Genomic DNA, 288,358 nt, shown 5'->3' on the forward strand with positions numbered 1-288,358 from the left:
GGTCTATACGGCCCGTCAATAGATGTTTCTCCGTCCATCAACAGATATACATAGGCCTACATTGTGCATCCATACAATGTGCTAACAGTTTTTTTGTTTTGTTTTTTTAGGAATGTGGCTGCATCATGCTCTCCTTCTCCAGCAGGTGTCGTTCAGTTCTCAGTGCGATCGAGAATCATACTGAGTAAGTGCATAGATGTAATATTTTACATATGTAATGTAGCCTAATTGTGGTTACATCGTCATAATGTAAAAGTTCCTATTCTTGTGTGAAATTACAATTTTTTTTTTTTTTTTTATGGCAATTAGTGATTGATAATGATACTAATACAGTTTCTTTGATTGTGTTATCAGCATGCTCACACTTTTTCTTTATTCTTTTTATAACAGATGTGACAATGAACATGTCCAAGCAGTTCCAAAGAGAGGCAAGGCAAACAAGCAGACGAGCAACAGGCAGTCACTCTGTCATGGAAAACAGAGACCTGTTGACATGGTTCCACTGTGATTCCTTCCTACACGGACGGGAAACTGGACCGCAACTGAGCTCTGTAGACTCGCATTCGCCCATGAGTCTATTCAAACTATTTTTTTCAGAAAGTGCTGTGTCAACTCTGTGCCACAACACCAATGCCCAGGCTGCCAAGGCAACTGCAAAAGGCTGCAAATATAAATCGACAGATGTCAGCATCAGTGAGATGTACTGCTACCTAACTAACCATCAGCCTTCAGAAATCATTCTGAAATTATTATTTTTTTTAAATCAATGTTGGAAACAGTTGTGCTGCTTAATTTTTTTTAACCTGTGTGATATAGTTTTTTTTAGGATTCTTTGAATAACATTTTTTTTTATAAAAAAAAACAAGTTTGGTCTTTTTATGTGTTTTTTTTTTTAAAGGATGTGTTAAGTGATAGTAATGACTTTAAGTCTTTAGGTTCTTAGGAAAGATTTCTATTTTGAATAAATGCTGTTCTTTTTAACTTTTTATTCATCAGTGAATCATTCTTAGTTCAGGCTGCCTCACAGCACCTTGATGGGCCATTGTGGGAGTGTCTTTAGTCTTCCCACCCAGGTGTAAATCACATTAATATTCATGCCCATTCACACTCCCACGCATACAGCAGTGCTGACCAAAAACTGATGTAAGAAATTTAAATCGTTATATTGTTGTTTGTGAAAGAGTGGTCAGAATGATTTTCACTTCATTTTGAAGTAAAAATTCTAGCCTACAAGAATAGTAACTCAAAAGTCTTGTGGACAACTATTCAGTATGTGTTAAATGGCCTTATTGCGGTGACATTTTTTTTCCCAAAACGTACTAACCACGCATAATATTTTTTTTCTATAAAATGCAAACATGTACATCCATTTTGCTCACATATTATTGTAGCAGAGTTTGTGCTGAATACAGCAAATTTATATGTTGGCAAATGGTATGTTTTAAGTAGCTGAAATAAGCACAAATGTCAGGGCATGTTAAAACATCTCAAGGACCCCAAAAACACCTCAGACCCCAGAGGGTTAAAATATGAATCATGTTTCTCTGTGTGTGTGACTAGTTTTGGATATATCATAAAGTTTTAACTCTAAAATAGACATCAAATAAGCTTTTGTTAGCAGTTTCTGCTCAAATGTTAAATATATTAGAGATGCACAATATATCGGCCACCATATCGGTATCGGCCGATATATGTTAATTTTTAATGTTATTGTTATCGGCCTGATAAGAAAATTTGGCCGATATATTAAAGCCGATAAATAATGTATTATTTCCGTCAGCTGAGACACTTCAGATGCACACTGTTCAACATGATGGTTTTAAATTGCTTGAAATATGATTAAAATCACTTCAAAAAAGGAAAATACACTTTAGTATTTTGTCTGCAAGTCTGTCATATCGGCATTAAATGACATGAGAACATTATAATTGTTTGCTTGAGACATGACTTTTAATGGTAAGACTTTTGTTTTTGTAATCAGGCTCTCAAAAATTCTATAAAAATTTAGATTTATCGGACGATATATCGGTTATCGGCTTTCAAATAAAAAGAATTATCGGTTATCGGTATCGGCCAAAATTTTCATATGCATCATTTTCATTGCATCCCTAAAATATATAGTATGTTTTGTCAATAAACTAATCAACTAAGAATAGTGTTTGTTCCAATGCAAGCTATATCAAAATAATGAATCCTTAACTTTGAAATATGTATGATAAAATGTATTGGCCTACTAAGACATTTCTGGAAAAAGACAATTTTCTTTTCAAGATGTTTCCAACTCTAACTTTGAACCAATTCTGTAGAATGGCCCATATACTATTTGAACAGGATTTGTTTCCAGGTATGACTAAAAATGTGCTTTTGACTTTCATTTATATTTTGATTATATATATAATATATATATATATATTAGTGCTGGGCAACGATTAAAAAATTTAATCGCGATTAATCGCATGATTTTCTTGCGATTAATCGCGATTAATCGCATTGTTAGGCGCAAAATTGAATAATGAATTCTAAAGTAGTGTATTAAGCACTTTTGATTTAAATGTACTGCTACAAAAGTCCAATAACATGTGGTTTGCAAAAACTTTAAACAAATAAGGTGCTTTTATACCAGCAGTATTCCCTTTACACAGTATCAATAAAATATTTCTTGTAAATCTCAACTTAAACATTAACGTAATCAAATCAAATATTTAAACAAAGCTATTTGCCACTGCCAGTGCATTACCTTTTATCTAGCTTGTTAAAACGAGTCCAGTTTTTTTTTTTTTTTTTTTGAACAGGTATCTTGTATCAGGGATCAGCAGAAACAGTCTATGTAGTCAAAGGGTCATGATCACTACTACAGATATAAGTCGACCAACGTTACTTCTCTGATAGCAGCTTAAGTTTGGTCATAGCATGGTTTCCCACGTAAGATTAGAGGTAAAAGCCCAATTTATACTTCTGCGTCGAACTCACGCCGTAGCTGTGTAGCGCGCGTACCCTGACGTGCATCTCTCCAAAAATGTAACGTCAATTCTACGCGTACCGCAAGCGCTGTGATTGCTAGAACCGCTCCCCGGGTTTCACACTCTCCCTCTGCATGTGTAATTGCGCGTCAACGCGGACAACGACGCAGATATAGAAATGAAAACCAACGCGTAGTCTATAGCGTAGAGGCTGCGGCTTAGGTCCGACGCAGAAGTATAAATCAGCCGAAAAGAGTGAGGTGAAGTGGTCGAGCACAGATGCAGCGACAAGCGGGTGCCTTCCTGTGAAACTGTTGCGGTCATGCTCGCGTCACGCACGTGCCCGCGCGTTGCCGAAGTTGAATTGTCTAACTTTTTGTACACGACGCGCAGCACAAATCATTGGAAGAGACTGATCCTCGGCTCGCTGTTTGTGAGTTTCCAGAATCTAAATAGTTATCAGGACATCAACAGGAGGGCATTCACATGGCAGAGCATCGCCGCTAAACTAAAAGCAGGCCTATCAGGTAAAGTTATGTATAATTTTAATTTAAGTTAAAAAGGCTACAGCTGCGTAGCGCACAGAAGCCGTTGCATGGTTACTATCCATAGAGCGCCTGTCATTCACTCGCGGAGCGCTGTCTCCCTTTCTGTTCACCTGAGAGAACCTGCCAAAGCCTCTCCACTGCTTGTTTGGGTGGGTTATTTGCTGGCTGACCAACATCCCACACCTCCTGTGATCATGATTTGACTGTAGGCCTATGTGTATTCAGAGCCAGTGAGCAACGGACATTCAAAATAATAATAATAATAAAAAAATGGCGTTAACGCGCGATAAAAAAATTTTCGCCATTAATTAATAAATGCGTTAACGCGATAATAACGCGTTAACTTGCCCAGCACTAATATATATATATATGTGTATGTATGTATATGTATGTATGTGTATGTGTATGTGTGTGTGTGTGTGTGTGTGTGTATATTGTCCTTGCATTCTTTCTTGTGTGACACACCTGAATGAAAGGCTCATTAATACGCGGGTCTTCTCAACCACCTAATTATTCACAATGGGGTTGGGCCGTTCACGCCCATTCGCATATTGCCTTGGCTAACAAAAAATGTTTTTCACAATTTAAAATAATCTATTGTGTTATGTGAATGATTAGAAAGGATGATTTTCAGATCATTTTGAAGCAAAAACTCTAGGCCACAACTTCCATTAGTCAAAAGTCTTGTGGACACATATTTAGTATGTGTTTTGTGGCTTTATTTCAAAAACTTTCATTTTTAGTTTTTTCAATAACCATGCATAAACAATATTCTCTCAAAAATACAAACTTGTACATACATGTTGCTCACATATTATGGTAGCCCTGTTTGTGCTAAATAGAGTGTAATTTCACCTGTGCCATTAATATGTTTATAAGCAACTGAAAAAAGCACAAATGTCAGGGCATGTCAAAACATCTAAAGGACCCCAAAAACACCTTGGTCCCCAGAGGGTTAAGAAGTGTTTATCTTTTATTGCCAACATTGAAGACACCTGATGTTAACAAGCAGAATCACTGAAGGAGAAAAACGTATCGGTTACCTAACGTAACCTCGGTTCTCTCTAGAAGAGGGAACGAGTATTGTGTAAGTTGATTACGCTACGGGGTAAAGTCATCTTTTCTCGAGATATGAAGCCAAAAAATTATCCTTAAAGCTGCAATCCGGCATTTTTCCTCTTTGTCGCCATCTCTGTTCGAAATCTGCAATTGCAGTCATTCGCGGAATTATCAACTTTACACTGAAAACCCTAATAAGTTGATTGAACTCAATTGATTTGAGTAAACTCATTCCCTCAATTTAATTGAGTAATGGGGTCTCCCAAAACGTGCATATTTAAGTGTACTTAACTTGGTGCTTATGTAGACTGTAACACTGAAGCAGTGTTAAAGTTAATGAGATAATTAAGTGATTAAGTGATGATTGAGCATTATTGAAGACACCTGATGATAACAAGCAGAATCACTGAAGGAGAAAACCATAATTTTTAAGTCACCGTTGTGGAGATCAGTGTTTGCTTTAGTTGGGCTCTTGACCCTTAACTCATTAACTTTATATTTTGTTTGACGGCTGTAACTCAGTTGTAACCAGATAAACAAATAGAAAAGGTCAGCTGATAGTGGTGATTGTGTTTTAACATAATCATTATTTTATAATTATTGGAATTTAATCTTTGAAGTCACATAAAGCTGAATCATGTTCACCTGCACTGTTTATATTTTAAATAATATTTGTAACATTTAAATTTTAACCCAAATATTCTCTTTTAAGGTTGTTATTAGTGATGTGTCCTCCCGTATCGAGGCTTCGAAGCGTGTGTCGAGTATTCCGGGATGATTTCTGTGAAGCGCGTATCGAGGCTTGTGTCGGTGACGTATGTGGTGACGTTTGAAGCCTCGCTAGCCGCCTGTGCCACGTGACTGCTTCAGGAAGTGGTTCGCGGTTTGGCGGTCTATTTGAAATATAAGGGCCAGCAAAATGCAATGGGTTCCCCCTCACATTTTGTGGACTTGGGACTTTGCGAGTTTGTTAGCGATCTATTCAAGCTTCTTTTTCTTCATTCAATTCATTCAATGCTTCAGACACCAAAGCCATAGTGTCATTATAATCACACTGCACATTTTACATTTATTGTCCACTTGATGGCACAATAGAGCAAATGAAGCACCATGAAGCTTCGGCACATGAGTGAACCAATTGGATGAAAAGCTTCAATGCTTTATGAAGCTTCATCTCGCCATCACTAGTTGTTATCATAAAAAAATATGTAGATCATATTATTTTAGACACATAGATATCAAGAATCAGCCTGTGAATCTCAACAATGGTGACATAAAGCATGTTGCAGTGCATTCTGGGGGCCACCAATCAAAACTCATTCATGGCTCCCATCATGCATTGCTGCATGAATAATAATGAGCTTATGTTCAGAGGTGATCCGTTTATCACCATTGCTGAGAATCATACGCTGAATCTTGATGTCTGTGTGTCTAAAAATAATATACGGTAATATGTATAAGAACAACTTTAAAGAAATTGTTTGCATAATGATGTAATCGATGAAAATGTTATGCTGGACAAGGACAGTGTTGTTATAATTAATAACATAAATCTAATTCAGAAATTGGGCTTTAAATGAGTTTAGGATTCAGGTCAAAAGATTGTGAAATAATGATTATGTTAAAACACAATCACCACCATCAGATCACCTTTTCTATTTGTTCATCTGGCTGTTATAACTGAGTTACAGCAGTCAAACAAAATATAAAGTTAATGATTTAAGGGTCAAGAGCCCAACTAAAACAAACACTTATCACCATAACGGTGACTTAAAAATTATGGTTTTCTCCTTCAGTGATTCTGCTTGTTAACATCAGGTAACTTCAATAATGCTCAATCATCACTCAATTATTCACTTAATTATCTCATTAACTTTAACACTGCTTCAGTGTTCATTTAACACTCTTGAGTGTGGACTGATATAAACACTGAGCAGTGTTCATTTAACACGGGGGATTTTGCTGTGTACTTAAATATACAGGTACACTTGAAATCAACACTAAGTTAAGTGAACTTTATTGTTTAAGTACATTAAATAATCGACAAAGTTTGGTGAACTAAACAATTTAAGTCAAGTCTACATAAGCACCAAGTTAAGTACACTTAAATATGCACGTTTTGGGAGACCCCATTACTCAATTAAATTGAGGGAACGAGTTTACTCAAATCAATTGAGTTCAATCAACTTATTCGATTTTTTCAGTGTTAACTTTCAGAACTTGTACAAATGACGCTCAATCATCACTCAATTAATCACTTAATTATCTCATTAACTTTAACACTGGTTCAGTGTTACTTATAACACTCTTGAGTGTGGACTCATATAAACACTGAGCAATGTAAATTTAACACTGGGGATGTACAAAACACTTACAAAAACACTTGTATATGGGTATGAAAGTTTATTTATCAAGTTTAAAGTATCAGATTTAAAAATAAAAATCAGTTTATTTCCATTACGATCAATAATTGTAATATAATGAAAGCAATTTGTTTTCTGGTAAAATAAGAATGACACCTTGCACTTGAAGAAAGCATGTATGAATGTATTCATTTCACAGTCAAGAAAACAACATCTGTGAAAATGACCTTTTGTAAGGATTACTCATGATTTTGAGCTCATAGCACTTGAAATCTTAAGTTTATGTATTTTGAAGGTAAATAAGTTATTTGAACTTATATTTTTGAGTGACAGGGCCAAAATGCTAAATTTAAAGTAATGTTTAGTCAAGTACACTTGATTGTTTAAGTAAAGACAACATTAGGGTTTACAGTGTACGTGAGTTGTAGTTCAACACCCTCGACACGTCACAGCGCGGATGAACACAGTGTTTGAGGAGAGTGTGCAGCTGTCAGTCACCGCGCCGATGTGGATTGTCATTCAGAATCACAGATTATTCTTTTTGGAAGTATGACCAACATAAGAATTTTCACCGGGAAATGTCATCTGAACTAGTAAGAAACATTCACTTTTGTTCTGGTTCTGACATTGCAGTAAATCGCGCTGATTAAATCTAACAATTGCTTATAAGTTATCATTTCACGCAAAACCGTGCAAAGTAGCTATACTATGTTCTCAAATTGTTAATGTTAACAACGTCAGCAAGCATTGCGTGACTACATCATGTAATGTCCTTCCGATATTATCCTTGTTTTCGCATGGGTCCGGTTGCAGTCTCTTTTTTTCTGTAGCCACTCCGAAGTCCGAACGAAGTCTTTTGCATGTTACAGCGGGTGAGTCTCTAGTTGTCACTGATGATGATCGTCGTTTGAACCTTTCTGGATCCGCCATCAAATTGATAAGTTTAATTATATCAAGTGCTGTGAGAAAAGGCTATAAATCTCTACCTCCAACATCCTCACACGCAATATAGCTTATACTAGCCAAGACTCCTTCTTTATGTGTACAGATGTGACGTAATGACGCAAAGACATGCTCGAATCTCCCGCGGAAATCCACCAGTACCACTAAAATTAAAAACATTATTACAAGCTTACCGTTTTGCATCGAGCTAAGGCAAGCAGATAGTTTTGAACACTGGCTGGTTATGTATTTTATCAAATATGTATTTTGGATAATTTTTAACCCAAAAAAAGCTACGGACAGCAGCTTTAATTTTGTATTTATTGTCAAAGCAGTGCAGCAGCTAGCAGACCTAGAGCAGGCTGTCTAGCACGCTCATTGGCTGCCCTACAGCTACTGCAGCAGCCTACCACTGAGCCTGGCGTGACGTCGCGCCCTTTACGCGTCACAGCCCGCCAGAGTGGGTGTGGCTTAGCGTATAAAAGAGAGGCTCGGAGGCTGCTTCCCTGGTTTTCATCGACTGAAGCGAAAGTCGCTCGTGGCGAGAGCACAGCAGGTTAAGCAATACTCGTTCCCTCTTCTAGAGAGAACCGAGGTTACGTTAGGTAACTGATATGTTCTCTTACGAGAGGTTCTCTTGTATTGCGTACACTCAAAAAAATGATATGTTGGCTTTACTTAACTTTTTTATGTAAACAGGTTCCACCGGTTCCACATAACTATGTTTCGTTAAACAAACATAATATGTTCATGTAACTTCAACATCATGGAATTTGGTAATTTTAAGCGACCCAATTAAACTCTGAGCTAAAGAGTTAATTAAGTGAATAACTGAGTGATGATTGAGCATTATTGAAGACACCTGATGTTAACAAGCAGAATCTCTGAAGGAGAAAACCGGAATGTTTAAGTCACCATTATGGAGATAAGTGTGTGTTTTAGTTGGGCTCTTGACCATTAACTTATTTACTTTAGATTTTGTTTGGTTGCTGTACAAGAGTTATAACAGCCGGTTGAACAATAAACAAAGGTCATCTGATGGTGTTGGTTGTGTTTTAACATAATCATTATTTCATAATCATTTGACCTGAGTCACTGAACTTATATTAAACCGAATTTCTGAGTTAAGTTTACCTTACGAATAATAGCAGCACTGTCATTGTAGAGCATACTATTTTTAGACTTTTCAATGAAATTCAAATGATCAAATCAATAAATAAAAAAGAAACTTCCTAAAAAATATTTTGAGTAGGCACACACAGACATCAAGAATCAGCATATGAATCTCAGCAATGGTGACAAACAGATCATAAGCTCATTATTTATTCATGCAGCAATGCATGATGGGAGCCATGAATGAGTTTTGATTGGTGGCACCCAGAATGCACTGCAACATGCTTTATAATTGTCACCATTGTTGAGATTCACAGGCTGATTCTTGATGTCTGTGTGTGCCTACTCAACATGTTTTTTAGGAAGTTTATATTTTTATTTGATCATTTGAATTTCATTGAAAAGTATAGAAATAGTATGCTCTACAATGACAGTGCTGCTATTATTCGTAAGGTAAACTTAACTCAGAAATTCGGTTTAATATAAGTTCAGTGACTCAAGTGATTGTGAAATAATGATTATGTTAAAACACAACCAACACTATCAGATGACCTTTGTTTATTGTTCAGCCGGCTGTTATAACTCATGTACAGCAACCAAACAAAATCTAAAGTTAATAAGTTAATGGTCAAGAGCCCAACTAAAACACACACTTATCTCCATAATGGTGACTTAAACATTCCGGTTTTCGCCTTCAGAGATTCTGCTTGTTAACATCAGGTGTCTTCAATAATGCTCAATCATCACTCAATTATTCACTTAATTAACTCATTAGCTCAGAGTTTAATTGGGTCGCTTAAAATGACCAAATTCCATGATGTTGAAGTTACATGAACATAATATGTTTGTTTAACGAAACATAGTTATGTGGAACCGATGGAACCTGTTTACATAAAAAAGTTAAGTAAAGCCAACATATAATTTTTTTGAGTGTAAGTTACTTACGCTACGGGAACCTTTTGTCAACCCCGTGCGCGCCAAGCATCCACTTCATGAGTCCCAGGGAAATTCCGGGGAACCCAGATAAGCGGGAATCAGGCGGCCAGCAACGCGGACCGGCACATGTACATAAGAACTCATAGGGAATACAGAGCGGCGTTGCCGGTCTATATAAAGCATATCAACCCAATATAGTGCAGCTCAACCAGGAGAGCTAAGTCACGTGAGAGTAGCCTGCGCACGATCAGATCTGGCCAGAACATACATCCCACTTATACTGACAGAAGTCTAGCCTGCAGGGTGGGAACTTCCAGGTTATAAAACCTAACAAATGTGGATGGGGAGGCCCAGCCCGCCGCCACACAAATGTCATTAATTGAAATTCCCCTGGACCATTCCGCAAGACTCAATTGAGAACCTCAGAGATTGCTTTGGAAGCACTGATTGGAATCGGTTTTTTAATGATTTTAATGGTTGCAATGTCGATCATGAGTCTTTGAATGACATAATTACCAGTTATATAAATTTTTGTACAGAGGCAGTGGTTCAAACAAAAAATATTAGAATATTTCCAAACAATAAACCTTGGATTAACAAAGATCTTAAACAAACCTTAAACAAGAAGAGAATGGCATTTTTAAGGAATGAGACAGACATGGTAAGAGAATTAAATAAAGAAATTAAATGTAAGATAAAGGAGGCCCAAATACAGTATAAATATAAAGTTGAAAATAAATTTAAAACTGGTAATGTCAGAGATGCATGGAAAGGACTAAATATTATGATGGGCAAACAACAGAAACGGGCACAACTGGCTGTTGACGATGATCCTCATAGTTTTGCAAATAATTTAAATGTTTTTTACTCAAGGTTCGACAATCATGTAGATACTGAGCATAATGTTACTCTGATAGAATCTGAACCTATTAGAATAGAGGTAGGGGAGGTTCAAGGTGCTCCGTAGGATTAAACCAAAGAAGGCTAGCGGTCCAGATGGCCTTAAGGGTATTGTTCTTAAAGAGTGTGCAGTACAACTTGGGCATGTATGTACTAGGCTGTTTCAGATCTTTTTAGACGATGGCTTTGTGCCGGTAGCATGGAAAAACACTACTGTTATTCCAGTACCTAAAACCACCTATGCAAGAGACCCGAAGGATCTCCGCCCTATTGCTCTCACATCTGTTCTGTGCAAGTGCATGGAGCGCATGGTGAGCAAGGAACTTCTAGCACAAATTAACGGATCTGTTGACCCATTACAATTTCCTTATAAGCCCAATCGGAGCACCTCTGATGCCTGCCTGACCTTACTTCATAAAGCACAGCATCACTTAGATAAAACAAATGCTCATGTCAGAATGTTTTTTATGGACTTTACATCAGCATTTAATACTGTACAGCCACAAATTTTAATAGAAAGGTTGCGAGATTTAGGTGTACATAGCTGGTTAATTTTATGGATTGAGAATTTTTTAAGCAACAGGCCACAAAGAGTCCGTGTTAAAGGAATCTTATCTGACTGTATAGTCTTACATTCTGGATTACCTCAGGGATGTGTATTATCCCCTTTGCTCTTTTCTGTTTATACTAATGAACTTAAGTGTAACAGTGATGATCTTACGTTGATTAAATATGCAGATGATTTGGTTTTAATTTCGTGCCAAACAGACAAGAACTGTCCCACCTACTTTAAGTATATAGAAAGTCTTGTACAATGGTGTGACAACAGTCATCTTCGGTTGAACATTGAGAAGACAAAAGAATTATGCTGTGGGAATCAGAATAAGAAATGTACAGTTGACCTTCCATATGAAGAAGTAACTATAAAAGGTGTAAAGATTGAGCAAGTTCAAAATTTTAAATATTTAGGCACAATCATTGATGACAAACTTTCGTTTTTGGATAATGTGAACTATGTACATAAAAAATCAAGACAGCGTTTAAGCCTACTCAGAAAGTTGCGAAACCTTGACATCGAAAGGAGGATCTTAACCATTGTATATAGATCGATGATTGAAAGCATTATAACCTATAATATTGTCTCATGGTATGGAAATTTAACAATGAAATTAAAGAATAAATTAACACGAGTAATTAACGAAGCAAACAAGATTATCGGCCATAAACAGAGTACACTGCAAGAACTATTCTTAAATTTTATGGAGAAAAAGGCGCTAGTTGTGTTCTCAGATCAGACTCATCCTCTTCACACCTGCTTTGAAGTCCTCCCTTCGGGTCGCAGGCTACGTACACCGTATGCTAGAAAGAATATTTTTAAAAGATCATTTGTCCCATTGGCAGTGACTGTTTTAAACCAAATTCTTAATTAGGGTTGTTATTGTGAATTATGTATACTGTTTTTTTATCGAATCATGTATTTATCAATTATTATGTGTGTATTATGTGTTTTATGTGTTGAATGTGGTTGTAGAATGTTGTTGAAGCCAGTATCAAAGATGAATTTCTGTCCAGTAAATCTGAACAGACAATAAAGTTAAAACAAACAAACAAACCATGCCCACGATGAGGCCATGCCTCTAGTGGAATGAGCCCTGACGCCCAAAGGGCATTGCAGACTTTTTGACGCATAAGCAGCTGCGATAGCGTCCACTATCCATCTGGACAGGCTTTGTTTCGAGGCGGTGAGACCCTTGGTTCGCGCCCTGACAGGGCAGAGGAGATTAACATCGCTCTCGCTATTGGATGCTGGCGGAGCCGATAGGGAAATGACCTGCGCTCTGAAGGGAGTGGCAATCACTTTAGGGACATAGCCATATCTAGGTTTGAGGATGACCTTAGAGTAATTCAGTCTAAACTCAAGACACGCAGCGCTAACAGACAGCGCGTGTAAGTCCCCCACACGTTTGACTGATGACAGAGCTGTCATAAAAATGGTTTTGAGCGAGAGGTACTTTAGATCCACGTAATCTAACAGTTCAAAGGGATATCTTTTCAGGACCAAAGAAAGATCCCACATAGGAACCGACGGGGGGCGCGGGGGATTCATCCTCCTGGCTCCTCTAAGGAAGCGGATGACAAGCTCGTTCCTTCCTATGGACTGGCCGCGCGTCGACTCCGTGAATGCTGCAACGGCCGCCACATAGACTTTAAGCGTGGAGGGGGACCTGCCCTTATCCAACAGCTCTTGAAGGAAGCTAAGCAACCGCGAGACCCCACACGTTCGTGGGTCCAGATTTCTGTCGGTGCACCATTTGGAGAACACAGACCATTTAGACGCGTAAAGCCTTTTTGGTAGAGGGAGCTCTAGACTGCGTAATCGTGTTCATCACTCCTTCTGGCAGGACAACGTGTATCCGTTGATCAACCATACGTGCAGAGGCCAGCGCTCTGGATGGGGATGCCAGATTGAGCCGCGGGCTTGAGAGAGGAGGTCTGTCCTCACCGGAATCGGCCAAGGGGCTGTACGTGACAGCCGCGTCAGCTCCGGGAACCAGGTTTGGTTCTCCCATCGCGGGGCTATAAGGAGCACAGAGTGGTTTTACATGTACAGATAGGGGCAGAATGGCGTCCGGGTTTCGATCGCCACACTTCGTGAACTCGGTGCTTGAATTAGGGGTTAGGGATGTCCCGATCAGGTTTTTTTGCCCTCGAGTCCGAGTCTGAGTCATTTGATTTTGAGTATCTGCCGAAACCGAATCCCGATCCGATACTTCTATAATACATAAAAAAAGAATAAAGAAGAGCGAAAAAACATATCCAGGATGTTCCTTATACATCCGTTCCATAATAACGGAGAAATTTGAATGCTTCTCACTAGATCTCGCAGCGATGTTATTACTTCAGTGGCGAATTCAAATGTTTTCTTCACTGGATCTTTTAGCGCTGTGTATAACAAGTGTCGCTTGATCAAGATCGGCTCGCGTTGCCCAGATGTTGCTGGTCCGAACTGATAAACTGTCCGTGAAGCACAATATAATGAGTAGCGCAGTTTCGTTCCGCTTTTATTACGTTTGCCATTTGATGTTGCGCAACGTTGTGGTGGTCGTGCCCTATGGTCGCGCCAGCGCGGATTTTGTCGGCAGGAAAAATGGTCCTAGGAATCGTTCGGTGGGTCTGTGTACCGAACCGGAAGCCTCGTACCGAAATGGTTCAATACGAATACATGTAAGTTACCGTTACACCACTAATATACATCCGAGTCCTGATCGGGAGGTAACGTCCGATTCTGATCGAGTCTGCAACCACGTGATCGGGCCCGATTTCCGATCACGTGATCGGATCGGGACATCCCTAGTAGGGGTGAACACTGAGATGTGGGCACATTTTCTACACTTAAAACATCAACGGCGGGCTTGGCAGCGGCGATGCAGAAAGCAGCCGTCGAGTCTGTTAGGCGCGGGCTCCTTCGGCGGTGACCACTCAAGGCCGAGTCCGTTGACGGCCTGGGAAAGGAGGCGCATAAGTTCCGCGTCCATGCCTGCCCGGGTCCAGCCGGATTCCTGGATTCCAGGCGTAGTGATGAGAACCCGACCACTCCTCGCTGTGCGAAGCCAGGATAGAGCAGCAGTCACCTGTGGCGTTTCCTTCCGCCTCGTCACCTGAAGTGACGGTAGTGAGGGCCGAAGCCGGCAGCTGCGCGTCCATGAGGGGGGGGCGGAGAAGGCGAGGGCGAAGCTTGAGGGAGAGACTCGATGGATACATGGGCCTGTACCGATGGGTACAGAGGGGCCCTGGGCCCCCCTGGGGCGTCCCCGACCGCTTCTGACCACCTGGCTTCATGTGTGCTGCCCCACATTTTTTGTGCACTTTTTGCATTTTTCACAAATTTTTCACAATTTGGTATGTGGCCGGTCACACTCTGACTTTGGCTTCCCCTGGGCCTCTGCTTTTTGCGCCGGGTCCCACTGCACCCGGCCTCTGTCGGCGCCCTTCTGTGGTGGCGGATGGGAATTTCGACAAAAGAAACGTTTTTACGACATTCCACTCTCCCGGGCATACACATGGGTACGTGCGGACCGCTCCTTTGGGGTGAGGGGTGTTAGGATTTTCAAATCAACAAATTTCAGCATAGGTGTCGTCACAGTGAGCGCTAAGGCTCATAGTTTTTTTTTTTTTTAAAGTTGTCCCTCACGTTTTTATGACATGCCACTCTCCCTGGCGTACCCATGGGTACGTGCCAACCGCTCTCTTGGGGTGACTTGTGTAAGGATTTACTTTGGGGTGAGCGGTGAGCTCCTTTGGGGTGAGCGGTGAGCTCCTTTGGGGTGAGCGGTGGGAGGATTTTCAAATCAACACAAATCAACACATCCATCGTCACAGTGAGCGCTAAGGCTCATTGTTGGCCCTCTGCTTCAAATTGATTCCGCTCTCTCACCCTTTTGGGATTCCAGCTCGTACCCATGGGTCATTTAACGTGCTTGCACTGTGACGCAAGGGTGAGCGGCGTACAGGGGTGATTCCGTGAAATCGGTGCCTTTTGCGTCCCTAACAAATAATCAGTTCTAAAGTTGGTTTAACAACAAATAAATGTGTAATTTAAAAAACTCAATGTTACTACAGATCATATGCATCAATATAAGACCAAGTAAAAGCCAATAAAATATCATTTTAAATAATTAAAATCACATATTATATGCTATGGGTCAGGATTTTAGCCTGTTCCTCGCTATGGTTGTTCTTTTTCAACAGGACTTCTCAATTATCCAATTTTCACAGTTTTATATTTTCTAAAGTGTAATCTCATTGTTAAGCAATGGTTTTGACATAAATAGATATATTTTCTTAGAAATATAAGTCATTTTATCATTGTCCCCTAATTTCATATCAGTCCTGTTACTATCACCAAAAAAAACCAACACTGTAAAAAATTTACTGTAAAATTTACAGCAACTTACTGGCAATTTTGGTTGCCAGTAAGCCTGTAAATTTTACAAGATTACCGTAAATCATAAACTACAATTAACTGTAAAAAATACAGCACACCTGTAAAAGCAGAAAAACAAGAGCAGCTGTGAATTTACAGTTCTTTATTGTATTATTTACAGTATGATTATTTGATAATTTGAGGAAACCGATTATCTTAAATTGGTCAATTGACATTTCATATTTATACTGTGATTTTATTTCATTTGAGTCCACAAAAAAAAAAAAAAAAAAATTAAATGAGTTAACAAACCATCTCTTTAACTCAATCCTCTTGCAGATAATTGTTAGTTAACAACAGCATACACCTGAATTGATGAACTTAACAAAAAGATCATCAATACATCAGCAACTACAGTCACTGCCTTTAAATAAAGCAACACACAGCATAACATCTGTGTTTCTCTGCTCATCCTGAACTGAAGCACAGGCTCTACTCTTCAACACAATGGTGACACACAAAACGCAACAGAAACACTTTACATCCCAACAGAACATTAAACACTAACAGATCTTCACTATATCATTATGTGCAAACCCCCATAAAATCACACTTCATTTCAGCATTTACTCTCCTGAGCAGTCATTCATATAAATAATTAAATATATATTCACATTTCACATTTATTGTCACATAAATACATGCACAGAAAATAACTTATTTTGTTTAGTAAATTTGACTTAGATTGTATAGTAAACTACTGACTTCCAGCCACAGCCATATATTTAATCAACTGAAAAGAAAAGAAGACAGTACATATCTAAAGATCTCAGCAGAGGAGGAGTAAATAACTCATTACCAGCGTCACTTGTCAAGGTCTTTTTGAGAATTAACTGAGGTTTAGATGTTGATGATTTATGGTTTAGTTTGTAGTCACCATGATGGTGATAAGTGTTGGCTTTAGTTGGGCTGTTACCCTTGACATTGCAACATTAGTTTTTTTCTGGCTGCTTTACCTGTGTGTTTATAAGGCACAACAGTTATAGCAATAAAGCCAAGAGAAAAGAAATCTGGTGACAATGGCTGTGTATTGATGATATCATCAAAAGACCTTACAGATCAGTAGAGTTTCACCCAGAGTTGAATGTCTTCTCAGTCATATGGATCTTTCCATATAATTGATTAATATAGAGATTTTCCATAAGACAATTTAACAGCATTATCATTTGAATGATTTTAAAAACAATATGGCATAGATAGTTTAAAAAAACATCATGTTATTAAGTCACACACAGACATCAACAATCAGCGTATGAATCTCAACAATGGTGAAACTCAAATGAAACGCTTCATGTTGCAATGCATGCTGGGTATCACCTTAATACAGAACTCCCAGCATGCATTGCAGCATGCATAAATTATGCAGCTGAATTGTCTTATTTTATTTTCTTCTTACCATGTGCTTTTATTTTTGTTGTTTTTTGATGTGACTTTTTAGTAGCTTGATTTGTGATGTTGAGTTGATATATCTATATTATGTTTGTCACCATAGTTGAGGTTCATATGCTGATTCTTGATACACGTGTGTTCCAGTTGCTTGAAAGGTTTTGTGAATCTTATATATGTCAAAGACAAATTACCTGATATAATCACAACTGAACATCATCATCAGGCTGTAGAATCACATGACTATACCAATCAGTAAGGAGCAATCTATTACAACCTCAATTTCACAATCAAAAAATTATTCTGATCAAGATCAGCCACTAGATGTTGTCAAGGCTGATATCAATAGACATCCATCAACACCTGACCATCATTTTACTTGACTTTTATTGCCATAACAAATTTGTCTTATAAAGACATGGTTATAGTAGTCAAAGTAAAACTAATGTTAAACTTATCAAGAGTCAAGAGCCCAACTAAAGTAAACACTAATCACGATCATGGTAACTTCAAATGAAATATTTTCAATAAATCATCCACATCTAACCCTCAGCTATTTCTCAGTAAGTCTGATTATGACAGAAATAAAGTGAGTCTGGTTAGTAATGTGAGTAAGTAAGTGAAGCTGGTAATGCTGTTTGTGGAGTTGTTTAATCCTCCTCTGCTGAGATCTTCACAGATTTAATGTCTTCTTTTCTCCTCAGTGGATTTCCTCTAAGGCTGTGGCTGAAGTCAGTTGTTTCCTGAAAAATCTCACAGTCAAATATACTAAACAAAAAAGGAAAATTATGTGAATTACTTTATGTGATTTTATGTGTTTTTGCACATAATGATATAGTGGAGATCTGTTAGTGTTTAATCTGTTGGGATTTAAAGTGTTTCTGTTGAGTTTTGTGTGTCACCATTGTGTTGAAGAGTAGAGCCTGTGCTTCAGTTCAGGAGGAGCAGAGAAACACTGAGGTTAAGCTGAATGTTGTATTATTTAAAGGCAGTGACTGTGTATTTGCTGATGCATTAAAGTTATTCAACTCATTCATGTGTGCTGTTGTTATCTAGTAGGATTTAGTTAAATGTATGTTTCTAGTTAACTCATAAAGTCTTTTTCTTAGTAGACTCAAATGAAATTAGCTCACGGTATAACTATTTAATGGCAAATTTCCTCAAATGAAATGAGTTGTCTCAGGTTTTAATTCAATGCATTATTAATAACAGTAACATACTGTAAATAATACAGTAAAGAACTGTAAATTCACAGCTGGTCTTGTTTTGCTGTTTTTACAGGTGGGCTGTATTTTTTACAGTATAATTGTAGTTTATGATTTACAGTACTCTTGTAAAATGTACAGGCTTACTGGCAACCAAAATTGCCAGTAAGTTGCTGTAATTTTTACAGCAATTTGTTACAGTGTAAATAATGGTACAAACCAGAAGTGACATCGTTTCAAGGAAGTGACATCATTTAGATTAAGTGGATTCCACAGAGTGTAAGCAAGGATAGGTTTCTCTCTTCCTAATTGTCCTATTTTTCATGTTTTATCATGGTTGTTAGAGAGGGGTCGGCATACAACATCAGTCCTGTTACCATTTTTTAAAGTGTACATATAAAAAATTATTTATTAATCCTAATATTACCAATATCTAGAAGAATTAACCTTTCAGATTACATACCATGTGCCTTTCTGACCTTGACCTGTTATTTAGAAATTAGCATATTAGCATCAAATCATCAGTCCTGTTACCATCAGTCCTGTTACTATCCCAGAGCAAAAGGGAGCATAGATTTTAGCCCAGCTGCATAACTCAGTCATAGATGGTGTATTTGTTATTTGCAGGGGAAAACATTCAAATGCAATTTAAGGAATAGGACAACAACTAAGGGACATAGACATTTATAAAGGTTATTTTGTGTGTTATTGAGCTAAAAGCAGCGACATATGAGCATCGACATGCTTAGTTAACATTGTTTATGCATCTGTTTTTTATTTGTATACTTATGCTCCTTACTTTTTATGTCTTATTTGCATAGAATTAACATCACATTTAATTTGCTATACACTTTTACAGTTGTTAGTAACATGCCATTAACTGCAGCCGAGAAGCAACGGCGCTATCGCGATCATAGAGACCAGGATCCAGAGAGGATAGAACGGTATCTTCAATGGGAAAAAAAGAAGTAGGCCTATAAGAGAGACCGAGAACAAGAAAAGAAAAATAGAGACATAGAAGAATGCAATGAGGTAGAAAAGGTGTTGAGGATGAGATGGAGAGCAGACCATGTTTTATATGTCCAAAGATGATTTGTTTTAATAAAGATATACGTTTTCTTCTATGATTGTATTTTTCTTTAAAATTCTATATTACCTCCCATATGGAAGCAGATTATCATGGGCTAATGTTAGTAAGTAAATAAGTTCATGACTCTTGTCCATAATGCATGCAATTAACTGCAATGACAAACAATAGGTGACTGAAGACACTCTCGGATATTGAGAGCTCAGTCCTGTTACTGTCATTAATTTGATATTTTAAAAGAAAAATGACATTTGACAGTCAAACAGATCTCACCATAGTAACCTGCACTATATTGCATTTTGGACAAAACCCTTTTTAAAATAAATATCTTGTCAAAGTATACATATTTCTTAATTGTAATGTGATGTCGTCCCTGAAATAGGACATTTTCAGTAATCTTATTTTTCACGTACAGCAGCCAAACAACATCTAAAGTTAATGAGTTAAGGGCCAAGAGCCCAACTAAAACACACACCGATCTCCATAATGGTGACTTAAAATTTACGGTTTTCTCCTTCAGTGATTCTGCTTGTTAATATCAGGTGTCTTCAATGATGGCAATAAAAAAAAAGATTTCTTAATTCATCTTTGACGTCAGTCTGTTATTCCGATATTTTTGTTTAGAAAAATGTGTAAATTTGACTCATTTTAAATGGTTAACTTTTAAGTAATTCATTTGGTTAGTTATTACTCAATTCTAATTTGTTAAATTTAATTAATAATATTGATTGTCATCTGTTGCCTCAATTTTATTGATTAGATTTAACATATTCAGTTGTAGTCATTTTTACAGTGTAGAAAGAATGAAATCAAACAATTGTTTAAGGAAAATTTTATTTTATTAACAAAAATATAAAAAGGTTACATTACAACAAAACAAAGTAAAGAGAACTATATACAATAACAAAACTAAAGCAGAAATAACAAATGAATAAAGTTAAAAATAAATTATTATTTTTTTTGCATTGTGAAAGTTGTTTATTTTTATTATTTTTTGCACATTTCACTGTTTTATTTGGTAGCGAAGCGCACACATGTCTGATGTGCTTTACCGTTTTAGTGTTGTTCTGCAATCTGTGATTCTATAAGAAATATGGCCTGATGTGTTCAGTCATCCAGCTAATTAATTATGTTGAACACTAATAAAGAAAATGTGCATTGTCCCTTTCAAAATAAAATAAAAGGTGTCCCTTTTACAATTTTAAATTTTGAAAACAGGGTAACAATGTTTCCCCTGGGCAGAATTTTAACCTGGTCTTAACTTTAAAATAAAATAAACTATGTAAAACATCTCTCATTACAAGTGATTTTTTGACCCTCACAAACTACATTTCCCATAACTCACTTCCCGGACTCATCAGCGCATTCACCTGTGTATCATTACCTTGTTTAACTCACACTATAATAGCCTGGTTTTCACTCTCACTCACTGTGAAGTCATGCTTTATTCGTACGGCATTTCTGAGCGTTCTGTTTTCTTGTCTCTCGGTTTTTGGATTTTATGCTCTGTTCCCTGCCGGATTACCCTTTTTGTCTCTGACCCTCGCCTGTTTTGTTTGCCCGATAGTTTGGACTGCCTTCCTTTGTTTGATTTTTGCCTGTGATTTGGGTTACGTGTTTGGATTTCCCTTCTAAATAAAACCACATTTGGATTTAACATGAGGTAAGTTCAGCATTTTGATTGGTCTATTTATAAAGAAAGTAAATAATTACACTGTTACAATTCAGAATTTCAAATTGGTTACTCTAGTAATTTAAGTATCTTAAATATATATTTTCTTTTTGATACTCCATTTAACTGACAGTTAAAATATCTTCTATGCAGAGACAGAAGAGCAAAATTCTAAATAATTCTTAAGACTTGTAGTACCAACAATAATATTGTGTATATTTAAACTCATAATGATCAATTTAACATGCATGAAAAACAATGTTTTACCAGTTATTCTATAGATGTTGCAACTGTTAAGTTCTTTTTTTCTTTAGCAAAATCAACAGTTTACTTTCAACCTAGCAGAAAATCCACTACTCAAAAGAAAGGCATGTTTCTGCTCAACCTATTTTAAAATATTTGATTTAAATATATTTTAACACACAAACAATGCATGTAGTGGCAATCTCATTTCAAATTACACAAATGTTTAAATGTTATTGTAGGTTCGTTGGAAAATTGTAGATGTTTAAATCATGGACCAGCCCTAGATTTTAAGAATGTGAGATTTGGCTGTCCATGTTAAAGAAAGGCCTTGAAATGTATAAAGTTTATTGTGATGCAGCTACTGAATGAGTTAATCATTTGTATTGTAATCTTTTTATCAGGTGAGTCCAGATTATTGGTGACCCGTTACATTAGACGTGGCCAACAGCGAGCAAGAGATACCGCAGGCACCAATCTTGGAGTGGCTTCCCAGGTGGTTTGGCAGGGGAGGCATGTGTTAGGGAGACCTCCTTCCCTTCCTTCTTTAAAGGAAGAACTGCTCCGAATTTCACTGTGGAGGCAACGACCTAGGACATGTGAAAAGTGTGCTGCTTCTCAAAGCAATGGAGCGGGACCTACGTGACATTAACAGACTTTTTCCCCAGATGAATATTATGTTGTCTTCCATCAACCAAAGGGACCACTGGAGGCATATAATCCCCCCCAGGAAAGGTGGGAAAAAATCAAAAATTTGACAATGTGATGGCTAAGTTTGTTTTGTGCTTTAATGGGAGCATTGTACATTGTACATTGTACACATACTGTTTGGAAAGCCTGAACTATTTTTAAGAGATGAGGTTCATTTTAAGCCAATTATGTAAGGGAAATTATGTTTTTTTAAGTGATAGTCACATGTCTGAGTCAACACAACCCATAAGGTTGGTCTTAGGGTTAGGGTAAGTACAGAAAATCTCAAATATGTTGCTCAAGTGTACACTGTTTTATATATTCTTATGCCTTTTATTTTAATTTCATCTGTATTTTTTTATTAAACGGTTTTACATAGCATTGCATTTTATTTTTTATTAAACGGTTTTACATAGCATTGCATTTTATTTTTTTATTTCATCTATGTAAAGCACTATTAAGACTCTATTTCCGAGCCTCTCTTTTATACGCTAAGCCACACCCATTCTGGCGGGCTGTGACACGTAGAGGGTGTGACATCACACCAGGCTCAGTGGTAGGCTGCTGTAGTTGCCGCAGGGCAGCCAATGAGCACGCTAGACAGCTTGCTTTAGGTCTGCTAGCTGCTGCACTGCGTTGACAATAAATACAAAATTAAGGATAATTTTTTGGCTTCATATCTCGAGAAAAGATGACTTTACCCTGTAGCGTAAGCAACTTGCGCAATACAAGAGAACCTCTCGTAAGAGAACTGTAATTTACCGTTAACATTTAAGTGTGTGTTTTAGTTAAATCATTAACTCTAGATTTTGTTTGGCTGCTGTACCTGAGTTATAACAGCCAGATGAACAAATAGAAAAGGTGATCTGATGGTGTTGGTTATGTTTTAAAGGAGTCATAACCTAGTTTTACCTTGGATACCCACGCTCTATTATAGTCTTTCAGGCCCTTCTAAAAAAGAAAAGTGGAAAAAAAGTAAATGCAGAGCTCCTCTGACCCTTATTTCTGAATGCATTATTGTCTCGTGAGATCTGATGCGATATTTTGGCTGTCGTGGACGGTCATTTTAATAATGCAAATGAGGGGCGCGTTGATTGGTGGCAGGAAGGATGGGGCTTGACACCGCAGGTAACTTCAGCATATCATTCCAAAATGACATCATGGCGCAAGTTGTGAATGAACCCGACCTGGCCGCGACCTACGGGATTCAACCGTATATGTTTGAGCCAGACTCTGAACCAGAGCTGGAAACGGAAGATATAGAGTCAATGGAAGGACGTCTACATCAACATGTCTCTGAATGGTAAAGACAATCATTTTGACTGAGACATAGTACATTAACATCAGTAACGAGCTAAAACGTTTGTTGCTATTTTCTCCCACATAAGTTTACCTTTTATTTAATGTTTTCCAAACGTAGCTTCGAGGCCAACTTCGCCTGATATTGCCCCAAATTTGTAAAGGATTCCTGTGTAAAATGTTTAGCGCAGACACCTAACGTTGAGCCAGTTGATAGGGTTGTTGGAACAGCGTCATTAAAAATGAATTTCATCCACTGGTCCCTGGTAGTTTGGTCCGTTTTTGGTAGAGAAAACACATTTGAATGTTGATTCTGGCAGTCAACCACAGAGCAACTCACGTGTGCACTACATTTCTGCATCTTTCTTGACTGAATATGAGGGGGAGAGGGGCAGGGCGGGCTTCCTGCAGCATATGTCTGCGTTGTCCATATATGGTATATCCTGCCCCGTCTTGACGTCAAGTCGGGGGAGAAATTAAAATCTCGTATTTGAGTGCGCGTGCACGTGGGCTGGTTTACGAACCCTGGGGTAAACAAATGCTTCACTTTTGAATATCGGCTTCCCGGCCAATGTATAATTGTTAGGCAATCATAACATACATTGATTCTCGTGGAAAAGTGAAAATTACAGGTTATGACTCCTTTAACATAATCACAGTTTCACAATCATTTGACCTGAAGGGCCCTATACAGGATTACTTGCACGCAACAGAATAAATATTGATGGTGGAGGGTGGGGTTGTTTCACCAATTTGACGCTGGGAGAATGAAGGGACATGTTTTTAAATTGACCAAATTAAGTTTGTGGATGTATCTTTCACGCTATATGGCAGGCAGGGTGGACCTATAATTACTTGACATGTTTAATCTTAGTGATTTCTTAAGTTATTCATGTGTACGGACGTTGTTTTGTGTCGCTATTTTGTATTGAAGTCTAGTTTATTTTCCCCTAAAAAGGGGCGGTGACGAAATTAACAGTTAACGTCGCCTTCACACTGGCAGTTGAAATCAGCTCTGATACGGTGTGGTGAATAATCCGGTCACTCGGTGTGAATAGTCCGGGCGTAGGACCCAAGCAATCCGATTGGTTCAAAGCACGTTTTATAGGTAATCGCTTTGGTCCCTGGTTACAAATCATACAAAATCACTTTATTATAGAAGACGTTTGTACTACGGTATAACGAGTTATTGTTGTGTGTATTGTTGTTTGCCACAACCCTCAAAAAAATGTTTCCAGTCTTTGAAGCCCGTATTAGTTAATCTATCCTCATAAGCTGCTTCAGGGAAATGATGACAAGACTTACAAAAAACAGCATCTCTTGAGAATTTTGAGGACCACCTGTCAGAAAAACTCCTATCTTTCCCCGATATGTGTGTGGCTGGGAATGTACGGAGTTTGGGCTGGCTTGCAGGCTCATCTATTGATGACAGGTCTAGCGGAGGTTGTGACAGGTCTTCTTGGGGAACGGCATTTGTGCTAGGCTGCTGAACCCTGCCTCCTCCTATAACACATAAAACGCTATCATAAGTTACCTCTGCCTACTGCCAAAATTAGTTTTCCCTCCAGAAAATGTGCATACTGACAGCTAGAGACTAACTTTAAAGTTAGCCTAACTGTTAGCCTACTTGCTTGCTGGTGTGAGGGGGTGGCTACGGGAGGACTTGATGGGGAGAGGGCGGCTGAGCAGGATGGTAACTCGTCACTTGTAACCTTGTTACTTAAAATGGCAGGAGTTTCCTCCTCCTCCTGCTCCTTGGAGTGTTTCTTGCTGAATTTAAATGAAAACAAGCTGCTTTGCTTTGCATTTCACAATAGCTACTAGCTACCGTCTGTGTCTGTCTCAATGAGATTGCTTGAAAAGCTTGCGCGCCAACGTCATTCATTCTATTGGATCAGTTACTGGTGACGATGCAGCCTGTGCGCATGCTTAAGAGTCCACACGTGGGGTATAAGCTGCGGATTGACTGAGAAGCTTTCAGTCAAAGCTTTCCTCGGGCTGCTTATTGAATGAACTGCTAGAATGAAAATCACTCACTACTCACTATAGGCCTGGGTCAAAATGGGCGGGCCCGGACCTAAAATGGGTGGGTAGCGCCGCGGGTGCTTCACATTTGATGTTATTTCATTTAAATAAATATGTTTCTTCTTAGTTTTTGTTATAAGTTATGTACATTTGGGGTTTAGTTTAATGAATGTTTATGGCATTATTTTGGAGTCATGTGTGTGTCAACATGATGGTGTTATGTATTTGTGTGTATGATACTGTGCACCTTATTTATATTAACATGTGCTTTTGAGGAACTTTGATTCATCATGTGGTTTACTTTTTATACCACCTGTATTGTTATGGTGATTGTCAGTATTACAATGGTATAAGGCAGATTTAATACTTTATTGACTATTCCTACCATACTCTGGGTTCAGGCCAAATAGCGAGCTCGGAGCTCTCCCCTGGACAGCACGCCAAATATGCACAAAGCTTTATTCAATCTAATTATATGTAAGTGTGAACACGTGAATTGTATTGATGAGAGAAAACTGAACACTCCTTACGATTAATACTACTTCTAGTAATGCATGGTTTTGGTGAGAGCTTTGCAATTTGTCTTCACGTTAGATATTTTAAGCAAGCAATTTAGTTGCAAATGAGACAAGTGGTGCCCAAAACTAACTGTGTGAGATTAAAAGAATCCACCATTGCATAAAAACCATTGAATAAATGTTGGGTGCTTCTCAATTCTTATTTGTGCATCCTCGTTTCCTTTCCTCGCTTCCTTTCCTCGCGTCTCAGCCCCACCCCCTGTAGGACACGAGGGAAGGCTGCAAGGAAAAAAAATTAGGACGGAGGAATTGAATGAAAGCTTTTTTTATACATTGGAATACTTGATCACTCGAGCGTCACTTCACTGCGTCATCAGCAGCGCTCAAAGGATCTGCCCTTATGTTGTTAAAGTTTGTTTATTTAAGAAATTCATAATAAATAATAATAAAGCAAGATAACTTGTTGAAATATGTGAGTTGTGTGGTTTATGTAAACTACAAAAGTAAAGTATAAATTCAAATGTTTGTGAGAGATGTGAAGGGGGAGGAGAATTGATACGTGCGTCATGTTTAGTCGATAAAACTCTTCCGCAAAGGGTACACCTGTGTATCCTCGCTCATAGCTCCTCTGGAAGCCTCCTCACTCCTCGATCCTCGCCTCCTCGCGGTGCAATTAGAGAATTGAGATGTCCTTCAAGATGGCTGAGCTCGATTGGTTTCCGGGTCATAGGATGGAGGACGGAGGAGCGAGGAGACGAGGAGGGATAATGAGAAGCACCCGTTGTGTTGAACAGGATACATGAATATTAAAATCACCCAGAATTAACAGCTTGTTACTAGAAGGTGTGTGTGTGTGTGTGTGTGTGTGTGTGTGTGTGTGTGTGTGTGTGTGTGTGTGTGTGTGTGTGTGTGTGTGTGTGTGTGTGTGTGTGTGTGTTGAGTGGGCATCCTCTGTAATGGCACTGCAGCATTTTATGACTTGTAAGACATAATTTATTGTGTTCAAAACATTAAGCTCTCTTCCGATTATATGCTGTTTAGTAATGTGTGTGTTTGTAAGCTAATAAAGATGCAGACATTAGTTTGATGGAAGTAGGTTCTTAGTCAATGCATAAGTGACAGGAAATGTCTACATGAATTATGTTCATGCATGTATGTGTGTGTCTCTATGCAGGCGGAGGAAGGCTGTTTGATGGAGGGTGATGCTTCTTTCACAGCAGCAGTGCCTGAGACAGAGGCTTTTACTGGCTAGCCTGGCGCTGGGGAGCCTACTCTTACTGGTGGCCAGAGTGGGCACTTTACATAGGTATTGTAGCATTCATTTTTGTGCTATTATGTTCCTACTGGATTACTGGCCAGAGGACCTATTTCATTGATTCCCTTTGGAGGCAGAAATGCCATTAGCCAAGGAAGGACATCTATGTGACAACTTAAACCTGCAGACCAGTTTGGTCTCATCCCGAGGAAATTGACTTTTGACGTCCTGCTTTCCTATCATTAACTCATTCTCCAGTATTCACTTATGGTCATCTACGGATCATCATTGCTATTTGGGACAGTTTGTTGGGCTGGTGATTGATTGGCATGTGCCTATGTAAATATTGTCTGTGCATCAATATATGTTTGAAAAGAGTTTATGATCTTTTGACTATTTTTTCCATTACTCTTTGTTTGATTTCTTGAAATATATTATATCTTTCCCAGGGTATTTTGCAAATATGATCCCCCCTTTTTTTATTTTTTTGTAACTTATCAGTTCTAAGCAGCTGGGACAGTTATAATTTGGTGTTGTGATGAACACCATAGTGAATACAAAAATCTGAATGGTTGTTTGAAACATTTTATAGTTCAAAAACAGAAAGCAGGGAAGCTGCTTTGTTTACGAGCTTTCCGTGGGTAATGGATGCATTTCTGTTGTTCCTGAAGCGCTTCGACTGTCAGAGAGTGAATGTGTATTTTATTCAGCCCATTATTCTTGCCTCATTCATGCTTATCATCTGTCTTGGGCTTGTTTACATCAGATTTCACATGCCTCTTTGACACGTAGTGTTGTACATTTTAACTGGTTGATGGGGGGAAAGCATATTTAAAATGCTTATAATTCGTAATAAGGAATTATGGTAATACTGTACATCTTCATTATTGTGATGTATTGTATTACATATATTGGCGCAACGGCACAACACTAAAACGATAATCAAAACTTCTATGCAAACATGCGTTCTTCACGCCAGCTTGAACACTTGCCACTGTCGTCTTTGGCTTTTGGCTTGATTAGTTGGGGACACTTTCAACAATAATATTGATCTGCCTGCATTGACACATTTATATGAAAACTGAACTGAGCTGGGGTGCGTTTCCCGAAAGCATCGTTAGCCAACTATGGTCGCAAGTTCCGTCGTTACCAATAGAGTTCAATGGGATTTGCTACCAACTTGCGACCATAGTTGGCTAACGATGCTTTCGGGAAACGCACCCCTGGACGATGACATCACTGTTTTCTCCAGAGCAGCTAAATAATAACTTTAAATATATATATATATATATCATTACTTAACTTACTTAAGCTGGACAACCTGAATCTTTTTTTATCTAAAATTCTGTAAGTTGATTTTTTTTGTATCTGAATTTGTGAGCATTGAAAAATATTAATCGAAATTCAGGTTTTTAAAATGGAAAAAAAGAATTTTCATAGGCCTACTTAAATTTCAGAGGTAAATTCGAAACAAATAAATTCAGATACATGGTTTCCAAAGTAAAATAATTTCAAAGGGGTGAATTCAGAGCAAATAAATTCAGATAAATGTTTTTCAAAATAAAATATTTCAAAACTAAGTATTCAGTGGCTGTTAAATTTCAAATAGTTATGTCTCTTATTTGCTTCCATGGACTATGGTGCTATTTTCTTCTTTGTTGCATTATTTTCCTGTTATCACTGTAAAGCTGCTTTGAAACAATCAGTATTGTAAAAAAGCGCTATATAAATAAAGGTGACATGACTTACATCATAAGATGATACAGGAAATACATCATGTAAATGGCCGAGTGCAAAGACAGCATATTGGTACAGGCCCTGTATAAGAGAGCCATTTGTAAATCAGGAAACATTAGAAGTTACAGAACCAGAATTAATGTGACATTTATGTAAAATGGGAAGTTTAAAACTGTCTAATTGAAATTACCTCTTGGGACATAAAAATGTTTCATTCTCTCATTGCAGGCTGCAGTTGATCTGCCCCATTAAGGTCAGAATGCCTCCTGCTGGTGTGTCATGGGAGACTCCTTTACATACGTTGCAGCACAAGCACGCGCATCGTCTCAAGCTGCACAGGACCAACAGCACAAGGGAGAAACTACACATGCACCTCCTCATTAAGCAGCTGCCCAGAGCCATCATCATTGGCGTGAGGAAAGGTGGAACACGTGCGTTGTTGGAGATGCTCAGTCTTCACCCTGATGTTGTCAAGGCCTCCCAGGAGGTCCACTTTTTCGACAATGACCAGAACTACGCTCGCGGCATTGATTGGTACCGCGAAAAGATGCCCTTCTCTTTTCCTCACCAAATAACTATTGAGAAGAGTCCTGCATATTTCATCACTGAGGAGGTGCCTGAGAGGATCTTTAAGATGAATTCCTCCATTAAACTTTTGGTTATTGTGCGTGAGCCCACCACCCGCGCTGTTTCTGACTACACACAGGTCCTGGAAGGGAAAGAGCGCAAGAAAAAAATGTATGACAAGTTTGAGGAACTTGTGATTGATACCAACACTTCTGAGGTGAACACAAAGTACAAGGCTGTACGGACAAGCATCTACACCAAGTACCTAGAACACTGGTTAAAGTTCTTCCCTGTGGAGCAATTTCATGTAGTTGATGGAGACCGCCTCATCATAGACCCACTGCCAGAACTTAAGCTTGTTGAGCATTTCTTAAACCTTCCCTCGTGCATCAGCCAGTACAATCTGTACTTTAATGCCACACGTGGGTTCTTCTGTCTGCGATATAACTTCATATTTAACAAGTGCCTAGCGGGCAGTAAGGGACGGATCCATCCAGATGTAGACCCTTCCATCAAGGACAAACTGCACCGCTTTTTCCACCCATTTAACCAGAAGTTCTATCAGATCACTGGCAGGACATTCAACTGGCCCAGAGGAATCTGACTTTAAGAGACTTAGCATCATTTTTCTGTAATATGTTTTTATTATTATTATCATGCTTTTCTTGCATGGAAATGTGACAAAATGTGTCATAGAACATTGCATTAAAAAATTTATTGTAATAAACAGTTTGGGTTACCACTGACTTCCATTGTATGGAGAAAAAAATACTGATACATTTCTCAAAATATCTGATTTTAGGTTCCACAAAAGAAAGAAATTCATTAAGGATTGGACCAACATGAGGGTGTTAATTCTTTTCAAACCATCCATTTAGTTGTAGAATCCAGTGGTACAGTGATGTTGTGGACGACTAAAAAGTTAACTAGTGTCACAGATTCTCTATTTCTCTATGAGGAACTTTGAGCTCAATATATTTGTTCAGCATTTTAGTTATTAATCCCAAAGCTCTGTTGTCTTTTTTGTCAGATCAGAATATAATCCTGACTTTAATCCTAACTCTTTGGGCCCTATTTTAACGATCTAAGCGCATGGTCTAAAGCGCACGGCGCAAGTGCACTTAGGGCGTGTCCGAATCAACTTTTGCTAGTTTATTGACGGGAAAAATGGTCGGCGCGTCCAGCGAATGGTCTAAAAGGGTTGTCCCTATTCTCTTAACGAGAAATGGGTGTGTTTTTGGCGCAGCGTACAATAAACCAATCAGAGTCTCATCTCCCATTCCTTTAAAATCCAGTTATGCTCGCGCCATGTTGCTTTCGCTATTTACATGGTGGAATTGGAACCGGAAAGACCGAACGTGTCTCCAGAGCGCAAAAGGATCGGCTCATGCCCAAGGTTAAAGCACGCAAGTAGACCATCTACGGGACAAGCCGGATTCCACCAAATCTTTATGTACACAATAATGATCTTTTACATTGTAATCATTTTATTTTTAATAATTGGCTAGTTTGTGTGCTGTTGGGCATCCCTGTGTGTGTAATAAGCAGAGTGTACACGCGTTGTGCACCCGCCTATAGGCGCATAATACTAACGCACTCAGTTGGTCAATGGTGCTGTCTATTTCAGTTGCCTCAAAATAGCAATGCGCCAATAATGCTCCTGAAAACACATCGTTTTCAGACCAGCAGCCCATGGCCGCACAGATGGGCGCAAATGTATTTGCTATTTAAACAATGGCGCAGGACGTGAAAATGATAACTGCGTCGGGCTGAAACTAGCAAAAGACACTTGCTTGGCGCCGCATTGCGCATGATAGGGCACTTTAAGTTATTAGCATAAACGTAAGGGCAAATTTGGACACTTGGTGGTGCTAGAGGGATTTAGTTAGAGACTCCAAATTTGCTATGTTTAATGTTGAGACTGTCTTCTATCTACCATACGGTTCTATGGGCTGCCATAGACTCAAGAGCAGAATGGACTGCTCGAAGACGAAGAAGAAGAATACTAGAAGCTACAATAGGTACCTATTCGTACCTTCGTTGCCTGGCCCATAATTAGGATTTCTGCAATGTGTGGGTTTTGTTATGAGTACTAAAAAACAAACATTTTCCCTCCCATTAGCACAGTTATTAAAATATCTTGAACTTGATGTGAGCTGCAACCGGAAACCAGTGCAGATCAACAGCGATGTGACATTGGCTCTTTTAGGTCCGTTGAAGACCAGTCGAGCCGCTGCAGTCTGAATCATTTGAAGAGGTTTGATTGCACATGTTGTAAGTCCAGCCAGAAGAGCATTGCAATAGTCCAGCCCAGAAATAATAAGGGCCTGGTCGAGGTTGTAGTAGCAACGTGGTCTTTGAAGGTCAACTGGTCATGAATAATTATTCCAAGATTCTTGGCCAAACTCTATGGGATTATTGTTGCTGAATCTAGCTGGTTGTTGAAATTGTGCTGTACTGATGAAGTCGCTGGGAAGACGAGAAGCTCTGTCTTTGCTAGGTTGAGCTGAAGGTGATGTTTTTCATCCATTCCGAGATGTCTGCCAGGCAGTCTTAGATATGTGCAGCTACTGTGGGATCGTCTAGTTGAAATAAAAACTGTCATCGGCATAGCAAAAATAGGAGAAATCATGTGCCTGTATAATGGGTCCCAGAAGAGGAGGGGTCCAAGGACTGATCCCTGAGGTACCCCGGTGACCAGTTGGTGTGTTTTGATACCTCCCCTCCCCAAGTGAAGTTCCAGTGATGCCCAGTCATGAGAGGGTGGACAGAAGGATCTGATGATTAACAGTGTCAAAAGCTGCAGATAGATATAGCAGAATGAACCCTGATGACTTGGAATCGGCTCTTGCAATCCATAGAGCTTCAGTAACCGGCAGCAAGGCAGACTCATTTAAGAGGCCGCTTTTAAATCCTGATTGGTTATCGTCCAGCTTGTTGTTCTGTGAAAGGAAATATGATACCTATAGTTGAACATAACACATTCAAGTGTTTTCACTATGAATGGGGGAGAGAGACACCTTAAAATGTCGCTAAAGAAGGAAGAAGTTAGGAAGAGACTGATGGATCTGAGCGGGCCGCTCTCAGGGTTTTGATGGTGCCTGAGGGGGCTCAATGTTGTACACTTTTGGGGGAGATAAACCCATGAATGGCACACAAATAGTAGTCAATGAACAATAACTTGGGTTAAGAGAATGTATTTTACCAAAACATTCTTACATACTTAACCTTTAAACATCCTCAATATAAGTTTGCACACCTTCCAAAAATCTTTAAATCTTTCCAAGGCATGCTTGACATAAAAACAAAAAATAGATTGATGTTTGACAATATGATCTGATGTTGTCCCACCGCCACAGTGCTTCTCGCTGCTGTACCTTTTTTTTAAACTACCTCTGGCATTTAAAAATAAAATAATAATAATAAAATGGCAAGCATGTCAACTTAACGAGAAGAAAGTGCTTGTGCAGTCAGTTGATGGTCACATTGCTGTGTGAAAGAATAAGCAAGGCTTGATTTGAACCCAAACTAAAAATACAAGGTTATTAGTGCCCCCATGTGGTGGAGATATAAAACATAGTCCAAGATCAATATTAAGAATTAAAGTTTTATTTCACTAAGTGAATACACATATGTAAACATTATTCATCTGTTGAATTACTAAAAATATATTAAATATATACTTCAACCTTCAATTACAAATGCAGAATAAGAACTATTATGTATTTAACATACATAATAGTTGTAGGCATACTTTTTTGGTCTGTTTTTGTATAATTGTACACATACAATTCAAAGTTTTGGGGTTGGTTTGAATGTTTTTAACTCTCTTATGTTCGTCAAGGCTGTAAGACATTATTACAATTGAATTGTAAAACACATTAAAGTTTTCTATTTTAATATCTTTTAAAATGGAATTTATTCATGATGGCAAAGCAGAATTTTCAGCATCATTTCTCCAGTCTTCAGTGTCACATGATCCTTCAGAAATCATTCTGATTTGCAGATCACCAAACATTATAAACAGTTTGTCTGATTATTATTTTTGTGGAAATTGAAAATGTAATAGTTACTGTCCCATTCTTTTGAAGAGGTAGTGGTCACAATCACAATCTGTAAATTAACCTCAAAGAAACTATTTAGATCTAAACGTATTTAAAAATCACAATAACTGTACAATACATCTAATAATTAGTCTTCACTAAGGCCTGAATGAGAGTCTAGACTCAATGTGCCTTTACTGTCACAGAAAACTTAACGCTGTAAGCAAATGTACTGTTTGTAGTGGATTCTGAGCATTCCTCCCTTTGAGCCAGTAACGCTGTAAGGCCGACAGGCAGTGACTCATTCGCTGTTCAAACTTAATGTAAAACTGGTTAATCCGGCTACGCTGCTACCTGATCCATATATGCGTCACCCGGACTCTATATAATGATTCCTCAATAGTTTCAGCTTCATGGTGCCAGCATGAGTGCAAGTAAAGTGACACTGAACTACCATGATTTTGCTGGCATACAGTATACGCACAGAAACAAATAAAGATATGCCTACATAGACTGAATAGAAGATAGGCTTTGTGCAAAAAAAAAAAAAAAAAAAAAAAAACACTATCAGAAGGCTCAGAGTATACATATGATTTAAAGCTTAATTGTGTTGTTGTTTGTGCAAAATTGGTTTCAAAAAACAGAACTACAAAAATTATAACTGTTTTCGAACAACATCCATCCCACTCCTTCACCAGTTTGTCACCGGTCGACAGAAAAGATAGTACCGCCACATACTCATGCTATTGTTCTGTCTGTTTAAACCAACAGAACAGTTTCCACGGAAATCAACCAATGAATGGGTTACCTCCAGTTGTCTCTGCACATTAATCTGGGATGGGAGAAAGTATTTAAACATTTAAATAGCTACACGAATCAGCTTAAACTAATGCCGTTTGTTCATAAAAACACTCAAGTACATTGAGCATATTAAATGTGTTCATTGAGAATGCATAAAGGCAGTTTGTTCATTTTATCCCACAATGGCATCTCAGGCTTGCTTGTCGAAACCCAGTACTTGACTCATCTGTGGTTATATTAAGCTGCTAAGTGTGTAAGTAGTAGTGTCTTTTAGTAGCGGTTTGCATCATCGTAAGAGCTGACATCAATATCAAAGAAGTCCTCGAGTTTCCACTGCAGAGTTTCGAAGGTAGGTCTGTCTGCAGGGACATCCTTCCAGCAATCACACATGATTTCATACAGACATTTGGGGCAGTTTAGAGGGCAAGGCATCCTGTAGCCTTTGGGCAACTGTTGCACCACCTGAAAGTTTGTCATGGCTGGAGAAAGAGAGAAAATCAACATCAATACTCTTCAATACTTTGACAAGGTCCAACATGATTATAGTATGTAACAATAGTTCTCAGTGGGGGGTGTTGATATTGTCAAGGTCAGAAGGGGAGAAATTAGCAATGCTAAATGCAATTTAACTCAAACTCTATAGTATATTTTGGTACAAATTCATCTGTCACATGGTACAGGGCCAGGCAAGCCAAATTAAGTAGATGGACAGTATGATACGTCCTCATTTTCAAAAAGAACATGTACAAAATAATCTCAACATCCACACCATGAGAGAGGCGGATGTGAAAAGCTCAATCTTCACCGGACTAGAGTAAAAACATAACGCTGGTAAAAGGTGTTTGTAACTCAAACTATTTTATTAAATAACACCCGACCAGGGCTTGATATTAACACCCGCCAACCCACCAGATGTGAGTGAATTTTATATGGTATACATTTTTCAATTGTAGTCTTTTAAAAAGGCATCTAAAATAATATACTAAGTGCAATGTAGTGTTGTCAAAAATATAGATGTTTCTATGCATATCGATACTGAAATATCTGAAACTCTTCCGCAGGATACACAATACCGGCTGCTCTTTCTCTCTCTCTCCCATCTCTCCGACAGCGGGTCCCTTTACTCACTCGTTTCATTTGCTCCGGATGCATTTTGTTGGTGTTAACTTACAGGGCTTGAATTTCAGCAAGGGATTGCGCGTATTGAGCAAAATTTTACTTGTTTCCCACAGATTTAGTGCTCACACCCAAAGAATGAAGACAAGTATATTGGCTATATTAAACAGTATAATGGGTCCGTGCGTCAGGTGTTAAAGTGACAGCAGCCTAATATACCGGCTGCCAAATTGTGAGATGATATTAAAAATATCTATATGGCAGTTTCTCCCCATGGTATTGATGTCAAAATTGTGGCCAGTGAAAATACTGAGTGGCTAGTAACTTTGGAAAACCACTAGCCACAGTGGCTGGTGAGCAAAGTAAATGTCAAGCCCTGCTCCCGACCAATCGGCATTAACCTTAGCTACTCTTTAGTCTGCATGTTAATCTCATTAAAGTTCCAGGTGAACGGTTGCCAGATCACAAAAGAGTATCCTCTAATAAATAAATCGATCCCAGTTATTGTGCTTAGGGCGGGAGATAGTGTTCTTAAAATACGCCTTAATAACGCAATATAATAAGCAGACATAGCACAACTGACCCAGGAGAACCAATGTAAGTGAAAATAATATGTCCTACAAAAATGTTAAGCCAGGAAATGCAATTTACATCTATTATACAATAATTAATTATAATATATTTACATATTATTACAAATTCATTGATGAAATCTAACGAATAAAATGACATCAATTGTTAGTTTATTTGGGCTTTAACTTTAATTATACCTATGGGTTATAAATTTGATAACTGCAGGGGTGCTGGGGACCTCAGGCTTTCTTATATTTTAAGAGGGGGGCTTCAAGACCAAAAACTTTAAAAAACTGTAAAAAAAAAAATATATATATATTTTTTAGGAATACACCACAAATGATTTCAAGGGGCCTTTAAGGGACTTAATTTTCATTTTCATGCTGTTAGTAGTTTCAATATGCCATTAATGGAGTTTAAACCAAGAGCAAATAGTCTTGTTGACAGAGGCGATTTACACAAACCCTGGACAACATTTATCTGATTGAGCCAGACAAAATGACAAAAGAAACTGGAGCACTGGTATATTTTTATTTTTAAGGCCATACTTTGTAAACTGCCTCCTTACTTATGCTCTCTTTTGACTATTAAAGTCACTACCAGGAAATGTAATCTTAGATCATATGGGCAAATCATGTATGAAATCCCACGAACGCGAACTGTCTTTGGTGAAAGTGCCTTTAAAGTTTTTGCACCGTTTTCCTGGTATAAATAGCAAAATCAGCTAAAATTTGACTGTTTACCGACAATGACACAATTTAAAATGAGGATAAAGGACTATTTGAGTACTAGATGCGCTTGTGCTGTTACTGAGAGCGGCTGGTGATTATGTTGAGAGTATGTTAAATTGCCAAAATGTACTTTTTTTTCTTGTTTGTTTTGTTTTTGTTAATGTTTGTATATGTACTTTTTAATATGGAACTATTATTCTGCTGTCTTGGCCAGGGCTCCCTTGAAAAAGAGATTCTGAATCTCAATGGGACTATTTCCTGGTAAAATAAAGGTAAATAAAATAAAATAAAATAAAACCTATCGGATAGCAGGAGCAGTGGTGTGGAGAGTAAGGATAAAATTGGAATTTGACGTCCTCACGTTGATCGTACGGGCTGGCACATTGACTGCGTGCGTGATGCGTGCAGCTCATATTAAACATGCTCAAAACCATGGCTCCCATCCTGGACCTTCAAAAACACCTTTACTGATCAGCAGGTTCAACATGGTCAGGGGTCGGTGTAGGGGAGGGCTTTAGGGATAGGGACAAGTAATGTCCCAATACCACAAATCAAAGAAGTCAAATAAAGATATCTAATTTCAGAGATGAATCAAACTCATGTCTGTCAGATGTAGTTTTTTTCTACAAGATTGCATTATTCCAACAAAACTTTGCCTCAGCATTATCAACATCCCCAAAAAGTGCAATAATATATCATAAAGACGTACTTGGGTAAGGCATATGTCCAAAAGTCACAATTTCATACAGTAGGATCCCAAAAGACCAGACGTCAGATTTGATGGTAAACTTGTTGTCGTGGATGGCCTCGGGTGCAGTCCATTTCACTGGAAACTTGGTTCCTTCTTTGGCCTCATAAACGTTCTCACCACTGTCCTCATTGTCCATCTAAAGGGAACATGCAGTGGGGAAATTAAAAGTACAGTTTTTTGTATTCTTTTCTTAAAATCAGGGTATACACTATTGCAGTGGTTCTCAACTGGTTTGCATCAGAACCCAGATTTCATATTGGACATCAATTGGTGGGTTTTTTATTGTACAAAAGTAAACAAGAACGTCCTTCAAAAGAATCGGATAGAGCCAACAGCATGCAAATTTATTGAAATGACATGAGCTGAATAGGGAAATTAACTGTTTTGTAAATGAATAAACAACAGCAGAATTGGATTAGCACTGGGCCAAATATTGAAATATACAACCTCTGATGTCACAGCAAAAGGTATGGAAAGCATTTAATCCTCCCTTTTAAAAGTTGCTAAGGTTATTAATATTCCTATGTATTAGTTGCTTGTTATTCTTTGCATGTACCCAACATTTCTATTTTCCCTATTGTCCGTGACACTATCATGACAGACGTGTGAGCCATTTTTGGGTTGTGACCCCCCGTTTGAGAACCACTGCCCTACAGGCAAGCTAAGGGGTCAAGACTATTTCTCACCTGAAAAACTCGTGCCAGGCCAAAGTCGGCAACCTTGCACACGTTGTTATCTCCCACCAGAACGTTTCGTGCCGCAAGATCTCTGTGAATGTAGTTCTGCAACTCTAAGTATGCCATGCCAGCAGCCACTTGTGCTGCCATCTCTATCTGTTCAGACATTAGCAGAGAAGCACCTCTGTCTTCTGCAGGAGAGAAAGAGAGAGAATATGCAATAAATACGAATGATGTATTACCGAGGCATACAGTTAACACACATCAAATGAAGAGGGCTGCAGACATGTGGTGTGCGTAAAATTCATATTTTGTTTTATTCACAAATTAACTGCAGCTTCAAATTAAGCTGACCTCAAAAACCTGTTGATTATTAATAACCTTTATGAAATATGCAATTTATATGATATAATATAATTCAAATAAATAAAGATTTTTAAAATAAAAATAATAAAACACTCTGGGCCCTAAAAATCTTCTTCTTACCATACATTGCTGGGTACAAAAACATGACAAATAAACAAATCTACACAAAAACATATACACTTAACTGTAAACTCACATTACTTAACATCTTAAACACCACTAAACATCTAATTTTTCCACACCTTTGATTATATGCATTATTTCATGTTTCATGATCATCTGTCCAGGAACTTTAGAAGAGGGTTTCATATTTTTTTGTTTCTAAGTGAGGGAGTCATTTTCTCAAGTGTTAATGTGTCTACTTATAGATTAGATATGTTTGTTGTATCCTTCCAGTTTAATAGTATTACTTTTTTTGCTAATATGGATGAGGTAAAGATAAATGTTTTTGTTTCTTTTGAAGCGTTAATAGGAGAAAGATTTTCTAACAGAAATACTGAAGAGGATTTAGAGAGATTAACATCTAGAATCACTTCAAGTTTATATATAATTTCTGACCAGAATTTCTTTGTACAGTTCCAGAAAGAGTGGATATAATAATTTATACTATTTTGACAGTATGTGCATTTATTAGTGTTAAATGTAAAAGCATGGCCCATAAGAGACAATTTACTTTCTGTGATATATACTCAATATAGTGTTTTGTATCTGTAATTACCAAATATGACAAAAATATCTGAATATGCAGTATATTCAGAATAAAGATCGTTATTCCATGTATTTGTATGTAGAGAAATTATGTAATCATTGGAGGCTAGGATATTATATATTCGTGATAATTTGATAAAAGGTAAAGATTTTAATTTTCATGGTTATGATTCACAAAGGTATGGATATTAAGTTTACTTTTTATAGCTTCCTTTGATTGTATGTATTGGTAGCGTGTGTTTTCTGGATTATTATATTTTTTTGTAACTGACTCATTTATGACTTTTGAACATTTTCAAAATTATCTTCTAAGTTTAATGTTCCTTTCTCTTTCATTTTTGGGAATTTTTGTTGATAGTAAACATTGTTGTTCCATAATGGTGTCCAACTGGTGAGGAGGTGAGATGAAAAGTGAAAAATCTCTAGGGTCTTCAAGTGGGCACCTTCCGTCCTCAGTGTTTCGTCGACTAGCCCACGACACCTCAAGAGGGCTCGACAGTGACTCTGGCGTCCCAGAGTCACCCCCCTCCGTCCCCCACTCAACTCAGCCCAGCTTACTGACCTCTACATCCCTCCTGCTGCTGAGACCTAACCACAATCTCACAATCTCACAACCATACGCGCCAACCCGTTTGACTAAGGCTGTCGAGCCCCACTGGTGCGTCAATATGCAGTTTCAGTGGACAACGGTTCCGTATGGCATACCACCTACCGCAAAACACAATATCTGCCCAACCACCCGTCATTCACACAATATCCACAGGAACGTATACAAACAAACCAACAGACTCTTCAAGTTTTCAAGAATTCTACGAAACCGTAGCGTGGCGGCCTGTACACAGCCAGCTAGAATCTTTCCGTCTCAACCACAGCCAGTTGCTGCTCCTTTCTGCTGCTACAGATAAGTTCTTTACTGTGCGACGCAACTCTTGGCCGCTGAATCCGACGTCTCTGAGGAACCGGGTTGTAGAGTGTGCCACAAAACCTCGACAACCCACTTCCACTGGATAAACCTGGACTCTCCATCCTCGCTGTTCTGTTTCAGTGGCCAGATGAGCATACCGCAGTTTCTTCCTCTCATACGCCTCATCTACCGCATCCTCCCATGGCACTGTTAACTCTATCAGTTGAACAATGCGTGCTGATCCAGACCACAAAACAATATCTGTTCGTAGGTTAGTGGTGGCAATCTCAGGTGGAAAAATAAGCCGTTGGTCAAGATCAGCCAGCATCTTCCAGTCTCTAGCAGCTTCCAGTTGTCCTGGGCGAGAATTGGTGTTAACACCTTTTCTTGGTGGTTGCTCGCCTGGGCGGAGGGATATTGTCTTCTGCGTGTAATGTTTTGCTAGAACAGGTGGCAACTTATTGGTCATGTTACGCTTGCCTTCTAATGCTAAAGCCAAACATCGCAGTACTTGGTCATGGCGCCAAGTAAACCGACCTTGGCTAAGAGCCACCTTACATCCTGTCAAAATGTGCCTTAATGATGTTAAATATCATAGTAAGATATTTAAAACGATTATGTTTCTTAATGTTAATGTCAATAAAAGGGATATTTTTTTATTGGTATTTCTTGAATTAATGACTGTTCTATATCTTTCCAAGCTAAAACTAAATCACTAGACCCATTTTTAATGTACTGTAACTGTATTGCTAAGAAATGGTAGTAAAAATGTGGTGCATTTAACCCTCCGAGAAGTTTGGTTATTCTTCAAGGTTGTCAACTCAATTCAAGTCACCTTCATTTAACACAATATAGATTGTTTCAAAGCAGCTTCACGGTGATAATAGGACATTAAAGTAACAGAGATTGTTTTGGCTTTACAGCAGCTCTGGAATAAAGTTATTGTCCAGCTAAAGAATAGATTGATTTACTTCCGTTGCAAAGATCATTAGTGGGTTTCCAGCATGCTGGAAGGTGACCGCAACTGTATCATACCAGCTACTAACTGCCTTCATGATTGACATTTAAAATATGGCAATAAGGAAGCATAGCCTGTGTAAACTGTGTTCCTCCCTCTCTCCAACCCCATGACTGAATGACCCCTGCTGCCATCAAACCAGTGCTTTACTGGTGACTAAGCCATTCATAGGTGGATCTCTCAGAAAAGTGTTAACAGTGTGGCTCAATCAAAATGTGTTCTGTTTGTTTGAGCGCCCGGGTCAAGCAATATTAACTCAACCAATTGTAGTGTTTGAAATTTGGAAGTCTGACCAATGGAAAAGCCTGTTTTAACAAACAAACTTCAATGGCCTATTTATAAAATGACAGCAACAACAATATTATATGTTTGTATGTATTATCCATAATAATCACATACAATAATTCTCCTATATACTGTGTATCAGCCTAAAAAAACACAGAGTTCAACATCAGTTATTACAGCTGATGCTATTAACTAATCATGGAACTTATTGATTAAAGCCTGCTCCTGTCGTGTCAGCATTTTGTACTTCATTTAGCTTTTTTTTTTGTGTATAATTGAATCAATTTTCCATAAAATTTCATCCAAAAACTTGTTTTGGATGTGTACTGTACAAGAATATGGTATACAGCTACCCTACACAAAAGGTGGGGTATTTTAATGTAAATTCTATTAATCTAAAATGAATAATCATTTTGAGGGAAATACCTGACAATTATGATTTGTGTCATGTAGACGTGTAGCACATGCGAGTGTGTCTTACTTTGCAGGTAATCTAGGAGGCTTCCGTGGCTCATGAGCTCTGTGATGATGTAGATGGGCTCCTCCATAGTGCAGACGGCATATAGCTGGATTAGTTTGGGGTGACGGAGTCTCTTCATTATCTGTGCTTCTCGCAGGAAGTCTTTTGGATCCATAGTTCCTATAACACATACAGAAGCCATATAATTAAGCCATGTGCATGTATGTTTGGAGTTGTATGTCTATCATATATATATATGTGTATCCTTCAGATCTCTGTGTGTGTGTGTGTGTGTGTGTGTACCTGGTTTGAGTGTTTTGACAGCAACAGCTGTTGTGTCGTTCCATATGCCTTCAAAGACCTCCCCAAACTGCCCCGCTCCCAACTTCTTCAGGAGTTGTACAGATTTACGTGGGATCTCCCAATGATCCACAGTGTTATAAGACAGACCATGAGTTTCTGGAGCTATTGTCTAGTACACACAAACAAAAGCAAGGAAATATGTATTGGATTGAATATTCATTTGAAAATTGAATTGAATAGCTCCCTGACGTACTATTGTATTCCGAGGTCAAATAGTTTTGTATAATTTCATCATTGTATCACATTCTTCGAACAAATAATTATCTCAACTTAATATATCATGTCATTTTATTTCTGTATGTATTAAGAAAGAGAAAGAACAGTATTTTACTCAATTAATTCTCACTGATTATTTTTTACAAAACAAATTATCGATGTAGTAGAGAATGTTACACACTTTTTTGCAGGGTTCTGCCAAACGAATACAGAGGCCATCTTCATATCTGGAGTAGTGCTCCACTAGATCTCTCAGTGTGATAAAATTCTGAGTCCTTGACACAAAGTAGCCACCGTTATCCAACTTTCTGATCTTATAATGCTTCACTTTCCCTTGGACCAGCACTACAAAAGAGACAGAGAGCACATCAAGAAACAGCAGCAAAGACATTGGTCAATAAAGTGAGATTAAATACATAAAGTATATTTGTGTTATTTAACATTTAATTATTGCAGGTTTGCGTAATATTGTGAATTTGTGAACTACAATAACCATCATGCTCAGCACACACAACACCTCTGCTCTTACTCACGATTTCTCTCAACATGGGGACAAGAGGTGTCAGTCAAATAATGGGAAAACAAAGTAACTGGTGTTACTTTTTTGAAAAAAGAATATTTCGGTGTTCAGTTAAAAGTAATGCTTTACTTTACTAGTTACTTGGGAAAAGTAATCTGATTACAATTACAAACCATGCACAGATATCTCAGCATTGCTGACTGACTGTGTTCAGGACAGGAGCACTGGTGGAACTTTATAGTGACTTTGGGATTGCTCACATACCTGTACATTCTAGTCCTGATTTTGCTGTACCACAATAGAAAAATAAACCGTTATATCTGAGGGCATTGAAATGAACGATTGCAACCATGGAATTGTAGATTGAGATAGCTGTTCATTGCGGAAAGTTTTCAGCCTTGTATTAAAAAACGCTTTTGGACTTGGACTAGTATTAATTACCTTTACTCTATAACCACAGTACTCTGAATAATGAACTACACAGACCAGTACACCAGTAGTTCTCAAACTTTTAGATGGCAGACCACTTTAACAATAAAACAAATATTGTGATCTACCCCACACCCCAACTCTGGGGGAAACCAGGCATTCAATCCACTGTTAAGGCCCGTTCACACCAAGGATGATAGCTATTACGGTAACAAAAGAGAAAATTGTTTGATAATGCAGAAACTTTTTTTTTTTTCTATTTAGATATTTTTTGTTTTGTTAAGGAAAAAAGACTGAAAAAGGATTGTACTTAACTCATGCATATTTTGATGTATATTTTTTTTGTATCAATATAAATATTTTCAATATACCTGAGTTGTGCTGACACAATTAACTGTCTACAACTTTCACTCAGCAGAAGAAAATAAAGAATAAAGAAATAAAGATTTAACATTTAGCGTGATAATTATCAATATCGACTGATATGAACAATTTGATCATGAAAATATTTTTGATCATATTGCCCAGCCTTAATTTACATTTATCTTTATAGTTATTGTGCTTGGTGTGAATGGCCCTACAAACAATAAACATTATCTGAGAACAAAGTGCACACTATCAAATCTAGAAAAATGGTGACAATATTTCATTGGCGGACTGAGGAATTAGGCTGTGCTCCTTGTGTAGTTGGAGATCGATCTGTGATACAGGGAGTGGCACTGAAAGATCAGGATACATTCAAGTGTTAATGAGTTGGTGAGTAATCACTAATCAATTACTTTCAGTCACGTTGGTTTATGACATTGGCTGTTGTTGTTATAAACAGGCACCTTGAGCAGAGTCTACATCACAAGTTTACCTCTCATGATCTTCAAATGTCAATTTTGTTGAAGATTATGAGCAATAAAAAAAACCATGTGAACTGACGCTAAGACTCTGGAATGAGGAAACACTTGTTTATATTTCTTGTCACTAATCAGGAAGCAGATATACCAGCCTTGGTTTAAAAAAAACAAAAAACATTTCAAATTCTTTAACTTAAGTTGTGCTTTTGATGACAGATAAATATTTTAACCCAACATCCACATTTTAGCATGAAACAAATGCAAATTACTGACCGGAAAAATTCTCATACTGGTAAGAAGTAATGATCACATCATGTTTATTGCTGCTCTATGTATATATTTAATTAAAAAAACAAATGAAAATGTGTCGTTACATGGGCAGTGTCCCGCGGTGGCTGTATACAATGCGCACGATGACGGAGAATCCAAAGAAACACTTTATTATAAAAGAAAACACGTAGTAGTTCACGGAGAAACACAACCACTCTTCCACAAACGATACAGGACAAAGAACTAAGGAGAACTCATTTATACTTGTACACAGTACAAACAATCAATGTAGAAACAAAATAGGTGTGGGGAGCTAATTAACAACCATAGAAAAAAAAAGAGGTGGGAAAATGAGAAAAAAGCAAACAGGAACCAAAATTAAACCAAAACAGAGCATACGCATTACATTTTCATTTAACACGATGTAACCATCCACAACTGAGGAGGGAGGGCGGGGGCTCTGGAGGAGGACGAAGAGCCGGCAGACGATAGGGAGCCAGGGACGATGACAGGAGAAAAGACCAAAGTGGCGAAGATGGTGGGACGAGCCAGGGTGGAGACAAGAGCAAGAGGAGTCCAGCCAGGACGATACCCCACGGTGGAGGTCTCCTCAACAAGGCCATTGGGACAACGTATGGAGACGGAGCCGGTGGAGAGGAAGCCTAGCGCAGATGGAGAGCAGATGGACCAGAAAGACACAGCAGGCTTCAGAGGCCACGACGGAGAAGTGGTGACGAACCCCCGAGGTGGAACCAGGGTAACGGAGGGCAGAGGTGGACCTGGAGCGACTGAGGGCCGAGATGAAGCCGGAGGGAGGGAGGAGCCACAGGGAGCCGTAGGGGTGGAGAGACGGAGCGCAGCGGACGTCTCGCAAATTTGTGGTGTAGGTGAGGCATTGTCCGACCGAGGTGGAGCCGTAAGGCCGATGGTCCCAGGTGGAGCTGAGGGAAGAAGGAGCCAAGGCGGGGGAGTCTGGACGATGGGCAGAGGTGAAATGACGGGATCAGCGCCTGGAGGAGGAGGAGCCAGAAGATGCCTTCCTCCAGGAGGAGCTGGATGCCACAGAGGGGTGATAGAGGAGGAAACGATGGGCTGACGGGAGACGGCGGAGAGTGGGCAGAGGAACTGGCTGAAGTTTGAAGAGGAGGTGGGAGAGGGAGGCAGGGAAGGATCATAGGAGACGCAAGAGACTTGGAGCTGAGCGGGCCCAGAATAGACGCTGAAAGCAGAACTGGGACTGAACAGGACCAGTGGGAAAAGGAGAGTCAGGGTAACATCACAACAAATCATGAAATAATTCAGAGGCCAGCGGCAGCTCATGGCGGGAGTGTGGCTTCAGTGTATAAATTAAATATAATAATCTTTGTTAAAGCCACAAAAGGGATTTTCTCTTTGTATTTTGTTGTTTGATTAACATTAATGACTCAGACAGCAGCAGGAATATTAGGCTGCTGTCACTTTAATGCACGGATCCAATATGATACGCATCCGTAGTCTTTCTCGGTTGTTTACGTTCACGTAAGCCATGGCCGACTGTTTATAATGACACTCGCTGAGGAAGGCATTTCAAGATAATTTTGCCTGTATGTGTCCGTTCAAGCACAATTAGACAAGAATTCGGTTCAGAATTGAGTTCCCTTTTGCATCTTTGTGTGCTCAAACGGTTTACAATTGCTTGAATGTTTAAACTGACAGGACCTAAAACAATAAATTTTAACTCTATGATTAAACACCTGCATTTCGAACCGTGGTGCCTAGTCTACTCTGTACAGATCACAGCTCAACTACGATCCCTATACTTGACATGACTAACAGGGAACATTCTCATAACTTCGGCTAACGGTCTGGCGAGGTTCTCTCAAAGTTATGAACAAACGTTCTTCCAGTAACATTACTAGAACATTTGTTCAATTTTATCTGGTCATCAAATAATGTTATCAAAAGGTTAGCACAGAAACTTTGCATTGTTTGTAGAAGGTTTTTTTAAATGTCCTCATAATGTTGGGAGAAAACGTTCTTAGAACATCCGTAAAACATTTAGAAGATTGTGTTTGCGATTGTAAAAGTAAACGTGGGAATGTTTTGTAGCCTGTCCCATAGTTATTGTTTCTAGCTTTTCTCTTAAATTTATGTAAAGGTTATGAACGTGTTAGAATAAACACTTTCAAAACAATGTTCATGAAATCATATTTTGTCATCATTAGTATTTGATGAATGTTCTCATAATGTTTGCAGAAAGCATTCTTTGAAAAACATTTTTCGATTGTCCTATAAATATTAAGAATCACTCTAACTTTTTGGCTTAAAAATGGCTTAAAGTTGGATGTTACACAGCAAAATCCCCTGTGGACATATGAACACTGCCACAGTACAGAGTGTTAAATGTAACACTGATCCAGTGTTCATTTTAAACGAATCTTTAATATGACTCGTGTACAACGAGGTGTCTCAGAAAGTGATTCCTTCATTTTGTGTCGACCGCTTTTGTATTTACACTGTCTGAATCGTTCCCTATCTCCTATATAGTGCATCATGTGCCATTCTAGGGCGCTTTAGATTCTAGAGAGCATCTTAATGTTCCAGAAAATCTGATGAAGTGAGAGACTATACGTTTTGAATGCTTTTATCTTCTAAATGCGAATTTTGTCATTGTTTTGGAGCACACTAGCTTATTGATAACACTCATACGAAAAGCCAAACAACTTCAATTTTGATTTCATGTTGAAAAGGAAACTAGGCATTTTTATGATCTTGGAATGTTAAAGATTTGTATTTTCTAGGAATACTTGAACTTTCATACAAAGTTGAAAGAATGTTTCAGGAACATCATACTAACCTTAAAAAAAAAGAAATTCCACTAACATTAAGAAACCTGGTCATTGTAACATTCCCATAATCAATACTGAATGTTGAATCTGTGAACAGCATTATTAGATCGTTTTCAAAGACTGCAGCTCAGTTAACATACTCCATCTCAGCCAAACAGTAACTTTGACAAAACATCTTATTTGGGAGCAATAGTTATTTTTAGAGATTTTTTTTTTATTTAACGTCAAAAAACAACCCCATAATAACATTTATAGTTTCACAGCTGCACATGTGAAAATAATTAAGGAATTGAAGGTTAATGTACCTGAGAGTGAGAGTTCTCCCGCCTGGCTTTCACAGTTTCTTATTAGAAAAGCTCCATTGTTGTTTTCTGGAGACATCAACATCTTCTCGGAATCCAGGCGCTTGGTTTCTGGAAAATACCATCTGCGGTGAAAGAGCAGGACAACGTTATTTGAGCTTGATATCACCCAATATTAGAGGTCACACAATAAAATGTACTTTCCCTTTTTCCTTTGGTGTACTGAAATCTTTGTACTAAAAACTGATGTGTTATGGCTAACACAATATTTAGTAATGCAATATTTAGCCCAGTGTTTGTTTCATATGTTAGACTGGTAATTCACACTTCTATTGTTGTTTACAAGGTTGTTACCTTTTTAGCAAATTGCTAGGCCTGATACCGTACCCGTTCCTGATAATGTGAATACATTTCAATGTTTGATTTTAAGGACAATTTAGTTTACTTCAGTACGATTTATTAATGTGTTGGTTGCCACTTCATATCCAGTGTAAGGCCTTGTTCACACCTGTGCCTGTACCATGATGGTAGTTGAACAAACTCAGAGTTGCAGGATTAGTTTTGACTTTCGAGTTGGCAAAACTAAACCAATTCAACCAGGCTTTGTTGATACCATGATGCTGATCATCACCTTTCTCTGTCATCTCAGGCTTTGAACCTAAGTTTAGTAGTTTAGGTGTGACATCAGCAGTGAACAGCCAATCACATGCTGAGAACGAGTGAAACTGCGATTCATTTCTCTCTCCTGCAGAATATTACGAGATTGAAATATATTAAGAATTTAAACAAATTTACACAGCAAGAAGAAAATAGCTGTCTATGAAAGAGGACAACTAAAAGAAAAAGTCTTGCTATATCAGGGCAAGTAAAAGTTGTGAAGTTAGTTTATACAGTTTATAAAGGTAAAGAGAGAATTGAACATTTAAGCGCACATGTAGTCATTTTATAGCTTTATCTATTGATTCTAAAGTGTATTTATATTACCTTTATATATTTATTAATTTAAACTGTGTGTAATATTAATTGATAAACTAAAATTGTACATGTATGATCGATTAAGGGTATAATAATTACATAAATAATATCTAACACACACTCACAGCGTTCGGCTGGTCTTGTGTCTGTCAGAGCAGAAACTTAGGGTGTATTCACACCAGGAAAGTCCGATAGTTCACTTGCTTTGGTCCGGACCAAATAATTTTTTTTTTTTTTTGGTACGGTTCGCTTTCACACTGCTCTTTTTGCAAGTGAACCAAAATTTGTAAACAAAACCACACTTGTGCTAAGGTCGTCCATTCATTGGACAAGGATTCTCAAGTAGGGAAATCAGGAAGTGCAAAAAAGGCTTAACGTAAATTAACGCAGCATCATCCTTGTATTGTACACTCAAAAAAATGATATGTTGGCTTTACTTAACTTTTTTATGTAAACAGGTTCCACCGGTTCCACATAACTATGTTTCGTTAAACAAACATAATATGTTCATGTAACTTCAACATCATGGAATTTGGTCATTTTAAGCGACCCAATTAAACTCTGAGCTAATGAGTTAATTAAGTGGATAATTGAGTGATGATTGAGCATTATTGAAGACACCTGATGTTAACAAGCAGAATCTCTGAAGGAGAAAACCGGAATGTTTAAGTCACCATTATGGAGATAAGTGTGTGTTTTAGTTGGGCTCTTGACCATTAACTTATTAACTTTAGATTGTGTTTGGTTGCTGTACATGAGTTATAACAGCCAGATGAACAATAAACAAAGGTCATCTGATGGTGTTGGTTGTGTTTTAACATAATCGTTATTTCACAATCATTTGACATGAGTCACTGAACTTATATTGAACCCCATTTCTGAGTTAAGTTAACCTTACTGTCATTGTAGAGCATACTATTTTTAGGCTTTTCAATGAAATTCAAATGATCAAATCAAGAAATAAAAAATAAACTTCTTAAAAAATATCCTGAGTAGGCACACACAGACATCAAGGATCAGCATATGAATCTCAGCAATGGTGACAAACAGATCATGAGCTCATTATTTATTCATGCAGCAATGCATGATGGGAGCCAAGAATGAGTTTTGATTGGTGGCACCCAGAATGCACTGCAACATGCTTTATAATTGTCACCATTGTTGAGATTCACAGGCTGATTCTTGATGTCTGTGTGTGCCTACTAAAAATAATTTTTAGAAAGTTTCTTTTTTATTTATTGATTTGATCATTTGAATTTCATTGAAAAGTCTAAAAATAGTATGCTCTACAATGACAGTAAGGTTAACTTAACTCAGAAACTCGGTTTAATATAAGTTCAGTGACTCAGGTCAAATGATTGTGAAATAATGATTATGTTAAATCACAACCAACACCATCAGATCTCCTCAGTTCATTGTTCTTCTGGCTGTTATAACTCATGTACAGCAACCAAACAAAATCTAAAGTTAATAAGTTAATGGCCAAGAGCCCAACTAAAACACACACTTATCTCCATAATGGTGACTTAAACATTCTGGTTTTCTCCTTCAGAGATTCTGCTTGTTAACATCAGGTGTCTTCAATAATGCTCAATCATCACTCAGTTATTGACTTAATTAACTCATTAGCTCAGAGTTTAATTGGGTCGCTTAAAATGACCAAATTCCATGATGTTGAAGTTACATGAACATATTATGTTTGTTTAACGAAACATAGTTATGTGGAACCGGTGGAACCTGTTTACATAAAAAAGTTAAGTAAAGCCAACATATCATTTTTTTGAGTGTAACTATCGTTACATTATATGAACTGCAAATGCTTTTTTTTGCATCTATGCGCGATTAGACTAAAGAGAACGCTCTGTATGTGAATGTCCTGATGCACACACTCATTCATTCCATTCCAATGATGCACACACGACGCACAGAAAGACGCGCAACAGATGTAATGTAGTAGGCTACAACAGATCACTTTCCCATAACGCAACTCCGACTACGGAAGCCTGTTAACTCAAAGGCGCAGTGCTTTCTTGCAATTGGGTCGGTTCATGTTCACACCGTAAACGAACCGTACCAGAGTTCGTTTGGAACCGTACCGAGACCACCTCTTCAGCTGGGTCTCGGTTCGGTTGTTTGGTCCGCACCCGAGTTCGATTGCTGTTTTCACACCTGCCCAAAAGGTCCGCACCAAGGGGGGAAACGAACTAGAGTTCGATTCAATCGAACCAAACAAGGCGGGTGTGAATACACCCTAAAGCTGGTGTTTTCCCGTCGTGTCCGGTCGAGTTCATATGTAAATTGATCAAGCTTTTTTGTCCATCAGATTGAAAGATCTGAAAAACCCATACATTTACCCGCCCATAGACCCTCCCCTCGAAGAAATTGGGACAGAAGTGGATGAAAGTGGGCAAAAGAGACGGATTAAACACCAGGTGTAAATGGGAATGTGTCTCCCTCGTCTACTTGTGATCCGATAGAACAAAACACATCTTAATACCAGGTGTAAACAGGGTCTAATATCATGCGTTCTGAACTTCTCAAGCAAAGCCAGCTGAGAACCACTGCCGGTCTTGATAACAATTGGGCAAGTTCAAACAAAGATTATGAAATTCTTATTATATCATAAACTAACCTTTGGTTTCCTCAGTGTTTATGGTTGTTGGCATACACACATTGCAGAGACCTTGTGTCCAGCAGGTTCTAGTAATGTCTGAATCTTCAACATGGATCAGACTAAACATTTGCTGACACATAATGCTGTCACACACCAGCAGTACAATGAACTGTAATGAAGTCTTGTCAACAGACTACATCTGATCTGACTGAAAGTATGTCAAATAGCTACAAAACAAATTTACACTCAAGCACATTACGTAGTTGGTGGCAGAGCTGGAAAAACTGGAAAGTACGTGTACATAATCAGAAACTATTCAGTGTGCCAAAGTGACAAAGCATACTAGCCTTAAGTGAGAGATAACATCACACACAACAAATGTTGATCATTATCAGAATTACTAATACTGACAGAGAAAGAACCCTCTTCAATAACGCAATTACAAGTCTAGCATAATAAAATAAAATAAACATCTTAAACAATTTATTTCAATTTACTGATTTTTAGAGTGTGATTTTTTTTTTACCAGTTTATGGCACTTAAAGTGCACAGAGCTTAGGAATCATTAACAGGCTCAATGCTTCCTGGTTATCCACTGAACATTAACCAGCTTCCCTTAAAGATACAACAGACAATAGAATCTGCCGGCAGGAATCCTCATGCTATTCCTCTTGCTGAATGCAGAGTTGGTTACAATTACTCTTAGGACGTCTAGGGTATCTATGCATGCATTACAAATACAATACACTCTTATACATTACAAAAGCACTTCTCAAACCTGTCCCCAGTATTGCACATTTTGGATGTCCCCCTTATCAGACACACCCAACTCAAGTCTTGAGGTCTGTTCTAATGCGCTGATGGGTTGAATCATGAGTGTTAGATGAAGGACACATTCAAAATGTGCAGTCCCTCCTTATTATACAGGACAATGAGGACAGGTTTGAGAAACACTGCGTTACAATACCGGTTATACAATTAGGCTACTTCATACAGTGCCAGTTGTTTGTACTGCTGGTATGAATTAAAGAGAGATGACTAATTTTGTTTGAGATGTTCAGGAAGGTCATGGACTCTGGTAAATAGCCTATAATTGTCATGCTCATGTCATGTGCTTTGAGAAAGACAGGAGATCATTTCTGACTAGGGGTGTAAAAATATATTGTATCACAATATATCACAATACAAAACTGCATCAATATATCGTGTTAACCCAAAATGAAAATTTCTGTGTTAGAGTTTTAGTGTCTACATTAAACTACTATACATTTTTTAATATAATGTATAATAATGAAATGGTGAAATATTTGTGGGTCCTGATAATGCCAAAAGTCTTATGTTACCAGTAAAAAGAGGCCTACATTATTTATCTAGTCAGCGAAGGAGTGCAGGAATATTCGTCTAAAATAATTCTGTATTTTCAGCTTTGGAATCATATTTTTATTCTGAATCACCATTGTCCTGTGCTTTGGGTCCAAGCCAATTCATTTACACCCACAATGTAATAGCAAAATTTTGCATTTTAATCAACAGTACATTTTTTGTTAACATTTTACCATATGTCTTGGAGTATCTCAATATCGTATCGTGAGTTCAGTATCGTGGTATCAAATCGTGACATGTATCGTTACACCCCTATTTCTGCATAACTCATTCAGGGAAATCCTTCCTAACAAAACCACAATGTGATCTCCTGTATCCCAACTAATCTTACAGAACCTACTTCTATATTAAATCCAATTACAGATATTTTTTTAAGACTGACATACAGTTTCAGGGTTTCCACAGAAACTTACGGTTCAGCGTCGAGGCTTTCTACGGGTGCCACATAGTTAGCAGGAATGTATCCCTCTTTATTTGCCGAAATCCCGGTGATTCCTCTCGCGATCCACCAGTCATCGCCTTTAGTGAGAGGCTCCAGTTTATCCCCTGCGTTAAAGCTCAGGTCATCATCCGTGCGCGCCGTGTAGTCGTACAGCGCGACGTAAACGTAGCCGGGTTTCTCCACAGGTGTCGGCGGTAACTCCCGGCTAGGCGCCTTCGTATTCTCATTCTTTATCACTACAATACGCGGTTTCTCGGTGGCAGGTGAGGTGTCATCCGCAGGGTCTCTGAAACACGAGGAAATGCTCCGACAGCACAATAAAACCCTTTCTCTGATGTCTCCCATTGTGAAATTGTTCGTCAGTCCCGTATGTGTAGCCTAGTTAAAGTTAAATTTAAGCAGTAAATCGCATTTCAGTTATCCATAGGGTCAATCTCATTCTAGTGAATGTTGAGTGGACTTGAGACGAAGCGTTTCGTCCATTCTGTGAGCTTGAGAAAACCCTTTGACCGGTGACACGAGATGGCACAGCCCTGTCGACAGGGAAGAAGAAGGTGATTTATTGCTTACGGTCAAAACAATCTGTTCGCATTTCCTGGTCACATTATTCCCCGGTCACATTATTCCCCAAACGCCGTTCAAGATCTTTCTCCGCTCCGCGATCCTGTCGAGGAAGATATCGTTTTACACAAACTTATTATTTAGCCTACCTTTAACTTAAAACTTGAGAATTTTTATGTTAGAGTTAGTAACACACATTGTCGTGCTTAGATAGGATTCTGAGACAGGTTGTTCCTTCGAAACGACCGCAGGACAGAGTCTCCAAATGCCATTACGCAATGTACAGTGGACAGTTTACAAGCTAAATGAAAACACGACAATACTACATTAAATCAAATGTCGTTCAATGACATCAACTTAATTCTAAAAATCTATTTGTAGGCTGCAGTTTGCATGCCTTTGTTATTTAGAAACTCCTGATTCAAGTAGCCTACATGTTTGACTGTATAGCCAACTTCAGCAAAGCAAAATAATATTATTAATAATAATAATCTTGGTTTTTTATAGGAAAATAAGGGACACTCGAAATATTTTTACTGTAGGCTACCACATAGTGCATTGTCTGCAATTGAGGAAAAAAGTCTATTTTTTTACCTGAAAACACATTGTTTACCTTTACGTGAAAACACATTTGTGTAAAAAAAAAATATTAATGTCACACTAAATTGTCACTATAGAATTGACTGCACAATAATAAGGAATAGATTCTGCTCTTTTAAGTGCATGTTGTCCTTTTTTATTCTTTTACCTTAACAAACTCAGCTGTAATGAAAAGGCTTTGATAATGCTCAACTTATTTTTTTCTAAAAGACAGCAACTGATGAAATGTTTCAAATGTTACTGTATGGTAAATTTAGAAATGATTTTTCTTTCTTTCTTATATGTAGCCTATTTATGAACAAAAGTGCAAAAAATCACCAGATTAAAGTGCATAAAATGATTTAAACTTTTTTTTACTAATTTCTTCCCCATGAGTATGTGTCATAAAGTACAGTTTTGTAAAATTAACAACACTAAGTGCAGTGCCCCTGCAAAATCAGTTTTTGTGTGTGTTTTTAGTAATTGTTGGTTTGGTGTGTTTGAGTGCTCATTGTTACAATTACACAGCAAAAGTTCAGTGACATTTTTATTTGTGCATGGTTGAAAGCATACTGATACTGACATAATGACATACAATAAATATGGAAATTTGAACTACATGGTTGCATAACAATTTATAATGGTGATATTAGGTGACATGTATTTGGGTATCTGTGTACAGCTAGCAGGAGATTAGATTTGATTAGATTTACATGAATTTTGTTGTCATTGTGCAGATTACAATTATAGAGACAATGAAAAGCAGTTAGCGTCTAACCAGAAGTGCAGAAATTCAGAAAAGTGCAATGTTAACAGTATAGACAGGTAGTGCAGTATAAACAGTATAGAGCTGGTAAGTCCCGCCTATCCGTAAAACTCCAAGTGGACCTCTAGGTTGAAAAAGCGTCAATGCAAGTGAATGAGAGAAAATAATTATTTTCTGATCCCGTTTGAATTGTGCCATGAATGTGAACATATGTTGTCTGTGAATTTTTTATATAATTTCTCATGTAACGAGTTTGACAGTATATTGTATGATTCTTTTGCTAGCAGTTGTGGAATAGACATAACGAGAAAGACTACACGTCGCATATGTGACGTCGCCGCATAATACATTTGCCCTCCACAAATCACGGTGCGATAATCTAAGGAATTAGATCGAGATGCCTGTGTGTTTTGTACCCAAATGTCACCATTCAAACAAAGGCATGTTTAGCGGGATCCGTGTGCTAGTGGTGGTGACGTATATCAAACGCGTCGAAAGCAGGGAAGAGTTGTAGTCCACAAAGTGCTCTCATACAAAGTCTAACCGTATGAAAATTCTACCCGCTAAATTGTAGCATTATTTACACGAAATATTATATAAAAAATTCACAGACAACATATGTTCACATTTATTGCAAAATTCAAACGGGATTAGAAAATAATTATTTTCTCTCATTCACTTGCATTGACGATTTTTCAACCTAGAGGTCCAGCGGGGTAAGCAGAAGGGGCGGGACTTACCAGCTCTATATGACATAATTATAGTGCAGTGTAGACAGTAGTATACAGTTAATAAAAGTGGTATGGTGTAACATTATAACAGATTCAGTTAACATCCACAAATGAATAAGCGCGACGTTTCAGGAGATACAGCATGCAACATGTACTAAAGTTTTTTGAAACTTGAACTTTTTCATAGAACAGATTGTAGGCATAATAGCCAGTTTTAGCATTGAGATCAGGCTATACTACTATCCAGTTAACAACCGATAAAACAACGTTAAGCACAACAAAGGAGAACCCATAGACAGCTAACTTGGTTGTTTCAATGATGAAAAGTAAGGATGGCTTACACTGGAAAGATGGGGATTTGTTGTCACATCGGTAAGAGGAGAGTTAACCTTGTTCAAACCTGCATAGCCTACATGAGCTCTCCTGTTGAATAGGCAGGGCAACTATTTAACATAGCATATTCAACATCACATGCAGGCAGGGATGGGCAGTATTTCAGATACATGTATTTAAAATACGTATTTGAAATACAAAATACTATTTTGTATTTTGTATTTTGAAGCCTTTGGGGAAAATCAAATGTAATTTGTATTTAAATACATTTAAGATGAGTATTTTTGTATTTTCAAAATACATAAAATACTTTTTGCCAGTCAACCTCTTTATCCAGGTGCTGGTTTCGTGCATCAACTAGTTCAGACTCATTTATAATTTTAATGAACTTATAGAAACAAATAAACTTTACATAAAATAAATATAAAATTACTATACTTAAAAAATAGGGGTGTAACAATATCGTGTCACAATATATCGCAATACAAAAATGCAACAATATGTATCGTGGATAATTCACCCCCCCAAAAAAACTAATGTGTGAGAAAAAATGATAGTTTACAGAGTTTTAGTGTCAGTACTACATTTAACTATATAGTGTTGAATATAATAATAATGCAATTATTAGGGAATATTTGTGGGTCCTGATAATGCCAAATGTCTGATGTTAAAGGGATAGTTCACCCCAAAACTCTGTCAGCTCACCCTCATGTTGTTCCAACCCCGTAAGACTTTCGTTCATCTTCAGAACACAAATTAAGATATTTTTGATTAAATCTGAGAGCTGGATCACTCCTCCATAGGCTTCCCTTACAGAAAAACCACATGAGTTTCACATGTGCAAAAACACATGTGATCCCATGTGACAACGTGGACATGTGATTTTGCACATGTGAAATTTAACATGTGAAATATGTGGAACACATGTGCTTTGCACATGTTAAAGGTAATTTGCACATGGGAAACGTGTGGTTTTGGAACATTTTCATGTGAAACCCATGTATATTCCCATGTGAAACCCATGGGATTGCATGTGAAACCCATGTGATTACATGTGAAACCCATGGGATTGCATGTGAAACCCATGTGATTACATGTGAAACCCATGGGATGTGAAACCCATGTGAAACCCATGTGATTACATGTGAAACCCATGTGATTACATGTGAAACCCATGGGATTGCATGTGAAACCCATGTGATTACATGTGAAACCCATGGGATTGCATGTGAAACCCATGTGATTGCATGTGAAACCCATGTGATTACATGTGAAACCCATGGGATTGCATGTGAAACCCAAAATTCCCATGTGAAATCCATGAGCTTACATGTGAAACGTAAAATTCCCATGTGAAACATTTAATCACATGTGAAACCCATGAGATATCATGTGAAATGTAAAATATCTCATGTGAAACCCATAGAATGACATTTGAAACCCATCAACAATCCATGTTAAAGCTACACACCATGTAAACCTGTAACTTCATGTGAAATCCATGTAAAAATCATTAAGCAATATACCACAGAAAACGGTAGGCCTACCATGTTCTTGTGTAGGCTCTATAGCCTAATGTTTCCCAACATTAAAACAAATAATTCAAAAAAAAATTTTTTTCAATTTTTATTTCATTTCAAAATATGCAATACAAATTGAATGTTTAAAACAAACAAAGCAAAACCAAATTAAAATTATACATAAAAAGCCGCAAAAAACGCAGGTATACGCGCATGTGTGTGTGTGTGGTGTGCGTTTGTGAAAGTGTGTTGTCTCAGTCCTTTGTGTCTCCTGCAGCAGGCATCCTGTTTTGGGATAGAAAAAGATCAAAGATTAGGGCAGTGCAAACCATAGACTGTAAAAAAAAATATGGACGTAGTGTCCGTGACGTCACCCCGTAGGTTTCTGAAAAGCATTTTTATGGGGCTTAATAATTAATTATTATTCATTTGTAATGTTATTATGTCATTAAACGTTTTACGTAAATATGCTATGGAAATACATCTTGCTTAAACAACTGTATAAGACGAGTGGTGCGTCTCATTTATAAAAAAAACTATTGACAGTTTGTGATTAGATCACAATGTAGACTGAGGAATAAACTGAGTCATCAGTCCTCGCGCATGTCGGTTTCGCAAATGTGAACAGACCACATGGGGATCACACTTGGATGTTGGATCGTCTGAATATTACCTTTCTGCTCGTCTCCTCAGATCTTTTAACTTTTGTGCCATGCAGACCTTGATCTCAGTGCCTCCGATGCCTGGGTGCCTCTTTTTGACATGGTCTGTAAGAAATGAGATTGATTACATTAAAATTTGAAAACAAGTTTGACATGAAGTGACATAACTGTCAGATTCAAACTGTGCTTTCCGCGCTATGGCTGGCGCTGACGGACGCGCTCAGCGCTTGTCATATATAATAACTATTGATAAAAGATATTCAGACATGCTTACCAATTATTAGCTGCACCTTTTGTAGGTCAAGGCTCTTTTTTCACCAACAACCCCTTTTTTTCCGTTCATGCTGCCATCTCTTCGAAAGAGAAGATGGAGTCCATAAGAGTTCTGGTTAACTTTTTGTAGCCCTTACATCTTTGAGCATGATCCAAAGCAACTGGGTTCATTAAGTCAGTCACAGACTTGTTCTGCAAAGCAAAAAATAAAATAAAAAATAGAACATTTTCGTCAGGACAGAAACCGTGATCTTTTCAACGTTATTGCATATTAGGTGAGGTTTTCACTTTGGAGCTGTGAGTGTAAATTTTAGCATACAAGTATTTATTGTTCATGCTCGAGTCTTGATACTCTTTTACCTTCATATTCCAGAGTTTAGGGGTAAAATGCGAGAAATCTCCTTTAGTGGACTTGGATATGCTGGGCACTACTCACTGATCTATATAAATGACTTGATTGCTCATGACGTCATGTAAATTGAAGTCACCATATTCTATTGAATTAATAGGAAATCATCTGACTTTAATGAGTAAACATGACCTAACGAGTCAGTGTTTTTTATATTTGAATTCTATACATTCTTACCATGTAAACATCCAAAACATTTCTGATTATTATCAATGTTGAAAACAGTTGTGCTGATTAATGTGTTTGTGTAAACCATTGTAACAGTTTAAACCATTTTTTCCCCTCCAGGATTCATTGTTAAATAGACCACAAACATATGAAGGGTAGTTTACACTAATGTTCAAACATTTGGGGTCAATGATAGATTTAAAAATGAACAGAAAAAAAAGAAGAAATTCATATTTTTACTCAGCAAGGATGCATTAAATTGATCAAAAGAGAGAGTAAGGATTTCTGTTTCAAATAAATGCTGTTATTTTAACCTTTCTATTCATCAAATAATCCTGAAAAACACAAAAATATGAAGCAGCACAACTGTTTTCAACACTGATAATAATCATAAATGTTTTTTTGAGCATCAAATCGTCATATTAGAATAATTTATGAAGGATGATGTGAAGCTGTGATGCTGAAAATTCAGCTTTGATCATAGGAAGTAATTGCATTTTACAATATATTCACATAGAAAACAGTTTTTATTTATTTATATTATTTCACAATATTATTGTTTTTAATGTTTTTTGGTGAACATAAGAGAAAGAGACATAAACATTTGTACCAAGACAATTAGTGTATGTTTGACATTAGTGTATGTTTGGCGTTTTACTTACTAATCATATGGTTCATCAATAGTGCTTTAGAGATGAAGATCAGCTCCACTCCGCTCCGTTGAAGGGCATCAGCACTGAAGGATCTAAGAACACAACAAGCCATTTGTCACTGAGCCAACAATGCAATGCCAGGTTTATTGAAAGGAAAGAAGCTACAGCAGAGGTGAAATGCAGAAAAGAGAAAGAATTTAAAGAATATACAGAATATAATTTCTTAACTAGGATAACAGAATTTGTTTTTGGGTTTACTTATTCATTTAATTTTGCTCATACGGTGTAACTTCGTTTGGATGTCAAAACCTTCTTAAAATAAACAATTTAAAAAAACAAATTGAGAAATAAAATGAGGTTATTTAATGAGCTTCCTCGGCTCACCTGTGTCCTAACGTTACTTCTCCGGCAGCAGCTTTCTCCAGAAATGTTGAAGTCGTGGAGCTTTCTCTCTGTTATGGGTTATTTTGTTACTACTGAAATCACAGAACATTTTTTAATCAAAATGTGTTTAACGTTACCATTGAGCTAACGTTAGTTTCAGCCAATTTTCTTGCTCCTGAAAGTAACATCACCGATACGTTATGTTTACGTTTGTGTTAAATAAATTAGCTCACTTCCAAGTAAAACCTTTACAAAACCTCTCATCTACACATAAGAGGTGATTAAAAGCCCAAACTTTAATAAATAAAAGTTCAACCGAGTTAACATTACGTTAGCCTAGCTAGCTGCTACCTCTTCAGAAAACGGTTGAGATCCTAACGGACTTTTTCCGAAGACACTACACCATGTAAATTTTTAACAGAATCGTGTCAATTACAAGTAAGAGAAATGTCAAAAACAGTTGTGAGTATTATTCGTGTGATTTTAGAGACTAATCTCACCTGGAAAAAGCCGTGAAAAGTTTAAACAACATCGAGAGAGGGAGTTTTGTTGCTTACCAGTAGCAGTGGTCCCGCGCCGTTTCCATGGCAACTCTGCGCGCCGGCCGCTCCAGTGTTTGAAATACTCGAAAGTTCACGCGCACGGCATTGATTAAACCACGTCAAAATCATGCAGCACTTAAAATGAAAAGTTTAATATCCACTTTATTTTATTTGAAAACGTGCTTGCAGTAGCCTATTGATTATATCAAATATAATATACTGTTGATTATGTAAAATATATTTACAATATAGCTTTAGAAATGGTAAACAGTGTTGAAATAAAAGTATTGCAAAAACTCATTAAAAACTATACGTGTATATAAGTGTTAGTATATACACATGCATTATAAGCTTTATGTTCTATGCATTTTGTGTGAAAAAGGCTATTGAAGCTAAAAATGTACAGTATTTGTGACGTGGTAACATAATTCACATGTTAAAACCTATTACAACGTGCAAATATATTTCACATGAGCTCCACATTATTACCTATAACATGTTTTCCACATGTGCCACGTGTTCCATTAAGTTCACATGTGGTGACATGTTGTTCACATGTGGTCGAACATTACTGCATGTGGTGACATGTTGTTCACATGTGGTCGAACATTACTGCATGTGGTGACATGTTGTTCACATGTGGTGAAACATTGTTCACATGTGATGACATGTTGTTCATATGTGGTCACATGTGGGCATATGTGGTCACATGTGGTCACATGTGGGCACATGTGGAAAACATGTGATAACATGTGAAATTCATGTGTTTTTTCTGTAAGGGTTCATTTCCTTCTCTGTTGGCCTCGAGATAGTTGTAGTGTAACAGCGCCGCGCTTCTGTGTTGTATGTCACACGTAGGCTCACTATTGGCCGACGCTGGTCATGTGTGTGATGTGTGTGACGTACAACACAGAAGCGCTGCGCTGTTACACTACGTGAAATCTCGAGGCCCACAGAGAAGGAAATGAATAGTTGAATAAAGTCGTTATTTTTGTTTGTTTTTTGCGCACAAAAAGTATTCTCGTCGCTTGATAAACTTATGATTGAGCCACTGTAGTCACTCGGACTATTTTAACGATGTCTTTAATAACTTTTGGGCCGGCCAGTTTCGATCCCTTAGAAGCCAATGGAGGAGTGATCCAGCTCTCAGATTTAATCAAAAATATCTTCATTTGTGTTCCGAAGATGAACGAAAGTCTTACTGGGCTGGAACAACATGAGGGTGAGTAATTACTGACATAATTTTAATTTTGGGGTGAACTATCCCTTTAACTGTAAAGTAAAGTATGTGGCCTACATTATTTGGCCACATACATATCTAGTCATTGAAAGAGTGCAAGCATATTTGTCTTAAATAATTCTGTTTTCAGCTTCAGAATCATGAATATTGTTATTCTGGTGTCTCTATTGTCCGGTGCTTTGGGTTTCCAGCACAGAGTCCAAACCTATTCATTTACACACACAATGTAATATCAAATTTAGCATTTTAATCAACAGTAAATTTTTTGTTAACCTTTTTATCATATGTCTTGGAGTATCTCAATAATATCGTATCGTGAGTTCAGTATCGTGATATGTATCGAATCGTGAGATGAGGGTATCGTTACACCCCTACTTAAAAAGCATTGGACTACCCGAAAAAGAAAAAAAAAAGCTTCAACAGAGTTTGAAATTCAGTTTTTGCTGTTGTATTAAAACTGATATTGAGAATTGTGAAACCATGATATATATTGTTACTGTGAAGTCAGATTTTGGGTCATATTCTTTGCTAGAAAGCAGAAAAGGTTCCCACAGTTTTACATGCAGTATGAATTTTTTAATAGTGTTCACCACAAGTAATCGACTACATTGTAACCTGGTCAGAAATAAGTATATAAATGGCTGCTATTTTGCACAAGTTTATTTGTAATGGCCAGCAATTAGGCCTATGTAGTTTCTTTATTCACTGTGACCTATGCCTGCACTGGATGGCCAATTTCACATGTATTTTGTGTATTTTCAAAATACAAAATACTGTATTTGTATTTAAATACATTTTTTCACACAGTATTTTGTATTTGTATTTAAATACATTTTTCCACACAGTATTTTGTATTTCTATTTTAAATACATGTCCATGTATTTATGCCCATCTCTGCATGCAGGCTAACTTCAGCGCGCATGACACAGTAAAAACGTAGCATTGAGACCAGGCTATGCTAACAGTTTGTGAATAGGCTACTACAAATGATGGCCATGAAAGATACTGTGACCGCAATGAATAGGATATGTTTAGTTGGTGAATAGCTTTGGCTACTATTAAACAGCGATAACGCTAAGCGCACCAGAATTAAATATAATATTCAGAAGTAAACAGCGTAGCTGACTTACAGATTCAGTTAACATCCACAAATGAATGACGATTCAGGGAGCGGCTACACAGTGAACTCCGAAAAAACTCTATGCTTGAGCAAACAGTTTGTGAATAGGCTACTACAAATGATGGCCGTGAATAAAATATAATATTCAAAAGTAAACAGTGTAGCTGACTTAACCCTTGTATTATATTAATTTGTGTAGACACTATATTTGGGGTCTCCAGGGACCCCAGACAATAACATTTAATTTTGTAACACAATAATAGCTTTTTTTTTTACTAATGTAATTTTACTCTGTTTATTAATGTTTTTACTCAACATTCGTGCAGTTTTTGGAGTCATATCTTTTAAATTTCTATGAATAAATTAATAAATATTTATTTAAATAGGCTTTTTTTTTTTTTTTTTTTTTACAGCATTTTATTCATGGGGATAACATGGATAATTTTATATGGTTTAATGTAAGATTTTTGCCCAGTTTTTTTGGAAATGCAGTTTTAAAAAAAATCGTTTTTTTTTTTTTTTTTTTTTTTTTAGTTTATTTGATAGGGACCATGCATATTCATGAACATGATGTATGATAATACACCATGTAAATATGCCAGAATTAGTAAAAAGATACTACTTTTCATCTGCAGTCCCTAGGCCGGTAACATAAAAACTAACAAAAAAATAACCAACAGTCATACACCATTCATTCACTATATCAACAATACACACAGATAAGAATATACATTGATATTACAAACAATGTATAAATACAAAAAAATATATATATATATATATGATAACAAAGACATTATACATTCACCACTATAACATATCATTTAACAATGATAGTGTATGGCTGATAAATGTGTGACAGTTAACCACTAGATGGCTATAGAGCTCCACTATATGCTATATGCTATTTGCTATTTGACTAAAAGATATCTTTTCACAAGTTGGATTCAGTTGGATTCATACCTAAATATTATAAAATCACAATTATAACAAAAAAAAAAAACTTTTTGTCAAAGTTTAGCATTTTTTGTACTGAAAAAAAAGTTTTTCAATAATGTTACATTATGATTAGAATCAAACCTGAACAAGATGTTACAATGAAATAAATGATAAAATCTAAACCTTTATCTATCATCTGTTTTTAATATAATTCTACAATTTTAATCAACGTTTCAGTTACTAACTGTAACAGAACAAAAATTAACAGAAATGAACAGTTATATTACATATTGAGTACAAATACATGACATGGACATGAACAGCAATAACAAATGAGTTTTTATAGCCTTACAAATGTATTCCTGTGTTTGTGTTTGTGTGTGTGAGTGTGCATTTTCAATGTGTCAGTGTCACCAATTTATTTTTGTGATGGTTCTGCATTTTGGATGATTTTATTTTACAAATGATAAGAGAACAGTTTTTATAGTCTCAAAAATATATTCATCTAAGTGTGTGTGTGTGTGTGTGTGTGTGTGTGTGCGCTTGTGGTGAGCATGATAATTTTGCATTGTGGATGTTTTTTGCATTGTTGTAAGTGTGCCACTTTATTTCTTATGTGTTCTGCGTTGTTTCTGATTTCTCCAGGGATTCCGAAGACAACTAGTGTCACTAGTTTTTTCACGCTAACATAAAAACAGATATCATTCCAATTTTGTTTTTGTAGATCTAGAAAGTGTTGAGAGCCGTAGAAAGTTTCATACCATTTGGACAAAGATAATTTTTTTTATTAATTTGAGCAAAAGTCATTTGCGGGTTAAAAAGACCCCGAAGATAACCAGAGGGTTAATGTTTAGCTGACAGAGTGTTTACGTCAGAATGTTTATTTTTAAACCTTAACCTTCTAAACATCATCTAAACATCTTCAATGTGTGCTTCTTTTAACGATATATTTTGCATTTCTAATCCAAACAACATCAAACTTTGCACTGCACTTACTCGTGGTCGTAGCAAGACACCTGGCAAGTTTGAAATCCATCGGACTTACGGTTCGAGAGATATGCGAACAATAAACACAGACGTTCCTGTAATTTATTTAAAACATGGTGTGTGTTAGGGTTACGTCACCAGTATTCTTCAAAATATGTTTTATGTTCCACAAACATCATTAAACTTGAGTAGTAGGTCTAACTGTCTGCTACAATCAGCTAGCAGCTGTTTCTTTATCATTTCATGTTTATTGAACTCTTTCAGACAATCATCTGGTTGTCATGACAACAAATTGTCACTCGCTGCTGCCCTCTGCTGTCTGGTTTAAATCATGCTATGATGTCACAGAACTCTAGAACAGAAGGTGGAAAGTGGAAATAGGCCCCTGGCAAAATTGTATTGTATTCTTTTTATGTGTTGTATTTTTGTATATTGTTATGTATATGTTGATTACTTATTTGTGATTTGTACCCTTTTCTGAAATTGAAGTTAATAAAAAAAAAAAAAAAAAAAAAAAGTGGAAATAGGCATGACTTTTAATTACAGGTAAGGAAAAGTTCCTATTTTTAGGTTGTTAATGAAACTCGTAATTAACACTATTGTTTTTATTTGCATTGAAACAACAAACTGCATCATCTGAATGATGTTGGGAAAATGCCTGAATCTTTCCTGGGATGATTTTCAATTTTAAACGTTCCTATTTAAGGTTGTAAGATAGAATCCATAATTAACACTATTTTTTCCTTTGGTTATTGATATGTTTCAACATCAAACTGCAACATTCGGCGGAACGCAGGAGATGAAAAGTTGAAGGAGGCTTGAATCCTTTCTTTTATTTCAAGTACAACAAGTACAAGAACATCCTTGACATTACAGGCGACAATCCTGCACTCCTGCCAGTATCTTGTATCTTGTGTGAAAAAAATAAAAATACATAAATTGATTCAGTCATCACTTCATTATTGCCGTTTTACACTGATCAGCCACAACACTGTGAATAACATTAGCAACGTTTACACACTTTTTGTTTCAATCCGAGATGACGAGCGCATGAAGCTTTGTGCCATTTATCATGTGCATATATTTATCAAGAAGTAAAATTGCATTATCATGTTACTGCAAAGTAAAAATGAGTTGTGTGCAATATACTGTAAATGTACCTGATGGAGTACTAGTAATGCTAAATTGGATGATGTCATAATGAATATCTCTGGATGAAGACAGCCTTACTCTTGTGAGCAGGGTTACACTGAGTGAGTAGATGCTCCTACAGGTACAGGTTCCTGCCAGTCCTGTTCTCTTTATTTTAAATCAAATGAGTCAGATTACTGAGACTCTCACCTTTGGTCTTTAATGGCTCGGTCCCATTCTTTGAATAGGTATGCTGATTGGATTAGGATTTGTAGAGTCTGGGGCGGGTTTCTATAACTTACTTCATTTGCAATGCGTTTAAGGTTGACACCCAGGTGCTTTGTCTCCACTTGTAAGGACTGCCCCCTAAAATGTGTACAATGTATAACTTCCTTAGTCGGGCTTGAAGACTGTAGCGACCAACAGCATGTTCTCAATAAATAATCCTACTGAAGAAACAACCAAGTCTTCGGGTCTTCGCCTCTGAGTTTCCAACAGATAGTTCACCCAAAAATGGTAATTCTGTCATCATTTACTCTTCCTCGTGTCGTTCCAAATCCGTAAGACTTTCATTCATCTTCTAAAAACAAATGGTGATAAAAACAAGATATTTTAAATAAAATCTGAGTGATTTCTGTCCCCCCATTGACAGTCTAAGCAACTACCACTGTGACGCTTCAAAAGTTCATAAGGGGATCGTAAAACTAATCCATTAGTCTATCCAAGAAGAGACACGATCGCTTTATGTGATTATACATTGTTAAATAGAGATATCGCAATATAAAAATGTGTCGATATTAGGGGTGTCGCAATATAGCCTACCGGTGTTGACGATAATCGTGATATTCAAAGCATGAAATATCACATCGTGTTAATTTAGACTGTGGCAATATACCGGTATTGGCGATAACCACGATGTTTAAAATGAATAGGACTGTTATGATAACATGACACGTAAATACTTCAGCTCGAGTACCTGGTTGACGTCTCAGCTGTATTGCACCCGCTGACACCTATCAAAGAAGACGCAGCCCGGGCCGCGCAGCTACTAGAAGAATGTCGTCTGAGCGAGAGAGTGAAACATTGTCCACACCCGAAAAAAGTAAGCTCGCCTGAATGGGAGTTCTTCGGCTCAAAAGAAAACAGCACTTTAAAGGGGCTCGCACACCGGACGAGAAGCGCAGGGCCACGTCTTTAAAATTCGAACACATTTTCTCTTCGGGTGTACACACACCGGTTGTGCCATTCGGCGTCTGTCCGCGGCGCCCAGCAACGGCTCTCGTTCAAAATCCTGCCGCGACACAGAGCACCATTTATTTTACATAGTTTTATATCAGGCAAAATTTACATTATATTTGTCGCAAATCATCGTAAATGACTTCACCCTGTGCTGCAATGTACATTTAGTTTCACATTAATTTACAGAAATCAGCTGCTTGAATGATGCTAAGCTGTCTTTTCTCCATTTTAACTTCATTTTACAGACATAGGTGAGACAGACAATTATGCAGAGAGCACAGAGAGAGGAGATATAGAGAAAGGAGATGAGGAAAGAGGAAAAGAGGAAAGACAAACAGAGAATGAAGAAACAGAGACAGGACAATTCGAGAGAGAAGGAACAGAGAGAGGAGAGACCGAGAGAGGAGAAGCTGAGGATGAAGGAACAGAGAGAGGAGAGACCGAGAGAAGATGCCACCCACACATTTGGACTGAAAAGCAACACAGTCAGTTTATTCATTTTTGAGTCTCTTGAACAAGAACTTAGATTAATGTATGAATTGAATAGTGATTGTGTGACCTATAATGAGGGAACAACCAGTGATACCCTTGGTGGTACCATCAAATGATAGCCTATAGCGATGTCATCAGGATACACGTACATCGGTAGGCAGTGGCCCACCTTACCGGGTGACCATGTCGTGGTCCACCAGAATTTATAGTTTACCCACCTCTTTTTTTACCACTACACCAGATGGATAGCTAGCTAGATATTAGTAGCCGTATTACAGGAAGAGTCTAAGATAGGATTTCCCCCAATTGGTATTACCGAAGCAAATACTAAATAACTTTAGGAATCCTATCTTGCTTCATCCTATCTTATTTCAGGTTAGGAAATCCTAACATTGCTAGCATCAACTTTTCTGTCTGATACCTATAGCAAACCGATGTCACTTTTCTCATCTCGCGAGCTAAATGGCTTTTAATCGCTGTTTTGTCGCCGTTTTTTTAATGAAACATACTCTGAAAATGGAGAATTAACAACAACTCATTCATTGTTTCATTCCTATCATTGAACTTCAAGTCAGAAGACAATGCTGCGTTCATACCGGACGCGAATAGCGCGTCAGGCGCGAGTGCTTTCTACGTTAAGTCAATGCAAAGACGCATTACGCGCGTAAAAAATTACTGCGGTGCGAATGAGGCGTAGAGCGCGGCTTTGCATTGACTTAACATTGAAATCACTCGCGCCTGACGCGCTATTCGCGTCCGGTGTGAACACACAGTCACCGTTAGGTCCACCAAACCTAGCTCCTGGCGCAAGTGGTGAAACTCCTGAAACCCTCTACGCAGCGGTTTCTGCTCTCCAGAGCAAATTCGAGGCGAGCATTTGAGCTTATAAAACTTAAACTTTGTTATTTATTTTTTAAATGAGCGATCGTTTCGCTTGATAAGACCCTTATTCATCGTCTGGTGTCGTTTAAAGCCATTTGAACAGTTTGCAGTTTGCACTGAAACTGTCTTTTGGACCTTGAACCGTTTGGTGCCCAGCAAAGTGCATTATATAGAGAAAAATCCTGGAATGTTTTCATCAAAAACCTTAATTTCTTTTCGACTGAAGAAAGAAAGACATGGACATCTTGGATGACATGGGGGTGAGTAAATTATCAGCAAAAGTTTTTTTTTAAAGTGAATTAATCCTTTAAATGTGAATGACACCGTGAGAACGAGGACCTCTAGTGATAACCCAGGGAAACACAACCAGACACTGTGACAAATATAGGACAATAAAACAGAAGAAGAATACAGTTGATAGAGTTGCTGTGGATAGATAAGGGAGGCGAGAGCCAGGGAGGAGAGATGAGGGAAAGACAGGAGAGCTCTAAAGAGACAGATTTAGGAAGCCCAGACACAGGTCCAAAGCAAGTTAAAGATGTCCAGTTTCCTTCCAACCATTTTGGACTTCAGAAGAGGTCCTTTCAGAAGAGCTGGTACAACACTTTTAAATGGCTTGAATATTCAGTGAGCCAAAATTCCGCCTTCTGTTTCTGCTGCAGATTGTTCAGCACGCAGGAAGGTAGGCTCAACAAAGATGGTCTGGCCTCTAATGGCTACACCAACTGGAAGAGGGCTTTAGATTCGTTTAGGGACCATGAGAAGACTGTGTTACACAATGCCTCCATGGTGGCATGGATGAGCTACAAAGCAAGCAAGATTCATGGTGACATTGCTGAGCAGTTACAAGCTGCTAGTGTCGCTGAGGTTAGCGAAAGAAGGGAGTATCTCCGACGCATTGTTTCAGTTACCGCCTTTCTAGGCAAACAGGGCATTCCCTTTCGTGGCCACAGTTAAACGGATGACAGCCCTAACAAAGGGAACTTCCTTGAATACGTGCAGCTGCTGCAAAAGTTTGACCCTTTCCTGCAGGGATACAAAGCTCCTGCCAATACTACATACCTGTCACCTTCTTCTCAAAATGAATTAATTGGATGTTGCTCCATGGAGGTGACAGCACAAATAATTAAAGAAGTAAAGGAATCCAAGATGTATGCGGTAATGGCAGACGAAGCTAAGGATGGGCACACAGAACAACTTGCTGTTTGTGTGCGATACGTTTCACTGGAAGGTGACATCAAGGAGAGATTCGAGCAAGTCGAGCAAGTTCTTGTCTCAAACAACATTGCTGAACTGAAAGTGGTGGCCCAAACATATGACGGTGCAGCAGTGATGAGTGGATCTGTTCGAGGAGTGCAAGCTCGTTTCCGGGAAAAGCATCCAGAGGCTGTCTATGTGCATTGGTCCTTAACCTGGTCCTTTGCCATACTTGCAAGGCCATTCCTGAAGCCAGTGATTTTTCTGATCTGCTTGAGAACCTCTACTCTTTTTACAGTGTGTCTATAGTCAACCATGATCAGTTTGCTGCCATTCAGAAAGAGCTCCATATTGAATAGGGAGAGCTTGCACAAATATCAAACACCCGATAGTCATGTCAGTTACGCTCTGTTAATGCACTCCTGAAGAATTTTCCTGCCGTCATGAAATCCCTTCAGATGATCAAAACACCAACAGCACTGGGTCTGCTTTTAAAAATATCTAAACTCCCTGTGGTCTACCTGTTGGTTGTGTTCAAAAAGTTGCTTGGCATCACTGAAGGGTTTCACAAGGTTTTTCAGAAAGAAACCATTGACTTGGCACAGGCAGTGCACTACAAAAATGTTGTCCATGACACCCTGGTCTGCCAGCGAACTACACAAGTGGCTGAAGACATCTATGCCATGACAAAGACAACATGTGAGGAGAACAACATCCAGGAGCCCTCTTTCGGTCCAAGAAGGAAACAGAAGAGGATGGAAGACTTTGTTGTGGAAGTCTCCTGTGGATCCAGCTCAGACCTGCTCAGTAATTCAGAACATCTCAAGCAGAGGCTTTTCTATCCTTGCATCGATCGAATGACATATGAGCTAGGAAATCGTTTTTCCAGTGTTGGGAAAGAGGTCATGATTGGACTGGGTTAAGCCCCCAATGTATCAAGATCCTAGCAACGCCCCTGAGTACAGATATCAACAGTGTGTTTGCAGTTGTTGATAGCGTTTTATCTTGTTGATTATGGGACAGCGACAATTTCGTAGAGTGGGAGTTGAGGGAGGAGGTGAGTGTGTGCACGGGATAAATCCCCGAACAACACTGACACCCACTGTAGCTGCCTGGTTCAAGAAAGATTGGACTCTTTGACTGATGATTCCCACACTTTATTCGAATGTCCGTCATCACAGATAAAGGCACCGTCGGACACCATGTTCGTTGAGAATCAACGTAAAAGCTTGTACAAAAAGAAAACGAAATACCGAAAATAAATAAACATCCATCAAAACCAAATAATAAACATTATACAAAACAACCACCAATAAGTAATCATAATACAAATAATATAAATCAAAACAAGGACATAAAGATAACAGGAAGTCTATAATCATACCTTGTTCTCCATTCAAACCAGGAGCTAAATCCTTTTAAATTCCTGCAAACCGTAAGCTTTCGATACCATAACCATGTACGTCTGGATCTCATTCATACTGAAATGTTTGGACCATATGCGCATTATATCCGCTCACGTGAATGAACTTCAAAATAAAAGACCTCCGTTACCACAACACAAATAACTCAAAATCAAAACAATTAAATACCATACAAAAATAAATCATTTAAGGACTATTAATTTCAAAGCAAATGACAAAGTCATTAACACCCACCGACCACAAGGCGGAGCTTCATCCTCGGCCTGACGAGACGCCTGTGGGCATCGGTGAGGGAGGCGGGCAGGAGAGAAAGCAGAGAGGGACAGAGAAAACAAAGAATAAGAGGCAGAAAAAGAGGACATTTCGGAGGTTTGCCTCTTTTTTCTTTTGTTCGTCTCATCCCAAATCCACCAAAGCTCAGGATGAGCAGGTGGAGCAGTGTGAGGTGGACCAGGACACTGATGAAGCCCCATCCAGGAGGTGTACTGATGGTAAATGATGAGTGCTGGACAACACAAACTCTCTTAATCATTTACACACAATATAAAAAACCCACATCACACATTATGAAAAGGCAGATAAATGACTTTATTCCACGATGGGATGAATGTTTGAATATAGATGAAATACAGTTTGAAGATGTGGCGGATGATATGATTTGAAACAGGCTTGTGGTTGATATTCCTCTCTTTAGATCAGACTTCTTTACAGGACATCATCTTTACTGTTGAGGATAATGATCATCAGGAACCTCCTTCCAATAGTCCTGAAGTCCCTCCCAATGCCGAAAACCAGCAAGTGGAGGACGTCACGCCTCAAGATCAGGACAGTCCAGCCAGTTCATCATCAGGTGACACTGCTGGATCACATTTGCTGAGACAGCTGGACTGTGACAAGATCGTGAGGATAGAGGGTGAGTTTACTGCCAGTTTACTGTCTGACATCAAATATGACACACACACGCGTGCACACACTCTCTCTCTCTCTCTCTCTCTCTCTCTCTGAAAGTGAATATTTTTAAAGGAAAGCATATATTTTATTCTGCTGTAAGCTTTCTTTGAGGTTTTTTTTTCCTCCATAATTTTAAATCACCATTTGGCTTTTTTTGCAGTTCACTTAAATAGTCATGCGACAAATGAATTTTTAAAAGTACAAATATTACAAATATATTTCCCGATTAACATTTCATCAGAAAGTATGGTCTCACTGTGGGACACTGCTTTATTAAAGAGTAAACAATTAAAATAATTCTGTTTTAATAGATCACATTTGCTGGAAATACGCCATTGGCAAGAAATTGGGGGAAGGGGCATTTGGCTCTGTCTTTGAAGGGACCCGTTGCAAGGACGGCCTCATGGTAGCTGTGAAATTCACAGCGAAGACAGAGAACGAGCCATACATCAGCCTTGTACGTAGACTGTGATCTCTATGTTTGCAATTTATAACATTTTAATGTAAATCATATACAGTATATTTCAATAGATAGACAGACTGGGCTAAATCCTTATTTGAGAAACCAATCTTTTGTCTAAAAATAATTAAAACTGTCATTCTTCTAGCCTGACCATCCCAGACCAGTTCCACTTGAGGTGGCCCTGACAGTAATGGCCAATCAAGGCCCACGCTGTCGCCACATTATAAAGGTGCTGGACTGGCAGGACCATCTCGACCAGTACATCATGGTCTTAGAACGGCCCTCACCCTGCATGGACATGCACAGCTTTTGGCAGCATTCCAGAGGAGAAATTGGCCCGTCACTTCATGTGGCAGGCGATCGAGGCTGCTGCCCTGTGCTGTTCTGGGGGTGTGCTACATCGAGACATCAAAATGCCGAACCTCCTGGTCAACACAGATACCCTGGAGGTCAAATTGATTGATTTCGGCTGCTGGGACCTCATGAAAAGCTCATCCTACAAAAACTACTCTGGTATGCGTTATCTTTAAAACATATTTTTAGGATTTAAACTCTAGTGACCAGTTACGCCATGTCTTAATCAGACATCACACAGTGAGATATTAACAACAATACACTAACAAAACTCTCAAAGAATAGCCAATACTGGCTAGTCAATAAAGCTAGCTTACACATGTGACAAACTCCTATCTCCAGGCACAGCAAGGTATTGTCCTCCTGAGTACTTTGAGAAGGGCGAGTACTATGGGAAGCAGGCAGCGGTGTGGTCGCTGGGGGTGCTGCTGTTTGCTATGATCGGCCGCCGTTTCCCAGACAGCAGAGATATCGCTTTGATGGACCCTGATGTCTGGTTCCAGCCGAACTTCTCAAATGGTTAAAACAAAAAAGATGTTCTTATGGATAATGCAGGAATCTTTCCCATTTTTACAGCTTAGAGAGCAAGTGTAAAGTTGAAGGAAACAATTAGACAACTCTCAGTCTTTCTGCACAGATTGCTGCCGCTTTATTCGAGGTTGCCTGAAGAGCGACCCAAAGCGGAGACTCCATCTGGATGAGATGCTCTCCCATGACTGGTTCAAGGTACAGAGTCTAAGACAAGCTAAAATGATTTTGAAGATATATTTATATTGGCCTATTTTGGGGATTTTTTGGCTTGATTATCTGAATATGGACATCAGCTTCTTTACATTACCATTCAGTACCTGCTGTAACTGTCATATACTCAATCCTTATACATGGCACAGATGTATTTTGTATACCTTATGAAAAATGCTTTCTAATTGTGTTTCAGGTCATGGAGAGGGTTTAGCCTTGCGTCTGGCGGGCTGACACAGAAGACCCCTCCATCTCTCCAGCCTCAGCGTCTTGCGGGGCTGGCAGGCCTCGGTTGCGTCTGGCGCCTTGGCTTTAGGCAGTAGTTTTAGCGTCTTGCGGAACTACTTGCCTAGGGATGTGTGCATATTGTAAATAGTTAGTTTAGTTTTACTCAGTTAGGTTAGCCCCCCCCATCTCTCCAGCCTCAGCGTCTTGCGGGGCTGGCAGGCCTTGGTTGCGTCTGGCGCCTTGGCTTGAGGTGGTAGTTTTAGCGTCTTGTGGAACTACTTGCCTAGGGATGTATATTGTAAATAGTTCATTTAGTTTTAGTTAAGTACTGCACCATCCAATCATATTTTTAACAATGGAGTCACCCAGAGCTCTCTGTTCAGCCCGTTCCACAAGTTCCTCGCACTGACGCCCTAGAAGTTTCTGCCACTGGCATCCGGGTCCCAGAGAGGGGGTTTCACATAGCTCTCTTTCTCAGCTGCCTTGGGCCCAGAGATCCTGTCAGGGCTGCTCCAGAATTCCCAGTGAAGACAGCCATAAAGTTTCCTGTCACTGCTGCTCCAAAACCTGCTGAGGCTCCACAGAATCACTGTGAAGGTTCATTCTGCTGCAACTCCAGTCCCTGCTACGGTTCTAGAGCTCTGTGTCAAAGAAGCTCAGGTTGCTGAGCTTCCCAGAGGTTCCTGACATGACTACAAAGTTTCCTCCTTATGGTGCAGAGGTTCGTGCCACAGTTGCCAAATAAGTTCCAGCCAATTTATATATACACCTGTGTGCCACATTAAAAACAAAATGTTTCTGAAAATAAACACAATGTGTTGTTTTATCAGGGAAACGTGATAATTTGGAAACATTAACCATTCCTATTATGCTTCAGTTCTAGAGACATTAAGCCTCTCGTTTTACCAGTTTCACCAGGTAAGTAATACCAGGTAAGTGACTTCTCAAAGTAGAGTTACACTATAAGGCCATCCATTTAATATTTGAAGCCCAAAGTATCAGCATGTGATTCACCTGCAGATAAGGTCCAAACGCAAAATTTGACTTTGGGGAGGCAATAAAGCTGGGTTACCTGATAGTGGCAGATACCTTTATAGGAAACTATATATAAAAATATTTATATACATGAGATTCTATGAATAACAAATTCAAATGGAAGACATACAACCCTAAACAAAATGTTTCAATTTGCATTTGGTACAACTTACCTCAATGGGAAATTACCATTAGAAGATGTGGTATTCCACTTTATAACCCTCCAGGAGATCGCAGACAGTCATAATGTAAAAATAAATTATTTTAACTACTGAGCTCAGAACCTCTGAAATGGGCAAAAAATTATAATCCTAATAAAAATTCAGAAGGGATCCAATATAAATAACAAATTTGATCCTAATGGGAATTCAAATACTTTTTAGCAAGGTTCCTCAAATCCAGCCCTGGAGGGACTCAGGGTTCGTACAGATTTTTATGAGTGAAATTCAAGCACTGAAGTGAAGTCATTTATGGTGATTTGTATGATTAAATCATCACAGGTCAGTAGCAAAGACATTAAGTGAGAAATCCATAAAGTAAGTTTTATGTATTAAATTATTGCATGTTTGCATAAAATTCTGTATTGTGCATTGTACATCTGAATGTTTGGTGTGTGTCAGAGGATAAAAAACACTTGCAGAAAACAGCATCTGTCTTGTTACTATATATAACCTACATTTTGCTATGAATATAAATCAAACCGATCATTTCACAAACCCATACAAAACTATGCATTACTGATTAGCTAGAGGCTATTGCTATTATTTATTCTTTTGGATATTTTTCTTAAATAAAAAGTAATTTAATGATATGACAGCAAAATAACATCATACATCAACCCATTTCAGAATAGCGAACAGTTGTGCAAGGCAAATAAGTGGGGTATTACTGATGATTTTACAGTCTCTAGCACTAGAACAGGTAAAAGCGTTTACAGAGTTCAGTATTCCACACGCTTATCTTTACATTATGAAAATAAAATTTTAAATGATTATGTAGTCACCGCCTGGTAAGGGGAGATAAGTTATACTGTCAATAAAAGACACTGGACACGGAGCTGCAACATCTTCTGGATCTCTGTATTTTCTGCACTAATGCAAATATTTCTGCATTCTCATATATCAATATATCAGATTAACTCTTTAGAAAAAGCCACAAAATACAGAATTACTCGCATACATCTTCTCATCATGTACTGTTTCCACAAATTAACAAATAATTTCAATAGACACTTGGATTACAATGCACATTAATAATACTATGTACTGTATATTGCATACAATATTCACATATGATACTCTGCCTTCAACTCTCAACTTCTTAAATTAGCTCTGGAATTATAGCATGTGTCAGCAAAAATAATTCTCTCTTTACACACCATTAGTGTGAACACGTTCATTACACTTTCTCTTATGAACCAACAGATCCCTTTTTTAAGCACTGTCACCTGCAACTTCTGACTCTTAACTGTTACATTAGTTCTCAAAAACACAAATAATATTGTTTTTCATATTTCTGTAACCGCATGGTCTCTGCCATCAGTTTAGCATTCGCCAGTTGCACACGTGATACACATGGTTAACTTGAACCGATCTTTTAGAATCAATATACGAACAATTATTACACTTCAAAGAATGACATTTGCCATTTTTCACAGCCTTGACTTATACAAAATGTATTTCCACGACAATTTACTCATGTCACACCTGGTAAGGGGAGATATACAGTCAATAAAATACACAGAACATGGAGCTGCTGCAATCTATTTTGTCTGCACAGCGCGCCCCCTCCCCCAGGATGGGAACATGTCCCAAGGCAAAAGTAATTGAATGATCGATCGCCCATAGGCAAGGAATATCAATCGCTATCATCCAAAATCATACAGTATGCATTAATGACATTCAATTTCTTTTTCAATGACAACTACATATTCTGATGACACTAAATATAATATCTCTTTATATATTTTTGTAACCACCACAATTTAGTCGCAAGTTTGAATAAAAATCTGTTTCAGGCTATTTAGGGAGGTTGGAACTGATTTAGTTTAGTTTTGCATTATGAGTGTTTTAGCTTTTGTGTTTTACTCCTAAATGTCTCGCTCCCCGTAAAAACTTTACTAGGGGCAAAATAGTTTGTTGGTGACAAATTATGCCACTGATGGACAGTAACTTAAAAAAAAAAAAAAAATTTTACACACAATAAATCTTTGTGGGCCTATATTAATTTTAAACAGAAAACATTTTACGACCTTTTCAGATAGCCTATTGACAGTGCAAAGAAAGGCAAAAAGAATATCTTAAATTGGCACTGTGGGCTGTCCGTTTGCCCACAGTTTTGTTGTTCCAAAGAACAAATTAATGTAGCCATGATCTCTGAAATTTAGGCTGTATTAGGACGCACACTGATTTTCATGATGAAAGCGATGTCTGCCACCCTCATGTGAGTGTGAGAAAAAACACAACTACTTCCTACTTCAGGTGAATGAAAAAATTATCTAATGACCAGTGAGCAAAGTTTCAATGAGTCAAAAAAGGAAGAGAATGGAAATTCAAACCTGAAATGGGATCACATCTGAAGATTATAAAATCGGAATAGCTTATATAGTCCAAATGAGTCTAGTTGTGTTCATATTTGTGCAGTTGTCAAACATTTTCTGAATTCTGCCCTTTAAACTAAAATCCCAAATATCATATTTTTGTAATAGGGCTAGCTGTTGGATAAATTCATTCTGGAAATACATAAGAGATGACTTGTTCTGTGTGGCCCTTAAAAAGTTTTTGGAGAATTCACCCACACTTAAAATGTATGTCATTTCACTGGATATATTATTCAACCAAGTGGCATTTACAAACAAATGATGCTAGAGCTCTTTCAGAACAACTTTCTCTGAGCCATTCTTGCAATTACTTTTAACCAACTAGTATAAAGTCAAGATCAAACAGATGTGCTACAGTGTTTGCATTTGTAGTAGATCACAAAAATGAAACATGCTTTCTTACTGAAAAAAGTATAATCAACAGTTAAATATTTGGTATGTCCAGAGGGGATCTCTGTTTTTAATGACCCTACATTTTATTAGGCCTGACATCACTGTTGACCACTGCTGTATGTTTTGTATATGTTTTAATGCGATCTTAATACATTAAATACAAACCCATGCACATATATCAATGGCATCACAGTATTAAGGTGACTTGACGTGATTTTATACTGTTCAAACTGTATTCTATCCCCTTATACTAACCCTACCCATCACATAAAACTTTCTACATTTTTACATTTTCAAAAAAATCACTTAGTATGATTTATAAGCTTGTTTCCTCATGGGGAACAAAAAATGTCCCCAAGGATTTCGGATATTGCCATCTTTGTGGGGACATTTTGTCCCTGTGTAAGGTATAGGGTTTACCTGGAAAACGTTGCTTAGCAATGAGTGGAAAACCCACAGCATTTTATTCTCGAGAATAATGATTTTTATTTTATTTTACAATGTACAGCTTCATCCATGCATAACTGACAAATGTTTAATAATTAGAAGTGACGTGCGACGTTCCATTTTGTTCACGTTATTACGGTAACAACACCCGGAAATGCGCGAATATTCAGATATTCGTACGTTCGTGTCTTGTGTAAGCAAGCAAGATACAAAAGACCCGTTGTTCATATGCAATGTTATAACCGGCACCGGAGTGTTTCCGCGATAAATGCCGGTACGCGTTTTGCAGGTGACTGCGCCTTCCGTGAGCCGTTTCTAAACGCGGCTTGTAGTCTTTTGTAGACACTGTTGTCGCCGCTGTCCCACGTGTTGCAGAACAGACAAATACATTGCAGACTGCCGCCACCGAGCGAGCTGCATCGACAGCTGGAAGTCATCGCGATTCTGTAATCTTACAGTTCACATAGCCATTCCTCCTAAAGGCTGTACAATGAGCGAATACTTCTCGCTATCGGAGTGTGATGTGATCGGCTTTGATTTGGACCACACGCTCTGTCGATACTATCTGAAGGAAACCTCCAGGGTGAGTCGTGCTGGCATCATCATGCATATCATCACACAACCGACCTTACACGCAGAATATGGCGGACACATGGTTATAATAAATCAGAATCGGAAATAGGCTGTGTGTTCTGTTTGCGTTACATTACTGGAACAGTCGCGTGTTGATGCGCGGATCTAAAGCATCGATCTGTCCGGCAGGCCTCGTTAAAACACACTGAGAATGTGAGATGAGTGCCTACTTTATCTGTCATTCTAGGAGGACGTTCATGCATCGCATCTGACGTGTAGTTTACCTCTAATAGCTCGAGATGATGCTTCAGTTATGGTTAGGCCTGACATCTTCATGTCACTGCACCTCATGTTAGTACTTACATTTATTTCTTCTTCTGTCTGTGTGCAGCTGATCTATGAGAGTTTTGCAGGGTATCTTGTGGAACACAAGGGATATGATAAAGATCTACTTAATTTAACACCTGCCGATTGGGATTTCTGGTGAGTTGTTTCAGCAATACACACACACAGAAAGTCAGTCATTAAAATGTCCAAGAATACCTGCATGAAACCATGGTTTTAATGCCCAGACTTAACAATTAGACATGTACTATGACACACGTGCAAACACACACTGACACTCATATATATTCTCTCTCTCTCTCTCTCTCTCTCTCTCTCTCTCTCTCTCTCTCTCTCTCTCTCTCTCTCTCTCTCTCTCACACACACATAACACACCTGATTCAGATCATGAGCTCATTAGCTGCTTTACGCTTCTTAGGAACGTTTTTTCTTTGTGGAAGTTTTGCGTTTGGTGACCAGGGGCGTTTCTAGGTTTTAAAAACATCAGGGGCTGAGCCCGAAACATCAGGGGCTGGGGTGGGTAATAAGATAACATGATTCGATACAGAGAATAATGTATATTGCATGCCTATATGCAGGGGGCAGACTGGTTAAAAAAATCCATCCCTGGCACTGTAACCACACCAGCCCACATTACCACATAGTCACGCACATTGAAATGTGAGGTAGTTCGGGGGCATACTCCCCCGAGAAAATTTGGATTTCATGTGTGCATTTTAAGGTGTTTGAAGGTCAAAACAATTGGATAACAATAGCTTTAAAAGCATGTCAGTGGGCAATAGCATAAATTATTTGTCAAGCAGATAACAGATTCTTTTTTTTTTACAGAAACGAAACGATAAAGGGATATTTTTCAAAATCTTGTACTTTGAAACCCGTTTTCAAAATTTTGTTTTCAGGCCCCAAAACACTGTGGTCGTGTAAATGAATGTCCAAAACACATAAAAAGTTTTCAGTTCTTAGTTGAAAATGGTGTTGTGTAAACAGCCCCTCATTCAGCTCCCTAGGTCGTGAATCAGTATATCGTGTACATGAATTTCGGGCACTGGTAAGGACAGTAAAGGCTCCGATACACTCACGGTGAAGTTCTTTGTTTAGGGGTAAAATTAAGTTCGAAATACATTAGCAGAGATGTACTGTTATCGAACATCTGATGCCGCCCACACTGCTGAGAGCAACGGTTAGATGATAACGTCCACATTGTACAATGTCAATACTGGTATTTATGAACAACAGCAGAGCTGATATTCTTCTATATAATAAATACTTTGATTATTACATTTACCTACCATAATTTTCAGCCGTAAAATAATTATAAATGTTAGCTGCATCTAAAATCTTAAAAATATTGCATTCGGAGGATGCATTCCAAGGTAAAAAGTCATCAAGGCATGTCTGTCACTTCCTGTCTCTAATGCTGCCTTCACAAATTCAGAAGGTATCTCAGATGTATCCTTTGATATCCCACAATCCTGTGCTTTCCATTGCGTTATTTGTTTCATCGCTTCAGAACTTCCGTTAAGGGAACATATTGAGCATCAATGCTCCTTGGTTAATCACGGTGCATTGTGGGACCATTTAGAGAGCGAACGTTTCAGTGCACTGGAAGATATTTTGCGATTGAGACGGCCCTTCAAATCGCCGACTCCTGGATCAGTGCCCTGACTACTGAACTAGGGAGCTGATTGAGACAGATTGAAAACCACTGTTGTACAGGATAGTTCAGAATTATAATTATTTATTAATTGTTCAACATGGTCATGAGCTCAAACTCAGAGTAACCCAAGCATGCAAACTCTTCACCATTGGTGAAAATCACCATTTTGATAGCAGAATCGGTCGCCTAAGTTGATGCGCAAACACATTTTTGACACTTGTTGTTCTGGGTGCATTTTGACTACAATAGTGGCCAGTTGTGTATTAAAGAATGTCCAATTACATAACTGAAATTGTGCGTCTGAATTCAACAATTTTTTTCTTTGATAACTTTATTAATTATTATTTTGAAGATGTAAATACAAAATACCATGTATACATTAAACAGCAGCATACAGTTGGATGTTAACTACATTTAAGACTGTTACATGAAGAAAAAAAAAATGTTAATGTGAGTGCTTTAAAATGAATAATTGTTATTATAAAAATATGATGCAAGTTATGCAATGTTATTGTAAATGTGAATATTTGATGTATGAAAACAAATAAGAGCCAGTGTATTGACACTTGTCATGTTCGGTTGGATTAAAACGAACCCTGGTGCGATTGCACTGTTAGTGTGGTTCATTTGAATAAGTGTGAACCCATCGATCTGAACCCTGGTGCACACCAAACAAGACGATGCTTTCAGGCGAACGTTGGTGCAGTTCTACTGAAATATGAATGCAAGACGGACCAAAGACATGTAAACAAACCAAAAACAGGACATGATGTCACAAGATGCGACCCCTAATATAGACAGAATGCTCAAGTATACCTGTTTTTTTCTGCAAGAAATTCCCAGTAAAGTATTTCCTCATGTATAATAGTCTCACCTTTTTCACCCCTAGTGATTTCTTATTCTTAAAGTCAGAGTATCTTAAAAATGATCTGAAGCATGACAATTTGGAATAATGACCTTGTTTGCCCATTTTTCATATGGCCAGCACCATTTAAGCTGTGTGGACTGGAAATTTAAACATCTCATGAACATGGCTTATGTTCAAAATTGAAATACGAACAAATTGATTCTTGTTTCAAGCAGGTATTCTTGTAAATTGTGAAAATTATATGAATTGGGTATTAATATATCCATAATCCTGTCGTTTATGTAAGCTGTTTGTTTCCAAACAAAGCAGTTGTTACCCTTTTATGAGCTTGTTTGTCTCTCTAGTACACAAACATTGTTGCTTGTTGTCATGTGACCAGTTTTAAAGGTCTTGTGGTGGACCTTGAGGAGGGTAACCTGGTCAAGCTGGCAGCGGATGGCACTGTCTTGCGGTGAGTCAATTTTAATATGGCGTGTGTATTTGAAAGATTACTCGGCAGTAGATTTTATTGCTCCTTTTTTGTAAAGAAAAAAAGGGTCATTTGTACTGTGGATAATAAAATATCTAAATTGCTAACCCTTTAGATTAAGCTGTTAATCTATGTAAAACACTCTTATTTGTAGGGCAACTCATGGCACTAAAAACCTGAGTACTGATGACATCATAAAGCATTATGGTCCAAAAAGAGAATGGAAGCATTTTAATAGCCTTAATACCTCGTACACACGATCTGGTAAGGCAGCTTTTTTTCAGCTAGTTAATTTTAAAATTTCTGATGACAATATAACAATAATTTGCTTATTGAATTTGAGGTTACTTTTTTTATATATATATATTGTACTATATTATTTATTATATTTATTATCAATTGCAGTTTTTCAGTGTTTTATCATATTTTCAAATAACTGTCTTTACCTAAATATGTGATTTAGTTCACTCATTTGTTGCAGCAAAATACTATTTTTATGACAACTATTTTGACCTCCCTGGTGCCCTTCTTTGTGCAAGAGTGGTGGATATGTTGCATAAGGTAAAAATAATTTAATTAATTCAGTGTTTTTCAAAAATGCTATATTTCTATTTCAAATTAGAAGTAGCATTTGTTAATTTAGTTGTATTGTGAACGTTAAATTGTATAACAAAAACGTATGTTGTTAATGTTTTCATTTATAATTAAATTTTTTTTTTTTTTTTAACCCTAGCAAGGAGTCGAAATCACATCTGACTTGTGGAAAGACATTGTTGCTGCAATTGACCATAATTACAACACATCTGCATTTCGGGGTATGTAGAAAAAACCCTCTTATACCCTCTTACTATTTGTAATCAGTATTTTAAAATGTAATTTAATTTTGATATTGTATAATGTCTATAAAGGTCTTACACCATGTCTACACCAGACGCGACGAAGCAACCGTTGCATATCCACTTGTTGTGTCAGAAGTAGCGCAAGCGCTTGAAGTTTATCAGAAATAAAACGGGGTATCAGTTTACAGTTGGGAATTTGTCATGTCGGTCTGTGCCTCATCCAGTGTAGACAGCATCACTGATTATAATGGGTTCTATTGGCTATCACAATAAAAATTTTAAGTTAGCCTAAGATATTTGTGTTGATTTATTATGATGCACACCTTGTGACATTACAGAGTTAAAAGGAAAAAACAACGACTCACAATTATAATTATTCACTTTGAAATCCATTTAATTCAAAACCTGTCTCACTTAATTTGTCTTAAAGAGCATGTGTCTTCAAAGCAAACTCAACACAGGAAACTTATGCTAAAATGTGGGCTCAGGAAAAAGTCACACATAGCCAAATTCAATACATAACCATCAGTTCAGGTTCTAGGCAAATGCAATAGGTCTGTTGTCTAATTTCTTGGATAATTTATATTGGTGTTCCTTAATAATTGACATCATCAAAATATTTTCATACAAGGTCTTCTTTAGATCAACAAGCTACAGACAATATTTCTAAATCAGTCTTCATTTTCTACTCTGCATGACTTTATCTCAGGGAAACATGAAAATGAGTATAAATGCAGACAATTTTTGAATTAGAAAGATTGAGGTTTTCTTGAGTGTGTTTATCACGTTGTGGCAATCAAGAAGCCAGAGAAGGAACAGTGAACATTTTCATCAGCATAAATGCCATTGGACTGGTCATCGGGAACCTGGATGTACACTGTGTCATGGGAATGCAGCATGAGGACAGCACTGCCAGACATCTGGTCAAGGAAACCTTTGTTGTACTCATCATAAGAGAACATGACTGGCTCACTGTTTTTGTAAAGTGCTACCAATGCATTTGCTCCATTGACATGCATATGGAAAGAAAAGTAGTAAAGTCCTGGAACCTGACAGGTGAATATGCCAGTGTTAGGATCATAGTGGTTCTCTCCATTGTATACAATTTGGTTGAATGCAATTGGTGTTCCAGCATTAGGATAAGCTGTGGTAAGAAGAGCTGTGAATGCTGACATGGGTGCCTTCATCAGCTCGTGACTAACAGGCATTACCATCTCGTGGGATTTAATTGGCATGCTTTTCTCGTGGTGGTAAACCATCTCGCCTGGGGGGCCAGGTGCCCCAGGAGGTCCTGGTTTACCCGGGTGACCATCATGACCTCTGGCACCAGGGACACCAGGAGGACCCTGAGGTCCAGAAATTCCCTTGGATGTGAGCCCTGCAGGGCCAGGGGGGCCTGGAAGTCCTGGGTGACCCATAAGCCCTGATGGACCAGCAGGTCCTACTGGACCTGTTGGTCCTCTTGCTCCAGGGATACCATTTTCACCCCTTCCACCTGGTTGCCCTTGAAGTCCTGGATGTCCCTTATCACCTGGTGGCCCCTTGCTACCTGGGATACCTGGAGCACCGGTAAATCCTGATTCGCCCTTGGAACCTTGATGTCCCATATGGCCCATTGGGCCTGGAGGACCTGCTGCACCTGGAATACCAGGTTTTCCGGAGAAGCCTTGTGCCCCTTGCTCGCCCTTTGCACCTCTTTGGCCTGGTGCCCCAACCATACCAATGTCACCTTTAGCTCCCTGTGGACCTGCTTCTCCTTGGAATCCCCTGGAGCCTTGAGGACCAGCTTGACCTATTGGGCCAATAGCACCTGGATGACCTGTGTGACCTGTTGGCCCTGGTTCTCCCTTTTGGCCTGTTGTACCTGAGGTTCCTGGCACTCCACGATCTCCTGGCAGTCCAGGTGATCCAGGTTTGCCAGTACCTGGCAGACCTGGAGCGCCTGGCTGTCCTGCTGGTCCTTGAGGACCTTTTTGTCCCATTGACCCAGGCATTCCTGGAGCGCCATTCTGGCCTGGTTTTCCTGGTGCTCCTATTCCAGGTGCCCCTGTATGACCCTTTGGGCCTGGTATGCCCATAGCACCTGGTGACCCATCCCTACCTGGCATTCCTGACTTTCCAGGCTCTCCAGGAAATCCACTTGGTCCTGGTTTTCCAATTCCAGGCTGACCGGGCTGACCAGAAGGACCCTGAGGGCCCATTGGACCTGGGCTACCAGGTCCTCCTGGAATACCGTGGCCAGGTTCTCCTTTCTGGCCTGGCAGTCCAGGAATTCCAGGATGACCCTTTAGGCCAGTTTCTCCACGTGGGCCCATTGCTCCTGGAAGACCGTGTGGTCCAGGCTTTCCAGTAGAAGAAAGGCCAGCAGGTCCAGGGCTTCCAGGTGATCCTGGCGCTCCTCTTGCACCTTGAGGTCCTGCAGGCCCTGGGTGTCCCTTCTCGCCTGGATATCCAGGTGAACCTGGTTTTCCAGATGAACCTGGGCTTCCAGGTTTACCAGGTGAGGAGTATCCTGCTGGACCTGGTGGTCCAGGTGGACCCATCGGACCGGTGTGTCCAACACCATTCTTTCCAGGCATTCCTGGTGGACCAGATGGGCCGGGGGGGCCAGGTTCACCTGGGGAACCTGGAATACCATGTTCACCAGCAACAGCTACAAATAAGACAAAAATATAAGATAAATCACACACAACATTACAACATTTAAAAATTTAATAACAATTCTAAAATTGCTTGTACGACATTCCTTAACATAAACCTTTGGCTCAGTAGCATGGCACTGACTTAAATTTGACAAATGACAAGCTACTATTTCATTTAATTTCAAGTACATTATTAATTAGAGACTTATCTGATTGATCTGTTTGCTATCTCACTGGTGATTTTAGCCACATTTGTAGACCAAAAAGAAATATATTTTAATTAGAATAATAAGTGAGTGTATTACTTGTTTTCATTTTAAAGTTTATTTAAAATTGATTTAATCTCATGGAGTGTGTGTGTGTGTGTGTATTGGTTTGACTATGCTTGTGAAGTCCAAAATGGCCTCACTACTCAAAAATGTACTTAGTAAAATACTGAAACCTGTTAAACACTGAATAGTCAGCTTGACCTCAAAAGTTAAAGTGGCTTATAAATTGGCCATTTTTTTAAATGTATGCTATGTGGTGATTATCATGATACAAAACCCTCTGCGCAAGTTTTTTTTTTGTTATCAAATATGCTGTTTAATCAATTCTATGTAGTCATAGGTGCTGCACCGGTTGGATTGGATTGTTTGATAATCTAGAAAACGCTGGGAATAGACAATAAAAAAATAAAAAAATTGAAACCGTGCTTGTCCAGAAACTAATGGTATAATTTAACATCACAGTGTGGGTTGTTTTGGGTATGCCTGTTGTATAAAGTGGTTACCTCTGTTTTGGTGATTTTACAATGTTCTAAAGTAGTGGATTATATTATCTGTGGTGTATACCAACTGAAAAGTAATTAACTAACAGTATTTGTAGTCTTTCCACAATAACTTTATTTGGTAAAGTTATTGTATAGTGGGCAAAATATTGTGTACGCTTAAATGACCTGAGTGACTGAATCTCATCTAGTTTGTTGCAAAGAGGCTCATCCAATGTCATATTAATTAATTTATGTACATACATTAGGCACCCTATGTACCTCAAGCTCCCATAGTGTACTGTGTCTCAATGGTGCACCTTCTGCTGTTATTATACATATTCTGACTCATTCCACATTACAATTATGATATACGTTAAGGATATATATGGACCAAATGTAAACTCACTGTGAGATTTTGTAGGATAAGACTGTTTCTTCACATGATAGTATCTGTCAGGGGTCGCCTCAGCCAGTACCACAAGGAGAAGGAGAATGCTTGTTACCCGGAGGTCCATTTTCTGAAGCTAAGCCTGTAAAGAAATGATGAAATGAGAGCAATGATGAATGAGTGACACAGAAACTTCTCCTCATAGCATTTAAAAATTGGCATTATAAAGAAGCATGTTAATACATCTAAACATGCTGTATAAAATTAACATAAATAACAAATGACTACAGAAAGCATCAAGCACATGTGTAATCACTCAGAAAACATCCCAGAAGACTTAATAAATGTGGCCCAGGAGCTCACTGACACGCATACAAAGTAGCATCTACAAGATCTTCTCCTCACACCCATTCCAGCAATACCACACACTCCCAAACCAGCATTATGCTGCCGCAGAAAGCCATAGAGGCAAGTGTCTGTACCCACCAGTAGGCCGGAGCTCCAGAAGTCAGAGGGGGTCAGGCTGCTGTCCCGACCAATCTGTATATTTGTAAGTTTCCAACTCCTGTAAGTCCGTGGTGGTACTGTTCACAGAAGTGGATTCTTCTATTTATACCAAATTTGCTTCTCCAGCAGCACCCAAAATCTCCCTCCCTCCTCGTGTGATGTCAGTTTTAATGAAGGGTATGGTGTCCCTTGTGAGTGCATGGCAATTCGGCATAATTCGGTAGTTCCCATAATTTTTTATCTGTGGTCATGCTTTCTTTTGACCCATTCAGGCAAAATGGTAACGCTTTACAATAAGGTTTATTAGTTAACATTAATTAATATATTATCTAACATGAACTAACCATGTGCAATACATTTGTTACTGTATTTGTTAATGTTAGTTAATACAAATACAGCTGTTTGGTCATGTTAGTTCACAGTGCATTAACTAATGTTAACAAGATTTTAGTAAGATTTAAAGTAAATGTTGAAATTAATATTAACAAAGAATAATACATGCTGTATAAGTGCAGTTCATTATTAGTTCATGCTAACTTATCTGGTTAACTAATGTTAACTAATGAACCTTGTAAAGTGTAACTGGCAAAATAAATAAATAAAAATACAAAAAAGTAAAGGATGTTACACTGTATTAAACACTGTTTTCTAAGGGCACGTGTTATTTGTCTGTTATGCATATTTTGTAAAACTTTAACCGAGTTTGTGCATTACTTTGTGAAACTCAGACCTTGCACATTTTATGTCTTTCTACACCTTAAATATGGTTAGGGTGCAAAAAAGTATGGGTATTAAAAATGATTTTGCTGAACCTTTAAAAAATAAGATAACTGGTTAGAAGAATGGCCTTTGTCTGTGTATGTTGTGCATTTTAGATTTATTCCTTTAAAAAACATCTCAAGATCAGTGCCAAACCACAGCTGGAAGTGGAAGTGTGGTTAATTCTACTCTGAAACAGCAGAGGGCAGAGTTGAAGTCCTTGTCCTCGTGTGGGAACAGTGGGCTGCACCAGAGCCATGGGGTCGTGATTATGGTTATTTTTAGAATTTTGATGACAGGAAAGTGTCAGAGAAACAAAACTGGTGAAGTGGAGTTCTATGCTTGTCATTATGGTTAATACATAGCTGTCAATCACATGTTCCAATCATTTGCCTGTGCTGTTTGTCTTTGTGGAGTTTTAAAATGAGTTAAACAGATCATAAGGATTTACAGTAACACCATGCAATTTTTTTATACTATTTTATAAAAATCTATTTTAATCTATTCACTATTTTAATATGAAATATTGCGTAATAATTTAGTGGTCTTATGATATTTAATTGGAAGATGATGATAATTTTGGTTTGCACCAGTTATTTTGAACATTCTTCTTTTTAAAAAATTAATAATCAGTAAGTTCAAACCTGTAATTTTGAAGCAAAAAGGTTTGCCATTTGGCATGTTTTCTATGCATCCGGTATATTTTATTACAATTTTTCTTGAGTATCTGATTTAGAAGCCGTTCAGTTTTGCAACCACCAGCGGAACTATGGTCCTCCTGACAACCACATTTAGTAAAATAACAGATCTGAAGAGTTGGAAGTCTCTCTTTCAGTCAGTTCCTCATGCCGTCTCTTGAACCAGTAGAGAACACTGCACAGTGGCGTTCATGTTTACTTCTTTTGATGGCAATTTTGGTTGGCTTATCAATTTTAGCATTTCAGTCTAAAAATAATGTTTTTTGGTTGTTGTTGCTTTTTTGTGTGATTCCCACACGAGGACAAGGACTTCATTTGCTTGTGCATCTGAAAGGAGTCTGTTTGTTTTTGCTTATTTGTGTTCCTTAATTTTCAGTTCTGGAACACTTTGTAGACAATATTTTTTATTTTTTAAAGTTATATTTTTGGGCTTTTGCTTTTTTTAAATAGGACCGTTTGAGAGAGACAGGAAGCAGGATTGAAGGGAACAGGATCAGGAAAGTACCTCAAAAGCGTTTTGTGCAATATGACTGAATGCTGTCCGCGAGTCTATAGCTCTGGTCAGAATAATAATCATCATAAGTAGGGGTGTCACGTTATATGGTCGATAACTAGAAAATTAAAGTACCGTAATATTATATCATGCCGATAATTTTGAGGAAAATGTTTATCGATAATCAGTTCTGGTATATTTGCAAGACAACATGTTTTTATTTGCGGCTTCTCTCCTTGTCTGATGGTCGCATCGAAGCATGTGTTAGTAGAGCGTTCATTGTTCGGTTCCGGCTGAATAGTGATAAGTCATTATGTAGTTGCCTGCTTTATTGATATCACCTGAAGTGTAATTAAGAAGATTAAGTCGTTATATATTAGTTGTTAATTTTGCATGCCAATGCTGCTATAGGAGATTCTGCAGTGCTGTGATACTCAGATTTTATGAAGTCATTATACAGAAAATATTTTGACGGATCACTGAGACATCAAGAATCAGCGTATGAATCGCAACAATGGTGACAATAAAAGAAAAATCCTGATCAACTCTAAACTACTATAAAGTTAAAAAAGGCTTTGTTTATTATCGCCATTGTTGAGATTCATATGTTGATTCTTGATGTCTCTATACTCCTAAATAAATAGACCAGCTCAAAACATTTTCTTTATCATAAATATTTATCAGATTGTTATACTAATGCCTCAATATTTCAAGGGTCATGTGAAAAAGTATTACATTAATCACAGACTTTGTATAAAACTAAAGGTCCATCTATATAATGTAATCTCAGCTAATATATACTCAGAGATTTGACTGTCATATCAGTGAATCAGGACACCATATGATGACTATAACATCATCAATAAATTACCAACATCATCTGATGAGATTTTCTCCTGATTTTATTGCCATAACAAATGTGTACCAAATACACAGTTAAAGCAGCCAGAGAAATGTTAATGTTAAAAACTCAAGGGTCATGAGCCCAACTAAAGCAAACACTGATCTCAATCATGGTGACATCAAATTTCTGTTAAAGTTTTTTGCACTTTATTTAAATTAGCATATTTTACTTTAACTTTATGGTTTTTGTTTGGCAGCCGCAGCTGCCAGTCATTTGACCCTTTTTAAAAGATTTTTTTAAAATGAAGGTATTTGATCATAATAATGCAGGAAATATCTGTAAAATAACAGTGTTTTCAGTTTATTTAATTTAGGACGTTTTACTTTAATGTTACAGTTTTTTGGGGGGCTGCCAGTCATTTGACCGTTTTATCATTTAACTGTTTTGTTACTGTTTAATTACAGATTATATTTGTAATTTTGCATACATTTTTATGTAATTTAAGAAAACAGAAAAAATACTGTATGAAAAATACAATCAATTTTCTGTATAAAAAATTGTGAATTACTGGAATTTGTCATTGTCACAATACCAAAAATACAGCTGCATTTTTATTTTACATATATTATTTGTAATTTTACAGTGTTTTGAGTACAATTTAAATTAAAGAAAATGATCGTCAAAAAATCAGTTATTTTCTGTAAAATTTGGATTTTTTTTACAGTGTAGTGTACTGTATACATACCGTTTCATTGTCTGTTTTAAATCTGCATCTAGTGTCCCGCTCACGTGTTAAAATAAACTCCACGAGGCGTCGGTGATTTCGCCTCTAGAGGCCACTCTCGTACTGTATAATGACAGCAGACGGACCCTTCTCAGCCACAGCAACGGACACAACCCGGATAAACCATCGGTATGGATTTTTGTTCTGATTGTTCCAGCAATCAGTTATCGGTGCTGATTAATCGGCAAAATAAATAAATCAGTCGACCTCTTTTAATCACAGTCATTTACTGTAAGTAATAATGTGCCATTTTCACGGTAGCACCTGGTTTCGCTTATTACTTCTTGACACGTAAATACAGTAGAATATCTAAAATGGCATATCTTTACTTGCAGTAGATGATCAGATGCTAACTACAAAGATGTTTTAACTTTGTCTTCCTATTGTAGTTATTATACTTATGGAAGCATTGCTGATGAGCGTCTGTAAACGAGATCAAGTATGTGCGCACACACATACCGTGCATAAACAGTCTACCTGCCAGCCTAAATATTATACCATGTACACAACCGTTCAAAAGTTTGAACTATTACGATTTTTTGCCATGTTTTCATGCTCAACTAGGGTGCATTCATTTGATCAAAAATACAGTAATGCTGTAAAAATATTGCATTACATTTTAAATTAACTTTATTATATATTCATCTGCTTTAGTAAATAATTTATTCCTGTAATGGCAAAGCTGAATTTGTATCATTATCCAGTCTTTAGTGTAACATAATCCTTTCGAAACCATTCTAATATGCTGATTCAAAACGTATCTTATTATTATCTCATGTTGAAAACAGTTGTGCTGCTAAGTGTTTTTGTGGAAAGTTAATACTGTTTTTACTGTGTTTTTGATCAAATACAGCTTTTGGTGAGCATTAGAGACTTTTTTAAAAAACATTAAAAAAATTATTGATTCCAAACTTTTTCTATTGTGTGTGCAGTTGTTTTATGTTTGTTACATTTACCACATTTAAATTATTTTTACATGTGTTTTAAGTTCTATTGTATTCTGTTTAGTGCTTTAATGATTATAAATACTGGGAGAAATGAACATGATACAATTTCTGCTAGTTTAATGTAATATATTTGTAGGGGGTTAAAAGTAAAAAAGGAAATTGTCTGTATCTTTATTGACCACAATGAGCTGTGAACCATCGGAATCTGCCCTATACCCCTAATAAAAGTGTACACTGAAGATTCCCTACATATTGATATACCAAAAACTTTGATAATCTCTTGACTGATTTAAGAAGCAGAAGCAGCCCAGACAGGGTTCCCATAATGAGTTCTGCTGTGGTTCACCCAGAGCCGTCAAGAGTTTAAGTTTTGCTGTCTGGTGAGGTAATCTACCTCCTCCCTGATGTGGTCTTGGAAAAACTTAATGCTCATTTACTAAGCTTCTATATATAGAAAAATACACCACTGTCACTTTCCTTATGCGATACCATGTGATTTCCATATGTGTGCTTGCACTATGTTGAATCCCAACAGTTGCATAGCTACGTCTGTTTAAGCCCATTGTCTAACTTAATCATTATGGAACAAAAACAAAAATGCCTCAAACCAGTACACATATATGAGTGTCTCGTATAAAATGATCTCATAGGCCATTTGTTACAAGCACTGGCTATGTTGTACCGCCCATATTCACATAAAATAAACAGAAAGATAAGCTCATGATTTCAGCAGTCACAAAGCACAATACATTACAAGTCAATGGAGCATGAGGATGCTTTTTCTGCATAAAATGAACAATGCAAATCAGTGTACTGGATGATTTATGAATATGTGTTGTCTCATGTTTACATGTCATCTGGTTGTTTGTCAACATGGTTAAAATAGAAGCCAGGACTGGATAGTATCTTGTTGGTACAGTATCTGGCAGATTACTATGGGATGAATATAGTATCAAAATGATTAACACGTGCAAGCACAGATATCAATGAACTTGATTAATGTTGCAGATATGTTTTACTATCCACAACCAAATTCCTTTCAACTTGCGTGTGCAAAATTCAAAACTGAATGAATGTGTTGCAATTTGTACAAATAGAGACATTTTTGTGATTACAAATGTTTTCCTTTGTATTAGTGTATCATAGTTTGCGCATGCATCAAAGAAGATGTGCATGTGTGGATCAGGTGACGCGCGTGCATTCATTGACGTCTTTTCTGAGTCAATCTCATTTGATTCATTTGGATTTTGAGACTTTCTTTTCGCAGTTTTTAAGCATTTCACAACCCACACACAAACAACTACAAATGAATAGGCCTGGTGCTAGTTATTAATGTGTGCACAACTACACATCTATTTGACAAATTCATAAATGTGCATCACTACATTTAAACTAATACAATACAACTTGTTCGTGCAAAATCCAGAATCACATGAATGTGCAGCATTTTGTACAACTAGAGCCATAGTTGTTAATACAAAACCTCGATTTTGTATTAATGTAGCTCAGAATTTGCGCATGCAACAAGTAAGATGTGCAATTGTGGATCAGGTGACACGCGTGCATTCACTGACTCGTTTCTGAGTCGATCCTTTTTGATTCATTTGGATTTTGAGTCTTTCATTTCGCCGGTTTAGCCTTGCACGATCCACACACACTGTCTTTATCACATTTATTATAGAAGTGCACGATATAGAAAATGTTCCATTTAAAAAAAAAACTTTTGAATGCATATCCACTATGTGTGAGATAAGAATAAAATAGAGTACGTACGTCTACATTAATCTGGATGCATTTGAAAACAGCCTTTTCATTTCAAAATGCTCCCTGTCCACACTAGCATTTCCAAAAGTGGCTCATCCAGATTGAAACATTTAAAAATGATTAAATCGCCTTACTCTGCATGTGTAAAACATGCTAAAAGTTCACAAGATGATAAAAAGAGAGCAAACATAATAAAGTTCTCACACTATTCTTCTGGCATGATCATTTTATTAGCAAAATATCCCAATACTCAGTGTTGCGTCGAGGTCGCACTCAAAATCGCATGGTCTAAAACGCAATTTTCATCATGTTTTGCCGCAGGACAGCAATTACAAGTACATTTTCAGTCATCTTTGCAGGAATGCCATATGAAGACTGAACCAAGGAACATTTATCTTCAGCAACGCTATGAAAGCATATGGCAGACACAACCATGGATATCTATGGGTTCAATATGCGTCACGACTAAACATGCGTTTTCAAAAACCTCCGTTTTTCACAGTCAACACTACAATGCATAAACGGCGTTTTCAAATTTATCCACTCGTGAGAACCTTTTGAAAAAGCTCCGTCTTTGTTGACAAAATCGCCGTCTCAATGTGGACGGAAGGCCAAAACGGAGAGAAAAAGATAAATTTTCAAATGTAAACGTATTAGTGTGGACAAGGCCTGAAAGTTACCCCAGTTTTTTGTAACTGAGAGATGAGTTTATCCACTTGGATATCCGTAAACTTACCAGAGTACGTCGCACTACCTGCTTTCTGGAATAGGCCCTGGCACCAAGCCCCAATGCCCAATATCACCAATACTCTTTTATGAATGGGGAAAAATCCCCTGTTATTGGTCTCTACTACTACTACTTCTTCTTTCCACACTTTTTTGGGGTATAGGCCTTCAACCAGGGTTCGCCAGGCATCTCTATCTTGGGCTTTCCTCTCGACCTCGCTCCAGGTGTAACCCATCTTTTTGCAGTCCACCTCGAGGTCTCGGCGCTAGGTGTTTCTTGGCCTTACTCTTTTCCCTTTTCCTTGAGGATTCCAGGTCAGGGCTTGCCTCGTGATGTTTGATATTGGTTTCCTGAGGGTGTGGCCTATCCAGCGCCAGCGCCTCTTTGTGATTTCATCCTGTACTGGGAGCTGTGATGTTTTGTGCCACAGGTCCCTGTTACTGATGGTGTTTGGCCAGAGGATTTGGAGGATTTTTCTTCGACAGGTGTTGATGAAGGTCTGGACTTTACTGATAATGTTCGCATTTATCCTCCAAGTCTCAGCTCCATACAGAAGGACTGACTTGACATTGGTTTAAAAAAAAGAAAAAGATTTTACTTGTTTATTTGTTTGTTGATTTAAAAAGAGCTGGCTGGCTGTTTTCAGAGTGCTGGGAGGCAGATGCCTAGAAAAAAGAAAGACTAATGAAAGGCTGCTGAGTGTGGGAACGCTAAAGATAGTGGAAAAGGTAAAGATAGATTTATAAATTGATATAAATGTAACATTCAAATACACCCAGTGTGCCACTGAGGCATTTGTAATTTTATGGATGGAGGGATTGACGGAAGAGCTTCAGGCAGAGAGTTGTTGCAATTACAGGGATCAAAAGACAAACTGTGCCAAATCACAGCCGGAAGAAGAAGCTTAACCCAGCAACCCAGACACTCAGAATAGGAGCCGAGGCTCAGACGTGCCATCCACTCATGGCTTTCAGACATTAAGACATTTTGAAAAGCTCTTGCATTTATCAGGGTGTGCCGTTTTAATCAGATGTATATTTACGTTGCATACTTTTCAATATTCTGCATTGACAGGGACCAGAATAGGGTGGATTTATGCCAAACCAGGGACTAAACTAGACACTGTAGAGAATCATCCATCTTTCTGCAGGGTTACCCAATGGTACGTCTTCCACAGTGTCACGGTTTACTGTCTTTACTCTTCGTCCAGTTCCTAAACACTGGGCTGCCACACACACGTGACCATGCCCACCCAAGTTAAAGAGGACCCACCTGTCCTCAAAACATAAATGTTCATTCATCCTAGGAGCTGCTTGGCATGGTAGTGGCTCAGACTGCAGAGGAAACATTACTGCACAAAGGCACAGGTTCATGTTCAAATAAACACTTGAATGGACCTATTCATGAAACACAAGCAGGGTGGATTTCTGATTTATTATTAAGGTCCACTAAAATGGTTGAAAAAGTTTGTGTAAAAATGGTTTTACATATACACAATTATTTGTTTTGCTCCTGTTTCATAAATGTCTGAGAGATATGAGCACGTATATAGATATATATATATAGATGTGTGTGTGCTTGTTTGTGTTTTTATATATTCTCTGTAAACCTTGAAATCGCTGACCAGATTGTTGTTGCTTTTTTTCTTGATTTTTACACACTTAGAAATTATCTTCATTGAAGTAGCAAAACATCTTCTATATTTCCATCTGTTACTCAAGTAGTGGAGTTAAATCGTCTGTCAATGATTTATTTTTCTTTTGGCTTTTACTTTGACTTATTTAGACCTACTATTTAAAGAGACACTTAAGTAATTATTTTGGAAAAGTCAACAATGTTAAAAAGGTGAAGGAAAACATTTTTCTCCTCTCCTATTTTGGACCGACCCTCCAGCTTCTAAAGTCCAGAGACTGCATAAATGAAAACTTGTCTGAGAAAAGAATGATTGACGGTATGTTGGGCTAGAGTCGAGAACTCTTAAAGATAGTGTTGACGCATCTTGTTTGCCAAAATGGATGCTTCACATGTCCAGCAGTTGTTTCGTGTGCCAAGGTCGTTCAGGGCTCCAGACTAACTTTTTGCCTTGGTTGCACTGTTGCACCTAACTTTTTTATTTAGGTGCACTCAATTTTTTCCTCATCTCGCGTCACCTTTAACACCACAATTTCAAGGTCACCTTTTTATCACGCTCCATATATTCATATGTATTATGTAAATGCTTTTAAACAAGAATAAGGTGTAGTTTTTTATTTTTTATTTGAAGCACAATTATGCTGTATATAAAAATAAAAATCTTTAAAAAAAATGTAAAGTGCTGTTTTTACATTGTTTAAGTTAGGGCAGGGTATTGACACAAATTTCACAATTCGATTCAATATTGATTATTTTGGATATCAGGTACAGTACATGGCAAATTTTCTCAAGAAAAAACAAATCTCAACTAATGCTGTAAACTGGGAGTCAGTTGTAGCCTATATGCTTCATTAGCCTACTATAATAATGAAGGTAAAAATTACCTGATTTGTACACAAACACTTAAATTACACTTTTTTTATAATAATAAAGTTATATGAAATATAAACTTTACATTTCATTTAAATGGTGGCTGCATTAAAAACTTGCCAGATTTTTTTCAAACAACATGCATTAAATATTGAAAAACGTTAAAAAATTATAATGAATATGTAATATGGTGCATATATTAGCACAATGCTCCTCTAGAGTTAATTTTTCTAGCTGACTAACGAGTTTATGGGCACTGGATATGTTTTTTCTGAGGTAAATGTGACATTGTTTAGAAGCGTTTTACACGGTTGAAACACTGACTGAGCGATTCCATGTGAAAGATACGGATTTCGATAAGTTGTACTCTATCTTTTAACACACTTTCAGATGCTCGTTCATGTTTATTTCGCGCTGTAACTGGTATTCTTAAGGCGGAAGAGGAGATCATGTGCGCTCCGCGCTGCTGCTTTTGAGCTGAGCCAGAGCGATCTCACGACACAGCGTTAAAAATCGCAATGATCTTTGTGCTTTGTTACTATTGATATGAAACAAAGTCTCAGATTTCAATTTAGGTCCATTTTCTTACGAAATTCAAAAACATAAATACCGTTTCATATCAATAGTAACAAAGCACAAAGATCATTGCGATTTATTGGATGGGATGCTCGCTACAATGTTCCATTCATTCATCAACTGAAAACAGCATAGCCCAACGGTTCGTAAAAATCAATGAGAATCGATTAAAATCGAGAAATCAATATTTTTTACCTAGTTCAAGTAGCCTACATTTTTAAAAGTTTCTTCGTCGTCTGTTTTCTTGCGTTTATTTAGCTGATGCTGCTGATTGCCGTAACTGATTCTCTGGTGCTCACGTCACAATTTATTTTAATCACACAGCACGGAGCATTTTAGTCCTACAGGAATATCTGAACCACAGCCAATCAGAGGCAAAGACCCGCCAAATCTCTATCTCTGATTGGTTTAGACCACGATATGATCCAACCATGCGTGCAAGGAGAACAAAAGACTCGTTTTATATTTGTGGAGAGGCAGCGGATGCGATCATGCGAGAACGTTAGGTGCACTGGTGCGACCTAGGAAAAATTCTCATCGCACCCTTACAAATTTTGGTCGCACTCTAGAGCCCTGTCGTTGCTGGCTGATGTGCTGCTTTTGTGTCCTGGGACAATTAACTGTGTGTTGAATACTTGAATAAATGTGGAAGTTTTCAAGACGATGCTTACTACCATTTTAGCTTCTGTGTTTGTTTACATTTGTGTTGTCGGTAAACAATTTTGCCCTTTAGTGTCACATAATGATTGTCTCGCAATGACCATTTGGTCTTCCTTTATGGAGATGTTACAGTGACCGTCATGGAGTTGGAGAAGCTGACTTTGACCCTTAATGAGAGGCTATTGAGTTGAGTCAGGCCACCATGGAAAGACCCAGCTCACTGATGTGAGGGTCACTATGAAGCCTTGAATTATTCTTCCTTGAATAAACCAATAGCTGGCTAGCCAAAATGCTGTAATTGCCATAGACTCTAAAATGGTCCTGTAATAACCATTGGTAAAGGCGTTGGTTGTGTGGTGGATCCAACATCAGTTTTAGCAGAATTTAAAGAAGTAAGTCTACGTAATTTTCTGAAATGTGTCTCTTATTCTCTCTCTAACTCTCTGACAGCAGATAAGGTGGCCAGTCTGGTTTGCAGTTCTGTTCATACACGGCTAGTTTTGAAAGTCATTAAAAAAAAGTTTGGAGAGCAAGTTCAGTTAATATGTAGCATCTTTTGTGTTGAACAGAACGACATTTCAATTAGTTGTGTGTCAGGTCATTTACATATGTGACATCAGCACATGCTTCAATCCCATTTTAATAAAGCTGTTCATCTGATGCATATGTACATTAATCCAAATTAAACATTCTCACACTGAAAGTGCTCAACCTTTGTCATTCCCTCTTTACATGTTTCTCTCTCTCTTCAATCTTTACCCTAGATTAGGAATTAATCCTGAGTATTCATGGTTTGCTGATTGGCTGAACACAGCATGTGACTTGTTTAAAGAACACTTTGTCTCTCTTTTACACATCACACAGTGTCCAAACCAGATGTGTTGCGATAAGATTTCAGTGACAAGGAATTTGCCCTGTCCACACTAGACTTGACTTGACAAAATCATTCAAAAAAATCACAGCCAATAACAACAGCCTGTGGGAGGAGCTCTCATACATATGGCACAATTTTAACATTATACTGAGTAGTGAAACACTGAGTTGACAGTTTAAACGTTCTTGTTTTCTTTACATTTTTAAGATCTGAATGATCTAATTATCCATTGTTGCTTTTAGTAAGGCTATGAAGGTCAAGATTCAAACTCGCATTCAAATCTTTTAACATTAAATAAGCACAAATTTGGTACCAGACGACTAAACATGCGGTTCCAGCCGCATTTCTAAAATATAATCGCATATATATGTCACTATTTGACATTTCGATTTCCCCTTAAAGACAGAAATGAAATACAGCATGTAAAATCTAATGTTTCTGTAAATGAACAAAGCACATGAATATTTGATGAGGCAAGCGCTGTTCAGTTTAAGAATGAGTGTTTGTTGCAGTATAGCACACTGACACCAAAATGTGGGATTATTCCTGCAAAAGCAGTGCTAAACCTGCTCCAGAGGATTTCATAACCCAGGGATAAAAGCGGTGCAAACAATACTGAAAGCTTTAACAAGTTGGAGAATGAGAATGCCTTTTGTTACCTGGAGCTCAAAAATAGCACCAAATTGCTTTCAAAGGGTGATTTACCTTCTTTTACTCTATACCTTTAGGCCTTAGGGTTTAAAACACGATGTCCATTTCAGATGAAAGAGCTTAATTTGAGATTCTGGTGATTAAACAAATTACCCATAATTCTCAGAGGAGCCTTTTTATGTTCTCCATAGTGTGTTTGTTAGACCTTGTAGATTTAACCTCAAACACATATGGGAGAAATGGGCTAGAGAACAATATTTCTTTGTGTGTATATTTTGAGGGCCACGGTCCACTTGTGTAGATTTGCTGAAGGGTTGCATCAAAATGATATTGTGTGTGGCGGTCTGAGTTGTCGGGCCAGTCGTGGTTCTGTTCTAGAGCTCTGCACAGTTGTCACCCTGTTTTCCTCTCTATTTAAAGGCAAATGTTCCACCCCAAATCACATGTGGGGAGAACACATATAATTATGGCATGCTTTGTTTACATCCTTATTTTCTCCTTCTGTGTACATTGAAGGATTTTCTGCGAGAGGATGATGAGTCATGAATGTCAACCTGTTGTCTCTCAGGAGGATTTTTGATGTTGTTGAATATGAAGACAATTATGTTTGCTTCTGTGTAAAAGCATTACCCACAATGCTTGTTTCTACTTCTGTTTGGCCACAGCAGTTATTTCTAAAAAGACCTTTGCATTTGATTGTCTACAGAGGTACCGCTGGGTCACAGTGGTAAACTTGCAATAAACTGTTGAGTTTGATTTTTGAGTTTGAAAATGAGTTTTGAGACACTGAAGTGTCTTCTGCTCACCAGGCTGCGTTTATTTGATCTAGAAATATAATAAAAGCAGTAATATTGTGACATTTTATTACAATTTAAAATAACTGTTTTTTGTGTGAATATATTTTATAATGTAATTTATTCCTGTGATCAAAGCTGTATTTTCAGCATCATTACTCCAGTCTTCAGCGTCACATGATCCTTCAGAAATCATTCTAATCTGATGATTTGATGCTCAAGAAACATTTCTGATTATTATCAGTGTTGAAAATGATTAAAATTATCACTGCTGTGCTGCTTAATATTTTTGTGAAAACAGTGATGCATATTTTTTTAAGATTCTTAGATGAAATGATAATTTAAAACAGAAAACTTTTTTTAATAATCTTTGTAAAGTAAATATCTTTACTATGACTTTTGACTAATTTAATGCGTTCTTGCTGAATAAGTTTTTATTTCTTTCAAGAAAAAAAAAAAGAAAGAAAAAAGAAAATATATATATTACAGACCCCAGACTTTTGAACGTTTGTGTATCTTCTATCAATCTTCAGCTGTAGATGTGAAAAGTGATCATGTGACCAAAACACGTTGACATGGCAACTTTCCCACTGTTTATGTTTTGCCGCATGAAGCAATGGAACCGTTATGAAATTCTTTTTATGACCCTAGTAATTTAACAGTGGAAAGTTGTTAGTCTCCACTTTGTCTGGATTCATTAAAGAAAGAAAAAGAATACAAACCACTTCTACATAAATACAACTTGGCTATAGTGCTGTTAAATCAACAGTGTTATACTAATCACTAGGGTTGCCAAACGTCCCATATTGAAATATAAAATGCTGTGTCCCTTATTGAATCACTACAACAACAAAAAAAAGAAAAATCATATACAGTAGTGGCCAAAAGTGATGTGTGGCCTAGGGAAATTTGCATCTTCACCTTTATTCAAATATTACTAAAAATGTGTGTCACACTTTATATTAGGTGTCCTTAACTACTATGCACTTAAACAAAAGTATGATGTACTTATTGTGTTGATGTTATATTGAAAAACACTTTTGCTGCTATTGAGGTGGAATACGTCAAAATCCCTTTCAAGGAAAGGCGGCCATATTTGCACCTCCTCCGGGCAACTACGTATTTCAGGCATCAAAGACCAAGTCCTATCTATTTGAATGAGGGAATCCTGAAATCTCAAAAACTGCTAGCCGAACTCACAATTAAATAACATATTTCAAATCAGCAACAAAATCTGACATGAACTGTCCCATAATTTTTTTCAATCAACAGATTAATTAATTGTCAAAATAATAGTTTGTTGCAGCCCTAGGCTTTACTCATGTCACAGTCACAAACCGTGATTTGTTACTCGCTAGTCAATTACAGGTGGCATTAGAGGGAGGGACATTTCACATTCTAGAGAAAACAAATCTGTCATCAATTAATTTGGTAATTCTTACTGGAGAAAGACTGCAAAGTTTAAATGCATATACTGTATCTGCTAAAAGTTCTACATGAGTACATGAGCTTACATGACCTTGCCCCAATTTATAGGGTTGTGCATATACAGTATACACAGTTAGTGAAGTGAACTAATGTCAAGGTCCCTCAGTTCAACATGGCGGTAATTGGCTCTGGGTGGGAACGTACACAGCATTACAGTTTATGTAAATACTGGTTGATGTTGTTTGGGCTTTAGTCTCTTTAGCACTGGCTATGAGATAAGTGTGCCAGCTTTGTTATTGTTCGATCAAACGCAGGCCGAGGACCTAGTGTTTAAAGTCAAAGTAAAACAGGAACAGAGTTCATTTTTGCAAACATATTTGGCAATATTTGTTTGTGGGGAGGGTGAAGCGATTATTTATTTTATCAAATTGGGCCGGGTTTGAATGTGTTTGTATATTGAAATAAGCTAATGATTCTGTGTCATGCAATATCTGGACCTTGACCCTGGGCACGAATTTCAAAGCAGATCATTTCGTGACCGCAGTATGGGGGTGGGCGATATGGCCCAAAAAAGTATATCACGATAAAAATGTTCAAATCAGTCGATATCGATAATTATCACGATAAATGTCAAATCTTTAATTCACTCAGGCTGATTTTTGCTCCTGAGTGACAGTGGTAGAAACATGACAAACACTTCATGTTTTTTTATTTACACTTTCCCAGTCATTTTTCTTAACAAAATAAATATCTTAACCCTCTGGGGACCAGAAACGCGCCGGCGCGTTTTGCCGTTTTTTTTCACATAGCAGAAAAATAGACTTAAAATACTCTGTTGATTTTGATCGTACATATAAGTGTTATACATCAATCGATCCTGTTAATTGTCTATTATTTTTCTGTATACTCACAATAAAAACAAAGTTTTGTGCTTTTTGTCAAATAAAGAAAAATAAACATGATGCGAGTTTTGCCTTCTCTCTGTCAGTGCAGTCCATTCTGAAACACGTCCGAAAAATTAACTCTAACTCTGCAAATACTTGTCATACAGGCACGAGAGATTTTTCTTTATGAAGCTTGAATTCTCTTCTTTTCAATGAAGTAATTTATATAAAAAACAAATATTCTCAGTTTATGTAATCTGTATGAAAAGAGAGTGCTGTCAGATTTTTTTCCCCCAGCTCATTACACTTCATTACGCGTTAATCTGACACGCCCACGGAGGACGCGCGCTATTCAAACGCAAATGTTGAGGCAAGCCATGACAATGCCCACATCAGCCGTTCCACCGCGGCGGTAAAATGTGGGGTGTATTTTCTGCCTTTTACCGCCAAGAGGCGCTACAATCATAGACTCTGAAAAGTGTTTGTTTATTCTCTCTAATGTGTAATCTGCCGCCGCACCACGGCTCATTCAGAGCGATTGAAAGCTGGTAGCAGATGAATTCAACAAGTGAAACGTAGTTAAAATAATTCATAATCACAATACTGAAATTAGGCTACTGAAATGAAATTGAATAAATAATGAAAAAATAAAACATTGCCCACAGACGTACAGACGATAGTTCAGTGGTTAACGCAACAACACGAGCTTCGAGGAGCTTCAATCGACCCGAGATCGAATCTCAATGTAGCATACATGTTGTTAACCGATTTTGGCCAACAGAGTTTATATTTAACCTTCTTGATGCTTAAATAGCTAACTGTTTATAACTGTTTACTTATTTAAAGTCAAGAGTTTTGTTTAATTATTATTACAACATAAATTTGCTACATTCCTGGAACCGCAGCGCTGCACAAAGGACATAAACTGATGAAGGAAGATTGTCAGCCGATTGCATCAGAAAATGAAAATGAAGAAGCACGTCTTTAGTCTGCTAAATTATTGTGTAATGTAAAAGAACACTAAAATTACTTAAGTTTGAAACCAAGTTCGAACATTTCAAGGTTTAAATAAAGTGTCGGGACAGTTTTTTTTTATTTAAAACAGGGTTGCATCGGGTTTAGAGTTTATTTCTTTTGCGATGCAAAATAAGAAACACTAGGCTAATCTTATTCTTGCGACATTTTAAATTTGTATTGCCAAAGAAATTACAGCTAAATTAAACAATTAAAACAGGCCTACAAAACGAAAATTGTCCAAAGCAACATAATTAAATTAAAACATGCGTTTTTCTTTGCCTCTCTCGCGCTGGATCTCTTTTTAACAAGTTTATTTAGTCTCCCTCGCTCTCCATATGAAAGAGGAACATTAACACCTAGGCCTATTGTCCTGCGCGCTGGATACAGCACTGAACTGTCCCTCCAACCCCCCACCGGCTATCGGAGTCTGAGGCTGATTTAACACAAAGAGAAGTCGCAATTCACACTTAAATCGCTTTTCTAGACAGTGTTGATAATGAAGGAATTAAATGATTTAAGTTACATGTAGCCTAGTGATATTTCTGTCATAAAAGTTTATTACTAAATATTTCATTATTTCAGTAATTGATGAAATAAAACTGGTTTGGGCCAGCTTTTTCCAAGCAAAACTAAATATAATATGAAAAAACGCATGTTAATTTGTTGTCATGAACAAAATGTTCAACTCAATATTAAATTCTACAGGGATCTTTGGATCCTTACAACCAGGCATGCAATTTGTGAATTAAGTTTTTTTTTTTCTTTATTATTCAAATAAATATCGAACCACGGTGCTTCGTGGTAATGCTGCTAAATTAAATAACATGTATAGAATAATTATGAACTTAAATGAAACAATATCGCAACATTTCGACAAATACATTATTTGATCTGTTTTTACATTTTAATTCAGGGCGATTTAGCCTGCTAATTAGAGCGAGATTTTCACCCTTGTCTTGTCATTTTCTCATTGGGAAGCGCTTACATAGGCTACATGTTTGAGTAGATCCTCTGTACCTCTCGTTTTCATTATGGATTACATAATCAGATAACATTTATTAGCCTGAATATTTAGACATTTAAAGGTTTTAGACATAGCCGATTTCTTATAGTGACTGAACTGAAGTGGCTTTCGGTTCATTTTTGTGACGCGCAGTTCCCGGAGACAGAGACGACAGAACTTTTGTCGTTAGCAAAAGTTCGAATAAAACCCGACTTTAGAAAAATGCATAGGGCCACTCGGCGTGGTCTGCCAAAACACTTAATTATAAACTTCAATATTTCATTCAAAATAATCTCAAAACGCTTTGTGAAATTTTGAAAAGCCGTGCATGCATTAAGGCCACTGGAACTAATGAACAACTGAAACGCTGGTTTTGATTTTATTGTTTTTCGTTTAAACGTGCTTGTTGCATATCTCTATTTTATATTTGATATGGTCTATTGGTGAAGTAGCCTATAGCATTGATTACTGTGGAGGGAGGGGTGTGGGGATTCAAATAATTCAGCAGAAGCAGGGATGTTTAGACCAGAAGGAAATCCCAGTGCCCCCTGGCAAATCACACTTTACTTAAAACCATGTTTTTAAAAACTCTAGGTTGTAGGGAATCAAAAAAATAACAATAATACGCCTAATAAAAAAAATATATATATATAGGCTATATATATAAAATTACTTTTTTTACAGAACTGCTTTTGAAATTACGATTGGTACCCGATTGGTACAGATGCAAAGTCGTTCTGTTGGATACTATTGTTCCTAGTGTAAAATGGAAATGCATGGTAATTTTATTTTATAAATATAAGCAAAAAACTGTATGGTGTAACAGAGTTTTAGAGCTAGACAAATCTCTCTGCATTAATAAATATAAAATGTACAGTACACAATGTTTGTTCGAGATTCGAACCCGTGTCATCTTGATGATCGAACCGTAAGCTCTACCGCTCGGCTATTAATTTTCTCAGTGAGAAATGCCCAAACGTTTGTTTCTCAAATGAGCGAGAAAACGTTTTGTCGTTAGCCTGTGATTGTAGGCCTACTTTAGCCTACATGAATAAAAGTAGACCTTTTACAGTTTTAAAAGATGATATCTTATCTGTATGACCAACAATTACGCAGTAAGTTCTTTTAGCTGTTATGAGAAAAATAAATTCAAATGAACGCGCCGCCGCGTTTGCCAAACTCTAATTCAACATGCCAGAATAAAGCCAGATTTTAGAATAATGCATAGCCACTCGGCGTGGTGTGCCAAAATACCCTAATTATAAACTTCAATATTTCATTCAAAACCATCTCAAAATGCTTTGTGACATTTTAAAAAGCCGTGAATGTATTAAGGCCACTGGAACCAGGATCGTAACTGAAACGCGCTGCATGTCTCAATACAGGAGCAGAAGCGCTGGTTCAGATTGTATTGTTTGTTGTTTAAACGTGCATGTTGCATATTTAAAAATATTTGTTTAAAAATAAATGTTTGTTGTAGGCTTATTTGTAAATTACCATAACTTGTAGAATTTCATCCTTACTGTTAATTGACATTAGCCCCACTTACGTTTTGATAAATGTCCCTTTGCTCCACCTGGCGGTCATTTCGCGAGCGACTTTGAAATGCGACTGGTTTATTTTTATTGTATTGGTCTACTTTAAAAAATAATACTTTATAAGACATTTATGGGAAAAGACTATTTTCTTTTCAAGATGTTTCCAACTGTAACTTTGAACCAATTCTGTAGAATGGCCCATATAGCATTTGACCAGGATTTGTTTCCAGGTATGACTAAAAATGTGCTTTTGGCTTTCATTTATATTTTGATTGTTTGTATATATATATATATATGTGTGTGTGTGTGTTTGTGTGTGTGTATATATATATATATATATATACTATATATATATATATATATATATATATATATATATATATATATATATATATGTAGGCTATATATATACAAGAAAGAATGCAATGACAATATATATATATATATATATATATATATATTGTCCTTGCATTCTTTCTTGTGTGACACCCCTGAATGAAAGGCTCATTATTATGCAGGGTCACTGTCTGAGAACCACTTAATTATTCATGATAGGGGTTGGGCCGTTCCGCCCATCCGCATATTGCCTTGGCAAACAAAAAAATGTTTTTCACAATTTAAAACAATCTATTGTTTTATGTGAATGATTAGGAAGGATGATTTTCAGATCATTTTGAAGCAAAAACTCTAGGCGACAACGTACATTAGTCAAAAGTCTTGTGGACACATATTTAGTATGTTTTTTGTGTCCTTATTTCAAAAACTTAATTTTTTAGTTTTTTCAATAACCATGCATAAACAATATTCCCTCAAAAATACAAACATGTACATACATGTTGCTCACACATTATGGTAGACCTGTTTGTGCTAAATAGAGTGTAATTTCACCTGTGCCATTAATATGTTTATAAGCAACTGAAAAAAGCACAAATGTCAGAGCATGTCAAAACATCTCAAGGACCCCAAAAACACCTTGGTCCCCAGAGGGTTAATAGAAAAATTAATTTCTTAGTTTCTGCATGTGACAGGTGATATTGTTAAAGCCACCTTATTTTGGCGCGAGGTCCTCGTCACACACTTGGCAGCACAGCCTTTGCGACGGTTCTGTTTTTGTCCCCATTTGGCAATTTTAACTCTCAACAGTTATTTAATACAAGCTAGACCTTTGGAGTTGCCTCTAGGGATGGCTGACGCGAAACAGTTGTTCCGAAGCTTTGCGAGATCCCGAAGCGCAGATGATTCGAAACACTGATCCGAAGCGTGATTCAAAACACCCACGTCACGTGACTACGGCTAAATGAAGCTTCTGAGTGTTTCATCAGGTGGAGTGCTCCGCCGAGTCAGGGTTTGATTGACAGGTCGGTCGGGAAAGATCACACTATCACACACAGTATAAAAGTGAAGTCAACGCATTTTCACATCGTGGGTTTTTGTGAAAGGAGTTTGGTTTTGAGGTAGCGGATTTTTGGTGATATAGTGACATTTATAGTGCGAATTTGTTTAGTTATATTTAGGCTTCCATTTAAATTTACACATTGACTGAGAGACAGAGTACATATAGTGACACATTAATAGATGCATAGATAGAAATATATATATATAGACAGATAGATTATTAGATATATACATGGATTAATAGATAGATACATATAATAGATAGATAGATAGATAGATAGATAGATAGATAGATAGATAGATAGATAGATAGATAGATAGATAGATAGATAGATATATTATTAGATATATACATAGATTAATAGATAGATGCATATAATAGATTTTCATTTTCATTCAGAGCCACAAATGTCAACATCAGGCCCATCATCATCATCATCATCAACACCAGTAGAAACACAGGACAGTTTATGGGAACATTTTGATAATCACATCCGTGAAACCCAGATGATACACAATGCTACAGCTGATGCCACAGTGGACGTGAAAAAATACCTCAACGATGCGTTTTTGCCCAGAACTCATGATCCCCTAACTTACTGGAAAGAGAGAGCAGTAATCTTTCCTCATTTGTATGTCCTTGCTAAAAAAATATCTTTGCATGCCAACAACAAGTGTCCCTTGTGAGAGGATTTTTTCAAAGGCTGGAGAAATTATCTGTAAAAAAAGAAGTAGGCTGAGTCCTTCGACAGCAGAGAGATTGATATTTGTGAATAAAAATCTATAAGAAAGTGAGACATTGTGGCTTGATTTCTTTTATTCATTTTTCATGACCAAAATAACATTATGCAATGTGAAGAGACTACAGGTTACAAGCTTCATATATTAGAAACATACAATAAAAAATAAAATAAAAAAAACAGTTTTTTATTGGCTCGTTGTATTAAAAATCAAAGTTGTTTCAGATCAACACCTGCAAGTGACCACTAGGTGTCACCGTGGAGACGGGTGTCGGATTGATTCGAAGCCTCGAAACAATATGGCACGTTTGCTTCAACTGTTTCATTGCTTCACGAAGCCTCGATCTGCCCATCACTAGTTGCCTCGCAGGTGGTCCTTGACCTGAAAATTTTGACAACTGTCCAAATATAATGAAAAAAAAAAATATATATATATATATATATATATACATTTTTCATGAGGTGTACCTACATACCGGTCACTGTCCTGCAGAGTTTAGCTCCAACCAGATCCAGAACACCTTCCTGGAATTTTCTAGTAATCCTAAAGACCTTGATTGGCTGGTTCAGGTGTGTTTAATTGGGGTTGGAGCTGAACTCTGCTGGATAGTAGCCCTCCAGGTACTGATTTAACACCTCTGCTCTTAGGAAAGTCTGTTGCCTAATTGGTAATCATGGATCCATGGTATCAACAATGACTCAATTGGAAATTAAAGTTAATTTTTGTTTCGGGGACAGGGCAGATTGATGGTGTCTTTCTTTTTTGAAAGTGGGCTGGAATTTTTTGTAAAACTGTTCAGTTGTCCAATCAAAACCCTCACCGCGCTCTCCCAGCAAATTGGGTGCTGAGACTTGTCTTTTTTAGTCAGGCAATACAAAAGGTCTGCAGTCTGAAATATATATTGTATATATAATGTAATATACAGGTCCTTCTAAAAAAATTAGCATATTGTGATAAAGTTCATTATTTTCCATAATGTAATGATAAAAATTAAACTTTCATATATTTTAGATTCATTGCACACCAACTGAAATATTTCAGGTCTTTTATTGGTTTAATACTGATGATTTTGGCATACAGCTCATGAAAACCCAAAATTCCTGTCTCAAAAAATTAGCATATCATGAAAAGGGTCTCTAAACGAGCTATTAACCTAATCATCTGAATCAACTAATTAACTCTAAACACCTGCAAAAGATTCCTGAGGCTTTTAAAAACTCCCAGCCTGTTTCATTACTCAAAACCGCAATCATGGGTAAGACTGCCGACCTGACTGCTGTCCAGAAGGCCATCATTGACACCCTCAAGCAAGAGGGTAAAACAGAAATAAATTTCTGAACAAATAGGCTGTTCCCAGAGTGCTGTATCAAGGCACCTCAGTGGGAAGTCTGTGGGAAGGAAAAAGTGTGGCAAAAAACGCTGCACAACGAGAAGAGGTGACCAGACCCTGAGTAAGATTGTGGAGAAGGACCGATTCCAGACCTTGGGGGACCTGCGGAAGCAGTGGACTGAGTCTGGAGTAGAAACATCCAGAGCCACCGTGCACAGGCGTGTGCAGGAAATGGGCTACAGGTGCCGCATTCCCCAGGTCAAGCCACTTTTGAACCAGAAACAGCGGCAGAAGCGCCTGACCTGGGCTACAGAGAAGCAGGACTGGACTGTTGCTCAGTTTTGCATGTCATTCGGAAATCAAGGTGCCAGAGTCTGGAGGAAGACTGGGGAGCAGGAAATGCCAAAATGCCTGAAGTCCAGTGTCAAGTACCCACAGTCAGTGATGGTCTGGGGTGCCATGTCAGCTGCTGGTGTTGGTGCACTGTGTTTTATCAAGGGCAGGGTCAATGCAGCTAGCTATCAGAAGATTTTGGAGCACTTCATGCTTCCATCTGCTAAAAAAGCTTTATGGAGATGAAGATTTCATTTTTCAGCACGACCTGGCACCTGCTCACAGTGCCAAAACCACTGGTAAATGGTTTACTGACCATGGTATTACTGTGCTCAATTGGCCTGCCAACTCTCCTGACCTGAACCCCATAGAGAATCTGTGGGATATTGTGAAGAGAAAGTTGAGAGACACAAGACCCAACACTCTGGATGAGCTTAAGGCCGCTATCGAAGCATCCTGGGCCTCCATAACACCTCAGCAGTGCCACAGGCTGATTGCCTCCATGCCACGCCGCATTGAAGCAGTCATTTCTGCAAAAGGATTCCTGACCAAGTATTGACTATTGAGTGCATAACTGAACATAATTATTTGACATTTTTTTTTGTATTAAAAACACTTCTTTTATTGGTCGGATGAAATATGCAAATTTTTTGAGACAGGAATTTTGGGTTTTCATGAGCTGTATGCCAAAATCATCAGTATTAAAACAATAAAAGACCTGAAATATTTCATTTGGTGTCCAATGAATCTAAAATATATGAAAGTTTAATTTTTATCATTACATTATGGAAAATAATGAACTTTATCACAATATGCTAATTTTTTGAGAAGGACCTGTATGTATATATACAGTAATTTATTGACTTAAAACAGGAGGTACAAAGACAAACGTTTCGTCTGTTCTGCCTTTGTCAGTGTAACAATTCACATTTTACTCCGTGATTATATCGAAAACAACCGTTCATATTGCGCCCAAAGAGAAAGGAAAAAACTACAAGAAACATGATAAATCAAAGATCTCAAAACTTGGCAAATACGCTAGTCAGATCAGATGTTGTGCGTCTTGACAAAAAAGCATACATACAAGGTTGGTTTTCATATCGACAATGTAAAAACGTTACATGCTTTTCTTCACAAAAACATGCTCTACACATTTTTTTTATTATTTACTTCAATGCCCGTTCCCACAGATATACTTTGGAAAAACTGTTAAGTTCTCTCATGATGAGAATTAGTGAACATACTGTAAATCAGCCATTCGAAGACGCGATGTCCCTTCTCCAGTTCTCAGACATTTCATTGATTATAATCACAACATTGAACAACTCAAATGCATAGGTATTGAGAAAGTGATGAATTTTCACCATGGTGGTAACATTGATAGGAAACGTTTACAGCGAGAGGCGTTTTGGATGTTTAATTTAAAGACTATGTCTCCTTTAGGTTTAAATGAAGACTTTGATTTATTGGGCCCTATCATACAGCTGGTGCAATGCGGCGCCGGGCGTGACGCAAGTGTTTTTTGCTAGTTTCAGCCCAACGCAGTTATCATTTTCACGTCCTGCGCCACGTTGTTTAAATAGCAAATGCATTTGCGCCCATCTGTGCGCCCATGGGCTGCTGATCTGAAAACGAGGTGCGTTCAGGAGCATTGATGGCGTGTTGCTATTTTGAGGCAACCGAAATAGACCAAAAAGTCAATGGTGCAATTTTGTTTGTTATTTAAAGAGCGTGTTAGTAATGTGCACCGATAGGCTGGTCCACAATAGGTGTACACTTTGTCCCGTAGATGGTCTACGCACTTTAACCTCGCGCACGAGCAGATCAGATTCCTCACTAGAGAAGTGTTATTTTTTCCGCTTGCAAATTCCGCCATGTAAATAATGAATCCGCCATGGCGCGAGCACCATTTTTCCCATCGATAAACTAGCAAAAGTGGATTCGGACACTAGTCCTAAATGCACTTGCGCCGTGCGCTTTAGACCATGCGCTTAGATCATTCAAATAGGACTCATCATGTTTCTTGTAGGTTTTTTCCCCTCTCTCTCTCTTTCTCTCTTTGGGCACAAAATGTATGAACATTGTATTGCTGTATTGCCTGATGTGTCATTTTTCCCATTGCATTTACAGTATCTGAAGTCTGTGAATCAATCAATTAAGCTACTTGATTATTATCACCCCATGATCTTTAATGTTCTTAATATAATCATTTTCATTTCATTTCATTTCATTTAGTTTATTTATATAGCACAAATAAACACAACAGAAGTTGACCACTGTGCTGTACATACAAGAAGAATAGAAATATAAAGTCACAACAATAATACAAAACTGACAAGCAAGAAAACACTACGTATGCATTCTTTATACCAGGGTTACGAGTGAAATGCGCAGTTAAAAAGATATGACTGCAGTTTGGACTTAAATTCATACATAGATGTGGCAGATCTCACAGATAAAGGAAGACTGTTCCATAGCCTAGGACCAGCCACTGAGAAGGCACGATCACCTCGCGACTTCAGTCTGGATTTAATCACTGAGTCAAATGTGAATTGTTACATTGACGAAGGTAGAACAGCCAAAACGTTTGTCTTTGTATCTCCTGTTTTAAATCAATACATTTATTTTAGTGCAAACCTTTTGTGCAAACTGTTTAGTTGCCCATGTTACCCATTACTTGACAGTTACTGCTGACAAAATGTTGAAGGGAAAAACCTAACTTGGATCTAAATGTTTCATCAGCATTATTTCAAATCCTATGTCAAACCTTGATGTTTCTGTATAGAAGTTAATCCTTTCCATTTGGATGGATTTTCCTTTGCCTGTCATCAACCTAAGTACTGTCTTTCCCATCTTCATGTTAATGACCATGAGAGAGTGAAAGTGTTTGATTTAGATGGAATTACTGACTTCTGCATCGTACTGACTCACACAGCAGTTAAAGTCATCACTGGTTAGGTTTAAGGGAGGGTTACCCACTCTAATCTCTGAAAGATATTTTGGGGAGAATATAGGGTTTAATTGCAGAGTCTTTTTTTTCAGAAGGATTGCCACAATCCATAGTGAAGATGTGCCAGATCTGAATAGGCTCCAGTATACCAGTTGATTTTTCCTAAATCTAATTGTTTTATTTTTGTCAGCATTTTCTCTATGACTGCTGATCACTGTTTACGGGCATGATTGTCTGGATGGCACGGTGGGGTTTGTTAGGTGTCCAAGCACAAAGTTTAAAAAATCAGGCATAAAGAGCTTTTTTTCTGCCTTGAATCAGAATCTGATTTGTCCGATCAACTTGAAAAAGTTGCAGTGTCTTTCTCCGAGTTTCAATCATTCAATATGGGTAATTCCCATATCTAAAAAAAGGGCAATTTATAAATTCTCTAGAAATCACAGCAGTGCTGAACTTCTGAACAATAGCGCTCATGTGATATAGCTTATTTATATACCTACTTTTCTGAACTTTCTGAATAATACCTGTACAAGAAGTTGGAGTCCCAATATAAACAGTTGTCCAAAACATTTAGACTTTAAGTTTTACATCACAGCCACTCACCGAAACAGTAGTTACTTAATATTTTATAATACTGGATTTAACTGCACTGACACTGTTTATGAGAACAAAAACTTGTTTCATCATTTTTGAGTTGCTGCTTAATATTTTTGTGGAAACCGTGATACTTTTATTCAGGATTCTTTGATGAATTAAAATCTCAAAATAACAACATTTATTTATTAATATTAATGCATGTCTTTACTGTCACTCTCGATGCATTCATGATGAATAAATATTAAAAGTTCAGCTTTTTTCTACCTTGAATCAGAACGTAGAGACTAAAAAAGACAATTTATAAATGATCTGCAAATAAGATTCTTTGACCCAAACTTGTGTTGGTAGAATACCTGCACAGTAAAATTTCATTACAAAAAAGGTGGGACTAGATGTGATGCATGTGTGAAACACTTTCCAAAATGCCTCTATTTCTCACAACTCTTTATATCCTTTAAAAAGTTAAACTTTTAAAGTTACACATCTCGAGAGTCCTTCCATTGTTGCCTAAACGCTTCCTAAGTAACATGTCCAATCAAAAGGAGGTAAACCAGTCTAATTATACAGACTTTCTTAAGAGTGGTTTGTCAACTAGCCTAGTTTGCATGATTCAGAGCATGTGTAGATATGTGTACGTGTTATTTTATAGAATAATACTATTCTCCACATCTGAAAGTCTTTGAGCTAAGCACAGAATCTGAAGACCTTTTCCTTCACTCCCAGAGATTTGGAAGCGTGGTTGGGGTTTCTGTAATGACAGATTGTTACGTCTACAGTTTTCCGCAGCCTCCGGGGACGAGTTAAGGGAAGACTTACTTTGGAACTGGCGTCTGAGACTCTGAAATCTTGACCAAATCCCACCCTTTAGCCCAACGCCCTGTTTAACTCTTTTGCCATTCATTCTTTTATTATGATATTTCCCATCCATTCAGTTTTTAATTGTACTTCTTGTACAATGTGTAGTTCTGCTTGGGGTAAGATCTTTTTTCTTTTTTATCTGAGGAAGAATAGCACATGCACACTGCACACATAGGAAATCAAAGACAACCTACAGCTTTCCAGAGAAAGAACTTATGGTTGAGCACTTGTGGTCACCAAGCATGACCTTTATTTTAACTTTATCTACTCCTGTACAATGACCATGGATCTCGGGTCTGTCTCTTGATTGTGTTTCAATTGCGGGAAACAGTGGAGAATTAATAAATGTGTGGAGTAAATTGTGTCAATGAGGTAGCGGTATCATCCTTTTAATCTAGCAAAACGCACATAATATTTGTCACATTACCGACCATGATTTTACAAAGGTCTAACATGTACAGCTACCAGTGACTGAAAAATTTGAAAAAAATGTATTTGCTTTTTTAATTTAAAAGAAAATTATAATTATGACTGGCCAAATGATTTTTTGTAAATATTTCCAGAAACTGATCAAGCTCACTATCCTTCTCTTCATCCTCTCAGAGCATTAGACATGTTTTTCTGGGGCTGCCACTGTCTTCTTGTCAGTTGTGTTGCATTATGTACGGGTGCACTGATAGTGTAGATATGGCATTATATGGTCAGCTTCTTTAATTCTAAGTGCAAGCAAAAGTTTTGTTGAGTTGTAACGCGCAGCTGGCTGGCATTTACTTGTTGAATTATCATGTTTAACCCTTAAACGCATACCTCGGGTCTTTAGTGACCCGGGACGTCATTCACTACCCTCCTCCTCATTCATTTCAAGTTAGACATCGACCTTCTTGGTATTCCTCAATCAATTCATTAGAAACAACAAACAAGTACAAAATAATACAATTATTAAAGAATGCCTGTTTTCCCATTAATGTTTTGTAAAAATTGTATAGGGTCGCTAACGACCCGTGGTGTGTAACACTGTTTTTCTGTGTGTATATTTTTATAGTATATTTTTATAAAGTATATTTTTTCTGCACAAGAATAATTGAATCTTTGATGACTAAGTAACTGCAATTCACTTTTATTCCACAAGCTGAAACACACAATGATGAAGTGACGTTTTACTCATAGTTACTGCAGGCAGAAAACAAAAGAATAGGAAGTATCATCAGCAAAATTTGAAATGCCTCAGCGATTTACTGCAGAGCAAATACTGAACGCGATCAAATATTAATGTCATTGTCACTTTATTGTGGATCTGGTGAAGAAGCTGTCAGCGATCCAAATACTTATTTTGAAGATGTAAAAAATGATAGTTTTGAGAATATGTTTGAGTTGCGAATATAAGCCAGATGCTGAATGTACTGGGAAACGAGCTCTGACGAGGACAGCGATGATGGTATAAAATGTCTGCTCAAACTCTTCCAAGCTCCAAAGGGTAACAAAATATGCTTTATTTTATTCTTCTGTAATTGTTACTCTAATATCAAGAGAGTTTTATATTATCGCGACAGGTAGACATCCATCCGTGTTAGATGTAGACCAAGGTCGCTAAAGACCTGAATATGTAATAATGATTGCCAAAACATTCATGCATTTAAGGGTTAATTAACACACAAACATGAACGAGCCACTGTGGACCGATACACACAGCTCACTGTGCATGTCCGTGAGACAAACAAGTCATCCTCATTTATATAGCGCTTTTAACAATATAGATTGTTTCAAAGCAGCTTTACAGAGATAAACATATAATTTAAGGTAACAGAGATTGGTTTGGTTTTATAGCGGTTCTTGAATAATGTTATTTTCCAGCTAAAGTTAGTTTTGATTGATTCATTTCCGTTGAAATGATCATTTGTTATTAAATTAGGGGCCGCTAAGATGACACCGTTCTCTCTAAACAGACTTTAAACGCGAACCTGTGATAAACGCTGATGGCGTTCACATGCGCATTAAAAATTGATTCTATAGTTATGTGCGTTTGAATATATGTGCGCAGGTTTGTAATTCCCTACAAACCATGCCTAAAGAAACTACTTGTTTTGCCTATAAATTTTGATACAGAATTTTATTTTATTTTATGACTTCGGGGTTGGTACGCAAACCGAAATTTCCACAACGCTTTATCTGTAGAGTGGAATAGGGATCCTCCATAGGGAGAGGCTAGTTGGCACTTCAGTACTGCATTGTCAGCGGGTCCAGGCGAAGCTCCTTCGTCAGATCTGGATACGGCCTGGATCCGGCAGGCTGCGGGAAAACCTCGGGATAAACAAAGACACTAAAATTAGCGTAGATGCCATAGACAAACGTAGACAAACAGAGAGAAAGAGACGCGGTAACGCTGATTCACTTGCGCTGTTTGTGAAATTACAGTCTGAAACAAATATTTCAAGTTATTATTATTTCCTGCATTATAAGCATGGCACTTAAGGTGAAATAATGGACAATACTCGTGATTGTGAGCCGAAATTCAGGCCCTGGAAATATTGATACTTGGCATCTGTGTATCGATACAATACCATGCAAAATATTGCAACACTATGCTGTATTGATGCCCCCCTACTTTTCCTTACTGAACAAGCCAACATTGCAGTTTTATGAAAAGTTTATTAAATTAGAATAATGTACAGCCAAATGGCACTTAAAATCTGCTTGAATTGTTTTCAGGGGAAGATTTGTAGAGGCACTACAGAGTAAACGTGTTGGATTTATTTGTTTGTGGTCAAGCTGTCTGTTTGTTTATGTGCGCAGTCTGCGAGGACAACTCAACACAAAGTCTTCTTGCCTTTAATTTGAAGTTGCATATGTCTTTAACCCTGTGTTATTGGCGCTTCTAATTTCAGCTGTTAACATCAGTTGACATAATAGAATATAATTTGGAGAATTAGCTTTACCTCAGTCTCATTTATCCTTTCATGGAGGACAAAGAAAAAAGTGGCACAGCTTTCAGCACTCTCCAATATAGTGTTACAGGACTTTATATGTTCAAAAAGAGTTTCACATCCAGTGTTTAGTAGTTTCAGCTGTGTTTTTTGATGACCCTTTGGGACTGCACATTTAATTCCCCTCTTGTCTTTTAGCAACCACTGAAAAATGCCACATGGGACACATGCACTCATTAGTGGCCTTGCTGCTAAAAATGGTGAGGGTTTGGTTTCTTTAAGCTGTTTTTCCAGGGTTCAAACAGGTGTACAGTAATGCAGAGTCAAATAAGGTCACTGGCTGCATCCTCATGCAAATATTATACAATAAGCTGTGCGTCGTGCAGATAACTGACTGCGCAGAAAATAATAGGAATGGCCTTTTCCCACTTGTCATAAATAGAGGCTGGTTGCTGTAAAAATACAAATAGCTTTTTGTTAGCGATAAATAGCATGTCTCTCTGGGCGTGTGTGCTTTTCAGTTTTAAATGGTCAGTATCTCTTTGAATCATTTCTTTATGAGGAGGTAACTGAGCTCTCTCTTCCCATAAACAGTGGCGTGAGTGCTTCTAAATGGAGTGGCACAGCTTATTTTATCATCTTGCATTTAGTCTTTGAAGTATTTGAGGATCTAATTCAAGCTTCTCACAGATGCTCGGCACTTCCACTGCCAGCCCTGCACAGCACTAAAACACAGTAAAGGAAGCTGACACATAATAAAGCATAGAATGACGTGAGTTTTTAACACATTTTGATATAGGGTACAACATGGCTAAAGGTGCGTTTAATTTGATTTTCTTCTAAACCACTAGATTGCAAAATTCCCCCGCTGCTCTTTCCTGAACATCCTCAGTCCACTGGAAATTTGGCTGATCCTTGGTGTGGTTGCAAGCGGCTATGCAAAGTCAATCCTTCGCTAAATTGACCTAATAATTTTTTTTTTTTTATGTGCTGTATGACGCAAATGAGAATTGTTAAAATTTTTTGCAACCACGGTCTTGTATATGATTTCCTGGTTTGTTCAAGGATATGTAAAAGTAAAAAATGCCCCTAGCCACCTTCTCCATTTTTTCAATTATGATTTTTAAACAAAACAATTTACTTGATTTCTTATCCCACAAAATGTGTTGCTCGATCAATTTTGTTAACAGCAAACCAACTAAAAATATTGATAAAACGGGCTCACAACTTGAAAATGAAGAACTTCTCAGAGTTGCGTTGTGGTGAAAGTAGAGCCGCTTTAAAGGTGGGGTAAGCGATATCTGAAAAACACTGTTTGAAAGTTGGTTGGACCGACACAACCAAACACAACAGCAAATGTGTAGCCAATCATCATTAGTATGATGATGGTGGAGGAGAGAGAACGAGCAAGAGGGAGACTTAAAGGAAAATACTGTAGAAAGAGAGATAGCTGAGAGACATTACAAAAGAAAAAAGCACAGAAGAATATCACTGGAAAATGAAGGGTTATGATCAGGAAAGAGTGTTAATATTAGAAAAGCTTTCCAGCGCTGGAGAGAGAGAAGCGGACGGCCTGAAAACAGTTGTTGCGTTGATTCACTCCATACGTGAGTAACTCTGGGTTTGAGTGTCATTGTTTGTCTGAAACTGCAGTGCTGTTGACAACTAACTTGTAAGAGCCAAATGTGTGTATCTTTTATTTTGGGCCACTAGATGGTGCTGTAGGCTCATGTATATATGTGAGGGGTCAACAGGTAGTAGGGGGGGGTTGACCCGGAAGGGCAAACAAGTTTTTGACCGCTACGGCGGAGTTTGATGAATGCTGTTGTCGTGTGAAGTTCTGGGAATCTTCGTGCTTGTGGACCTTGTGTGCTGTGCAGTTATGTGGAGGACAATAAAGATGGTAATATTGCAACGAAGACGATGCCTATGGAGTTACTTTGCACGTAACAACAAGTTCAACATTAGCTGCCTGGCGTGTCATAACAAGTAGCTACGGGACAACAACTCTAGCACAGTATTAGACTGGCTATTATATAACTCATAAGGTCCTTGCACACTGAGTCTGAAATTTTCGCACGTTAAAAAATAAATAAGGCCTCACGTTGTGTCAATCACGTTTACACACTGTCTCCGAAACTTTCGTCCGTCTTAAAAAAATTCGGATCGGGTTCAATTTTCTGCTTTTTTTGCACTCGTAGCAAGCATTTTGAGTGGTGTTTTGACAATTCAGAGCCACCAAATGACAAATACAAAAAAACGCATACGAAAATTTTGGACTTTGGTTGTTTACTGTTTAGTGTCCTTGTTAGTGCAGGCTGACGACTGCTAGAAGTGTAGTGTCCTCGTTAGTGCAGTCGCCTCGCATGCCAGCGATCAGGGTTCGAGACCGAGGGGCGTGTTTGTTTGGGTTAATTCAAATATCAACAATGTTCAGCAACGACTTTGAGAAATAACATACATACATACACCTTTAAGGCGAACCTCCAAGATGAGCAAAAAAAAGCGGTACAATTATTTCATAATTGAATTCTTCATAGCTTGTTACTTGTTCCCAGGTGTCGGTCAGACAGATTATGAATTTAATCATTTCATTATTAATTCAGTGTCTTGTTGTGGTATACAAAGGACGCAATACACGACTGAATGCCATGAACTGGATGTGGCATGTTTTGAAGAAAAGGGTGTGTAGTTGAAGTTGAAGGAAAACATCTGAAAACACTTATAGCACCTTTAAGAGGTTCTTAAGTGTTTTTAAAATAGCATAAGAGCAGGAAAAATTAATAGAACTCTACACTTTTTTTTTTAATTAAGCACATACCTGTAAAGCACAATGGAGTCCATTTAAAGGGTCATGAAATCCGCTATTTCAGCAGCAGTTAGTTCTCACCGTAGTATTGGAAAATGCTAGAGAAGTGGATGTGGTGAGCATTGGAGTGGAAGCAGAAGAGGCAGGCAGAGCAACTGATTCGGATGCAGTCCTGGGTTTTTATTCTCTCATTGAGTTAAACCGTCAAATATTTCTATAATTCAGAAGCGTAGGCATCATATTAAAAGTGAGGGGTACAGAAATGTCAAGTGTAATACCATTTTCTCTGGCCTTTGTCTAATTGGTTTTCTTTTTTCTTTTTCTTGCTTTTAACTCTTTCCCCGCCACCACCATAATTTTTGATCGTTTTCACAAAAATGTGATTCTGTTATATGAATATATGAACATGAAATATGGAAAGAACAGAGCCTCTGCTTTTAAACAAAAAAGCCCATTTTATTCTAGCTTCATGCCTTCTTTTTTTTATCGACACTTGAATGTGGACAAGTTTTGAAAAAAAACAAATCAACATTTTGAGCAAAAAGCTGAGAAAAACGTGTTTTTGTCAAAGACTACGACTGGATGGGATTCAGAACGATGATCAAAACACAGATAGAGTAGATCGAGTCCATCAACACCCCCAAAGCTTCACAGTCCTAAAGCTCGTCCTGGCTCGACATTTCATTCAGTAACATTAGGCAGTTTAGATTTATATGCCGTTTAATATTGATGATCGCTTTATTTTACATATGCATCTGCAAACATATGCAATGGCTTGTTTCTGCTTCTTCTTCGCCTGTGTTTTGATCAGGAGATTCTGTACTCTTTCAGAAGATGTGTAATAGAGCCCCCTACCGTATAACAGTGAAAACATGGAAAGCCGAAATTTTCCGTCAATGGCAGGGAAAGAGTTAATTGGCTAAGAAATCAAATACACTGCTGAACAACAACCAGTCATTTGTATTCTATACATTTTTTTTTACAGTATAAGGCAGAATATATATTTTATAGTTTCTATACTGTAATAAAGGCTATGTCAATTAGCGCTGCATTATTCATATACTTTATTTTTATGAAATACACCAAGATGGCTTCATCAGTCAAAAGCAGTTTTCATTCAGCTGCAGGGATGACTTTGTCCATAAGGAATTTCCTGGAATGTCATAAGTTATCACTTTTGTTAGTCCGTTTTGGACTTTCTGTGCGAGGGCGCCCTCCAGAGTCAAGTATGAATGAAACACAAATAACATGAGAAGGTTTAATGCTCCATAATGCTTACAAAGGTCTACGTATCATTGTTTTTATAAGAATTAAACTTCAAGCCATGTATAGGCTATTTTATCTCTTTGGATTTAAATCTAGATTTATTCACATTGGGACATGAAAGCCTCTACATAGGTTGCCATGAAGTGCCATTTTTTTTAAGTTTCCTAGTTTCCACGTGCCAGCGATTACCCTTCCGTGTGCCAATGAATGTACCATAGGTTGCCATTCGATTGGTTAGAACCAGACGCTCCAAAGACTGGTTCCACTCATTGCACACAGAAACTCTTACAAAGCAAAAACAAACACTCATTTGCTCATTTCTGTTCTATAGGAAAGCAACTCATGCTGTTATGAATATTTAAGAGGAGCACATTTTCATAGGATAAGCACACACATTCTCATAAATAATTATGACACATTAATGATGAGTCATCGATGTTCTTATAGGTGTAAGAAAACCCACATCCTGTGACATTAGCCACGTTTCCATTACCCTTCAAATTGCTTAAATTGAAATTGAAAATTGAAAATACGCCCAATTGAAACAAATTTCAATTTCGCAAAAACTCCCATTTATCGCAAAAAAGTTTATACGCTCGCATTAGGTGGTTTTCAGGCAATTCGAAAAATAAATATTTCACAACACTGCAATGGAAACAGTTTTTTTGCATTTACCGGTCACCTGACGTAGATGACACGGTATGTTTGGACAGAATACGAGACAGAGTTCTTTATTATATTCATAAAAGACAAAAAAAATTACAGGAATACTGGATTCTAAACCTCAAAGAAATGCCACAATCAAGACCTCGGAGCAGATATGAGGGAGAATCACCCAGAAACACCTCATATGTGCCGCTCTCAAATATGAGGGTGTTTCCTTGTCATTAATGCTTGGATAACACACATCAGTCTCCTTTGAATAATAATGGCCAGTGCGGTGGCTGGGATATACATAAACCTACCAGCGTCCATTGCCATGATTTTTGGAATGACTTATCGCGAGAGGAAAAAAATAAAGTTTTAGTCGCATAACAGCGGTTAATGGAAACGCCGTCATTTCGCATTTGTTTTTTGTCGACATTTAGAAAAAAACGCAAATCTGTAATTGAAACGCGCCTATTGACACACAAACTCGAAAAGATGGAAATTGCACAAAAAACCTAATCAGCTAAACTTAAAAATTAATCAGTTTCTTCCAACAATTAAAATGAACACATGCTAACCTTTATAATCTGTGATGTGCAACTCTGTTAAAATCTCAGAAAATGTTGCATGACCCATTAAAGCCCTGAATGCGAGCTCTGATCGTAATCGCCGTGTATGCGGGTGGTCGCTGACTGCGCTCAGTCGTCAAAACTACAAAGCATTGTTGTTTTGTTTGTTAGACATTCCATGTTTCAGGGAGCGCGTGCTCTTCCACCAGCTGGATAAGATCACCGCTCCCCCCGGAGGGCGTCACGCTGGACCTCTGCGTTTGTCTGTGTGTGTGGAGGAGAAGCCTCTATAACTGTCCCTTCTCTGCTATAGGCGTATTGTTATATTATTGTCTTGCTTCGGGTGGTCTTTAGCTATGTCATGTGTGCACTTAGTGCAGATGAGCAGATAATAACCCATGTGTGTATGTGCATCATTGCCCATGTCTCTTGAATACAGTGGTGTGTGTTTGAGCTGGTAGGTTGCAGGGGTGAGTGTGTTTCCAATCAAACAATAGCGCTCTCTACCGTTCATTGCTTTAACAGTGACTCTTAACCCTTTTGATTCAAAGGGCCCCATGGAGTCATTTTGTAGTTCCAGAAATTTCAAGTGTCTGTATGCTATTTGATTAAAACAATCGGTATTTGATGGAGAAAAACAAAATCTTGTTTTTAAGTAATTTTTTGTCTAGGTTAGACTATTTTAATATCAATATACACTTTTAAGTCATCCTGCAGCTTTCTGAGGCCCTCTAGTGGGCTCCAGTATAATGTTTTTGTATTTGGCAGAGGTCTTTTTGTTTGCTAATTTGTCATTTATTTACATTTTATATTACCCCCGCTTTGCTTTAAAGACACAGTGGTGATTCATGGATTGTGCTTTGCGATATTTAAACCTACAACCTTTGGTTACCAGCCCGTTTTTTAACACAAACCCAATTGGGCTAATTTGAATGCTTCTCTTTAGAGATCTAGAGGCGTTTTCTCTGAGATAGCAAGGGAACTAATTCAGAAGAATAATTGCTCGGTATCTCAATATTGTTGCAGTGTTTATCTTATTGCTAGGCTGAATGTTTTATTAAAGATAGCTTAAATATCAGATGATAATTTCCTGTCGCCTAGCCTAGTTTTGTTTATCTAATGATAATAACTGATTGTCTACATTATTAATTAATGCATTACTACATTCATGAATTAATATTATTAAAATATAATAATTACTTGAATTAATAATTATAAATGTGCATTTTATTTGTTATATTCACAAACTGTCATATCTGTGGCGACGCGTGTTACATTAGCGCTGGTCATATCTGCGGCGACGCGTGTTACATTAGCGCTGTCATATCTGTGGCGACGCGTGTTACATTAGCACTGTCATATCTGTGGCGACGCGTGTTACATTAGCGCTGTCATATCTGTGGCGACGCGTGTTACATTAGCGCTGGTCATATCTGTGGCGACGCGTGTTACATTAGCGCTGTCATATCTGTGGCGACGCGTGTTACATTAGCGCTGTCATATCTGTGGCGACACGTGTTACATTAGCGCTGTCATATCTGTGGCGACGCGTGTTACATTAGCGCTGTCATATCTGTGGCGACGCGTGTTACATTAGCGCTGGTCATATCTGTGGCGACGCGTGTTACATTAGCGCTGTCATATCTGTGGCGACGCGTGTTACATTAGCGCTGGTCATATCTGTGGCGACGCGTGTTACATTAGCGCTGTCATATCTGTGGCGACGAGTGTTACATTAGCGCTGTCATATCTGTGGCGACGCGTGTTACATTAGCGCTGTCATATCTGTGGCGACGCGTGTTACATTAGCGCTGTCATATCTGTGGCGACGCGTGTTACATTAGCGCTGGTCATATCTGTGGCGACGATTGTTACATTAGCGCTGGTCATATCTGTGGCGACGCGTGTTACATTAGCGCTGTCATATCTGTGGCGACGAGTGTTACATTAGCGCTGTCATATCTGTGGCGACGCGTGTTACATTAGCGCTGGTCATATCTGTGGCGACGCGTGTTACATTAGCGCTGGTCATATCTGTGGCGACGCGTGTTACATTAGTGCTGTCATATCTGTGGCGACGAGTGTTACATTAGCGCTGGTCATATCTGCGGCGACGCGTGTTACATTAGCGCTGTCATATCTGTGGCGACGCGTGTTACATTAGCACGTTCATATCTGTGGCGACGCGTGTTACATTAGCGCTGGTCATATCTGTGGCGACGCGTGTTACATTAGCGCTGGTCATATCTGTGGCGACGAGTGTTACATTAGCGCTGTCATATCTGTGGCGACGCATGTTACATCAGCACTGTTCATATCTGTGGCGACGCGTGTTACATTAGCGCTGTCATATCTGTGGCGACGAGTGTTACATTAGCGCTGGTCATATCTGTGGCGACGCTTGTTACATTAGCGCTGTCATATCTGTGGCGACGCGTGTTACATTAGCGCTGGTCATATCTGTGGCGACGCGTGTTACATTAGCGCTGTCATATCTGTGGCGACGCGTGTTACATTAGCGCTGGTCATATCTGTGGCGACGAGTGTTACATTAGCGCTGGTCATATCTGTGGCGACGCGTTTTACATTAGCGCTGGTCATATCTGTGGCGACACGTGTTACATTAGCGCTGTCATATCTGTGGCGACGCGTGTTACATTAGAGCTGTCATATCTGTGGCGACGCGTGTTACATTAGCGCTGTCATATCTGTGGCGACACATGTTACATTAGCGCTGTCATATCTGTGGCGACGCGTGTTACATTAGCGCTGGTCATATCTGTGGCGACGCGTTACATTAGCGCTGTCATATCTGTGGCGACGAGTGTTACATTAGCGCTGTCATATCTGTGGCGACGCGTGTTACATTAGCGCTGGTCATATCTGTGGCGACGCGTGTTACATTAGCGCTGTCATATCTGTGGCGACGCGTGTTACATTAGCGCTGGTCATATCTGTGGCGACGCGTGTGTAACATTAGCGCTGTCATATCTGTGGTGACGCGTATTACATTAGCGCTGTCATATCTGTGGCGACGCGTGTTACATTAGCGCTGTCATATCTGTGGCGACGCGAGTTACATTAGCGCTGTCATATCTGTGGCGACGCGTGTTTCATTAACGCTGTCATATCTGTGGCGACGCGTGTTACATTAGCGCTGGTCATATCTGTGGCGAAGCGTTTTACATTAGCGCTGGTCATATCTGTGGCGACGCGTGTTACATTAGCGCTGTCATATCTGTGACGACGCGTGTTACATTAGCGGTCATATCTGTGGCGACGCGTGTTACATTAGCGCTGTCATATCTGTGGCGACGCGTGTTACATTAGCGCTGTCATATCTGTGGCGACGCATGTTACATTAGCGCTGTCATATCTGTGGCGACGCGAGTTACATTAGCGCTGGTCATATCTGTGGCGACGCGTGTTACATTAGCGCTGTCATATCCGGCTATCGGGAGATGTTATAACATGCTGACAAACACAAATTTGGGGAAGAATGTGAATGTGGCTTCATCCAGATGTGATTTGTGTGATTGTATTTAAATCCGCCTCAAGCGTTTCAGAGAGCATTTACACTTGGGGCCTCACGTATAAAACTGTCCATAGATGTCATCCTAAAAGTGTGCGTACTCACAAAAGTTTCCAGATTTATAAAACCAGAGCAAGATTCTCTTTGTAAAACCCAACATGCATTACCTCATCTGCATATCATTTCTATGCACATACTATGATACTATGTTTAACGGTACTAGACATTAGGAAAAATGATATACGGACTTTGTGCCGTTACATTACATTAATAAAAATCATTCAGTGTCCTTGCCTTGTTTTAGAATAAATAAATAAAAATAGTATAAAATACATTTCAGAGAAAGTTTTCAGAGAAGAGTAATTCTCAATCATTTTCACTGGCCAAATAGTATTTTTAATTCGTTCAAGCAAATCATTTATTTATTTTTTTGCCTATATTTAAACATATATTTTAGGATGTTTATATATTTTGCGGTAATGTCGACCCAGGACGAGGTGTAGGACTGTGAAGTTTTGGGAGTGTCTGATCCGGACGAAGTCTTTGACAATAACGCAGTTTTTTCTCAGCTTTTAGTTAAAAATGTTTGCTTTTTAAAAAATATATAAAATAAATTGCCATAATAAAGTGTTGATAAAGAGTGCATGTATCTAGAATAACATTTTGTTGTTGTTGTTGTTTAAAAGCGGAGACTGTTTCTTTTGATATACTCTGTTCAGATATACATACAACAAATATTCTGGGGGCCATGAAAAACTTATGAAAATTGCAAAAAGTGCTGGCGCTGGCTGGCAACTTTCTTTAAAAACACTGGCGGGGAAAGAGTAAATACATGTTAGGAGTCTTGTGGTGTGCCTTATAGATAAAAAGACCCCATAGACCCCCAGGGGGCGCCAGGTTGTCTGTGGAAAATTGTGAAAATGTGCTATATAGATTCAAATTGAAAATGACTTAATTGTCAGATTTACTTGTATATCATTCAAAAGGATTCATTGTCTTAATACAACTTAACCAATTTATTATCTTTAAGATGATATTTTAATAATTTGTTCTGGTAGTATAATGGCAAATGGCAAACCCACACAACATAAATCTGTGCACATGAAAATGTATAGCTGATTTGACTTAGCTTGCTTGACAAAGTTTTGCTATTTAAACTTTTTTTTAAACTTTTTCTTTATTAAAATAACAGAGATTGTTTAGGCTTTACAGCAGCTCTAGAATAAAGTTATTTAAAGTTAGTTTTGATTGATTCACTTCCGTTGCAAAGATCATTAGTTATTAACTCAGGGGCCGCTAACACGACACCGTTCTAACAGAAAACCCTTAATGCACAACAACAGTGCCTGAGGCTCGAGAACTCAAACATTGAAATAGGTTCCCAGGTGCAAGCCTTGACAATTTCTGATGGCGTGCACATGCGTATTAAGTGTTTAGTCTATAGGTATGTGCGTTTGAATATATATGTGCGCAGGCGTGTAGTCTTTCTTTACAAATTAACCTCAACAAATTACTTGTCCGGCCTTAAAAAATGTATAATACAGAATTGTTTTATCGCTTCCGCTTATCCATGTGAACTGGAATTATTATAAATATTAATAACTATTCACTTTTTTTATTAGTGCTGTGTGTTTAAAGATGTTAATTATAATGCTTTCTGACATTTTCTGACAGTTCTGTTTCACTGGCTGTGCATCCAATAAAACCTTATTTTTCTATCATCAGTATCTATTTTAGGTCCTCTGCAACTAGTGTAATCATAGACAAAAGCTTGTTTTTTTCCAATTTATTTAACCAAACGTTTATTTTAAAAAAAGGAAAGAAAGAAATTCGGTCTATAATGGGGGTCTGAAGACACCTTTCATATACTTGCACTAAAAATACCATGTTTAAGCTAAATCATAGTGGGACTAATGCGTGGCGTTTCCCACATGGGGGCAGCAGAGCAATATAAACTCAGTTAGAAAACTCCACTATCATGCTGTTGTTTGTTTAGATTTTAATGTGTGAACCTTTTGTTGTATACATATTTTAAGTCTGACTAAAGTCCGTTTAAAGGGTAATGTCTATAACTCTATGTTATAGAAGTACTCTGATAAGATTGTGTATTATTCAAAATGCACGAGCTATGCATGTGTGCTCTTACGGACCTGGACATATAAGCAAACACACATTTATCCATTTAAATAAAGAAATGTGCTTTCGGAGGAGGCCATTGGTGTAAAAGCTGGTATTTATGCGGAGCCCAGTGTGTAGGCTGAGACGTCTGCGTGTGAATGTGTGAGATGATTCCAGGGCTCGGAGACGTGGCTGTGTGTACGTGGTGCGGCAGTATTTGCCAATATAAACTGAAGACTAGTGAATATGCCTGTTTTCCTAAGTCTCCCTTTCTGCTGTTCATGAAATGAAGAGAAACGGTACGTCTCACATATGGAGCGCATTCCTTCACTCCAGGCAAACACAGTCCACTTCCTGTTTTAGTAAGCTGGCCACCCTGCGTACACTGATACTTTCACTCTTTCACTAACAACTCGCCCATCTACACACTCCAGTGGCGCTGGTTTTCCATTCGTCCTGGTTTTTAGTTCTCGAGAAACTCGGGTTTGTTTGGATTGTGAGTTCTGATAGGATCAGACGGCCTCATGCTGCAGTGTCGCGGTGAAGCATTTGACCGGTTAAATCTGAATCTGTGTTATGAGCGTCTCAGGGGTATGTGTGTATGGCTTACGTTGAGGGCTGAACATCACTCGAGTCTGCGATCATGCAGGCTGTGGAAAAGTTTTGGAATCATGAGGGGTGTGTGTCGGTTTGATGTAAACCATATGGGCTAGGTAGGTCAGATAGAAAGCCAGGATAAGAAATGAAAAAAAAAAAAAGATGCGCTGGCAGTGGGGGGTCTAAAATCAACACAGCAAGTGTGTGTGGAAATTAGATTGGCAAGTAAATAAAAAACAGGTGGAGCGTAATTATTGAGAACTGCAACATAATGCATCATTTAAATGGAATTGCTATAATGATAATCGGATGCTCTCTGATGGCATTTTGAGTCAAGACATAAATTGTCTACTAAAGAGAACATACCACCAATCAAAGTTGTTGTTTTTTTTAAGAAATGAATACTTTTATTCAGCATAAATAAACTATTTCAAATAAATGCTGTTTTCTTTTGAACTCTCCATTCATCAAAGAATCCTGGAAAAAAGTCTCCACAAAAATATGGAGCAGCACAACTGTTGTCAACATTGAGGATTATTAGTAATGTTTCTTGAGCTGCAAATCATCATATCAGAATGATGTCTGAAGGATCATGTGACACTGGAGTAATGATGCTGAAAATACATCACGTTTCTGTTTGTGTTTGGACTGTGTTTGTGATTTGTATTCAGTTCATTAATTCATCTGTCTCACCTGTGCCCTGTTAATCACCTCATTTAGTTATCTCGTTTGTTTTGCCCCAGCTGTGTCTTATTTCCCTGATCTGTTTCCTTGTGTATTTAAGCCCTGTGTTTTCCCTCAGTGTTTGTTGATCGTCGTCTATGTTGGGTTGTGTGTCCTGATGTCCTGGAGTGGTTTCCCGCAGTGTTTAGTAAATAAATGACCTACTTTGAAATTCCCGTGTCCTCGGCATCCAGCACAAACCTGACACAGCTTTACTATCACAGGAATAAATGACACTTTAAAATATATTACAACAATAGAAAAGTAGTTATGTAAAAATTTTGAATTTACAATTTTTACCATACTATTTGTTGTTTAACACAACATTATTATTTTGATTGTATCTTTGATCAAATAAATGCAGGCTTGGTGAGCAGAAGAGACGTCTTTAAATACAATGTGTGTGCGTGTGTGAGAGAGAGAGATAGAATATATAGTTGTGGTCAGAAATATTGGCGTCCCTGGTAAATATGATCATAGATGGCAGTTAAAATAAATCTGCATTGTTTATCCTTTTGATCTTTTATCCAAAATATTCGCAAAAATCTAGTAAAAGAATTGAAAGTGGGGGAAATCACATTATGAAATAAATGCTTTTCTCCAAAATACGTTGGCCATAATTATTGGCAACCTTTTATTGAATACTTTTTGCAACCTCCTTCTGCCAAGATACCAGCTCTGAGTGTTCTCCTATAATGCCTGATGAGTTTGGAGAACACCTGACAAGAGATCAGAGACCATCATTCCTCCATACTGAATCTGTCCAGATCCTGCAGATTCCCAGATCCGTGCTGGCGCTTCTTCTCTTCAGTTCACTCCACTCATCAGGTCAAGAGACTGGGACGGTCATGGCAGAAGCTTCATTTTGTGCTCAGTGACCCATTATTGTGTTGATTTAGACGTTTGTTTTGGACCGTTGTCCTGCTGGAAGATCCAGACATGGCCCGTTATAAGATTTCTAGCAGAGGCCGTCAGGTTTAGAGTTTTTTATCTGTTGGTATTTTCTAGAATATATATATTGAATATATTAATCTTGGCATTGTCATCCTGGAATATGGTCATGGGATGTGTCTTCCGACATGCTTGTTTAAGAAATAAATGCTACACACTGCATCATTGAGGGTTAAATGAATTGTTGCCAAACATATAACATGCCAGAAACATTAATCTCTTCAATAATGATCCAATCATAGACTATTAAGGGACAGATTTATTTACAGCTTGTGCCAGCGCAAACTCTCTTTTGGCGTTAAAAAAACTACTGTCAGGATTTACTAAAGACACTCAGTGAAAAAGGAGCGTGGACAGGCTGGACAGGGTTAATTTTGCGGCGGACCTTATTGCATATGCATTTGTAGGAGTTTCCCTTTCAGATGCTAAATGTATGGGAGGAGAGTATTTCAATGAATCACGCAAGGTGATTTACTAAGCTTTGCGCTCGTCAATGTACTGGTGTTTGTGCCATTGTTTACCACCCGAAAAAAGCACGTCTTAAACCAGACGCTCTCTGGTAGATTGCTTTGGTCATTATGACCGGAAATGATCCGGCTGCGTCTGTGTTCTTTCATTAGCGTGTCGTCAGTAGATCACGCGCAGAACTCTCCACTCCCGTCGCCACTCTTATGGGATTGCGCTCTCACGTTAATTAGCCCTGTTTAGTAAATCTGGCCCTAAGTTTTAACTTATTTTTGGCCAGTCAGTGTATATTTAACCTTTTTTTTTGTTTACCTATTTACTTATGTGTCTTTATTATGGCTAAAATTACATTAATGTTTAAAATTGTATTTAAATTATATTGCTGCTAATAAGTGTGTTATTATAAGTATGATTTTTTTTTTTCTAGTTAATATTACCCTTTTTTTTTTCTTTTTTTTTCATGTGTTGGTGGTTAATGTTATTTAATCCAATAAAATACTCTTAAAAATCTGATGTTTTACCTTATTAAGAACTGACAGTTATTGATGCTTTTTGTTGTTGCATGTTTAGAGGACACCGGGACGTATTTCCCCAGTGTGAAGCGTTGTCCTGGCCGTTACCTACAGCCCTGCTCGGATGCGGTCAAGAGGTGGTTGAGGAGCCTGAAAAACAGCGGGAAGATCCTGCTGCTCATCACCAGCTCGCACTCGGACTACTGTCGACTAGTGTGTGAGCACATACTGGGGTGAGTTTTACAGACATACGCAAAAGAAATATCCTAACAATAAAATATTGATAAGAGACATAAGAACTAGTTTAATCAACATAACATTGAGTTATTTACAACATAAAATAATCAAACCTTTCGAATTAAAAGTGTTATTTAGACTTAGTTCATATCCGGTCAGTCCAAATCCGATTTTTATTAGTAATTGAGATCCAGTGTTTTGTTTTGAATTGTGTATTGGTGCAACAAGGCACAAAAAAAAGAAAAGAAATAATATATGGCTATAAACTCTTATGTATATTGAGGAGAACACGGTGAGAAACACTTCTTTATCTCTGCTCGCTTCGTTTCTCCGATGTACAGCACTAAGCATTCCTCATCATCACGCTGTACTTTATATATGATTTTGCATTTAGTGTAGGGTTCTTGGCAATATGGAGAATTATGGCATTCAGAAATCTACAAAAATTTAAAGCCAGAGACTGACTTGTTTATTTTTTGATAAAGTTGACTATATTTCATTTGTGTTTCCCTATTGCTGTTCCTGTTTCTACAGTGGAGCCGGCCGGCATATACACAAAGATATCACCATACAAATAATTTATACACTCATTTTTGCAGAACGGACTTTGAGGAGCTGTTTGACATCATTATCACGAATGCCCTGAAGCCTGGATTCTTCTCTCTGGTTCCACAGCAAAGACCCTTCAGAACGCTGGGTGAGTAACACACATTTCCCACGACTCTGACATCAGTGCAGCCAAAAGATGATCTTTGCAGCCGACACTGACTTAGAAAACACTAAAGCTAGGCGTTCGCTTGAGTACAGAATATGCATATGATTACTCTATTAAAGGTTTAGTATTCCCATGTATTTAAGAAATTAAATTCATATAAACTAGTGATTGGTCGACTAATGGCTTAAATGAAAGACTACCAGTTAAGTGTAAGATGTAGAAGTGTATAAACTAATACTGTATAGAAGTATTGTTTGTTATCCTCATTGTGTATCTTAAAGGGATACTCCACTTTTTTTGGAAATAGGCTCATTTTACAACTCCCCCAGAGTTAAACTGTTGAGTTTTTACCGTTTTTGAATCCATTCAGCCGATCTCCGGTTCTGGCGGTACCACTTTTAGCATAGCTTAGCATACATCATTGGAGTTGACAAGACCATTAGCATTTCTCAAAAAAAAAAGACCAAAGCGTTTTGATATTTTTCCTATTTAAAACTTGACTCTTCTGTAGTTACATCGTGCACTAAGACCGACGGAAAATGAAAAGTTGCGATTTTCTAGGCTGGTATGGCTAGGAACTATACTCTCATTCCTGCGTAATAATCAAGAAACTTCAATGCCGTACCATGAGAGCAGCAGGCGTAATGATATGACGCAGCGCCTGAAAATAGGCCACCTTCCTTCAACACAACGGAACTATTTTCAGGCGCTGCGTCATATCATTACGCCTGCTGCTCTCATGGTACGGCATTGAAGTTTCTTGATTAATACGCAGGAATGAGAGTATAGTTCCTAGCCATACCAGCCTAGAAAATCGCAACTTTTCATTTTCCGTCAGTCTTAGTGGACGATGTAACTACAGAAGAGTCAAGTTTTAAATAGGAAAAATATCAAAACTCTTTGGTCATTTTTCTTTAGAAATGCTAATGGTCTTGTCCACTTCAATGATGTATGCTAAGCTATGCTAAAAGTGGTACCGCCAGAACCGGAGATCGGCTGAATGGATTCAAAAACGGTAAAACTCAACATTTTAACTCTGGGGGAGTTGTAAAATGAGCCTATTTCCAAAAAAAGTGGAGTATCCCTTTAACATATGCTCCACTTTCTCTCAATAGTGGATGATGTTGAAGATGGTGAAGGCTTGCCGTCTCTGGAAAAGCCTGGCTGGTATTCTCAGGGCAACTGGCCTCATCTACACGAACTACTGAAGAAGATGACCAACAAACCTGAGCCCAAGGTAGACAGTCTGAATCCTGAATCATTCTGATAATGGCAAAGCTTATCAGCATATTAAAATGATTTCTGAAGGATCTTGTGACACTGAAGACTGGAGTAATATTTGTGGAACAGTGAAACATTATATATACATACATACACACACACACACATATATATGAAGAGTTTGGTTCCAAAACGCGATAAACGCCATTTCTAAAAAAAATTAGTTACTGCAAAAATCAGTATTGTATCTGGTTGGTATTGAAAAGTCAATGTTTAATTTTAAGTAAAATGCGATATCCGCCGTGTTATTCTGTCATGTTTTCTCCCTTTCTTTCCAAACCGCGACAAACGCCAGTCTCCCTTCTCTGCAGAATGCGATATATCCGCTCTCAACCAATCACAACGCACCATTCCACGCAATGTAAACAGTAACGGCAGCGCCTTAAATACACCCGGCTTCCTAGTTTTTCTTATCTATTTTGTACTTTTCGATCAACAAACAAACAAAAAAATGAATAATTTTGACGGCATTGATGAACCTGTGGTTGTTTCTGCGGTGGGTAAGAAACGTAAGGCATCGAAATCGAATCATTTACGTGAGGAGATTAAGAAGATGAGGCACTCGGGAGGAGGAAAAATGTTTTCAATCTTCTTTACAGTTCTTAATAAAAATATTATACTAATAAACTTACGTTGTTGTGTATTTTCAAGTTTCAATATGAAAAAAAAAACTTTTATATTGATTCAATGGATTAATTGCATTTTGATAAAAAAAAAAAGGATTCATTGCATTTTGGGGGAAAAAAATAATCCGTTTTTATAATAAATCTTTGAAAATCAAAACCTGGACTTTTTTTTTTTTTTTTTTGTTATTACGACCTACAAATTCTATGTGAAAGTTTGAAACAGAAAATAGTGGTTTTCATCTTTCCACTTTCTTGGTAAAGAAAACACATTTTTACTCAAATTAATCTAAATGGATTTATTGCGTTTTGGAACCAAACTCTTCATATACTGTGTATATATATATATCTTTGATTAGTCTTTTACATTATGGAATGCTTAACAGATAATGTACGTATGCCAATATGACCATATACTGTATGAAAACCTGTAAATCAAACTTTTGTGACATTCTGTTTAACTGTTAATTTCCCAATCTTTTAAGCTTTCAATTATTTATTAATGTTTATAATTTATTTATTATTAAAAAAAAGAATAATAATAAAATATTTTATTTTTATTTTTAAGTATTTCTGCAGATGTTGTATGCTGCCTGTATTGAGTGTGTGTGTGTGCATTGATTTGCGTCCACGTGTGTGTCTTCTCTGATGCAGGTGGTGTATTTCGGAGACAGCATGCGCTCGGACATGTTCCCCGCCTGCAGCTTTGGAAAGTGGGAGACGGTGATGATCGTGGAGGAGATGGAGGGGGAGGGCGTCCCCCGTGCGAACGCGACCCCCTGTAACAGCCCCACCCCGACTGAAGGCCCTGCAGAGAAAAAGGGCAAGTTTGAGGTGGGACTGAAAGGCTGTTTCTGTTTAGTCAAGCTCAGGATCTTTTCCACACTCCATTTCATAGGGAAGCGAGTTGGAATGTTACATGTGCTTGTCTATTGGACATCTTGGATTATTGGAATCTCATTTGATATCTTTAACAAAATCTTACTTTTATGTTTTAGAATAATGTCTTTGGCAATATACACTCACCTAAAGGATTATTAGGAACACCATACTAATACTGTGTTTGACCCCCTTTCGCCTTCAGAACTGCCTTAATTCTACGTGGCATTGATTCAACAAGGTGCTGAAAGCATTCTTTAGAAATGTTGGCCCATATTGATAGGATAGCATCTTGCAGTTGATGGAGATTTGTGGGATGCACATCCAGGGCACCCGTTCCACCACCTCCCAAAGATGCTCTATTGGGTTGAGATCTGGTGACTGTGGGGGCCATTTTAGTACAGTGAACTCATTGTCATGTTCAAGAAACCAATTTGAAATGATTCGAGCTTTGTGACATGGTGCATTATCCTGCTGGAAGTAGCCATCAGAGGATGGGTACATGGTGGCCATAAAGGGATGGACATGGTCAGAAACAATGCTCAGGTAGGCCGTGGCATTTAAACGATGCCCAATTGGCACTAAGGGGCCTAAAGTGTGCCAAGAAAACATCCCCCACACCATTACACCACCACCACCAGCCTGCACAGTGGTAACAAGGCATGATGGATCCATGTTCTCATTCTGTTTACGCCAAATTCTGACTCTACCATCTGAATGTCTCAACAGAAATCGAGACTCATGAGACCAGGCAACATTTTTCCAGCCTTCAACTGTCCAATTTTGGTGAGCTCTTGCAAATTGTAGCCTCTTTTTCCTATTTGTAGTGGAGATGAGTGGTACCCGGTGGGGTCTTCTGCTGTTGTAGCCCATCCGCCTCAAGGTTGTGCGTGTTGTGGCTTCACAAATGCTTTGCTGCATACCTCGGTTGTAACGAGTGGTTATTTCAGTCAAAGTTGCTCTTCTATCAGCTTGAATCAGTCAGCCCATTCTCCTCTGACCTCTAGCATCAACTAGGCATTTTCCCCACAGGACTGCCGCATACTGGATGTTTTTCCCTTTTCACACCATTCTTTGTAAACCCTAGAAATGGTTGTGCGTGAAAATCCCAGTAACTGAGCAGATTGTGAAATACTCAGACCGGCCCGTCTGGCACCAACAACCATGCCACGCTCAAAATTGCTTAAATCACCTTTCTTTCCCATTCTGACATTCAGTTTGGAGTTCAGGAGATTGTCTTGACCAGGACTACACCCCTAAATGCATTGAATAACTGCCATGTGATTTGTTGATTAGATAATTGCATTAATGAGAAATTGAACAGGTGTTCCTAATAATCCTTTAGGTGAGTGTATATATACAGTAGTCAACATTTGAAGTGGATCAAAACCTTTCATCAAAGTTATGAATTTTGAACAATACCCGTTCTTGTCTATTAGGCCAACTTAGCCAAAAAACATAAACTCCGGGTTGCCAGTTGTCGGAAAACAGAGCGTATTGTAGCCATGGAAGCCAGCAAACAAACTGGGTCAGAGATCGCAGATTCTACCCGACCTGAAAAGCCTCAGCATCCATCTAAAAAACTCTATGAACAGGAGCATTAAAACACGGATGATTCAACCCGTCAAACTACAGCGTGTAAGACTATATGGCTTTCATTGTCAATTGCGCCGTTCCTGTTGTTTGTCCTCAAACTGGCAACCCGCGTGAGCGTCGAGTGTGAGGTGGAGGGGGCGGGGAAACAACCCTCTCTAATATGTTTCATTTGTACTACAGTACCTATTTCAACCCTGTCAATATTACATACTGCACCTTTAAAGTAACACACCAAAATTGGACTAAAAATATATTAAAATAATATTAAGTATCAGTATATTATTCTTCATTCAGTTCTATGTAGGGCTGTCACGATTCCTCGATTAAATTTGAGTACTCATTTAAAAAAAAACGTTGATTGTAATTTACCCGTGTCGAGCGAAAAAGCGTCAAAATACTGTAAGCGAAGCATTCCACGGATGAGAATCCATGAACCGCATTATTACACCGTTTTCTAAGGCTGCACGATGTATGATATAACCAGGGCTTTACAATAACACCCGGCAACCTGCCAAATGGGGGTGTGTTTCAGCAGTGGCGTGTAACGCAGTCACTCTTACTAGCCACTTTGGCGGGTTGCCAAATATTGTCAATAAATATAGATTTTTCGATACGGAAATATCTGAAACGCTTCCAACACTCATTTTCAGCAGAATAGATAAACGTTACTAGGTGTGCTTTCTCGCTTTCTCAAGATCTCTCCGACAGCGAGTGACACACCAACCTGCCTCTCCTCACTCATTTCTTTTGCTGCAGATGAATATTGTTGGTGTTACAGAGTATAATTTTACTCAAGCGCACATAAAGCCGCCTCTCAATACTAAGTTCTTTTGCGCTTAAACAGTCAAAAACACACAAAATAATGTAAAAATGCCGGTCTTGGTGAGTATTCACTCAGTTATGTTTTTAGTGGACGTAAACAGTTGAGAAAGAAAATGCGTGTGTAACAGTATAATGGATCCGTGCTTCAGGTCTTAAAGTGACAGCAGCCTAATAAACCTGACAAAGGAAGATATTTTGAAGAATGTTTGTAACCAAACAGTTGTGGGGCACCATTAACTTGCATAGTATGGAAAAAAATACCACATTCTTCCAAATATCTTCCTCTGTGTTCAGCAGAACAAAGACATTTATAGAGAGAGTTGAGCATCTTCAGAAGCGGAGCCGCTCGCAAAGTTGCAAAAAATGCTGCGCGAGAGTGAAACCTGAGCACTGAACGCTGAGGGGCGAGCCGCATATATTTTCGGCTCATATTTTCTGACTTTTTTCTCTATCGGCCAAAGACCAAAAATTGATGGATGGATGGATAGATAGCAGTGTTTCATCAGAGATTTGAAAAACAGCTGCATGCATTTTTTTGCAATCACTTGTTGTTACAAAGACACCAATGGGAGGAAAGGCAGTCAGCAGGAAGAGGAAGGGGAGAATTACAGGAAAGATAGTGGATGTGCTTTAAAACAAATATGTCTATACAGCAGAAATATCATTTTTAAAGGAAGCAAAATTTCTTAGAAAACTGTAACATCACTCAACCCCCTCATTGTCCTTTAGGGTTTATGATTCAGTTTTCAGATGAACTTATATTAATTTCACAGAAAACTTTCTCTAATATTTGTAACGGTTCTTTGGAAAGGCAGGAAAGATGTTCCACTTAAGTTGTACTCTAAAGAAATTAGAAATACTTCAAAACTAATACAACTTAGTTATGTTTCAGGATGTCTGTAACTGAAATAAGGAGAATGTACACTCACCGGCCACTTTATTAGGTACCCCATGCTAGTAACGGGTTGGACCCCCTTTTGCCTTCAGAACTGCCTCAATTCTTCGTGGCATAGATTCAACAAGGTGCTGGAAGCATTCCTCAGGGAGTTTGGTCCATATTGACATGATGGGATCACACAGTTGCCGCAGATTTGTCGGCTGCACATCCATGATGCGAATCTCCCGTTCCACCACATCCCAAAGATGCTCTATTGGGTTGAGATCTGGTGACTGTGGAGGCCATTTTAGTACAGTGAACTCATTGTCATGTTCAAGAAACCAATTTGAAATGATTAGAGCTTTGTGACATGGTGGAAGTAGCCATCAGAGGATGGGTACATGGTGGCCATAAAGGGATGGACATGGTCAGAAACAATGCTCAGGTAGGCCGTGGCATTTAAACGATGCCCAATTGGCACTAAGGGGCCTAAAGTGTGCCAGGAAAACATCCCCCACACCATTACACCACCACCACCAGCCTGCACAGTGGTAACAAGGCATGATGGTTCCATGTTCTCATTCTGTTTACGCCAAATTCTGACTCTAACATCTGAATGTCTCAACAGAAATCGAGACTCATCAGACCAGGCAACATTTTTCCAGTCTTCAACTGTTCAATTTTGGTGAGCTCTTGCAAATTGTAGCCTCTTTTTCCTATTTGTAGTGGAGATGAGTGGTACCCGGTGGGGTCTTCTGCTGTTGTAGCCCATCCGCCTCAAGGTTGTGCGTGTTGTGGCTTCACAAATGCTTTGCTGCATACCTCGGTTGTAACGAGTGGTTATTTCAGTCACTGTTGCCCTTCTATCAGCTCGAACCAGTCTGGCCATTCTCCTCTGACCTCTGGCATCAACAAGGCATTTCCGCCCACAGAACTGCCGCTCACTGGATGTTTTTTCTTTTTCGGACCATTCTCTGTAAACCCTAGAGATGGTTGTGCGTGAAAATCCCAGTAGATTAGCAGTTTCTGAAATACTCAGACCAGCCCTTCTGGCACCAACAATCATGCCACGTTCAAAGTCACTCAAATCAACTTTCTTCCCCATACTGATGCTCGGTTTGAACTGCAGGAGATTGTCTTGACCATGTCTACATGCCTAAATGCACTGAGTTGCCGCCATGTGATTGGCTGCTTAGAAATTAAGTGTTAACGAGCAGTTGGACAGGTGTACCTAATAAAGTGGCCGGTGAGTGTATGTATTTAGTAGAATATTTTTTTCCCTGAATACATTTTTTGTTGTTGAAAAATTGGCACCTACTTAAAAAAAGATTTGACCAGATTAATATTTTCTCCATATGAGTGCAGTGATGTCTTAGATTAAAACAACTATAGATTTTACCCACTGACACATCTTAGCATACATTATTAATTTATTAATTATTATACTATTGTGGTATTTTTGAAAACCCCTGTTAAAAAAGTTGAGCTTTTTCTTTTCTTCAAAAATTATGCAAAATTGATTGTGTGTACGTGCGTCAAACTATGGGAACCTCTGATCAAACACTTCCTCTTTTACCAGATCAGAGAGTTTCATTCTATTGAAGTCCTTCAGTTCAGATTCATCATGAAAACATGCTGAGAGAAATTGTTTGCTTCCGGTCTCAGATTTTATAATGGACATCAAATTTGTGACCCAACACAAAAAGCATGTCCTTTCAATCCAACTTTTAATTTCATTATTATTATTGTTATTAAAGGTATAGTTCACCCAAAAATGAAAATTCTACCATCATTTACTCACCTGCAAGTTGTTCCAAACCTTATGAATTTTGTTTCTGCTGAACACAAAGGAAGATATTTTAAATGGAATGGAACGGGGGGAAATACTATGGAAGTCAATGGGGTCCATCAACTGTTCAGTTTCCCACATTCTTCAAAATATCTCCTTTTGTGTTCAGCAGAAGAAAGACATTCATTCAGGTTTGGGACGACTTGAGGGTGAGTAAATGAACTATCCCTTTAAGTCAATAATTTATGGCACAAAACACTGGTTGACAAACTTTACGTTTAACCTTATTGCAAGGTAAGTCATACATCGGACAGGTTACGTGACTTGTACTCATCCTCAAAACCCAAACACTGGCATTTGCCTAATTTGGGCTGAATTTATTAAAGAGCTCAATATGTAAAGCATACTTGTTTAGTAGTCAGACCTTTGACCTTTTGGCGACCGAGTTCGAGTCCCAACTTCCTGACCCTGTTCCTCAATAAACCCGGAAAGGCCACAAATATAACTTAACAGTAAGGGATGATGTACAGTCAGCAGCAGTTTTCATCAAATACAATTGCAACAGTGATTTTGATGCAAAGTACATTAGCAAACTGGTCATTAGTGGTTATTTTGGAAAAAGGTTTGACCAGAGAATGCCACTATTGACCAATTAAAATGTAGTATTTCTGATGCCTGTGTATTTTCCTTTGCAATTACACACTATTCAATGGTTAGTGGCATTTTATTTAGAATTTTTTCAGAACAGATTAGACCTGTAACCATCCCACCTCTCCAGGAAACGAGAGAGCGAGAGAGAGAGAGAGAGAGAGAGAGAGAGAGGCTCTGCCTCCTCCTGGGATTAAGATGCATTTCCGATGAACACAAGTGGTCATCTAGGTCAGGACACGTTACCGTTTACTGCTGGTGTTATCATACGTTTCAAATGCGTCCCGTGAACTCCAATTAGGATTTCGTCGAGACCCTCCCCTTTTATTTCGCCACACTCTTTATCACTCATTACTTTCACTTTTGGCGTACAAATACTATTGAATAAACAAACCCGTGTTACGCAGCTTACCTGTAAATATGAATATAATGTAATGTAACAATATAATATTATGCAATGTCCTGTATTCAGTGGTGGTGGTTTGTCAAGGTTGCTTGACTTTTCTCTTTCTGTCTTCCTTGTATAATCTTCCTCTTAGGATCAGGGAATGAAATCTCCTTCTGATGTATCAAACCAGTGGGGCTCATATTTTGTAGACGTGCAGAAGAATGAAGGAGAGGAGACACCGAGACTGACCTGGTGTTGTCGCAGTATCCACACATACAGCACTATGGCTATACCCAGCATCGAGGCTATAGCAGGTATTTGTGCTTTAACGGGGGCTCTGAAAGTCTGAGATTAGGAGTGAGAATGCTTCCATTTTGTGTTCTTTTCTTATTTAGACTATGGTTTTGATTAAGTTATATTATCAAAAATTTGAGCAAAACGTTTACTGGTTTTGCCCTGTCCTAAATGGTACACTTCAATGACACACTTCATACTTCTGGTCTTGTGGAATTACAATGGCCGCTGTATGCATGTGATCCACGAGACCATAGGGCGTCCCATTTGTCATTTTAGGTTTCAGAATGTACGATATGCACCTATGGGAGCTCAGCGGGAGACTTTTTCTAGACAGTCCAAACGCCTCTACGTCACGAACTCATAGAAACACTGCGAGTGTTTAGCGTGACATTTGGGTCAAGGCCAATCCTTTATCGAAACCGTTTCAGACTCTTTGAGAAAAGAGGTGATGCTGCAATGTATATTATGAGAACATTGAAGTTTTTGACCTAATCTATTGTAAGAGACACCAAGTCAAAAGGAGGAACCTTTAATATAGCATAATAGGTTCACTTTGAGTATCCGTAACCCTACAGTTCCTAAAAACTATTCTTGTTCTCTACTTCTGCATTTCAGCTTGTGCTCTAGTTTACTGGCATTATTCAGATTTGCATACTGCAAATATTGGGTATAATAATATAAGATTTTAAGAACAAATCACGATTTACCAAAAATGTCGTAAGTAAAATGTATTCTAAATTTACGACAAAATATAGGAACAACTGAAACCACACGTACGCAAAAAGCACTTATAAATTATATTTCATCCTAACCTGACTGTAATTATATTGAAGTATGTTGCATTACTTGTATTAAATAATCCATGTTTACAATTATTTAATAAAAATGTTAAATATTACAATTTAGATTTTTTCTGAAGGACACAGATATACGCATGTGTACAGCTGGCTAATGAGAGCTCTGTATAAAAGGTGTTTATTGTGAGAACTGGTGGGAATGGCACACTTGGCTTTGTTTAAAGATCGGGCGACAGCGGCAAGTTTGACGAGAGTGACGAAAGTCTTAGGAAAAGTGTGTGTGGAAAGCCCTTATATGGAGATGTTTGGGCGTGTTTTAGGCAAATGACTAACCTTGAGCACGCTCGTTTAGAATATTACAAGTTCACTAACATCAGAGCGAGGGTAAGAACAAATTCATGTGCGTTTGAACGTGTTGTGAATTAGGAAGTTCGTCAGAAGTTCTCCTGTGCGTACAAATTATTAGTGAATGAGACTCATTGTCTTGACTCTTGTTCTGTTTATTTCTTGTGATGCTCCCTATTTGTAAATAACCTTTTGTGTAATAAATAATCACATGCAATGTTACATTTTAAAGACTATTTTGATGGATCATATTATCAGATTATCATCTGATTATATATCATTTAGCCAATTTCAAAGATTTAAGCACATATTTCTGAAAGATAAATTAATAACTAATCAATAATATGAATAGTTATTAATTATATTTCCTTGATGTATGCTCCTATCTGGCATAAAATGGGATTTTTTCAGTTGGTATTATATGTAACTTTATAATTTATATAAATATTTTAATCTTCTAAAAAACGTCTTTGTTCTTTAAGTTCACCCAAAAATTAAAGTTGTCATCATTCACTCACGCTCATGTTGTTCCAAATCCGTACGACTTTTGTTGATCATCGGAACAGAAATGAATATATTGTGAATTAAATCTGAGAGTTTTCTGATAGTTTGAATTCAGGCTTTTATTCACAGATAAACCTTAACGTGCTTGACGTGCGAGAACAAACCTCTTTCAAAAGCTCAAATGTGCTTCATAAACACAAAAGAATGAACCTCATTGGTTCTTGCGGAATAGCAATTTATTATGTGAATAAAAGCCTAAATTAAATCTTGTTTGGACTACACCTGTCAATTGATATTGTTACTGGATTAATTTGACAATCTCTTTATGAACTTTTTGAAGCATCAAAGTGGTAGTTGCGTAGCTGTCAATGGAGGGACAGAAATCCATCAGATTTCCTTAAAAATATCTTCATTTGTGTTCCGAAGATGATCAAAACTCTCGCGGGTTTGGAACGACATGAGTGATGACCAAATTTTTCATTTTTGGGTGAAGTATCCTTGTGTTCTTCAGGGAAAATATTTAATGGTACTGTACAAATAAATGTTTATAATACCACAAGAGAGCAGTTTGTTTTATAGTGGTGTGTGAAGAAATGGCGTCCCCTCTTTAAACCTTCCCCCTGTTCAATCTCTCTTCCAGATCTTCCTCTAGACTTTCAGTTCCAGAGATTCTCTTCAGATAAGCCCGTCACGACAGGTTATTACCCCAGGCCTCCAGACTCGCTGCTGAAATGGGAAGAGAACTTGTCCTGATCCCTCACGCCTGTCACCATAGACCGGGAGTAATGTCCCACCGTTACGTTCTCAAGCTTCACCACAGAGCTAGACCATCCATTCGTCCAATCAGTGATCAAGCCGTGTGAATGTCACACCCAGAGCACTGTCTGTGTATCTTCTCACCCCTTCCTGAATCAGTCTACACAGTGTCGGTATAGATGCCGAATATCCATACGTTGATCATTGGATGTAGGAGGAAGTCACAATGTGTTGTGTATCATGCAGCGTTGTGCGTTCACTACCGTTAAACTAATTTTAATGGTGTACAGAAAAAAAAAACATGGCTTTCCCATGAGCTCTGTGTGGTTTTCTGTTTTGTTTTGATCTGCTTTTGTTTTTATGAAGGGAATGTTTTACCTCAGAGGATTTGTTCCTGCAGCTGATGTATATGCTTTCTGCTGGAAAGCAAGCACAAATTATATTGAATATTCATGCAATCAAGAAACAGCCATGAGTTCTTTGCTCCTTTCGTGATTGGTTGATGTTTTGAGTGTTGTAAACTACACGTTCTGTAATCGGTTCAGATCTAGGCCAGTTTATTGTATTCTGCGAAAGTTTCAAATGAGGAAATGATCATCATACTTCCAACCCCCAAAAAAGTATTAAAGGAATAGTTCCGCAAAACGGCTATTTCCTCGCCATCATGTCGTTCCAAACCATTGTGGAGATCGCTGAAGAATCACACAGCTCTTTCCATACGGTTCATAGTGACCAAATATGTCAAGCTCAATTTAAAAAGCACAGTAAAACTAGTCCATATGTGTCATGGGCTTCTGACGCCTCAAGAAGAACATTTCAGTCGTCATTCACTGATCATTTTCCCTCCACTGAGTTATGATAACTCAGTTCAATGATTCAGAGAGCTGAAGTCAAGAACCGGATCTGTTGAAGGAGTTGTTTTTTGAACAATTTAATGTTTCATTTGATAAGTTAATCAGTGAATACCGACTTGTTGTTCCTCATACTAAGCGATCAGAAGATTTGAAATATAGCAAGCAAGTCCTATGTAGGATTTTTTAGGAATATTTTGTTCCAATGAAGAAAGTCGTATCGGTTTGGAACAAGTTGAGGAAAGATATTGGTGAACTATTCCTTGTAATTTCCTTTTGTTTTTTAGGTCTTCTTTGTTATTGAATGAAGAAGGGTGAATATTTTTTCTGTGTGTGTAATGTCGTCGCAACATTGTGTAAAAAATATTGTGCTGTTGGGTGTCAGTGTAAACAGTCGATTTCTGTCTTGCAGGACCAATGTTGAATGGTGCCAAGCTTTACCACCCCATTTAGTGATTTTGTGTCAGGGCACATCTCTCACCTAAGACCTGTTATTTGTTTCATGTGTGTGCTGGCCCTGAGCTTTAATAATGATTTGTTTAACGCAATGTAAGTGGAATTGATTGTATTTGTTTTTATTTATTTTTTAATATTAAGTGCTCTGATAAGGTTTTTGCAGTGTTAGGCTGTAATGGATTTTACTGGTACAATGTTAAAACGCAGAGATGCCTAAAAGTGAGTATTGAGTGACACTTAGTCATGGGTACAGAAGTGTGGAAACCCTCATCATAAGCATGACCTACTTTTCTCAAATGAAAAAAAAAAAGTCTCTTCTGCTGTATGTGGTGAGTAGCACTAGTGCCTGTTTATCGAGTGCAGGGAAAGTGTTCATATGTGCAGATATAATAAAATAAAAAATAAAAAAATGTTACTATGTTTAAGAGATTTTGTGTGTTGTTGTCCCCTTTTGAATGCCATATCATATAGCTTATATCTTGCATCGTATATTTAATGCAATATCTAATTTCACAGCATTTTTAATGCTTTATTCTATTTAGAGGAGGTGGATAGACTGGATGGATAATATCAATAGACAATCAACATCAAGATTGTGGGTTCACAAAAAAAACTAAATAAAAGGAAAGGTCTTATGTCTTTTATTATTATTTTGCCCACACGCGTTAATTTTAAATGGTCATGTGACAAAAATAATTTAAGTAGCCTACAACTATATTTTACGATAAGGTTCATTAGTTAACATTAGTAACATGAACAATACATTTGTTACTGTATGTATTAAACTTTGTTAATGTTATAAAAAATACAGCTGTTCGTTGTTTGTTCATGTTAGTTCACAGTGCATTAACTAAAAATAACAAATACAACCTTTGATTTTAGTAACGTATTAGTAAATGTTGAAATTAATATTAACTAAGATAAATAAATTCTGAAGAAGTATTGTTCATTCTTAGTTCATGTTAACTAAGGTAGTTAACTAACGAACCTTATTGTAAAGTGAATGATCAGTCTATATAACGTCATTCCACAAGAATTCAAAATTCATATTCTCAGTATTTCATGTCGACTAGCCCATAGACCTGCTTCGTTATAAATGTATCCATATCTTATAATAGGCTACACATTGCGTATTTTGTATTCAACGACGTGGTTACAGTGATTGATGACCATACAATTGTTCAAGGTTGTATTACTTTGTGAGAAGCGCGTGCATAGTGCATTATACAGGCAACAATGAAAGTGTAAGTGTTACTAGAGAGAGAGAGAGAGAGAGAGAGAGAGAGAGAGAGAGAGAGAGAGAGAGAGAGAGAGAGAGAAAACCACGGGGGGAAATGAATATCTCATATATCTCCCTCTCTCTCTCTCTCTCTCTCTCTCTCTCTCTCTCTCTCTCTCTCTCTCTCTCTCTCTTTCTCTCTCTCTCTCTCTCGCTCTCTCTCTCTCTCTCTCTCTCTCTCTCTCTCTCTCTCTCTCTCTCTCTCTCTCTCTCTCTCTCTCTCTCTCTCTCTCTCTCTCTCTCTCTCTCTCTCTCTCTCTCTCTCTCTCTCTCTCTCTCTCCTCCAAACCGCTCCTCCTCCGGCAGATGTGACGCTGGTTTGCTGACTTTCTTCTGCGCAGATGATTGCGGTTCTGCGAGGCTGTTGACGACAAACAAGATCAGGCCCGCGGATGCTTCCCATCAGGCATGAGACCCATGACTTCGGCGTTTTTTGGGAAGGTTAAGTTAACGCAAGTGGATCTGAGAGGTAACGGAGCTCAATACGACTTTCCTTACGAATTGATAGAAGTTTTGATGTGTTGTAGCCTACGTTAAAGAGCGCTAGAACCAACAGAAAAAGTTAAATATATTTATTTTTCTTGTTATTAGTAGGCTAATATACATTTGTTAAATTGCTTTATTTAAATCTAGTTTAGCTTTTAAGCGCCTTATTCATAGAAGTGCCTTGTTTTCATAGATCTTTCAGTTTCCATTGTGTGATCTGTCAGTGTAACTTGCAGTCATTGGAAATTTCTTTTTTTTTTATGAAAAAGGGTTATACAGACATAGAAAACAATACAGATTTTCGATTATCTGTAGAACATAATTAGATATCTCTATATCTCATAGCATGTGTATTTCTATATCGTATAGCATAGAAGTCCATACAAATGTGTTTCTCTTTAAGAGTCAAACTGGATTGAAACAAGCCTGTTCTCTACATCTTTGAATGTGTGTGTGCTCAGATCCTTCACACACAGCTTATGCAAGCATTAGTTGTTTGACCATGTGTTTAGCAGGAATGCAGAGGTTGAGGGGTCAAGGGCCACTGCTGTGACTTGCCCTGTGCGGTTTCACCTTGCTTTCTAAGGAGTTATCGGGAATCCAATAAGCGCAGTGCTAACTGGAAGGAAGTGATACATTCTTACCACAAAAGTTGTGATTAGATCACAATATTGAGCAACAGATGGGAGGATGATATTTGGAGTAAAGGCTGATTTATTGTGTGTGTGTGTGTGTGTGTGTGTGTGTGTGTGTGTGTGTGTGTGTGTGTGTGTGTGTGTGTGTGTGTGTGTGTGTGTGTGTGTGTGTGTGTGTGTGTGTTTTAAGACAAGAGTAATAGATACCGGCTGTGCTGGACACATGTCTAGACACCCCATAAAACTGGACCAGCTAATTTTCCATTTGACCAGCGGCGTGTTAGTCAGTCAGGAGGAGAAGCAGAGAGCTCACATTTCGGCTGTTGGAAAGACGCGGTTATGGTGAACTCGCTAAATATTAGTCAGTTCTAAGGGTTTTCAGGCACAACAGGCTTAAAAGCAGCAAATCAAAGCAAATCAATAGTAAGTATTCTCTGGGACTGAACCTCTATCTGTTGAAGGTCCTGCTAATCATTCAGTTTCATGAACTTTAATTTACTTTCCCCTTTCTCATCTGGTATGCCAAGTCAGCTATAAGTAAGCCATTCGTAGGTTGACTTCCTCAAAAGTGTAAACACTGTGGCTTTGTTTGTCCAAGCCAAGGAGGTCTGTGATTCCTGGAGAAAGCTATTGGTTTGCATTCCCATACATTGAAATAGCAATTGCTAGGCAAACAAATGACACCCTCAGATATTTTTTATTTTATGGAGCCAATAACTTACAGTATAAAAAAGCATAAGACTAATTAATCTGGAACTACAGGAAAATTGCATCAAGATAATGTTAAACATTAAAATGTTCACAGGCCAACAGGATTTTTCCTTTGGCTTTTGGATTATTGCAGAAAATAAGCTCTGTGGCCGACAAAAGTTTTATGAATCTTTCACGTTGTGGTCTACAAAATAATCTTCACACATGAACACAACATTTATGAATTTTGAAGTCGAAATACAATCACCAGAAGTAAAAGCTAAAGTTAGGCTACAAATGAACTAGACCACGGTTGCATGACTTCAGCATCAACACCACTAACCTTCCGTTAAATCTTCTATTCTTTATTTAAAATCTACAAGTTGGAAATCTTTAGTTAGAATGGTTTGCAAGAGCACAAGAATAAACACAACAATGCTGTAAAAGTGAACTATGTATGCGTGATGATGTATAATGTCCCAGACAAGCAACCTCTGTAGTCCAATTTAGACACTTGTTAGCAAGCACCTTTTCCAAGACGCATAAAAGCTTAAAAAATTCATGAGTGCTCGATCCTCCAGGACTCTATGGAAAAAGATGGAGAAGATTCTTAGAACTAGATGGTGCAGCCATAGATATGTATACATAGATGCCACATCTGTGTGTCCGCCATCTTGGAACAGTTAGCGTTTTGTCACTCAATGTAAGAATCAGTGATGCCACAACATTGCGCAGTTTCTGGTTGTGAAACCGCCGAGATTTAATATTCTGGAAGAAATGGGATAACCTTTCACAGGTGAGACTGTGTTGGTTCGTGTTTTTTTATTAAGTACTCAATATTACAGGTTTTTAAACTATGGTAATGGTTTAATGTTAAAGACGACTCCTTCGTCTTAATGTATTGGTTAGTTCAGCAAAATCATCCGCTGAAGTCTATTGCAGATATAGATAATTATATGAGTTTAACTTCGGTTGCAGATTTGCTCTCGAGTGTTCATGGACTGGCTTTGACTGTTCCAATATGGCGGATGACTTTCACATCGCGGCCCATAGAAACAGACGGTAATGAGACATCTATGTATATATCAATGGGTGCAGTATCTCCCAGCAGGGCTTATACTTGGATCATGATAACCAGCCAATCCTCGAGCCCTTCGTTTGAGCATTCCAACCAACATCATTGATTCAATTCGATGGCGTGAGTTTTGTCAGGCCAATGTACGGAAGGTTGTGGAGGAGTGTTCAGGAAAGCGGTTCAAGAACAGCAGTGGTTTACATTTCCTCAGACTCTACTCAGTTATCATACTGACATGTTGACCTTTAAAGTTTTGGCTAATTGTGTTTCTAAGCGCTGAATGTTGGGAGCTTTCAGGCATGCGGGGTTTCCTTGAGCCTGTTGGGAAAAAAAACAGTATAGTGAACTTTCATCTCTGTTTCAAAAAAAAAGTGCACAAACCCAGTGAGAGATCAGCCCTACAGCTGGGTCTAATTACTGCAGGCATTCAGACCCTGTAGTGTAACGCAGGGAAAATAACGTCTCTCTCTCTCTCTTTCTGTCTCCTCAGCGGAGAGGGAGCAAAGGGATGTGGTCTCTCACTCTCTGATGCCAGAATGAGAACTTACACCCGTGGTGCACCAACAGTGTTCTTTATAAGTGCACTGTGGATTCTGGCATCCCCGGCTCTGGCTCAAGTGGACCCCAGCGGAGGAATTGCCTTCCTTGGAGGGAACTACGAGGGAACTCACCCCATGCTGTACTTCGGCCAGGCGGAGGTTGAGGAGCTGCAGCGGGCGGCAGTGGGGACGCACAAGGCTTTAGCCCGACAGATCCGGGAGGCTGGGGAGGCCATACTGGAGCGACCGGAGGAGTACCTGCCCCCCTGGAGCCCTGCTGAGTTTAGTGCCCGCTGGAATGAAGTGTATGGGAACAACTTAGGCCTGCTCTCTATGTTCTGCATGCTGTACCCGCACCGTGCCGGTGCGCTGGATGTAGCCAAGGAATACATGGAGCGCATGGCTGTGCAGCCCAACTGGTAAAATAACGTGTGTCTGAGCTTGTGTGTTTGGTGTGCTTCTTAAAGGCCTTGGAACGCGCAGCTTTGTATGATGCGTTGATGTAATTTCCACTGAAATAGGAAGCTAAGGCGGGACATATTGAAAATAGGAAGCTAAGGCGGGACATATTGAAAATAGGAAGCTAAGGCGGGACATATTGAAAATAGGAAGCTAAGGCGGGACATTTTGAATCTTTTCAAATAGCCAATAGCGTTTAGTTTACCTCACAGACTGCAATTCGTACATGGAAGCGAATCTGAGCACTGATGATACGTTGGATTCAATAGTAGAGGTGTGAATAAATTCTAGCCATTTCATTCTTAACCAACGTACAGTTGGAAAATTGAATAAAACTCGAGCGTTTCGAACACACATCTGCAACCCATATTGCTCTGTGACGTGTCGACGGTCGCTTCGGCCAGGTGGTGTTTATAGCATAGGGGGCAGAGCTTTAGATTCTAGAGAGCATTTGATTGGACAGAAGATGTGATGAGAAGCTGTGAATCCATGATCCATTTTAGCGGAAGTGAGGGACTGTAAGTTTTGAATGCTTATATCTCCTAAACGCAAATTTTGTCATTGTTTTGGAACACATCAGCTTATTCATAACCTTAGGGCTAACATATTCATACTAAAAGCTAAATAACTTAAAATTTGATTTCAGGGTGCCTTTAAGCCCCCAATATACTCGTGGCAAAGGTTCGATATACGTTTTTATTCTTTGCTTAGGGGTAAAAAGAAGCTTGAAATTCCTGAGCAGCTGAATACGGTTAGCAAACATCCCGACGCCAACCACGCGGCTGTGGCATTAATAAATAAGCAGTTAAGAATGCATTGATTGTAGCGATGTTTGCATCAGCTCTGAAATTTGACACTCCAGCCAAAGCAAGTCACGTCAAGTTTGTTTATGTAGCACTTTATATAATAGATTGCTTCAAAGCAGCGGCGCAAGTAGAACTGGTTACATTGGTGCCGTGACCCGGGTGGGATTGAGGCTTAGGGGTGTGAGCTATGCAAGTAAACCTCACTGCCCCGGCCTCAAGAGGTTCACTAGGGATTGACGCTAGTGGCTGCGGTCTTTATCGTTCTTGTATGCGAGCCCACCTTCCATGCCAGTTGACGCTAGTTCGAATCCCGCTTGGAGCAATGCCAGTATGACCAGTTACACCTGCAAGGTGCTTTAATATAAAGCATTCATTAGATCTTTTTAGTAAAGGCTGAGCACTAATATGACCCTAAGCAACAACTGAAAGGGTTTTGTGAGGTATTTATTCACAGTATTGTGAGCCTTGTCCCTTCATCTGCATTCACAACACAACCCAGAACACACCTTTTCCATTAGAATTTCCCTAGATTGAACCTGGAAAACTCAAATATTCAAGTTGTCAGTTAAGACAACACTTACTTTTTAAGTTGAAACAACATTTTTTCAGTGAAAAAGCCACAAAACACCAATTTTGTTTTTATAAACATAAAAAGCATATAGAATTTCTTAGAACTTAAGACAATATGTTCCAGGCTGGAACATACGTATGTTCTTAGAAAACCAGATTCAAACAGGTGCATATACACACATTTTAATGTTGATGAATCCAGATTGTTCTAAATGAGAGAGTGGTTATGAATTGATCAAATACACACCAAACTCTCCAAATCTGTATTTAAGGATTTGCTGGAAAACCTCTGCTATACAGCCATTTGTCACTTTCTGCAGATGAATCCTGACATTTAGATTCATACATATGGCAGATGCTTCCGACTTACATTGCATTCTATGAACACATTTTTCCTTATGCTTTATAAAGATGTACTCTCACCTAGATGTGTTGCAAGATCTTCAAGTAAAGCCAAGTGTGCTATTCTTAAAACCAGATGAAACACAATAAACACCTTTTATATTGGCCTACACTTGATTGGGTGTGTTATTGTTCAGAAACTATCCCAGATCCAGCGTAAGCACGAATCATGTTTGTCAATCTGCAATAGGTAAGGTCACTTAGGGCCACAATTTCTAATATATAAGCATAAACCATTATTATTATTATAACATGTTATTTTAACACATTCCATGTTTCTAAGGCCACAAGGACTCTCTTTTTCGAAACATGTGGTTTGAGTTTACATGAACCAGGATTGCTGATTGCTGTGTTCATTGTCACTGTACCTTAAAGGGTTAGTTCACCCAAAAATGAAAATGATGTCATTAGGTCTTACGGGCTTGGAACGACATGAGGGTGTCATGTCGTTCCAAGCCCGTAAGACCTCCGTTCATCTTCGGAACACAGTATAAGATATTTTAGATTTAGTCCGAGAGCTTTCTGTCCCTCCATTGAAAATGTATGTACGGTATACTGACCTTGTCCAGAAAGGAAATAAAGACATCATCAAAGTAGTCCATGTGACATCAGTGGGTTAGTTAGAATGTGTTGAAGCATCGAAAATACATTTCGGTCCAAAAATAACAAAAACTACGACTTTATTCAGCATTGTATTGTCTTCCGGTTCTGTAGTGCCGCTGCTGACGTAAGACGCTGCTGACGTGTGTCTGGTGCGCCCGAGCTTCGTTTACAGTCTGAGGGAGACGCACGCTGGAAACAAAAAAATCTTCGCAAACATGTCTAAGGATTTCCACACAGAGGAAGACTTGCATTTTTTTGCCCAGCCATATTTATTTGAACCCGAATACACGGACACACCAGATACACGTCAGCAGCGTCACTGCGGACTCGTGAACGCGGCTTGACAACAGAACCGGAAGACAATACAATGCTGAATTAAGTCGTATTTTTTGTTATTTTTGGACCAAAATGTATTTTCGATGCTTCAAAACATTCTAACTAACCCACTGATGTCACATGGACTACTTTGATGATGTCTTTATTTCCTTTCTGGACAAGGACAGTATACCGTACATACATTTTCAATGGAGGGACAGAAAGCTCTCGGACTAAATCTAAAATATCTTAAACTGTGTTCTGAAGATGAACGGAGGTCTTACGGGCTTGGAACGACATGAGGGTGAGTCATTAATGACATAACTTTCATTTTTGGGTGAACTAACCCTTTAAGTACTCTATCTTGACAATACTTGCTTCTTTTAAACCGTATTCCTTCCTGTACAATATCTCCAAAATGTTGACCCAGCCAAACCTGCCTCTGACGCTACTAACACAAAAGCCTCTAATGCAGTGAGTGACAGTTAGACCTGCCTGTGATGTGTCTAAACTTGTATCCGATGCTTCGTATACGCTCACCTTGCCTCTTATATCGCTTGCTCTATGTCACTGATTTATTAAGATCAGTCTGTTCCTATTTGATGGCCAAACAATAACTGCAGATTTTGACCTGTCCTGGACTTACAGCATATGTGGGTGAAATTTCTTTTTTTTAAATAGGACATTTTTACGGTTTGATCTAAAAGTTAAAAAATAATAATAATAATTCAGGGCGTCAGAGCTTTATGTAAAGAAGCTAAAAAAAAACTTTCTGTAAAGAGTAAGCTTAGTTTTTAGTTGTTTAAGCCCTTGTCATAATCCTCTGAAAGCTAAGACATGTTGCCCATCAAATTTATCAAAGGCTTGATTATTGCTGTCCCCACAATATCTAATTTCAGTTTATTCCATAATAGCAAAAAACTATGGATTAACTTGAACTATGAATCACATTGACCCAGATTCCGCTGTCATCATTTAATTCCAACACATTCGTTCTTTTTTTGGAAAGTGTGCTGCCTCCACCTTACATAACAAGAATGGCAAAATGGCTCAGTAGGTTGGGATACATCTCCAGCTGTCTTAAATCATTTAGCTAAGACAAAGTCTTCACACTTGCGAATATCATGGATGACATTTATTCTTAATAATAAGTTAGCTCCAGTCATTGGGCAAATCTTGAGTCACAGTCATTGAATCATTCATCAGTCTTTACGTCTCAAACGTGGGATGATTCTGTGGAATGATTCACTCTTTAACAAAGCTCCCATAGTGGCTAATGAAGCATCACGTTCCTTCATTCAGGGGACCAGGGTTACATACACAACCCACACATTTAAGTTCTCTGTTGCTTGAATATTTGGAGTTATATTTTGCTTTTCAAAAATGTGGGTTTATTCATACGTTTGCCCATTTGTGAGTCCAAATATTGAAAGTGCCAGTTTTCCTCACCTCCTCCAGTGAGTTCTCAGAGTGAGTGCTGATGTTTCTGTTTAAGTTGCTGTGGATGGTTGGTTGGGGTTAACTGCTGCGGTCCTGCACTCTCATTTACACTGCCGCCAGCATGTAGTGGCCAACCAGGACCAGCCCAACACAAACCTCCAGCTTCTGGAACTCATAACATCGTCTGTGTTATTACGCACACTCCAGATTGTAGGTATAGCTGTAGCACTGATTCAGATCTACAGCCTCCACTGCTCTTACATTGCTTTGTCAAAGACAAAATCTGTTACATATTTTCTACTAGCAGACGCTTTCTTACCAAAGTAAGTGGTTCTCAAATGGCATTACTTTAAACACGTGAAACTTGCAGGCCATGCAAGTTTTTAACTATATTTTTTCTGCCATTTCTCTCCTAGTAATGCTGTCCAGTGAATAGCAATTGAAATGCAGCTCACTTGTCTCCTAAACGCTCAGTTGAATGAAGAAATGCACTGTAGTGTTGACATTAATAATATATGTGGACATTGATTATCTACTGTGTGTATTAATCTAAATCAGCTCTTTTTAAAGCGGTTAGTGCCTATTAAAAGTCATTGCGATGGTATCAAAGATATTACAGTGATATTTGCATTCTCAGCTGAATTTCGTGTTTTGTCATGTTCGGTAAAATGCAAAATATATTTTATATATTATTACACTTAAATACTTAATTATCTCACCATTTTTTTTGTATTTTGTTCACTTTACATGAAAAAAAAATCATATCGGCTAAAAATAAACTGGAAAAAAGTTGGGCTGTCACTTTTTAATGTGTTACCATTAATTCTTAGAAATAATGTGATAATAAAATAAACCTAATTAATCAGACCCCCGACCCATATGTGAATTCTGTAATTCTTCGACAGAACAAATGGATGAAGTACCACATAATACTATAATTTAAATTTTTTATAATTTTTTTTTGCTAATTTGATTTTCTGTTAACCAACCTACAGTATTTTTCTTGACAATAACTTCAATTCAGTTAACAGTCAGTCAGAGAGTTTCTATATAGCCAGAAATGACAGATCTTCTGATAAAAGTTGAAATAATCAACATCAGGATCTTTTATGGTCAGTTCACATAACAAGAAATTGGAAATCTCTATGAATGTAAAAATCCCTACTGGCAATACAAATCTCTGTTTAGTTGGCATATTTGTGCAGCTTTCCTCTCTGTTCTTTTAAGCTCTCTAAACAGAAATGTTGTGTGAGAGCATGTTTCGAAGGCTTAAAGATGGCTGTTTTGTTTCAGGATGGTGAAAGATGCTCCGTGGGATGAGGTTCCTATAGCGCACTCCCTGGTTGGCTTCGCTACGGCATACGACTTCCTATACGAGTACCTTAGTAAAGTTCAGCAGGAGCGTTTCCTGCAGGTGATCGGGAACGCTTCGCGCTACATGTATGAGAAGTCTTACCACCGCGGCTGGGGCTTTCAGTACCTCCACAACCACCAGCCCACCAATTGTGTTGCTCTTTTGACTGGCAGTCTTGTGGTCATGAACCAAGGTGAGTCTAACATTTCTTTAGTGTTGTATGTCCAGACTCTTTCACATTGATCATCAAGTCATGTTGAAAACTATTTTTTTTGTCTGGTCCAGTTTTAATGTAAACAGCCTCAATGAAAGACTGGAAGATGGGACTTCCGTTCCTGCAACTGCTAAATTGAGCGTTACCATTTCTTCTATTCATTTTTCTGTGAATGGTCTGTTCAGTCCCCTTTATATTGTTTCTGACTCTATGGTCCGAAAACTTAAACATGCTGCCTTGGAAGAATGCATTTCAATGTAGGAAGGCATCAAGGCACGTCTGAATCCAATGTTAGCTTCACTTCCTGTCTTCTGAGAAACCTTCATCTGATCGGTTTTTGAAGGCACTATAGATGTATCCTTCACTGCCTTTGATATCCCACAATCCTTTGCGTTCCATTCCGTGACAGTTGAGCTAAGGAATAAGGATGGCGTCTGAAAGTTGTGTTTGGTGGTCAGCTGCCTAAGCTTTCGGATGCAGCCATTGGTGTTTAAATAATGAACATGGAATTCGAGGTTTATTTGGAAATGCTCTGCAAAAACATTAAAGGGGTGGTTCAGGATTTTGGACATCGGGCCTCATTTCCAAGTTAGCCTGGGTGTTATTTATCAGTGGAGACAGTTTTCAAAAATTTTCATCCAGTCGTTCCAGTTGCATAGTTCGCCGGTGCTAGGCTAGCGCGAGTCAACGGTAACTGCTAGCCTGCCATTAAAAACAGTTTTACCCACTCCACAGTACACCAAAAGCAGGACTTGATTTTTTACATTGGTTGTGGATTGGATTGTGAAAAGTGAGCGTTGTATACTTGAATGGATAGAGATCTGAGTGTGAATGGCTTTTCTGCAGCGTGGGCTTATACATCAAAAACAAGTTATGGCATTTTAATGAAAGATTCCAAAGTAAAAAAAATATATACGTATATATATATAAAAACCTGCAAAAAAAACTATGACCTTTTCTGTGCACAGTTCCAACTCAATTATGAACTCATTGCATGATTGTAAAACTTTTATATTTTTATGTCACACACAAGGATTCTTGAAAAGGGACAAAACGGAAATATCTGTAAAGTACATATGGAGTAGGCCTAGACTTCGCCCACAGGAATTCAGTCGGTGAAACACATATCCAAAAGTTCACAACCACTTAAAAGCTCAAATAACACATTTTAAATTGAACAAAAATATGATTCCTCTAGTCTAGAATTAGTAACGCTTAGATCCACAGAAGACGAAGATGATTACAAAAGAACATTCGATTTATTATGAACTCAGAATAACAAGCCAACAAACGATACAGTGTGCTAGTGCAACCAACAAATGAACAGGACAAAGGGAGGAACTTAAATACACAGTGATGATTAACTAAAACGACGAACAGCTGTGAAGAATCGTGTTAGTGTCCATGGTGAAATGCATATCCATGTGGCATATCCAAACTAAAACAAAGGGAACACATGCCATGAATGAAAACAAAACAAACGGAAACCCGTTTCCAACAGTTTGTGTTTTCAGGAACCCAAAACGCTGTAGTCAAAATGATGTTCTCTAGTAATTGACAGCATACCTCACATACTTGTTGATAGACCTTTTTTTGAACCCCCCAAAAATTCCTGTAACAGCACTTCTTAAATTAGAATATTACATTTTAATACAAAGTTAAACTCTGTGCTCTCAATCTGTGGACAATCTGTTACTCCCAAGTAAACCGACATATGGTTTTTGAACACAGGTTTTGAAGAAGGAAGGGTCTGCCCGCTCGCTCAGCATTCCTGCCTGGAATTTAAGGCTGCTCAGGGTCATTCTGCAGAGCTGAACTTAAGCCTTCCTAATTATTTCTCCAGCGAAGCAGTTCACCACATGACTCCAGTATTTCAGAACTGATATTTTCCCCTCGCTCTCTTGCTCTTTTGTGTTTCTCTCTGTCTTTATTCCTCCCCTGCAGCTATTCATAACACAATCTGTAGTTTCTGGCTCTGAAAGTATGTCCTTTTGCCTTTTTGAAACAGCTTCTCTCATATCTTTCCAAATATCTGCCCCTCTCTTCCCAGCATTCCCATCCCAAGCCGCTCCGTTTCATAGCAGAATATTCTGTATAAAACAACATCATTGATACAGAGTGAATGATGTGGGTTTGTGGAGATCGGCTTGGATGAAGGAACGGTGCCTTAGCTTAAAGAGTTAGTTCATCCAAAAATGAAAATGAAAATAATCATTTACTCACCTTCATGTTGTTCCAAACCCATTAGACTTCCTTTTGTCCATTGAAGGTCCTTGCCACTAAGAATTTGAAGCATCAGAAAGTACAAATAGACATGTATGGATTACTTTTACCAAAGTCTTTTTGTACCTTGGATGTGTCAAAGACAAAGTTGTAGTTGTGTGGGCTTTCAATGGTAGACAGAAATATATAAATATCTCATTTGTGTTCCGAAGATGAATGGAGGTCTGATCGGTTTGGAACGATATAATGACAGATTTTGACAGAATCTTTTATTTTTTGGTGAACTGTCTCTTAAAATGAACTTTGTGTATACAGAGCTCCTTGTAACCCCAACCAACCCATCAGTTATACATTGCACTAGTCAGAACAGTCAGGAATTTGGCGGTAGTGTTTTATTAATATTAATATTATTATTATTAATTTGCCATTTAAACTTCTCTTGGCACTTTTTGATGCTTGCCTGGTTTTGTAGTTTCACACTTTAGAACATCAGACGTCTGATCTTCAGTCAAGCGAAAACGTCCCACATCACACTCTTTTGGTCTCACTTCATCTGTAGCTATTCATATAAAATACAAGGCTATGATTTTGGCCGTAGGGGGTTCCACTTGAACGGCGTTCCCCAACCTCACCACACTCCTAAGCATCTGTTTTCTACCACCGTCTGGTGCTTCCGTCACAACAACAAGGTATAAAGTCTCTCTCTCTCATTTCTACTGTAGTGGAATCTACTGACACCATTACAGCTTTCAAGAAGACACCTTTGAGATTACTTTTGACTTCTGAGAATGATATTACTTAAGCTTGGGTTTTCTTTGAGTCATTAAATAGGTTATATGAATGGGGTGGAAGAGTCACCTTTGTGAAAAATGAGTGCGTTTAATTGTATGTGCATTTGTTGTGAACTTCAATTCTTAAAAGTATTTAAAAGAAAAACTTATGCAGATAGTAAAGTATTAATGAACTAAAAGTCCACTTAAGAGAGCACACTTTCATGACTGTTTCTTAACCCACTGAAAGACACCTTTAAAAAGTGCACTTTGTAATAATGTCAAATTAAAAGTTTTTAATTAATTGTTTTAATATATTTTTGTCCTGCTTTAAAGAAGTACACTTATTTTGATGTTGACTAACATAGAACACATGGAAAAGTACTTGATTAAAATTGTACAGTAACTTGTGTTTTATTCAATATTACATTTAAAGTTTAAGTTATTAGCGACACTGGTGGCCGTTAATGGAACTGCAGCCAGCAACTTATTAACACTCGTGCATGCGTAACACACAAGAGACTGAGCGCGATTCAAGGCCCAGATATACTCTAGGCAAAGTTGTTTTTTTGTCCTTTGCTTAAGTAAAAATAAGTCCTTTGCTTAAGTAAAAATAACAGCGATATACTGTTAGCCAACATCCTGACGCCGTCCACACTGCTGAGAGCGACATTTAGCTGAATATATTAATATGTGCTGTGTTTTTCTCTTAATAACAAAATAAACACACAACAAAAATGACAGTGGTGAGAAAACAGCAGTTAAGCAAGCATCTGATCATAACGATGTGGATATGTTTACAAAAGCTCTGCAATCATGTTGACAGATGAGGTCATTAAAATGACACTGTTTTGATAGTTATGTTATAAAGAAAATTTGAGACTATAGACTATGTATCAGGCTATGTGAGACGATAGCTTAAATAAATCCCCTTTCTCTGCATGACACATTGACATTACAGTACAGAATGGCCCTTTTAGCATTTTCCCTGAACATTGTATAAGCATTTGTTTCACGTGTCATTGAACGGAAGAGAAGCTTTGTAAACGTCACAAAGCGTCCCGAGTCCTTCACATAAAATCAGTCCACAGGCTTTCATAGACAACCTAAGATGTCGGGGAAGGTCTTGTTTTTTTAAAGTTTAATTACAAACTGCTCATTGGCAATAAAAGGCAACTCTCGATTAATACATGAAAATTCTTACATGTATCCCCATTGATATCAATTTCAATAGAAATGACAATAAAGTATATTTAACTTTACCATAAATGCTTGTCAGTACATTCAATTATATACAAAGTAGAAATAAATTTAACTTTACATTCAGAAACACACTTTGACCATATTTCATAGACAACAGATTTATGAAATTACATATAAAGATGTACTTAAGTTCTACTAATACTTGTATGAAAAAAGCACTTTAACTGTATTTAATTGAAATTTAAACTATAATACATTTTCATATAATTATAAGCAACATGCAATATTAGTGTCCGAAAACATGACATTCAGTTCACACTTTAGTCTATCCTTTTAAAGTATATTATTTCTGTTAAAAGTTTGCTAGTGTATTTCTTTTTCACAAGAGAAGAAAATGTCAACAACACTCGGAATCAGTCTAAATCCAGCCTGTGTAGTTTTGTGTAGACCATGCTAAAAGAGGTAACATAACTTTGAAAAGAAGGGTTAAACTTATTACAGAAATAGTTTACCCAAAATTAAAATTCACGATCAAGAGCATTGTGTTGTGTGGCACAGCTGTGTACTCTGGTTGCATACTGCATATTTTGTCCAATGTGCACAGTACACAAACAGCAAAAATAGCACCAGTGGTGTGAAGTCTGACTCTCCAAACACACCCGTTCTCAACCATACCTTCATTGAGCTAAACATCGCAGGACTAAAATTGGAACATTAGAGCATACTATGCGCTTCATAGACTGTTTGCACTAGAAAAAGACTGCCAATCATGGCAAAGACTGTCAATTAAAAAAATGCCAAACACAACTGAAGAAGTTATTTAGACGAACAGAAAACGGGCTTTGTGGAATGAAGTGTGTTTTCCACTGTGAATGTTTGCCTAATATGGTGCAGTCAGATTCGATAACTCCAGCTTGTGTGCTGTTGGGTTTCTGCAGTCCACAGAGTAGGTGATATCATGTGTGTGTAAATGTTGTTGTTCACTGAGAGTAATTCCTGTTTGATTGTAAACCGGTGCGTGTGGTCGTGTGTGTGTGTATGTGTGTGTAAGAGTAACTTAGATACAGTAGCTGTTTGTCGGTGGACCTACTGTGTTCCAGGAAACCTGTGGTGTGGCAGTATTACTCAAACTGATGAGTTGTGGTCTAAATATTTATGTGGTTCTTCTCAGAATCACCCAAGCATGCAGGGAGAGGAGCTGGGGGTAAATCTGACACATTTTCCTGAAATTATTAGAGCTAACTGAGAGTTTAGCTCATATTAGTACAGGAAGGTTTACTAAGGTTTGCTTTTTGCCTTCTGCTTCTTAGAGTTATAAATATAACCTGTACGATTCATCATTTATACATCAAACACAACTCAGTGTGGTTTCCGTATGATCTCTACGTGCTGAAATGAGCTGGCTATTACAGCAAAGAACTGCTTTCTGCTGACACAAGCCCATTTACGTGCACATCAGACACAGGGTTATTCCAGGGTTATTGCAGAGCAGCTCTGTAAACATGAGCGCTGTTTACCTTTACGCCAATGAAGGAATTCAATTGTTTAGTCCTGTTTTGATTGATGTTGTTGTCGTTGATAAACAATATTATGGACGGTTCTGTGTCTGTTTTATGGTTTATTACTAATTATGATGTGGAAGTTTAAGTTCAAGAAAAATATTTGCTTCATTATAATGTTCCATTGCAACATGTGCTGTATATTCAAACTTTAAAAGCAAAATCTGTTAATTGTTTTTGTTTTTTTGGTCGCCTGAGGCGCAGCTGGTTATATAACAGAGAATGCCCACAAAGCTATGATTTGTGATTTTGACTTGTTACTAAAATTCGTAAATACATTTTTAAACTTTTTTTTTTTTTTTTTTTTTTTACCAATAAACAAAAATGTATTAGACAGAATTTATAAAATAATAATAATGAATTAAAATATGCCAGAATGGGTGGGTAGTAAAGGGTTGCAAAACTTAGTTCACTAGGGAACAGCTAGGTTGGGACGAAATATGTAATTGAGATCAAGCAATGTAAGGGAAAATCATGCAATAATATGCCTGCAAATAAAAGGTGAGACATGGCCAAAGACTATGCTTTTGGTAAATAAAATTATTTCGTAATAAAAAATAACATTCTACTACTAAAAACTAATTACACTTGTTGTCAAATAATCCTGAACAAAAATGCATGATGGTTTCCGCAAACATATTTACTATCTAATACTAAGGGCCAGATTTACTAAACGGGACAAATTAGCTTGAAAGCGCAATTCCAAAAAAGTGCAGATGGGAGTGGGAAGTTCTCCGCGTGATCAAATTAAAGTACACAGATGCAGCCGGATCATTTCCATAATGACCAACACAATCCACCAAGAGCAGCGCAAGTTAGCGTCTGGTTTAGGACATGCCATTTTGGGTGGTAAATAATGGCTAGCCCAACGGCTAACTAGCGCAAACCTTCGTAAATCACCTTGCATGATTCATTGAAATACTCTCCTCCCATACATTTTGCGTCTGAAAGAGAAACTCCTACAATACAAATGCATATACAATAAGGTCCGCCGCTTCAGGAAACTGCCTTCTAATCACAACTAATTCTTCTCTATGTAATATTTACTATGTTTCTGTATATTTCAGGATACCTCCAGGAGGCGTACCTCTGGACAAAACAGGCTCTTTCCATCATGGAAAAGTCCATGGTGCTTCTCCAAGATGTGACGGATGGTTCTCTGTACGAGGGTGTGGCCTATGGGACGTACACCACTCGTTCACTCTTTCAGTACATGTATTTGGTCCAGAGGCACTTTGACATCGGCCACTTCAGTCATCCCTGGCTGCACAAACACTTTGCCTTTCTCTACAGGACATTGTTACCTGGTAAGGCCTTGCTCTGTCTGGTTCTGTGTAGTATCTTACAAGCACAACATTTAAAGGGTCATATCGGAAACGGTTTATTTTATTTGGTCATCATTTTTCACCCTCTCTCTGACCCTTAGGATGTTTTTTTTTGCTGCTTCCTACAGCATCTACAGTATATAAAACGCCCTTTATGAGTAACAATGCTTACTTTATGTGGGCTGCGGGTTTGCTGTTAGGTCCAGTTTATTTTGTGCTCCCCCATTTTTCAATAACAGCCTCTTTGCAAAGCCTGCGTTACATTTGGACAAATTCGCAGCTTGGTTTCAATAAATGGATCTTCAGTTTTGAAAGTCACAGTATGTTTCCATAGTACATTTAAAAGCTTTCAGGATATGACCCCCTTTAAAAATGTTAATAGCTGACAATTGTGGTAATAAAGTGCTTTGCCCATGCCAGTCAAAGCAATAAACTTCTTTTACACATGAGTTGCGTGGTCTCTCACCTTAAAGGGATAGTTCACCCAAAAATGAAAATTATCCCAAAATCTACTCGCCCTCAAGTCATTCTAGGTGTATATGACTTTCTTCTTTCAGCCGAACACAATCAGAGTTATATTTAAAAATGTCCTGGCTCTTCCAAGCTTTATAAAGGGAGTGAATAGTAACTGAGATTTTGAAGCCCAAAAAAGCGCATCCATCCATCATAAAAGTAATCCATACGCCCCAGGGGTTCATAAAGGCCTTCTGAAGTGAAGCGATGGGTTTCTTGTAAGAAAAATATCCATATTCATAACTTTATAAACTATAATCACTGGTTTCCGGTAAAAGTTGTACTTAAGTTGAGTTCCGGTGGAAGAGTGACCTCTGACCCGACGCATGACGAGCGACCTCTGAACCGAAGCATGACGAGCGACCTCTGATCCGAAGCATTACGAGCGACCTCTGACCCGACGAGTGACCTCGACGCATTACGAGCGACCTCTGACCCGACGCATGACGAGCGACCTCTGACCCGACGCATGACGAGCGACCTCTGACCCGAAGCATTACGAGCGACCTCTGACCCAACGCATGACGAGTGACCCCTGACCCGACACATGACGAGTGACCCTTGACGCATTACGAGCGACCTCTGACCCGACGCATGACGAGTAGGGATGTCCCGATCCGATCACGTGATCGGAAATAGGGCCCGATCACGTGGTTTCAGACTCGATCGGAATCGGACGTTACCTCCCGATCAGGACTCGGATGTATATTAGGGGTGTAACAGTAACTTACATGTATTCGTATTGAACCGTTTCGGTACGAGGCTTCCGGTTCGGTACGCATACAAACCGAACGATTCCTAGGACCATTTTTCCTGCCGACAAAATCTGCGCTGGCGCGACCATAGGGCACGTCCACCACAACGTTGCGCAACATAAAATGGCAAACGTAATGAAAGCGGAACGAAACTGCGCTACTCATTATATTGTGCTTCACGGACAGTTTATCAGTTCAAGCGACACAGCGCTAAAAGATCCAGTGAAGAAAACATTTGAATTCGCCACTGAAGTAATAACATCGCTGCAAGATCTAGTGAGAAGCATTTCAATTTCTCCGTTATTAACCGTAGATCTCTATTAGATCAAACAGCGCTGACGTGGAAACCAGGAGAAACAAATGTGCCGTGAATGATCTAGTTATAGACTTTAAGTCCACAGATCAGCAACATTCACCATGGATTTAATGTAGTAACACTAACTGTAACCATGGAAGTTTGGCTGGAATAGTGAAATGCTTTCAAGTAGCCTACTTCACACATCTTTTTCCAGCACTTCAAAACTCAAATATTATATAAATATTATATATAAATATATATTTAAACGTTATTTTTAATGTGATGACCATTTATAAACCTGAAAGTTTCAAGATGTAGGAAAACTCAAACTTTTTTAAGAAATATTTTTTCTTTTAATAAATAGGAAATTTCTCTGGCATTTCTTTCTTTTTGCTGTATCGAAAACGTACCGAAACCGTGACACCACTGTATCGCATCGAACCGAACCATTAATTTTGTGAACCGTTACACCCCTAATGTATATATATTCTCATTATTATTTTTTTATACACTTTTTTTAAAATTTGTTTACGTGCCTGGCCTGGCGAGTATTTTAAGTTGAGGTGCTATTTGTTTTTATATTAGACTTTTTTATAATGACTGTTGCACTAAAGTCCAAAAGTGAAGAATTTATGTAATTTATTACTTGATTTTTCAAGCTACCTCACAGAAGTGCTCTGTTTATTAACAGAGTTGTTGAATGTTAAAATACGGTGAATTAAATAAAAAATAAGGAACATCCTGGATATGTTTTTTCGCTCTTCTTTATTCTTTTTTTATGTATTACAGAAGTATCGGATCGGGATTCGGTATCGGCAGATACTCAAAATCAAATGACTCGGACTCGAGGGCAAAAAAACCCGATCGGGACATCCCTAATGACGAGCGACCTCTGACCCGACGCATTACGAGCGACCTCTGACCCGACGCATTACGAGCGACCTCTGACCCGACGCATTACGAGCGACCCCTGACCCGACGCATTACGAGCGACCTCTGACCCGACGCATGACGAGTGACCTCGGACCCGACGCATTACGAGCGACCCCTGACCCGACGCATTACGAGTGACCTCGGACCCGACGCATTACGAGCGACCCCTGACCCGACACATTACGAGCGACCCCTGACCAGACGCATGACGAGCGACCTCTGACCCGACGCATGACGAGCGACCCCTGACCCGACGCATTACGAGCGACCCCTGACCAGACGCATGACGAGCGACCTCTGACCCGACGCATGACGAGCGACCTCTGACCCGACGCATGACGAGCGGCCTCTGACCCGACGCATGACGAGCGACCTCTGACCCGACGCATGACGAGCGACCTCTGACCCGACGCATGACGAGCAACCTCTGACCCGACGCATGACGAGGGACCTCTGACCCGACGCATGATGAGCGACCTCTGACCCGACGCATGACGAGCGACCTCTGACCCGACGCATTACGAGCGACCTCTGACCCGACGCATGACGAGCGACCTCTGACCCGACGCATGACGAGCGACCTCTGACCCGACGCATGACGAGCGACCTCTGACCCGACGCATAACGAGCGACCTCTGACCAGACGCATGATGACCGACCCCGGACCCGACGCATGATGACCGACCCCGGACCCGACGCATTACGAGCGACCTCTGACCCGACGCATGATGACCGACCCCGGACCCGACGCATTACGAGCGACCTCTGACCAGACGCATGATGACCGACCCCGGACCCGACGCATGATGACCGACCCCGGACCCGACGCATTACGAGCGACCTCTGACCAGACGCATGATGACCGACCCCGGACCCGACGCATGACGAGCGACCTCTGACCCGACGCATTACGAGCGACCTCTGACCAGACGCATGATGACCGACCCCGGACCCGACGCATGATGACCGACCCCGGACCCGACGCATTACGAGCGACCTCTGACTAGACGCATGACGAGCGACCTCTGACCCGACGCATTACGAGCGACCCCTGACCAGACGCATGACGAGTGACCTCTGACCCGACGCATTACGAGCGACCCCTGACCCGACGCATTTCGAGCGAATTCTGACACGACGCATGACGAGCGACCTCTGACCCGACGCATGACGAGCGACCTCTGACCCGACGCATGACGAGCGACCCCTGACCCGACGCATGACGAGTGACCTCTGACCCGACGCATGACGAGTGACCTCTGACCCGACGCATGACGAGTGACCTCTGACCCGACGCATTACGAGCGACCCCTGACCCGACGCATTTCGAGCGACTTCTGACCCGACGCATGACGAGCGACCTCTGACCCGACGCATGACGAGCGACCTCTGACCCGACGCATGACGAGCGACCCCTGACCCGACGCATGACGAGTGACCTCTGACCCGACGCATGACGAGTGACCTCTGACCCGACGCATTACGAGCGACCTCTGACCCGACGCATTACGAGTGACCTCGGACCCGACGCATTACGAGCGACCCCTGACCCGACGCATGACGAGCGACCCCTGACCAGACGCATGACGAGCGACCTCTGACCCGACGCATGACGAGCGACCCCTGACCAGACGCATGACGAGCGACCCCTGACCCGACGCATTTCGAGCGACTTCTGACTCGACGCATGTAGGAGTATTGTAAGATTGGGTGAGAGTAGACGCCTCTTGCGATTCAAACTAATAGGGCAACAAACTCAAGCTTCTCCCACATTTCTCTTTAAAAATTCTTGTTTTAGACTTCTAACTCGTGATCGGTGTTTTGTTTTGCTCTATCCTCTGCGCTTCCCCGTTCGTCAATACGTCATCGCCTGGTCAGAGGTCACTCTTGATCTAGACTTGTGTATGGCTGTTACCGAAAGCCAGTGATTATAGTTTATAAAGTTATAAATATGGATATTTTTCTTACAAAAACGTGTCGCTTCACTTCAGAAGGCCTTTAGTAACCCCTAGAGCCGTATGGATTACTTTTATGACGGATGGATGCGCTTTTTTTACTATTCACTCCGATTGTGTTTGGCTGAAAGAAGAAAGTCATATACACCTAGAATGGCTTGAGAGTGAGATAATTATGTGATCATTTTCATTTTTGCGTGAACTAACCCTTTTAAGTGTAACTTGGCCAAAACCAAACCAAAGCTCAGGCCATGAACTGTAACTGCAACAATAGCTCTCTGTGCACATCAAAGAGCTAGCAGCCGTCGAGCTGTTTGTGTGTCTACAGACTAGTCCGGTTTGGACAGTTTGCAACCTCCTGCCAAAAGCCATTTTATTGTAGCGGAAAATTAAATCCTTAAGCAAAAAATTAGGAGACGGAGAAGGTTAGCAGCCACAATACACCCTCTCAGTCGTCCATTCTGAGAATCCACACAGATGCAGTTCTGTCAAGACCATATGGCCTCTTCTTAGTCGTTTCTGTGTTTATACAGAATCAATGTAACAAAGGTTTTAGTTTTCTGTGGAAACCAAAACAAACTGGTGAAAATACTAACATTAAACTCTGATTAGTTAAAGGCTGCCCTCTAAAGACAGTGCTCACTTCTGTCCTTCTTTTACACACAAGTGATTCCTTCTGGCTAAATATTTTCTAGCGGTTGCTAGGTTTAATATCCCTTTTAACAGTAAACTGCTGCTCTTTCTTTAATCTTCACCCAACCTCGTTAATTAAAAAGTGTTTACTTCTGCGGCAGTCAAAGAGGCTTGAACTTATTGTTTGGTTTGTATGTATCAGTATGAACAAATACTTGAGATTTTAGTTGACCTTTATACAGTGTATTATTATCTGCTCCTGCAGGTTTTCAGAGAACCGTTGCAATTGCAGATTCCAACTATAACTGGTTCTATGGGCCAGAGAGTCAGCTGGTGTTTTTGGATCGGTACGTCATGCGAAATGGCAGCGGGAATTGGCTGGCTGAGGTGATCAGACAGAATCGTGTTCTGGAGGGCCCGGGACAGGCGGGGAAGGGTCAGCGCTGGTGCACACTGCACACTGAGTTCCTCTGGTAAGACTTCTTGTTCTCCTGAGCACAGAGATTTTTTCTAAATATTCCGCTAGATTTTGTTTTGAATACTGTGTACGTAATCCTCAAAGAGGATTCAAGCTTTTATTTTGATTATTTTTCCCAGTTAAACATGGGAAGCCATTAGTTATGAAACTCATAATGTTTCAGCATATTTAGTTTTTTTGATGTTGTAAAATGTCAAACATAAATGTTGCAAAATTTCACAGATGTTATACTTCCATTTTCAAGTACTTTGACTTTCTTTAGAAGCCTTCCTAGCCATAACAATGTTTGTTGCATTACACTATTATAAACTGTAGTATATAATTTATGCAAAATATATATACAAATAAAAATATAATTTCTCCTACTTTAACAAATAAAGGAAAAGCTGATTTAAGGCAAAGTGTTAAATTCGTAATCAATGTATGCATCTTGAAAAAAAATTCTGATGATTTGCAAAGTAGACCTAATATTGCGTAATTTGATGAAGCTGAGTTAAAAAATATCAATAAAATCTTTACATCGTGTATAGTTTTTTTCTTCAAAAAATTAGAACTAGAAATTAAAATATTTTCCAAATTATATTTATATATGTCAGCTTTAATGTACTTATAAAAAAAAAAGGTTTTGGAAGTAATTATCAAAAAAGTATTCAAAATGTACAGTCTGCAAAAAGATGTTCGAATACTTTTTCTAATGTAAAAAAACTTAAACAGAAGTTTACAAAATAAATGTTTTCACAAAATCTGTTATTTTTCTGTCACTAGCATGTTTACATGGACACTTTTTGTTCCGAAACCTGTGTTTATTTGAGCTCTAAATAAAGTGATCTGATTAATGTGTGCATTTCTGTCACAAGTTTAACATCGGATTTTATTTTCTATTTTATTTTCGCTGCGCATACTAAACACCATCCTGCCATCGCTTCTTTTATTTGCTTTAAAGCAGACTATAATATTTATTTCTGGTACTGATGCAAGGTCCACATGAAGATACTATATTACTATATTATACTGTATTCAACAACAATTCATTACGCCATTTCTACGTCATTGCACATGCGCAGAACTTTCCAGTTTCGCTTTTCAATTCAGTGCCATTTTAGAAATTTTAAGTAGGCCAATTCATTTCGATTGACGTGGATACATGTGACTTTTTTTATTCCGACTGTGTTACTAGTCCGATTACAAACAGATTATTAGCTTCCATGTAAACGCAGCTAATGTTTGGATGTAGCAGAAAACATCTGGGTCATGTTTGCATTTTCTTTTGTCAGGTATAAAATTATGTCATACATGTGAAAGTCATCTGAGAATTTGACAAATAGTTGTAAGCCGGCTCAGAGGAAGACATGAATTATGTCGTTGTGGCAGTTTTTCTGGTGATTGAGGGATAATAAGACTTCTACACCTTACAAATTGTCGTCTGAAGCAAAAATTTTACAAATTGCACATCATATTTTGTGAGAAAGCATGACACGCTAGAGCAAAACAGGCACTATTTTTGGAACCAGCACCACAAAATTATTAAGAAACAATTTCACTCTGCAAATATTATGCAGGGCTGTGTAATACATCTCTTGAAAAATAGTAATTGAGTTATTTGGGATTGAAATCACACTTGTTGAGAAAAGGTCGAGCTGAAACCAAACTGAAAGGTTATCCAAGAACTAGAACTTTGTTTATTGTGGTTTAACTACAAAATGTGCCTCTCTCACTGTATAGGTATGACGCCAGTCTGCAACCCACCCCTCCTCCTGATTATGGTACATCCCGGCTGCATTATTTCGAAGACTGGGGAGTGGTGACCTATGGAAGTGCCCTTCCTGCTGGGAGAAACCACACATTTCTGTCCTTTAAGTCGGGGAAGCTTGGCGGACGTGCTATTTTCGACATTGTTCACCAAAACAAATACAAAGACTGGATCAAAGGGTGGCGAAACTTTAATGCGGGCCATGAGCACCCGGACCAGAACTCCTTTACCTTTGCTCCCAATGGAGTCCCGTTTATCACAGAGGCTTTGTATGGACCCAAATACACCTCTCTCAACAATGCCGTCATGTTCGGGCCTGCCGTGTCTGAGAGCTGCTTTGCACCATGGGAAGGCCAAGTCACTGAGGTTTGCAACTCAAAATGGCTGAAGTATAAGCACGGTCAGGCAGCAGACTGCCAAGGTCAGGTGGAGGCGGCTCTGGAGCGGCAGGGCATGGTGTTTGTTCGCGGGGAGGGTCATGCAGCTTACAACCCTGAGCTGAAGATCAAGAACTTTCAGAGGAACTTGCTCCTGCTTCATCCTGAGCTTCTGTTGGTGGTGGACCACATTCAGCTGCATTTAGGCAGCTCCACACACAGCATGAGCGCCTTCTTCCACAACACTGACCTGCCCTTCCAGAAAACCCAAGTCGATGGAGTCCACGGTGCTCTGATCAGACACGGAAATGAAACGTCCAAGATGTTCTGGTTGGACGATACGGGCGGCAGTGAGCAGGCAATAGTGGGATATAGGAGCTACCCCCGGGGATACCCGTATAATGGTTCAAACTATGTGAATGTGACTTTGCCACTGAGGTACCCGATCAGCAGAGTGGCCTACGTCTTCTTCGGGTCCGGAGTGGATGTGCAGAGTTTCAGCGTGCATGGAGACTCAGAGAGACTAGACATCTATCTGGCCACCAGGGATCACACCTACAACATCTGTCTGCTCACAGGTGAGGTTCCCGCCAAACCCTTGGCCGTGGTGTTCATGGACCAAAAGAAAGTGGAGTTTGAAAGGACAACAGGGGTACATGTGCATCCCGTGGAGGAAGTAGAGGAGTACGTTAATGTTGTGGAGGACAATCTTCAGCATGTCAAACCAGTCTTCCAACAGCTGGAAAGGCACATTCTTTCACGGGTTCTTAACACGGACCGTTTCCACAAAACTGCTGAGCGCCTCCTGGAGTCCTCAGACAAGAGGAAGGCCCCAGGGACTATTGAGAAGATGTTTTCCCTTTCTAAGAAGCAGGGGAAGGGGAAGGGAGGCAAGAAGGCAAGCCTTTCTGACAGCCTTCCAGACATCTTTGCTCAGATTGAGGCGAGTGAGAAGAAGGAGAGGCAGCGGACGATGAAGCGCGTCTATGAGGAGCTTCCAGAGGAGGCGGACGGGGACTCAAGGGCTTTCATTGATTACAGTGATTTACGAAAGGGCAGAAAAGTGGGCTTCGTAAAGGGCCGGAAATTCAAAGAAGTGCGGGTGGGGGCCACGGCAGAGAGTGATGATGTGTTTAGCACCACCTCGTACATTCGCCTTTTCCTCATTTTGAATATAGCCACTTTCTTTGCCCTGCTGGCCGTGCTGTTGACGCGCTTCCAGAGGGCGCAGAGTTTGCACACGCAGAGATGCCTTTACTGCATCCTCCTCATAGACAGCTTCATCCTGGTCTGGCTGTACTCCTCCTGCTCTCAAACACAGTGCTGACCGAAGTGTTGACGCCAATACTTTAGAGCAGGGTTCCTCAAACTCGGTCCTGGAGGGCCACTGTCCTGCAGAGTTTAGCTCCAACCCTGATCAAACACACCTACCTGTGAGTTTCTAGTGATCCTGAAGGCCTTGATTTGCTGGCTCAGGTGTTTGATCAGGGTTGGAGCTAAACTCTGCAGGACAGTGGCCCTCCAGGACCGAGTTTGAGGAACCCTGCTTTAGAGGAATATCCCTGTTTGCAGCAGCAGTGCATCTAAATGAGGCGTCATCAGTGTGGACGGTACATGGCTCCTTCTCACAGGCACGTCGCATCATCACTAGGGTTGGGAAAAAATATCAATAGGGTGATATATCGTTGTCCATCTCCGTGCGATGCGAGAATCGATCCGCTGGCGCCAAATATCGAAATTTTTATTAATAAAAATAGATTTTCCTGCTCCCAGCGTCGCTGCTTCATGGCTCCCCGAGGCGGGGCTCAACACATGAATGAGGGAAAGGTGAACATAAGTTAACTAGCCTAAGATAAAGAGGTTTTTTAATGGCGGACAGCAGTGTGAGTAAAATAATAAATGCCCAAACCACGTTTAATTCGAAAGTCTGGACGCACTTCGGTTTTTATACCATTGATGGGACAAACATGTTGTAAATAGACATCTTTGACGCTCTTCACCGAGTGCTTACACAGATACACACAGAGCATTTGAAAGCAGGCGTCTATTAGTGGATCCGTCTAACAGTGGATATATTAGGGATCCACTCATAGACGCCTGCTTTCAAACGCTCCTGTGTATGCATCAAAGATGTCTATTTGCAACATGTTTTGGAAGTGTTGATAAACGTAGCCAATCAGAGACATATATGTTGAGCGCATGAACACAATGGCCAATCAGAGGTGCTTAAGAATCTGCTCAACAGCACTCAAAATGCTAAGGGGAAATGCTGATATTGTCACATTTTTAAAATGTTACAAATACCCAAGTTGACACTATTCCCAGGTTAATTTTGAGGAAGCTGGTAAACACTGAGATGTTCCCAGGTTGAGATAAAATTTTAAAATGTATCCATATAAAACAAGTTGAGTCAAGTGAAATGTGTCAGTTTACACACAAAGAAAAGTTTAGGCTTTTAAAAAGTACAAGCATAAAATGTTTAATTTACTTAAAATGTTCAATTTAATTTACAGACTGAAAAACTTTTTGTTTTGTTCTCTAAAGAGAAAAAACCTGCACTCAACCTTTTCACGGGCATTTTGTTTTTATAGACGGATATCGTGATGCATCATTTAAGGATTGTCTAGCAATATATCGATATCGCAGAATTGCTGTATCATGATATTATCGGTATCGTGAGCCGTGTATCATATCGTGAGAGGTACCCTGTGATTCCCACTCCGGATCGTCACTGTGAGACAGAAGTGAGAAGTTTGCTGCACTTCATTCAGCACAACTCTCAATACTGAGCCAGTGTTAGCAAACAGATGTTGCTAAGTTTGCCATCCCACCTCAACTCAAAAGCTTTTGTGGAGCTTTAAAATAGTTTACAGGAACTTTGTCTTGAAGTACGGAGCCCTGCTCATGAAATAAGGGGGGGAAACTGGATATTGTGGCCACAAATTAAGAATTCGTTCCCATGACTTAATTCAATTCCTCATTTTAGTTAAATCGTGGTCACATTGTAGTAATTCATTCTGTTGTTTTTGATAAATCATGGTCAGTATTTAACAAAACTGAGGGAATTAATTAGTATAACATTGCCACAATTTAACTAAAATGAGGGGATAAATTAGTAGAACTGGAACAACTGAACAAAACATGGCCACAAAGTCATGGGTACCAATTCTTAAAGGGATAGTTCACCCAAACCTATATAATTGTCTTTCTTCTGTTTGAACACAAAAGAAGATATTTTGAAGAATGTTGGTAACCAGATAGTTGACGGTAGCCATTGACATCAGTAGGAAAAACAGTCAATGGGGTCCATCAACTGGTTACCAACATTCTTCAAAATATCTTCTTTTGTGTTCAACAGAAGAAAGAAACTCATACAGGTTTGGAACAATTAAGTAAGTTTGGGTGTGTAATGACAACTTTTCGGGGTGAACTGTACCTTTAATTCATGGCCATGATATTTTTTTTGTTCATGTTTTCATATTTGTCATGTGGGGGGCTCAATATTGAAATGGGACTGGCTACCCACTTTTACTCAGATTTGCTACAAGCTATGCACATTTGGTAACAACATGGACAATCATAAAATGTGTAAAATGTATATATGTTAAAGCAAAGTATATTTTTGAGTGTTGTTTTATACTCTTCCTAATTAAAAGGCAACTACAGAAATATGTGTATTTTGGTTTCTGGTGCTTTCATGATATTTTAAATCTTAAAAATATATACGGTGTTTGTTCGAGTTGACCTTATATCAGACGATTTTAAAATCATGATACCTAAAAGTAGAAATTATTAAAATCTAGAAACAACATTTGCATTATTTGTAGTGAAAAGTCATAGAAATTCATTGGTCAGAACAAAAGGTGTAGAAAACCTGTCATGATGTGTCCCTGTTGATGATCTAAGTAATATGATACAAAGTAAAGATTTTCTATAAAAAATTTATAGAAACATTTTTGGGAGGAAATCCGACAAGTGTTTTGACTTTTTTATTCTGCTTTTTTATTTGATATTTAATATGTTTTGTTATGCCATCAAATATATATCAGCCAGCGCAGCAATATAATAAAAATAATAAAAGCGAACCGTTATTATTAATAAGGCTGATTGACTTATTAATCAGACGGAGGACATTTCCCGTCATGAATAGCATGAATTTCATGACACAACGTGACATAAGCTCATGCCTTTTTGCATCTGTATGCGTTTCCTCCAAATATCTCTCTAGCTCAACCCTAGATGCTTTTAAAATGCCATTCTTCTCCCTGGTGAATAACTTCTTTACGAATTTGAATGGGTCTTTATAGAAATTAGCCCTCGCACGTTCCTTCTTTTTGTAGCGTTTCCGTAGGCGCTCAGCTCTGCGTAATGTTGCCAGCTTATCTTTTATGGCCCTTTGTAAGAGATTGAGTCCCTCCTTCTGACTTTGTTCTGCTCTTTTCCATTGCTTCCTCAGCTGTCTCCTTCCTCTAACTAACCCTTCAATTTTCTGCTGCCGTCTAGACATTCCAGGAGTAGTTTGTACTTTTTCCTTCCTTTTTTCCACACCAAACCTCTCACTTCCATATGCGTAAATGATGTCCCCAAATTTATCCAGCTTATTTTCAACTGTACCAGTTAATCTTTCCAATGCGAAGCATAGATCTGTGTTTACCGTGTCCCATGCAGTTTTCTCACAAGCTCTTGGCCATCTAACTCCAGGCCTATGCCCATTGAGGTTCTTTTCTCTCTTATGCTGTTTAGTCGGACCGGGTTCACAAGTATGAATATGTTCATCACTTACTGTGCAAGCCCTCCTTTCGTCAATGACAGGGGTGCTGATATCCTGCGAGCTGTGGTTTGCTTCCTGTCGCTGGATTTCATTCGACTGACTTGACTGACTTCGTAAGAAGTACTGATCAATGCGAGGCCCTTGTCCCTTCTCCCTCAAGGATTTCATTTTCCCTTGATGAACCTTCAAACCCCTGACCGTTGTCGCCTTGCTCCAGACACAAACTTGGAGTTCAATGACTTTACTAACTGCAGATCTTGGAGTAGTCTTACTCTCCATACTCATATCCGTTTCCATTCCTAAGTCGTTAACCATGTTGTCCAACATTGAGTCATCTTCCGCCCCCGCTCTCGCAGACTCTAGGGGTATTTTTCTCTTTAATTTCTCAGAAGCCTTGGGCGGGTGTCTCCACCATCCTGTAACCACGGAGCTGGATACTGCCGACAAGGGTAGCTAACCCTTACCAGCCCCATTGGGGTCTCTTTCCTCCTGTCAGCTGTCTCTCCAGGCTGTCACAAGGTCTTTCTCTTGTTGCCAGCAGCACTATTCACCGCAGTCACTGGACGTATCCAGATCTTCGTGATTTCCATTACACGAGAGTAGATGTTGTCATGCTGATTTGTACTCGGCTTTCGCCAAGATAAGCAACACTAAGACGTAGCTTTACAGTAAACTATGCTTCATCCATTCACGCTTCTTTCCATACACTGAAAAAAATGATACTTTGGACCAACCTAAAAAATTACTGTAATTTGTTACAACTAAATGTATTAGTCTTTCTCAAGCTATATTTTTGATTTGGTTTAAACTTTAATTTTTAATTTAATAGCAATCAAAATAGTTATTCTGCTCAACAAAAAGTTAAATGACTCTGAAGCAGTGTTAAAGTTAATTAGATAATTAAGGGATTAATTGAGTGATGATTGAGCATTATTGAAGACACCTGATGTTAACTATGGAGGACCAACTCTACCATATTTAAAAATAAATACAGAAATAAATAAATGCTCAATAAATAAATAAGCATACAATTAATTGCCCCAAAAAATACAATAAACAAATAAATGTAGGTAGAAATTAAATTATACAGTGAGACATAAATGTTTATATCTCTTTTAATTAGCTTCTTTATTTATTCACCTTTGTAATAATTACCTTATTTATTTATTGTCCGTTATAATCTTCAACTTTATTTATTAATTACTTATTTTTTTAAGTATTTATTTATGTGCATGTTATAATATTTTTGTCTGTTTTATTCTTCCTTTGTATTTTGTTACCCTATTTATTTCTTCAATGCTATTTATTTCTGCCTGTCGTTTTTACATTTCTGTATGCATTTCTGCCTCATTATGCAAATGAGGAGGGGCTGTGTCTTAAGGGGTCAACTTCTGCCCATAGAGAGCCTAAGTCCCGCCCCTCCGCTTCCGGCTCATGGGACCTTATTTCGGAAAAAATATGTATGGTCAATGGCGAGAGACAACTTATGTGTTGTCTCAGTGGTTCATGTGGGTTGTCTACAAACCGGAAGGTTGGTGGTTCAATCCTCGGTTCCACCTGACCAAGTGTCGAGGTGTCCATGAGCAAGACACCTAACCCTAGCTGCTCCCGACGAGCTGGATGGCGCCTTGCAGTGTGAGAATGAGTGAGTGAATGGGTGAATGTGAGGCAAATTGTAAAGCGCTTTGGTGGCCATTGGGTCTGTGAAAGCGCTATATAAATGCAGTCCATTTACCATTTACTAGAGACATGAATGCCCGGTCATTAAAAGTGATTTGGCGGCCCCTGGGGTCCACAGCGGTACTGCAGCACTCGTTTTTGGGAACATTTAAACCATTTCAAACATTTGGAAGTATGCCTATACAACACTGTTCATCAGTAATGATTGTTTAAATGCCTTTGAAATTTTACAGAATCATAACAAAGAACACACATTCCCTTATCCTGAAAAGAGCTGAAGACCCCAGAACAAATATGCTGTCTTTATGTAGAAGTTACAGTATTTTATTTAAGTGCATTGTGAATGCAGGCATAATATCTCGCAAATCTCTCTGTATATAATGGTATGAACCTTTTTAAAAAAACTTTTTTTTTTAAATAGTTAAATAATTACTTAACAGTATTTTGATATAAAACGTTCTTATTTGAGATGAGATTTGTTTGATAGCTATAATAAATTAAATGTATAAGATGAATCATGCTAACTTAAAGCATATGCCTATTATTTTGATAAATCTTTTAAAGATGCGTTATAATTCAGTTTGAGATTCCACTAAGATACACGCATAAATATTTGGAACAGGAATAATATTAATAGGCATTATATCCTCCTGAGACCCAGAAAAAAAAATGTTTTTAGAATTTAGTTTTTTTTCCATGTCATCACTGTTTAGAGCACAACAAACAAATGGTAAAAAAAACATATATATAAAATAATATTTTATTCATACGTTATGCTATGTCCTCTGTAGTGGACGCCAGGACTAAGTTGTTTAAAAAATAAAATGACATGAAATTATATGTATAGGCAAAACCAATGGGATTTTTTTTCAATCACCAATACATTTTGGGGTTTCAGGATTTTTTCAACCAAAATTTGTATAAAGATTATTCTCAACTATGTTAGGAAAGAAATAATGGAATGAATTGATACACCATTTTACTTTTTGCAATATGTGGGTAAAATGGCCATAAATTAATATTCCCATTCAATGCAATGTATCTATACACTGTATCTAATTTGCACATTAATGTGTTCTTGGAGCAACATTTAATGAAAAAATAAGTGTAATCATTGGAGTAATAATTGGCAACATTTTAATAATAATATCTAATATTTCATAGGAATTTTGATGTATAATTTATTTCCATATTCACTTGTTGTGTCTCCCAGAATGCCTGATAAACATGATTTTAGTCCTGATGTCCTCTACAGTGGACACGTTTGAAATCAATGCCCTGTTCTGTAACAGAAAGTAATTTTTTTATTTGAAACCCCTTAACATTTTCCTGAGATGTTGGTTTTATGAAATACAATTTGAAAAAGTAGTCCAATTTAAATTATACTTACAATATATTATCATATTTCCATAAGAATGCTACATTTGATCACTAAATTAATGTCAGACATTTTTAAAGACCAAGGATAAGTTGTTTTCATGGTGAAACCTCCAAACATTTGGTATCTCTGAAAAGTCCTGAATGTGCTCTTTACAGGACACCCAGGTTGTGTCATGTGACATGTATGATGTCAGAGAAATTCACTAAAATATAATGTCCACTACAGTGGACAAAAGTATATTATTGGGTCCCAGGAGGATATTTGCAACTAATAAGTAAAAATAACATTTTTATTTTATTTGAATTGTGGGTGACGCGCGCTCTGAAAACCGTTTGTCCCTTGTGCGCTTCCGTCTGACGTTTACGTGAGACTGACGTGTCTCTTCCTTCAGTGCGGAACGAGTCTGTACAGCTGCTGTTTCAGCGTGAGAAGAGTTGGAACTAATTCATTATATGCTTTAATAAAATAAGAACAACAGTTTTGCACATAAGTGAAGTGATGGCGGCAGACTGGGAGGAAATCAGGCGTCTGGCCGCGGACTTTCAGAGAGCTCAGTTTGCAGACACTGTTCAAAGGTAAAGTCACGCTGCTGTTGCTGCTTCTGCAAGCTAAACAAATCAAACAAACTGCGCGTCACAGCCCGGCCCTAGTTTCTGCTGTCGCCAAGCACTCAGTATATCGTGCACAAAAATATGCAGACTGAGAAGATTCTTGAGCCATCAAATATTGGCAAACTGATGACTCAAGTTTCTGCGACACGATCACCTGTCGCGCACTATAACGTCATTGGTGTTTATAAAGAGCGTTACTGTATAACGCGTCATAACTGATCACACACCCGCGTTGTAACCACTGATCTATATAATGTCATTCTATATAGATCAGTGGTTGTAACATGTTACAGTGTCAAGCTCATATAATACCATGCTAGCCTATATAGTTTGTGTATGGGAATCATCATTTAGCACTATGTTAACTATATATCAAAGCACCATTGTATTACATTTTAACTCTGTACAGCCTGACATTATTTATTATATACATTATCTATTTAAATGGAGCAGTTTTTTGATCCTATAGACAAAATATTTAAACAATATATATCTAAAAATAGGTTTGCGTATGTTTTATGTTTTGTATTAGGCCTATATTTGATTCGTGATGCATTTATGGTTCATAGTAGTGAGAATATGGAGCTCACAGACAAGGAATAAACAAATCATAGGCTGAAACTAAACAAACATATGTAAGTAGGTGTAAATATTATTTATATGACCAAAAAGTAAAATTAAATTAAATATAGATGACTTGCACAGATAACTTAGTTATATATAGTGTAAGATAATACATATTTAAGTGCTTTGTTTTATGATCTAAGCTCAAGACCCATAATGCAATACAAAAGGATCATTCCATGTCAAATCAACCAAATTTCAGAAACTTCCTTGGCTCAAATTTTTGATTTTGTTAAAAAAAAAAAAAAAATCTGAAGAAAGACATACATAAAGAAGAAAGCCTAAATATTTAAATGTCATGACTATTTTGTCGAGGGGGTCAAAATGACAATTTTTCACCTGAGATTTGGAGAATTACAAAATAAAAATGGGGTAAAATTGACTTTAGAAAGATGGCAGCATCATTATTATATTTTCACACAGAGATTGGTAGGTCTATTTGTAAAATCTGTTTACTTTAGCAATCTTTGCTGCATTATGCCAACCAACGGTGTCCAAACATGTGGAAAAAAAGCACTACTTGTGTTTTTTGCCCCAAGTTTACATGCCTGTAACTCAAGAAGTATTAAAGTGGGTTTTTTTTAACAAACTTTCCTTTTTTGGTATCTTAATTTTAAAGGCCAAAAATGGTTAAATCCCAGAGATATGGAGATCTTAATGCAGATCCATGAGTACATTGGTCAGTTGTCATCCGATTTTACTAATAGACCCACCAATCTCTGTGTGAAAATATAATAATGTTGCTGCCATCTTTCTAATGTCATGTTTACCCAAATCTCAGGTGAAACATTTTACACTCTACAAAATAGTGGATTACTCAGTAAATATACATTCATTACATTAAATGGCTTTATTTATTTATGCATTTCTTTCACCAGAAAAAAAAAAAAGATCAATATAAATCTTTAGCCATGGACCTCTGCTTGAAATGACACATAATGACCCAATACAATGATTGATAATATTTAATACTCACATTTTTACACTATTTTTTAAAAAGATGATGTATAGATAATCCAGTTAACCTAAGTTGCTTCAGTCCAGTGCTCTTTTTAAAAGATTAATAACAATAAAAGTTGTTCTCATGTTTACTTTATAAAAATCATTAAAGATTTCGGTAACACTTTATTTTAGGGTTCAATTCTCACTGTTAACCAGTTGCTTTGCATATTACTAGGATATTGGCTGCTTATTAGTTCTCATAAAGCACATATTAATGCCTTATTCTGCATGACCATATTCTACATCCCTAAATCCACCCAATACCTAAACGTAACAACTACCTTACTAACTATTAATAAGCAATAAATTAGGAGTTTATTAAGGGAAAAGTTGTTGTTAATAGTGAATGTCATCCACATACTGAAGTGTTGCCAAAATTTCATAGCAAAAAGAAAAAAAAGTGTTCCACAAACTAAAGTTGGGCATTTTTAAAACGATACTAAAAGGCCTTTTAGCTGCTAATAAAGGATGAACTAAAACACATTTTTTCAGCAAAGTTTTGATCATGTTTAGAAATGCAAAATAATACCTTATAAAAGGAAGTTCTATTACACAGAAGTTTGAGTAAGATAAGAAATAAAGCTATGTGTCATGTCTGATTTGACCTTAGCACTGATTAGCACTGTGTGTGTGTGTGTGTGTGTGTGTGTGTTGAATCCAGGCTGTCTGAGAGGAACTGCATTGAGATCGTGGCTAAGCTGGTGCTGGAGAAGAAGTTAGATGTGGTTCACACGCTGGATGGGAAAGAGTATGTGACTCCAGCACAGATCAACCGAGAAGTGCGCGATGAGCTCTATATGCAAAGAGGTTCGTGAAATAGATCCCACCGTCGACTCCTTTACCCTGTAATACGCCACTTTAAATTAACAAGACTACCTGAAGCTAACAGTTTGCTTTGTATCTTTAGGGAGGATTAATGTGGTGGACCTTCAGAAGGTTGGTTTCTAGTCTTCATATTCCTCTTGGACAGAAGGTGGGATATTATACATGATAAAGCGTTCTCTAATATTCCTCACAGATCATCAATGTGGATTTGGTCCATGTGGAGGGCAGAGCAAGTGAAATCGCCAAATCAGACAGAAGCACACAGCTCATCCTGGGTCAGCTGATCGACAAGTGAGTGACCGACTAATGGCTGGTTCTTGAAGAGTTAAGGGGAAACTATTGAAAATGCTCACCGCTAGTGTTTTAGTCTTGGTCTCAGACTAAGAGGACTCAGGGATTTATCTCAAGACCACAACTGCGGGAATATCACAAAATTGCCTGTGCGTTGACTGATTTATTTGTTAACATCATTACTGTGATTGGATGTAAAACTTCCTGCGTCTAATGCCATTGATAACTCATTTCTAATTTGATTTCTTTCGTTACTGTTGTGCCTGGTCAGAAATGAACAGGGGATCGTGTCAGAAACGTCACCACAATTAATACAAATGCCCACAAATCTCAAGAAATGATCGCAAAATAGTACTTGTATGAGATCTTGTTTTTTATATTATAATATACGATATGATGATTAAGTAATATCACAAGAGCAAGAGAGCTGTTTTCACAAAAATGAGCGCGATTGCAAATGTGATTTTTATTTTAATACATCAATCAGAACATTATTTATGCAGTTGGTAACAGCTCTATATAGTGTCTTATTATTCTCATTGTATGTGTTGGTTAAATATAAGACATTTCTCAGGCAGTAAATGTGGATCTTTGAGGAGTTCTGGGCCCAGTTGCATTTAAACATAGCCATTATGTTAAGACTGTTTTGTACGAAAAACTAGCAGTTAGTTAGGAGTAATCAGATCTTACTTTTCGGTATCAAATTAGACCAGTCTAGGTTTGTAACTGACTTGCACAAGATAGGAACAGTCTTAAAGAAATCAATGTATGTCTAATTTGTGAGACTAGTCTTAGCAGTTTCTGCAACCGGCCTTGGGTTTCAACACTTCTCTTCAGTTCTGTCAACATGGTCATGAAATGTATTGTCCTAAACGCTTGTTCTGCTATGAAGAACATACTTGGATCGGCTTGCTGAGGAGGTGAATGATAAACTACAGGAGGCGGGACAGGTGAACATCGCAGAGCTGAGCAAAACCTACGATCTACCTGGAGATTTCCTGACCGAGGTCAGTCCAGTCTGCATGAAGGATTGAGATTCTCAGAATGCATAATTAATTAGGAGAAAGTCATGTTCATATTGTGGCATTTTGGCCTCCGCTGTTTTCAGTGGAGATGTTTCAGTATGGATGAGCTGCCACAAACACATGAGCTCGCTTTCTTTTCCAGTTAATAATTGTATCGTTACTTAAGTCTTTCTTTTAGCCTTCTCTAACAGTTTTAACATGTTGATTCCACTAGGAGCTGAACGCGAGGCTGGGCCGGGTGATCATGGGGCAGATTGATCAGTGCAACAGGGGAGTGATCTTCACACAAGCTTTCGTCTCCAGACACAAAGCTTGCATATGTGGTCTTTTCAGTGCCATCACAAGGTAAGCAGCTCCAGATCATCATGGTCATTTCATTTAGGCAGTCTTAAGGCCATTGCACACTGAAATTTTCGTATGCGTTTTTTCGTGTTCGTCAGCCTAAAAATTCGTCACGCACAGAAACTTTGCACACTGAGTCCGATGCGTATTTATTAAACCTTTGCGGAAAAAAACGCACAAAAATACAAAATTGATTCGTCAAGGATGATTTTGTCGACCTCTCTCTTATTGAAATGAGAATAAAGAGAAATTTTGGGTCCGTCCAATCCTGAAATTGCACCGAGAGGAAGGAGAGTTCCACTTCCTTCTCAAGGAGTTGCGAATTTATCCCGAGCGATTAAAAATTTACTTCAGAATGTCAGTGGAACAGTTTGATGCTTTGCTAGCGATTCTGGAGCCACATATTAAAAAGAAGACCACCAATTTCTGTGAACCAATCGATCCTGAACAGAGACTGGCAGTGTGTCTAAGCAGGTATGGACACACACACACACACACACACAGGCACACGCGCGGCCCGGTGGAAGCAGACAGAACAGCTGTATAGGCTACAGGTTATATGCCTATATTGTACACAAATAATACATTAGTTATCGAATTGGCTGACCTTAATCGATTGGAAATTTCGATCTGATTGAAAGGATCAGATCGATCCTTTCAGTAGGGGTGTAACCCCAGCATCCTGGCCAAATTTGCCCAGTGGCCTCTGTCCATCATGGCCTCCTAATAATCCCCATATATATATACCAATTGGCTTCATCACTCTGTCTCCTCTCCACCAGTAAGCTGGTGTGTGTTGGGCGTTCTGGCGCACTATGGCATGCCCACGCATCATCCAGGTGGATGCTGCACACTGGTGGTGGTTGAGGAGATTCCCCCTTCTGTGTAAAGCGCTTTGAGTGCCGAGAAAAGCGCTATATAAATGTAATGAATTATTATTATTATTATTAAAGGGGAGGTTTATTCCTTTTTCTAATCCGATCGAGAGAACATATAAACACTTGATCGAATTGAAAACCGAAACTGAAAGGACTGCGCATGTGCAATGATGTGCGGATCGAGCTCCCCCCAGCCCTGAATTGTCAAAAAACCTCTCAAAATGTTGGCTGTGGATGCGAAAAACGCAAAAAATCGAACCCGATCCTGACGAACGAAAGTTTCCGAGGCGGTGTGCAAGCGTGATTGACATAACTTGAGGTCGAATTTTTTTTTTTACGTGCGAAAATTTCGCATGCGAATTTCGGACTCAGTGTGCAATGGCCTTTAGTCCTGTGTCAAATGTAGTTTTTAGCGTATTTAGTCAACCTAGTCAGCTTTAGTCGACTAAATGTCTGAGCGTTTTAGTCTAGTTTTAGTCAATGAAAACTTGCTGCAAAATGGTTAAATTGATGATTACAATTATTTTGCTCAAAATCATAATCAATTATAAAAAATACAAATGTATGTTTACATTTCAGTAGAATTATTGCACTTTCACCTATACGCACAAATCAAGAGAATGTTTATTTTATCTCATCTAGTTTCCTGAATTGTTATAGGCTATTTATAATATAGGCCTTCTGGTAAAACAAGAAACTTAGGAATCCAATAAATCCAAATTACATTAATGTGTTTCTTTTAAAATGACAGCAAAAAAGACTTGGTTGCGCAAATGCATTTATTCAGCAACCACAATCACAAATATAGTCGAGAGATTCATGTTTGGATTTATTACAGTTCATCACTTAAAAGGTTTGATCGCAAACGGCTCCTATTGGGTTTTACAGATCACCCACGCTTCTTCCAGTGTAGAGAGAGAGCGCATGCGCACGGTTGCCAGATTGCTAATATTTAGTAAAACACCAGGTAGAAAACATGTTCTTTTAACAGAAAAGCTCTGAATGGGGATTTAAATTCTTGAAATCTGGCAACTGTTGGCATGAAAGCTGTAGCGGCTTGTTAACAACAGTCTGTAATATTTTGTCTCTTTTATTCAACAAAAACAAAGTGTGATTTTGGTAAAGTTTTTATTGTTTAACTACTTTTTAGTCTCGTCTTTTTTCGTCAACGATATTGCCTGTTGGCATAGTCACTGTTATCATTTAATGACGTTGGTGTCGTCTCATCACGGTAAAAATAGGTTGTCAACTAAACATTTTTCATCATAGATTTGGTTAATGTAATGAACTCTAGCCAGATAATGGAAACCGTGTAATGCTGGGTGTGCTGAAACTTTACTACGAGTTCTCCTGTGCTGTTATCAGACAGCAGAAATGTATTCAAGCAGAAATAAACATTCTGTTATTTACTCGTTCCAAACCCATAATACTTTATTGCATCTTCTAAATGCAAATATATTGAATCATGAGAGATTTCTGCCCCTCCATTAAAATTCCACTCAGCCAAAACATTGAAATTTCAAAAAAGTGCATTTCTAAACAATCTCATTACAGAAGCTCAGATGTGTTTCGACACGCAAGAGCAAACCTCAGTGGAGCTGTTGTTTTCTGTTTGAGCTTCTGTTTGCCAGCTCTGAATCGATCTATGCACTTTAATCAATGTTTATATTGCGAATAAAAGCCTGTATGAAATCTGTTTATCATAGAAAGCAATCGTGTCTGTTCATAAGGCCTGGGTTAAACTGCTCGATTCATATGGCTTACTGTCACGGTCTCTTTATGAAGTTTTAGATGGACATACTCTCATTGTAGGGACTCTCAGGTTTGTGTTTGGAAGATGAGCAAAAGTCTTATGGGTTTTGGACAACATGATGGTGATTAAATGATGGCAGAATTTAAATAAGTGTGTTCAACCTATGCACATGACATTGCTTTTCAAATCTCTTAAGAATCTCTGCTATGGTGAATTTGTCAACACATATATATATATTTTTTTAATGATTGATTTCTCTGGAGTTTATTAACAGCTGTGGTTTGATTTGCATCCATAGGCCTACGCAGATCAACAACTTGCTAAATCTCTATGGTTTCCAGGAGAATCTGTTATACTGTACGTGTTGAAGTTGGCCTTTTTACACAATCAATCATTTCTTATTTGTGCGCCCGGCATATAGACGTTTTGTGTGTGTTTCTTCTCGTTTATCAGCGGTGCTTGAAGAGCTGGTTAGCAGTGGCCGTTTGAAGGGATCCGTGACCGGAGGAAGGCAGGATAAAGCCATCTACATCCCTGACATCTACTCCAAAGCCCAGAGCACTTGGGTGGAGTCCTTTCTCAAACAGAATGGATACTTAGGTGGGTTAAAGCAGCACTAAGTAGGAATTCCGTTTTTGTCAAACAGCGACCCCTAGAGTCGCTGTGGAGTACTTGTTCTGTCGTGAATAGCACTCACGCACAGATGGCTCGCACTCACGGCCGGATCCCCTCCCCCTGTACACCGGTACCTGTTCAGTAGGATGGACGCTGTAACGAGTGGAAATAAGGTGTGGCCCCTTTAAGAGCTGCGCGCGCCCTGTTTAACTGTGCCCGCCGGCCCAAAGTTGCAAGGGTGGTTTTGCGGCTCACAGGCACCAGGGGGGTGCTAGACGACCACCATTCAACACGAAATCAGCAATATAAACATTACAATGACTCCAAAGCTGTTCGGTTAAGGTAAAAAAAGTTACTTAGTTCTCCTTTAAAAGCCAACGTTTGACTTCGTTTTTAGAAAATATAGCTTATGCATTTACAATTTTTAGTCTCTCTGTTCTAGAAATAGGGACTCAGGAAAATGAATGACCCCCAATGCACTGCAGTCGCCCAATCAAAAGCTTTCTGGTACGATAATGTCCCCTACACCCTAAATAATAAATGCCACCGTCCTCCAACTAAACCTGCGTCCAACATCGGTCACTTGTTCACTCATTCACTGTTCCTATTTAGTGAATGGGGAGTGATTTCAAACACAGTGTAATATGCTTTCCATTGGGGCAAAAGAAGCCTGGTTTGGCGTCAGTGTTGCATCCCAGCATGCACCAGAGTGCTCCACAGACTATAGCCCAGAGTGGATCATTTGCGCAAGTCAACCAGGCTGGCCTCAATAAATGTATGCAACATATAGTTGTGTGATGGAGGAGGTCAGACATCTTGACACTGATGATCAAATCCCACGAACCAACATAAATGAAACCATAAATCATTACCAATGCTAAAATGTGTCAGTTTTACTGTATTAACAGTAACATCATATAGTCTTCCTATATATAGATAGATATTGTCTTATATAGATTGCCTTCCATGTCAGTTGTAAGTTGCACTAAAAGTGAAAAGGACTTCAGTGTTATTACTGTAATATTTTTGCAGTGTTTGCTTTGCTCCTAGACCAATCGATTTGTACATTATGAACTATTTTTCCTTATTGAAAGCTGTGGTTACACTTTATTTCAACGATCCTACTAACTAGTACCTACTAAGTACCTTTGCAACTACATGTCAACTAACTCTCATTAGAGTAGTAGTTAAGTAAAGGGTTTGTGTTAGTAGAATAAGTTGACATGTAGTTGCCAAGTTACTTATAATCAGTAGAATTTCTGTTTCAGGAGCATCGAAATAAAGAGTTAGCAGATAATAAGCAGACAGTCTATATTTCATCATTTCAGCAGACGCTTTGATCCATCTACTAATACTCTAATGAATGCTAGTTGACATGCAGTTTAACAATTGAAAATAGTGTTAGCAACGCTTTAACATTATATACAGGTAAAATTATAAAATGAATATTAATGTCTGCGTGTGTTTAGTTATTTGCTGAGTAGCCCTGTATAAGCTGTATAAAATAGTCAAAAATTCAGTCAGAAATTATGATGTCAAAAATGACAGATGTTTTGTCAGTATCTGGGGTGTTTGAAGGGTGAATATGCATAAGTACAATAAATCCTGATTAATACCGTCACCAACTACACACGCACACTTATTTAACGTGTGTCCGTTCCTTTAGAAACCTACTGCCGTACTAATATTTTCAATTAATTCACAATATAAACATTGAACCTTACCTAACCTCAATTTTGACTGTTTTTCAGTTTATAATGAGCACATTTGAGACAATATAAATGTCTCATGCTGGTCACTTGTGATCAATATATCTGAATTAAGTTAAGCATTGTCAAAGGAGTTTGTGGCATAATTAATTACCGAAAAAAAGCAGATAAAGCACCAAGTACTAACATTAAAATTAAACTCTGTTCTCAAGGGTTTAAAAGCCAAATTGTGAATTGCTAAACCATTTATAATAATTGTTCAGGAAAAACTCTTTTGTTGTCTTTTGTATTTCATTTGTAGTTTTTGTTTAAATCAGAGACTGGTCAAAATAATGTTCTGTGGTAAAGCTTCATTTATATTGAACAATCCTTTAAAGCTCTCCTCAGTCCAGTTGTGTCTTTTCTCCTGCAGAGTTTCAGCCACTGACCCGTTTGGGAATACCTGATCCAGTCAACTACATAAAGAAGAAGTTTAAGTCCAGCAAATTGCTTTTTCTCAAGTCCGCGTGTGTTGGCCGAACTATTGTAGATCAGCTTGAGGCCTCAGTGGAGGAGGCCATCAACTCAGCCTCTTGGGTTGACCTGCAGGTGCAGTCATGCAACTTAATATATATATATATATACACAAATGTTACGAGGTACTTTCTTCTCGTTTAGCCAATGCTCCCGAGCAGTCTGTCTGAGGAGGATGTGGGAATCCTGCTGAATGAAGTGCTGAGGGCCATGAACGTGCAGTCCAGTGCCAGGCTTCTCTCCACTTCTGTAGTCAGCGAAAAGTTCGTCAGCGCGTGCCTTGCTTTATTTGATGACATCATGCTACAGAAAGCACAGAAGGTGTGTGTGAGCTCGTCCTGCAACTGCACACCATACACCTCGACAGGGTCAGATAGGAGCTTTTCCATTAAGTGCCCAAAAGTGATTTCCTGGGGCATTTTTTTCCTTTGTAAGGGGAATCTTTATATACTATTAAATATCTGTGGTTTTTATGTAAAATACTTGAATGTAATAAATTAATTAAATAAATCAGAATGCTAGAGTGAGTCTGTTACCAATAAAATGTTATAAGCATCAACAAAAGCCATCTGTACATTGCCAAGAGGCTGCATATGGGATGTTGATTTACACTTACACAGACAGTTTAATGCTGCTCAAAGTCGGCATACATTTTCTTCTTCTGCTGAACACAAAGGAAGTTATTTTGAAGAATGTCGGTAACCAGACAGTTGATGGACCCCACTGACTATAGTGGGAAAAAAATACAATGGAAGTCAATGGGGTCCATCAACTGTCCCCTGCAAGTCATTCCAAACAGGGCTATTATTATTAACTGAAACAAACTATGAGAAGTATTTTTGTTAATTGGAATAAAGCTAAAACAAATAAATATTAAATGAAAAGTTTGTAATGTTGCCTTGGCAGTTGGCAGCTAATTGAAATAGGTTTAAGCTATTTCTGTAAAACTGAATTAAAATTCAAACCGAAATAAAAATAAATCACACCTAAATAGAAATATAAAAAAATTAACAAAAACACACAAAAAAAAAAAAAATGTAACAAGAATTTTAAATGAAAACGGAAAATGTCCAAATAAAAGCTCATTTAAAATATTAATAAATAATATAATAGTAAAGTAACACTAGTTCCAAACCTGGATGACTTTTTTTTTCTGCAACAAACACAAAAAATGTCAACTTTGAAGAAACATGCTTTGGTTCACTGTCCATTGTTGACAAATGGATTCAAGGAGTTGCTTGATATCTTATGCATCAACACATTAACATCAGGACATCAGAAAAAAAAAAAAATTGTGAATACACTGGCTTGAAAGGGAGCGTTGTTTCCGGCTGGCAAGAAATAGTGAGCATCTAGACTAGCAGTTTTGCAGCCGATTGTCACTGGATGCGTGTGTCTTCTCTGCTCTATCAATAGGAAGTGAAGAATAACCCAGTGTTTCTGATAACTGAGGAGGATGTCAAACAAGCGTCTTTTTTATTGGAGACTTCAGCCTCTACAAGGAAAGACAAAAGAGATGACCGGCGCAAGAAGGGTACAGGTAAAGAAAGTTACTTTTCAGATAACTGCAAAACAGGACAGGAAACACTGAGGATATAGATTGATTTTTAAGACCTCTATGAAATCAGAATTGCTTTTAGTCCATGCCTGCTTCGTAGCCTTCTATATACTAGTGTACACTGTAAAAAAACCCGTAAAAGAACGTAAACCATAACATTAACAGGGTTCCCGCGGATCTTTAAAAAGTCTTAACTTAGATTTTTCAAATTTAAGGCCATAAAAAGTCTTATTTTTACTTATAAAAGGTCTTGAATTTTAGATGACACTTTGACTTAGACACATCTAAATGCTTTCCAAATATCTAATTAGCGTAGGTATTTTTTTTATTATTCTATCTTTGTGGATTTGCTTGTTCACGTGACATATTACGTGCACAATTGCAAATGTTATATTTATTGTGTACAACAGTTAAATTAACAATAAGGTAACATTGTGAGTTACTTTTTAGACACAATATTGTCAATATTGTTTGTTTTCCCTTTATTTCACCGACGAGAATTTCAAAATGAAACCGTAGCAGAGTCTCAATAAAAGCCCCTTTCACACAGAGATTCCGGAAAATACACGGATAAAGTGACCCGGGATATGACCCGGGTTCATTTGATATTGCTTCATTCACACTGCCAGTGATTTGCCGGAATCAGAGAGCGCGTTCACACACAACCCGTGTATGTTCCGGAAAGATGCGTAACGTTGGATGTGACGGGTCTCTACTTCAGTCCAGTTTGCAGACATTTTTTCGTTCTTTCTTGTATCGATGACAAACACAAACTTTCTTCTTTAATTTAATGAGATAATTAAGTGATGATTGAGCATTATTGAAGATACCTGATGTTAATAAGCAGAATCATTGAAGGAAAGAGAAACACAAGAACTACTGACTTTGAGCCATTACACATTATTGCACGTATTATTACCAGTTTGACTTTATTTCTATCATATATCTTCACAAGGTCGTATTAAGATTTAACAGAAGTTTAGATGGTAATGGCTGTGTCTCTTCCCAAACGTCCTGTTTCAATAGTAAAAACACAAGAAACAAATGTAAGCCTCATAGAAGAGCTCATCAGGCCATACGTAATTATTATAAACCACTCAGGCTTTTTATTATTATTATTATTATTATATTTCCCCATGATTGTCATACTTGAACTGTCAAACTCAGCAGTATATATATAAATATATCAATATTTTAATCAATATAAATGACTGTGTTGATTAAAACTGAATAATAAAAGAACTCTGCTGTTGTTCTTCTCAGAGGGCAGCGGAAGCGTGAAAGGAGGTGGAGGCGGAAATGCCCGAGAGATCCGAATCCGCAAAACAAAAAAGAAGAGCAGGAGGGAGGAAGACAGCGATGAGGAGACATCACACACCTCTCAGGGTATGAACACAGATTCATATGTGCTCGTGTTACAAAAGAATCACATGCATTTATGAATCTAGGCTAATGTTAACTATTGTTCACGTAAAGGTGAAGTGTGTAGTTTCTGCGACACTAGTGGCATCTAGCAGAATTACAAAAATACAACATATTTTTTAAACAACATTGCAAACGCCCCAAACTCAGAGATCACAAACACAGCTCTCACGGGTGCTTATGAAGGCATGTCTCAACAGGTAAAACTATGCTACTTTAAAATAAAAGGTCCGATATATATGGAATACTTTTAGCTGTGTTGCTATGTGTCCTGAGTTAGCAACTGAGAAAGTACTAGCAGTCTGTCTAGAGCAAACACGAGCGTCTCACTTATAATAAACCCATCCATTATCTGCACCAACATGACGTGCCACAACTGTTAAAGGCACAAAGTAAACATTATAAGCTGGGACATTTGTCTCTCTGAACGGGTGCATGATGATGCTGTTTGGTATTGAAGCATTCATTGTAGCACATAGTATGGCAACGCTGTGTTCACTTTGACGTGTTCAGGACGTGTTTACCCCTTTTATATACTTATACGTCACGTAATAAAAGTGGTTACACTGCACACAGCGTGTTACGGGTCCCACATGTTTATATCAGCTGCGCTGCGACACGTTCCAGAAGCGGCTCTCCGCAATGCTTCGCTCATGATAGTCAAGTCAAGTCACCTTTATTTATACCGCTTTTTACAATACTGATTGTTTCAAAGCAGCTTTACAGAGATAACAGGAAAATAATGCAACAACGTTTGTTTACAGCAGCTCTAGAAGAAAATGGCGTCACAGTCCAACTTAAGTAAGTTCAGTGATGATTCATTTCTATTGTAAAAAAGGTATTCATTTAGTTAATTTATCTATACAGCTGCTCTGGAGAAAACAATGATGTCATCGTCCAGCTCAGTTCACTTCTCATATAATGGTGTCAATACTGGCAGATCAATAATATTGTTGAATATTAAATGTCCCCAACTAAGCAAGTCAAAAGCCAAAGGAGACAGTGGTGAGGAAGCAAAACTCCATTAAGTGACAGAATGGAGAAGAAGAAGAAAAGAAAACACTTTGGGAGAAAATAGGCTAGAAACCAGAAAGATAGGTGCCTCGTCTAGTTTTGCCGGACGCCGTGTCCAAGCCGTACAGTTCAAATACAAAACAAATGTTGGACAGTGGACCGACAAATCTCGTGGTCTCGTGAATCCAGTTGCTTCGCTTCTGAAATGCTTCTGGTGGAGGACGGAGCGAAACCTCGTCGGAGCCGTGATGCGCCGCACCTGTGCAGTGTAAATAAGGGGTTAGTCTTTAAAAGGTCTAAATACAGTCAATTTTGTATTTGTATTGAATTTTCGGTTTCTGTTTGTCTTTTCACAAGGGTGTGTTCACATTTGGCAGGTGAACTCTGAACTCTGAACATTTGAAAATGAACCAAAACGCCAAACAAGCAGACTGAGAGCCACCTTTTCAACTGAAGTATGAACGCAACACAGACCAAAGACATCTAAATGAACCAAAAACAGAGCGTGATGTCACAAGATGTGACCCTAAACAGGACAGAATGCTCAAGCATTCCTGGTTCCTCTCGTCATAGTCGCGATGTTGCCCGTTTCTTGCAGAAGATCTTCATTTGTGTGTAACATGAATTCCTGGTGCTGTTTTGACTCTGTTTTCACATTTTATAAGCTTTTTGTGTTAGTTCTCAGCTGGGAACGAGCTCATTTAGCGTTTAGTTCTCCTGCGAAATATACGTCATAAAAGCTGTCCAATCAGGTTGACCTTATCATTATGGCTTTGGTTTTGTATCTTGAAGTTCTGCGTTAAATGTGACAGTGTGAACACTAAGCGAAACAGGAGTTAATGTATTATTTACTTTTTTTGGTACGAATCAAAAGAACCAAGAGAACCGAAGTACAAGTGTGAACACACCCTTAGTGTAATGTGTAATGGTAGTAGGAAATGAGCAGTTGTAAATCCTGTTTTTGTGTGTGCGCATGTGTTACAGGTCGAAATAAGCTGGGAGACATGCCCTTCCTCTCAGTGGAGGAGATCATGGAGGTTCTGGAGAAGAAAGTGTGTGACAGCTCTGAGGAGATGCTGCAGGAACTAGCAGAACAGATACTGAGGTTTGAACCATGAGATTCAAGCTAATTGACACTAAAAGTACAGCACTGGCAAGTTCATAATGTGGAAAACAGCTTGAAGACCTATTCACACCAACATAAAGGTTCAGACCCAAAATGCGCTCAGATTATACAGCTCTATATATAATGTTGTATATCTATTCTATCCATGTTTATATGCATGCATACACTCACATAAGGTGATTTACACCAAAAAGCAAATCTCAAATACCTATTTTTTTATTTCGTTGCAAAATGTAACTGTAATTGGCCAGCTCTTTAAATAAAGTTGGAGATATGAGTATGTTCAACTTTATCCGCATACATACAGCATACTTGCATAGGCTGTTACATACTGAATAGCAAATATCTGCTTGATTACGTTTTATTATCATTGAAAAATACAACCTATATTATTGCCCAGCTTTAATCTACCCAATGCAAGCTTAAAGGAGAACTCCGGCGCAAAATGAACCTTTGGTCTAATTACACATTGTTACCTAGTCAACCGTTATCTGAGATTTGTTTTCATGATTATCGAATGTAAATAGTTTTATCTCTAAAAACAGTTTAGCCTATAAAGCTAGTATAACGCTAGTATATTGGGCATAGTGTAATGACAAATAAAAATCGCTTGTTAATACCACTAACAAGGCTCAAAATAGCCCCACACTAACACGGTAGCATAATGAGGGTCCCTACCTTCAAACCGAAGCATTGAGAACTTTGTCAGTGTCCAGACAGTTTAATAAGAAGATATTTTAAACATACAGTCAACTTCGCGTATACAGACAGGAGCCATCTTTGAAAAACAGTCTCTACCAGTCGATCTACGAACGCCGATCCAAGCCTACTGTTCGCGCTCACCTTATCACAACTTATAGCTCGTTCACATCTCACCAGCGCACTTGGATCGGCGTTCGTAGATCGACTGGTAGAGACTGTTTTTCAAAGATGCCTTCTGCCTGTATACGCGAAGTTGACTGTATGTTTAAAATATCTTCTTATTAAACTGTCTGGACACTTACAAAGTTCTCAATGCTTCGGTTTGAAGGTAGGGACCCTCATTATGCTACCGTGTTAGTGTGGGGCTATTTTGAGCCTTGTTAGTGGTATTAACAAGCGATTTTTATTTGTCATTACACTATGCCCAATATACTAGCGTTATACTAGCTTTATAGGCTAAACTGTTTTTAGAGATAAAACTATTTACATTCGATAATCATGAAAACAAATCTCAGATAACGGTTGACTAGGTAACAATGTGTAATTAGACCAAAGGTTCATTTTGCGCCGGAGTTCTCCTTTAAGGCAATCAACATATTATGAACATTAACATCATGATTCTCTGTAAAACTGCTTTAAAATAATGTGTTTTGTGAAAAATGCAATATGAATACATTTTAGTGGACTTAACAACAGTGGCTCCAGGCTTGTGAGCAAAAGCGCAAATCTTATTGTTTGGCCAGTTTTCGTCGCAGTGCAATGGAAAAGAGATTCATCTTTACACTGAACACGATGTTCGGATGGCACTGGAATTCACCGCCTAGTGGAAGATATAATGACGCGTTTGCATCTCCAGTAAGAGAGCGCAACAGTGAGAGCATTCATCCTCCGAACACTCACCACGCTTGAATGAATAAAGGAATACAAACAATAAATGGAGTTCCTAACAAAGCTTTGGGAGAAACATGTACATTTAATCCAAACATTCAGCATTAGAATAAGCGTATTTAAGCAAAATAGGTATATAGGGCACATGACTGCCAAAACTTTTAGAGGGATGATGGAGACATTAAAAATAATCAAATATAATAAATATAAAATGTATAATCGATTACTTATTTATCAGTAAACAGGCATTTTTAACAAGAATTAAGTGGTTATGATAAAGTTAAAAAACAAATGAATCTCATGCGCACTGATTTGATTGGAATACATCATATTACAAATGTTTTAGCATCTGTAAATTCTGCATCTCACACAGCTCCTGTATGACTTCTGATCTATCGGACGCTGTGTGAAGTGGAAGCTGGTGTTGGACTACCTCTCCTTAAAATGACCTCTCGCATTAACAGCATGTGATGTTCTTGTTGGTCTGATCAAAATCTGAACAGCTGTTCGTTCAAATTAAAATGTTTATCTCACAGCATTTTTGCACCGAACATTCCTCTTGCTGTAAAAAAACAACCTCAAAGCCCGTTCAAAGGATTTGCTTTAGATAAAATCAACAACATTTGGATCAATTTTTTTTCTTTTTCTTTTTTTTTCTTTTACAGGCCATTGAGTAAAATGTACCAGGAAGTGGTCAGTACAGCTTTCATGTCCACAAGTTCAACCGGAGCAGGAGGAAGTCGGAAGAAAAACATGAAGGATCTTCAGGAGGAGATCAACAACTTGTACAACAACATCCGCCTCTTTGAGAAAGGAACCAAACTCTTCTCAGGTTTGCCTGTTCGACTTTAAAATTGGTACACAAACGTTTGTGGAGCATTTCTGTCCGCCAAATAATGTTAAGAGCACAGTATTTTCGCCTGCAATGGAATTGTCTGTTTCAGCTCCTCAGTTGTTGTGTAGTTTTAAGGTGATTCAGGCATCAAGCACACATAAGAGCCGCTTTTCCATCGCCGGATCAAACCGCACCGATCCAGCCCAGCCGGACACGCTTTTTCCATTTTCCACTGTGGATCTGATAACGAAGCTCTTTAGAATGTAATAGACATGTGACGAAAATAAGATGTAAAAAGTGACCGCGTTATGGAGGAGGATCCTTCTTTTTTTTTTTAAATTTTATTATTAATTTGAGTTTTCGTCGCTCAAATAGTGCTCTTAGCCAGCTAAAGAGAAACTGGCAGACAGGTGACCAATCCTGAGTTGTGACATCACCAAACGCATTTTCCCAGTAAGCAACTGGAACCGTTTCTCACTGTTCTTAGAAGCGTTCGGCCCGGCGGTGGAAAAGCAGCTGAAGTTTTCAGCAAATGACTGGATAAAGGTTGGCCGTACAGTATGTGTGTGATGTTTCTCTATCTGTCTTAGGGTGTATTCACACCTGCCTTGTTTGGTTCGATTGAATCGAACTCTAGTTTGTTTCCCCCCTTGCTGCGGACCTTTTGGGCAGGTGTGAATACAGCAATCGAACTCGGGTGCGGACCAAACAACCGAACCGAGACCCAGCTGAAGAGGTGGTCTCGGTACGCTTCCAAACGAACTCTGGTACGGTTCGTTTACGGTGTGAACATGAACCGACCCAATTGCAAGAAAGCACTGCGCCTTTGAGTTAACAGGCTTCCCTAGTCGGAGTTGCGTTATGGGAGTGATCTGTTGTAGCCTACTACATTACATCTGTTGCGCGTCTTTCTGCGCGTCGTGTGTACATCATTGGAATGGAATTGAATGAGTGTGTGCATCAGGACATTCACATACAGAGCGTTCTCTTTAGTCTTTAGAAGCGTTCGGCCCGGCGGTGGAAAAGTAGCTGAAGTTTTCAGCAAATGACTGGATAAAGGTTGGCTGTACTGTATGTGTGTGATGTTTCTCTATCTGTCTTAACGTTTCTGCTTTTTTTTGTCCCTGCACACACCAGATGAGACGCAGGCTACCATTGCCAGGCATGTTCTGAAGACTGTATGTACGGATGTGACCAATGTGCTGCTGAGCTTTGTGGCAGCAGAGCACATGACCTCGGACAGCTCGACTGCCATCACCAGTGAGGTACAACCAACTGATATTCCAAAATTAAATTAAACGCCAATCACTGTACTCTGAAGCAAAATATTCATCATGTTGTACTAGGTTTTCATTTATTCATCAGGATTTGATGGGATTGAGAAGTAGACTTCGGCTTTTCTGATTCCCTGGCATGTTTGTAGAAATTAGATCAGGAGCAGTGCATGAACAAAATCATTCATAATAGAAACAATGAACAAACCACTCTGCTGAACTGAACCCTATGAAAAACACTCAATCATCATGGGTAGCAATCAGGAGTGGCAATATGTATCTTTATATGTATGAGAAGAAGCTTATCGTCACTGTGGCTGTTATAACACACACACACACACACACTGAGGGACGTGGCCATCCGCACCAGCTCTCTTTGATTTCTCCAGTAGATGAAGTTTACTCCTGGACATTTAGATGGGGAAAATCTCTATATATCTATCATGTTTACATATGTGTTGTGTCTGTTACCATCTTGCAGATCAGGCTGAAGATTCTGGCTAAGCTCTCAGATGAAGTTAAATCTCCTCTGATGAAGCTACACAACAGTCTCAATGGAAAGGTGCGTCATTTTCAAGCCCTCAAATTTCAGCACAGTTCTTCATCTGTAATAATGATGCTTATGAAATATGAATAGGAGTGTAGAGTAACATATGAATGAATAATGAGTAAGATATTATTAAGTGCCGTTACGTTTAAATCCATTTCTGAGTATTCCACCGATTTTCCCCAAAATCAGTTGGAAAAATTTGAAAAATTCTATATATTACATTATATTTTTCAAAATATTGGATGAGCTGAGCTCTCAGTTGTCATAGGTTGGAAGAATCAAGCTTTTATTTCCTGACACTTGCAGGCCATTGAAGAGTTTCTGTCATGTTTGGAGACGAGTGCAGAAGAGTGCGGGCTACTTCTGAAGAAAGGTGACAAGAAAAGAGAAAGGTATAGCCTCTTCCATTCTCCCACAATGCATCAGTATTGATCACTAAAGTGTCTGATCTTTAGAAATCAAGTGTCTTTTTTTGTTTACCTAGCAACGTTTGGAAATAAGGAGTCATAGTCCTTGCATTGCTGTTAGGAATGCTAAATTTAGCGTGTTAGCTAGACTTCAACCGATACATAGTTTTTACAGATTAACCCACATCAATTGTTGCTTTGTGAAACATAAGTTTTCCAAAGCAGCAATTGGTTCTAAACAAATGAATTATCAAATGAACTGTCCTACATGATTGACTATGACTGTGTTTACATTACTAACTACTACATGACTATGATAACACATACTGTATAGCTTGGCTTTTCTCTGCCATGTTTTAAATCCGCCTCACAGTCATATGTCTCAACAAGCTCCATGCTCAGACCACGACTGGTTTATTTCACTGTTACTCTATACAACCAAAGACTTGCAACTAGCGCTGCCCCGAAAAACTGGCAATGCGATATTTTGTTTTTTTGCGATACATATTACGATGTGAAGACAGTTTCACCAGATGAATAGCTCTATTTGAAAATAAAATAAAACTGCTTAAGTCTTCAAGGGGAAGGCAAATATAAGTTAGCTTCTTCCTTCTCCTTTTTTTTTCTATATTTTTTCTTTTCTTTTGAACATGCTGAGATTATGTTCTTATTATTTTTTGTTAAAATATGTTGTTACTAATGATCATGTTCTGAAGAGGAAAAAGAAAAGAAAAGAAATTCATTCATTCATTCATTCATTCATTCATTCAGTGTATAAATTAAATATAATCAATCTTTGTTAAAGCTGCAAAAGTGATTTTCTCTTTGTATTTTGTTGTTTGATTAACATTAATGACTAAGGAATATTAGGCTGCTGTCACTTTAAGCCCGAATGCACGGATCCAACATGATACGCATCCCTTTCTTTCTCAATTGTTTATGTTCACGTAAGCCATAAGCAACTGTGTTTACGAGGATAGTCACCAAGACAGGCATTTTGACATCATTTTGTGTGTGTGTGTCCGTTCAAGCACAAAAAGAAGCAAGAAGGAAGATCAAACTCGCTTGTATTCACACCCCACAGTATGAACTGGTAGAAGATACAGAGTCCCAATATGCAACCTGTATCTGTGTGAATAAAAGTGTTTATCTTGATAATAGTTTTTTTTATTACTACTGTTATTATTATTTGTCTATTATATGCCTATGAAGCAACATGTAGTCCACAACAGATTTGCTTTGAGGACAATAGTATACTTCACTCTTTAAGAGAGCAGAAATCTGTGTTCCAAATTGAGTTCTCTTTCACATCTCGCTTGAATGTTTAAACTGACAGGACCTAAAACATGTTTCAATGACAAACGTTAAACTTTGCAGTTAATCTGAGAATCACGTGTGTTTTGAACAGTGGTGCCTGGTCTGATTTTTACAGATAACCGATAGTTTGCCAACAAGGTCAAAGGAAACCGATGCATTGCAAAGTCGAGGATGGAAACTTACCTTTCATCTTAGTGTTAGTTCACTTAAAAATTAAAATTCTGTGATCATTAGGGTTGGGAATTCAAACATCGATTCCATAACTGGAATCGGATACTTGTAATAAAAAAAAACACCTTTTTAATTCTGCTTATCGACTCCTGTGTATGGATTTTAATGTGATTTCAGACCATTTTTAAGCACAAGAAGATGCGAAAAAAGAACTCAGTTCGGTACTCGTGCGCTGTTTTCTGTGCTGGGCACAGAGAGCCACGACATATAGCGCACGAATACTGACTTCTTGTGCTTGAACGGACAAATACACACAAAATGATGTCAAAACAGTTGATTGTCTTAAGTGAGCGTTAGAGTTGAGAAAGAAAACGCATGTGTAACAGTATATTAGATCTGTGCATTCGGTTTTAAAGTGACCGCAGCCTAATAAACCTGCTGCCGTCTGTCTCATTACTGTTCATCTAACAACAAAAGACAGAAATATCACTCACTGATCTTGCCAGAATAATACCAAACCCTGTTCATTAATCACTTGCCCTCATGTCGTTCCAAACCAGTAAGACTTTCTTTCATCTTCGGTACACAAAATAAAGATATTTTTAATAAAAACTGAGCGATTTCTGTCAATGGTGGGACAGAAATCGCTCAGTTTTTATTAAAAATATCTTTATTTGTGAGGCTTCAAAAAATTCAGAGATCGTAAAACTAATCCATATAAATTGAGCGTTTTCTGAAGAGACACGATTGTTTTATATGATGAACCGATTGAATTTAGGCTCTTATTCACATATAAAAATAATTACAAGGTTTACATATGGTTGATGTGTGTGTGTGTGTAGGCAGGCTCTCTTTGTGCACCGTCAGGCTCTGTTGGAGCAGTTGAGAGATGCAGAAGACCCCGCGCTTGTGCTGCATCTGACCAGCATCTTGCTCTTCCAGAACATCACACACTGCATGCTTCATGCACCGGGACGCTGTGTGCCACACATCATCGGCTTCCTGCAAAGCAAGATTCCCGAGGTAACTACGAGTCACTGAAACAAGTCAAAATAACTGTATATTTCAGGTGTGTGGTTCTTCACAGCTGTGTACTACTACCAACTATTATACAAAAGTTTGCCCATTCAGAATAATCTTACACTGCATAAATGTGTAGTTCTGTTGGGTCACAGTGGACTCACAATGGACTGTCTTTTTGTGATACAGCAGGGAAAAATAATAAAAATTATAAATACTAAAAGGCAGCGAATCATTTGTTTGTGCGTAGTTAGTCGCCCTGTAGTCAATAATTGTATCCCTTAAAACTCATCTTTGATCACTTTGATGTTTTTCCCTTGCAAAAACAATGTGTTCATGCTTTAAAACAGCTTAAATGTAACTCGACACCCTTGCCTCTTTTAGTATATGTGGTTCTATGAATATGCAAATGAGCCCCGCCTCCACTCACTCACAGCGGCTCAGAGATCCTCTCGTTGACAATCACACGTTGATCTGATTGGTTACAAGGTAGTTTGTGACGTCAGAAACACCAGCGATTTCACTGCAGTTTCAAGGAGAAAACACTCACCAATGCTGTCGACTTATGAATTTGAATTTGTATGTCTTAAAGCACATTAAAACCACCACATAGATATTTAAACAACATTAAAAGCTGGATTTTCACCACAGGGGGACTTTAAAGCGGTAGTTTGAGAACCACTGAGTTAAAGCCTTGATATACTTCAAGCTAAATCGAAGAACGATCTGCTGTGATGTCATTTCGTGTAAAATCAGGCAAAAACGAAGTTGGTTTGGTGTTTGTTTGGGGGGTTTGAAACCGCTCTGGCTGGTAAACACCTTTGAGCTACGATTGATCCGTGGCGATGATGTAATCGGTGGGTGTGGCTCTGGAGCTCCGCCTTCTTTGGCGTGGAAATCTTCCCTGGTTTATTTCTTCTGTTTACTCCTTCGAGGTCAGACATCACAACATAGTGAATGTTCAGAAACACATAAGCTACATGTTTGTCCCTGTGTGTGTTTAAGGACCAGCTGAAGATGCTGTCTCAGTACCAGGGTCTGGTGGTCAAGCAGCTGGTGGTTCAGGGTCACGGCCTGGAGAAGAACAGCAGTCTGGGAGAGGAAGACAGTCCTGGTGTTCCTGATGATGTGGAGAGCCTTCAGAAAGAGCTTCACAGTCTCACCAGAGACGTCAAAGACATCATCCTTACTCAGGGAAAGCCCTCTGTCACAGAGTAACCCAGCTGTTAGTGTGTCCTGCTACATGATGTATTAGAGCTCGCTTAGTTTACATTTCACATTTCCTTTGGAGAGGGTGGACATCTGTATTGTTCTGACAATACAGTGCTAATACCTGTAAAAAAAAGAAAAAGAAAAAGTGCTTTACCCTCAAAGCCCTTCAGCCCAGGCTGAGAATGATAATTATCACAAAGTATTACCAAAATGATTTAGCATACATTTGAAATGTTGCTTGTCTATGACCCATTAAATAAAGTGAATTTAAATATTTTACCATTGTGCCTGTAAAATCATACATGACTGCTGAGATGTACAAATATAAAGGATTTACAGGACAACAGAAAATACAACATGTAAACTGTTTCAGCACTGAGTATGTGATAGTTTGCACAGTATAGGGGTAAGTTGTAGATGTTTGTAGGAACTAAATGTGGGGGGAAATATGAAAGTTTGAGGTCAAGAACACTCAACTCGTTCAATCAAGTGTTTCGATCATCTTGGGTTTTCGTTTTCCCACAAATAAATAGCTATATCAAATCAAACCTTTAAAAAAAGGGTTGCATCCAATTCAAATGACTATAAACAAGCTCTCAATTGACTGTTAAACGGGCCAAATTCAGTATAGTGTGAGTGCACAGTTACTGCGTTTTTTATAAACAGCAAATTTAACTCATCTTACTTTGTTCCGCATGCCAAGGTAAGTAAAAAGTAAACGTATTCAAGGGTTCACATCGAGATTACATCGGGTTATCCACCTTTTTCCTACGCCTCATGATGCTCAGCGCGAATTATGGAAACAATCAGCCAAAGTGAACGGACGCAATAAGCATTTTCAAAAACGGTACAATACGATGACATTATTTTACTCTCTTCAACCATAAAACATTAAAAGGACATTTAAAAGTGTAAAAGCATTAACTAATGACTACAACAAACCATCATAACGCCCACATTAATTTTCCGCAGGAATATTACTGACATGATGTGCATTGTAGTAATATCTGTATATTATGTAACACATTAATCAAAAATGTTCATTACCTGGAACATTGAGTGATTTCAAAGTGCATTCTGTCATTTTGACAGACAATAAATATTGTAGGCCTATTTACCTGCTTTAAACAAAACACTGCTTATTCAGGTTAGAAATGGGGAAACGATGACAGGATCCGTGTGAAAAACCTGGAAAGTGAGGATTTGGGGAGAAAAACAAGAGACTCAGTGAATTCCAGTAAATAATGAATGGGATATATTGTAAATTAAGTTGAGAGAGCAGACCTGGATCACTCATTGTTTCCATATGAGCATTCTCTCAAAGGAAAAGGACAAAATAATGAGAAAAAAAATCCACTACACAAATATAACAAAGCAAATGTAATGAAAAGTAGCGTATTAAACTGTAAAAATTAATTTTCTAAAGTGACATCAGCAATTTAAGTTACAGCGTCTCTCTTGTCTCCCCTGATTCTGATAGACCACGGCCGAAATAACTAGTAATTACTCAACGCCCGCTAAAAAAGTATGTTCTATATAGTATGAATCTGATCTGTGTAGTATGAACCTATTCCGGACATTTGCCATGTTATCATCATCATGTGACCTTCCAGAGTCAGTTGTGTTGCTGTCGCTTCAGTGCCATTCACAAATCCTGTGGCCTCATGGGATAGTAAAGTGTCCATCGAATGCTGGAAGTAGTAGGTCATCCAGGTACTTTCTGCATACACATTTATGAATACTGTGAATTCAGACATACTTCTTCTGTTAAATACTGTTTTTTCACCTAGGCCAACTATATAGTAGGCATGTATCCTGTCAGCCAGAGCTGGGCCATGTGTGGCAATGATGGGTCTTTCCCCAAATCAGGATTGTGACATTGGGCCAATTAACTGCACTTTAATGTAGTTGACTTGACTGATTTACAATTTACTTCATTTGAAATGATAATGTTGCATCTGTTATGACGACTTTTCAAAGATACATTTTAAACGGTTCTACATTTAAAATATTGAATTCATTCAAATTTCTGTGATCATTTAACCATTATCATGCAATATTTCATTAATTTTGTTTATTATGGGGCATACTTTTATTAATATGGTGTCATAAAATACACCTTATTTTATGTCTGCCGCAATCCAAATATTCGGGATGTGATGCTTTGTGTGACAAACTGTTGTAGAGTGAGATTCAAAAAGTTGTATGTGAATATTTATGACAGTCTAGTGCAGTTCATCTGAGCTGAAAAAGCCAGTAGCACCTCATTGCAGTACACAAGATCCAAGGGGCGGAGTTGGATCCAGATCTAAGGGGTGGAAATGGGTAGGATTAGGGGTGGGGTTAGGGATCAGGGGGTGGAGATGGGTAGGATTAGGGGTTAGGGATCAGGGGGTGGAGATGGGTAGGGTTGGGGTTATGGATCAGGGGGTGGAGATGGGTAGGATTAGGGGTGGGGTTAGGGATCAGGGGGTGGAGATGGGTAGGGTTGGGGTTAGGGATCAGGGGGTGGAGATGGGTAGGATTAGGGGTGGGGTTAGGGATCAGGGGGTGGAGATGGGTAGGATTAGGGGTGGGGTTAGGGATCAGGGGGTGGAGATGGGTAGGGTTGGGGTTAGGGATCAGGGGGCGGAGATGGGTAGGTTTAGGTATATGTAAGGTGGGAGGAGTTGGATCTGGATCTAACTCCTTGTCCCTGGATTTCGTGTTCTGCAGTGAGGACCATCTCGAAAAAGCAGCAAAGAAGAGCCTGTTGTTTGTGCATAATTCACATAATTAAAGTAACATCCTAATTTAAATAAAGTGCAAAAAAACTTTAACAGAAAACTACCTTAAATGTTTTATAGTAAAAACGATGTTATTTTACAGGTATTTCCTGAATGAATTCAAAAGACTGGCAGCAACAGAACATTAAACACTGAAGGTGCTGACATCTTGAGAGATCTGTTCATTACAATCCAGTCTGACTTTATTCTCTCATACTAAAGTTCTTTTTGAGGTTTAGACTCTGATGTCTTATTGAAAAAAAATTAAAATAATTTTACATTCCCATTATGGTGATCAGTGTTTGCTTTAGTTGGGCTCCTGACCCTTGACTTTTTAATATTAGTTTTTCTTTTGCTGCTATAACCATGTGTCTCTGATAAATGTTTATTATGGCAAAAAAAAAAAACGCAGGAGAAAATCTCATCAGATGATGTTGGCCTATTATTTGTGATGTTATGGTCATCATTTAGTGGTCTGTTTTACTGATAACACGTAACGTATATTATCTGCTGAGTTTATGAAATATATATATAGAGTATATAATTGTATGTATTATATAGAGTATGTATAATTTCACATGATTTACAGTAGCCTTGTGATATTGGGGTATCACTATTAGCCTATAACAATCTGGTATACAATCTGGTATATGCACAGAGACATCAAGAATCAACATACAGTATGAATCTCAACAATGGTGACAATCAACAAAGCTTTTTTTGTGACTTTAGTAGCTTGTTTTGTGATGTTGAGTTCATCTGAATATTTTGTGATTGTCACCATTGTTGTGATGCATACGCTGATGATTCTTAAAGTCTGTGTGAGTCTATATGGTCCTTTCAAAACATTTTCTGCATAATGACTTCATAAAATCTTTCAGAGTATCACAGCACTGTAGGAATTTCTACAGTAGTAATTACATGTAAAATTAACAACTAATATTAAACAATTTAATCAGAGATTAGACTGGTATCAGTGAATCAGGCCACTAAATGAAGATTATACCATCAGTAAAAAGTGACCGACATCTGATCAGATCTTGATCTTGCATGTTCTGCCATAACAAACAGGTTTCAGAGACACACAGAGAAAAAATTGTTAAAGAGTCAAGGGTCTAGAGCCCAACTAAAGCAAAACACTGATCACCATAATGGTGACATCAAACGTTCTATACCTCTGTTAATTCTCAATTTGAACTTTAGTATGAAAGAAATAAAGTCTGTATTTTGTAATACGTGAAGATGCTGAGATCTTGAGAGATCTGTTAGTGTTTAATGTTCTGTTAGGATTTAAAGGGTTTCTGTTGTCTTGAGTTTTGTGGGTGACCCATTGTGCTGGAGAGTAGAGCCTGTGCTTCAGTTCAGGATGGGCCAGAAAACATTGATGTTATGCTGCTTATGTTGCTTTATTTAAGAGGCTGTAACTGAGTAGTTGCTGATGCAGTGACATATAGTTGCATTAACTTGTGCATGTAGTTAACTGCAAGAGATTTTCATTTTACAGTGAATGTGTTTGTTAGTCAGGAAATGCCTATGAAATAATTGTGTTTATCTGTAAAAAGTTTTTTGAAAATTTCTGTAGAAGTTTTTTGGCACTTTATGTAAAATAGGATATTTTAAGGTTTTGGTTTGGCAGCCGTAGGTGACAGTCATTTACCGGTTTTGTACCTTTTTTTTTTTTTAAAGTGTAGATAAGGCTCTGGAATGGCTCAGTTTTGGGGTTTCTGGTTTACCTAAGGCTGAGAATCGGTACCAACACTAAAACCTATTCAGGCCCAGTGCAGGGCCAGTTATGGGTAAGTAATTGTCTGAGACTCGGGCCAGTTATGGCCCATGTGTGGCCCTTGTCTTTAATCCGGATCTTTGACACTCCAGGGCTTTGAGGCATGTGGGCCGTGGGAAAAGGGGCTGTGTGGACCGGAGCTGGGCCAGAAAAAAATTGCTATATGATTTCAGATGCAGTCTACATGTGCTGTGGATTTGATAGAGAATGAATGGGGAAAAGTCACGTGAGAGGAGGCAATGCTGTATCTGAAAAGAAACTAAAATCTGATCATTAAAAAGAATATCTGTAACTTCACAAATAAAATATACACAAAATGTTGCGATTTTAATAGTGTAGAAATGTGTTTTTTTTTACCTGGAAAATGTATCCACGTCAGATAAAACTGGAACATGAATTTACATTTGATTAAAGAAACTGAGGACACTGCCTATTGTTTTCAAACCACTGATTTATACATGTCAACCAATGTGCACCTGGCAGTGAGTAATTCTGCATAGAAGCGTTCATCTCAAGAGAGCCTTTTATCACTACATCAAGTGCCTGCTATTCGATTCAGGTGCTGATGAAGGCCACACCTTCAGTAAACTATAATAATCTGGTATAGTAAGGGCATAAGCATTGAAGTATGTTACATACATGAGCAGTGTCTAAATTCATCGAGTGAATGTGATTGTGTGCCATAACCCTGTTCAGGCCTGAGGCATGCTGGGATCATACTTAGGATAACCAGGTAAAGAAAATGGATTGATGGACAAACAAATTCACAGAAGGACTCATATTTCGGATTCTATAAATACAACAAAAAACCGCGAGCCACATAATTATGATTTCACACCCGCCCACATTCCTGCAACCTGATTAAAATGTGCTGTCGTGTAAATGGATATTTTCTCGCAGAAGGGATTAACACTGCACTACATCTAATGGGTTCCAATTATAAATATACACTGATTATTCTGAAAGCACATCAAGTGCTCTTACAGTGAAATATTACATTTGATTGTTTACTTGATAATTGTAACCAGAAATGCATTTTTATATCACCGATTTCAGAGCGAAGAAAATTGGTTTACTCAAATAGGGTATGTATATTTTGAGGTCTGATATGATCTGTGTGATGGATTTGCACATGCCGGGTTTGATACTGGGTCTGAAACTGTGTTACAGCAGCTTTGCAGGACACATAGGCAGGATTACTTGGTTGTTCCAGATGGCTTTTATTGTACATGTGGACAATTTGCTCTCCTTTACATTTTTTGTAATTTTGCCCTTTTCTTTGCAGTATTCAGGGACCGGTTTCTTATACACTTTTGCTTCTTGTTGCCATGGGAATGGCAGGGAGATGATGTTTTTTGAGAACAACAACAAGTTGAGAGTGAGAGTGTGAACAGTTAAATACCTGATAAGAAAAATGTTAAGACCCTCTCCCAATGACCACACAAATACACTTATAAAACTATAACACACTCTAAAGCTCAATTTATAACAATACATTCAGACACAGCAAGAGCACAATATATGATGAAGCATATTCATAAAATATACTAGAATGAAAGTTATATTATTAACTGGCCCAGTGAAATCCCTCTTCCAGAGACACTCGGAAATTAATGGATATTGACATTAATCACTTTGCTCTCTCAGGCAGAAATGTCAAATGTTGATTAACCTCAAGACTTACAGAGATACAAATGATAGGTTAAGCTTATTAATCTCTGTTTGGACACATTTTTATACATTGTTTTTCATATTCCCTTTTCTTTCTGTTCTGCGCCTAACAACTTAACTACAGCCCCATTCACTCCCTGTGTCAACGCATTGATGAAATTACCAGTTAGATGTGCCAAAACTTTCTTCAACCGGATCACACATCTGTGATGTAAAAAAGGCCTTTTTAAGCAGGCGTTTTAGGCCTAAATGGGTGTTAAACAAAGACCAAACTGAACTCATTGCGTTTGGAAACAAAGATAAAGTTCTCAAGGTGAACGCATACCTTCACTCTAGGGGTCAAACAATTAAAAATCAAGTCAGGAATCTTGGTGTGTCTCAGAGTCAGACCTTAGTTTCAGTAGTCATGTAAAAGCATACTTTCATCTCAAAAATATTGCAAGAATGAGATGCTTTGTTTCCATACAAGACTTAGAAAACCATGCTTTCATCACCAGCAGGGTGGACTATTGTAATGGACTCCTCACTGGCCTTCCCAAAAAAAAAAAAAACGCTGAGCAGAACCAGAACATATGAACACATCACACCAGTCCTCAGGTCTTTACACTGGCTCCCACTACATTTAGGATTGATTTTAAAGTATTATTACTTGTTTATAAATCACTCAATGGCCTATAGGACCTCAATACATTGCAGATATGCTCCCTGAATATAAAGAGCATTCCGATTTTTGCATGAGATCAGGTTGGTATTTATTTTCATTATTAAACAACTGCTTTATATTTTTGTTCTGTGTGATAAAGTGAAAAATGTGGTTTCAAAAAATTCAAATGTCGACCATAAATAAACACAATATTAGCAAATATACTATGAAATTCACAAATAGAAACAGGTGAACAACCTGGCCACATCCGGCCACTACTCGCAGTTGTAAGTGGTTGACATTTCTTGAATTTGAAGTGAGGTGACAAAAAAAGATACAGATGTGTTGTTCAAATTGACAAATTTAAAAATACAATTAAAATTTGATGCAAATGCAGTTTTTAATAATTCATATAATTTTATAGTTGGAATTAACCATGGATTTTACTAACTATACTGTTTCCTGAAACAGATGATAAAAACCAGAGATTTATAATATAATGATATTGCCTATTTAACAATTTTCATTTAATGAAGCATGGGAGGAATTTCCTACTAATTTTTTTCTAAATTCTGAAAGACTTTCTAAATGTCAATGTTATAGTAGCTTCTCCAAAAAAACAAAAACTCCCACCAGAGAGTGTGCCAACTCTAAGTAACACAAGCCGGTTGCCAAGTAATACATACTGTTGCTAAGTAATAGAGTTCCACACATTGGGTCTGATGAGCTTCTAAAGCCCACAGCATCCTCATTAGCGGTGGCTGGAGAAATAATCAAGCCCACGAGGGACTAGTGAAGGAACATTACCTTTCAGACTCACAAAGCCTCAGGGTTTACCTTTAGAAAGAAATCATCATCTGAATGAAGCGGCGCACTACAAAGCCTCCCACGGACCCCGTTCCAGCCGCAGCTGACAGAGGGATGAAACAGATCCTCAGATGCGTGCCGTTTGACATTTTAAAAAGATATAAGAAACATATCTGTGGTTGGTTGTTTGTTGTTGTTTTTGTTTATTGACTTTTAACGCCATGTCACCAACAAGCAGTTGGTCAGCTGTTGTTCAAATGATATATACTGTACACACCTGTACTGTACTGTACACAAATACTGACAGGGTTCTCCCACTTTTGACCAAATAAACTTCTTGACATTTCCATTCATTCATGACACCAAGGGGGAAAAACCCCTTCACGATTACACTCACAACAAGCAATAACTAGAATGGAATATCCATGAATTACGATTTGATTCATTTCCATGATTTTATTCACTTCCAAAAATGGAAATCACAATTAAAAAAAAAAAAATCACATAAAAATCATGTACTGTATTTCCACAAAGTCTTATCAGATTGGAAGATGCTGAATAGTCACCTTTGTCAAATGCCTTTTTTCCACACTGAAAAAAAATTATATGCGCGATATATCGGCCAACAATCGGTATCGGACGAAATATGTTCCATTTTAATGTTATTTATAATGATATCGTAGATATCTTAAAGCTGATAATGAATTATCTTATTTTATCCATGGCATATGGAATTTGATTCTTTATACGCTAGTATGTTGTCCAATGACTTGTTTGAATTATTTAGGCAGTTTATTTATTTTTAAGGCAGATATTTTTTTTTTTTATTAGAAAAGTTGGCCAATTTTAAAACTTTTAAACTGTATATGTTTGATTTATGTTAAAGTGCTTGGGACATGGCTTTTAATGGTGAGACTTTTGTTTTTTGTAATCAGGCTCTCAAAAACTATATAAAAATTTGGATTTGGATTTGCATTTATCGGCCAATATATCGGTTATCGGCTTTCAAATATAAAGTATTGTCAGTTATCGGTATAGGGCAAAATTTTCATAAGCGGTGCAGCCCTAAAAAAAAAAAGAAGAAAAAAAAGGAATAGCTGAACAATTAATAACAAAATTAAAAAATGTTAAAGTGTAAACCGGATCACAAAGCCAGGAAAAAAAAACAAATACAGCACACAAAATATAACATTCAATGGCATTAAACAGAAGATTGCACATTTTCACCAAATATAGCAGCACCTGACTGATATGTACTGAACAAACGTCTAGTAAATTCTAAACCCTATAAAAAACATTGTGCAATTAAAGTAGTTTAACTGTACAGGCTTCTCATCTGTACAATCTTTTACAGCTAAAACATCCTGCAGTTTTAAGAAAGACCAAACATATCACAGCCTGATAGGATTGTACCATACGAATTACAAAAGACGCTTCAGGGTTAAAAGAGGTCCTCCACTACACCACGGAGCGATGGTCCCCGCACACATAAACGGCGCTGGGGCGGATCCGCCTCCTCGTGTGGCCGGGCAGCTGCGGCAGGAACTTGAAGTACTTGGGCATCAGGTCAAGGCAGGCGTCGCGAAACTTCTTGATACGCCAGTAGTAGATCAGAGGATTCAGAGCTGATTTGAGGTAGCAAATCCACAGCAGCCACGTGCTGATCTCAAAAAAGTTCTGCCTGTAGTAGAAGGGGCGACTGAAGGTGGACAGCAGGCTGTAGGTGGCGAACGGAGCCCAGCATGCGGTGAACACCGAGAACAGAATGAGGATGGTGGTGAAGGCACGTGTTTTGAAGCTCATGTCGACGTTCATCTGAAAGGGTTTTTGGAGGCTCATCAGACCCAGTTTGCTGGCCTGGCTGAGGCACACCGAGTCCGGGTGGGAGTGGATGCGGAGCGCGTTGTGGCGGAGTGTGCTCAAGATGCCCATGAACGTGTACAGCATCACCAGGAACGGTACGAAGAAGAACACCAGCATTATCAGCATCATGTAGGCATGGTAGCCCCGGTCCGCCGTGTACCCGAAAACACACTGTGGTGCTCTGGGGGGGATGTCCAGGGCCGGATGGCCAACGGAAAGAGGGAAAGAGAAGCAGAAAGACAGAGACCACGAGACTGCGATTAACACTTTGGCCCTGCGTGGACTTAGCTTGTCCTGCTTTTGAACGATGATTAGGAAACGGTCCACGCTGATGATCAGCAAAATCGCTACGCCCTCCATCACGAACATCCAGAAGAACATGGCTGACACGCGGCAAAACACCTCTCCGAAGATCCAGTGCGTGGTCACCATTGTGACCAGGGCAAAAGGCATGTTGAGGACCGCTAGCATCATGTCGGCGAAGGCGAGACTGGCCAGTAAGATGTTAATAGCGGAGCGCATGGCGGCTCTCTGGTAAACCATGGCGCAGACCACCATGTTTCCGAGGAAGGCCAGCAGCAGCACGCAGATGATGACCGACCCGAAGAACACCTGAAGGGGCAGGTTCAGGCCCTGAACCGGGTCCGGCCCGACAGCTGGAGGCGTTACGTATCCCGATAGAGTCCGGAGCTCCAGCGAGCTGTTGGCTTTAGCGGAGGAGTTCTCCATGGCTCTTGTACCCGCTGGCTGGGTCAGCGCCCTCGGTGGGGGGGGCAGGGTGGCGCTGGGCGGCCCTGAAGCCACAGGCAGACTAGTGGAGGAATAAAGCATTCTTCTTTTTGCAGTTACATGGTAAAGAGAGCAAGCTCAGCCTATCGGACGGGTCGCTAGCACACATCTCAGCATGGAGGCAGAGCCTGGGGAAGAAGAGAAAATGAATTAGCTGTGCAAGATTCACAACGTCACAAACAATCTAACATGTAACACAATATAGAGTCATAGCAAAGAGATGCTGCCAGCTGACTGCAGGTTTAGAATAGGTTTACTGTGAAATAGTTATACACCATCCACATGGAAACCAGTCGCTTAATGGCTGACACCGGTTTACACCAGATGTGAGCGTTGCGTTAAAAGCAAATATAGTTCATTATAATCACTGACGCTGTCTACACTGGAGTATACAGACGTGAGTTTAGTTTCTGATGTACTCCACACACCTGAGTCTGTCAACAACAGGACAAACGGAAGAGTTTATGTAGCTTGTTTGAGACCGTACAGATTCCCCAGCTTTAGGAACAAATGGATGGTTTATTTTTCATTTCATCCCAGATCGCATCAGAGGATTATATGATTAAATTCAAATGATTTGACTGCAGATTGTTTTGTAAACGATGAAGAGAGAAAAAAAAAAAACTAATTGAAAAATTAAGCAGCTGAGCCAACTGTATTGGATCTGACAGCAGCTACATCGCAAACCCCAATGTTAACAATAACAATTTCATAATTATTTGTATATGAAGATTTGATATGGATAATGTTTTCAAAATACTTTATTTTAATAATAAATATATATTTTTTAAATCCGTCATGCCATGTCATCTACATTTAGCATTATTAATCAGTATTTCATGATAAACAATGTTACAACCCTCGTTTTAGGGTTAGTTCATCTACAAATAAAAAAAATTCAGTCATCAATTAGTCTCATTCCAAACCCATAAGACTTTCAATCATCTTTGCAAAACAAATGGAGATATTTTTAATTACATCAGAGATATTTCAGAGTCTCCATTCATTGAAAGTCTATTCACCCAAAACTCTAACGGTTCAAAACGTTTAATGTTCAAAATGAATATGAAATCCATATGAATAGAGCGATTTAGTCTGAGTCTTCTGAAAAGACACAATCACTTTATTTTATTTTATTCAGGCTTTTGTTCAAATAAACTTTGATCAACGTTGGTGAAATATGGTAAACGGAAGCTGTTTACAAATACAAGAACAAACCTCATTGGTTCTTGCAGAAGCTCAAACACGCTGCGTAACACGAGAATGAACCTCATTGGTTCTTGCACGTCAAGCAAGCATGTTTGAAGTACGGAGCCCCCGAAGGGAAATGGTGAGTGAAAGGAAAGTTTCTCAGAGAAATGCAAAGATTTTGCGAGAGAACACATTTGTAGTTGTGTGCAAAACCATGGTGGACATTATCGAGTGCACTCTTTTAAATCTCATAATGAATCGCAATGAGTGTACAAGCCGATGAACACAGTACACTGTACATAGCGCAGGGGTCCTCAAATAGCGGACCGTGGTCCGGTTCCGGACTCTGACATTGTTGAAACTGGACCGCAAAACACAATGACAACGGTAGCACTGTTTTACCGTTTCAGCAGTTTAAAGTGAGCAGCGCATCAAAACAATGGAGCAACTGACACTAGTATTTTAACAACTCTAGCAAAATAGAATGCTTACTTTCACTAAAGCAGCAGAAAATGAGAATTTTACCATTTCTTATAAATATTATTACTATTAGGCTACTTTTATCTGTCATACATATGACTCCGACAGTCCGACTGTACAATAAAAATGTTTTTTTTTGACAGGACGTCTTTTTCATCTACATTATCAATCAGCATTTCATAATAAACAATGTTATAATTGGGGAAATTATTTGTAGATGGAAAGACCACAAAAAGTTTGAAAGTACTAGTAATAGCTTTGTTTTCTGCTCATGATGATAGCGTTTTGATTATTATGTGCATTGTTTGTTTTTATAAGATACTTGTTTTGAGCAAAATATGAAAATGGTGCTGAGTTCATAAGGAAACCCTGAACCCTCATACGATACATTTTCTGTCACATGGCCTTCTGCCATAGATACTGTAGTTATCAAAATGTAAAAATAATAATAGCCAGATAAAACATCTTACCCTTTAATATTCATATCCAATTGGGCTCAACTGACTTTTTCCTTCTTTTTTTTTTAACATTATCAGACACCACTGCTTTGGCTCATCATCTGAGATCACTATTTTGACTGTTTAGGATTTTTTTTCTTTTACAAAGTAGTACTACTGCAGCCCAGATGGAAATGTATCTATTCCAAGAAAATATTGTCCGGACCTCCGTAGGAAGGAAATACAGGGAGGAAAACCCTTCCAATGCTCAGGGGGATTTCAATTGATTACAATCGATTAAGCAATTGACACGACCCAGGACGAGCTGTAGGACTGTGAAGGTGTTGATGGACTCGATCTACTCCATCTAGATTTTGATCTGATCTGGATGTAGTCTTGGACAAAAATGCGATTTTCTCAGCTTTTTGCTCAAAATGTTGCTTTTTTTTAATGAAACTTAGCAACATTCAAGTATTGATACAAAACAGAATGCATGAAGCTAGAATAAAACAGGTTTTGTTTGTTTGTTTGGTTGTTAGTTTAAAAGCGGAGGCAATGTTCTTTCTTTTGATATGATGCATGTTCAGATATTCAATACAACACAATATGTTGGGGGCTAATGATCATCATTTATGTCCATCATTATGTCAAGTCACCTTCATTTATATAGCACTTTTAACAATATAGATTGTTTCAAAGCAGCTTTACAGTGATAATAGGAAATTAAAGTAACAGATATTGTTTTTTCCAAAATGATTAACAAAAATCAAATATTTGGATTGAAGAAGTTTCTAAAATGTGGTTGATCTGACATGGATTTGCCCATATATTTGTACCTCTTTCACTGAAGAATATAATACAATTATTGGTTTAGTTTTAACAGTTGTCTTTCAGTCCATTAATAGCTAGATGTCATTTATTTAAACCACTGAGCTTTAATAGCAGGTTCACAAAGGTATTGAAATCTGAAGAATAATCACAAACCTATAAACCCAGCTAACAGGGAACGTTCCAACTCTGGCTAATGTTCTGACAGGGTTCTCTCAAAGTTATTCCAGTAACATTCATAGAATGTTTGTTCAATATTATTTAATCGTATTAATGCTCTCAAAAGGTTACCACAAAAAAACATAATTTATGCATTGTCTGTAAGGTTTTTTTAATGTTCTTATAATATTGGGATAAAAGGTTCTTAGAAGACCATTCTTGGAACATCCTTTAAAGATTTAGAACTAACTTAAAATGAATAAGGTTAATAGGCAAGTGTAAGAATTAAGTACTTTCAAAACAATGTTCTTGAAATCAAAATATATTGTTATTTGATGAATGTTCGCATAATGTTTGCTGAAAACATTCTTTGAACGTCTTTTAAATATTAATAAGGATTACAAAATTGTTGGCTTGAAAATGTCTCAAGGTTGGATGCTACACAACAAAATCCCCTGTGTTTAACCGCGCTCAGTGTGACTGTGACAATTAGTGATGACACCCGATGTTAATGAGTAAATCCCTGAAGGAAAGAGCAGCACCACTGTGGTGATCAGTGTTTCCTGTAGTTGAAACCATTATTCAAATGATCTTTTTTGCCGTTCTGCACAAGTCAGTCAGTCTTGTTTGGAATAACATTTGGGTGAGTAAATGAGGAAATGATGGGTGAACAATCCCTTTAACTGTGTTGTTTTAATTTATCAATAATATTTATTCAAAACGTACAGCCAAAACAATAAACCACAAGAGGTTGTGTTTTTCATCGATTGCGCCATGGATAATGCCGAACATAAAGTGGAGAGAGAGAGAGAAAAAAAAAAAACCAGCCTTGAGAATAACTTTATAACAGCTGTAACAGACTTTGGTATTTTATATTTCTAAAACTTAAAATGAAATGTATTAAAATTCAGAATAAACTATTTCACCAAGGACAGTTATTTCGCATAACTAAAGGCTGATTTCAGTTACCAAGCAACATATCACCTGGGCACATTCATGTTGAACTATATGCCCAAAAGATTTTTGTTCCATTTGGCCTAGGCCTAGTTGTTAATGGAGTTGAAAAGTCCTGGCTTAAAGAGTAGATTTTCCACTAGAGGACAACGAGAGCATTTTGTCTGGCAACTTGGCAAAGAGTTCCTCTACAAAGGCTAGGTTTAAAAGATTTTTCAAGGTGCCACTTTGACTTTACCCAAAAGCATCTATGAAAAACAATGAGAGAATAAGGCACCTTTATGCTAAATAAACTCACCCACCCACATGCAAGCACCCATACATACTCGCACACACATAATTATCTTCACACACACACACACACACGTCTGGTTCCCTATTTTGAGGAGACTTCCATGGACGTAATGGTTTTTATACTGTACAAACTGTAGGCTATATGCTCTCACCTTACACTAACCCGACCCCTAAACCCACCCATCACACAAAACTATCTGCATTTTTACATTTTCAAAAAAACTCATTCTGTATGATTTATAAGCGTGTTTCCTCAATTTAGGTGCCCAGTCAGTGTGGTGGATTCAGGTTGAAGTCCCCACAGGAATAGAAAAACAAGCCAAACACACACACGCATATCAGGTGAAATCAGATCACTATTTCAGCACAATCTTGCAATCGGCTTGTATCGACTCAAGAGTTTCCACCTTGACCTACATTCACAGGTCTTGGCTGATGATTTTCTACCAAAGTAACAAGAAAGAACATGTTTTTGAGACTAATACAGAAGAATCCATGATATAACATGATATCAGACCAGTCTCAAATAAAAGGTTTCTGCATTGGATTAAAAGCTGTAAGAAGTCAAACTGAAGTGGAAAGCATCTTACAGCAGACTATCAGTGGTACAGTATCAGCTGAAACCATAGTGACAGCAGAGGAAACTCGTGAGCGAATGACAGTCGTGTATACTGAAGTTGTGGATCCTAGCAACAGGAATAAAATGATTAAGTGTCTCTTCATCTATGCTTGGGAAATGCGTCCCTCCATTATGAAGCACAATCACTTCAAGAGGCCTCAACAGTAAGACTGTTCGATGTTGTGAACCTAGAACATTCCTCCATTTCTAAAAGCTGCAGTTTTGAGACAGAAAAGGCCTAGGCCAGACCAGAAGAAGAAGATAGAGAAGGAAAAGCTCAATGAATTCCAGTTACTTTCTAGATCAAAGGCTCCAGACTTTCATCTCTGATAAATAGGTGGGGAAACAATTGCAGAGATATGATTCTTATTACACTTTTGACTCTTTTTTTTTTTTTTTTACCGATATTATATTTAACCAGAGAAAATCTTGCCTTGCAAATTGCTTTCAATTTAGGATCTGAAAGATTCACCTTGAAAGTGAATCAACTGATTTAAAATGGAGGAAAGAGTAGAGAACATCACAATCATATTTAAATTGTTATATAGTGCACTCTAAACACAATCATTAATAAAGTTGGTTTTTTACCTTGATTCTCCTGTGTGTCTTGTTTGAAATAAAGGATGCCGCATCATTCACATCATTATTCGCTGAGATTCAGAATCACATCCTTCTCTCGCCAGATGTTTGAAGCTTCGACAACACAACATTTCCACATAAAATACACTTATTTACAGATGTTACACGCTCTATTTCTTCGCGTATTGGTATAAAACCAGACTGGCAGGGCTTCGGTTTAAAAAGACTAAACGTTTTAAAAAACCTTTGAATTCTGCCCGTTTTAGCGTAATGAATCAATCAGAAAACCCAGTGTAAACAGATGTCTAATCTTAATGATCTAAAATGCCCTGAGAAAACTTCTTTAAACTGCCTCGCTATTTTCCCGAATGCAAACGCTCGTTTTAAACGGAGAGAAATGCATGATACATTTTGTACCCGCGTCTCGTTTCTCATATGCATCCCAAACACACCGTGACGCTCGCGCTGTCCCCGCATTAACCGCACGCTGAGAGGAAACCAATGACATTTCAATGCCGGGTTTGATTGACACGCCGTTGACCAATGAGAACGCAGGAGTCGCCCACTGGTGTTCTCACTGTGGCCAATGACCGCAGTCGCTGCAGCTGTGTTTGGTTGCGGCGGCGGGACGGGTCGGGTATCAATGGGACGGGAATTGATCTCGTTCAGCTGTTGTACTGTGTTCAGTGGTTTCGAAATATAAAACAAAATGAAATAAACAACAGACGCAGAAAAGCAGTGTTCTGATTTAGTGATGAGCGAAACGAAGCCATCTGAAACTTTAACTCGAAATGTGCACACGAAAAAAAATCTGCTGCTAACGAGACATTTAAAACAAAAAACTATCTTTAAGGGGGGAATTTTGTTCATTATATGAATAAAATGAATATTATGCTATGGACTCAGTTGTTTAAAAAAAAATAAAAGGACATGAAATTACATTTTACAGGCAAAAACAATTGGATTTTTTTTTAGGTTTCAGTTTTTTAAAAACCAAACTTTGTATAAAGATGATTCTCATCTATGTTATGAAAGATATAACGGAATAAATTGATATACCATTTTACTTTATGCAATATGTGGGTAAAATAAATGGGTTTTCCCATTCAATACAATGTATCTGTATTAGCATATTAATGTGTTCTTGGGGCAACATGTAATGAAAAAAGTAGTGCAATAATGGGAGTTAGAATATTCTAACGGGAGCCACATTTTCATAATAATATCTAATATTTCATATATTGAATATTGATATATAATTTCTATCCCTATTCACCTGTGTCTCCCAAAATGCCTGATAAACATGATGTAAGTCCCAGTGTCCTCTAGTGGACGTATGAAATCAATGCCCTGTTTTGTAACAAAGTCATATTTTGATTAGAAACCCCTAACATTTTACTGAGATTATGATTAATGACAAACAATTTGAAATGAGTCAGATTGAAATGATAATTACAAAATATGAGTGCTAAATTTGATCATTAAATTAATGTCAGTCATTTTTAACAAAGATAAGTTACCGGTAGTGTCATGGCGAATCCTCCAAACATTTGGTATCTCTGAAAAGCCCTGAATGTGCTCTTTACAGGACATTCAGAAATTCACTAAAATAGAATGTCCACCAGGAGTGCAAAAAGTATTAAAATCAAATATTCAAGTATGGCAGAGAGTAACTTTATAGAATATTTCACCTTGTACAACCTTGTTAAATTCAGTTCACTGGGTCAAAATGCAAGGGCAGCTGATTTATTGTCTAACAGCAAACATAATATAGCATTTCTTTATCGAGAAATAAAATCTGTACTGATCTGATGCTGATACTATCATTGATATGACATAAGATTTCCAGAAACATTTACATTAATTTATCTTAATTATCTTATAACTGAAATTATCATTGGGATATGCCATGCTTAAATAAGACAAACTAATAAATAGACAGGCCCTTCAAAAACAAACAATATACACAATCAAAATGTCAAAACACTTATATTGAGGCAATTATCCATTGTGCGTTCCAGCGACGACTCGAGTCTGTACAGAACGGCGCTCACGTGTGCTAAGAATCCTTAATCTGCTTCGTCTCCTCGGATTTTGGTGGAATGATTTTGACATCAAAGGGAAAAAAGAAATCTGTCAGCGCTTTGGCATCTTTGGGATCCAGAGAGAACTCTAGCGCCAGCTTCTCTGGAGTCCATGTTTTAGGCATGCGTTTGTGGTTGTTCAGGCCGGTTAAAGCTTCCACAAGCGACAGTTTTCCTTTGGGAACATCAGTGAGATCCGAGAAACCATAGGGGTCGCCGGGCAGACTGAACTTCAGCAGCCGGCGCTGGGGCTGAGTCTTGACCACCTTCACCGGAGCCGATGCTGCTTCACCCTACAGGAGCACAGAGTCAGTCACACCAGCAGAGGGCAGCGCACACCACAACCTGAGCTGCTAACAAGTGGAGATTACATGAGATGACAGAGGTTGCCTGGGACCAGTGTTGCCAACTTAGCGCCTTTGTCGCTATTTTTAGCGACTTTTCAGACCCCTTTAGCGACATTTTTTCAAAAAAGCGACTAGCGACAATTTTAGCGACTTTTTGGACAAACCTCAGTAACCTCCAAATGTTGCCAGTACTGTCCTGCGAGCGCGATGTCTTGCTTTCTCCCTGTCGTCACTCTCTCTAGCTGCGTCTCCCCTGTTCAGTGAATGGCTGAGAGGAGCGCACGGCCGCTGACAGACGCGAATGAGCAGTGTTTTCCATGGACTTATCACTTATCTTCTTTTCTTTTGTTTTATATTTAAAGAATTTAGTTTGACCATTTTAATTTTATTTCTTTTCTTGTGCTTATTACTTGTAACACTATCACAGAGCTTAGTTCATCCGGTTCCCTAACTCTCTCAATTCAGATAATGTTCCACATAGGCCTATACAAAATATAATCATTCACTATTGATGTAGCTACTCGTTCAATTGTCTGACAACAAAAAAATAGGAAATGAGAACAGCTTTATTTGACATTCGGCTATATTATATTGAATAGAGCATTAATTTAGAGAGAAAACGCACTAGGCTGACAGAACGCAAGTACGACGCGATGACGTCATTAATATGCTAATTGACGTATGACGTCATCTAGCGACATTTAGCGACTTTTAGGGAAGGCCTTAGCTACTTTCCTTTGAAAATAGTTGGCAACACTGCCTGGGACATTAAACGGCATCAGCCGAACAGGTAAACACACAACAATCCATAATGACATACTTTTTTGTAAGCATAGCTGCCCGTGTCATGCTTTGTAGTTTACATTTGTTGAAGCTAAATGTAGAAAATCTTTGAAAAGAAAAGTCACAGGCACATTAACAATTCTTTATGTAGACATTTCAGAAACAAGCTGACGTCGGTCGCGCACTTAGAAAACATGCTATGGCTGACTTTATGCAAAAATACATGACCACAGCACTCCATTAGAAATGAAATCTGTCTGGCAATAACATGCACATTATGTGTGAAATGTCAAAAACGAAATCAAACACAGCATCTCTAACAGGGATCGCATGAGCACACTTATTTCTCCTAAAGGTTTTAGAGACCTAGTGCAAAGATAAAATAAGTGCATTCCTCTAAATAGCATAAGCATCAGAAGACTGACAAAGCTTTGAGAACATATCAATGAAAGTTAATTATTTATTTGAATTGTTAGTGCAAACCACACTAATTAACCAGGGTGGAAATATCTGACAGATACAACTTTCTATTAACACGGATTTTTGTATATCAAGTCTTTATATTAACAGTGTTATTATTCATCAGACTAATTATAATGCTTTTCAATTTGCTGAGTGACACAACGTCAATTATTGACAGCAACGCGACAGTGTTAAATAAGAATTGTAAACACTAGCATGAGTTTTATGGCCGAAATGAACACCCACGAAGCACCAAATGCAGGTACTTTTCTATTTGGTCTGTGAATTTCTCAGAACAAAGCATTAGAAAACCTGTCCGAGGCCACAGATCAAACTGAAGTGGGAAGAGTGCATGAACTCGCCTGTCTAAAGCATGAGAGCACTTTACATGAAACGCTTCAAACGCATAAGCTTGTGGGCGGCGGATGGCCTCTTCCAAGTTACTAAACACATGCATTATTAATTGTTGCTGAAATTTAATCCATTTCACTGTAATACAAATTTACTAGATTTCATATAACTTAAAGGGACCCGAAAATGAACATTATCTCACCCTCAAGCCATTCTAGGTGTATTTGACTTTATCCAAACACAGTCAGTTATATTAAACAATATCCTGGCTCTTCAAAGCTTTATAATGGGAGTGAATGGTAACTTAGATTTAGAAGCCCAAAAGAATCTTATAGAGGGATTATTGGGTCAGATTGAAAACTAAAAGTCTAAAACTAAAAGTCTTAAACGAAAACTAAATGTCTAAGTCGAAAATGAATTTGGTATTTAGGATTGGGCATTTGGTATTTAGGATTGGGCATTTGGTATTTAGGATTGGGCATTTGGTATTTAGGATTGGGCATTTGGTATTTAGGATTGGGCATTTGGTATTTAGGATAGGGCATTTGGTATTTAGGATTGGGCATTTGGTCATTTAGCCATTTAGGATTGGGCATTTAGGGATTTAGGATTGGGCATTTAATCATTTAGCCATTTAGGATTGGGCATTTGAGGATTGAGGATTGAGGAGTGTATGCAAATAAGGAGGCGTGGCCCAAATACTGGAGGCTGGGTTTGAAATGGCTGGTGCAGATGCACCTTATGGACAGCAGAGGGAGCTCCAGTGCTAAGGAGCACACTGTAATGAAACCGAACAGAGCGAGTGAGCAGGTCTGGAGCGAGGACTGTACTTTATAATGTGATAACTTCAACTTAATGACAGCGTTGTATAGGGGTACTGGAACGGTACATGTATTCCTATTGAACCGAACCGGTAGCCTACGGGCGTCACGGTTCGGTGCACGAATGTACACGGAGAATACACGGTATAAAAATAAATAAAACTCTAAATAGCGATACATTTCGCTCTACTCGCGTTTGGTGTGAACGCAGCATAATAAACAGGCTGCGATATCAAGATTGCAATGCTGGAGTGTGTGTGTGCGCGAGAGAGAGAGGGGGAGGCGTGGGCGCGAACGAACTAGGTGTGTGTCTCTTTCTATCTGGTTTCCTACAACTCAGGTACCTCACTGCTTGCATCACACCACAGAACAGATCACAGAAACACTGCCACACATCTTAAACGGCTGCCATGCCTATAAAGGAATGTACATCGCACGCCACGACAGAATAGTGGATCTTATAGTGAAGGACATATCAAGCTTTTTCTCATCTGCTGTAAAAATGTACAAACATTCGTGTGTAAAATCATCTATGTTTCAGAATTGTAATAGCCCTGAAACCTTTTCTCATGTGCTTGCAAATACACCAGATATTGTTGTGATTAATGAGGAGATCAGCGAGGTGTTCGTTGTGGAGGTTGCATGTACCTTTGACTCTAGTATGGAAGAAGCTTTTATGACTAAGATGATTAAATATCAACCACTCCTAAACGTCATCTCAGAGTTAGGTTATCACAGCCGACTTCTTGTGATCATATTTGGCAGCTTAGGACACACACACAGGCTGGTTGTAAGGGGGCTTCAACAACTAGGGATGCCCAAAAAGAGGGCTAAACGGCTAGCAAAGTACTGCGCTCTGTCTGCTATTATAGGCAGCCGTCATATCTGGCGGAGACGGTGCTACTTGTATCCATAACAACTGAGTGATGCTAAATATTGTGAAGATCTGCTGTATGCCACTGGTCCTTGATTATGTGCATGCATTTGACTGCATCTATAGTATTTGTGTCCCTGTAAATAATTTCTTTTAAGTGGACTTAAATAAATAGTTAAAATGTGTGTGTGTGAGAGAGAGAGAGTGTGTGTGTGTGTGTGTGATTTTGGTTGGGTGACAGTTGTAGGTTACAGTTTGACAAGATTTTAGAGTGTGACAAAAGCACAATGTTGTATTTTATTGCGAGTGTACACAAATATACACACTTTGCAGTTTGAACTTTGCAGCACACACTCCAACATTGCAACCTTGATATCGCAGCCTGTTTGTTATGCTGCGTTCACACCAAACGCGAGTAGAGCGAAATGTATCGCTATTTAGAGTTTTATTTATTTTTATACCGTGTATTCTCCGTGTACATTCGTGCACCGAACCGTGACGCCCGTAGGCTACCGTTTCGGTTCAATAGGAATACATGTACCGTTCCAGTACCCCTATACAACGCTGTCATTAAGTTGAAGTTATCACATTATAAAGTACAGTCCTCGCTCCAGACCTGCTCACTCGCTCTGTTTGGTTTCATTACAGTGTGCTCCTTAGCACTGGAGCTCCCTCTGCTGTCCATAAGGTGCATCTGCACCAGCCATTTCAAACCCAGCCTCCAGTATTTGGGCCACGCCTCCTTATTTGCATACACTCCTCAATCCTCAAATGCCCAATCCTAAATGGCTAAATGATTAAATGCCCAATCCTAAATCCCTAAATGCCCAATCCTAAATCCTAAATGGCTAAATGACCAAATGCCCAATCCTAAATACCAAATGCCCAATCCTAAATACCAAATGCCCAATCCTAAATACCAAATGCCCAATCCTAAATACCAAATTCATTTTTGACTTAGACTTTTAGTTTTCGACTTAGACTTTTAGTTTCAAACTTAGACTTTTGGTTTTCGTTTAAGACTTTTAGTTTTAGACTTTTAGTTTTCAATCTGACCCAATAATCCCTCCATAGAATCTAAGCTACCATTCACTCCCAATATAAAGCTTGGAAGAGGCAGGATTTTTTTTAATATAACTCTGTGTTTGGATAAAGTCAAATACACCTAGCATGGCTTGAGGGTGAGATAATCATGGGATAATTATCATTTTTGGGTGAACTAACCCTTTAATGGCCTGGATTTCACAGACAGGGCTTAGATTAAGCCAGGATTGGGCCTTAGTACAATTAGGACATTTAAGTAGCTTTTAGCTTATAGTGTGCATCTTGATTAAAAAAATTATGGCAGTGACATTTTAAGTTGCTTTCAGTCAAAACAGCTCAAACATGCATTTTATTCTGGGACTAGATTAAGCCTTGTCTGTGAAACCGGACATAAGAATCTGAATTAATGTGACACTACAGTAATACAACTGATGACTATAATTGTACTGTTGGTGAAATGATCCCAAACTTCAAACCTGAGAAACTGGATCGTCAGACTCCACATAAACGTCCTTGAGCATTGACAGCAGTGGGTCATTCTTCTGGTGAATCTCTTCTGCAATGCTGGTCTCTGGCACAGAAACACATACGTCAGATCAAACAGAAAAAGGTGTAACTTGTATTGCCAAAATTATGTGAGCACCCTCTTTTAACAGGTCTGGCTTTTTTTGGCACAGCTACTCAATGGACACCTCTGGATCTACAAGCAACAGAGAACAAGGTGTTGAATCTGACCCAACTAAATCGCTAAGAGGGGAAAAACACACGGTTAAAGCCGATGTCTACATGGTCATCCTCAATGCGATCAAAGAACTTAAGTAGACAAACAACATGTAAAGACAAGAATGCAAACGAAACAACGAAAGTGGTTATATAGTTTTAATGTGATCTTTAGCAGAATGTTTTGTGTCAGTAGTTAAATGTTAAAGTGCAATCGAATGGGCATTCATGATCACCCTATTGTTTCAATATAATATTGCTATTACAAATATGAAGAAGAGATTTTTTTTTTGCCTTGATATCCAAGGATATACATAAACAGATTGAAAAAAATATGAATACAGGCTTACCATAGTAAAATGGGGTAAAGCATGTACTTCTGTCTATTTTTTTATTGCAATGTAACTCACATTGTTAAATTTTAAATACAACTGGATAAAACAAACAAAAAGTGTTTTAGTTGCTCCATGTTTCAGTAGTGAAAAGAGGGGAAATATGGATATAACCGCGTCCAGTCCACTCTATTACAGCTAAGGGATTGTCATTGTATGACAAGCAATAATTTGTTGTCACTGAATTTTTATTTATTTAAATGCCCTTATCGACAGTGGGTGTCTACAAACTTTGGTGCAGTAAGCAGGCTATTAACACAATTACATAAATAGAGTTAAGCTAATTTTGAAATTAAACAACACCACCTGTTTTGAGTGGTTGTATTTAACTAATTTCTGTAACAGATATGATTATAAGTCATATATCTTCTAAAAGACATTGGGCATGGTGCTTCACCCCTAAACCAGTTCTTATGAGCACAGGTTATATGACTGTACTCTAGCATAACGTTACTCAACACATTATCTCACCCGCAACTCCTTCTTGTGGAAAACTGCCTGTTGTTGGATGTCGCGGTGCTGCCTGAGGTTTGGCCTTGCTTATTTCTCGGAAAGCGCGATTCTCTAAATTAAAGTTTCTAATCATGCGTGTTACTCTGGAGCCCATGCTGGAAAGATCTACACACGGACAGAGGACATGCCTCTTCTTCATTTAACTCTACTATCAGACACAGCCCGCTCATTACTGCCCTCGACTGGCTGATTCTGCAGTTGACTCGCCAAATGGTTTTGTTTGTTTTGTTTCTTAAAATGTTATAAACATCATATTTTTGTATATTTACAAATATTATTAATTATACCGAAAAATATGTCTCTCTCTCTCTCTCTCTCTCTCTTACACACACACACACATGTGTTTTCATGTTTTATGTGGACTTTTTCCACATAATGATATTGTAGAAACTGTATATTCTATCCCCCTACACTAACCCTAACCTCAAACCTACCCATCACAAAAAAACGTTCTGCATTTTTACATTTTCAAAAAAACATAATTTAGAATGTTTATCCATTTCCTGCATGGGGACCATTGCTGGCTGGTCACAATGTAGGTGATCTCAGGTTTGACCATCTTTGTGGGGAAAATGGTGTAACATAAACCTGTATTTGGATGAATAAAATGTAAAAAAAAAAAAAAAAAAAAAAATGCATTTATTAAAATAGAAATCTTTTGTAACATTATAAACCGATTGCCAAAAAAAAAACTAGTGAAATAAGAATAGTGTTGTACTGACAAATGCTTATGGTTCACTTACACAAGAGTTCTATTAACTAAAAAAGAACTGAGAATACTTGATAATTTACTTTAAATAAAATTGTATTGTGTTTTTCATGTTGAATGTCTGTGTGACTCAAGCATGGTCAATTGCAAGATATTGTCAAACACATAGAGGGATTATATCAACCCAATTAAAAGTTTTTGACCTTAATGTTATCAACAACATTCAAAGATCATTATTTGACATGAAACATAGTTATATTATATATCATTTATAAGATATATATATAATATGTATTACTTTCCTTCCTTTGAAATCAAATAACTGATATATTGTTGCATAAAATGAAGAGAATTACAATAATATAAAATAAGTTCCAAGTGCCAAAACTCACCATAATGGTGAGTTCAAACGAAAACATTTTAGGAAAATCAACATCAATTTATGAAGTCTGCTTATGTGATGTTCTCTCAAATATTCAGTTGTATTGACAATTCAACATTAAGATGACCAGGAAATCAGTGAATGCAACCAGAGAAAGATAACTGCAGAAGTGGAGGACATGAGTGAAAAGTCTATTAAGAATTGCCCCGCCTCAATAACTTTTTTTTTTTTTTGCTTGACAAAATGGTACTCAAAACAATAAATCAATCTTAACTTAGGTTTTCTGAGTAAAAAAAGGCATAGTATGTGAATAGTACAGATTCGATTTTTACAATTAAAGGCAGGGTAGGTAAAAATCCCCAAAAATACTTTTTTCCAAATTTGTTTAAACTGTCTTTATTTATCAATGCATAATTAAAATGTAAGTAATCTGGAAAAGAAATGATAAAAATCGAGTGTCTGTAGTCCTCTCAGGACTGCAATAAACACAACTCATTATTCAATTCGGGACGAAAGAAAATATTGGCTGGGGCGACTGTCACTCTCCCTCGCTACCATGGATACCACCTCTGCTGATACAGGAGCAGCCCAAATGCGCGCACCCGTTTGAAGAGGCACAGAAGCTAGTAATAACAATTATGGCAGAGAAAGAACAGTCAAAATTCTTAGTACCTGCATATACAGGCAGCGAAGTCAAACAAGTTAAAAAAAGGAAGACAGTATTTGAAAAGGCTATGAACAAAAATCCAATGGCGCGGGCGACTCTGAAGCGCGACCAATGAGCTAGCCCAACGTCAGAGCCCGCCAAGGGGGCGTGGCCCAGCCTATATAGACCCCCGAATTTGCCATTATAGAGGGTATGCGCATGACGTCACCGTCGGCCGGAGTGAATGCGGTCACGCTCACAAGTGGCAAAAAGACTGAGCGGCAGCATTTGTTCTCAGCGTGAATGCCGTGAAAATCACACAAAACACATCTAAAACGGGAAAGAGCTTTGCGATTGACTGTACAACTAGATTTGACCAGAAATCTGAGGTACTGTATATTTTTACAGACTGCAAAAAGCTACAGAACAGACTATATTCTGCATAATTGGATGTTTTTAAATAAACACTGACAAAAAACTATACAAGTTTTAGGGCTGGACGATATGATGATATACAGTATAACATTAATGTAAGTGATCACTCGGATTTAGACCTATCTATATTGTATTTATATAAAACGTTTACAGGCAAATTGTCTTCATTTATTTCCCCGGCGTCGAAATCAGGCACATATAAATGTCAGGAAACACGATTCCTGGCTGCATGTCAATATCCATGGATCACTGGATCTTTGATAAGTTGTAAGGAACACTATATCGAGTCCAACTTTTAGTTTGAGCTGATAATAGTTTGTTTTACTCGCGTTAACGCAATTTCCCCTATTAACTCCAGTCACGCAGCAGCTCTTCTGCCACTCAGTCCCGCTGAGGGGGGCGTGTTCCGGCGGGGAAGTGACGTTAATGCATTCCCTCTATAGCAGGTTTATACGACTGAAGCGACAACTTCACCAGTTACTATAGTGCGGCCGGCTACGCAATACTCGTTCCCTCTCTCAGGGAACTGAGGTTACGATAGATCTGCTTATTTTTCAAACCTATTAGAAGAAAATAAACATAATCCTAGGTATTTATTTGAAACAGTGGCTACACTGTAAAAAATTTACTGTAAAATTTACAGCAACTTACTGGCAATTTTGGTTGCCAGTAAGCCTGTAAATTTTACAAGATTACCGTAAATCATAAACTACAATTAACTGTAAAAAATACAGCACACCTGTAAAAGCAGAAAAACAAGAGCAGCTGTGAATTTACAGTTCTTTATTGTATTATTTACAGTATGATTATTTGATAATTTGAGGAAACCGATTATCTTAAATTGGTCAATTGACATTTCATATTTACACTGTGATTTTATTTCATTTGAGTCCACTAAAAAAAATAAAATTAACTTAAATGAGTTAACAAACCATCTCTTTAACTCAATCCTCTTGCAGATAATTGTTAGTTAACAACAGCATACACCTGAATTGATGAACTTAACAAAAAGATCATCAATACATCAGCAACTACAGTCACTGCCTTTAAATAAAGCAACACACAGCATAACATCAGTGTTTCTCTGCTCATCCTGAACTGAAGCACAGGCTCTACTCTTCAACACAATGGTGACACACAAAACGCAACAGAAACACTTTACATCCCAACAGAACATTAAACACTAACAGATCTCCACTATATCATTATGTGCAAACCCCCATAAAATCACACTTCATTTCAGCATTTACTCTCCTGAGCAGTCATTCATATAAATATATATTCACATTTCACATTTATTGTCACATAAATACATGCACAGAAAATAACTTATTTTGTTTAGTAAATTTGACTTAGATTGTATAGTAAACTACTGACTTCCAGCCACAGCCATATATTTAATCAACTGAAAAGAAAAGAAGAAAGTACATATCTAAAGATCTCAGCAGAGGAGGAGTAAATAACTCATTACCAGCGTCACTTGTCAAGGTCTTTTTGAGAATTAACTGAGGTTTAGATGTTGATGATTTATGGTTTAGTTTGTAGTCACCATGATGGTGATAAGTGTTGGCTTTAGTTGGGCTGTTACCCTTGACATTGCAACATTAGTTTTTCTCTGGCTGCTTTACCTGTGTGTTTATCAGGCACAACAGTTATAGCAATAAAGCCAAGAGAAAAGAAATCTGGTGACAATGACTGTGTATTGATGATATCATCAAAAGACCTTACAGATCAGTAGAGTTTCACCCAGAGTTGAATGTCTTCTCAGTCATATGGATCTTTCCATATAATTGATTAATATAGCGATTTTCCATAAGACAATTTAACAGCATTATCATTTGAATGATTTTAAAAACAATATGGCATAGATAGTTTAAAAAAACATCATGTTGTTAAGTCACACACAGACATCAACAATCAGCGTATGTATCTCAACAATGGTGACACTCAAATGAAACGCTTCATGTTGCAATGCATGCTGGGTATCACCTTAATACAGAACTCCCAGCATGCATTGCAGCATGCATAAATGATGCAGCTGAATTGTCTTATTTTATTTTCTTCTTACCATGTGCTTTTATTTTTGTTGTTGTTTTTTGATGTGACTTTTTAGTAGCTTGATTTGTGATGTTCAGAGTTGATATATCTATATTATGTTTGTCACCATAGTTGAGGTTCATATGCTGATTCTTGATACACGTGTGTTCCAGTTGCTTGAAAGGTTTTGTGAATCTTATATATGTCAAAGACAAATTACCTGATATAATCACAACTGAACATCATCATCAGGCTGTAGAATCACATGACTATACCAATCAGTAAGGAGCAATCTATTATAACCTCAATTTCACAATCAAAAAATTATTCTGATCAAGAACAGCCACTAGATGTTGTCAATAGACGTCCATCAACACCTGAACATCATTTTACTTGACTTTTATTGCCATGACAAATTTGTCTCATAAAGACATGGTTATAGTAGTCAAAGTAAAACTAATGTTAAACTTATCAAGAGTCAAGAGCCCAACTAAAGTAAACACTAATCACGATCATGGTAACTTCAAATGAAATATTTTCAATAAATCATCCACATCTAACCCTCAGCTATTTCTCAGTAAGTCTGATTATGACAGAAATAAAGTGAGTCTGGTTAGTAATAAGTGAAGCTGGTAATGCTGTTTGTGGAGTTGTTTAATCCTCCTCTGCTGAGATCTTCACAGATTTAATGTCTTCTTTTCTCCTCAGTGGATTTCCTCTAAGGCTGTGGCTGAAGTCAGTTGTTTCCTGAAAAATCTCACAGTCAAATATACTAAACAAAAAAGGAAAATTATGTGAATTACTTTATGTGATTTTATGTGTTTTTGCACATAATGATATAGTGGAGATCTGTTAGTGTTTAATCTGTTGGGATTTAAAGTGTTTCTGTTGAGTTTTGTGTGTCACCATTGTGTTGAAGAGTAGAGCCTGTGCTTCAGTTCAGGAGGAGCAGAAAAAACTGAGGTTAAGCTGAATGTTGCTTTAGTTAAAGGCAGTGACTGTGTATTTGCTGATACATTAAAGTTATTCAACTCATTCATGTGTGCTGTTGTTATCTAGTAGGATTTAGTTAAATGTATGTTTCTAGTTAACTCATAAAGTCTTTTTCTTAGTAGACTCAAATGAAATTAGCACACGGTATAACTATTTAATGGCAAATTTCCTCAAATGAAATGAGTTGTCTCAGGTTTTAATTCAATGCATTATTAATAACAGTAACATACTGTAAATAATACAGTAAAGAACTGTAAATTCACAGCTGGTCTTGTTTTGCTGTTTTTACAGGTGTGCTGTATTTTTTACAGTATAATTGTAGTTTATGATTTACAGTACTCTTGTAAAATGTACAGGCTTACTGGCAACCAAAATTGCCAGTAAGTTGCTGTAATTTTTACAGCAATTTGTTACAGTGTAACGAAAAAGAAAGCTTCAAGCTCAGAAGTGTCAAAGCAACACGGCAGTGATGACTTTATGAACTTCTTCACTTATAAGATTGATAATATCAGGGACAAAATTATAACTATGCAACCGTCTACCACAGTATCGCATCAGGAAGTGCATTGTTGTCTCCCTGAGGAAAAATTTGATTTATTTGTTGCTATAGGAGAGGAAGAATTCTGCAAACTCGTTAATTCATCTAAATCGACAACTTGTATGTTAGATCTTATACCGACTAAGCTACTGAAAGAGATGTTTCCAGAGGTCATATATCCTCTTCTTAATATCATTAATTCATCTTTGTCTCTAGGATACGTACCAAAAACCTTTAAACTGGCTATGATAAAACCGCTTGTTAAAAAACCACAACTTGATCCTACAGAATTAGTCAATTACAGGCCGATCTCGAATCTGCCTTTTCTGTCAAAGATATTAGAAAAAGCAGTATCTTCACAACTATGTTCCTTTCTAGAAATAAATGATATCTGCGAGGATTTTCAGTCCGGATTTAGACCGTACCATAGCACTGAGACCGCTCTCATTAGAGTCACAAATGATTTGCTCTTATCATCCGATCGTGGTTGTATCTCTCTATTAGTGTTACTCGATCTTAGTGCTGCATTTGACACCATTGACCACAACATTCTTTTAAATAGACTAGAAAACTATTTTGGCATTAGTGGAATTGCATTAGCATGGTTTAAATCATACTTAACTGACCGTTATCAGTTTGTAGCAGTAAATGAAGAGATGTCTTATCGATCACAAGTTCAGTATGGCGTACCACAAGGCTCAGTACTAGGACCGCTGCTATTCACTCTGTACATGCTACCATTAGGAGATATCATTAGGAAACATGGAGTTAGCTTTCACTGTTATGCCGATGATACTCAGCTGTATATTTCTTCAAAACCCAACGAAACTTACCAATTCACAAAATTAACGGAATGCATAGCTGATATAAAAATTGGATGACTAGTAATTTCCTACTACTAAATTCTGAAAAGACAGAGATTCTAATTATTGGACAAAAAACTTCCACACGTAATAACCCAGAATACTGTCTAACACTTAATGGCTGCTCTGTCAAGTCTTCGTCGTCGGTTAGGAACCTGGGTGTGCTATTTGATACCAACCTTTCTTTTGAAAGCCACGTGTCTAGTATCTGTAAAACTGCATTTTTCCATCTTAAAAATATATCTAAAATACACCACATGCTCTCATTGGGAAATGCGGAACAATTAGTCCATGCGTTCATGACCTCAAGGCTAGATTATTGTAATGCTCTACTGGGTGGTTGCCCTGCACGCTTAATAAACAAACTACAGCTAGTTCAAAACGCAGCAGCTCGAGTTCTTACCAGAACCAGGAAATATGACCATATTAGCCCGGTTCTGTCAACACTGCATTGGCTCCCTATTAAACATCGTATACATTTTAAAATATTGTTGATTACCTACAAAGCACTAAATGGTTTAGCTCCGCAGTACTTGAGCGAGCTCTTAACGCATAATAGTGCTTCACGTCTATTGCGATCTCAAAATTCCGGCCAGTTGATAATACCTAGAATATCTAAATCGACTGCAGGCGGTAGATCCTTTTCCTCTCTAGCACCAAAACTTTGGAACAGTCTTCCTACCATTGTCCGGGAAGCAGACACACTCTGTCAGTTCAAAGCTAGACTAAAAACACATCTCTTTGACCTAGCATCAGGCCCGCCGACAGGGGGGGGACAAACGGGTCTGTTGTCCCGGGCCCAGGGTAGGGAGGGGGGCCCAGAACTGGGCCCTCATTAAATTATGGAATAATTGTTAAAAAAATAAATAAAATAGGCATATTTGTTGAAAAAATATCTAATATTTGAGTTACATGAAAGCTTTTTATTCGTTTTCTTCCTAATTGTCCTTGAAATAGTGGTCAAGAACCCCCCCCCCCAAACAAAAATGGTTTGGCCACTGATCGAAATATGATGTTGTCATTTGATTTGAAGTTCAGTAGGCTAACGTTACGCTCAAAATGTCCGGTCAGCACAAGTCCGGTGCTCAGAAAAGAAAAGAAAAGAGAAGAAGAAAATAGAGGCCTTCGAGATGTCCTAAACAAATATTTTTAAAAAGGTGGTGACGGTGAAGCTGGAACTAACGTTAGTAAAGTCAACGTAGAGCAAGGTAAGAAACAGCGCAGCCAACGTTTATGAGTGTTGTCAAAGACCCGGCACTTCGGTACCAAGTCGGTACAAATTTCTTTTTAAACGTCACGCCACGGTACCAGGTTTTCTCAAACCCGGGATGCGCGTGCATGCCCAAAGCGCGTGCAGTTGCGTCCTCTTCATAAAAGCGCTGAGACATGGCGACCGGCGGTGCTGCTGCTGTGGTGGCTGTAAATCCACTTGTTGATAAGAAAGGAGGAAAGAGCCACATATGGAAATATGTTGGATATTAGCTCATAATAGCGACGCGGCGCGCTCGTTTTTACAGGCGCGCCTAAGTTCATTGTTGCATAGCAGCGACAGACGCCACGGGAGAGCAAACGCTTGTGGAAAGGAGAAAGCGGTGCGAACTGCGCTCTCCATGATGACGAGGAAGTATTAGCAAAGAATTCATTGATTTCTAGCCCTTGGATTAGCTTTACTACTATTTATGGAGATTAGAAATAAAAAGCCGGCTGAAATGCATCGTCATCATCGGTGAACAGATAATGGGTCAGATCCGAGTCTATTTTTGCTGCGCTGCTCATGCTTAAAAGTGAAAGCACACTTTTGATGGACAAAAAATAAATATGATTTCACACAAAAAGTGCCCAAAATGCACAGATTATGCATGTCTAGTGTGTTTTAACAAGAACTGCAGTAGGCTATGTCAGAAAAGAAAATGAAGACATTTATAGAAAATGTACCCATTTAAACGTGTTTTTATTATTCATTTTGGGTAAAAGTATATGGTGTTTTATAAAAATAAAAAAAATTGTGGGGGGGCCCCATCTAAGATTATCTTGTCCCGGGCCCAGGCAAGACTGTCAGCTGGCCTGCCTAGCATACACATAATACATTATAGACTTCTATAAATGCAATGTTAGGCTGCATATATTAGGTCAGCCGGAACTGGGAACACTTCCCTTAAATCTTGATGTACTCACTACATCATAAGAAGAATGGCATCTGCGCTAATATTAGTGTCTTTGATTATCCCGAGGTTTTCCCGCAGCCTGCCGGATCCAGGCAGTGTCCAGATCTGACGAGGGAGCTTTGCCTGGACCCGATGACATTGCAGTGCTGAAGTATCCACTATCCTCTCCCTATGGAGGATCCCTTTCCCACTCTACAGATAAAGCGTTGTGAATTCCGGCTCGCGTACCCCGAAGTGATAAAATAAAACAAAATTCTGTATCAAAATTTATAGGCAAGAAAAGTAGTTTGTTTAGGCTGGGTTGTATGAATTACAAACCTGCGCACATATTTTAAAAAGCACATAACTATAGAATTCTGAATGAGCATGTGAACGCCGTCAGCGTTAATCACAGGTTCGCGTTTAAAGTCTGATCATTTCGACGGAGGTGAATCAATCAAAGTTAACTTTAGCTGGAAGTAACATTATTCAAGAACCGCTATAACGCCAAAACAATCTGTTACCTTAAATTATATGTTTATCTCTGTAAAGCTGCTTTGAAACAATCCATTGTTAAAAGCGCTATATAAATGAAGATGACTTGACTTGACTTGATAGTAACCGAGTAGTTCCCTTTCGAACGGTCACTTCGTATTGCGTAGCTATACGCAGTGGGGACGCCATGCAAAACGCCGCACCCTAAGTAACTGGTTGCACTGCAACTCAGGACCCCTGAGTTAACAGAACAAGCCAGAACCCAATAATATATGCATATACGTACACTCAAAAAAATGATATGTTGGCTTTACTTAACTTTTTTATGTAAACAGGTTCCACCGGTTCCACATAACTATGTTTCGTTAAACAAACATAATATGTTCATGTAACTTCAACATCATGGAATTTGGTAATTTTAAGCGACCCAATTAAACTCTGAGCTAATGAGTTAATTAAGTGAATAATTGAGTGATGATTGAGCATGATTGAAGACACCTGATGTTAACAAGCAGAATCTCTGAAGGAGAAAACCGGAATGTTTAAGTCACCATTATGTAGATAAGTATTTGTTTTAGTTGGGCTCTTGACCATTAACTTATTAACTTTAGATTTTGTTTGGTTGCTGTACATGAGTTATAAAAGCCGGATGAACAATGAACTAAGGAGATCTGATGGTGTTGGTTGTGATTTAACATAATCATTATTTCACAATCATTTGACCTCAATCACTGAACTTATATTGAACCCAATTTCTGAGTTAAGTTTACCTTACTGTCATTGTAGAGCATACTGTTTTTAGGCTTTTCAATGAAATTCAAATGATCAAATCAAGAAATAAAAAATATGTTGAGTAGGCACACACAGACATCAAGAATCAGCATATGAATCTCAGCAATGGTGACAAACAGATCATAAGCTCATTATTTATTCATGCAGCAATGCATGATGGGAGCCATGAATGAGTTTTGATTGGTGGCACCCAGAATGCACTGCAACATGCTTTATAATTGTCACCATTGTTGAGATTCATATGCTGATTCTTGATGTCTGTGTGTGCCTACTCAAAATATTTTTTAGGAAGTTTCTTTTTTATTTATTGATTTGATCATTTGAATTTCATTGAAAAGTCTAAAAATAGTATGCTCTACAATGACAATGCTGCTATTATTCGAAAGGTTAACTTAACTCAGAAATTCGGTTTAATATAAGTTCAGTGACTCAGGTCAAATGATTGTGAAATAATGATTATGTTAAATCACAACCAACAACATCAGATGACCTTTGTTTATTGTTCATCCGGCTGTTATAACTCATGTACAGCAACCAAACAAAATCTGAAGTTAATAAGTTAATGGTCAAGAGCCCAACTAAAACACACACTTATCTCCATAATGGTGACTTAAACATTCCGGTTTTCTCCTTCAGAGATTCTGCTTGTTAACATCAGGTGTCTTCAATAATGCTCAATCATCACTCAGTTATTCACTTAATTAACTCATTAGCTCAGAGTTTAATTGGGTCGCTTAAAGTGACCAAATTCCATGATGTTGAAGTTACACGAACATATCATGTTTGTTTAACGAAACATAGTTATGTGGAACCGGTGGAACCTGTTTACATAAAAAAGTTAAGTAAAGCCAACATATCATTTTTTTGAGTGTATATATATAACAGACCACACACTGTCGGGTCTGAATAATATATATAAAGTCAGTAACAACTAACAGAATATACTAACAAAACCAGACACCGTCGGGATTATTAGTATAACTTTATTATCGGCCAAAGCGGGTTTATATAAATATGTATGTGATTATGCAGAGTAATTTTTGTAGACAAGACCAGACACCGTCAGGTCTCAATCATACCGAAAGCACCTTCGCCTGCAGGGAAGGTACCTCCATATTATAGAACTTCATAAATGTGGAAGGCGAGGACCAGCCGGCCGCATCACAAATATCTTGAATGGGAAAACCAGATGACCAAGCCCACGACGAGGCCATGCCTCTGGTCGAATGGGCCTTGACACCTATGGGGCAAACCTGACCCACTGAGGTGTAGGCCAAAGAAATGGCATCCACTATCCATCTAGACAGCCTTTGCTTAGTGACTGGATCACCCTTAGATCGGCCACCAAAGCAGACAAACAGCTGTTCTGACTGTCTAAAAGACGCAGAACGCTCCAGATAGATTCTCAACGCCCTGACAGGGCAGAGAGGATTAACCTCCCCATCCTTGGCAGAAGGGGGAAGGGCTAACAGCGTAATAACTTGTGCTCTAAACGGCGTTGAGAGCACCTTGGGTACGTAACCATGCCTGGGTTTGAGAATGACTCTAGAGTCATCCGTTCCAAACTCCAAACATGCAGGACTCACAGAGAGGGCCTGCAGATCTCCCACTCGCTTGATAGATGTCAATGCCAACAGGAGAGCAGTCTTTAGCGAAAGTGGTTTTAGATCAACCGACTGGAGCGGCTCAAAAGGTGGTCCCTTCAGGGCCATAAGGACCGTGGAGAGGTCCCAAGGCGTCACCGAAGGGGGCCTGGAGGGGTTAATCCTCCTAGCACCTTTCAGAAACTTTACCACCAGGTCATTCCTCCCTAGTGATTGGCCAGCCACCAAAGCATGATGCGCTGCGATGGCTGCCACGTACACTTTGAGCGTGGACGGGGTGCGGCCCGCGTCCAGTAGCTCCTGCAGGAAGGAGAGCACCACAGAAACCTCACATGACTCTGGGTCAATACGATTTCTCGAGCACCAGCTGGAAAAACCCGACCACTTTAAAGCATAAAGGCGCCGAGTAGACGGGGCCCTTGCTTCAGAGATAGTGCTTAAGACCCTGTTAGGAAGGTCCTCGGGTACCCGTTTAGGGGCCACACATGGAGGGCCCATAAATCGGGTCGGGGATGCCATATCGTTCCGTTGGCCTGTGTGAGGAGATCCTTCCTCATCGGAACAGGCCAGGGGATCGTGTCTGACAACTGAACCAGTTCCGGAAACCATGGTCTGGATTTCCAGAGAGGAGCCACCAGAAGGACTGGGCATCCACTCTCCCTGACCCGCTCGATAACTTGTGGGATCATTGAGACGGGGGGAAAAGCGTAGAGGGGGCGGCTGGGCCAGAGATGAGCCAGCGCGTCCCTGTTTTTCGAGAAGAACACCCTGCAGTGGGTGTTGGCTCTCGAGGCGAAAAGGTCGACTTCGGCCTCGCCGAACATCTCCCATATTAGACTGACCGTCTGAGGGTTCAGGGTCCACTCGCCTAGGGGAGTGTTGCCCCGTGAGAGCATATCCGCGCCCACATTCTGGACGCCCGGGATATGCGCTGCTCTCAGAGAGCTCAGATTGGCCACATGAGGAGGTCCCTCGCCATAGCATACAAGTTGCCTGACCTGATGCTGCCCTGGCGATTTATGTAGGCCACCACAGACATGTTGTCTGTACGGACCAGGACGTGGTGACCCCTGAGGTTTGACAGAAAAGCTTCCAGGGCCAAACCAACTGCTTTCATTTACAGACAGTTGATATGTAAGCTCTGCTCCGTGCTCGACCAGAGGCCGGAGGCAGGCTTGCCCTCGTGCAGTGCTTCCCAACCTAGGTTGGACGCGTCTGTAAAAACCACCTTCCTTCTGGAAACTACCCCCATGGTCACCCCATTGTGGTACCAGTCCTGAGCCCGCCAGGGAATCAGTGTTCTTAAACACCCGTGATTCACCATAATGCGCAGGCTGCCTGACTGCCATGCATGGGTTGGCACACGGCGTTTCAGCCAGTGCTGCAGCGGGCGCATGCGCAGTAATCCCAAGCGGAGTACTGATGATGCAGCTGCCATTAGACCAAGTAGTTTCTGAAATTTCTTCGGAGGCGCGCGCTCGCGCGCCCTGAACGCAGCTGCCAGTGTCTGTACAGAGAGCGCGCGCTCTTGAGTGAGCCGCGCTTTCATTGTCACAGAGTCTAAAACCGTGCCCAGAAAGATTACAGTCTGGCCGGGGGTCAGTTTGCTCTTGGTAACATTGATTGTGAGCCCCAGGCATTTTAGATGGCCGAGAATCAAATCCCTGTGAACTACCAGTTCGTCTCTCGACTGCGCCAGAACCAGCCAGTCGTCGATATAATTCAGTGGGGAGACATAATGACTTTTCAGTGGGGAGAGCGCTCCATCCATACATTTCATGAATGTGCGGGGTGCCAGGGACAGACCGAACGGCAGGACGGTGTATTGATATGCCCTCCCCTCGAAGGCGAATCTCAAGAATGGCCTGTAACGAGGGTCGATCTGAATATGAAAATATGCATCTTTCAGATCCATTGTAACAAACCAATCGCCCGGGCGAACATGCGCGAGAATTTGTTTGAGTGTTAACATTTTGAAAGGCCGTCTCATGAGAGCCTTGTTCAAATGTCTCAGATCTAGTATGGGTCTGAGTCCGCCGTCTTTCTTTGGGACTAGAAAATAGCGGCTGTAGAACCCCGAATACATTAGCGCGGGAGGGACTGATTCTATCGCTCCTTTTGCTAATAAATTCTGAACTTCGGTGCGAAGCACGTGACCCACGCTGCTTCTCACCGACGCCTCGATAACCGCCTGGAATTTGGGTGGTCTGCGAGCAAATTGGAGCGAGTAGCCTCGCTTTATAGTGTTTATGACCCAACTCGACACACCGGGGATAGCTTGCCAGGCCATGGCCCGTGTGGCTAGGGCTTGACACACTGAATGTGACGGGCCTAACATAGGGGGACCTGATACCCTTATAATGTGATTTGTGCACATACTGAGTGTTTGACTGACTATACAGGCTTTTGCCCGGGGGGAAGTCAGTGTTACAACAGGGAGGGGGCCACCTAGAGAAGGGGGACCGTGAACCCGTGTGTTGTGATTGTGAAACATGCTCTTTTTGTGCTTTATTTGGGTCGCCGTGAAAACGGCGTTTGTTTGCAAAGACGCGCTAACTGCTGCGGGCCTGTTTACAATAATAAAATCCCCAGCCGCCTGAACTTAACAGGGAGCTGTGGGAAGTTTTGCTGGCTTTTTTGAGGGTGGTCCGGCTAGTGTGAGACACGAGCCCTCTCTCTTCCTGCTTGTTGCTAGGACGACTTCGGTGGTACCTGGTCAATCACAACGCTGACGCCGGGGGAGCGGGTAGCGCTTCGCGGGCCTTGACTGGCGGTGGCTATCAGCGGCCGCAGGGCGGGGCTGAGAGGCCTGCTTCACCGGTTTGGCTGGATGAGGCGAAGGCGGTGGTTTGGGCTTGCTGGTCGAGGAGCTCGAGCGTTATGGCAAGAAGTGTCGCATACCCTGGGACGCTTTCTGTGCCTCTGTGTAGCTCTCCGAGAATCCTTTCACTGCCGGGCCGAAGAGACCGGAGCTGGAAACCGGGGCGTCGAGGAATCTAGTCCTGTCGGCTTCTTTGATCTCGGTGAGGTTGAGCCAAAGATGGCGCTCGAGCACGACCAAACTCGCCATGTTCCTTCCGATGGCCTGTGCTGTAGCCTTAGTAGCACGCAGCGCTAGGTCTGTAGCACTTCTCAGGTCTCGAAAGGCCTCCGGGTCTGGGCCAGCCTCGTTCATGGACTGGAGGAGTTTGGCCTGGTAGACCTGCAACACGGCCATCGTGTGCAGGGCCGAAGCAGCCTGACCGGAGGCGGAATACGCGCGTCCAGCGAGGGCTGAAGTGTTTCGGCAAGGTTTGTTGGGATGCGCGGCTCTAGCTCGCCAGCTAGCTGCAGTGCTCGGGCAAAGATGAGCGGCCACGGCCTCTTCGAGGGGCGGCAAAGACTCATAACCCTTTTCCGCTGCGCCATCCACGGAGGAGAGCGTCGCGGAAACTGCAGATCCCACACGTGCTGAGTAAGGAGCGCGCCAGGCCTTGGTAAGCTCCTCGTGGACTTCGGGGAAAAATGGCGCTGGTTTGTGACGAGGGGCCTGCTGGCGCCCCGACAGGAACCATCCATCCAGCCGACTACGAGGCGGCTCCTCGGGCGTGGCCCACTCCAGCTCGAGGTCCGCGACGGCCTTTGTCAGGATCCGAAGCATTTCGGCGTCGGAGTTTGTCCTGGTCGCTGAACCACTGGCCACAGACTGAGAAGCGGTGACAGGGTCGAGAGAGCCCGGCCACTCATCCTCAGAAGCGGCGATGGACAGACTGTCGTCGCGTTCGAGAGACCGGCCGAAGGAGACGAGGCCTGCCTTGGGAGATGCCATATCGAGATGCCATATCGGAGGGGGGGGCGCTGGTCTCCTACGAACAGGTCCGGTGATGGCGTGTGAGTAGGAGAAAGTGAAGCACGCGGGGACGCGGCCGGCGTGCATTCACTAGCTTCCATACCCTCCGGTTGCCGTTGGCTGCGACGCTTCTTCTTCCTTGGAACAGAAAGCGTGGTTGAAGCGGCATCGCCGTCTCGGGAGAGAGCTAGCCGATTGCGCAGCACGGAGATAGGCATGCTTTCGCAGGCCGCACATCCGCCGGCAGAGAGTGCATTTTCCGCGTGGTCGATCCCCAGGCAGGAAATGCAGCTCGAGTGTTGGTCTGCCTCGTGCAGACGGCCTCCGCACGTGGCGCAGGATGAACGAGGCATCTGAAAATAACCACAATTGCTTAAAAGGATATAGGCTGTCGCCGGATAGCCACAGGTGAGACGGCGTCAGGAGACAATCGACGTGCAGGCGAAGTCTGCTGAAGAGAAGCACGCTCAGGCTGAAAGGCTTGTTCGACGGCGAATAGTCAGTAGAAGCTCAGGGACATGTGTACTGTCGCTGAAGGAGTAAAAATCTGCTATAATGGCGAATTCGGGGGTCTATATAGGCTGGGCCACGCCCCCTTGGCGGGCTCTAACGTTGGGCTAGCTCATTGGTCGCGCGTCAGAGTCGCCCGCGCCATTGGATGTGCAGTTGCTGCAGCACAGCCCATGAGCGTGTCAGACGCTCAGTGTGCTAGCTGTGCAGCTGCAAATGCGTTTTACATATAGGCTTCAATAAATCGAGGAAAAGGAGTTTCCCCACTGCGTATAGCTACGCAATACGAAGTGACCGTTCGAAAGGGAACTGAGGGATCTCAAGGGGCTGAAAAGTGACTCCATGATGGCATTATTTCTGCTGGACAGGTAATCTCGCTGTTTTCATTTTGATGGCATTTATTTTTTCATGAAGCATGTATCACTAGCACACGTAGCTACCTAACGTTACGTAGCATAACTAACGTTACACTGGCTGGCTTAGCTATGACAGTGTAACTTTGGTGTCGACTGTTATAACGTTACTGTTAGTGAGCCAGGGTTGAGACGATAAATAATCAATAGGCCTATCTGCAGTTGAAAGCTGTTTTGTTTAATTTCGCCAAATCTAACTTTAGGTTAAAAAGTTTAGGGGATCTATTTTTATACCTAGCTTTACCCTCTGCCAAAACTTTACTATGTTCACCGTGAACTATACCTGCTCCGTTTTTTCACGTTTGGTTTGTTGTTATATGCTCTACATATGTTTATCTATGTCTTTATGTTGTATGTGTGTTATACAATATATGTTGTGTGTGTGTGTGTGTGTGTTATATTATCTTGTGTCTGCAATGCAGTTGTGAGAAGGTGTTTGAGTGTATGTTACTCAGTTTATCTGTAAACAATACATCAGAGCCAACAGTGCTTTCATTGTGGAAGCTCTTACATGCAAAACACCTGTATATGTTATGAATCTTACAAATTCACCTTCATCACAGTGTAACTGATAGTAACGGCAAACGTGTATCAATGAAGCTATTTATAGCTTTGCCTTATATTGAGTTTGATTCGGTTACGAGCTAGTAAAATATTTTAAACTTTACCAGTATCGATATGCGAGCTTGATAGTGTGCACTAACAGCCATGTTAATTGTTTATATTCATACTGATAAAGTTAGTTTTATTACTTGTGATTCTGACATGATGTCTGACATGATGAAACACTGCGCTCCTCTCTGCTCGGCGCTGGTAAACGCGTCCGACTCTTCCAGCTGAGCGAACGGCCGGGATCGCGCGTTCATGTGTTTTGGGGGCGTGGCTTTGGAAGGAGCCGATAAGGGAGGGGGTGGGAGTTAATGGAATAATGAGCTGTGTTTATTGCAGTCCTGAGAGGACTACAGATACTCGATTTTTATCATTTCTTTTCCAGATTACTTACATTTTAATTATTGATATATAAAGACAGTTTAAACAAATTTGGTAAAAAGTATTTTTGGGGATTTCTACCTACCCTGCCTTTAAGTTTAAACATTAAAGGGACACTCCACCCATTTGCATTAAGCTTTCCATTGTTAGAAACGCAGTCATACTATTGAATGGTCGTGCAACACTCTCTCATTTTCTCAGAAATCCGCTATTTACCTTTTTCACTTCCTCCTACAATGACGCAAAAATCGTCATTTTACGTCATTGCAGGAGGAAGTGTAAGGGGGGGGGGGGGGGGGGGGGGGGGGGGGATTCTGTAAAGACTACAAGCACTAGTTCCCACCCTTTCAAACCCGCCCATAGGGGGTTGGACCTAATGCGCTAACAGAGCTATCACAGATCAGTGGTTGGGACTTCACTTGTAGATACTGAAATCAATATCAGCCATCTTGTTTATAAGCTAAGCTAACAAGCGCTGTGGAGATAGGAAGCTACGACAATCACAGAAGAAACTAAACATGATATGGAAGAAGAGGATTTTGAAATTCTGCTACTCGAATCCGGTGTTCGTGGCTATCTTTACGAGCCGCAATATAGTGAAGAGCAGCTGAGGCTGATGGAGGAACAGGAGGCGGACGAGGAGCCCGGACTGGCTCGAGCTGGGCGGACTGCTGGTGCCTGTGCTCTCGCTTTGCGCTACAGACACAGATTCTGCTGCAGAGAATTTCAACGATAACAATTTCTCCTGGATGAAATCTCTGAATCAGACGAGCGCACGGACGTTTGTGTTGTGATGTGAACCATCCTAGTTTCGCACCGCATATGTTCTGACTGAACATCCAGGTATCATGCATTAATTCACCATATAGAAAGAAATACAAACGAGGAGTAATTCGCTAATGAGTTTGCCAATGTAACGGGGTTCGTTGTTGTGGGAAGAAGGAGGCGGGAACCGGCGAACATTTAAACATTTTAATAGTAAAATAAACAAATACAAAACAAAAGTATAAGCCAGCTGGCCACACACAACAGAAACAAAACATAAAATCAGGCCTGTTCCTTTTGTGCTTCCGCTCCTCCGTGAGAGATATGAGACGGCTGCATCTCACAGGTGTCATTCATTATCACTCGCGCCGTCCTCTCACGTCCCTCGTCCTGCTTCATTTGAGGAAACCTATTACCTCAATTAATTTAAGTTTATAAAAAACAATAGTTATGAGTACTCTGAACTTATTTTATTCAAGTTCACTAAAACAATAATATTTCTTAAAACACAATTAAACTTTACACTGAATTTGATACTGTATATAGCTGAAATTTCTCTTTATTGAGTAAAAACAGTGAAATGACAAACTTTAAATGAACTCAGAGCACTTGCAGTTACTGCTAGCTCACAATATCACACACAAAGTCAAATCCAATGAGTTAAGCTAACTCATTTCATTTGAGGAAACCGATTGCCTCAATTCATTTAAGTTTATAAAAAAACAATAGTTATGAGTACTCTGAAATTATTTCAGTTGAGTTCACTAAAAGTAGATATTGCAGTCAAGAAATTAAGTGATTAATTAAGTGATTGTTGAGCATTAATGATGAACACCAGCTGTTAACATCACTGAAGGAAAGAGAAACACAAGAACTACAACTGACTTCCAACTACAACATTAGATGAAATCAACTGAAGATAAAATATGTTTAAATCTCTCAAGATCTCAGCAGAGGAGGATTGAACAACTCCACAAACATTACCAGGCTCACTTATTACTAACCAGTTTGACTTGTATCATGCGTCTACAGAAGTTGTTATTGTGAATGAACAGAGGTTTAGATGAAGATGATTTATTGAGATTTATTAAGACACCATGATAGTAGTCAGTGTTTGCTTTAGTTGGGCTCTTGTTAACAAATGTTTCATAAACACTCAATTATAGCAGCCAAAGAGAGACTTGTACTCAACAAGTATTAATTAATTAACTATACAATTATTATCCAATTATCATTCTGGGATCTAGAAATGTTCTATAACTCATTCAGTTTGAGTTCTGTTTCAGTCATTCAAGACACTTCAAGTTTTGGTATTATTTGAGTGCAGTGAACTCAATTTAATTGAGTAAATAGTACTGTTAGGTTTTACAGTAGACCCTACTGACTTAATATCTTAATATCAATAATTCATCTTTGTCATTAGGATATGTACTGAAAACTTTTAAGCTGGCTGTTATTAAACCTCTTATTAAAAAAACGCAACTTGATTCTAGAGAATTAGTCAAATACAGGCCGATCTCAAATTTACCCTTTCTGTCAAAAAATACTAGAAAAGGCAGTATCCTCACAACTTCTTTTTAGAAAGAAATGGTATCTGTCAAGCTTTGCTTTTTTTTTGTGCACAATTTCCCCGCCTGAAAAGGACAGACACATCATCAACGAAGGCCTTTCCACTCTTCTTTTTATTGTATCAATTATGATCAATGTTTACATAGGTAGACAGAACAAAGATGAAAAACCTTCGGAATTCGGAGTTACATACTGGATGCAGTCTTCCTGAGTTTGCGTTCTGGCATCGATAGACCGTTCATTAGCGAGATTAGCTGCCATTTGAAGGGCTGTTTGGAATTCACTGTAAGTCAGTGTAGACTCGCCTCCACAGCTTTGGAGCGCCCTCTTGACAATGCGCACTGCAGCCTCCGCAGCTCCATTCCTGTGTGGAGAATCAGCTGGATGGATTTTCCACATCCACTCTGCCCCATTTTGTGCGGCCATTTCCTCTAGAGCAGCCTTGTCGATGCCCTCCAGGAACTTGTTAAGCTCCTGCAAAACTGGTCTTGCCCCAATGAAATTGGTGCCTGGATCTGAATAGATCTTCTTAGGACAGCCCCTTACTGCAGTGAATCTTTGAAAGGCCATTAAGAAACTTTCGGTAGATTGGGTGTTAGCCAGTTCTGTGTGGATTGCTCTGCTCGACATACAGCAAAAGACAATTCCCCAAACCTTCATCTGGGCTCTTTTCTTAACGTCATCTTTCACAAAGTAGGGTCCAAAGAGATCTACTGCTGTAAACTCGAAGGGTGCTGCAGGCTGCGATCTCTCTGGAGGTAAATCACCCATCACTTGCTGACATTTCTTTGCTTTGGTCTTCCTACAATGAACGCAGCTATCGACAACCTTTCGGGCTATTCTCCTACCCCTGACGACCCAAGCCTTCCTCCTCATCCTAAGTAAAGTTTCGGCCAATCCTCCGTGGCTTTCTCTGTGAGATTCTCGGGATGCTAACTTGATCTTCCTTAAAGGCCTGCACTCTCCCACCACAAACCAATAGCCCAGAGTCTGAATCCCTAAAGACTACTGTCTCTGGTGGTGTTTGGAAAGGTCATACCTTCTTGCACAGCAAGGAAAATGTCTCAATCCAATCCAATCCAATCCACTTTATTTATATAGCACAATTTAAACAAACACAAGGTTTCCAAAGTGCTGTACACCACAACAATAAAACACAATAGGATAAAATTAATACAATACAATAAGCACAATAAGATAAAAGTAATAAAATAAGATAAAACAGCATAAAATTAAATAAATCAAATCAAATAAGTAAATAGAAAGTACTGCCACACAGCACATTAGAATCACATCAATCATGATTACCTGCTGTTAAAAGCCAAAGTAAAAAGATGGGTTTTAAGCAGAGATTTAACCTGTTAAGCTTCAAGCCCATTTTTGAAAAATCCCCAGATATGGCATTCCCAAACTGAAACAGATACAGTTCATGAACCCTTTGTACTAAAAGCACAAGTAAGATCTCATTTGAAAGCTGACACCTGGAAGTTTATTGTAAATGTAGAATTAATTGTTGTCATAATGAAAAAAAATAGTTATAAAGAGCTTCAAAGTTTTGTAAAGTTATTATACATTTATTTTTATGAAACATCTTCATGAAAATAAAATTGAAGTTGGCATTGTAGCAATCTAGAAATGCACTGCAGCTAAAGCCACATGTCTAACCATGTTATATTTAAAATCTGAAGATGATAAGTCTAAAACTCTGTATTTAGTTCAATGTTTTTCAAGATCATGTCATATGACTTTATTTTGATTAGACTGGTGTTTATTGTCATCTTATAAGCATCTATTCAGTCTATTGCCTCTATTGTTTTGTGATGCAAAAACGAGTCCCATTCAGTCTCAGTCTCCCCTGCACATATTCACACCTCTCCAGCCTGTTTATTGCTCTAAATATGCTTTTCTTTTGTCTGCATTATAATCACTAACGACTAGCAATTCACACTGTTTCAATCCCTCATTTATTTTATAAAAGTTCTCACTTCACAGTGAAACTGTATCAAATGCCCTTTTTGAAAAAACGAAACATTTCAGTAAGCATTCCTATTTAGAAAAAAAATCATAAAAATTACATCGAAGTTAGGTAGCAGGTGCTCAGTACTAGCTAGCATGTTAGCTTAGCACACCATCAATACACGACAATTTATGAGAATAAAACTATGTTTGTGCTCCAACTTACTTTATAGCGCAAGTCGAGTGTTTTAAATAACTTTCTGTAATCTGATTTGGCTTCAGATAAAAAAATCAGATAGAAAATATATTATTTTATTGTATTCTGCACAATTTGAAAGTCTATCTCGATTAGCATTACATTATACATATAATCTATTATTATGAAAATACCTGACATGACTCGAAGAACACAGGTAAATCAAATATCATTGCAATCATGTTTATTGTCTTCAAAACATCTTTATCTGCACTTTACAGCGATCTCGGATAGCTTTGTTTATGTGTCAGGACTTCCTGAATGTCACATGATTATGGCTCTTCTTCATGTGATCCATATATGGACTTTACTGTGCAACAGCGCCCCAGACTGTTAGTATGAATGGATAACACAACTGTACATCAGAGTATACAGCGCTCAAAATGATTACATCGACGCATTTGGGTATAAATTCAATAAATATTATTCCTGTCTATAGAAGTCTGATGTAAACCTATGAGAATCTATCAATATTTCTCCAAATCTGCACATGTTTGAGCTAAAAGCCCTGAGGGACGTTGTTTTGTGAATCGCTGTCATGACGATCGCACGGGAGTTTTTTTCTGAATGAGAGTAGCTGACGCTCATAATTCATATTAAAGGTAACGACTCATTTTTTTATTTCATAACTCCTGACACAAATTAAGACATAACTGTCACTATAAGTTTCACAGAATACAATAGTGGTCAAATACTGAAACTTGAGTCTTATATCGTTTTAATAATGTATAGTTTGTCAAGTTAATCACATTAAATATGATAGTAACTTTGAACTATTTAAAAAAAAAACGCTTCAGAGCGCCCACGCACTGGTGACGGTTAACAGGTTAAAATGAGACAGTGAGGAGGCTTGTCTAATATGCAGTGGCAATACATTCCAAAGTTGTGGAGCTGCAACAGCAAAAGCTCGTTCTCCTCTAAGTTTTAGCCTAGTTCTGGGCACTGTCAGGAGCAGCTGGTCAGCAGACCTGAGAGAGCGGCTGGGAATATATGGATGCAAGTAACTCAGCGAGGTACGGTGGGGCAAGGCCATTCAAAGCTTTAAAAGCAAATAAAAGGAGTTTAAAATGAATCCTAAAATGAACAGGCAGCCAGTGGAGTGAAGCTAAAATAGGTGAAATGTGCTCATACTTTCTTGTGCCAGTTAAGAGACGAGCCGCAGCATTTTGAACCAGTTGAAGACGGGCAATGGAGGACGCACTCGCAGGGCATCTACTCTTTCTCTCACCGAGATGGTTCCAGCTGAAGAAACTGCCTCCCACTTTGGGTTGTTTAGGGTCCGATTCCAGCCAAGGAACTTTTTTCCTGCTCTCCAAACCCACGCTACTGTTCTAACTAATCTGGTTAGATCACTGAACTGCTCCAAATTAATTAGGTTTTGGACAGCTGATCCTGCAGGTGGTCTCTTGGGTTCAATTTGGATTTGGATGACATCCTCATTTTGTCTTGATACTTCAGCTGGTTCCTGCTGTTTTGCTTTAGACCTTGTCAGTGCAGCTGCGAACGCCTTCTTTTGAAGCTTACCGATGCTTTCTCGGGCGTCAGCTGCTAGATCCTTAGCTGACTTGATTGGCCATTCCTCTACTGGTAAGCTCAGGAACTTTGGCCCATTTTGCCACTCTGAATTTTCATCAAGATCTTGAGGATTTGCCCCCCTAGTGATTACATCGTCTACGTTTTGTGGACCTGGTATCCACCACCATTCTTGCGGCTTGGTAATCCCTTGGATCTCTCCAATTCTATTAGCGAAAAATGTCTTATAACCATAGCTTTCTCGCTGTATTGCACCAAGAACTGTTTGGCTATCAACCAAGTGAAACCACTTCCCAACTTGAATTCGGCTATGCTGCTCAAAGTACTTCCGCAGCCGTGAGGCAAACACTGCTCCGCACATCTCCGCTTTGACAGCGTCTCCTTTGTGGTCTAACGGAGTTAGTTTAGCTTTGGACTCCACAAGCTTGGTGATTGAGCCGTTATCAGAGTTCCATCTGAGGTACATTACCGCACCATAGGCATTCTCGCTTCCATCTGAAAAGGTTATCGCCCAGGGATCATCACTGACATTTAGGGGAGTTATAGCTCTAGTGAATTTAATCTGGCCAAGCAGAACATATTCCTCAAAGAGCTTTACCGCATCTTCTCTGAGACCATCTGAGAGGGCGGTGTCCCAAGTTTCACTGACTGGAACTCTTCCATCCTTTGCCTCTTGGAAAGCTCTGCGGACTAGAATTGCTCCCTTCTGCTCGGCTGGAGTCACTAGACCTACAGGATCATACACCCCCGACACCTGACTCAACAATTCCCTTCGTGTCAGTGGATTTGGTGTTTGGACTCTGACTTGCTCCTTCACGAGATTCTGACCAAGTCTCATTTTCTTCTTTCTCTTCGAGAAATTGATTGACGTCATCACACGGAGCTTGTCTTCTTCCACATCATAGCCCAGACCAAGTGCTTTGTTGTCATCAACGTGCATTTGGTTTGGCGAAACCATGATCTTTTCTTTGGATCCGAGGGGCTCATTTCCTGTTTCACCGCTCCCACTTTGACCTGAGAAGACCCACGGCTTGAGAAGAAAACCTCCCGCTTTTAAGATCCGCTCCACATTTGCCACAATAGACCTCAGCTGATGAAGGTCATTGTGGGACGTGAGAATGTCGTCAACATAGCTGTCTTGATGGAGCACACTACGCTCTTCCTCAAGGTGAGCAAATGATGGCAAATTGGCAGTTTCACACATTGCCAGTTGTGCGATGCAGCCTGCTGGTTTGTCGCCAATGTTGACTCTTGTGACCGCATATTCTTCCAGTTCCTCATCTTCAAAGTCTCGCCAAATTAACCTGTGCATATGCACTTCACGGTCCTCCAACCAAACTGAATTGTACATCTTCTTGATGTCTCCCAATGCGGCGTACACTCCACTCCTGAATCTCAGTAGGACAGCACGTATCTGATTGAGAAAGTCTGGGCCCTTTACTAGCAAATCGTTCATGCTGACAATCTTTGGCTGCTGTTCCAAACAAGCCTCACTGGCGTTGTGACTGAGTGAGGGTTAGGAGCAATAAGATGGCTTACGTACCACACAGGCCCACTCCAGTTAGCTATTGTTTCTTCGGATAACTTTACTGCAGCCCCTCTGTCAAGCATGTCCTGCACTTGAGCATTATAGGCAGCCTTCCATTGAGGTTCTTTGGCTAGCTGTTTCTCCATCCTCAAGAACGTAGCCTCAACCGCACCCCTGTTATTCGACAAGGAAACTGGGTCCTCCAACCAAGGATATTTTGCGTGCCAATGCGGCTCTTTGCTGTGGTTGTCCTCTGTGACATAAGTGAGGCCCTCTCTTAGTATTTCGAGTTCCCTCTCCTCAGCAAGAGTCATTTCTTTCCCACCAGGCTGGCAATTTCCACAGCGGCAACCACCACATTTAGGCTCACACGCTGCTCCAATGGAATCCCACTTCCACCACTCCAGAAAGTCTCGGCTGCTGGTCAGAGTGCTTGATTCATGAAACGTAACTAATGGCTTGTTTGGTGGATGGTAAAAGTGCGTTTTGGTTTTGTGGGCCGACACAGCTACCTCTTCGAAGAGCTCGGGGTGAGTTCCTCCAACTGTCTTTCCCAGGGGCCCGTCCCACAGGACAAGGTCTCCGACTACTCGGACTCTCTGTGGGGCTAGTTGCCCTTCTCGATGGCTTATAAGCAGTTCGACCACTTCAGGCCTCTCAAGTTCGATGAGAGGAACGTCTGGAAATAAATTTTGCAGTCGTTCAGGTGGCACCGTTTTGTGATTTTCCGCAATGCTTTCTAATCCATAGCAAGCTAGCTGATGTGACTTGAAAGTGCCCTGGAGAGTTTTTACTCTGATCTTTAGTAGATATCGCTTGGTCTTTACGCGAACTTTCATCCCTCCGACTCCATGGATGACGAGAGTAATTCTTTCACCGCTCAGGCTCAGACGGTTTGCAGCACTGTGTGTTATGTAATTTGTGTCTGATGCTAAGTCGATTAATGTCCCAATTTTCTGTCCAGCATTAGCTGTCACATTGAGAAGCATCATGATTACGGGAAGTTCCAGCAACCCATCTTCTGCTTGCAAACTTAGCTGTTCTTTCGTCACGTTAAATGCTCTTGCTGCAGTGTTTGAGAACGCACTTCGGCACTGCTGCGCTAAGTCTGGTGGAAGTTTACAGAGGAAGTCCTCCCGCTCTTTTGTGTAGCCTTTCCTGCCCTTGTCTCTGTCGGGATAAAGCTTGCTCTTCCTCTGAATAGCGCTGCTTTCCTTTCTTTCAGCATTTGGGCATAAATAAAAGTGATGCTCAGGAACACTCTCTTCTTCGCAGTCTTGGTTTTTGCATAGATAGCTGGGTTTGCAGAATGAATGGTCCTCGTGTCTTTCAAGGCACCTACTACAAGCTCCCAGTTTTCTTACTGCAGCTTTCCTGTCTGCTAGCTTTAGTGACCAGAACTGTTTGCAGAAGTAGAGTTTCCTTTTGTGCTTAGCGTCGCCACAGACTACACACCCTGCTTGGTCGTTGTTTGATTTTGTGGACTTTGTTCTTGCCCATCTTGGTTCAGTTCTTAACTCCCTTCTGTTTGGTTCCTCATCCCTTAGTTGTTCAAGCTGCTCGTAAATGCTCTCTTGCTTTTTGAGGAATGCTAACAGGTTGTCAAACCGGTTGTCTGGTGTGACAGAGCTCTGCCAGTCAGAGACGTGGACAAGCCATTCCTTCTTGAGAGACTCAGGAAGTTTTTCTTCAATTGACTTCGTCACTAGCGGATTTTTAATAGCACCAGTATTTCCAAGGTCAATCAAATCTCCAAGTGCCTTTTCTACTGCTTGAATTAATTCAACAATTTTCCGTGGCTGGTGACCTCTGATAGCAGGGATTTTTTGCAAGTCCACTATTTCAATTGCAATAGCTGTCACGTTTCCATAGCGGTTTTCCAAGACACGGAAAATGTCACGCTGGGTTATAAGCGGTGAGACGGAGATCTCTTCCAATCCTCTCATCAAGACTGTCTAACACCTGAATCTTTTTAACTTCCTTGGAACCGGTCGGCTCGCCCTGCTTCTGAAGTGCTTCCCAGTCTCTCTTCCACCCATGAAAGTCCCGTTTGTTACCAGTGAACTTCGGGAGGGCTGTGGGCTTTAACTTAATTGTAGCCACAGGGTAGTTGGAGATCATTGGTGGAGGTGTTGACCTCTCTGCCTCCTCCTTTCGTCTCGCCCAAATGAAATCAGCTTTTCTTGAAACTAACCTGGTAACGTTGAGTTCGAGACCCCTCAGGCCTTGGCGGACGCTATTCTGATCATCTGGTGGGATGCACCGCTGCCACCTGCTGTACAGATCTTTTGCAGTCTTTGCTAAATTTTGCAGGTGGCTGAGCATGAAGTCGTATGCTTCGTGATTACCATCTGGAACTAATGCTGCGACTCGTTCACTCTCAGCTTCGGCAACCTGCAGTGCTGTGGACAGTTCTACCAGAAAGACTCGGGAGAATAAATACTGTAACAATAAATACATTTATTGATAGCCCAGCAAGCAATACAGTTCTTTGGCGTAGGCCCCGTCCATAGCTCGCAATCCGAGGGTCCGGACTCTGCATTTCCTGCCTGAAGACGAAGGCAGGGGCGCAGCCGACCCCCTGTGAGGTATAGGAAGGGACCATCCTGGTGGTGGTGGGGAGGATGGAGGGGAAGGGACCATCCTGGTGGTGGTGGGGAGGATGGAGGTGAATGAAAGCGTCAGCATCTGCGAACTCAAACATGTGTAAGTACTGGTCTTTTATACCGCAAGTATTAGACACGATTGGATAGATGAGAAGGTAATAAGTGACCTGGCAATTGAGTCTTCCTAGCAGAACTTAACGCTAAAGCTTCCATTTCAACATCTCCATACTTAGCCCAGAGAGTTTCTTGAAGAAGACCTTTAACTTCATTTAGTTTTAACTCACATTCACTTGTCGTTTTTTCAAGGTCGGCTCTTTGCTGTCTTGTTAACACAGCTGTCTCGTCTGCGTCCAGCTCCGCCTCTAATTCTGCGATGATGCCTGATTCAAGATCGTCATTTGCTTCCATGACTTTCTCCGCTTCCTTTGTGAGTTTATTTAAACTGCTCTGAAGATCCTCTTCTGTCATCTCTTTATAGGCTCTGGCAATGGTGTTGACTAGTCGTGTGAATGCTCCTGCAGGCGCGCTGGAAGCTGTTTCATGCGAGGGGGGCTGAGGGCTGGGTTGGAAAATATGTGACGTCTTTGTGTTATGGCTGACGAAAAGACATGACATTTCTCTGTATATGTTGTAGCCATTAAAGAAAACATATTTAGTTTCATATTTATGTTTAAATATTATAGGCTAATGTTATTTTTTATTTAATCAATGTTGATTATGAAAGTGAGCGTGCAGCGTGAGAAAGACATGATGAGATCATGAGATACCCAAAATGTCTTTGTTGTTGTTGTTGTAGAAAGACTCTTTTAAAAATATTTTCGTTTAGTATAAATTCTATCTTAATTTTGATATGTTTTATCAAACAATTGCCTGTATTTAATAGCTAAATAAGAAGCAAATATAGCAGACAATGTAAGGCGCCGGCGATCACTGCATTGCACGTAAACTGAAGGGTGCCGAAACTCAGCTTGTGCCTCACAGATTTTATAAATATAGGATATCTATTAGCTTGAAATGTCTTCTTTTAAACGAAACTATTCAAAACGAAAAGAAATAGACGACTCTCTGATTATGTAATCAAATGTGCATTTCTCTCTGGCGTTCAAGGCGAGTCCGCATAACTTCATCTTTGCAGCGACACAGAAAACACCTGTTTATTAATAAACAATTAAATGTCTCCTTGCTATTTTTGACACATTAATAATCATTACTTTCGCCGGTTCTTTGTGGCAAGGTTTATGAGTGCGGGCGTGCGCTTGAGTGCGGCTATATTAGGCTACGTAAAAACGCTCATCCTGTAGCCTATTTAAGTAATTAAATGATGTTTTATAAACAAAGTTCGGGAGGAGCACGTTCAAATAATCATTCCAATCAACTGGTCATCAAACAATTACCATGTCTACCCTATCAGCACGAGAAGGAGCATATAAATATTCACTCTGTCAACTCACCTAACATTCCTTGACAGTTTCAGCATCCCTCCACCACCCCGACTCCTCACTCTTGGCTTATCATATTTATTTATTTCACAGCCAGGAATACGGGGGGAGTGCTCTGGGTTCGGCCGAATACCTAACTCGGAGCCCTCTCCTCGGACAGCACGCCAAATACGCATTTATTCTATCTGACTTATTTGTAAGTGTGAACTCGTGAAATCAATATAAAGAGGGGCGATGTGTCCCCAGTGGCTAAAATGAACAACTACTAATCGACTAGAAGAAAACTTTAGTCGGAGGCAGCCCTTATTCCACATATTTTCGAACCAGCAGGCCATTCAGGGTTGAGCGAGCGACCCTGAGCGGAATGAGCGAGCGGAGGGATTCAGAAATGCACTCTCCGCTCACATGCTCTGATCGGAACAAACTAAGCATGACAAATTCAAACTTTATTTCATTTTCTCCGTAGCTTGAACACTCAAACACAGCATGTCTATTTTCATTTTTCCCCCCACGTTTTTTAGTATAATATTATGTTAGTCCACAGCCCCCACCAAGGGGGCTGTGGCTATGACGAGGGGGGCTGCAGCCCCCGCAGCACCCCCCTTCCCGCGCTACTGTGCTCCTGTCCTTTCTGCTTTGAGCTGCTCGAGTGACTTTCCGATCACCTGCTCGACCATTTTGAATTCTCTTTTGGTTGGGAAAGAATGTATAATTCTTCAAATTATTTCTCTTTGAGCTTCCCAGGTTTCCAGCTCTTACTGGTTTCCCGGTTTTTCACTGTCAAGCTTTGCTTTTTTTTTTGCACAATTTCCCCGCTTGAAAAGGACAGACACATCATCAACGAAGGCCTTAACTGGATTCCAGTCTTCTTTTTATTGTATCAATTATGATGAATGTTCACATAGGTAGACAGAAGAAAGGTGAAAAACCTTTAACAGAAATAAAAATACAAAATATGTAAATGAATTGCAAATAAAGACTTATTAAACATCCTTTGTTGTCATTTTTTGTAACTCTTTTGAAATGCAGTACTCTCAAACGATATATTAACAAGCTTCATACACTTTATCACATTTTTAATGTGTATATGAAATCAGATCACGTTTAACGATCTGCTTAATCACACGTGAACTTCAGAAATAATTTCCCAGATAGCAACATTGTTTCGGCCCAGATCCGGCCCACATCTGGCACTTGTGGGATGCGGATCTGGCCCACATGCAGCGTGGAATGACGGCCCTTGGGTGGCCCACTCCTGTTTGCCAGATCTGGGCCACAAGCAGGCCATAGCAATGCCACATGTCAGCCAAGAGCAAAGAAATAAACCAGATCTGGACTTTATCTGAGCCACACAATCTGTGTATATTAAATGTGGAGTCATCTCAACCTTAATAAGCCTGTTAACAAGCAGAATCACTAAAGGAAAGAAGAGAATAGAAAAAGAGACGAGCAGAAACACAATAACTACAACTGACTTCAGACACAGTCTTAGATGAAATCAACTGAAGAGAAAAGAAGACATTAAATCTGTGAAGATCTCAGCAGAGGAGGATTTAACAACTCCACAAACAGCATTACCAGCCTCACTTATTACTAACCAGACTGACTTTATTTCTGTCAGACTTCTACAGAAGTTTTTATTGAGAATTAACAGAGGTTTAACTCTAATGTGTTTCATTTGAAGTCACCATAACAGTGATTAGTGTTTCCATTAGTTGGGCTCTTAACTCTTAATATTTCTTTTGTCTTTTTTTGGCCGTTGTGACAGTGTGTTTAGTCAAACACATTTGCAGCAGCAAAGAAAGATAAGGTGAAATGAGATCAGGTTATAATGGTTACCTGTTGATGGTTTTATAATCATCATGGAATAACTTGATTCACTGATGTCTTTGGAATCTAACAATTTTGTTGATCCATTAATACACAGCATAATCCCCCAGTGTTAAATTAACACTCCTCAGTGTTTATATGAGTCCTCACTCAGAGAGTGTTAAATGAACAATGAAGCAGGGCTAAAGTTAATGAGATAATTAAGTGATTAATTGAATGATAATTGAGCATTATTGAAGACACCTGATGTTAACAAGCGGAATCACTGAAGGAGAAAATCGTAATTGGTATGTTACCATTATGGAGATTGGTGTTTGCTTTAGTTGGGCTGTTGACCCTTTAAGCTATTAACTCTAGTTTTGTTTGACTGCTGAGTTATAACAGCCAGATGAACAAAGATAAAAGGTGATATGATGGTGTTGGTTGTGTTTTAACATTATCATTATTTCGCAATCATTTGACCTGAATCACTGAACTCATATAGAGCCCAATTACTGAGTTATGTTTGCTTTATTGATTATAGCAGCACTGTCCTTGAAAAGCATAATATTTGTAACTTTTACAATGTAATCCAAATACTTTCTTAAAACTTAATCACATACATAACTGTTTTCTTCTTCTTTTTTTTACACAGACATCAAGAACCAGCCTGTGACTCTCAATAATGGTGACAATTATAAAGCATTTTGCAGTGTATTCTGGAAGCCACCAATCAAATCTCATTCATGGCTCCCATCATGCATTGCTGCATGAATAAATAATGAGCTTATGTTCAGAGGTGATCTGTTTGTAACCATTGTTGAGATTCATACGCTAATTCTTGATGTCTGTATGTGCCTACCTGAAATATTTTCAGAAGGTTTTTTTTTTGTAATTGATTTGATCATTATGTTAAAACACAACCAACACCATCATATCACCTTTTCTCTTTGTTCATTCCAGCTGTTATAACTCAGGTACAGCAGCCAAACAAAATCTAAAGTTAATGAATTAAGGGTCAACAGCCCAACTAAAGCAAACACTGATCTCCATAATGGTAACATACCAATTACGATTTTCTCCTTCATTGATTCTGCGTTAACATCAGGTGTCTTCAATAATGCTCAATTATCACTCAATTATTCACTTAATGATCTCATTAACTTTAGCACCGCTTCAGTGTTCATTTAACACTCTCTGAGTGAGGACTCATATAAACACTGAGCAGTGTTAATTTAAAACTGGGGATTATGCTGTGTATTAATGGATCAACAAAATTGTTAGATTCCAAAGACATCAGTGAATCAAGTTATTCCATGATGATTATTAAACCATCAACAGGTAACCATTATAACCTGATCTCATTTCACCTTATCTTTCTTTGCTACTGCAAATGTGTTTGACTAAACACACTGTCACAACGGCCAAAAAAAGACAAAAAATATATTAAGAGTTAAGAGCCCAACTAATGGAAACACTAATCACTGTTATGGTGACTTCAAATGAAACACATTATAGTTAAACCTCTGTTAATTCTCAAAAAAATCTTCTGTAGAAGTCTGACAGAAATAAAGTCAGTCTGGTTAGTAATAAGTGAAGCTGGTAATGCTGTTTGTGGAGTTGTTTAATCCTCCTCTGCTGAGATCTTCACAGATTTAATGTCTTCTTTTATCTTCAAGTGATTTCATCTAAGACTGTGTCTGAAGTCAGTTGTAGTTCTTGTGTTTCTGCTCGTCTCTTTTTCTATTCTCTTCTTTCCTTCAGTGATTCTGCTTGTTAACAGGCTTATTAAGGCTGCAATTACTTAATATTTAATATACACAGATTTTGTGGCTCAGATAAGGCCCAGTTCTGGTTTATTTCTTTGCTCTTGGCTGACATGTGGCATTGCTATGGCCTACTTGTGGCCCAGATCTGGCAAACAGGAGTGGGCCACCCAAGGGCCGTCATTCCACGCTGCATGTGGGCCAGATCCGCATCCCACAAGTGCCAGATGTGGGCCGGATCTGGGCCGAAACAATGTTGCTATCTGGGTTGTATCGTCACTCTCTCCCGCGATTAATTTGAAATACAAACCAAAGGTACACAAATAAAACACCAGTAACTTAATAACATTAAAACTTGCTACACAGAACTAAATTTAGCTTGAAATAGTCAAGTTATTAGCAGTAACAGAAAGTAGGTCACGGAAACTTTCCGTGCCGAGCACAGACATATATGCTGCGTCACAAACTAATCCGGCATTTGCCGCTACACAAGCGTCATTCTCTTCCATTCACAGAAGCAAACGAACTATTAAAGTTCTCACCGGCTGCCACTTCGGGATTTGACGATGTTTTTACAGTTCGTGCACTTTCTCCGTGTCCAGCTGTTCAGTTTTCGACAGAGCTCGTGTCCGACTCGTCTCATACACACCAACTCTTTTTTCCTTCTCACGTTTTCCACCCCTTGCTCCGATTGGCTGAGAGAACTACTATAGTTGTTTGTTTTTTTTCCCTTTTTTCCCCTCTTTTCTTGATTATAATTAATTTATATTTTGTCCAGTTTGACTTGACAGTATCTGCAAGGATTTTCAGTCAGGATTTAGACCATAGTACTGAGACTGCTCTCATTAGAGTCACAAATGATTTGCTCTTATCATCCGATCGTGGTTGTATCTCGCTATTGGTGTTACTCGATCTTAGTGCTGTATTTGATACCATCGACCACGACATTCTTTTAAATAGACTCAAAAAAGATGTTAGCATTAGTGGAATTGCATTAGCATGCTTAAATCATACTTATCTGACCGTTATCAGTTTGTAGCAGTAAATGAAGAGATGTCATACCGATCACAAGTTCAGTATGGAGTACCACAAGGCTTAGTACTAGGATCGTTACTGTTCACCCTATACATGTGTAGTGTGTGGGTGACGTAGGTGTCACCCATTGGTTATGTCAAATGAGGAAGTACGTATTTAAACGGGCTGTGCCAGTGGGGTGAGGCGATCGGTTGTAACACCCGCCCTATTGGTTTGTTATCATTCCGGCTCGACTTGCTGCAGGAGAAAAGGTATGAGTAAGTGTTTGCGTTTGATCTGTTTGCTGGAGATATGATAATAAATATTCCTTGTTGGTGTTGGTATAGGCTGGTAGTATGCGAATCATTTGGACCACTTGACGAGCAGATGGTCTGGGGTTGGCCAGTTGTTTATTCAGGTGAGTGGCGTTCACGTGGGTTCGGGGTTGGTGTATGTGCGCTTATAGTGTGAATCATTGCAGCGTTTTGTGGCGTTGCCGTTTAGTGGCGTCTGTACACCAGCTGCAGTTCATCAACGTAAGGGAAATCATCATTTGCAGCATTCTGTGGCGTTGCCGTTTCGTGGCGTGTGTACACCAGTTCATTTACGTAAGAGAAATCGTCATCCGTGGTATGTATTGAGTATTTTTGCTATTCGAATTGATTGACCATACCCGGACTCTTAAAATCTTTGTATTGGATAGGCTGGGCATCACATGCTGCAGTATCTGGCAGTGGCGCGAGCAGCCCGGTCGGCGCTGTTGTCTCGCTCAGATTTTATGACTTTTTCGTCTTTTGTTTTCAGTTAATCTGGTTTGTGTTTCTTTTGTCTAAACATGCAATGGTGGTTTGAGTTGATTTATTGAATATTTTGCCCTTTCCTGTGTGTTAGTGACTAAAAGGAGTTGTTCTCCTGTGTTTGTAGATTCATTATTGTGCTTATTTGGTTATATGTGTTCGTGATTTGAGTTGATTTATTGGATATTTTGCCCTTTCCTGTGTGTTAGTGACTAAAAGGAGTTGTTCTCCTGTGTTTGTAGATTCATTATTGTGCTTATTTGGTTATATGTGTCTGTGATTTGAGTTGATTTACTGAATATTCTGTGTTTGTGGATTCATTATTGTGCTTATTTGGTTATATGTGTCTGTGATTTGAGTTGATTTACTGAATATTTTGTCTTTGTCTATGTGTTAGTGACTAAAAGGAGTGATTCTCCTGTGTCTGTAGATTCATTATTGTGTTTATCATTTTTTATTTACTTTGTTTATTGTTGTTGTATTCATTCTTTTTGTATCTCCATACAGGAGCTGAGGGCCACTTGCGCGAGTGTCCCGGGACTGTGGTAGTGGGGTCTCCCGTTCACTGAGCGTGCTCTATTTCACTTGTGTGGTGTGGTGGGGTGTGAGTTTTGAGTGAGTTTTTCTTTTGCTTCCCTTGTAGGCCACTTCCAGCCAGGGGTGCCCAAGTAGATGCCCTTCAGCCCTGTATGGATGTGTTTGGAATGTTTGTCTTGGGGTGATTTACTGTTGCTGTTTATTGACATTTAGTTTTTTTTTTCTTTTTTTTCATTCTTGTGTGTTCAGTCGCCATTGAGTATTTTGTATAATGCTCCATTGAGGGGTGATTTTTATAATGTGTCTGAAGTTTGTTGAATAAAGTGTATTTTCTTAGAGCCCATGACTCTGCCCAGTTACTCGCCAATAACGGACCTGGGTGCTTTGAGTACATAAAAGCCGGTGGCTTTGATATATTTTTAGGGTGCAAGTCCCTAGATGGCGTAGTCGACAACCAAAATTATATCAATAACCTAATTATTCCTGTAGTTTAGGCTAATTTCTGTCTTGCTGGTAGCCGTTCGGTCACACATGCTACCCTTGGGAGATATCATTAGGAAAGCATGGGATTAGTTATCACTGTTATGCTGATGATGATCAGCTCTATGTTACATATGACACTGAAGCTTCAAAGCGCGCATCGAGTATGCAGCGCAATTTCTCATGAAGCTCGAGCCGAGCGCGTATTGTTTTCAGAGAAACACGTGATCAACGAAAAACGAAGCCTCGCTTTCTTTTGGAAGTTTAAGTCCATTTACTATAATTTTTTTATATATATAAATAAGCCTATAGCCTGTGATCATATATTCTGCCTTATAAACAGCATCGAAACGCTCGTTGGTGTTTTAAGCCCCCAACGGAGCCTTCAAGGCAGCGCTGCATGGAAGGTGCTCCCCGCCCCCTACCGCGTTTCAGCCAATCGCAACAATGGTGCTCGCATTCAACTTTGAGAACCAACGAGCGATCGATCTCGACTCCGCTCAACTTGGTACGGTAAGTTGCATAGAGCAATATTCTAAGATCTGAATTCATAATGAAATTTTTATTTTATTTTATTATTTTAAAAAAAAGACTATGCTTTGAAATATAGCCAACAGCTGCTAGGGATTTTCTTTGCCGCCGGCCGGACACGCTCAGCTATCTAGCTAACTGTAAACAGATTGGCAATGGTAGATTTTGCAGCAATTGGCTGAAATGCGGTAGGGGGCGGGGAGCGCCTTCCATGCAGCGCTGCCTTGAAGGATCCGTTGGGGGCTTAAAACACCAACGGGTCATAGGAACCATAAAATAATTATACCACCATTTACTTGGACAAAGCAACTCTGTTGGTATTTTTTTTATAATTAGTATTAATATAATTGTTACATTTGATTTATTGCCACACATTGAGCGTCAGCGTCAGTTCTGGCAGGCCAGGTAGTCAAGCCGCTGCTTATGCTATTTGCTATCAACACTGTCCCGTCAGCTGATCTGCTCCAGCTGAGCCGCATTAGCTGGTTAACTCCCCTCGCTGTTCAATGGCCAAAGCTCAAACAAGGCGCCCTATTTAAAGCTCATTCACCCTGCTCATACATGCTTGCTGCTCGCTCTGCTGGCTCGCTGCTCGCTCTGCTGGCTCGCTGCTCGCTTCTGCTGCCCGCCACCTCCCCAGCTCCTCCTAATGCATAACGTGGCATTTGCTATGTCATGTTGCCTGCTCTGTTCACAGGGGGATATTCTAGCTCTCACAGTCTAAAACTGTGTGAGCGTTCCCTAATGCTGCTGCTGCTGTCCTCTGACTCTCTGCTATTTCATGGTGCTCATGAAAGGTCAGAGGACTCCCTGAACAGAGCCATACCGCCAAATTTCAATTCAGGAACATCAACCTGTTTGCAATCTATTCAAATAATTCTTAATTATTTTGTCTGTGTGTTCTTGACTTTATGGACCTGACAGAATTAAGTATGTGAATTATATTATCAAAAAACTGAACATCTAGGGGTGGTTTCCCGGACCAAGATTAAGCCTAGTCCTAGACTAAAATGGCCATTTAAATCAGATTAACAGAAATGTGCTTTCTCTGTCATGGATTTAAAAAGTCTAAGACTTAGTCTAGTCCTGAATTTAATAGGCTAATTTCCTGGAGGAAGCCTAGAGCAACTTCAGGACTAAATTGAGGTTTAAATTAAACCTACCAGGAGTCAGGTTTAACTTCAGATTAATTTCATTTAGAGGACACATGGATTACTTGGACTATGTCAATAATGATCAGCGCTTTCCACCAGCCAGGCAAGTTCTTGCAGACAGAAGTGACCCATTGCAACGTTTTGATGAAATAAGTTTTCGAGATTGTTTCCGCATGCATATAGTAAATGCAGTGGAGATAATTTCACTCTTAGAACCCAGGCTTTCATCTGTGACCCAAAGAGGACAGCCTATTCCAGTTTGTCTCCAGGTGCTCATAACTTTAAGGTTCTTGGCATATGGCACCTTTCATCGAGAAATGGGCATTTATGTGGTGTCAGTGAACCAACAGTATGTAAAGTCATTCACAGAGTGTGCAGGGCCATTTGTGAATTAAAAGCACATTACATAAACTTCCCTGATGCTAGAACCCAGGCTAACTACAAGGTACTATTCTATGAATACTCCAGGACTCATAGGTTGTATAGATGGAACCCATATTCCCATTAAGCATCCCTCTACTCCAGATGCTGAGGAATACAGGAACCGAAATAACTGGTTTTCCATAAATGTCCAAGGTGCATGCACTCCCCAGTTAGAATATTCAAACATTGTTGCACGGTGGAAAGGTGCAACTCATGATTCCCGAATTTTCCTCAACTCATCTCTGTATACTCAATTTTAAAGAAGAGATCATAGGGGAATTTTGCTTGGTGACAGTGGGTATGCTCAAAAGGATTTCTTGTTTACGCCATACTTGCCCCCAACAACAGCTGAACAACTGCGCTACAACCAGGCTCATATGCGCACAAGGGGTTTAGTCGAGCGCATGTTTGGTGTTTGGAAGAGTCGTTTTCAGTGCCTTAGGAAAACACTCAGATTCAAACCAAGTAGATTCTGCACTGTCATCATTGCAACAGCTGTTCTTCACAACTACCTAAAAAAGCAGGGATGCCCAGATCCCCCAATAGAAGAGGATGACAATCCAGATGTGCCACCATTTACAACAAACCACAGAGAAGGACTTGCATACAGGGATGCTTTTGCATTGTGCCACTTTAAATAGATCGTTTTACATTATTTAACTTTCAACCCTCTGTTCAGATCTTATACATGTAATAATAAAACCAAATATTTGTTAAAAGTGTACAACTTTTTGGTCTGGTATGTTACTGAAACCACCACAACATCCATCTTTTCCTATTTATTTCACAGATTCATGTACTGATGTGACGTTTGAGCCTGTTGCATCACTCTCTCCTTCATTTTTATCTCCAGTTCTACTTGTAGTATCTTCATCTTCATTTCATGCTCCTCCTTAAGATACTTCAATTTATGTTCATGAAAATCATTAGCCAACTTTTCATGAACAGTGAGTCTTTTCTTCTGGTTACCAGTACTAGCAGACATTGCCACCCTTGCTTCTGAGGATGTGGAGGGTAAGCTGCTTTCCAATTCTTCAGTTCTGTTTTGACCTTCTCATTGAAACATGAACAGTTCATATATGGTCAAATAAATACAGATTAAATGGGAAAATGTTTCACATCATATGACAGAAGCAAATAGAAGTTTGAGAGGAGAGAAACAAAAGCCAAAATCAAATTCAAATACTTAATATAGGTGCATGTGATCCATCATCTGAACTGTCCAGATGGTCATCACCTAGTATGTTCTCCAAAGGTTGCTGATTCTCCAGTATTCCTGTCAGTAACTCATCCAAATCATCAGTCTTTATTTGCAGGTCCTCCACCAGTCTTAAACCTCTCTCTTTGAGCTTCAGCAACAGTTTTTTTTTTACGTTTATTTTGATATTTTTCCACAACACCTGTATTAAATCACTATTATAAATACAACAGTGACTTTAAAAAGCCATAATGAAACTAATGATTCTTACCTGAAGTTGTTGTATTGTTCTTGTAGATGTGTGTTCATTTGCATTAAATTCATTACAAATAGATGTCCAGGCATTCCTTTTCTTTGATTCAACAGCTGATGTGTGCAGTTTATCTTCGATAACAGGATGTCTCAAAACTATTTGCTTTAAAAGACTTTTCTCATGTTCAGAAAAGTTATTTGATCGCACTCTCTATTCAACGCCCATTGCCATTTGCTTCTCAGTTGCATACAATTTTAACCTTTTCTTGGTTCATTCCATGTTTTATAGGCAACCTCAATCCAGCTAATCCTGATTTGCACAGGTGGTATTAAATTAATCGAGTGTATTTTAGTTGAGGACTCCATTGTCCAGGTGTTAGTAATCTGTACTTAATCTGTGTTTTAGAAAGCCATTTTTTAAGACATGATTAACTATTCTAGATTAAGGCCTACACCTGTCTTAATTTAATCTTGGTCCGGGAAACCGCCCCCTAGCGTTTAAATGTTAGTGTCAGGCTTTTATTTGCGCTTAATAGATAAAACAATGGCGCTGCGCACTCAGGTTTATGGCTGCTGTAAATTTCATAGACAGTAAAAGAAATGGACACAGCGACCCCATAGACTTCAACGGAGAAAAGTGATTAGAAGCACTCACTTCCTGATTGCCAAGCGCACTGCGCAGGCTCAAACTGAGCTTGACGACGTAGATGTGACGTGAGCAACCTGTCTCACAGTTGTATGTCTTATAGTAGCTGTGCCAAGGGGAATCTGAATCATTCCCTTCCGAATCTTGCAGAGCCGGAGATCGTGAGTATTAGCTGTCCATGAGCAGCAGGAGCAACTTTACAACTCTCTATGGGCTTCTCCCTTGACTTTATGCCTCCACGTCCCCCGAATGCGCGCGAGCTTCTACTTCTGTCTATACGGTAATACTGTGTGACAGAGAGTCGCGTGTTATGACGCAATCGTTAGCCTATTTTTACAAAAACTGCTTCTACGGGGCCATAACGTAAGATACAAGGTAATGGAGCCTTTTATACATTGTCGTGTTTCTTTAGAAATAAACAATGGACAAATGGAGTCTAAAGCCTCAGATGTAAAGTTATTCCCTGTCAAAGTGACGCCAAAATGAATGGGAGTCAATGGAATGCTAACAGCAGGTGAAGGCTTGTTAGCCAATGGCGGCCCCTGGGGAGACTTCAGACTTGTATCTCTCTGTTAGTGTTGCTTGATCTTAGTGCTGCATTTGATACTATTGACCACAACATTCTTTTAAATAGACTCAAAAATTATGTTGGCATTATGGAATTGTATTAGCATGGTTTAAATCATACTTATCTGACCGTTATCAGTTTGTAGCAATAAATTAAGAGATGTCTTATTGATCACAAGTTCAGTATGGCATACCACAAGGCTCAGTACTAGGACCGTTGCTGTTCACTCTGAACATGCTACCATTAGGAGATATCATTAGGAAACATGGAATTAGTTTTCACTGTTATGCTGATGATACTCAGCTGTATATTTCTTCAAAACCTTACGAAACTTACCAATTCACAAAATGAACGGAATGCATATATGATATAAATTGGATGACTAGTAATTTCCTACTTCTAAATTCTGAAAAAACAGAGATTCGAATTATTGGACAAAAAACTTCCACACGTAATAACCTAGAATACTGTCTAACACTTGATGGCTGCTCTGTTAAGTCTTCGTCGTCGGTTAGGAACCTGGGAGTGCTCTTTGATACCAATCTTTCATTTGAAAGTCACGTGTCTAGTATCTGTAAAACTGCATTTTTCCATCTTAAAAATATATATAAATTACGCCATATGCTCTCATTAACAAATGCAGAACAATTAGTTCATGCGTTCATGACCTCAAGGCTAGATTATTGTAATGCTCTTATGGGTGGTTGCCCTGCACGCTTAATAAACAAACTACAGTTCAAAACGCAGCAGCTCGAGTTCTTACCAGAACCAGGAAATATGACCATATTAGCCCGGTTCTGTCAACATTGGCTCCCTATTAAACATTGTATAAATTTAAAAATATTGTTGATTACTTACAAAGCACTGAATGGTTTAGCTCCGCAGTACTTGAGCGAGCTTTTAAAGCATTATAGTCCTTCACGTCTATTGCGATCTCAAAATTCCGGCCAGTTGATAATACCTATCAAAATCGACTGCTGGCGGTAGATCCTTTTCCTATTTAGCACCAAAACTTTGGAACAGTCTTCCTACCATTGTCCGGGAGGCAGACACACTCTGTCAGTTTAAAGCTAGACTAAAAACACATCTCTTTGACCTAGCATACACATAATACATTAAAGACTTCTATAATTCAATGTTAGGCTGCATACACTCAAAAAAATGATATGTTGGCTTTAATTAACTTTTTTATGTCAACAGGTTCCATAAATTAACTTTTTTATGTCAACAGGTTCCATAAATTAACTTTTTTATGTCAACAGGATGCACATAACTGGGTTACGTTAAACAAATATAATTTGGTCATGTAACTTCAACACACTCAAATAAATGATATGTTGGCTGTAATTAACTTTTTATGTCATCAGGGTCTGATATGGTGGCTTTAATTAACTTTTTTATGACAACAGGTTCTGATATGTTGGCTTTAATTAACTTTTTTATGTCAACAGGATGCACATAACTGGGTTACGTTAAACAAACACTGAACACTGAAGCAGATAATTAAGTGAATAATTGAGTGATGATTGTGCATTAATCATGAACACCTGATGTTAACAAGCAGAATCACTGAATGAGAAAACCGGAATTTCAGGTAACCATTATGGAGATGAGTGTTTGTTTTAGTTGGGCTCTTGACTAGGGTTGGGTACCGAAACTCGGTGCCAATAGGGAACCGGTTCCGACGTAAACGGTAGTAACCAGACCGAATAAAAACGACAATTTCAGTGCCTGATTTCGGTGCCTGACTTAATTAGGCACACACACGCACAGTCTCTTCTGTCTCGCATGCGCGCTCTTGCTCGCAAGGTTTGGCTGCATTTCACGTGTAAAATTACGCGTCAGAACGCCCTCTGGGTGTGCCGATAGTCTGAATCCCATATAGAATCAAGCCAATTCATTGGCTAATGGCGCGGGTGCCGCCTCGACGCACTTACGTCGTCATATTATGTTGGAGCGCGCGCGCCATCTGCTCCTCAGAATTCTCTGCCGAAAAAGGAAGCTGGTCGGCAGCGCGAGGAGCTTGGCAGCGTCTCGTTCCTTATTGAGAGAACATAGGTTACATCAGTAACCAGAGATGTTCTCTTTCATAGGTTCACTCAACGCTGCGTAGCTAGAAGCAGTGGATGTGTAGGCTGCTGTATCACGTGCCGTTTGAACTGACGCGCTACAGCGATCTGTCACATTTTAAAGAGCCAAAACGTTAATTATTGTGTGAATCTCGTAAAAATATTGACAGAATCTGACAGCTGTGGATTTGTTCCATATCAAAAGTAACCTTCTCTGTCTTGTCTGTCGGTGTCCTCTTTGTCCGTGATTTTTCTCTGCGTGAGAAAATGGATGTGTGGCGTGAGAGCGTGTGAAAAGGGTCAATGCGTGAGTCTCACGGTCAATACGTGAGAGTTGGCAGCTCTGCCTGCTAGTAATCTCTATTAATCTCCAGTATTATTACATTGTTTGATACAATATTGTTTTATTTGATATTATGTAAATGTGTAAAATGTAATGTAATTTATTTTATTTTATATTGGTTTTATTATTACCATATGTTACTTGTATTTATATTGTTTAAAGATTTAAGTTACTATTGTGTCCAGTTTGGCCCTGTAAATAAAAGGGTATTATTTTTTTATAAAGTGTGTGCGGTTTCGTTTTCTTAAGTACCGTTTCAAGAACCGTTTAAGCACCGGAACCGTTTTAAAAATACCGAGTAGGTACTGGTATCGGATAAAACCCAACCGATACCCAACCCTACTCTTGACCCTCACTTTATTAACTTTATATTTTGTCTGACTTCTGTACATGAGTCATAACAGCCAGATGATCAATTAGAAAAGTTGATCTGATGGTGTTGGTTGTGTTTTAACATAATCATTATATCACTATTATTTGACCTGAATCACTGAACTCGTATAGAACCCAATTTCTGAGTTAAGTTTACCTTATGGATTATAGCAGCACTGCCATTGTAGAGCATACCATTTTTAGCCTTTTAAATGGAATCCAAATGATAGAATCAATAAAAAAGAAACAAAAAAAAAACTTCTAAAAAATAAGAAAAATTTATGTAGGCACACACAGACATCAATAATCAGCCTGTGAATCTCAACAATGGTGACAATTATAAAGCATGTTGCAGTGCATTCTGGGTGCCACCAATCAAAACTCATTCATGGCTCCCATCATGCATTTCTGCATGAATAAATAACGAGCTTATGGTTAGAGGTGATCTGTTTGTCACCATTACTGAGATTGATACGCTAAATATTGATGTCTGTGTGTGCTTGCATACAACGGGTTTTTTTTTTTTTGTATAGATTTGATCATTTGGATTTCATTGAAAAGGTTAAAAATGGTATGCTCTATAATGGCAGTGCTGCTATAATCAATAAGGTAAACTTAACTCAGAATTTGGGTTCTATATGAGCTCAGGTAAAATGATTGTGAAATAATGATTATGTTAAAACACAACCAACACCATCAGTAGTGATGGCCAAATGAAGCGTTTCGAAGCATTATTGCTTTCTGATACAATTGTGTCGAAAATGGTTCATTACTCGAAGCTTCATTCAGATAGATCAGTGTTTCTCAACCTCTCCTGCAGGGACCCCCTGACAGGCCATGTTTCTGTTTTAACCCTGAAATGGCACACCTGATTCAAGTCATTAAAGGCTTAATGAGTAGTTGACTAATTGATTAATTGAACTATTCCTACTCTAATTACTCATTAAGCCTTTAATTACTTGAATCAGGTGTGCCATTTCAGAGTTAAAACAAAAACATGGCCTGTCAGGGGGTCCCTGCAGGAGAGGTTGAGAAACACTGAGATAGATATTGCAGCACCATCTCCTGGTGAAGTAAATGTAATGCAACAAAGCTGACAACCATAAAATGCCAGTAGGCTTATGTTAACGCCCCGTTTATGATGTGTTTACCGAGGCGATCAAAGCTGAAACAGTGTAGTGCTGTGAAACTCATTTATGTAGGTGAAGTTTCCAGACACTGATGAATTTCATGTGTTCACCTTGATAATAAAACATTAAGCATGATGTGTGTGTGTGTGTGTGTGTGTGTGTGTGTGTGTGTGTATGTGTGTAATTATTTCTTTGCCACTCTCCTCAACAATAAACTCAATCCACTCTCCTCAACAATAAACTCAATCCACTCTCCTCAACAATAACACCAATCCAAACACCGACTACTACAACCCACGGAGTTGCCATGGTTTGGCTTCACTTTTATAAGAAATACAGCCGCCAGGTTTCAAACCTGTAAACACTGGATTGGGCTGTCAAAGCAGTCAGGTGGTTCACTACAGGAGTGAAGCAGTGTGTTTGCTTCAGACGTCATTTTCACGTGACTAATGACGTAATGATACAAGCTCCGAAGCAGTGGTTCATTGCAAGGACCGTTCGAGTTTGAAACAAGCTTCGGAGCGTTGGTGTCAGACGTAACATCACTAACCATCAGAACACCTTTTTAATTTGTTCATCTGGCTGTTATAACTCATGTACAGCAACCATACAAAAATCTAAAGATAATGACGTGAGGGTCAAGAGCCCAACTAAAACACACACTGATCTCCATAATGGTGACTTTAAATTCTGTTTTTCTCATTCAGTGATTCTGCTTGTTATCATCAGGTGTCTTCAATAATGCACAATCATCACTCAATTATTCACTTAATTATCTCATTAACTTTAACACCGCTTAATTAGGTCGCTTAGAATTACTTAACTCCATTATGTTTAAGTTACATGAACACATTATGTTTGTTTAACGTAACCCAGTTATGTGGAACCTGTTTACATAAAAAAGTTAATTAATGCCAACATATCATTTTTTTGAGTGTAGGTAAAATGTTAGAAGTTCTTACCGATGAAAGGACCAGCACCAGGCTCCATTCTGCAGTCATCTGAGGACAGGCAAGCGGCTGAGGATTCTGATGCAACCTCAGTGATTCTGCTTGTTAACAGGCTTTATTAAGGCTGAAATTACTTCATATTAAATATACACAGATTTTGTGGCTCAGATAAGGTCCATTTCTGGTTTATTTCTTTGCTCTTGGCTGACACGTGGCATTGCTATGGCCTGCTTGTGGCCCAGATCTGGCAAACAGGAGTGGGCCACCCAAGGGCCGTCATTTCAAGCTGTATGTAGGCCAGATCCGCATTCCACAAGTGCCAGACTTGGGCTGGCTCTGGGCCGACACAATGTTGCTATGTGGGTATGCTTACAAAAAAGTATGACATTATGGATTGTTGTGTGTATTACACATATCTTAACAGTAGGCTTCAAAGAGATTGTGGAAGTCCTTTCTGCTTTTGGCTCCGATGTATGCGCTAAAATGTCACGTAAACTTTGAAGCCCACAAAATTCAACTAGGCAAAACCCTTTTAGAGGAGAGGCGCAGCAGAATGGAATGCCGATTGAGTTTCCATAAACCTTTAAGACTATATTTTCAGGGATCATTTCTATAGTTCTTTGCTTGGAAATGTGTTTGGAAAGTTTTTGTCTCCCAACCCACGATGAAGAGTAATGATGCTCCTTTCTGAGCGTGAACTGGTTGCAGAGCAGCGACTTTGGTTGTGAGCTCTGTGTCGTTGATGAACGTTCTGTATTGCTTTTTGCAATATTGAAGAAAGGAGTATGTTCTGAGTGGTGTTTGGCATTTAAGTCTCATTTTGGAATTTCTTTGTTTTTGTGTCTGTAGGTCCCATGCAGAAAACTTTGTTGAAAGATAGAACTGTTTGCAATGACGCAGGACTGTGTGTTGTGAAAGACAGCAGTTGCAAAAAATGGGTTTTATGGTAAAGAGTGCTCTGGATATGTGCTCAGTTTGAGGTCAGCCATTGCAAGTTTTCCAAGAACGCAATCAAAGTCAAGTGTCTGAAATGCCTACGTTAGCAAAAAATCTAAATCCTAAATCTTCGTTCGCGAAGCCAAGCCAAGAGAGATGAAGTTTCTGTGTAGCTTTTGTCGATGTTGAAGAAAGGGGTATATAATCTGAGCGTTGTTTGACATTTGTGCCTTTTGAGAAAGTGGATTGTTTTAGAAGCTTTTCTGGAATGCGTTGTGGCAATCCAATATTGGAAAGCGGAGCCCAGGACCAATGGAGCAGCTCCCGGCTAGGAAAAGACATCAATCATGAGCATTTTCACCAACTCACATTCCAAATTTGTAACCACCCACAGCTGTAGGCAATGATGGCCTAATGGAGGTCACCGTACAATTGGGAACTCTGCTACACTCAAGGCTAGATGGTTCTAAGTACAGATTCCTTCAGTATGAGGTGCTGAAGCACACGTTGGCCAAGAGAGAAACCGGCTGAAGAGTAAGAAGACAGAGACAGACTTGCAACATCATCTTTTTAATGATTTTGCCTTTCTACAGTTGTGTCTTCCCCCTTTAAGGTGGCCTAGCGTTGAAACAGATGTGGGGAACAAAGCCGCCACTGATACCACAGCCCGGAAGGAACCTAAGTTCCAGTTTACATTCCTATGTTTTTGGCTAAATAAAAGATCATTTCTGTGAACCCTGCTCCCGTCTCTCTTGTGGTTGTGTTTTGTGGCAGCTTAAACCTCTCCTCGTCTTGGGGCCCGTGTCACGGCATCCTTTGAATAAAGCGAACGTTGTCTCATCCGAGATACAATGCCGCATCACTGCAAAAACTTGAAATGTTTGCAGCGATGTGGTATTGCATCTAGGATAAGACAGCAAATACGAAAATCAGGTGCTGTTGAAAAAACGGGCCTGACACGGGTTCACTTCACATTTCGATGTCAGCCATAGCATGTTTTCTAAGTGCGCAACCGACGTCAGGTTGTTTCTGAAATGTCTACATAAAGAATTGTTAATGTGCCTGTGACTTTTCTTTTCAAAGATTTTCTACATTTAGCTTCAACAAATGTAAACTACAAAGCATAACACGGGCAGCTAAGTTTACAAAAAAGTATGACATTATGGATTGTTGTGTGTATTCCACATATCTTAACAGTAGTGTAACCGTTTCCCAAGGCCAAGTGTAACCCGGGTAACCCAGGCTACTAATAAAATAAAATAAAAGTAAAAAATAAGTAAGAAAGAAACAGAAAGAAATCACCGATTAAATGAGGTGATGGGCTCTTTAAGAGCTAGTAGCAGCAGTGAGCCAAGCCCCGCCTATCTGCTACTCGTGGAGCGAGTGAGATGAGGCAGCTACACGGAGTGATCTTCAAAACCCCTCCATGTAAGTGATTAATTCAGAGAAAAGTGATCGAATACAACAGAAAAAACAGGATTTCTGATCTGATGCTGTAATATGAAGGAGCTGATGCCAGAGTAAGAAGCGGATGAGACGGAGGCTTGTGAAACAGATCGATGCAGATACACGGAACATCAATGTGCCACAAATGAACTTCCTTGTTAAATATATAAATTCATCGCCTTGGTCAGTTAAAACTCAAACATTAACTTGACGTTTATGGAAAAAGTGTAGCGGATCTGATAGAGAAACAATACAGAGTGTTTATATAGGCTGTGCGAGCCGAAGTGGATAGCACATGCTAAAGCTGACGCACGTGTGAGAATGCTAATGAAGTATGCTGTTAAAGTGTTATGTTTAATGTGTTAATTGAAGTGCATGCATGTGATTTGACGATGAAATTGTTTGAATTGAAGATTAATTATTGTTCTGCCTTGTGTTTTACAAGGCTGTTTTTTTTTTGTGAGATTCAAGTTCTTCTGTGATGATTTCCCTGATTCGTGCTGGACGCACAAGGTGCAGATTGTATATGGCGAGCCACCCACGGAATCGTTTTCTCTGTTGAACTGTGTTTTTGAGCCATCAAACTGGTAGGAGAATTCTTTCTTTCACTTTTTGACAACCGGGACTCATTGAGATCATCATGTTTTTTCTATTTTTCCTTTTTGATTTCTCAACAAAAGACATCGATTGTGATCCTGAATCATTCTAAAAGAATCAACAGTTCTCTGAATTCAACGACTCGAGTTATGAACTCAGGTTAACTGAATTGATTTGTCAAATCTTGAGTCTCTGATTCACATTGGACAGACTATTAAGTTTTGAGGAGAAAGTGATTTGTTTGCAACTGAAAGCGAAAGTTCAGAATTTCATTCTGTGTATTGAATCAAACTGATTGTTTGTTTGATTATATTCTGAGGTAATTGAGCTATTGATTGCAATACTTTGTGTGAAAGCATTATCTATTGTTCTTTAATTTTGTTGTGTTGTAAGGAATCTGACACAGAGATTTATTTTAATTCTTTTATTATTCATAAGCATGTGAGAATCTGTTTCCAATAGAGTACTGTTCAAAACTGAGTCCACGTATCTGGAAAAAAAAACAAGAAGAGTTTGAATATTGTCATTTATTATATTTTAATTGTTCATCTTTGTGATTCACACATGAGTAAAAGTGTTCTCCTAATACAAGACCAAAAACTGAATCAGAAACAAGACTTTGTATTGATTGTTCACTCACCTGCTATGCTGTCTTCCTCTCTCCAGTAGACGCATCTTCCTTCTGATCAATTGGCCCATATTGAATGTTACGCTAGTATGACACACTAAACACGTGTTACACGCTACAACGGGATGCCTCCGGGTTCCTTTACTTCACTCCAGGGTGTCCCACATGGGCCTCCGACAAGGGGAACTCTGGCCAGAGGGAGGTCAAGAGGGTCTGTGATGGATGACAGCGGAAGGTAAGGAGCAGAGAATGGGTTTTTGGCTCGTAACGTTGGCACAGGCGTGCACTCTCTTTCCTTGCAGGGCAGCGGAGGCGGAACGCCGCCTCGGAGGACCAGATCTCTCCCGTCCACCGGAGGACAACAGGTGGGTGACAGTAGCAAGCAAATCCTCCTCCCGATTACGGGGCAGCGGTTAGCAAGCTTTCTCGGTTCCTCAAACAGTAGCATGATCGGACGCAGCAGTCAGCAGACCCTCCTTCAGAGCAATGGTTCACAGGATCTCTCGGCTCGTAGAACGGCGGCAGATCGGACACAGCCGTCAACAGACTCTCCTTCAGAATAATGGTTCACAGGATCTCCCAGCTCGTAGAACGGCAGCAGATCGGACACAGCAGTCAGCAGACTCTCCTTCAGAATAATGGTTCGCAGGGTCTCTCGGTTCATAGAACGGCAGCAGATCGGACGCAGCAGTCAGCAGACTCTCCTTCAGAATAATGGTTCACAGGATCTCTCAGTTCATAGAACGGCAGCAGATCGGACGCAGCAGTCAGCAGACTCTCCTTCAGAATTATGGTTCACAGGATCTCTCAGCTCGCAGAACGGCGGCAGATCGGACACAGCACTCAGCAGACTCTCCATCCGAACAATGTTTCACAGGATCTCCCAGCTCATAGAACGGCAGCAGATCGGATGCAGCAGTCAGCAGGTTCTAACATACACTTTCTGGTGCTACTTGGACACGTCATCAGTGATGAACCCGGGGTCAAAAGGTGTTTCGGGTCTTTAATCAACAGACACCCTCGCCCGGGCGACCCAGCCGGGGGTGATCAGTCCCCGGCCTGTGTCCAAGTGGCGTGCTACTCCACGGATCCCGCCTCCTGATTCACAGCCATCGTGAGGCTTTTTCGGCAGCCTCAGAGATGTTCTTTATGGCTCGCCTGCACAGATGTCCTTTAACTCCAAGGAGTTTGAGTGTTCGGGGTAACAACTTTCCTGCAAAGCCCCGGCAACCGACCTCCACTGGCTCACTGCGTGTTTTCCAGCCGCCGCTCCTGCACTCCTCCACCAGCTCTGCATATTTGGCTCTCTTGCGCTCATTTGCCTCCTCCAATCTGTCTTCCCAGGGGACAGTAAGCTCCACTATGACCACCTGCCTGGTCGACTCCGATGTAATCACCACGTCTGGGCGGAGTGAAGTGGCCGTGCTGTGATTCGGGAACTTGAGCTGCCTTCCAAGGTCCACTTGAAGGTGCCAGTCTCTTGCATTGGTGAGGAGCCCGCCTGGGGAGCATGGCTGCTGATGTGCCTTCTTCTCCCCAGCTCTGACAAAGGAGATGGTTTGCTTGGAGGGCTGCTGACTCTTACTGCTCTGAATTGCTGTGGTGATAGTATCTGCAAGAGCCCTGAGGACCTGGTCATGTCGCCAGCGATACCGCCCATCCCCCAAAGCCTTTGGACAGCAGCTAAGGATGTGCTCCAGAGTGCCACTCCTTTGGCACAGTTGGCATGTTGGTAAGTCTACCAGGCCCCAGCGGTGTAGGTTGGATGGGCTAGGTAGAAGATCGTACACCGAACGGATCTGGAACTTGATGCGCTGTGGTTCAGAGCTCCACAGCTCTGCCCAGGTGATCTTACGCTGCTCGCCGTTCTCCCACCTAGTCCAGGCGCCTTGCTGTTTCATACTGACCATCTTGGTCATACGGTCCTCCTCCACCTTTGCCCGTACCTCATCCAGCACCAACTGACGCTTCTCCCTCCCTCTTGATTTGTCATAGCGTGGCTTAGGGAAACTGCCCAGGCCTGCACGTCCCACTGCCACATTGCCAACCAAGACACCATGCCTCAGCCGAGCCTCCGCTCTGTCCACCGCTTCCTGTGCCTTCCACTTCCTTCCCGTCTTAACACAGATTCCAGCTGAGGAGACTTTGGCATCGGAGGAATCTCGGTACATCATGACCTCCCGGGCACGTATGACCTTGAATTCCTCAGACAAGCTGCTGATGGGAAGTTTCAGCTTGGTGAAATGACCATAGAGGGCGATGTTACTCAGGGACCGTAGGAGTCCCAACCACCTCCTGAGGAACTGACTGATGGTTCTCTCCAGTGCTTCTACCGTTGTCATGGGTACCTCGTATATGAGAAGGGGCCAGAGAAGCCTTGGCAGGATTCCGTGTTGATACATCCAGGTTTTGTACTTTCCTGGAAGCCCCGACTTGTCGACTGCCGTGAGCCAGTTCGTCATGTCGTTTCTGGTTTGTTGGAGCGCAGTTGTGTCCTTCAGGGCGCTGTCAAAGATCTTCCCCAAGCTCTTGACTGGTCTTTCTGTTACTGAAGGAATTTGTGTCCCCTCCAAAGTAAAGCGGAACCGATCGGCCACTTTGTCTTTCTTTAAAACCAGGGACCTGGACTTGCCTGGCTTAAAACTCATCCTTGCCCATAGGATGAGGCGTTGGAGCCCCTGAAGAAGCCATCTGCACCCGGGAACTGAAGCTGCTGTCACAGTAAGGTCATCCATGAAGGCTCTTATGGGTGGCTGCCGAGTACCAGATCTAGACATGGGGCCTCTACATTCCACCTCTGCTGATTTGACGATCATGTTCATGGCTAGAGCAAAGAGTGGTACGGAGATTGTACAGCCGGTGATAATACCCTTCTCTAGCCGTTGCCAGGCAGATGTTACCGTTCCTGATGAAACTCTCAATCTGAAACTGTTGTAGTAGTCCAGAATAAGGTTGCGGATCATCTCTGGCACATGATGTCTTGTCAGTGCTTCTTTGACCAGCTTGTGGGGAATAGACCCGTAGGCATTGGTAAGATCCAGCCAGAGTACGGCAAGGTCTCCTCTGTTCTCCTTTGCCTCCCGGATCAACTGGCTCACCACTCCTGTGTGCTCTAAGCATCCAGGTACTCCTGGGACTACCCCCTTTTGCACTGAGGTGTCTATATACCCGTTCTTCAAGAGAACGGGTATATAGACAGACTCTCCTTCAGAACAATGGTTCACAGGATCTCTCAGTTCATAGAACGGCAGCAGATCGAACGCAGCAGTCAGCAGACTCTCAGCACACAAGGCCGAGCTTCTCCTTTCTCCAATGTAGCATCAGGTGGTTGGGAACCTGGACACAATTCACACTTTCAGACACTGCAATGCCACATCACCTCCCGTGAACAACAGGCCTTCACTCCATCTTTGCAGGGTCAGACAATCCACAGATGGCTTTTCACACGGGGGTATCAGGTTTCAAGAGCGATCCTATAAAGCCCAGTTCTTTCCTTGGTCTCTGAGACTCACAATGAGAGAAACAACACACACTGCCAGCCAGCGCAAGTCAGTATTCAGAATGTTCTTGGTAAATCTTCACAACATCACCCTTTCGTACGTTGATGAAAAAGTGTACTTAACTTCTCTCCTTGATAACAGCATGGATCTTCAGCGCTGCACTTAATCACTCTGTTCTCTCAGTTCCATATGCCAGTCACTCACCCGTCTTCAATGTGTAAACATCCCCACACTTGTATTCGCTGCGGTTGCTGCTTTCTGCTGTCCACTGACAAGAACACCAAGGGGAACCCAACGTGAAAACACAAGCACCAAGAACCCACAACCTATGTTTAAGTTCAAGTTCCGTTTATTTATAGAGCACATTTACTACCGGCTGGCAACCGACCAAAGTGCTGTACAAAAATTGCAATAAAATACATAATAAAACAAACAGTGATCACTTAGGATCAGTGAGTACAAAATCCAATTACATATTAAAAGCTGAATCAAACAGATGAGTTTTCAGAGCAGATTTGTAGACCAGCAATAGAATTTTGTATTCAATTCTATACTGAACCGGTAACCAATGTAGGGATCTCAGAAGGGGTGTAACATGATCAAACTTTTTACATCCCTTCAGGAATCTCGCTGCTGCGTTTTGAACGACTTGAAGGCGTGAAATTTGAGTCTTAGCCACACCATAATATAGAGAGTTGCAGTAGTCCAGCCTCGATGTTATAAAGGCATGGACAGCAACCTCTAATGAGGCGTTCGAGAGAAAAGGTTTAATTTTAGAAAGAGAGCGTAAGTAGAAGAAGCTAGAGCCCACTACAGAGGCAATTTGCCTGTCAAATTTCAGACTATTGTCGATCATCACACCTAAATTACGCACTTGGGATGAGGTACTCAAATTTAAAAATTCCAAATAAAAGTTCCAAATTTTCTACTAGTTTCGGAGGGGCTAAAAACATTGGCTTCTGTTTTATCTGAATTTAAAAACAGGAAGTTATTTGAGAGCCATGATTTTACGTCGTCCAGACAGGCGGATAAGCAACTAAGAGCATCCTCATTATCAGAGGTCATAGGCAGATATATTTGCATATCATCAGCATAGCAATGAAAAGAAACGTTATGTTTCCTAAAGATAGATCCCAAGGGAAGCAGATAGAGAGAGAAAAGAGTAGGTGCAAGAACAGACCCCTGCGGTACACCACAGGTTAGCTTGCGCAATGAAGAATTTGAATTTCCTATTTTAACTAAAAAAGTTCTATTTGTTAAAGATTTGAACCACTTTAAGACCGTTCCTCCAAGTCCCACATAGGACTCCAACCGAGATATGAGAATTTCATAATCGACGGTGTCGAAGGCTGAGGACAGGTCTAGCATAACTAACATAACAGAATCTCCCGAGTCAGTAGCCATTAAAATGTCATTTAGGACTTTAACAAGGGCCGTTTCTGTACTATGGAATGTTTTGAAACCTGATCGGAAGGTCTCATAGATGTATTTATTAGTTAAAAATGATTGAAGTTGCAGAAAGACGATTTTTTCCATCACCTTAGAGATAAAGGGTAGAACAGAAACAGGCGAAAATTTGCTAAAATGGTAGGATCCAGTGTAGGTTTCTTTAATACAGGGGTGACAGTGGCCAATTTTAAGCTCTCAGGGATGACCCCTGTTTTCAGACAGTTATTAAGTAGAGACACAAGCCCTGGACCTACAGTATCAATTACTTGCTTTAGGTAGCGGGGGTGTATAATGTCATGGGGACTCGGGGAGCTTTTTAACTTTGTAATTACTTCTTTAAGAGATTGCAGGGAGATGGAATTAAAAGTAGTCCAAGAGACCGAAGGAATCTTTAGCAATGTCTTTTCACCTTGGTCACATGTATTTGAGTTTTAAGATTGGTAATTTTTGTTCCAAAATAATTTAAAAACTCTTCGCATAAAGCATTGGTCGCAATGGTAAAAATCGATACAGAAGGATTGAGTACTGAATCTATAACTGAAAAGAGAATTCTCCTAGAATTAAACTCCTAGTTTGATGGTGTTTTTCAATCAAGTTAGAAAAGTGGACAGACTTGGCTTTCTTAGCAGCGTTCTGATATATCAACAAACAGTTTTTGAGTATATTACAAGATATTTGCAGTTTGTCTTTCTTCCATTTCCTTTCTGCTTTCCTACATGATTGTCTCAAGGCACGAATGTCATGATCTATCCAAGGCTCAGATTTACGCTTCGGCTTTAGCGACCTGTAAGGTGCAACATCATTCAGTGTTTCCAACCATATCGTATTTATATATGCAAGATGCTGCTCAACATCTAAATCAGGTAACAAATACTCATGGGACCAGAAGGAAATATTTCCATTGTAGCGTTCATTAAAAGCCTCGCAAAAACGAGGTGAGTACACACGGACCTGCACTCAAAAAAATGATATGTTCTAATAACTCAGAAATTCGGTTTAATATAAGTTCAGTGACTCAGGTCAAATGATTGTGAAATAATGATTATGTTAAAACACAACCAACACCATCAGATGACATTTGTTTATTGTTCATCCGGCTGTTATAACTCATGTACAGCAACTTTATGTTAAAAAGTTAATGGTCAAGAGCCCAACTAAAACATACACTTATCTCCATAATGGTGACTTAAACATTCTGGTTTTCTCCTTCAGAGATTCTGCTTGTTAACATCAGGTGTCTTCAATAATGCTCAATCATCACTCAGTTATTCACTTAATTAACTCATTAGCTCAGAGTTTAATTGGGTCGCTTAAAATGACCAAATTCCATGATGTTGAAGTTACATGAACATATTATGTGCAATAATTAGATCCCCCACAAACTCAGAGAATTCTTCAATAAAGTTTTTCATCAGATGTGGGGGTCTATATATTAGAGCTATGACAATAGGTTGAGACCAGTCAAGCAATAATAGCTGTACTTCAAAACTTGTGGGGTTAGTGGAGGGTAGCATTTGACCGCGTGCTCCAAAGCTTTCTTTGGTAATAATAGCTAACCCTCCACCCCTGCCAGCAGGACGGGAAGCATTGTAAAAACAATAGTCAATAGGAACCACTTCTGAATAAGGGCTCATATCTCCTACCTTCGTCCAAGTTTCAGTAATAAACATGAAGTCCAAGTTGTGGGATAGAATAAAATCCTTTAAGATAAATGTCTTATTTATCCAGCAGCCAATGTCTTATTAAGCCAGCAGCCATATCACCCTGTAGCCCAAGACTGGTTGCCCACTGAAGCTAAGCAGGGCTGAGCCTGGTTAGTACCTGGATGGGAGACCTTCTGAGAAAACCAGGTTGCTGCTGGAAGAGGTGTTAGTGCGGCCAGCAGGGGGCGCTCACCCTGTGGTCTGTGTGGGTCCTAACGCCCCAGTATAGTGACGGGGACACTATACTGTACAAGAGCACCGTCCTTCGGATGAGACGTTAAACCGAGGTCCTGACTCTCTGTGGTCACAAAAAATCCCAGGATGTCTTTCGAAAGAGTAGGGGTGTAACCCCGGCATCCTGGCCAAATTTGCCCAGTGGCCTCTGTCCTTCATGGCCTCCTAATCATCCCCATATATATATACCAATTGGCTTCATCACTCTGTCTCCTCTCCACCAGTAAGCTGGTGTGTGGTGGGCGTTCTGGCGCAATATGGCTGCCGTCGCATCATCCAGGTGGATGCTGCACATTGGTGGTGGTTGAGGAGATTCCCCCCTTCTATGTGAAGCGCTTTGAGTGTCCAGAAAAGCGCTATATAAATGTGATGAATTATTAATTAAATTATTATTTTTAACCAAGGAATGTGCGTTTATCAGCGCCATTTTTGGAGAATGTAGAGTGGTGTATGAAGTCGAAGATTTCTTCAGGGGACGAAGATTAGCAGTGTTTACCCCCGTCGGGCGAGGTCGAATAATCAATCGTTGATAAAAATCCTCTGGAAGTTGAGCCAGCGGATCGGGAGGAACTGGGAAGTCAAGCTGAATGTATGTAAGCCAGTGAAAAGAGGGTACCGGCACATACCGAACCACGAAGCCGATCCGCTCCATGGTCCGTAGAGTTGAAAAGACGACCAGCTCGTAGATGGATCTTTAAACTGACCATTTTCCTGCTCCGTTTCCCACGTCTTCTCCGACGTTTCCTCGGGGTAACATCCACTTGCCAGCGACGAAGAAAATCTGGGATGTCTCTTAAAGTGCTCCTGTAAGTTTTGTTTGCAAAATTTTCCAGTTTTGTGTCGAGAACGTCCATGCAGTAATTGCGAATATCCAGTAGTGTCTGACGATCGTAAACAATAGACTCAGCATAATTAAAAGGTATAAGAGCACATAAAACCAGCCAAATACAGGACATAGTAAGGAGTGTTAGACGGCGTGCCACTCTCACAGGCGCCATCTGAAATATCCACGTTAACGCAAAGTCTTCAAACGAATGTCTTCAAACTTCTCCTTATATATGCCTCTTCCCCCATGTGCTCACCGATAATGGCCTGATTGGTGTCCACAGCTGGCACTCGTCAACGGCGGCGGCCATGACATGTCACCGGAACCGGCTCACCGCTCCCCCGTGCAACAAATCCCGGTTTTAAGGTTCCTATTTGTCTCACCCGGTGACACCCTCCCTCACCAATCCGTTCTAGTCCCGAGAACGGGGGCCCGACTCCCATTCCCCATACCTCGCAGGAGGCACTCCCTGGGTCTCTCGTTGCGAACGTCTAAACGGCACAACTGGTTCCTCTCTCCTTGGCTCAGCAACGGGGACTCTAGGAACCATAGCCCAACCCGTCCAAGGTGGTCCGGGGGCCACTGGGGCTGGCGGGGCCTCGACCACTTGCCTTGGGTAGTTGGGACACGGGCGAAGCAAGTTATGGTGCAAGATCCTCACAGGCCTGGCTCTTCCCTCCGGACGAACGGCATAAACGGGCTGATCAGGGCTCTGTCGTCGCTCCACCACATATGGTACGGTCTCCCACCGGTCGCTGAGCTTCCCCTTCCCTTGGCGCCGATTATCGCGCACCAGCACCCGCTCACCAGGCAGCAAGGGGGCCTCTCGAGCGGTTCGATCGTACAGGCATTTGTTCTTCTTAGCAGCTGTATCAAGATGTTCAGAGACCCTCTCGTAAACAGCGTGAAGCTGTCGATGGTGTCGGTGTACCCACTCCGTAGTGGTGGTGGGCTCTCCGGTTGCAGCAGTTCCCAGTAGCAGATCCGTAGGCAAGCATACGTGCCTTCCAAACATCAGGTAAGTGGGGGCGTGGCGTATCCCGTGGTGCTGTGGACGCTATTATTGTAAGCCTGTACCAAGGCAGGGAGACTATCCGTCCACTGATTCTGATGGTCCGTATCCAAGGTCCCCAACAAACTCAACAACGTCTGGTTAAAGCGCTCGCACCTACCATTTCCCTGCGGATGGTATGGAGTGGTGTGGGTCTTCCTACACCCGTACAGTTGACACAGCTCCTGGATCACACGGGACTCGAAGTTCGGCCCTTGATCCGAATGGAGGGTTTCGGGGCACCCAAAGGGCTGGAACACAGTTCTCCAAAGGGAATTCGCTGCCGTGGTAGCCATCTGATCCAGAGTCGGAGTAGCCCAGGCATACTTCGTAAACCGATCCGTCACCACCAGGATATTTTGATACCGATCCATCGGGCGACTCAAGGTCAGAAAGTCCATAGCCACCATATGCAACGGGGCCCGGGGCCGTACCGGAACTAAGGGGGCCCTCACTTCTCTCCTGGCTTTAAACAACGTACAGCGGGGGCATTCCTGCACATACCTCCCCACGGACTCTTCCATTTTGCCCCAATAGAAGTGCCTACGCAACAAGGACACTGTTCTCCCCCTCCCTTGATGCCCCAGCAGGTCATGGTATGCCTGGAGCAGGGATTGAACTTGGGCTTCTGGCACCACCACCTGATGTACAGCCTCACGAGTCCTTGGGTCCTGGATAGATCGACAGGCCACTCCATCTCGCAGACACAGCCGTCTCCAGTGCCCCAGCAGTTTCCTCACCATCAACATTTGGCCCTGTCGCTCCGCCGCTCCAGGTAATGTACCTTGCTCCAGATAAGTTCGCAGGGTGGCCAGCCCTTCGTCCTCCCCCTGTCGTTCCCTCCAGCGTTGCGGGTCCCATCCCCAACTATCCGGGACTTCTTCCGACTGCGCTCCAGGTGCCTCTATCACTCCCACCATCAGCCCCTCATCCAGTTCCACCTCTAGATGTTCTCCAGCTCTGGCCACAGGTAATCGGGACAGGACATCGGCGTTGATGTGCTCACGGCTTGGCCGATACTGCAGCTGGTAGTTGAAGTTGGCGAGTTGGGCCGCCCACCTCTGCTCTACCGCTCCCAGTTTAGCCGTCTGGAGGTGAACCAGCGGGCTGTTGTCAGTGACCACCAATACTTCAGTTCCCCATAAGTAATCCTTGAATTTCTCACATAAGGCCCACTTCAGGGCCAACAGCTCGATCTTAAAGGATCTATAATTTGCGTCGTTCCGCTCTGCTGGGTGGAGACTCCGGCTGGCATAGGCAATAACCTTCTCCACTCCGTTCTGCCGCTGGGCCAGTACCGCCCCTAGCCCCGTGTATTACTGGCATCCGTGTACAGGACAAATGGCTGAGTGAAATCGGCTTAGGCCAGAATAGGGGCCTGCAACAGCTCCTGTTTCAGCCTCTGAAAGGCTATTTCACACTCTGGGCTCCAGACTATCAAAGGGGAACTTCACCCACGTGGACGACTTGAACCAGCGAGCAGTTGATTTAAGGGCTTAGCAATCCGGGAGAAATCCTTGATGAAGCGCCGATAGTATCCCACAAATCCCAAAAAGGACCTCACGTGCTTCACCGTTTTAGGGGGATCCCAGCCTTGCACAGCAGAGACCTTATCCGGGTCTACGGCCACTCCCGCAGCACTCACACGATGGCCCAAGAACTTGACCTTCCGAAAGAGCTGGCATTTCCCAGGCTGGAGCTTCAACCCATACTTCTCCATGGCTCGGAATACTTGCTCTAGATGTAACAGGTGGGAGTTAAAGTCAGGTGAGTAGATGATCACGTCGTCTAGATAGACCAGAGTGGAGTCCACCAACTGCCCTCCTAGGCATCGCTGCATCAACCGTTGGAACGTGGCGGGGGCGTTGCAGAGTCCAAACGGCATCCGATCCCACTCAAATAACCCAAAGGGCGTGGTAAAGGTGGTCTTCTCTTGGTCTCTTCCTTCCACCTGCACCTGCCAGTATCCGCTTGCAAGATCAAGGGTAGAGTACCAGGCGGCGTGGGTTAGGCCAGTGAGGGAGTCTTCAATCCTCGGCAGGAGAAAAGCGTCCTTTTTGGTGACCTGATTCAGCTTGCGATAGTCTACACAGAATCTCCAAGAGCCGGTTTTCTTGCGCACCAGCACAATCGGGGCTGCCCACGGACTGCAGCTCTCCCGAATGATTCCTCGTTCTAGCATCCCCCGCAACAAGGTACGGATCTCGGAGTACAAGGTTGAAGGGACCGGACGGTACCGCTCTCGACTAGGCAATCTTCTGGACCATAAGTCCAAGCGGGGAGACGAACCCAGACTACCACCTCGCTTCGGGCCGGAACGGAGATAGCATACCGACATGCCACTCGGCCAGCGTCCTCTCGATCTTGTTGGAAACTTGCGGCCTGTACTCGCCGACAATCCGTAACAACACGTTCCCAGTCTTGCTTCTCGGCCAAAGAAGTGGCACGAAGGGGCCCGGCTCGAAACAATTCCTCCCAACATTCCATCAGTACATTCATCCCCAACAAGGCTCGATGCGCCCCCAGGCAAGAGTCTCGGACAACTACTACTCCCTTCTGTGGTATCACAGTCCCATGGATCTCAAAGTCAGTCACTTGGTCCCCGATATACGGGATGTTCAGGCCATTTGCTCCCCGTACACTCAAAAAAATGATATGTTGGCTTTACTTAACTTTTTTATGTAAACAGGTTCCACCGGTTCCACATAACTATGTTTAGTTAAAAAAACATAATATGTTCATGTAACTTCAACATCATGGAATTTGGTCATTTTAAGCGACCCAATTAAACTCTGAGCTAATGAGTTAATTCAGTGAATAATTGAGTGATGATTGAGTATTATTGAAGACACCTGATGTTAACAAGCAGAATCTCTGAAGGAGAAAACCGGAATGTTTAAGTCACCATTATGGAGATAAGTATTTGTTTTAGTTGGGCTCTTGACCATTAACTTATTAACTTTAGATTTTGTTTGGTTGCTGTACATGAGTTGTAACAGCCAGATGAACAATGAACTGAGGAGATCTGATGGTGTTGGTTGTGATTTAACATAATCATTATTTCACAATCATTTGACCTCAATCACTGAACTTATATTGAACCCAATTTCTGAGTTAAGTTTACCTTACTGTCATTGTAGAGCAAACTATTTTTAGGCTTTTCAATGAAATTCAAATGATCAAATCAAGAAATAAAAAATAAACTTCTTAAAAAATATCCTGAGTAGGCACACACAGACATAAAGAATCAGCATATGAATCTCAGCAATGGTGACAAACAGATCATAAGCTCATTATTTATTCATGCAGCAATGCATGATGGGAGCCATGAATGAATTTTGATTGGTGGCACCCAGAATGCACTGCAACATGCTTTATAATTGTCACCATTGTTGAGATTCACAGGCTGATTCTTGATGTCTGTGTGTGCCTACTCAAAATATTTTTTAGGAAGTTTATTTATTATTTATTGATTTGATCATTTAAATTTCATTGAAAAGTCTAAAAATAGTATGCTCTATAATGACAGTGCTGCTATTATTCGTAAGGTAAACTTATCTCAGAAATTCGGATTAATATAAGTTCAGTGACTCAGGTCAAATGATTGTGAAATAACGATTATGTTAAAACACAACCAACACCATCAGATGACCTTTGTTTATTGTTCATCCGGCTGTTATAACCCATGTACAGCAACCAAACAAAATCTAAAGTTAATAAGTTAATGGTCAAGAGCCCAACTAAAACACACACTTATCTCCATAATGGTGACTTAAACATTCCGGTTTTCTCCTTCAGA

The 288,358-nt window shown here is 39.3% G+C and overlaps 8 protein-coding genes, 1 long non-coding RNA gene, 1 other non-coding gene and 2 pseudogenes across 13 annotated transcripts; 7 read left to right on the plus strand and 5 right to left on the minus strand.

The window, feature by feature from the left end:
• The first annotated feature begins 27,023 nt into the window (after nucleotides 1–27,023).
• LOC130090575 (heparan sulfate glucosamine 3-O-sulfotransferase 5-like) lies at nucleotides 27,024–30,094 on the plus strand. The gene is made up of 2 exons (XM_056258053.1): nucleotides 27,024–27,236; nucleotides 29,151–30,094. The coding sequence occupies exons 1-2, from the start codon at nucleotides 27,133–27,135 to the stop codon at nucleotides 30,091–30,093; spliced, it is 1,047 nt and encodes a 348-aa protein (XP_056114028.1). The 5' UTR covers nucleotides 27,024–27,132; the 3' UTR covers nucleotide 30,094.
• A 4,358-nt stretch (nucleotides 30,095–34,452) lies between these two features.
• Nucleotides 34,453–53,712, minus strand: frk (fyn-related Src family tyrosine kinase). Of its 2 annotated transcripts, none has more exons than XM_056249671.1 (8): nucleotides 53,081–53,712; nucleotides 47,699–47,820; nucleotides 42,683–42,846; nucleotides 42,226–42,394; nucleotides 41,944–42,102; nucleotides 38,191–38,369; nucleotides 37,463–37,640; nucleotides 34,453–34,812 (listed from the first exon to the last, which is right to left on the minus strand). In XM_056249671.1, the coding sequence occupies exons 1-8, from the start codon at nucleotides 53,452–53,454 to the stop codon at nucleotides 34,604–34,606; spliced, it is 1,554 nt and encodes a 517-aa protein (XP_056105646.1). In that variant the 5' UTR covers nucleotides 53,455–53,712; the 3' UTR covers nucleotides 34,453–34,603. The 2 variants fall into 2 exon arrangements, with proteins under 2 accessions (XP_056105646.1, XP_056105557.1); XM_056249582.1 differs by having other exon boundaries at nucleotides 38,191–38,372.
• A 17,840-nt stretch (nucleotides 53,713–71,552) lies between these two features.
• LOC130088744 (serine/threonine-protein kinase pim-1-like) lies at nucleotides 71,553–74,064 on the plus strand (annotated as a pseudogene).
• Nucleotides 74,065–78,705: 4,641 nt separating this feature from the next.
• nt5dc1 (5'-nucleotidase domain containing 1) lies at nucleotides 78,706–144,522 on the plus strand. Of its 2 annotated transcripts, XM_056249916.1 has the most exons (12): nucleotides 78,711–79,135; nucleotides 79,517–79,608; nucleotides 82,375–82,446; nucleotides 82,619–82,728; nucleotides 82,946–83,025; nucleotides 83,198–83,279; nucleotides 131,908–132,082; nucleotides 132,686–132,783; nucleotides 133,917–134,038; nucleotides 135,360–135,539; nucleotides 141,856–142,018; nucleotides 144,288–144,522. In XM_056249916.1, the coding sequence occupies exons 1-12, from the start codon at nucleotides 79,043–79,045 to the stop codon at nucleotides 144,398–144,400; spliced, it is 1,380 nt and encodes a 459-aa protein (XP_056105891.1). In that variant the 5' UTR covers nucleotides 78,711–79,042; the 3' UTR covers nucleotides 144,401–144,522. The 2 variants fall into 2 exon arrangements, with proteins under 2 accessions (XP_056105956.1, XP_056105891.1); XM_056249981.1 differs by lacking the exons at nucleotides 141,856–142,018; nucleotides 144,288–144,522 and adding an exon at nucleotides 141,412–141,460 and having other exon boundaries at nucleotides 78,706–79,135.
• On the minus strand, nucleotides 83,671–87,681 carry col10a1b (collagen, type X, alpha 1b). The gene is made up of 3 exons (XM_056249793.1): nucleotides 87,571–87,681; nucleotides 87,103–87,226; nucleotides 83,671–85,956 (listed from the first exon to the last, which is right to left on the minus strand). Exons 2-3 carry the CDS (start codon nucleotides 87,209–87,211, stop codon nucleotides 84,086–84,088), a joined length of 1,980 nt encoding a protein of 659 aa, XP_056105768.1. The 5' UTR covers nucleotides 87,212–87,226; nucleotides 87,571–87,681; the 3' UTR covers nucleotides 83,671–84,085.
• A 2,761-nt stretch (nucleotides 144,523–147,283) lies between the features above and the next one.
• dse (dermatan sulfate epimerase) lies at nucleotides 147,284–172,988 on the plus strand. 2 transcript variants are annotated; one of them, XM_056250023.1, is made up of 7 exons: nucleotides 147,284–147,458; nucleotides 150,366–150,833; nucleotides 156,303–156,556; nucleotides 163,400–163,639; nucleotides 169,010–169,217; nucleotides 170,945–172,681; nucleotides 172,882–172,988. In XM_056250023.1, the coding sequence occupies exons 2-6, from the start codon at nucleotides 150,412–150,414 to the stop codon at nucleotides 172,674–172,676; spliced, it is 2,856 nt and encodes a 951-aa protein (XP_056105998.1). In that variant the 5' UTR covers nucleotides 147,284–147,458; nucleotides 150,366–150,411; the 3' UTR covers nucleotides 172,677–172,681; nucleotides 172,882–172,988. The 2 variants fall into 2 exon arrangements, with proteins under 2 accessions (XP_056105998.1, XP_056106080.1); XM_056250105.1 differs by lacking the exon at nucleotides 147,284–147,458 and adding an exon at nucleotides 149,995–150,018.
• A 6,567-nt stretch (nucleotides 172,989–179,555) lies between these two features.
• On the plus strand, nucleotides 179,556–202,924 carry ufl1 (UFM1-specific ligase 1). Its single transcript, XM_056250232.1, has 19 exons — nucleotides 179,556–179,756; nucleotides 182,080–182,225; nucleotides 182,326–182,354; nucleotides 182,437–182,534; nucleotides 183,427–183,541; nucleotides 183,774–183,904; nucleotides 186,831–186,889; nucleotides 186,986–187,132; nucleotides 189,269–189,444; nucleotides 189,514–189,690; nucleotides 190,786–190,909; nucleotides 192,191–192,313; nucleotides 194,348–194,468; nucleotides 196,745–196,911; nucleotides 198,052–198,179; nucleotides 198,670–198,750; nucleotides 199,045–199,130; nucleotides 201,476–201,656; nucleotides 202,659–202,924. The coding sequence occupies exons 1-19, from the start codon at nucleotides 179,680–179,682 to the stop codon at nucleotides 202,869–202,871; spliced, it is 2,379 nt and encodes a 792-aa protein (XP_056106207.1). The 5' UTR covers nucleotides 179,556–179,679; the 3' UTR covers nucleotides 202,872–202,924.
• Nucleotides 202,925–211,399: 8,475 nt separating this feature from the next.
• Nucleotides 211,400–218,904, minus strand: gpr63 (G protein-coupled receptor 63). The gene is made up of 2 exons (XM_056250354.1): nucleotides 218,737–218,904; nucleotides 211,400–213,314 (listed from the first exon to the last, which is right to left on the minus strand). Exon 2 carries the CDS (start codon nucleotides 213,226–213,228, stop codon nucleotides 211,993–211,995), a length of 1,236 nt encoding a protein of 411 aa, XP_056106329.1. The 5' UTR covers nucleotides 213,229–213,314; nucleotides 218,737–218,904; the 3' UTR covers nucleotides 211,400–211,992.
• A 1,553-nt stretch (nucleotides 218,905–220,457) lies between these two features.
• ndufaf4 (NADH:ubiquinone oxidoreductase complex assembly factor 4) lies at nucleotides 220,458–227,249 on the minus strand. Its single transcript, XM_056258174.1, has 3 exons — nucleotides 227,077–227,249; nucleotides 225,970–226,064; nucleotides 220,458–221,104 (listed from the first exon to the last, which is right to left on the minus strand). The coding sequence occupies exons 1-3, from the start codon at nucleotides 227,210–227,212 to the stop codon at nucleotides 220,787–220,789; spliced, it is 549 nt and encodes a 182-aa protein (XP_056114149.1). The 5' UTR covers nucleotides 227,213–227,249; the 3' UTR covers nucleotides 220,458–220,786.
• Nucleotides 227,250–272,774: 45,525 nt separating this feature from the next.
• LOC130091909 (small nucleolar RNA U3) lies at nucleotides 272,775–272,988 on the plus strand. The gene has a single exon (XR_008807878.1). It is a non-coding gene; the product is annotated as a small nucleolar RNA U3 (small nucleolar RNA).
• A 1,434-nt stretch (nucleotides 272,989–274,422) lies between these two features.
• On the plus strand, nucleotides 274,423–275,191 carry LOC130090737 (uncharacterized). The gene is made up of 3 exons (XR_008807728.1): nucleotides 274,423–274,553; nucleotides 274,632–274,754; nucleotides 275,017–275,191. It is a non-coding gene; the product is annotated as an uncharacterized LOC130090737 (long non-coding RNA).
• Nucleotides 275,192–276,803: 1,612 nt separating this feature from the next.
• LOC130088829 (uncharacterized) lies at nucleotides 276,804–283,818 on the minus strand (annotated as a pseudogene).
• Nucleotides 283,819–288,358: the final 4,540 nt, after the last annotated feature.

Source organism: Rhinichthys klamathensis, unplaced genomic scaffold (assembly GCF_029890125.1).
Source record: "Rhinichthys klamathensis goyatoka isolate OS25496 unplaced genomic scaffold, OSU_Roscu_1.1 h1tg000001l_1, whole genome shotgun sequence".
Taxonomy (NCBI): domain Eukaryota; kingdom Metazoa; phylum Chordata; class Actinopteri; order Cypriniformes; family Leuciscidae; genus Rhinichthys; species Rhinichthys klamathensis.

Excerpts from the sequence above, each read along its gene's own strand:
- LOC130090575 (XM_056258053.1), top strand. The coding sequence starts at position 27,133 with ATGCTTCTTTCACAGCAGCAGTGCCTGAGACAGAGGCTTTTACTGGCT. Across the intron at positions 27,237-29,150 it reads AGAGTGGGCACTTTACATAG|GCTGCAGTTGATCTGCCCCA; the intron begins GTATTGTAGCAT and ends CTCTCATTGCAG.
- frk (XM_056249582.1), bottom strand. The coding sequence starts at position 53,454 with ATGGGAGACATCAGAGAAAGGGTTTTATTGTGCTGTCGGAGCATTTCC. Across the intron at positions 42,847-47,698 it reads GGGAGAACTCTCACTCTCAG|TGCTGGTCCAAGGGAAAGTG; the intron begins GTACATTAACCT and ends TCTCTTTTGTAG. Across the intron at positions 42,103-42,225 it reads TGTCAAAACACTCAAACCAG|GAACTATGGATCCAAAAGAC; the intron begins GTACACACACAC and ends TATGTGTTATAG.
- nt5dc1 (XM_056249916.1), top strand. The coding sequence starts at position 79,043 with ATGAGCGAATACTTCTCGCTATCGGAGTGTGATGTGATCGGCTTTGAT. Across the intron at positions 79,609-82,374 it reads CCTGCCGATTGGGATTTCTG|TTTTAAAGGTCTTGTGGTGG; the intron begins GTGAGTTGTTTC and ends TCATGTGACCAG. Across the intron at positions 132,784-133,916 it reads AAGACCCTTCAGAACGCTGG|TGGATGATGTTGAAGATGGT; the intron begins GTGAGTAACACA and ends TTCTCTCAATAG.
- col10a1b (XM_056249793.1), bottom strand. The coding sequence starts at position 87,211 with ATGGACCTCCGGGTAACAAGCATTCTCCTTCTCCTTGTGGTACTGGCT. Across the intron at positions 85,957-87,102 it reads TTATCCTACAAAATCTCACA|CTGTTGCTGGTGAACATGGT; the intron begins GTGAGTTTACAT and ends TCTTATTTGTAG.
- dse (XM_056250023.1), top strand. The coding sequence starts at position 150,412 with ATGAGAACTTACACCCGTGGTGCACCAACAGTGTTCTTTATAAGTGCA. Across the intron at positions 150,834-156,302 it reads ATGGCTGTGCAGCCCAACTG|GATGGTGAAAGATGCTCCGT; the intron begins GTAAAATAACGT and ends GTTTTGTTTCAG. Across the intron at positions 169,218-170,944 it reads CTGCACACTGAGTTCCTCTG|GTATGACGCCAGTCTGCAAC; the intron begins GTAAGACTTCTT and ends CTCACTGTATAG.
- ufl1 (XM_056250232.1), top strand. The coding sequence starts at position 179,680 with ATGGCGGCAGACTGGGAGGAAATCAGGCGTCTGGCCGCGGACTTTCAG. Across the intron at positions 194,469-196,744 it reads CTAGCAGAACAGATACTGAG|GCCATTGAGTAAAATGTACC; the intron begins GTTTGAACCATG and ends TTTCTTTTACAG. Across the intron at positions 201,657-202,658 it reads TGCAAAGCAAGATTCCCGAG|GACCAGCTGAAGATGCTGTC; the intron begins GTAACTACGAGT and ends TGTGTGTTTAAG.
- gpr63 (XM_056250354.1), bottom strand. The coding sequence starts at position 213,228 with ATGCTTTATTCCTCCACTAGTCTGCCTGTGGCTTCAGGGCCGCCCAGC.
- ndufaf4 (XM_056258174.1), bottom strand. The coding sequence starts at position 227,212 with ATGGGCTCCAGAGTAACACGCATGATTAGAAACTTTAATTTAGAGAAT. Across the intron at positions 226,065-227,076 it reads TCCACAAGAAGGAGTTGCGG|AGACCAGCATTGCAGAAGAG; the intron begins GTGAGATAATGT and ends TTTCTGTGCCAG. Across the intron at positions 221,105-225,969 it reads CTGACGATCCAGTTTCTCAG|GGTGAAGCAGCATCGGCTCC; the intron begins GTTTGAAGTTTG and ends GTGCTCCTGTAG.